Source organism: Pelecanus crispus, chromosome 5, assembly GCF_030463565.1.
Source record: "Pelecanus crispus isolate bPelCri1 chromosome 5, bPelCri1.pri, whole genome shotgun sequence".
In the NCBI taxonomy this organism is placed as follows: Eukaryota; Metazoa; Chordata; class Aves; order Pelecaniformes; family Pelecanidae; genus Pelecanus; species Pelecanus crispus.
The window spans coordinates 18,827,360-19,069,290 of record NC_134647.1 but is presented as its reverse complement, the minus strand read 5'-3'; the positions used below and the strand labels follow the sequence as shown (position 1 = coordinate 19,069,290).

Sequence of the window (241,931 nt, the reverse complement as noted above, 5' to 3'; positions counted from 1 at the left end):
GGTGAGTGGGCAGGTGTGTCTTGGGGAGCAATGGCTCTTTGGCCACAGGGATGTGGGGGCACCCCAAGTTCTGCACCAGCCTTGCAGGTGCACAGCTTCTAGACATCGGGCTGGCCAAGGAGCTGAGGTGCTGAGAGTCACTTTTGTCACAGCTCCTGCACCCTTGGGCTCAAGCACCTCCTCTGGGCTCACCAAAAGCTGCAAGGGGTCAGGCTCCTGCGAGCACAGGGCAAGGGCGGGGGGTGGCAGGGCACTCGGGGGGCAGTGACACAGACCCTAGGGGAGCACCGGGTGCTGGTACCACCTGCATGCCGCCACAGGGATGCTGCCATGCTCTCTGGTGGGTCACTACCTCGAGGCTGGGAGCTCCGGTGTAGCGTTGGGGCCGGCACAGCTCAGTGTCCTTCACCCTCGTGGTGCACAGGAAGAGGCAAAATTTTTTATGAGGCCAGCAATATAGCTGAGGAAAACAGTTGCTTGTGAGCACTGAGAAGCACCCATGTGCCCAAAAGCTTATCTCCCTTTCTGAGCCATCTCAGTTTGACTAGTAAAAGATACTGCCTTTCCCTACCGGGCTTGCCATGCATGTACCCACCCGGGCAGATCCTGCAGTGCTGTTTTGCTGGCAGTGGAAGCAGAGCAGAGATGCAGAGCAGAGCCACATCCATGGGGCTGGGGAGGACAGGTCGGGATCAATGAGGACGCCCAAGCTGGGAGGGGAGGGGCTGCGTTCCCTACCCTGCTCCCCACACCGGGTGCAGGAACCTCTGGGGAGGGAAGATGGGGAAATTGGAGGTGAGGATTCCCCGGGCGCAGGGAGGAGGTAGTGCCCAGGCTCAGTGGGGCTGGAGCAGGGCAAGAGGGCTGGGGTCTCTCCCGCTGATGCTCGGCCCGGAGCAGAGCGGAAGGCACTGCAAGGCCCTTCGGTGACTGCAGCCATGGGCCAGCAATACTGGCCCTGCCCAGCTGCATTCCCCTGGCCTGTGCTCCCCAGCACAGCTCTAAATCCATTGCTTTGCATAATTAGATTTTTCTCAATTACCAGATTATGGTAATTAACAGCTCATTTGTAGGAGGCAGTGCCTAATCCCGGCATTGCTCTTGGCTCGGCGCCAGCCTGGCTCGCGAGGCTGCCGGAGCTGGGACGGCAGGCAGCGGAGCAAACGCCGGCGCGGGGGAGTCCTGCTGGGGGGCCAGGCAGCCTCAGGGATGCTCCCAGGATCCCCCAAAAGCTCTCCACCACTGGTGACCTAGACCTCCCCCTGCACTGCCTGGTCAACACAGCCTGCCCGGAAGGGTTGGTCCCCAAAAACGGGTGGGATGAGAGCTCATGCAGGGACAGCATCTGCCGGTGAGGGGAGTCAGCAGGGTTTTAGAAGTGGCTCAGGCACCCACGCGGCTCCAGAGATGCAGAAAACATCCTGCGACGTCTCCTCCTGCAAGCACGCACCAAGGGAAACCACGGGAGAGGTTAGCGTCGTGGGCTGGGCTGGCACAGCTGCAGTCATTAAGGGGCTTGTTAATGAACTTTCCTAGTCAATAATGTTGCCAAGGAAGGACAGGAGAGCAGGGTAGTGGGCAGCAGCCACCAGTAAGGTACCAATCTTCATCACAGGAAGACAGGGCAGTCCAGGCAATTACTGCCCATCAACAGAGCTTCATTCCTAGTAAAATAATAGAACAAATATTAAGATAAAAATGCTTCTGAGGACCTTGAGGGCAGGGGAACGGGGAGCAATAAAGATGTGCTCAGAGCTCACACAGAATAAATCTGCCCGGTCCGACTTGATTGCCTTTTTTGGGTAAAATTGCTAAATGAATCGATGGAGAGGAGACAAGAGGTGTGATATATCAGGCTTTTATTAAAGCGTTTGATATAGCATCTCAGGGAATTAATTCCAGCTGGCGGGCACAGCCATCCCCCGCCTGGGCTGGGTGCATGTCAGGAGGCGAGGGGGACAGGGCAGCCCCGGGGCATGTGGTGGCAACTTGTGACACCAGCGTGGGCAGTGCCAGCGGGGGCAGCCCCTCTCCTCCCACTCCAGGTGAACGTGCCACAGCTCCCGCTCCATGCCCTGGCTCCTGGGGTGGCTGTGCCAGGAGCACTGGGGTCACATCTGGACCAGCTGTTGGATGCAGCCCCATGCCCAGTCCCCATGGGACAGTGCCCGCAGCCAGCCCGGTGCCCCCGCTGCACCCATTCAGGGCCACCACTTCCACGTGCCCAGGGCTGTCCTGCAGCTTCAGGGCTCTTCTGCTCCTGCCACGGGCTCTGCCTGCAGAGCTCTGGCTGGGAAGTGGCATCGAGCGTGGGCAGCAGTCATGCCCAGCCAGGCACGACGGGCTGTGATGTCTCAAGCCGTTCCCGTGCATCTCCTTTGCACGGCGTTTCTGATCTTCTGCCATGAGCATCTCCAGGCGGGGGATCTGGTCCTGCCTCTCTGCCCAGCATGGGTGGCAATTTCGGCTCCGTACAGGCAATAAATCAGCCTGCTTGCCTGGAGGTGGCTGCGCGGCCCCTGCTGCTTCAGCTCAAATTTCCCAGTCTCAAATTACCTTGGGCTGCCTGAGAGCCGGCTGGTTTTATGCTGCTTGTCCAAACTCCTCCAGCTCCGTTTCTATTGCTGGATTTTGCCAAAGGTCCTCGAGTGTCCCCATGCCCAGTAGCAGCATTTCCTAGCGCCCGGTCCCCGTGGGCAGCCCCGCTGGGGAGCAGAGCTGTGCCAGCCCCGGCTGCCCGATGCCGCGGGGAGCCGGAGGAGCCTCAGCAAGGCGGCCTCGCTCATCCGCAACGGCATTTGCTCCTTGGCCAGATCAGCGCAGGGTCAGAGGTCCCAGGCCAAGTTTCAACATGTTTTTCTCAGTGGGGGAGCAGCCCAGAGTGTGGGTTTTGCTGGAAACCACATGGTGCATTTCTCCTTGAAAAACAATTTCTCCCAATGGGGTTCTTTTGATGCTCACGCTGGGAGTACCACACACAGCAGTTCCACTCCCAGCTGGAGCCTCCTTTCTCCTCACCCAGCAGTCCCTCTTGCCGTCCCCTTCAGCCCCGACAGCCCCTTCCCCTGTCCTAGCGGTGCCAAGGAGCCGGGGCTGGAGGTGCCGGCGGTGATGGCAGGCTCTCTCATGGAAACAGCCCTGGCACAGGGCAGGGAGAGAGGGAGTTCTGTCGGCAGTGCCCACAAAGTGATGGGGTCCCCAGGAGCTGCAAGATGCCGGGAAAAGTTGGTGGAGAAGGGGCTTGTGAAGGCACAGCTCTCCCCGGTGCCTGGCCAGCCAAGCTGCTCCATAAGAAAGGCCCAAAGTATCTGTGAGACCATTCAGACATCCCAAGTGGGTGTGATGAGCAAAGCACCAGTGGTTTGGGAGCCAAGCAGAGAGAAAAGACCTGTGTTTTTGTGGCATCAGCAGATCCTCCCCACACCCGCCACTTCCAGGGTGACAGAGGAAGCTGTTAAATGAGGCGTATCTGCAGTGGTCCCAGCAGCAGCCTCTCCCCTTCCTGCTATCTCCTCTCTCCTGCAGCCTGGCTCCTTCCCGCACCAGCCTTTTTCCAGCTATTCGCGCCGGTGCTAATCCCCTAATCTGTGCAAAGCAACAATTTTCTCCATGGCACAGCGGCTGGTTTGAGATCTGCATCCCTCCTCCCCCGAAAGCCAGCTCCCTTATCAGCAGCAGGTATCAGGTGAGCCAGGCACCATCTACCTCTGATAAAACCATGTTTTATTTTGCCCTATTTCCATTTATCTCCAAGCCCATAATTAGCCCTCATCTTGCAACGTGTTGTGCTGTCTTGTGCGCTGCAGAGTGGAGGGGATGCATGCTTTGCCGGGCAGCCCTAGACCACAGCCTCTTGCCGGCAGGGTTCGAGGAGCCAGCGGGGCGATGCTCAGGGACGAATCCTGCCTGCCACGCTGGCTGCCGAGCTGTGTCCCCCTCTCTCCACACCCAGTCTGCATTCCCTTTAATCTCGCACAGCAGTGGAGATGGATTTTCTCCCTGTGAGCCAGATGTGTTGCACGGAGCATAAACACCCGCGACAGTTGTTGTGCTCCTCGGTGCGAAGGCATCAGATGTCTGCATTAAAACAAAGCTCTCCACTTAATTACTCAGGCTGATAATTCAGCGCGTGGAGGCGGCTCTGGCTGAGAGCAGAGGGCTGGATCACAGCTGGGACTGGAGAGCCTTGGAGTGCACATTAATCCCGGCTCTCGCGGCCCTGATTAACGGTGCTGGAAACCTGCCTGCCCTGCTCATTCCCAGGGGAAGGGTCCATCTCAGCACCCACTCGCTGCCCCACCAGAGCAGACCCAGGCTGGTGCCCGAGCAGCTCCGCTGACCCCTTGCTGGGCCAAGGTGTCCCCTGCCCAGCATCTTTAGGGTGGGATGGCCCAGGATGTGGGGACCGTTGCTTGGAGGATGCTGAGCTGCTCTGGGCACAGCCGCCCGCTGCATCTGGAGCCCAAGGGAGGTGCACACAGGACAAGGAGGGCAGAGCCCCAGGGTCACCCCATGCAGGGACCCGCTGCCAGCGCACGGCTGGTGGGAGCTGGAGCCAGCCCCGTGGCTGGGCTCAGAGCAGGACCAGGCAGACCACCAAAGGCTTTCTCCTTGGGATCCAAGCTGCCTGCTCCTGCTAACCTGCATTTCTCCTTCTGCGGACCAGCAAACACCTCCTGCAAATTCACCTCACTCCCCTCAGTCAGAACCAGGGCCCAGGGCCCTTTCTGGGGGAGCCCCTCACTCAGCCATCAGGGCAGACATGTGCCCTCAGCCCATGAGCGCCCGCCCTGCTCTGCCAGTCTCTCCGGGATGGGATGCTTACATGTGGGGCTGCTCCCTTGGACCCATCTCCCCTGCCCTCTCCCTTCAGCCTACTCACCCAGCCCAGCCCCTACCCCCTTCCCAAGCTCCTCGCCTCTCCATCCCTCCCCTGGATCTGAGGCATCCCTCTCCCAGCAGAGCCCCCATCCCCAGGCACCCTGTGGGCTGGCACTGCTGCAGATCTGCCTGTGGGGTCCTGTCTGTCCAGGGAGACTGATTTCCTTCAGCTCTGCTCCTGCCCTCTTATCTCTCCTCCCCGGGCTGCACACCTGGCTCTGCGGCCCGGGCGAGCAAGAGCGATAGACCCCATCCTGCCCGGGCTGAGCACCCAGCTGGTGCTGGACACACAGGGAAGCCGGGCCCAATGCAGGCAGGCAGCTGTGGGCAGCACCATCCCAGCGGGGCCCCAAGGGTTAAGTTGTCATGTATTCAGGGCCACACGCTGGCCAGGAATTACACTTTTATCGGCGCGGTGCTGCCGCCGCTTGAATTGGGACTGGGAACTCTATTTCCGAGCTCACCCAAATTATTCTTGAAGAGATAAAGCGTGGTACAGAGCAGCGCCGGTGCTTCATTAACATTCCCCAGCCCATTCAGCTTTAAACGAAGATTGCCTGCCTCGGAAAATGATAAAATTGAACATGTGAAGCAGGGCATTATGTTCCATCAACCGATATTATTTCCCACGCAGGGGCCGAGCAGAGACACAAACAGCTATTTATGCAGTGCCTGGCCAAGCCGGGGCAGCTCTGGAGTGGGGGGAGCAGGCAGGGGGGAGCACAGAGTGGGTGGTGAGTGCTCCCCACCCGTCCCCGGGCATGAGGGGCTGCCTGCCTGATGCCAGCATGGGTCTGCTCTCTTGGGGGCTCCCAGGCTTGTGCCCAGGGTGCGGGGGCAGGGGATGGGGGGGTCAGGAGCCACAAACCTGCTCCATGCATCGGCTGAGGGCAGGGGCTCAGGGGTGTTTGGGATCCCCTGGGCAGCACTGGCTGTGTCCTGCAAGGCTGGAGGCATCTCCATCTGCTGCCCTGCCCCGCTGGCAGCGTGTCCCCTGCTGGGGCTGGGTGAAGGGGGTGCTGGCTCCATGTGCACGATGGGGTCCCACCTCCGAGGTCTGGGTGCTGGGCCGGCAGGTGCCGGAGGCGAGCAGGCAGGGAGGGCTGAGCAGGCAGGGAGGGCTGAGCAGGCAGCGAGGGCCGAGCAGGCAGGCCCCCCAGGGCTGCGATTGGATTTTGCTTGGCCGTGCCGAGCCTATCGATCCAGCAGTAATTAAAGTCGCTCCAAAACCTGACTCATATTCAACCTTGGGAGGAAGGAGCTTCTCTGAGAAACACCCTCTGCTCCCCGCGCGCCGGCACAGCAGGGAGCTCAGCCCCGCCGGGGTGCTGCCAGCCCATCCCAGCACCCTGCTGGGCTCTGTCCCCAGTGGGGACCCTGCCTTGGGACTGCCTGGAGCCCAGGGCAGCAGCACCCCATCAGGCAGCGTCCCGGCTGGTGTCCCCAGCACTGCACAGCCCTGCAGTGACCCTGACGAGCCTCAGCCCTCAGGGTGGGATCCGTGCCACCCAGACCCTATGGCCCAGGATAAGCCCAGGCTGTTTTCTCACCAGGCACCTCAGCAGCTCCCTGGGATGTGGGGGTGCTCGCCCATGCCTCTCGCTTGTCACCACCTGGACCCCTTGTAGGACTGGTGCAGCTGAACCTGCAGCTGCCCCCGAGAGGCACTGGGGTGCTGGGGGGAACCTGCTGCCATGTGCCCATGGGGTGCAAAAAAAACCCCTTCTCTAGGTCAGAGGCAGGCGAGGGGCCTGCCAGGGTCTATGTGTGTGCATGCGTGTGTGTGTGCAGGGGCTTGCACGCCCAGCCCTGCCGCCAGCCGCGCTGCTATTCCCGGTATTCGCAGCAGGTCACGACAGGTACCGAGGAGGGGGAGCTGCCGTTCACCGGGGCCCCCCGCAAACCCTCCCGGAGCCCCCGGGGAGACGCAGGGCCACCAGGACCTGGGGGCTGCGGCAGGGAGAAGGGTGCCGGGGCTGCGCCGGGGAGCCCCTGGGCAGGGGACCCCGTGGGGCACAGCACCCCGGCAGCGCCGGGCAGCGCCGGGCTTTGAGGCGGGGAGGTGGCTCCATCTGCAGGACACGGCCCCGGCCGGGAGCCCCGGTGCTGGGGGTCCCCCCGCCCCAGACAGCAGCCAGCCGCTTTGCATGCGGGGCACAGCGGTGGAGGACGGCGGACAAGGACACCGGCTCCTCTGGCTCCTCCGGCTCCCACCCACGCCGCTCCCGGGAAGCGGAGGGGGGCTGGGGGAAGCGGTGCTGGGAGCCAGCCCCCTCCCGCACCCCTGCACCCCCCCAGCGCACCCCGCTCCCCGTGCTCCCGCCCGACGCCCCTGCATCCCCGAGGCACCCCGCAGCCTCTGCGCCTGCACCCCTCGAGTGCTCTCATCTGGCACCCCCGCTGCCAGGGCACCCTGCCCCCAAAGGCGACCCCCACCCAGCACCCTGGTCCTGCCCCGGGCTCTTGCCCTGCACCCCTGCAGCCGGCACTGCGGCCCCGCACACCGCGGCACCCCACGCCCGAGGCTCCCGGGAGGGCTCCCCCGCACCCGGAGCCTTCGGGGCGGCGGGCCGGGCCCCGGGGGCGGTGGGAGGCGGAGGCGGGGCCGGGCTGGGCTCCACCCCGGCCCCCGGCCCGCATAGGCCGGCCGGGAGGGCTTCTCGCCCCCGGAGCCTGCGCCGTCCCGGGGGCCCACGGCGGACCCCGGCGGCTGCGGGAGAGCGTGGGGCAGGAGCTGCGGGGGGGGTCCCCGGGAGGGGTGGGAAGGGGGGGGGCCGTGCTGCTTCCCTCCAGGGGGGCTGCGGGGGGTCCCGCCCCGTCCCAGGGCGGCGGGATGCTGCGGCAGCGCTGCGGGCGGCTCCTGGCCCGGCTGGAGCGGGCGCTGCAGCTGCTGGAGCTCGGCGGCAGCGTGGAGGAAGGTGGGTGCTCGCAGCCCCTCGGCGTGGGGCACCCCGAGACCCCCGGCTGGGGAACTGGGGGCCGGCCCCCGCCATCCCGCCTGGGCCACTGGCTTGTGTTGCCCCCAGACTACATCCAGATCGCCCAGTGCTTCGAGGCGACGCGCCAGAGATGCTGCCGGCTGGAGCAGGACGGGCGGCGGGCCCGCGAGCAGCTGGCCCGTGTGGAGGCCGAGCGGGCAGCGCTGGAGGTGAAGCTCAAGCACGCCCGAAACCAGGTGGAGGTGGAGATGAAGAAGCGGCACCGTGCAGAGGCTGAGCTGGAGAAGCAGGTCGGGGGGCTGGCTGCAGGCGTACCCCACGGGGCTGGCTGCGGGGACCCCGGCCCGCTCACCGCCGCTCCATTTCGCTTGCAGGAGCGCAAACTTCAGCTGGTCTTCGAGTCCCTGATGCGGGAGCCGTGGGGCAGCGGGGTGCTGAGCGGGGAGCAGTGCTCCGTCCTCAGCACCCTGGCCGGCCGGCGCCTCGGGATGGCCCTGGCACCGGGCAGGAGGTGAGCAGGTCCGGTGGTCCTCGCCCCAGCCCCTCGGGCAGCCCTGGGCTCAGCTGTGCCCCTCTCCCCCTCACTTCTGCTGGGCTCTGCAGAGGTGTCAGCTCTGAGCTCCCAGGAGCAGCTGTGTGAGTAGGTGCTGGCCTGGGGGGGGGTTTGCCCCAGCTGGGCTGACCCCCAGCTTGCTCCGCAGGTCGTCTGCGGTGGATGAGTCGTGCCAGTCCCTCCTGTCCCACTCAGACATCAGCTATGACCGCACTGAGGACGACGTGGTAAGGAGCAACCCGCTGCGAGTCCCAGGGTTTGGCTTCTCCCCAGCAGCGAGGGGGTGGTTTTGCCCCATTGCTGCAGTGGGGCAGACCCTTTGCATGGCCATGGTTGGGGTCGGGCTGCCGTCGGAGCTGGAGCACAAATGCTGGGGTGCCCTTGGCCCCGTGCAGCCCTGCCAGCCCCCCGCCTCCCCGCTGCCTTTCAGGATGTTGATATGACAGTGGTGCGGACCCTGAAGCGCAAAGCCCAGGAGAGGCAGGTACGAGGGAAATGCTGGGATGTGGCAGCCCTGGGGGCTGGTGCTGGGGTGGGGTCTGTGCCCCTGCGTGGCTGAGGATCCCCCGGGTGTGCTCTGCTCTCCTGCACTGTGTCCGTGGGACCCTCTGCCTGTGCAGGTCAGCAGCCCAGGCTGGGGTGCTGGTCCTGGCCCACACAGGGTTAGGGCACCCAGATACTTCTCCATCCCTGCATGGGCGGCTGCAGGGAGCCTGGCAGGGTGGGTTAACTTATTGATGCTGGGCTGGGAACGTCGTCTCTCAGCAAACCTCCCGCGATCAATAGAAACTCCATTACCCTCCACCGTGGCCCAGCCGGGCTCCTCAATTATTCATCCCCTCGTGCAGGCATCCCGCGCCCCGCTCCGCTCACACCTCTGCATTGCAGGCCTGGCCTGGCCTCCCCCAGCCCCAGGGCTGGCTCCGACCCAGGTGGGGGGCCTGGGTGCCCACAGTGCCTGGTGTGGAGCAGGCAATGCTGGGGGGCAGGGTGAGACTGGGACCTTTTGTGGGGCTGAGACCACTTGGCTTGGGTGCTCTGAGGTGGGGGGGCAGAGTCAGGGAGGGGGTCCCTGCCTACCCTTCACCTCATCTGCTCTGTCCCCAGCGTGTGTCCCTGGCCCCTCAGATCGGCCCCGTGGTGGTGGCAAAGCGGCACCGGTCTTCTGTGGCACCCCACAACACCACGGTGAGTAGGGACCCCAGCGTGGCCTGGGCCGGGTGTTGCCAGAAGGTAACACCGAAACTTTCAGTCCTGTGGGCCTGTGGGTGCTGTGGGGTCTGGGAGTGCTCAGCTGTCCCCTCTGGGTGCCTATGCCCTGCAGCCTGTATCCCCCTGGTCCTAGTGGGGACAGCATCCCTGGCTGTGCCGGAGCAGTGCCCTGCTGCCTGTATCCGCCCATACCCATGGTGACAGCATCCCAGGTTGTGCAGGACCGCAGGGATGGGGAACAGGTGGAACGGAGCTAATGGGGAGATGTTGGGGCACTGTGGTGCTGCAGGCAGGCACGTTCTCACTACTGCCCATCTCAGCAGGCAAGTGTCCCCCCTGTGCCCCCTCCTGACGAGGTCCCGGGCCCTGCCGGCAGCCTCCTGCCCGCTGCTTTGGTGCCACGCCGCCGCTCTCGCCAGGGACACCGTGTCTCCACGTGTGCAGGTCACGGGAGGGGCCGGGGAGGGGGCTCATGCGTGGTGTGGGACCAGCCTCAGGGTGCTGCCCTCATGGGGGATCTGCTGGGAGATGCTTGTCCCCGCCATGGGGGTACTGGGGTCCTCTGCACATGCCTAATGCCACTGTCCCAGGGCAGCTGGGATGCAGCAGGGGTTCCCTGGGAGGTGGGAAGCCTCCCCACATCCCAGCCAGGAGCTGGGGCGGTTTGCTTTTCGGGGCCCCCTCCACTGCCTCCTCTCTCTGCAGAGGTGACCACGGTGTGGGGCACCAGCGAGGATCCGGGCTGCCATGCCCCGGGGCAGGAGAGCCACACCGAGGGTGAGGGCAGCTCCGCAGGGCAGCCAGTGCCAGCCCCCTTCCCCTCACCTCCACGGGGCCTCCCGCTGCTCCAGCACCAGTTCACCTCCAAAACGGTGCGTGCCCCAGCCTCTCTCCCTCCTCTTGGCTGCTATGGAGAAGGGAGCAGGGCAGGGGGAGTGGGTCTGGTCAGGGGGGAATAGCTGTCCTCCGTCCCCCCCACCCCAGCTCTGCCTGCAGAGGGGATGGATGGAGGCGGTGGGGGCTGGTTTGGGCGGGATGAAGGAGCGGTACTGGGTACCTGCAAGAAGGGGGGGGCCTTGACTCTGTTCCCCCTCTCCAGGTGATCCGCCCCGAGCCGTGCGGTGTCTGTGGCTCCCGCATCCGCTTCGGGAAAGCTGCCGTCAAGTGCCGCCAGTGCCAGCTGCTGCTGCACCCCAAGTGCCGGGAGCAGTGCCCCGGTCCCTGTGCGCCCCGGCCTCACCACCGTGCCTGGCCCCGCGAGGTGAGGGGGGCACGGCGGTGCTTGGGGCCGCTCCGTCTCCTGGTGCGGCTGCCGGGCTATCGGCCCCAGGATGCCGGGGCCCTGGCTGCGGTGCTGGGTGCAGAGCGGGTCGGTGTTGTCCTCCCCAGGGTGTGCTGGCTGACTTCGCCCCCACCACGCCGCCCCTGGTGCCCGCGCTGGTGGTGCAGTGTGTGACCGAGGTGGAGACGCGAGGCTTGACGGAGGTAGGGGCCGGGGCGGCGGGGCGGCGATGCTGGGGTCCCCGTGGGGCTGAGCCCCTCTCCCTGCGCCCCAGACAGGGCTGTACCGGGTGCCGGGAGCGGAACAGCTGGTGCGGGAGTGGAAGAGGAGGCTGCTGCGGGCCGGGGGTACGCTGCCCGCCCTCAGCAGCGTGGCCGACATCCACGTGGTGTGTGGAGTGCTCAAGGACTTTCTGCGGGGGCTCAAGGAGCCGCTGGTCACCTTCAGCCTCCACCCTGCCTTCCTGCGGGCTGCCGGTGAGCGGGGGTCCCGAGACCGGGGCGGCGGGAAGGGGCTGCTCTACCCCTAACACCCCTGCTCGGTGCTGCCGCAGACATCCCGGACGGTGCCGCCTGTGCCACAGCCCTGCGCCACGTGGTGAGCAAGCTGCCCCCGGCCAACAGGGACACCCTGGCCTTCCTCATGCTGCACCTGCTCAGGTGAGGGGCTCATCCCGGCATGGTCTCCCATGGATCTGTCCCCATTTCCTGGCTCTCTGCCCCCTGCCCATGCTCCGTGCCCCAGAGTGGGGAAGCTGGGCTGAGGATGAGGGGCCCCTTGGCCGGGCAGCATGCTCACGCTGTCCATCCCCCCCTTGCAGGGTGTCACGCAGCCCCGACTGCAAGATGGATGTCCTCAACCTGTCCCGTGTGTTTGGTCCCACACTGGTGGGACACGGCTCAGCCAACCCCACACCACTCGCCATCATGGAGGACACGCCGCGGCAGTGCAAGGTGAGGGGGTCCCCAAGGTGCGGGGTGTACCCCGGGTGCTGCCAGCATCCCCATCTTCCATCCCTCCCTGCCTAGGTGGTGGCTCAGCTCCTCTCACTGCCGCCCGACTTCTGGAGAGGCTTCGTGGGGATGGAGCAGGAGAACCTGGTGCCCACATCAGCCCCGGGGGGCGAACGCGGTGAGGCCCAGGAGCCCCGGCCCCCTCCCTGCCCTTGCCCTGTGGCTGCTGAAGGGTCCTGGGTGCCTGCGGCTGGGCTGGAGTGTGGTAACTGTCCCCCGCCTCTGTCCCACAGAGCTGTTCTTCTGCCCCATCGCCTCCCCAGAGCCCAAGCCGGGCCAGCTGAGCCCAGCTGGCACCTGCTGCCTGCCCAGCACCCTGCGGAGCTGCGTGGGCACAGCTGCCCGGCCCCCGTGAGTGCTGCTGGGGGTGGAGGGGGGGGCCCCGGGGAGCTCGCTTTGCACCCCTGACTCCTCTCTCCCCACGCAGGCAGGGGCCAGCCCCAAGGAAGATGGGTCGGTTCTTCCCTTCTCCCGTGTAGCCTGCAGCAGTGGCTCCCTGGGGACATGGAGCTGGCACCGAAAGAGGAGCAAAGCCTGCGGGACCAGGCAGCTGCCTGTGGGCTGGTGGGTGCTAAGCCCTGCTCTGCTTCCCTGGGGATTGGGGAGGAGGGCTGGCTCTGCCCAGCTGCGGTGGTGGGGATGCCGCCCCAGCGCTGTACTTGGTGCCTGGTTTGTATTAAATGTTTGCAGCAAAACAAGCCTGGCTGTGGCTGCGGTCTGTCCCTCCCTGCTGGTGCCAGGTGCCAGGGTTTGGGGCTCACTGGCACGGCAGAGCCTGGCTGGGCAGCAGACAGGAGCTGTGCTGAAAGCAAGGGTGAGCAGTGCTCTCCAAAACCCCTGCTTTTGCTGGGCAGGGAGGGGAGGGCAGGCAGAGTCCTCTCCCGCCCCAGCTGAAGCCCTCCTCTCCCTGCCCTGGAGCCCAGGATGTGGGAGGCCCCTCTTTCAGCCCAGATGTTGGCCTCCAGTAATCAGAGCTGCTGCTGCTCTGGGCCGGACAACCTTAAAGCGTTTCCAGACTTCCTGGCACCTCAGTTGGAGGCCCCTTTAACTCCTTCCTCCCCTCCAGCCCTGGCTGCAAAGCCCAAGCAGGGCTGGGATGCACAGCTCACTCTCCCCCCAAGAGGGGGAAGCTGGCTGAGGCTGTAATGGAGCAAGGGCCCAGGAAGGGCTCGTTACCAGGATAATTCTGCACAAGGGACAGCCGCTACAAGGGGAGCTTAGGGAAAAGCAGCCTTACACAACAGGGCTGAGAGCTGCCCCAGGGCCACGTCCAGCAGCTGAGAAACCTTTGTCCGTACTAAAACCCAGGCCAGATGTGGGACACAGGAGCAAATTCATGTACAATCCTGAAAGCAAGTACTTCGGCTCAGTTTCCCCCAGCACAGGGGTGTTTACCAGCAAGCAAGGCAATTAGCACATCCAAGGCAGAGGCAAAACTGAAGGAGTTTAATGTGCTTAAAGCCAGGGAACGGCTAATCCCCGCCCAGGCCCACAGGAGAACTGGCACAGGAAGGCACAGGGCTGGGAGCAAGGATTTACTGCGAATCCATCGAACTGGGGTGGTACTGGATGGATGGAGAATCCCTAATGCAGTGCCTCACTGAAGGCGAGAGGCGTGATGGGGCCCTCAGCAGCGTGCAGACCTCTAGCAAAAGAGCTCCAAAACCGGAGGAGAAGACAGGGAAGTAAGTGCATAAAGGGCAGTGTTGGTTACAATAGACAGTGTGTCGGGATCAGCAGGGACCTGCCTTCAATAAAACCAGGCTGAGACACCACGAGGTGGTAGATCGCTGCCACCTGCACACATGTAAGTTGATTGCTCTGGTACCTGATGTGGCTGGTTGAGGGGGGACGTGCAGTGAGCCCCCCCATGCTACAGCCCCTCTGGTGCGGTGGAGGCTGCTGACCCACCCGGGTGGAGGGGGCCCACTGCCATCACTGTGAGCCCTGCCTAGGCAGCCTGTGCAGGTCTCAGCCTGATGGGAGCAGGCCCAGCAGCTCGCCTGGCTCACACCGGGCCCTCAAGGGCAGAGGTGGTGCTGGGGGAAAGGGGTTCTTTTGCAGCTCCCTCTGGGGCCAGCAGCCTGCCTGTCCAACCCAGCCCTTGTGTGCCAGTGCCCTTAGGACAGCCTGGTGCTGCTCTGTTTTCCCAGTGGTAGGCAGGAGCCCAGCTCAGGCTGTTGCATCATGTTGCTAAAATTGGGATCCTCGCAACTGGCTCCTGCAGGGTGGGTTGCCTACGCAGGACAGGCACATTCAAAGCTCCCCAGCCTCTGAGATGGGCCAAGACCTTCCAGGGAGTTGCAGACAGCAACTTTTGCAGCGCAGGGAGAGCCTGGTGAGGGGTGGCAAGATCGTGCTGGTAGTGCCCTTTGGTGAGGAAACACCTCAGGACCTGAGATGCCGCAGGCAGCAAGTGCTCCCTCAACAGCCTCAGCCCAGGGCTCTCTGCAGAGGCACGCGGCCTGGTGCCAGGGTCATGTGCTGTCCCCAAAGCCTTTACCCTGCCCCAGGGCTGGTCCCTGGGCTGCAGAAGAAGCAGCACGCGAGGCTGATGCTCACTAGCTTTAATGTCTGTCTGGGGTAGGAGTCAGGCACTTGCAGGGCTCCTGGCCTGCACCTACCCCTCCAGGGTGCTGGGAGGAGGTGAAGCTCCAACACAGGCTCTTGCTGTGGGGCACAGCAGGGAGTGGGGGGCTGGCACCACCCCCTCCCCAACCCAGCGAGCAGCTGACTCACAGGATAATCTGGTTCTTGTAGCTGCGGCTCAGCTCCTTGTGAGGAAGGACAATGGAGTTGAGAATAACGACCTCAGCCGGGATAGTGACGCTGCAGCCTGTGGGGAGAGCGTGAGTGGATTAGCAAGAGGTGAGAGACTCTGCCCCACTGCTCGGGGCCGGGGCAGCCGAGTGCGGGTAGGACGTACCCAGGATTGTGATGGATGGCGTGAGGCGCCCGTCCCGGAAGAGGGTCTCGCTGTCAATCTTGGCATAGGGATCATTGGGGTTGGGGTCACTGGGCGTTCCTTCAACCCGGGCCCAGCGCCCGATGGTGCTGTCCCAGCCCACGATGGTATTGAGGACACAGGTGTGGTCCTGGGATGAAGGAGAGGGGGGTGAAGAGTGCTGCTGCCTCCCTGCAAGTGGTGGGGGTTGACACCCACACCCTCAGGCAAACCCTACTTACATGGAGAGAGGCACCGTGCAGGACAATGGACTCTCGCACACGCACACCGGCTCCCACCGCCACCCCCTCCCCAATGGAGACGTTGGGGCCCAGCTGTAAGGACAGAGGGAGGCAATAAGGTCAAGGACAACAGCCCCCTCAGCACCCCTGAGCGTCGCCCTGCCGCAGGCTCCCCCATGCCTGCGCTCACCACCGCAGTGCTGTCGATGGAGGCCGTCGGGTGGATGTACACGTTCCCTGCAACACAAGGCAGCTGCGTCAGGAGCGGCAGCTCCCAGGAGCACCTGCCTCTGCGATCAGAGGAGGTCCTGCCCATGGGTCCCACCTCCTCCCAAGGCAGCCCTGTCCCTGCATGGAACAGCCCCCAAGGCAGTGGGAGGTGTCAGAGGGGTACCTCGGATGACAGGGCCTCCAGGCTTGTTCTGGGCCAGCCTCTCCGGGTGGCTTTTGCTGTACTGGTTCAGGTAAAGGCGGCTGGCATAGATAGCAGAGCTGGGGGAGGAAAAGCAAACAATTGTTATTATCTCGCTGGCACTACCAGGACAGAGGAGGGTCCGAATTCAGCACTCGCCACCCACCCCCAGGACCCTGCCTAGGCACCCTCCTCTCCCACCTCTGGTACAACTGCTCAATGCCCCTGCTGCACCCACTCTAGCCCCAGCCCTTACCCTGCCGATTTGATCTGGCTCCAGAAGCCATCGGTTTTGTAGACATAGAGTTTGCCACTCCCAGCCAGCGCCGTGAAAACGTCCTGCTCTAGCCGGATCACTTCTGCACGCTGCCAGCCGTTGGAGCTCTCCTCTCTGCAAGCGAGAGGCCTGTTAGACACCCACCCCAGTCACAGCCTCAGCCAGGGACCCCAGCAGCTACCTGCCCCAAATCTGGGGCTTCCAGTGATCCTGGGCTCCTTCCTAGTCATGCACTTCTCCCCAAAGGTGGGGACAGCCCTAGCTGTCAGGCTAGGCCTGCCCAGCCCTGCTGAGCCCCAGAGCAGCAGAGGGATGGGGCTCTGCCAGCTGAAACAAGCTCTTAGCCAGAAGTTGATGGTGCAAGAGCCCCACCCAGTCCAGGTGGGTGTATGAGTGATGGATCCTGTCCCTGCTCCAGAGCCCTGCACAGCTGGATTTTTGCTTGGGTGGTGGCAGAGATGCCAGGTGACAAGCTGCTGGTGCAGAGAGCTGGAGGTGGGAGCAGAGCATTCCCAGGTGAAAGGCTTGCTCAGCCCCTTGTCCGGAGCTCAATGAAGATGGGGTGGGAGGAGAGGAAAGGAGAGAGGGAGTCTCAAGCTGGTGAGGAGGGGAGCAGAGCAAAAAGCAGCCTTGCAGAGCGGCCTGGGGCAGGGAGGAAAGCATGCATTACCATTAGGAACAATCCAGCCCGGAGAGCAGCCAGTGCAGACAGAGAGGGAGACTTACCCAAGGTAAGGACAGCTGGTGCAGGACCAGGAAACAAGTGAGTGATGGCAGAGGAGGAGAGAAGACAGAGAAAGAATGGAGGATGAGCGTGCCACTGCAGCCCCAGGAAACAGTAGGGTGGGAGGGATGCAGGGCAGAGAGAGGGACTCACAGCACTAGCTCCTGCTGGTTCCTCTGGAAGACCTCGCCGATGTGCTGGAAGATGGCAGGTGTGAACAGGTAGATACCACAGTTAATGATCTCACTGACAAACGTGCTGGGCTTCTCCACGTAGTGCTGGACCTGGAGGCGAGGGAAGAGATGTGGGTTCCAGGGCGCAGCCCCTGCGGCCAGCATCACACCCTCTGTGGCACGCTGGGAACATGCGCCCATGCCAGCAGCACAGCACCCACTGCCCACACCGTGCCTGGCTCCCCAAGGCCCTCCAGTACCTCCTGTGTGTCCGCGTTTGCCACGATACAGCCATAATTCAGCGCCTGTGTCCTGTTGGCCTGCAGAGCAAGGATGTGTTAGCAATGGTGGAGCAGCAGGCATGCGGATGCAGAGCAGGTGAGACCCGGAACTCGCACCCAGGGACCCATCCACCGCAGGAGCCACTGGCTTCTAGACGAGCCCACAGCAGAGCACTACTGCTCCTCTGCTCCCCAGCACTGCCACTCACTGTGGTACCCAGAATGACAAAGCTGTGCGCATCCCCGTGCTGCTGCCGGAACTCCAGCATCTCCTGCAAGGGGAACTCTGAGCACACATCCGCGTTGAGGACAAAGAAGGCCTCAGCACCACCCGACAAGATCTGGTCTCGGAAGTGATAGATGCCACCACCCGTGCCCAGCGCCGCATACTCCTGGAGATACCTGCGAGCCAAGCAGGGAAAAAGCGAGGGCTTAGGGAAGCGGGGGTCTGGTGGCACTGCCTGGTAACAGGGCAGGGAAGGGCTGGCAGAGGCTGGAGAGACATGATCCTGCCATGCAGCGATGGGGCTCACGTGGATGTTGGCACAGGGGAAGGAGGCAGTGGCAGCTTGGAGCTGTGCTGGAGCATGAACATCTTTGGAGCATGAACCAGCCAGGACAGGGCCTGGGGTAAGGCAGATTTGGCAGAACTAATGCGGGAGGCCAGCTGTGCCTACCCAGACAGGGACACGGCCCACCTGCCCAACGCCCAGGCGCTGGCTGGGGGCTGCCAGCCCGGGGGACGCAGGTGAGGGGCCAAGCCAGGCTGTGCCACCACGGGTACCGCGGGGGTGGGAGGGCTCCTGCCCACCTGATGGGGATCTTGAACTCCTGCTGCGCTGACACCAGGAAGCGGCTGAGGGCCTCGTGGGGCTGGTAGAAGCCCATCAGCAGGATCTCCTTCAAGCCAGGCACCTGGGGAGGGAGGGAAGGAAGGGGCAGAGTGGGGAGGGCGGCCCTGGCCCCCCGTCCCCAGCCCCGTCCCCCCGTACCTTGGCGCAGGCCTCGATGTGGTGCTGCACCATGGGCACCCCGGCCACGGGGAAGAGCGGCTTGGGCACCTCGAAGGACAGCGGCCGGAACCGGGTCCCTGCGGAGCAGAGCCGGGTCGGCGGGGCCGGGCGCCGGCGGGACGCCCCGCGGGCCCGGCGCACTTACCCTTCTGCGGGCCCCCGATGAGGATCACCGCCTTCAGCGGCATCATGGCCCCGGCCCCGGCTCGCTCCGCTCCGCTCCGGCGGCCCCCTCCTCCCCCGGCCCGCCCGCCGCTTCCGCACACGTAGCTGCGACACGTCAGCGCGCAGCTCCCTCGCCCCTTCGCGGCGTCACCGCGCCGAGCGGTGCTCCCGGGCACGCCCGCCGACCCGCCAGGGGGCGCCGCAGCGGCGGGAGGCATCGAGCTGCGCCTGCGCGCGCCTGCCCGCCCGCCCGGTGCCGGGGGCAGGCCGCGCGCCCGCGCGCGCAGGGGAGGGAGGGGGGCGGTGCGTGGGGGCGCGCCCGCGCGTGCGCTCGCCCGCCGCGCCCTCCATCGCCCGGTGTTTGCGCTCCGTGATGAGGGCGGCCCGTGAGCCGCCCCCCCGCGACGCTTCGCAGCCTTCCTGGCTCCTTCCCCACGTTCCCGACGCCCTTCCCAGCCCGGCCCCGCCTGGAAGGCTGCGGGTCCCTGGATTTTTGGGACGGGACCCTCCCCAGGCGCCCAGCCCTCGGTGGCAGCCGGGGGCTGCTCTGCCCACCTCCCCCCCCCCCCATCCCCTCCCAGCGAGGCACGGAGACCGGACCGGCTGCTCTGGGTCTTTATTGCTGCTCTGGCACCTTGCTCCAAACCGCGGGGACGCTGGCAGCTCCGGAGCCCGGCAGAGAGGGGACAAGGACAGGGACAGGGGCGGGCAGAGGCCTTCTCCCCAAAGTCAATAAATAAAGCCCTATCGCTACAGCAGCATCTGGAAGGCGGGTGCCCAACCGCTGTCCCCGTTCCCCCCTGCCCACGGCACCCCGGCCACGCTGGAGCATCCTGCCGCCCGCTGGGGAGGGGGCACGGGGCCCGGCGACGCACCTGCGGGGCTGCGCGGTGGCACCGGGGGGGTCGGGTGGGAAGGGGTGCGGGGAGGGGGCCTGGGGACAGGCGGGCAGCGGGGCGCGGGGCGAAGGCCGGAGCCGGGCAGGCGGCGCGTGAGCAGCGTGGGCCTGAGCAGGCGCAGGAGGGGTGCGTGGCACGTGGGTGCCCCCCTGCAAAGTTAGGGGGGGTGCCGGCCAGCCCCCCGCCCCGGCGTGGGGAGCAGCTGACGGCCCCGGGGAAGGCACCGGCATCAGTCCTGGGGCCGCAAACCCGCTCGGCCAGGATCGGGGCTGGGAGGAGTGGAAGGCGGGGGGCTGGCGGCCCCCACTCCCAGCCGTGAGGACCAGGGCTGTGCCGGCTGGCGGGGGGCCGTGGGGGGCTGTGAGCGGGTCCCTCTCTGCAGGAACCACTGGAGCAGCCTCAGTCCTTGGGCGCTGGCGTGCAAACCGGGGGAGCGCAGGGACCCCTGCGCCGTGGCCGGGGGCAGCTGCAGGCTGCGGCGTAAGGCACACGGCTGACGGCACCTGCGTGGCCGGGGCTGGCCGGCGTGCTGGCGGCTCTCCCACTCCTGCCTGGGGCTTCTCTCGGCCCCCCATCCCATCCTTCCCCTGACCCTCTGCCACATTCTCTGTTCCTCTCAGCAAGGCTTCCCATCGCCCACCTGCTGCCGGACCCCACTACCGGGCCGGCTGGGGCAGCACCTCCCCTCTCCCTTAGCACCGCCAAAATGAGCTGCCGGCCACCAGCATCCCCAGCAGCGGCACATGAGGTCCGTGGGCTCATCCCGGCGCATCCCGGCTCCTCCTCGGCCGCCCCGTCCCGCGGCCCCTGGAATGTTCCTCTGGCTCCTCGGCCCCTCGTGGCCGAGGCGCTGGCTACTGCGGCCCCGGCGGCTGGCCGCCCTGGTAGGAGCGGAGTAAGACCTTGTGCTTGGTGACGGCCTCGCCGCGGCGCCGCTGGTGCTCCACCAGGAACTCCTTGAGGCGGTTGGTGGTGAAGGTCAGGGTCTGGCGGCGCAGCTTCATCAGGTAGGCGTCCTGGAGCCAGGCGTTGGCAAAGCAGTCCTTCACCGTGGGGCGGCTCCTGGGGCAGGGCCGGTGCCGAGTCAGGGGCCACGGGGTGCCCACCGCCACTGCACCCCCCCCAAATCCAGCCACCACCCCTGCCCTGCAACACCCAGGGGGTCCCAGCCCTCTCCCAGGATAGGGACGGACCCGAGAGTCCTGAGCTCAGGGGATTCCAGCCCTCTGCAGCAACAGGGATGGATCCCGAGGTCCTGGGCTCAGGGGATCCCAGCCCTCTGCAGCAACAGGGATGGACCCCAGGGTCCTGAGCTCAGGGGATCCCAGCCCTCTGCAGCAACAGGGATGGACCCCAGGGTCCCACTGATGATGTCTGGAGGGTCCCTGAGGGGCAGGGAGCTGCCCACCCAGCCCACTCATGGGCGCAGTCCGGGGCCACGTGTCCTCCCCTGCCTGGGCTGGGCACTCACCAGGGGTGGACGGCAAGGACCTTGCGGATGAAGAGGGCAGCACTCTGAGAGACGTTGGGGTACAGCTTGAAGGCATCAAAGCGCCCTGCCAGGATGCGGTTCTCCGTCTCGATGGGGTCCAGTTCAAAGAACGGTGACCGCCCGCTGAGCCTGTGAGGGTGAAGGGGGTGGCACGGGCTGAGGGGCAGCGGAGGGAGGGCACCCAGGACCTCCTACCCACCCATCCCAGGTTTGGAACAGCCACAGCTGCCCAAGGTCTCAGTCCCTGTGTCCAGCTGGCAAGGGTCTGCAGGGCTACAGCATCCCCCAGCCCACCAGCAGCCTGCTGTCCCCCTTGGCACTGAGCCCTGGGTGGGGCTGACTACACCTCAGGGTGCTCGTCCCCCCAGCCCCTTCTCTTACATGATGTAGGTGAGGACGCCAACGCCCCAGACATCTGCTGCGGAGCCCACCGGGTCGCCTTTCACCACCTCCGGCGCTGTGGGAAGGGGAGCAGGGCTGTCATACGCACTGGGGGGCCCAGCCCCAGCACCCGCAGCATCCCAAGTATTCCCAGCACTCATAGCGTCCACAGCACCCCCAGCATCCACAGCACCCCACCATTGCACCCTCCAGCACCCCTCCCTGACACCCCAATACCCTGACAGAGCCCAGCACCTCCAAGGATACCCCAGCTGCCCCACAGCACCCAAACTCTCCCACTGAGCCCAGCAACCCTACAGAAACCCTCAGTAGACATGCCCAGCACCCCAGAGACCCCCAGCTTCCCCAAGGACACCTCAACTCCTGCCCAGTCCCAAGCCCCCCCCCAGTGCACAGGGACACATGCACACCTCGGGCACAAGCGTGCCCGGTCCCCATCCCTGTCCCCATGCCCCCGCACCCCTGGTGCCCCACTCACACATGTACTCCAGGGTGCCAACGCGCCGCCCCAGCTGCCGCAGCACGAGGGGGTTGTAGGTCTGGGCGCTGCCAAAATCGATGATCTTGAGGGCGTTCATGCCTGAGACAACGACATTGTCTGGCTTGATGTCGAGGTGCACGATGCGGTGGCCATGCAGGTACTCGAGGCCCTGCAGGAGCTGCAGCAAGTAGTTCACCACGTCGTCCTCCGAGTAGCGAAACCTGGGGGCAAAGGGCATCAGTTGGTGGCCCCGTGCCGGTGGCTATCGCCAGCAGCCCCGCGCCCACCCATACCTGTCCACGATGCTGTAGAGGATCTCCTTGCCCGCACAGTTCTCGCAGATGAGCACCAGGTAGCGGGGCGTGATGTACGCCTCGTGCAGGGCCATGATGCGCTCATGGTGCAGCGCCTTGAGGATCTCGTACTCCTGCAGTACGCTCTGCTTCCTCTCTGCCTCGTAGGGCACGATCTTGGCCATGAAGTGCTTCCCCGTGGCATTCTCCTTGCATAGCCGGATCACCCCGAAACGGCCCCTGTGGCACAGCACCGCGCTCAGCATCCCCAGCGTGGGGTGCTGGGGGGGGGGGCACCCCCAGCAGAGCACCCCATCCCACCGCTCCTCACCTCGCCTTCTCATCCAAAAAGGTGTATGGCTTTTGGGGGACGCCCTGCCGCAGCACCGTGCCGTCCTTCGCCCCCGGGGTCTCACTCTCAGCCGGGGGCTCCTTGGAGGATGGGGCAGTGGTGGGAGCCTCCTGCAGGGAAGACGACGTGGGGGGCATGGAGACAAAGGAGGTGACCATGTAGGGGGGCATCTTCCGTGTGGGTGCAGCATTGGGGGTGGGAGAGAGCGTGGGGGCTGAGCTGGGGGTGGTCGACACTGGGGAAATGGGGGAGAACTTGGAAGGGGATGGAGCCTGAGGCGGGGGGGACGTGTCTGTGGGGGGCACAGGGGAGCCCTGGGTGGGGGTGTCTGTGTGGGGTGGGGCGACAGTCCGAGGGGGGGTGAACATCAGCTCTGGGGGCACGCAGATGGTGATGTTGGGTGGGAGCTCAGGGTCCAGCTGCAGCCCCTCCTCATGGGGCGCAGGGGGCTGGGGGACCCCGGAGGGGACGTCCGCCTGCGCCTCCCCATCTGCCTTCTGCACCGCTCCCTTGTGCTTGTGGGGTGGCGTGGTGGGGGTGGCCCCCACGGCTGGCGGCTCCAGCTCCCCCACGGGCGTCTGGGTCGACCGGCTGGAAGCCACCTTCTCAGGGACGGGGACAGGGACAGCGATGTCCTTGGCTGGGGCAGCTCGGGCATCTGCAGGGAGCAAAAGAAGGTATGAGCCGCGCATGGGTAAGCCAGGAGCAGGGTGCAAGTGGCACACTATTCCCCAAAGCCCTGGGGGGATGATCCCCTGGGACTCAAGGACCCCCAGAGCATCCCAGAGGCCTCAGCCCCACAGCTGCCCCACGCCCCGCGGGACAGGGCTCACTCACCTGCCGCCTCGAGGTGCACCTTCCCCGAGGGGGTGCTGTAGGGTCCCTGCCCAGCCTTGTTGACACAGGCCACCCGAAACTTGGCAGCGCTGCCGGGGGGCAGCTCCGTCACGTTGAAGTAGCAGTCGGCGATGCCGGTGCTGACGATCTTCCACTCGTGCTCCCCTGCCAGCATGGGGGCAAGGTGAGGTGAGGGCAGGCCAGGGGCAGGGGGCAGCCCCCTGTCCCCCACCCCTGAGCTGGGATTCCGCCGAGCCCCAGGGGACAGCAAGGACATTGGGCACTTTCGTCCTGGCTTGGTGTCCCCGCGTGAGCCCATCTTTCTGGCTGCAGCTCCTCAGGGGACGGGAGGCAGCCCCACGTACCGTCCAGCCTGCGCTCCAGCGTGTAGGTGCAGGGGGCTTTGCTCTCCGCAGGCTTCCACAACACCAGCACCGTGTTCTTGTACTTCTGGGGGATCTCCGGGGTGCCCGGCCGCCCAGGGAGCCCTGCGAGGGGACAGACAGGGTGGGCTGCGTGCCCGGCCAGGAGCAGGGCAGAGCTGCTGCGGGGCGAGGACAGTGCAACATGTGGGCTCAGAGATGCTGGAGGTGCCCAGGCAAAACCAGCCTGTCCCTCCTCAAAAGTTCCAGTCTCTTGCAAATGCAGAGAGTGGAGCTCAAGTGACCTGCTCCGACCGGTCCCCAGCCCTGGGCATGTGCCTGGCACGTGCTCTCTCCCCACAGGGCAGCACCTCTGTCCCCTGAGGTCCCCCCCTCGCATCCTTACGTGCCACAGCCAGCGTGCAGGAGCTGATGGCCGTGCCCAGGGCGTTGGCGGCTGCACACTCGTACAGCCCCGCGTCCTTCCTGGACACCTTGGCGATGGTGAGCATCTGCCGGCCATCCTTGCAGGAGACGACGTTCAGTGCATTGTCCGGCTGCAGGGACCTCTTGTCTGCGGGGGGGGAGCAGAAGAGAGGGATGCTACAGTGGCCCCCCCAGTACTCACCCACTGAGGCAGCGCAGGCAGCCCCCCACCTTTCATCCAGATGATCCTGGGGGTCGGGCTGCCGGCGGGCAGGCAGCAGAGGGTCAGCGCCTCGCCCTCCAGCAGCACCTGGTCCTTCAGCTTGATGTGGAAAACAGGGGGGAAATCTAGAAAGCAGAGAGGGGGTCAGGCTGGGGCAGCGATGGGCACCCGCCATCCCCTCCTGGGGCTGCACCTACCCGACTCGCTGGGCGCGTGCGGCCGGCCGGCGGCAGGTCCCTCCTCCCGCAGCAGGCTGGAGGGGATGCTGGGCTGCGAGGCCACCTTGTCCTTCTTGCCCCGCGAGAGCCCCCAGCGCTCCCAGCGGGACCGCTTCTGGCTCTCACCCCCACCTGCGGGCACCCGGGGCGGCTGAGAGCGGGGCCAAGCCAGGGCGGCCGTGCCCGCCGTGCCCAGGGCGACTGGGCCATGGGGTGCCAGTGGGACCCCCCCCCACCACTCACCTTTGGCAGAGGCAGAGGAGCGGGTGCTGTCCTCCGAGCGCAGGGACTCAGAGGAGGGTGCGGGCGCCGGGGGGGGCCCTGGCCGCAGGCTCTCCCCCTCGGAGCTGGCGCGGCGAAGCTCCCCGGACCCCTCGCCCTCCGGCCGCTCGTCCGACAGGCTGCGCAGCCGCGCAGAGACCCGCTCCACCGTGGCGCTGATCTTCCTCCGCACGGCCACCACCGGCGACTCGCTCTCCCCGCCGGCCCCCGGCTCTGACTTGAGGCTCTCCGAGTCCCTCCGCTCCTTGGAGCCACCCAGGGTCAGGCTCCAGGAGAAGCGGCGCCTGCCAGATGGGGTCTCGCTGCCCCCATCCTCCCCCCTGCTCTTCTTCCTCTCGGCAGGCGGGGTCCGCCTGAGGAGCACGGACATCCTCCGGAGGAAGCCCCTGTCCTTCTCCACCTCGTGCAGGTCCTGCACCGACTTGGACTTGGCTGCCAGCCCGGTGGGAAGGTCCCTGCGCAGCTCCAGGGGCACACCGACTGGCGTGGGACGGTAGATGCCCTCATCGGGGGCCGGGGGACCGGCCAGGTGCCGGTCCTCGGAGCGGGAGCGGGTGAGGAGCTTCAGCCCCCGGCTGAGAGATGACTCCCGGCCCCGCTTGAACTTGGCCTCAAAGACCTCCTCTGAGTCGATGTCCTGGATGAACAGGGAGCTGGAGGAGCCGCTGGGCTTCGCCTCCCTCCTTGATGCCGGTGCTGGTGCTGGTGCGGGGGGCTCGGTGGGGGTGGCTGGCGGGGGCTGGGGGGCTTCCTCGGTGGCTGGCTCCCCGCCTCGCATGGCTCCCATGGCTTGCATGACCTTGGCGTAGGAAGACGTTTTGGGAGCTTGGGTGCCGGGAGCCGGGGGCTGTAGTGGGGCAGGTGCTCCCATCCTGGCAGCACCCTCCCTGCTGGCTCCAGTGGCCTTGGTGGGCATCTTTTCCTCCTGCCCCCCGGCCGTGGGCTTCCTCCCCATGGTGGCGGCGGCCGTGCTGGCCCCGGGCTGGCTGCGCTCCTCGGGGACGTGCCTCCTCCCCAGGGCAGCCTTGGCGGTGGGGGCTCGGGGGCCAGTGGTCTCCACCACGGGGGGTGTCGGCGGGCTGGGGGCATCCGGCGGCATGGGGGGCCGGGCGTCAGAGAGGGCCGAGAGCGATGGGGACTCCTTGAGCCGCTGGGCCTCCAGACGGGCCACCGGGATCTCCAGGGGCGCGCCAGAGCGGCGGTGCCGGACGACGGGCTCGGCATCCCCATGGCTGAAGGAGCTGCTCTTCTGCAGCTGGCGCTCGGCGGGGAGGAGGCGTGGCGAGGTGGCTTCGCTGGAGGCCGCCCGCACCAGCCGCGGCACCGCCGGCGGCTCCAACCGGGTCGACCGCGGGACCTTCTTGTCGGGGCCGACCCCTAGGGTCTCCAGGAGGGGACCCCTCAGGCCGCTGACTTTGCCGTCCCCGGGGCCGCCCCGCAGCAGCCGCTGACGCATCAGCTCCAGGCGCTGGGCATGATCGTCCTCCCCCCAGACCCCCTTCCGCCGAGGCAGCTCCATGGAGGCCGCCTTGGCCAGGGCCCGGCGGGCGTCCCGGCCCGCCTCGGCACCCTCGTCGGTCCCCGGGGGCTGGTGGAGCAGCAGGGCGCTGTCGGCTGAGCTGCCCCTCTTCAGCTCTCCCCGCCGGGCACTCCCCGGGGACTCCAGGCTGGAGCCCTTCCTCATGGCTTTGCGGGGGTACTCTGGACGCTTCTGGGCTTCGGGGGCTTCTTCATCGGAGGAGCCGGGTGCCTCCATCTCCACGCACGGCCGCCACGGCCCCGTGCCCCTCGGCCGCTTCCCCAGGGCCACCGCGGGCTTCCCCGCGCCCTGGCTCTGCCACTCCATGGCGGAGACGTCCCCCGGCGCAACCCCCTCCGGCTGTGGCCCCTCAGATGGCCCAATGGCCTCGTCGTCCGTGGGGATCTCATTGAGCGACATGCGGGAGCCGGAGAACTCCACCTGGTGTGGCATGGGGATGAAGGGCAGCTCATCCAGGTCGTCCGAGTCTGAGGAGGATGACAGCGCCGGCGACTCCTTGAGGTGCCGGGGCACAGCGATGGAGAGGTGGTTGGACGTGTCCTCCAGCAGCTCCGGGATCGGCCGCAGCACCATGTTGCACTTGTAGCTGATCTGTGAGCGCTGCAGCCGGCGGAGAGGGCTGGATCAGGCCCAGGCAGGCTGCATGGCATCATCCTGCCCAGGGCACGTCACCCCATCCTGCCCAGGGCATGTCACCCCGTCCTGCCCAGTGCACAGATCTGCCTGCCCCCCTCCTGCCCCAGCTCCTGCCTTCACCTGCCATTTCCGACGGGAGAGGAAGAGCTTTAGGTGGTCGGTGCTGATGACCTTCCCCTTGGCCAGCGTCTGCGGGGTGAGGGGACAGTGGTGTCCCACGGAGCCTACAGCAGGCTCAGGGGAACCCCGCTGCAGCTGGGCGCTGGGTCCCTGTCCAGGCTCACCTTGAACCAGGGATGCTCCAGGGTCTGCTCCGCATTGGGTCTCCTGTGAACCAACACCGCTGGGTGAGAACCACCCAGGCTGGGGGGCTTTGGCCAGCCCGGGGAAGGGCAGGAGGGTCTGGCTGCCCATGCTGCACCCCCCTAGGGCCGTGCAGCCAGCCTGCCCTCAGGCACCCCGATGCACAGGGGTCCCCAGCCTCCCTCGAGCACATGGCTTGTGCCAGAGGGGTGGGGGCCAGGGACCCCACAGCACTCACAGCCTGTCATTGACCAGCACTTTGATGACGAAGCCCTTGGCTTCCCGGGTGAGCCCCTGGAACATCCTCTCCTCAAAGGCCACGTTGTAGTTGCGGATGTTCATCAGCGTCGTCTTGTCATTCTCCCCCACAAAGGGGGAGATCCCCGTCAGGCTGCCGAGGAGGGGACAATGTCATCAGGCCGGGGGGACATGGGGAACAGCATGGCAAGTATGGGGGACCGAGGATGGGACCCCAGCCCCCAGCCCCGGTGCCATGGGGAGGGCAGAGGCAGGAGCAGCCAGGGGGGAGGCTGAGTCTGCAAGGAGCGATGTGCATGACCGCAGCCCCAGCACTGCAACTGGCAAGGGGGCAGGGAGGGGGTCCCTCCCGTGGGGGCCCACTGGGGCACTTACCAGAGGTAGGCGATGACCCCCACGGGCCTGAGGAGAGGAGAGCGCAGTTACTGCACAGCACAAGCCCTTCGGGACATAGCAGGGAGCCCACCATACACCCCAGGGCTGCCCTTACCAGATGTCGGTGACGCTGGAGACGGGGCTCTGGTTGACGATCTCGGGGCCCACAAACTCAGGGGTGCCATACTTGCAGTACTGCGGCTCCTCAGGCGTTAGCTCCTGCGCGTTGCCGAAGTCGCAGATCCGGACCTGCTCGCTGCTTGAATCCGCCATCAGGAGGTTTTCTGGCTACAGGACAGCACGGGGCGGAGGGGAGCTTGGCAGGAGGCAGGGGCTCCCCCCAGGGAAGGGATGTCCCCCGTCAGCAGGACCGAGCCCCCCGCAGCACAGCAGGAGCCCGTCGAGCTGGCAAGGGGCGGGAGGGAGTGGGAGAGCCCTGCACTCACTTTGATGTCCAGGTGCAGGATGCTGTGCTGGTGCAGGTAGCAGATCCCCTCCAGGACCTGCCGCATGTAGGACCGGACCTGCGAGAGAGCAGAGGGAGGGTGGGTGCCCTGAGCATGGGTCAGCCCCACGCTGGCCCTTGCGGAGGAGGGTGCCAGCTGTAGCCCCCTTTGCAGCCTGATACAATGAGCGTTGCACGTCCCTGGGCTAGGACAGACCCCGGCACCCCCAGGCTCCCTCCCTCCCCGCTCCCTTTGCCCGCCCAGGGTTCACCCACCTCGGACTCACACACCGAGGGCTTCCTCGCCATCCTGTCCAGCAGCTCTTCCTTGGCGCAGCTGGGCCCCAGTCAAGGAGCACAGAAACTCCATGCCCTGCTGTGCCCTGCACCCTCCTGGGCACCCAGCTCCTCCACACCCACTCTGCCCACCCGTCCCCCCCAAAAGCCTCCCTCATCCCCCACACCACATGCTCCTAAAGCAGCGCCCAGAGGATACAGCTCCATGACCATGATGACGGCGTTCTTCTTCTCGAAGGCGTCGTGGAAGAAGACAATGCGCTCGTGGTCCAGCTGCGAGAGGATGTGCAGCTCCCGGCGCGCCGACTGCTTGGCCTTGGTCCTCCCGGGGACGAACTTGGCGGCAAAGTCCAGCCGACTGCTCTTCTCTGTCACCCTCCGCAGGTAGGAGAAAGCCCCCCTGCAATGTGGCGATGGGAGCAAGGGGGGATAAGAAGGTCGGGGAGCAGGAGATCTCCCCTTCCCTGAGCAGCTGGTGCAGGTGCCCGCTCCACAGGGAGCTGCCTGCAGCTCCGGCAGCCCTCCAGGACCATCCATGGAGGGACCTCAGGCCTCGCTTTGCTCTGGCCATCCCGGCTCCTGAGCCAGCACCAGGGCATCCAACGATGGCTGAGAGCAGCCCCAGCACATCAAGATCTGGCATACTGTGGAGCTCAGTCCTGAGGGACAGACCTCCCAGGGTGCAGCCTGGATCCTGCAACCCCTGTCCCCGCGGTGCCCAGGGTGCCCTGCTGCCCACCGTCCCAGTGGCCCTGTACCTCCCGATCTCCTCGTGCACATCGTAGTAGTCGGTCAGGCGCCGTGCCTTGTGCAGTGCCTCCTCCTCCATGGTGGCATCGGCAGCGGGCTGGGCTGGGGGAAGGAAAGGCGCTGGCGGGGGACAAGCCGGGCACCCAGGCTCTGCCCTCCAGGGCTGGGGGGCCGGCCGGCCATACCTGCCCGCACCACCAGCTCTGCCTTGCAGGAGACCTCTCCGGCCAGGTTCTTGGCTGTGCAGGTGTAGACGCCGCTGTCAGGCTCGGCGGCGCCCAGCACCACCAGCGAGCACTCGTTGTCCTCGTACACGAAGCTCAAGTGGCTGCTCTCCTCCAGCAGCTCCCCATCCTGGGGATGGCAGGGGTGTCAGGCAGGTCCCGTCCCGTCCCTGACCAGCTCCCACCACCCTTTCCCCATGGATGGGGCATGGGGTGCATCCTGCATCACCAGGGGTGAATACAACCCCAAAGCCCCAACACAGCAACCCTGGTAGAGCAGTGGAGGGTGTGGGTCTGGGGGGCCTGTAGGTCAGGAAAGGGGTGGCGGGGGTCCCAGCCCACCTTGTACCACATGATGTCTGGCAGTGGTTTCCCCTCCACCACCACGGCGAAGCGCGGCGTCTCCCCTTCCTGGGCATCGATGTCCTCCATGATGGACTCAAAGCGTGGTGCCTCTGCCAAGAGACGGGGCATGGAGCACCATGGGGCAGTGCCACACCCCTGCCACTGGAACAGGGTGTATGGCTGTGGGGCACCGCAAGGAAGTACCAGCCCATGGTGTAGGGGCATGGAGCGCCATGGGGCAGTGCCACTCCAATGCACACGGGAGTGGGACACTACAGGGCAGGCCACCAATGGCATGTGCCTACAGCACCGTGGGGCAGTCACCCATTGGTGTGGGGCACCATGGGGCAGTGCCACTCATGGCACATGAGCATGGGGCACTGTGGGGTTGCATCTCCCTGTTACATATGGGGTACTGTAGGGCAGTGCCCCCCATGACACCTCTGTGGGGCATTGTGGAGGTGTCCCCCATGGCTCTGGGCCATAGGGCACTGTGGGGCAGTGCCACCCCATGCACGTGGTCATGGGGCACAAGGGACACTTCTACCCAAGTCAGATATGGGTATAGGACGCTGGGTACCAACACATGCTTCATGGGTTTTCAGCCCCATGGGGCATTGCCACCCTATAGAGCAGCATCCCCATGGCATACGAGTATGGAGCACTGAGGAGCAGTGCCACCCTGCAGGGCGATGCTCCCCCCCCATGGCAGACGGGCTTGGAGCACCGTCGCGCGATGCCACCCCCCGGCAGAGGGGCAGGGCTCCCCGGCGCGGGGGCACCTACCTGCGAGGCGGAGGCGGAGGGTGCAGCAGGCAGTGCCGTGGCGGTTGCTCACCTCGCAGGCCAGCGGGCCCGCAGCCCCCCGGCCCGCACACAGCAGCCGCAGGCAGTGCTGGTCGTCGTCTGGCATCGTCACCTCGCACGTGCCCTCCTGCTCCCCCAGCACCTGCCCACCCCTGCGGGCACACCAGCTGCCATGTCACAGCCCCATAGGCAGCCCCAGACCCACTGCCCCATCGATAGCTCCCACCCCACCGCCCCATGGCCACCTCCTGACCCACAGACAGCCCTGTCTCCCACTCTGCAGCCCCCACAAACAGCTCACACCCCATTGCTAGCTCTGCATCCTGAACAGTTCTCAACCCTTAGCACCCCACAGACAGCACCCCCCCATAAAAATCCCCGCCCTGTGCAGCTCTGCACAGCCTGGACATCCCCCTTGGGTGCACGCCCAGCCCAGCCCCAGGGAAGGACCCCCAACCCACCGTGGGCTGCACAGGGAGCTGGTGTGGGAGCCCCTCTTTGCGCACCTTGCGGGGTGATGCTGGGCATGGGGCAGGCAACAGGCACAGCACCATGTCCTACCTCTTCCAGGTGACGGTGGCCTCCACATGGTTGATGGTGATGGTGATGGAGGCTGGCTGACCCTCCACCACATACACCACATCTGGCTTGTCCAGGATGACTGGAGCCTCTTCCAGGTAGGGACCTGCCACACACATCATCAACACCACCTCCGGACCACACGTCGCCCAGCCCTGGCTAGCTTACCACCCCATCGGGGACCCCTCCTCTCCACCCCAGCCACCCATCCCCTCCCCACTGCCCCTCTCACCCCGGTCCAGGAGCTGCACGGGCCCCACAGGCGGGGAGGGCTTGCTGTTGGTCTTGGGGGTGGCGGTGATGACACGGAAGAGGTACTGGGCACCCTTGGTCAGCCCGTGCACCGTGTAGGTGGTGTCCCGCACGCCGGCCACCAGCACCAGCCACTGCGTCGTGCCCAGCACTTGCATTTGCACCACGTAGGTCACCGAGTTGGGGTCTGCAGGGGGAGAGGGTCGGTGCAGAGCCCCCGGCATTGAGCTGGCCTGCGCACCCCATCATGGTGTTGCTGACCCCCTGCCCACATCCCGCCCAGCCCCTGCCACTTCCCGGCCCCCTCACCTATGGCAGTGTCCAGCCACTTGGGTTTGTTCCAGGTCAGCATGATGGCTCTGCCAGTCACCGAGGCCACGGTGGGGGGCCCATCTGGGGGGGTCGGCACCACATCTGCGTGGGGAGGCGGGCAGGGGTGTGAGCATGGCCGCTGCCATGGCTCCTCGGGGCATCTGCCTTATGCCCCGGGAGACATGGGCTGGAGGGGACGGACAGGGCCAGTGACCCTCGCTGGTCCCCTGGCAGGGGCTCAGCCTGGCAGCCCCTGTGGGGCTGGTGCTGCCAGCAAGTCCCATGTGGGACCTGGGGGTCCAGGGATGGGTCCTGACCCCACAAAGTGAGGACTGCACAGCTGACCCCACTTTTAGGTTGGATTAGAGACCTCCTGAGGTCTCCCCCAACCTGAACTGCCCTGTGATCCTATCACCCTAGGGCCTCGCTACAGGGCCACCAGCCCCCAGCCCCGGAGCACAGCCCGGCAGTGTGGCAGCGAGTGGCCGCACATCCCCGGTGGTGCCCGCTGCTGCTTACCGGTGACGTAGAGGTGTGCGTAGCACGTGGCCTTCCCCACTTTGTTGGCGATGACGCTTTTATAGACACCAGCATGTGCGTGGCTGACAGCTGTGAACACCAGGCGATGGACATCCTTATCTGGGGGGGAACAGGGGTACACGGGTAAGACCCCGCCAGCCAAGCGGCGTAGAACTCCCCTCCCTGCCTCACGGGGCGTGAAGGTCTGGGGGGTGATGCCTCCTCCTGGGGTGTCCCCCCTTCCTCCGCCCTGGGCAGAGGGACCCCAAGGGGGCGGGGAGGGTGGCAGGGGGGGTAGTGGGGAGCCCTACACTGCATCATCTTGCGGTCGTCGGTGCTGTCAATGCGGGAGCCATTGTGGAACCAGGTGATGGAGGGGTAGGGCAGCCCGGCCACCTGGCACTCCAGCACAGCCTCCTTCGACTCCACCACGTCCAGGTTGTGCAGCGGCTTCAGGAAATCGGGCATGGTGAAGCACTCTGCCTCCGTTTCCGCCTGCTCCGGCTCCTCTGGGATGGATGGCATCTTCTCCAGCTTGGAGCTGCAAGAGCCCGCACATGCTCATGGTGGGAGCATGGTGCCCCCAACCCAGCCCCAACGCCAGGCTTTGCACAAGCCTGTTGTCCCCCAAATCCCAGGGGGAAGCAAGCAGGGGGGATGCAGACCCCAGATACCCCTGACTCTTACATCTGGGAGGCAGCAGACGGACGCGGCTCCTCCACATAGAGCTCGGCAGAGCACTCCACATGGCCATGGGCATTCCTGGCGGTCACCACGTACTGCCCCTCGTCCTCACTGCCCACGTGCACGATGACCAGCGAATGCAGCCCCCCGTCACGCTGAATCCGCACATTCTCCCCCTCCTGCACTGGCTGGCCTGCACAGAGACACACACCAGCATCAGCATCAGCAGGGGATGGGGAGAGGTCTCCCTGCAGGGCCCTGGGCAAGCTCCCCGGGCTTGGGGGTTACCAAAATGGGTCCAGGTGACTGCTGGGGGGGGAGTCCCACTGATCATGCAGTCGAAACGTGCTGTCCGCCCTTCCACCACGTCCACGTCCTCCAGCTTGCGGGTGAAGAGTGGCTGCACGGAGGGCTTCACTGTCAGCCGGGCGCTGCATGTTAGCTCGTCTGCAAGGAGAGTGGGTAGGGGTGAGCCCCATGCGGCACGCGTGCGTGCAGGGCAGGAGGCAGCCGGCAACCCCCCCGGCTGCAGCCCCAGCAGCCAGCGTGGCTGTAGCTGAGCACACTCCACATCTGGTGGGGGCTGAGCCCGGGTGTGCTGGATGCCAGGCTCTGTCCCTGCACAGGGAAGGGGGGGTACAAGGGTGCACGAGGTCCCCGTGCCCAGGGCTGGGGCTCTACTGGCAGTGTGGTGCCTCTTTCCTCCCCTCACAGCAGTACAGATGCCAGCAGCAAGGTGGGGTGGGAGGATGCCCTGTCCTCCCCACAGGGCAGGGGGGCACAGCTGGCCTAGACCCTTGGGGACAGGGCAGTGACGCTGAAGCAGGCAGTGCCAGCACACGCAGCCCCCAGGGGCAGCATGGGGTGCAGGCTGGATGCTCCAGATGAGGGGTTTGCAGCAGGGACCGCTTTGCAATGATGGTGTCGTTGCCTACGCCAGGCAGGGATTGACACCATGCTCAGGCACAGCTTCACCTCCCTGCACCCAAAACTGCTGCTGCCCTCAAATCCCTGCAGGCATACAGCCTCCTCCATGGAGGGATGCACAGGCACCAGCCGCAGGGTGCTGGGAATGCTGCTGCCCCCTACACCCACGTCAGCCTGGGTTACTGCCGAGGGGCTGCCCAGGCATGCTGGGGAATGGGAAAGGGACCCTCGTCCCTGCCCCACTGCGAGGGACAGAGGCTGTGTGCAGCGTGCGCAGGCACAGCAGGTGTCAGGGCCAAGGGACAGAGGCTGGCCCTGACGCTCTTCCTCAGCTGTCACCAGTGAAGGCTTGGTGGGAGAGGGTGGATGGCCCTGACCCCCTGCCCTTTGCCCCTGCCACCTCCCAGGCCAGCAGAGACAGGTCGGTACCAGAGCCTGGTGCCTGGAGGCTTTGGAGCCAGGGGGCAGGGACAGCTGGGCTCCAGGGCTGCATCCACGGTGCAAATGCATCTCCCCACGTTTCTGGGAGCTGCATGCATGCTGGCGGAGGAGCTAAGTGGGGAGGGACAGGGCTGCAGGGCTCAGGGTGCTGGAGCCTGAGGACTGATGCACACCAGGTTTCCCAGCTGGGGAAAGCTCCCCAGCTCTTGGGGCAGCAACTGCTCCCTGTCCACCTGGCTCTCACGTCCAGCACTCGGCTACATCCCAGGGAAACCAGAGTCCCAAACCCAGGGGCAGTGGGGGCTGTCCACCCCCAGCACCCCCCTAGGCCCAAGCCCTAAGCAAGACCCCCCCGGGGAGCTGCGTGACCGCGCTTACCTTTGGCGGTGCTGAGCTTGCAGGTGTAGATCCCGCTGTCGTCTTCATGCACGGAGGTGAGCAGCAGCTTGCACTTGCGCCCGTCAAAATGCATCTTGCATTTGAGCAGGGCAGGCTGGAGCAGCCGGCCCCGGGACAGCCAGTCCACGTCCATGTCTGGAGGGCCAGCCACCAGGCACTCAAAAAGTGCCAGCTCCCCCGCCCCGACCACCACGTCCTGCAGGGGAACCACGATGGCCAGGGACTGGCACTCGGGGCGAGCTGCCCGGGAAGGGGGGAGAGAGAGAAAGAAAGAGAGACGCGTCTCAGCAACTGAAAAGCAACCATGAGAGGTGGCGGGGATGGGGGGGGTAGGGGAACATGCGGGGCGCGGGGGGGGCATGCAGGGAGGGGGCTGGGTGCGGCGGGCAGGGAGTGCAGCGGGAAAGGGCGGGAGGGGGGGCGAGATGTGGAAAGCAGAGCTGAGCTGGGGAGGGGGCTGGGGGTGAGGGAAGGTGTCCATGCCAGGAACACACCACACAGCGCTTTACCAAACAGATTTTATTAGAGCTACAAAAAAAAGGGTCACGGCCTCGCAGCCCACCCTCCCACCAAGCCCCCTCCCCGGGGAGAAGAGACCCGGAGCCAGGGGGTGCTCCGGGCGGACCCCGAGCCCTGGGGCTGCGAGGGACATCTTGCAGTGGCCCGGCCAGCGCCTGGGTGGCCGCCGCGAAGCCAAAGGGGCCGATGCTCTCCCTCCCCTCTGCAGCCGGGGCAGGGTGCTCCCCCACGGGGGTCCCCGGGGTCTCCTGTGCCCCACGCTCTGAGGCGACCATTGCAGAGCTGCCACCGCGCCGCAGCCCCTTCCCTACAGCCCCGGCCGGCACGGCAGCGACCGTGGGCTCAGCTCCCTGCTCCCTTTCCCTGGGCAGCAAGGAGAGGAGCGGCAGGACACGCAGACGGGGACAAACGGGTGGAGCAAGAGACAAGACAGCATCATACGGCCGCCCTGGCCCGGCTGAGGGGGTGCCTGGCGCTCCCCGCCGCTCCCCCCGCCCCGCCTCGGTTAGGCCTCCCCGGCCATCCGGCGAGCCCCTGCCCGCAGTCGAGGGCCCGCGCATCCCCGCGGTGCGTCCAGGACGAGGCGGCGGATGGAGCAGAAGGTAATAACACAAGGTGAGGTCCACTGCCTAAGAGGTGTCCAACTAAGAGCCCCGCGGCCGCGGGAGATGCACCCCCTTATCGTACTCCCCCTGCGTACAGACAAAAACCGCAGTCAGCAAGCGGAAGGGTTAGTGCAGCAGCGACAGGGCCGGCACGCACACACGCGCACGCCAGCGTCGGCACGAGGGGTGCGAGCGTGCACCAAGGCGCGGAGCCACCCACCGAGCCCCCAAGAGGGGCCGGGGCTTGGGCTGTCGCCCCCGCAGCCCAGCTCCTGCCAGCCATGGGGCACGGGACTGGCTCCCGCTCCCACCCCCGTGCCGCCACGCTTTGCCGGAGGCTGGGAGCGGGGTCCTGGCAGGGTACAAGCAGTGCAGCCAAGGCTGGGGCGGGATGGGCGCAGCCCGGGGGGCTCAGGCAGCCGTCAGCGGGGAGGGCTGGGGAGGGTAGGGCACACACAGCAAAGGGCAAGAGGAGGGAGGCAGCATCACTCGTCCCCGCAGGCTCCTTCCCTGGCCTCAGGGGACGCCAGGCAGAGCCTGGCTATCAGTCCCAAGCACCCCCACCATTTGCACACGTATGTTGGGGTCCTAGGAGGCCCACAGCAGGGCTGGGGAGGGACAGCAAAGGAAGGGGGCTGGACAGCCCAGTCCCATGCATAAGGGCTATGGCTGGAAATGGGCGGGGGGACCTCTCCAAGCTGCCCTGTGCCTGGCACACAGCTTGCAGACTGCCTGGGGCAGGAAGGGAGGGAGCTGTGGGCACAGCAGGGCAGGGGGACGTGTCCCCTGCAGGGCCACCAAGGGGAAAAGCCCTCTGTGCGCAGCCGGGTGCAGCACCCGGCCCCACCAGTGGGTACGTGGGGGGACGGCGGGGCGTGGGGTGAAGCTGGGCTGCGGGGAGCAGCGGGCTCTGGGTCAGGCCGGCGGGGGCTCTGGCACAGCTGGGCAGTGGGACCTAGGGCTGTGGGGCCGCACATCTGGATGGGGCAGCAGGGCAGCCTGCCTTCTGCTGCCGGGCCAGCCTCTGCAGGCAGCCCCAGGCACGCAGCTCCACTTCCCTGCTCCTGGCCTGCGCCCACCTGCGCTGTGGCAGGGAAGGGCAGGCTGGCTCGTCCCCTTCTCCTGCAGCACTGCCAAGGGCAGGGTCTGCAGTGGCCCCTTCCCCACACAGCTCATGCAGGGCACTGGAGCCAGCTGGCCCCTCAGGGCCAGGGGGGACGCGTTCGGGGAGCTTTACCTCTGACCTCCAGCTTGGCCTCGCACTGCTTGGTGCCGTATTCGTTGACGGCCTTGCAGGTGTAGAAGCCAGTGTCGGTGCGCTCCGCCGCCAGGATGTGCAGCGTGAAGAGCCCCCGCGCCCCCTCCACCTCCTCCGCGTGGTGCCGGCGGCCATACTTCACCGGCTGCCGGTTCCTCAGCCTGCTCAGGACATGGGCAGAGCAGCATGGTCACGCCTGGCCCTGCATGCCCAGCCTGGCTGTCCCCAAATGACCCCTCTCCTCCACCCCCAACCCTGCTCAGGACCAGAGCTCTGAGCTGGCCATCCCCAAATGGGGAGGCCACTGTGCCTGTCTCCTCCTTCCCTACCCAGCTGCGACCCAGCGAGCGGCGGGACTCACCAGTAAATGATGGGCTTGGGCTCCCCACGGACACGGACACTCATGCTCACATCCTGCCCCTCCAGCACTGACTGGTCTGACAGGGACACCTGGGGAAGCAGGGGTCAGACAGCAGCGAGTGCCTGCCTGCACCCAGGGCCATGCATCCCCCCCCTGCACCCAGGGCTATGTGTCCCCCCATCCCCACAGCAGCCCTGGAGTACCAGGGGAGCTGGTGGGGTGGAGGCTGCCCAGGTGCTGGGAGCACCCCAGATCAGGGGGCAGGAAGGCCTGACCCAGCACCTCCTGGCACCGGGGACCACAGGGCTGTGGTCACAGGGCACCGCTCCCCCTCTGCCAGTCCCAGGGGGGCTATCGGCTCACCTCAAAGCTGGGTGCAGCCTTGAAGGTGCTCTCCGGGGAGCTGTGGGCAGCCCCATGCTCGGCTCTAGGCTGCAGCTTCATGGCCGGTCGGTGCTGGGGGGTGCCGGCCTCGGGGAACTCTTCCAGGGGGCTCAGGTACTCCTCGTCCGAGGTGATGGGGCTGGCCTGCCCCAGGGGGGGTGCCAGGCTCCCATGCCGCTCCACGGCGGGGGCTAGCACAGGAGAGGCCGGGTAAGGAGCTGGCAGCAGCCAGAGCCGGGCGGACAGGTCAGGGCACCCCTCCCCACCACACTGCACCCCAGGGGTGCCTGGGGATACCCATCCCACGGCACACATCCGAGCTCGGCAGCAGCCAGCACCGAAGGGGTGCGGGGCCGCGCAGGGGGAGGGGGTGAGAAGCGCTCCACGGGACGATAAGGGGACGCGATATCCCGCAAGGCGACAGCAGGGCTCAAGTGGCTCTTACGCAGCAGCCCGCGCTCCCATCCTTAAGCCGCCCGGATTCCCGGGATGGCTGCCCCTGCCCCGGGCCGGCGAGGGCTGAAGGTGACATTGGCAGCTGCGCTCCCCAGCAGCCCGCCCGGCCGCCTGCCCGCTCCCCGGGGGCCCGGACCCCCCTGCGTGGGGGAGCCCACCCGGGGCCGGGATGGTGGACCCGCGGGGGGCGGGATACGTGTCGGGGGGGGGGGGTGGGGGGAGGCGGTGGGTGGTGCGAGGAGGGGAGCAGGGATCGGCGCGGGGTGCTGGCAGAGCCCGGCCGGGGGTGCTGGCCCCCCTCCAGCCCGGCTGCCGGAGCGCCCTCACCCCCCCTCCCCTCCCCGGGGGGAGGCGGGCGGGCTGCCCGGTGCAGGGCGAGAGCTGTGCCCCCCCGCGCCCCCGCGATGCCCGCGGGCAGACCCAGGGCGGAGAGCTGCGGGGGGCGACCCCCAGCTCCCCCCCCCCCCCCGCATCCCCCCGCCGCCCCCCGCACTCACCGCGGGGCGCGGCCCCGGCAGCCCCCGCCCCGGGCCGCACCGCCGAGCCGCCGCTGCCGCTGCCGGGGCCGGGGCCGGTGCCGGGCTGAGCTCCAGCCCGCGGCTGAGCCCTCCCCGCCCCAGCGCCGGCCGGCCCCCGGGGCTGGGCCAGCAGCGCGGGGGAGGGCCCGCCGCGGGGCCGGGGGCTGCCGGGCCCCTTCCCGGCCCCCCGCCGCCGTGCCCCCGGCTGGCCCTGCCCGGCCGCTGCCGCCCCTGGGTGTACGGCCCCGCTGCACCGCCGAGCGGGTGGGTTTTTGGGTGCTTCCAGCCCGCAGGGCAGCGCTGAGCCTCTGCACGCTCCCCAGGGACACCCTGGGGATGGGGAGCGCCGTGGGGCTGCGGCGGGCTGGGTATCCCCACGACCAGCGGCGGGGAGGGCAGGCTGCGTACCCCCCCCCCCCCGCAGCTTCGTGGGCAGGCTGGGTACACCGCAACTAATAGCTTGCGGGGCACTGGTATCCCCATGGCTAGCAGGTTGGAGGGCGGGGGTATCCCCACAATTTGCAGGTTGGAGGGCAGGCAGGGGTATCCCCATGGTTTGCAGGTTGGAGGCAGGGGTATCCCCATGGTTTGCGGGTTGGAGGGCAGGCTGGGGGACCCCATGGCTAGCGGGGCACAGGGCAGGTGTGGCGGAGGCCGGACACCGGGCTGCTTGCTGGGCGCCGGGGGATGCTCACAGCCTGAACCCGCTCCCCCCCACGGCAGGATCCCTCCGTACTTGCCGGGAGCACGTCAGCTGCTTTGGTTCAGACAGAGCCTTGTAGGGTAAGGAAGCCGGTTTCTTCCCAGTGACAGCAGCGGCCGAGCTGGCAGCCAGCCTGCCTCCGCGCCGGCCCTCCCACCACCAGCCGCACTCGGGCTGCCCGGCCGCCGGCACTCACCGGGCCGCACGCTGAGGATGGCACTGCAGCAGGTTGCCCCCACCTCGTTGGCCGCCGTGACGGTGTAGAGGCCAGCGTCGGCTACCCGGGCGCTCCTGACCAGCAGGGTATGACGCTCGCCCTCCGCCTTGATGGGCCGCGTCGTGCTGCTCCGCAGCGGGACCCCGTCCTTCCTCCAGGACACTGCCGGCAGAGGCGAGGGTCACTCGTGGGCAGGAGAGCCCAAGCTCCCCCGGGGGTCTGTGCAGGGTCCCGGTGAGGCCAGGCGCTCCCTTGCTTGGCCTGGGCACCCCTTTGCCATGGGGAGCAGCCCCGGGTTCCCACGGCCCGTGATGGAGAGAGCGGGGCTGGCTCCTGTCTGATTCCTGGCATCCTCCTGCCCTCCAGTGGAGCCTGGAGGAGGGAAACAAAGCCGCTTCCTTCTGCCCAGCTCTGTCAGCTGGTACCGGCTCTGGCTGCCCGGCTGCCCCTGCCCACGTCCTGGCTACGGCACACCCGGAGCCCATCAGCCCTGAGTCGGGCACCGGGGCTCTGCCCTGAGCTGTCCCAAGAGCTGCCCAGAGCATCACACGTCCCTGCCCGCACGGTGCTCAGCAGCCCTTCTCCCGCTCTCCCAACAGCCCAGCGGGAGGGAACGGCAGACACCCTGCCTGCACCCTGCCCTCCGCACCCTAGCCTGGCAGGCAGCGCCCAAGGACCTCACTCCTGCCTGGGGGGAGGCAGGGCGAAAGGGGTGCTCCCGGGGTGGGCACATCGCCTCCCTGAGACACCCAGCTCGGAGCTGTGTCCCCCACTCTGCACAGCTCAGGCGGCCCCAAGGGAAGGGTCAGTGGGTGGGACGTGGGCAAGCAGAGAGCCCCTCTGCCACGCTCGCACCCCCGACCCTCCCAGCCCCGCAGTTGCTCACCTTCTGGCTGGGGGTTGGCCGTGACAATGCACTTGAGTAGCACCTCTGCCCCCACGGCCACCGCCATGTCCTGGATGGGGATCTCAAAGATGGGGGCTTCCAGGGGGTCTTCACCCGCTGAGACATAGGAGTCATCGGAGGACTCTGGACAGGGAGAGACAGGCCCCGTGGCTGTCAGCGGGGTGCAGCGAGCGGGTCCTGCACCACGCTGGGCTGCATGCAGGCAGAGCAGGGGCCTTGCAACCCTCTGCCCATCCCTGCCACCACGTGCCCCACAGCCTCGCTGGGGCATTATCAGGTCCCCAGGACATGCAGTGGAGGACAGGGCCACATCAGGGGCCACCATGGCACAGTACCTGCAGGGGGGACGAGGCAGGGGACCATGGGGCAGGGAGTGTACAGCCTGCTGTACATCCCCGTACAGTATAAGGGATGAGGCGACAGTGGGGTGTGGAAGGAAGAGGGTTGTGCAGCCCACCGCAGCCCCTGCTCCGAGCTCCCCCCAGCCCCCCACGGGGTGCTGGCTGCTCTGGCCTGCCACATCAGCATCAGCCTCCCAGCTCCCTCCCCTCCCACGGCCCCAGCACATGGGCAAAAGTCCTGGGGCTGCGCCAGGAGCCTCGGGCACATGGGCCTGGCACTGCTCCAGCCAGAGCAGAGCCTGGAAGGAGCTCCCAGCCCGGCTGCAGTCTGGTCTCACCCCTGTGCACTAGGCTGGGCAGGGCACCTCTCCCCCGGCCAAGCCACCACAGCATCCCCTGGGGATGCTTGGGCTGCACGCCCTGCCTGGAGCGCTGAGCACGGTCCAGCCGGGACAAGCTGCAACGGGTGCTCTGTTGCCTGGCAGGGGCCGGGCCAGCCCGGGCTGGGTGCCAGAGGTCAGCACCCCGCGTCCTTCCTGTGCCAGGCAGGAGGGACAGAGACGTCAACAAACTTCATGCCCTCAAGGCCCAGCAAACTGGTACCCAGGCTGGTCTGTCTTACAGCACTGGTTGGTGCCAACATCCCCAACCTCCAGAGCCGTGTCCCCCCGCCCCACCCCTGTGCTCTCTGGCACAGCCCGGGCTCCCCACGCCTCCCAGGGGCAACCTGGGAGTCCCCATCCCGCTCTGGGGCTGGCCGGGCCAGCTCCGTGCCCACAGGAGGGCACAAAGCCCTGCCCCTACCTAGCTCCGGAGAGGTGGGCCTGGCTCGGCGCCCCTTCCCCTTGCTCCGTGTGCTCCTGCCTTCTTGAGCCGTCCGGCCACTCTCTTTCTTCTCTGACACTTTCGTCTGCCTTCTCTCCACCTCCCTGCCCATGCCGTGCTGCCCTGCCCAGCTCCTCTCCAGGCGAGCCTCCTGCTCCATCCCCGGCTTTGCCCAGGGCAGGAACCGCACCTCCGTGGGCGCCTCTGGCCGCCGGTACAGCCCGTGGGGCACAGCCAGCCGGGCGGCCAGGGCTTCGCTCACCGCCCCGGGGGCACGGGCTCCTCCGGCGGGTCCCCCGTCCGGGCACGGGCTGCATTCGGCGGGACCCGCCTGCGAAAGGGCCGCCCGTCCCTGCGGGGTGGCTTGCGCTAACGGCCACTGCTCCTTCTTCTTCACTTCCCCGGTGCCTTCTTGCTGCGGACCCTTCCTGGCGCCCGCACCCTCCGCCTCGGTGGGCTGACCGGCCACCGCGCCGCCCCGTGCCAGGGCTTTCCTCCCGCGCTGCCCCCCCGGCTCCGGCTCCCCGTCGGGTCCCACCAGCGCCACGCTGGAAAGCGCCAGGTGCTGGATGACGTGTGTGCTCTCCGCCGGCGGGAAGGTCTTCGGCAGCAGCGCCTTGCGCCCGCCGGCGCCCTGTGAGGAGGGGGTGCGGGGGGCACGGGGGGCGGCGGGCTCGCTGGCCGCCGGGGGCGAGGGTGCCGGGGGCAGCCCGGCTTTGCACAGCTCCTGGGAGCGCCGCAGCTGCTGCTTGGAGACCGTCCGCTTGATGCGGGTCAGCTCCTCCGCAAACTTGTGCTCGATGGCATAGACACGGCCGGCGAACTTGCCCCGCTCGTCGAAGGATGCGGCTTTCTGCCGGAAGGCCAAACGCCGGCACGCCGCCGTGCTGCCCGTCTCCCAGCGGCCACCGTCCCGCACGTCCTCCCGTGAGCCGCCCAGCATGCCGGCACGGCGCGAGCCGGAGCCGGGCTGGTCGAAGGAGCGCGTCTTGCGCAAGGGCAGGCAGGGGTGTGTGGGGAAGGGGCTGTCCGCCTGCTCCAGGCTTCTCCGCCGCTCCTCGAAGTACTGAAGCCTCTCAAAGATCTTAGAGCCAGCGCGCACCAGCTTGGGGGATGCCCGGACGGAGATGCGGCCGGAGGCGTCGCTCATCGGTGTCTGGGGACGGGACTCTTGCGTGCTGCCCTGTGAGTACCCCGACGACTTGGGCTTCTTGATCTTCTCCTCATACTCCTCGGGGACTGTGTCCTGGTACTCGGCCGGCACCGAGGACTTCTTGCGGGGGGTCACGGGCGTGAAGGAGGGGACGCCAGGGCCACGGGCAGCAAGCTGGGATGCGGCACCAGCTGGCTGCGGCAGACACGGGCCAGCACGGGGAGATGGCGAGCGGAGGATGGGTGGCTTGGCGGTCAGCGGCAGGGCAGCGGGGGACCTGGGGGGCTCAGCGCCAGGCTTTGGAGAGACGGGGCCGCTGTGGGGGTCATCTCTCCGGTAGCCCCCCTGGGGGATGCTGCTGCAAGGGGAGAGACAGAGGAGCGCGGTTCAGAGCCCACCCTCACCGCCCGGCTGCATCCCTGCTCCCAGCCCGCACCACGGTGCCCAGTGGGGCACAGCAAAGGGGGCGGGCGGCCAGGGCAGCCCCGGGACCGGGGAGCCTCAAAGGGCCCCGGAAGGTGAATCTGGCCACCCAGAGGCCACCGGGAGCTGGCTGGGTTGGATGAGAGTCCTGGGCTGCTGTGACACAGCGGCGTCCCCTTGCCCAGGGGTACCCATGTGGGACAGCGGGGTGATGCTGGGATACCCAGCGAACCCCCTCCCCCGGGCCACCATGAAGACAGGACCAGGGGCCGGGGAGTGCCCCAGTTTGCCAGGGTGTCCTGGTGTGCCGGGGCAGCATGGCATAGGCCAGCTCTTCCACAAGGCGGAGGGGGTCCCCAAGGCTACAAGCCTCCCACCGTGCACATGCTGCTGCAGGCGCAGCCCCCCGCCCCGCTGCCCCCGGGGGGGCTCGGCATTCATGGTGCAGAAATCATAAGGTGGAGATGAGGTTCTGGTGGAACAAGCAGCCTCGAACAAAAAAAGAGGCGGGATGGAGGTCGAAGGAGCAGGCCTGCGGGGATGGGGACCGAAGGCGGCAGGGAGGAATGGGGGCTCTGAGCATGTCAGCAGGTCCTGGGGAGGCAGCCCATCCCTGGCCCCTGCTGCCACCCCTGCGGTGGGGACTGCGGGCGGCAGAGCCTTGCCAGCGGGTGTCCCAGGCTGCCACGCACCCCCAGGTCCCCACACCCTGGGCTGCGCAGAGCCCCCGTGGCTGGGCGGGATGGGGGGACACCCACGGCACAGCCTGCGGGTGGGACGCTGCGGCTCGTGCAGTGGCGCAGGGGTTGCCCACAGCCACAGCCCAGTCACAGAAGGAAGGGACCCCACTCCATGTGCCCCCGCCTCACCCAAGGGCCCGTTCCCCCCCGGCCCAGGTTGCTCCCATTTCCTCACTGGGAACAGGCTGCCTGCTGCTCAGAGCCCCCGTTCCTCATCCGGGCATGGTGAAGGCAAAGAAAGCCCAGGCGGAGAGGAGGAGATGGCTGCGGGGGTTGGAAGGAGATGGCCCCAGCGAGATGTCCCCTCCACGCGCTTCCCCCGGCTACTTACACGTGGAGCGAGAGCGCCCGTCCTCGGTACAGGCTGAAGGCGCTGCCATAGGGGTCGCTGGCCACCGAAAGGCTATCCTCCGACCCCCAGCTCGTGCCCACCAGATTAGCCCGTGATGCCCGCACCAGCGGCTCCACGCCCAGGTGCCGGACCTCGGCGCCGCGCGGGGCCGGCGCGTTTGCTTGCCTTGGGGTTCCCTGCGGCTGCTGCCAGGCAGCGGGGCGGAGGTAGGGTCCCCGTGCAGGGAGGCTGGCATCCGTCTCCTTCTCCACCACGGTCTGCTGGCTGCCCGACCAGCTGGAACGCTCCTCTGCCTGCGACAGGGCCAGCACCGAGGTTGGTGTCGTGTTCATGGAGGCGTCCACGAGGGTGTCGGAGCCACCTGGAAGGAGAGGGGTGAGCCGACACCGGGTGCCCACAGGGATGAGCCCAGCACCCTGCTCAGAGAGGGCTGAGCCCCATGGGGTGTCCCAGGGTGTCCCAAGCAGGCTGCCCCAAGCCCTCTCCCCTTTGCATGGGTGGACCACAGCTTCCCCCCCCTCGCACCACGGAGACCCCCAAAGCTGGGCCAGCAGAGCCCTTGCAGGGGGGGCTGTGCCCGGCAGCCAGTGCCGTGGCTGGGTGCCAGCTGGGTGCCCCCTGCTCACCCGTGGGGGTGCTGAAGGCCGTCTCATCCTGGAGCTCACTGCGCTGCGTCACCTGGGGGTCACTGGGCTCATCCTCGCCCGTCTCCGAGTCTGGGGAGGGGAGGGGGAGAGCAGGGGGTGAGGGGACACGGGGACAGCAGGCCAGGCTGGCGCTGCCCCTTGCAGACCCACCGGCTCCAGGGGCAGGAGAGCAGTGCCCGGGCGGCTCTGGGAGGAGGCAGCGCCGGGGCTGGGGGAATGACTGTGACCTGCAGGGACAAGCTGCCAGCAGGGAAAGGCAGGACCAGGGGTGGGAAAGTCCATCAGGGCAAGGGCAGGCAAGGGAGGGCAGGCAAAGCGGGCAGGAGCAGCGTCAGATGATGGGAGGAAGGGAGACTGTGCCGGCGGTGGGAAGGCGTCTGGCAGCGGCGGCGTGGGGACAGGGAGGCAGGGCAGGGGGACAGTGGCAGCGATGGGGCAGGGTGGCAGGCTGGGGCACAGGGCTGGCATTGGGCAAGGGTCTTCCTACCGTAGCTTTGTTTCCTGCAGGAGCGGAAAACTTCGCTTCCATAGGGGCAGCAAGAGAGAGAGAGACATCAACACCTGGTTATCGGCCCGGCCTGCGGAGACGCGGGGGGCAGCGGGGAGGCACCTTGTCCCCAGCATCTCCCCACGCTGCTCTGGGGCAGGGATATGCCAGGGCAGCGCCTGGGTGGACCATGCTGGCTCAGAGAGCCTGGCACCCTGTGCCAGGCTTTGGGTCTGGGGATGGGGCCAGGACTGGGTGTTTGCCCACCTCAGAATCCCATGAGGAGCACCCCATACCCTGCCTGGCCCCATGGCAGGGGCCAGGTGCTCATGGGGCATGGAAACAGGTCTGGCTCCCCCAGACTTCCTCACCACGTCTCCACTCTGCACCCATGTTCACTGCACACCACTCTGGTGCTGCACACAGACCCTCCTCGCACACAGACCATCCCGCCTGCACAGTGCACGGCACCATTCCCTCCCCATGCCACAGCCGCATCCTGCCCGGCAGGACCTCCTGTCCCCAGAGATGCTGGAGCTGCCCCGTGGGCTGCCCTCACTGCCGCTGCACCGGCATATCCCTGTGCTCTACAGGGCACCGTAGTTTGCGGCCGGACCCCCCAGCCTGTGCCCCGGCTGGGCGCTCCTGGGGGTGCTGGGGCACGCGGACATGTGTGTCCATGTGCAAGCACCCTCCCTCTAGCACATACACGTGCATCCCCTACCACACTGCTGGCAAGTGCTGCGCAATACGGCCATGCCCCAGAGCACGGCCCTGGTTGATAAAGCAGGGATGCTCGGGGTAGAGCATCAGTGAGAGCCTCTGTATGGGCAGGATGCAGCCAGGCCGGATCAGTGCCACCCTAGCATCCTGTCCCAGGAAAGCCGATGCTGTGCAACCAGGGAGGGCCAGCCTTTCCTCCCCACTGCTGCCCAATCCCTCGCAAGCTGCCGCAACAGACCCCTGTGGCAAGGGACGAGTCCCCTGCCCCACCACCGCTCCCCTCCGCTGCACTGCCACGGCATGGTGGGGGGCCACGTTGCTCCCCCACACTCCAAACTGCCCCTCGGCAGCCCGGCACACCGCCAGCTGCCCCATGCACTGCCACTGCACCAGGCTCCCCAGCCCAGCCACAACAGCCTGGCAGCCCCCCAGAAACGGGAGCTGCGGGGCCAGGAGCAACCCCCGGCTGACCGGGACCCTGTTTTGGGGCTGGCGAGCTGCAGCCCATCCCTGCCCAGCCTCTGTTCGCTGCCCCCCTGCTGCATGGTGGTGGGGCTGGACCCCATCCCGGTGCACTCAGGGCAGTGGGGGGAGCCGGGTCCTGGTAACTCAACGCACCATGCGTGAAGCGCCCGAAGCGCCGCGAGTGGCCGGTTTTCTGCAAAGGAAAAGAGAAGAGAGCGTTACCCACGGCAGGGTGCCACGCGCCAGCTCACGCACGCACGTACATTGCTGGCACGGCACACCCGCACGCACACAACCCCATGATGGCACATGCGGCACTGCTCACACCCACAATTGCTCACACGCACGCTGGCATGGCACCCTTGGTGCCTCTCACACCCTCCTGCTGGCAGGTCACAGCTGGCACCGCTCACACGCACACTCACACACACCCCCCGGCTGCACACCCACGGGGTACCCACAGGCACGCACCCCCAGGCACACACCCCCGCGCTCGCAGCCGTGGACGGGTGTAGGTGGACACGTGTAGCGCATGCCCAGCCGTGCACACACACGATCACACGTACCTGCGTGTGCACGCACGCACACACACACATCCCTTGGTGACAGCACTGTGCACCCCAGCCCTGCGCTGCTGCCTGTGCCGGGGGGGTGACACTGTGCACCCCAGCCCTATGCTGTGGCCTGTGCCCGGGGAGTGACAGCCCTGGGCAGCACAGCTGCCCGGCACCGCTGCCTGCAGCCAGCACTGCCTGCAGCAAGGTCTTTGCCCGGGCAGGTGCCCAAATGCTCCGCAGACCCTTCGAAGCCACCGCCCGTGCCAGCATGGGGACCGGGCCAACAAAGCATCTTCCAGGCGCTGGCCCAGACACCGCCATGGGCACCGGCCCAGCGCAGGGACAGCATCCCCCATCCCCAGCGGAGGCCGTGCCAGCTGCAAGAGAGGCTGCCTGGCACAAGTGGCATGGGACCGGCCCATCTGCGCGGGGCCAGAGGCGTGGGAGCCATGCTTGCCCGCGCCGTCTGGGCAGGCAGGAGGGACCCGAGCATGGGGCAGAGGTGCCGGGAGCTCGCTGCCAGCTCAGCTGCCCTCTGCGTGGCAGCCCAGGGCCAGGCACCCGCTTGCCAAGGGAGGGACTGGCCGCGGGCGAGCTGGCTGCCAGGCCCGGCACGCACCAACACTGTCTCCCAGGGAAGCAGAGGGATGGGGTGATCTCCAAGACAGGCAGGAGCGGGGATGCGGCGTGCAGACAGGCAGGGTTGGGCTGCCAGGACTGAGCATCCTTCCCAGCCAGTCTGGGTGACGGGGTCTCCCCAGGACACTGACACCCCGTGCCCTGTCTCCCCAGCGTGCAGCCCAGGGCTGGACACCCAACTTTCCTGAAGCCCTCCCTTTGCTCTGCCAGCCCCTCCTGCCTCCCCGCAGCTCCCAGGCAGGGTCACGGACAGCCGGCCCCCAGGGACAGCCGGCCCCCAGGGACAGCCAGCCAAGCACGGCCAGCAGTTAGTTGCCCTTGGAAGGGCAGCAGGCTTATTTTGCACGCCCCAAAGCTGCTGCCATTGCAGCGGCAGCCCCTGCTCGTGGGCAGCGCTTGGAGTCTCCCACCAGCCCCCCGCCTGCATGCGGTGCTGGCCAGAGGGCAGCGGCTGCACGAGACACATTTGTATTCAGGCTGAGCCAGGCTTCACCTCCCCTCCTCGGCTGACTGTGCTGGTTCTGGCTGGCAGCCCGTCTTCCAGGCCAGGGAAAGATAGATGAGTGATTAACTGCACCATCGGCGGATAATTCCCCCATTAAAAAATGAAAATGCAATTGAGTGCCATTATCGGGTGCTCTTGTGGCTTCCCCGGGGACTGGCGCCATCAGCTCCCCATCAAATATGGTGACGGCACCCAGTGGGCCTGGGCTGGGCTCCATCACCCAGAGCTGTGGGGTGGCTGAGCCCCCTCCCCTCTTGCCCTGCAACAGGTCCCTGCGGGATCAGGGCAACCAGCAGCCCAGACCTGCCTCGGGTGCAGCACCCACCCGCAGCTCGGCAGGGAGTGAGTGCTGGGTGATGCAGGGTCACCCCTGAGCAAGGAGGTGGAAAGGGGGCAGGAGCAGCTCCGGGCTCGCTATGGGGCCAGGGCCTGGGCGAAGGGGCCAGCCGGAGAGTGGGGGGTGTGCTCCCTGCCTGGGATTTCATTTGCACCCTGGGAAAAGGGGTGGGGGAGCCCCAGGAGCACGCTCTGTGCCCACCCAGCCAGGGGTGGGGAGAAGGGCTGGCTGGGATCAGTGCCTGGCTTCAGCCCTACCCCACAGGGCAGCCGGGCGAGACCTGGCGCTGCATCCTTCCCCTGTGCCAGGCACAGACCCGCCTCTGCACAGGCTGGGGTCCTGCCCTGGCCCTGGCACGGGGCATCCCTAGTATGGCCATGGGGCCAAGGGGAGTCAGGGGGGAGAAGGGGCTCCTGGGGCCATGGAGCACAGCCCATGCAGCCTGGCACTGCCTGGCATGTGGAGCCCAGCACCGCATGGCACCAGTGCCACTGGTGCAAGACAGGCAGACAGGGAGCAGGAACGGGGTGGGGTGGGGAGGCAGCGGGTGGCTTGCCTGGTGCAGAGGGACAGCCACTGTGGGTGTCCTGATACCCCCCATGCTCGGCCAGCAGAGCAGGATGCTGCCCCACCACATGGGCAAGCCCTTGGGCTTGCCGTCCCCAAGGGCAGATGGGGCAGCCAGGCAGTGCCATCCACCCTGCCCCTGAGGGACCCCCCACCCGGCTCTCAGCATCCCTGGGGACACATGTCCCCCAGCACATCCCGCACCCCTGGGAGGGGGCTGTGGGTGGCAGCCCCTCCCCAGCCCCTGCTGGGCCACCAGGCAGGGTGACAGCGGGGATGCTAGGCGCCCGCGCTGGGTGGAGCAGCGGGGTGGGCTTGTGGGCCCCGGGGGAGCCAGGGATGGGGGGCTTCCTGGAAGATTGCCCCCCATCCTCCACCCCCCACCGAGGCCAAGTGACGTCCTTGTTCCTTGCTCGGCGGCGGAGCGTGCGGCGGGGCCCGCGGAGGAGCCTTGCCTGTGCCAGCCATGCTCCTGACGCGGAGGGGATGACGCATGCAAAGCCTTGTCTCCAGCTCCGTGACCACCGGCAGCGGGGCCGGGGGCAGCCATGAAGCAGCCTCCATTTGCCGCCCAGGCTCCGGAGGGCAGAGAGGGGAGAGGGTGGCCTGGGGGAAAGCCCCCGGCGGGGGTCCCAGCCCTGCTGCTGGCACAGGCGGTGCTGAGCACCTGCCCTCTGCCCCTCCTGCCCGGGCTGGCGAGGACAGGCGGGCAGCTGGCGGCTCCGCAAGCGGGGCTGGAGCCGGCGATGGGCGAAGCCCTGAGGAGCCCCGGGTGGCAGCGGCAGGGCCGGAGGGACACCCCCATCCCCATCCATCCCCATCCATCCCCATCCCGACGCGCTCCTGCTCCCCGGCACTGCCCCCTCCTCCCGTCCCCCGCCGGCGCGGCAGCCCGGAGCCCTTACCTGGAAACGCTTCTTCACCCAGATCTTCTTCATGCTTCTGCAGAGCCCCGCTGGCCCGGTCACACCGGCTCAGGCCCGGCAGGTCGCCAGCCCGCTCCCGGCGGGGTCCCCGCTGTCAGCACGCCGGGGGGGCGAGCGGCGCTCCGAGCATCCTCCACCGCCGGCAGCCGGGGACGGCGGAGGGAGAGGAAGGGGCTCGCCAGGTTGGGCTCTCGGGAGGGCTGGAGCTGTGAGCATGAAGCATCACTAGAGTGCTCCTCCCTCCATCCTTCCCCCGCCTGCCTCCGCCTCCGCCTCCCCGCCAGCCCTGGCACACAGTGACAGCGGCGGGGGACGAGCAGGGCACAGGTGGCGGGGGGCGAGGGCAGCCGCGGGGCGGGGGGTGGCCGCGGCTGGGGCGGGCACACGTCCTCCCCCGCGCTGGCTTTGGCGCCACGGCGCCCAGGGGTCCATGCGCTGCCCCCAAAGAGCCCCCAAACGGGGCAGCTCCACTGCCTCAGCTGCCACAACCCTGCACACACCAGCACAGCCGCAGTGTGCCACGGCACTGCCCAGCCACGATCCCGGCTCACCAGCGCTCTGCCAGCCTCCGCTCAGTCCCCCACATCCTCCAGCCATCTGCGATGCAGGAAGGTCCCCTTACCAAGGCATGGGTGTGGGTCCCAGCACTGCTGACCTGCCTGCACACGAACGAGAGCTAATACAGGCACAGTCCTTCACAGCAACCCCCCTGGCCCACCACTGGCCACTCCACGGCATGAGCCCCCCTTGCAAACCACACAGCCCCCAGCCCCAGGCACCCAGTGCCCTAAGGCAGACTTTGCACCCTGCTCCGCCAGTGCCTCAGGACCCACACGGGATGGCAGGGCTGCACTGCTCAGCCCTGGGCTAGCATCACTGCTTTGTGGCTGGTGGGGACACAAGCTTGACCCAGGGAGGTAGGCCTCCCCTATTGTCCCTGTCCATGTTGCATGATACACACGAGACCTCCCCTCGTGCTGGGGTGAGGACCCATGGCATTGCTCAGGGCAGAACTGGGTGCTCGGGACCGAGCTGCGATGGGGCTCCTGTGGTGTGGGTAGGAGTTGTGGGTGGGTGTCCCTGCTGAGGCTGGTCAGGGCCATTAAGACCTATTAGTGCTCCTGGCGTGCTGGCACAACCCCGACATGCCTTCCCCAGCCAAGCATCCCCAGCCCTGTCAGCCTGTCCCTGTTCTCTGGGTGACGCTGCAAATAAGCCGGAGGGGCAGTCCCAGCCCCACAGCTTCAGCGGGACCTTTCCTGCCTGCCGTGCCCCCCACAGCTCTTGGTGCCCTGCATCACCAGCTCACCAAGCCATGGGGCCCCACAGCACCCACCAGCCCCCTTCCCAGGTTCCTGGAGAGGCTGCCAAGGTCCCAGCCCCACCGGCTGTCCGCACTGCCCCCTCCTACTGCAGAGCATCCATGGGGACGCTGCTGGAGGCCTCCCCACCCGGCACTTGTCCCCGTGCTGCTCACCTGTCCCCCGCGGAGCCGGCTGCCCCACGTGGGGCTACACGCAGGCATCACGCTCCCCACGACGCTTGGCAGCTCCGGCAGCTTTTCTCCGCTTCCCCTCCCAGCCCATGACTCCCAACGTGAGGCTTTTCATGGCTCCATAATAACTTGCAAATTACCCAGTACAAAAGGAGCTGTTTATACAACATTTCTGACAGTCCCACAATTTGAGTGATGCTGTGGGGTTTCCGTGGAGACCCTGCACGTCAGGCAAGTCCCATGAATGCCAGAGCTGGCACTAAGGGAATCTCCTGTCAGAGGCAGAGGGCTCTGCTGGGCCGCCCAGCCCTGGGTGGGAATGGAGATGGGTACCCCTGAGCCAGGGAAGGGCAAAGGGGTGGGCTGTGGGGCTCATGTCTGCCAGGGTCCCCGCACCCAGGGTCTCCCTGCCAGGTGCTCTCACCCAGGCTGTGCGTGCCTGTGGTGCTGCCACAGACCTGCACAGCCTGTGCCTTTTTTTCACACTCAAGTCAGATAAAAGCCTGCTCAGGCGTGCCGGAAAGGAGCACCGAGGCTTGGGCTTAGCACACGGTGGTGCCAGGGCAAGGGTGCTGCCACCACAGCACCTGCAGGGACAGCCGCAGGGCTGGCCCCAGGGAGGGACCACATGTGCCCAGCCAAAACACAGTCATTCAGGTATCCTCCGACTGCCACGTCTGCTGCCCCATCGGCCATGGCTCCTGGCTGGCCGGGCACACAGCTCCTCCCTGCAAGTGTGGCTCTGCAGCTTAGCCATCCCTCAGCAAAAGCCCCAGGAGTGGCTCTGGGCTGCCCCAGAGGTGCTGCACCCCTGGGAGCAGCTGGGTCACCTCTGAGGGGCTGCGCCTGCTGTGGGGCCCCAAAGTGCTTTCCAGAGGCAGCAGCACCTGCAAATCCCCCCCGACAAGCACAAAGCCAGAGTCCCTGCAGAAAGTGTCTGGTGGGAGGTGAGGGCAGCCTGCATCCAGCGTGGCCCCTCTGCCCTACCCTAGCACGGGGGCAGCCCTGACGCTGCCCTTCTCCTCTGCAGGACAGGGACATGGGGCAGGGGCCAGGGGCCAGCATGGCCATGGCACAGACAAGGGGCAGAGCGGGAGCAGGTGGGCCCATTGCCACCCTGCTCTAGCTTTGCCTGCTGGACACACACCGGCCCCAAGCAAAGCAGAGAGCAAACACTTGCTCGAAATGCAGCATGAATTCCGCTGCTCAGAGAGCCACAGCTCCCCATGCCTTGCTGGGCCTCCCCGGCAGCTCTGCATGGATCCTGCCCCTGCACCGCAGCACCAGCCGGGCACCGGCCGCCTGGCCCCGGCCATCAGCCCCCTTGTCTTGGTGCTTGAATAATTGATGGCGGCAGGTACGTGCAGCCGTCTCAGGTAGGAGGAGGTCTGGGCATGAATCTTTCATGTGTTTGCACCTCCTGGAGCTGCTGGGGACGGTCTGCGGGAGGTGGGGATGTGCTGGGAGCCCGGGGAGGTGGGGACCATCCCCAGCGGGAAATAAATGCAGCAGGATGGCCCTCATCATGGGGCAGGGCAGCACAGCAGCAGCTTTCTGGCTCTGGGGAAGAGCAGTGCTCTGCTGTGACCCCTCTCCCAAGGGCTAGGGACACCCCAGGTGCCCTCCCCAGCATTGCCTCCCCTTGCTGCTGCTAGAAGGATGCCCGAGCACATGGTGCCCGCTGCAGGCAGAGGACGCAGGGACACAGGACAGCAATGTGACCTTGGTTCCAGGTGCCTGGGCACGGAGCGGGATGGCAGGAGGCATTTCGTCCCTCCCCTGCCAGCCCTGCTCCCGGCATCCCCCCTGCCTGGGATTGAGGGGCTGCATGCAGGGGGCATGGGGGGAAGCAGGCAAGAGTGTAGGCATCAGGGTAGAAGCAGCTAGCCCCTTCCCAGTGCCACCGTGCCAGGTCACAAGCCAGCAGCCTGGTGTTGGGAGGCAGGAGGGGCACAAGGAGTGCTGGGCGGCCCCGGCAGGACGAAGAGACCATCGCCCCATCACGCAGCCCCAAGCGGCGGTGCTATATTTACCCGCCCGCCAGCCCGGGTCTCAGCCTCTCGCCTGTAACACAAGCCCTACAGCCCGCCAGAATCCGAGGGGACGGCACATTCCTCAGCAAAAATAACCCCCCGGCAGCGGGCGAGAGGGCAGGGGTGGAGGTGACTGACTGGACAGCTGCACCCGCTGCCGCGCTCGCCAGGCAGCAGCCCTCCCGGTCCACAGCTCCCTGGGACAGGGACCCGGAATGCATGGCCACTGCACCAGCCCCCTGCCCAGGTGGCTGGGGGCAGAGCTGGGAGCCCAGGTCTCCGGCAGCTGCCCATGGGCTGGCCCCAGTGCCACCCCCGGGGCTAGGGAACAGACACAGCCCTGTCCCCCCTGCACTGCTCAGCCCCAGGGACCTGTCCCGGTGCCAGCTCAGACCAGGACCCGGGGTGGCAGTGGCCAAGCATCTCTGCAGGGGCAGCCCCTGCGCTGGCACAGCCGGGCATGGTGCCCACCCCACGGTGGGGCATGGCAGCCTGGGCTGGAGCCTTGCTGCATCCCAGGCTCCTCCGAGATGCTGCTGTGCCCTGGGGCTGGGGAGACAGCCAGGGGAAACTGAGGTAGCCTTAGATTGTTGCATGGGAGGGATGAGATGGCAAAGGGAGCCTTTAGGTCCCATTTGGTCCGTGAGCAGGGCTGGCAGGGACACCGGAGGGAAGGGGCCGTTGGCATTAAACGTGGGCATGGCGCTGCAAAGTAAGGGACTAAAATTAAAATTAGGCACTGAGATAAATGGCCAGAGGTGCTGAGCCAGCAGGGACACTGTCAGCACAGCCATCCCCACCAGGGTGCCATCACCACGCACCACCAGCCACAAAAGCATGCCCACGCTGCCCCACTGTAGCTCTGGGCTGGACGGGAAGGGGCGTGCAGGGCTGCTGCGCACAGGCAACTCCTGCCCCCTTCGCTGCCCCCAAATCCAGGCGGGTGCAGGCTGTTCCCTGGGCAGAGGAAAGGTTCCAAGACGGTTTGATTGCTGAGTGCAGGTGGAGGCGAGTGAAGCAAGACCCTGCGCTGGGAGCCCAAGACGGACACATCCAACCTTGAAACAAGAGGCAGCCCCGACGGGGAGGATCAGGCAGCGCTGGCACAGTGAGAGAGGGCTGGACTCTAAAAGATTAGCTCAGGTTCTTAAGAGGTGATTTAATCCGGTTTACGGGGAAAAAATTCAGGAGATACAGCTCAGAGGTGATACAGGCTTTAGCGAGCCTGGGGGCGATGGAGACACAGTGGGGACCAGGACTGGCTGGAAGGGTCTGGAGGGTCCCTGGATGGACCTGGGAAGCCCCTGGACCAGCCTGGTACTGGTGCGAGAAGGGCCAACGCACCTCACCCACGCCCATGGAGCCAAGGCACGAGGAAAGGGGCAGAGCGGTGGGACACGATGGGATGCCCTGGGGATGGTGCGGGGACGGTATGCCCCCGGGAGCCCCTGCGCCTGGCTAGCCCCACGCGTGCGCTCCCCGCTCCCCACACCAGGCACTGACGCACTCGGGGGACCTGGGAGAAGAGCAGGAGAAAATCATTAGTGGGGTGGAGCGACAGATTCAGGACAAGGGATTAGAGAAGCTAAATCAGGCTCAAGCGAGCAAGGGGGAATGCTGAGCTGGTGCAGGAGGAGCTGCTGGGGCCGAGCGTGGAGCTGGGCAGCATGGAGCCCCCCCACCCCACCACCAGTGACCTGGGCCACCTTGGGGAGAGCCGATGCTGGCCCCACAGAGAGCTGCAGCCTGGCCCACGTGCTGGGGAGAGACGGTGGAGGACCGGGCTCTGTCCCCACCAGAGACCATGATCTGGCAGAGACAAACAGAGCAAGGGCACCCCAATACCTCCAGACACAAGGGGCTGGGATCCCAAGCCCAGAGAAAGACCTCATCCTGCTCAGGGACCTTGCACATATCCCCCTTGCCCCATAACTGGCTGATGACCCAGCTCACAGGGGCCCCCAGGGAACAAGGACGGGGCGTCCCTGCCTGGCACAGGGATGGCGCAGCGACCAGCGGGACTTCCAAGGTCCCCGGAGAGCTGGGTCTCGACAGGGAGCGTGGGGAGCCCCTGAGCAGCCGGGGCATCCATGCTGGAGGCTGGCAAGCCATGGCACACAACCTGGCAGGGTGTCAGGGCAAGCGGGTGCAGAGTGGCGGCACGGCTCCTCCATTTCACACGATGACCCATCTCACCACTCGGCTGCCGGCATGGAGAAAATGGCCTCGGGGGAACAATAAGCTGAGTGCCAGCGCCCTGCGATGGGGCCAGGTGATAGGACTGGACCCCCCACCACATCCCATCACCTCCACATCAGCACCACTCTCCAGCACCCAGCAGGACACGGTGCTCCCCGGGCACTGCCACAGCACACTGCAGAGGCCGTTCTGCCCCGGGGCAGGGGCAAAGCCACACCAGGGTCTGCCGCACTCCTCGGCCAGCCCGGTGCCCTGGAGCCTGTGTGGCTCCAGAGGCATCTCTGCCCTGGGGCCAGCTTTTTGGGTGGCTGCTTGCTTGATGGCGTGCACCCACGGCCAAGCGCCCGCCAGGAGGAGTGCCCGGGGCAGGGTGACATTCACCCTGCCTGTTAGGCAATCCTGGCCGCTCCGTCCCTCCCTCAGCTGCTCCAGAAAGGCGGTGGCGAGGGCTGGCAGCTCGGAATTGGGAGCAGGGACGAGTGCGTCAGCATAATGGGAACGAGCACCTGGGGAAATCAGGCGGTGCCACGCTGCTGGGCAGAGGCAGGGGGGCCTGGGCTGGCAGTGCCATGGCGAGGTGCAGCTGCACACTGGAGTGTGAGAGCAGGGTGGCACCCCTCTTTGGCCCCCCGGGACAGGCTACTCCCACCCCACAGGGCAGTGCACGTCTCCCACTCTCCAGGCACACACAGCGCCATGCGTCCGACTGCACAGTGCCATGGTCGCCAAAGGTGCGATGTACAGCGACACCGCGCAGGCCCACTGCAGGGCAGGACCCCTCCTGCACGCTTCTCTGCTCCCCCTGACCCCCACCAGGCCCACGAGCAGCACATGCACCATCCTCCAAACACCGCTCCCCCAGCCTCCCAGCTCACAGAGAGCATCTCCTACTCTTCCTCCATCGCTCCCCTTCAGCACTGCGAAGGCTCCTTCTGCCCCCCCACTGCCACCCAGTCTCCCCCTCAAGGTGCAGCATCTCCAGCATGCCTCCTGTGCTGCAAAGCCCTGGGTGCAGCTCCTTCCCTGGAGCTTCAGGGCTCAGCACCCCCACCCTCACTCCCTGCCCTCGCTGTCCCCACGCAGAGGGCACAGCTCACATGTCAGAGCGGTGCCACCAGCCAGCACCACATGCTCCCCAACACCCAGGTCTGCAATGCCCCAGGGAGGTGGCATCCGTTCAGGGGCAGAGGGGGCTGAGCCCCAAACCTGCCTGGCCCCTGTGCAGAATGAGGCCCACAGATGCAAGGGTCCGCAGCAGCCCCCGTGCATCAGAGGAGCACGCCCGGCTGCTGCACCCAGGGGGGATGAGCAGAGGGGCTGCCGTAGGGCTCCAGGGGTCCAGCAAAAGCTGACTCCACCCCTGCTAATTAACCATCAGGCCGCGCCCACTGCATGGCACAGGCTCCGCCCACTTGGAAGCTCCGCCCCCTGCAGCGTTAGGCTCCTCCCACCAGCCCCACGCCTGCGGGGTCCCGGTTCTCCCGGTGCAGCCCCAGCGCCTGGTACAGCTCTGATGGCGATGCCACAGGCAGCTCTGCCCACGGGTGCACGGGGGTGGCTTGTGCAGGGGCACCGGGGGGTACCGGTGACCGTGTCGGTGGCTTCGGAGGGTGGCATCGCCGGTGCCGCGCACCCGAGCCGCATCTCTTTCTCTCTCTCTCTCCTCCTGCCCCGAGCAGGCTTGGCATCACATGCTCCCGACACCTCCGTGCCCAGCCCTGGCACCCTGCCTGGCCTGGCAGCGGGTACTGCAGCCACATGCTCGGTCCAGGCCAGAGAGCCGCCCCGGCACTGCCGGCACCGGGCACCCCAGCCTGCAGCAGGGCGGGCACAGCGAAGCCCAGCCCTGGCTGGCTCCGGGCATGCACTGCGGCAGGAGCCTGCAAAGCACCGCTGCCACCCTCCGCAAACCCGTGCCCGCGGCTGTGCTTACCTTCCATGTCAATGATGGCCAGCACGGCGCTGGTCATGGCCTCTCCCTGCTCGTTCTCGGCAATGCAGGTGTACACGCCGGCATCTTCCTTCTTGCTGTCCCGGATCCAGAGGGTGCCATACTCCTCCCCATGCGGGGCCAGCAGCTCCTCGTTTCGGTACCAGCGGAGGCTGGGCCGGGGGTTGCCCACCGCCACCACCCGCAGCCGGATGTCGCAGCCGGTGCCGATTGCTGCGTTCTTCAGCTTCCGCGCAAAAAATGGTGCCACTGGGCGAACCGGGCCCTCCTCGGGCGCCCCTGGCTCCGCTGTGACCTTGGCGCGCTTCGGGGGGATGCCGGGGCTCGGCGGGGCTGCCCGGGGATCCCCACCGGACCTACTTGTGCCGCCGCGTCCCTGCGCTCGGTGCATGGTCTACAGCTCCCCTGCCCACACCCGCGACCCCCGCCGCCCCAAGCCAGCAGTGCCGTGCCCCTCTTCTCCCCCTGCCTGCAGCCTGGGGGTGCTGGGTGCCTGCCAGGGGTGCCGGGGCAGAGGCGGCCCCCCAGTCCAGGTGCCGTCCGGTTCAGTGCCTCCCCCCCACCGGCTGCAGCCCCGAAGGTCGCAGCGCCGTGGGCAAGCGAGGGGCTATTTTTAGGTGGGGGCTCGGGTTGCTGCTCGCTGAGCCGCCACTCACCGAGCGCCCGGTGCAGTGCGGCACCCACACCCCATGCTCCGCTGCAACCCCGAGCCTGCCCAGCGCCTTGGCACCTGCTCCTCCGCCAGCCTGGGTGCAAGTCCCACGGGTGCCGGCCGCTCGCTGAGCCGTCCCGGCGCTGGGGCCGTGGCGTCCCCCCCTCGCCCGTCCCGTCCCGTCCCGCGCGGCCCCCGGCGAGCTGTGCTCCCTCTGCCCCCTCTCCTGAAGTGGCAGCTGCCTCTGATATGTCACATTCCTTGGCCGGGCTCCCCCTCTCAGCGCCCGCCGCCCCGGCCCTGCAGCCCAGCTCCGCTTGCAAAGATAGAAAGGGGCCAGCACCTTTCCATATTAGCAGTGAGGCTCGGGAGGGGACCCAGCCTTCCTCCCCCCCTTCCCCTTCTCCGGTGGTGTCACCGGATCGGGACAGACAGACCCTGGTGGCATGTGGAGGGAAAGGACACCGTCATGCTTCCTGCAATGCGAGACCCCGGGCAGGAGCCAGCCCCGCCAGGGCCCCTTTGCCCCATCCCCAGCAGGCAGCGGAGGGGGGGATACCTGCATCCCTGCTCACCCCAAATCCACCCTGCCGGGAGGCTGCAAACACAGCAAAACCCCATTTCTCTCACTGAGCCCCTGCCTCGCTTCCCTGGGCAGTGTGGGTCCCAGCCAGCCCTCCACTCAAGCCCTGCTTGGAGCAGGAGCACCCCGCTGTTCGGGTTTGGGGTGCCCCATGAGAGCTCCCACATGCTGCGCTCCAGGCAGCGAGTGACCAGGGACTGCCTGTGCCACATGCTGGCTCGCCACCCCCGGGCAAGGCAGGGCTTCCCCAGCTCCCGGCACGATGGCACACGTCTCGGCACCTGGCCCCGGCCACCCTCTCCGGGGGCCATAAATCTGGGTGAGCAGGACACAAGCAACACCGCACGCTGCTTCCCAGCTGCAGCCCAACCCCGCCGGCTTTGGTTTGGCCCAAGGGCACCAGTATCAGTGGAGCATCACCAGCAAGGAGATCCCAGCGTTCCCCTGGCTTGGGAGGCTGGAGCATGCCGGAGCGGGATGCCCTGCTAGACCCACAGCCCGGCTGCAGGGCAGCTGAGCGAGCCCCAGGGTCTCGGGGGCTGGAGGAGAAGCCCACGAGAGGCTTGGGGGGCTCTTCCCTGCCTGCGCTGCCCTGCGGGCAAAGGGCTGCTCTGTCCCCTGCCTGTCCCCATCTGGCCCCAGGGGCAGAGCCCTGGCCCAGCCAGCCTGGCCCGGGCAGGGAGGGAGGTGTCGTCCCTCCCCAGGGCAGTCCTGGGGACTGTCCTCGATGTCACAGGGCCACCTGCTGGAGACAGCCCTTGGGATCCAACACCCCCCGGCCCTGGCCGGCCCCACAGCCAAACCTGGAGTTCACCATGCTGGCCTCTTCATCACGGACCCCCCAGCCCCGTCCCCACTGCTGGCAGCAGCACCTGCCTTGTCCCTAAAATGCCACCCCCTGCCAAGCCCACTACCCTCCCAAGGGCTCTGCTGCCTTGGCAGGGGGGTGCGGACCCTCCAACACCTCCTGGGGCAGAGCAACCATGTATCTCTCTCCCCTATGGGATGCTCAACCCCGGCTTCCCCAGCTGCATCCCCCGTCGCTGGGGCAAAGGAGCCGAAGCCAAGACCCCCACTTCCCAACCACGGGGAGGGGGGCACGTGTGTTGGGGGGCAGAGGGTGTAGGGGGCAGGTTGAAGTCTGCGGTTGAGCCTGGGGTGGGGGCAGGTGTGGGGAGGTGGGGCTGATGCCCGTGGGGTGCCAGGGAGGAGGTAGATTTGGGATGAGGAGGGCCCTGCATGTCGGTGGCAATGGGGGTTCTTAGAGAGGTCCCGGGCAGGCATGGGTCTGGGGCAGGGCTGACCCGAGTGAGGGCAGAAAGGGGGCTGAGAGCCACCAGGCCATGGTGTGAGGTCCTGGGTCTATGGGGAGGGACAGGGGATGGTCACACAGAGCCCCTCCAAACCTGCTCAGGGCTTGGCTGCCACTGCCCCCCGTCCCAGCAGGGCTCCCCCACCCAGTGCAACTGGGAAACCCACAGGCAGTAAAATGCTCCAGGCACCTTCAGTGTGAGGGACACACACGTCTTGGGGGGACCAGCAGCCTAGGGAAGAGATGACTTGGGGGGTGCTGGCCTCCCATCCACCCCATCCCAGCCCCGGGGGCCCATGTGATGCACCCCCAGGTGCCATCTCCCTGCCACCCCGTCCCATCCCCGCCCCAGAGATGCGCCGGGAGGAAGGGGTGATGCTCCGCTGTTTATTTCAGCCGCCTGAAGAGTCACTTAGACGCAGTGGGGTGGGGGTGCAGTGGGGCGAGGGGTGGGGGTGCCTGCCCTGGCCCCCGGGCCTCTCTCCGGCTCCTCTTCTTCTCTCCCCCCTCTCTCCCACTCACTCACTCCTCCTCTCTCCTGTGTCCACCTACGGGTACCCTCTCGGCTCACGAGCCTGGCCCCGCGCAGCCTCCTGCTGCTGGGGGTCCCCGCGATGGGGGGGGCGGGCGCTGCCCTCCTCTGCCCCATGGGGCTGCCTCTTGGGCCGGGGGGAGCGCAGGGCCCCAGCCCCCCCGGGCCAGGGGGGATGCAGGTTGGGAGCACCCTGGCTCCAAGCCGGGCGGAGAACGGGGGGCTCAGCCCAGACCCCGCTTCTTCCCATCCCCGGCATCGCCGCCATGCAGCCAGAGAAGTGCCAGCTGTGGGGAGGCCAGCGGTGCCGGCACAGGGGGACGGGTCCCCGCTCCTGCAGGATGAACCCCAAGCCCATGCCCGGTGTGGGGATGGGTCTGCGGGGGGATCCAGAACCCGCTGCTGGGACCGTCCAGCTCTCCGGGGAGCTGGCCCAGGCCACCACCTGCTCCCCCCAGCCCCTCCTGCCTGTCCCCTCCCTCCCTCCTGCTGCCCCCCTGGCCCGGGCCTGATCCTGACGCTGGCGTTGCCGCTGCGAAGCTGCGAAAGCAGAGCGAGCCTTTCAAAGCCTAAGGAGAGAGCCCGGGGGATGCGGGGGGCCCAGAGGCATCTGCGCGGGGGGCACCCCTCGGGCAGTGCCGGGGGAGCGCCGGGGGGCAAGGTGGGGGGCAGGAGGGGGGCTTGGCGGCGGGACGGAGGCAGGGACAGAAGGTGCTGGTGGGCTGCAGGAGCAGCCTCCTTACAGCACTTCATGCTGCTGCTGGGTCGCCTCGCTCACCACCTGCGGGGAGAGAGGCACCGTGAGACGCCATGTCGTGCCAGCACCGGAGCCCCGAGTGCGGGGACAGGTGCCGTGCTCAGCCCCCCCGCCCCACCTCCCCCCCACCCCCCGGTGCCACCCTGTGCTCACCTCCCCATCGCGGGTTTCGATGGTTTTGATCATGACGGTCTTTTTGGTGTGCACCTCGGAGCCACGCTGCTCTGGGCTGGTCTCTGTGGGCAGGACACAGGGGATGGGACCGCGGGGACATGTGGCGTGGGGGCACAGCAGTGGGGCCGGGGGGCTTCAGGAGCCCTGTCTTAACCCCCCCTTGGCTTATGACAACACCCAACAGAGTGTCCTCACACCAGGGGCTCAGTGTGGCACCCGTGGGTCCCCAACCTGCCAGCTTGGCTGCAGCCCCCCAGGAGGGAGATTCGCCCCCACACTGGGGACCCCTGGGGACTCATCCCAGGTCCCCCTCCTCACGGGGTGATGCTCACCTCGGAAATTGAGTGCGGAGGCGAAGGTCTGGTGCATGGGGATGCTGATCCTGCAGGGACACGGAGGGGAGAGCTCAGCACCAGCCAGCCCCAGCCCTTGGGCAGCTGCTCATGGGGTGGGAGCCCCAAAAAACAGCTGGTCCTGCTGGTCCCCCCACCTTGTCCCGCCCCTTTGCCACTCACCGGTTCTCCTCGCCCTCCAGCAGCTTGCGGTACGTGGCGATCTCCACATCCAGGGCCATCTTGACATTGAGCAGGTCCTGGTACTCACGCAGGTGCCGGGCCATCTCGTCCTTCAGGTGCCGGATCTCCTCCTCCAGCCGAGCGATGGTGTCCTGGTACCCGCCAGCCTCCCCCGCGAAGCGCTCCTCCATCTCCCGCATCTGGCGCACCAGCGAGTCGTTCTGGGGGAGATAGGGGGGTTCAGTGACGGGGGAGACCCGGAGGGGCCAGGGGGCACCTGGGATGGGAGCTGGGGGTGCTGGGGGGGTGGTCCTAGGGGAGAGCCAGGGACCTGGGGAGAGCCGTGGTCAGCCCTGGGCTGGGTCCAGCTGACGTGGGACCATGAGGGGTGGCCGTCACCCTCCATCTGCCCAGCGCTGGGCAGCAGGGACTGGTGGGGGCAAGCTGGGCAGGTGCTGCGCAACCCCAGCACCCTCTGCCCACCTGCTCAGGCCCCCCAGCAAAGCCATCCTACCCCAGCGGGAGGGCACAGAGAGGTGCAGGGGCACCGGACGGCTGCCTGGGGGTGGCACTGCCAAACTGGTGGCTGCTGGCTGGCTCCCGTGACCATGACCCTGCCGGAGCGGGACAGTTGTGCTGTGTTTGTTTACAACCACCTTCCCAGCCTGCAACCAGACACCCCGAGCCCCGTGCCCGCCTGCCTGGAGCCTCACGGGCTGGGGCACCTTTTGCAATCTGTGCCTTGACCCCTGGGCTCTGCCAGAACACCTCGCAGAGGCCCCGACTGCGCTGGGGGAGGCACAGCCCAAATCTGGGGGACGAGTCCCCCCCATGGCAGCAACTCAGAGAGCTGGGAAGAGCTCCCCACCCCAGAGGCGTCCCTGAGCAGCCCTGGAGCAGCGGGTCCTTGCAGGGAAGCTGGGGGTCTCCCCGATGCTGCCCGTGGCTCACCGTGCCCTTGAGGGCATCGATCTCGCAGGTGTAGGACTGGATCTGGTGCCGGTACTCCAGCATCTCCTGTTTCGCCTGCCGCAGCGCGTCGTTGTTCTTGTTGGCCGCCTGCGTCAGGTCAGACACCTGGGGAGAGGCCAGGGTCAGCGGGGACGGCCACGGGGATGGCCGGGACCCGCCGCGCTGGGGCCAGCCCAGAGCCCGCCGCCTCCCGCACCTTCGACTTGTACCACTCCTCGGCCTCGGCGATGTTCTTGGCAGCGATGTTCTCATACTGGGCGCGGATGTCCCGCAGTGCAGCCGTCAGGTCAGGCTTGGAGACGTCCATTTCCACCTGGATGTGCTGCTCCTGCAGCTGAGCCTGCAGCTCCCGGATTTCCTGGAGGGACAAGATGACACCTCAGGGCACCCACTCTGTGCCGGGTCCCTATGGGTGCCCGCAGGAAATGGGGCTGTCCCCGACCTACCTCTTCGTGCACCTTCTTGAGGAAGGCGATCTCCTCCTGCAGGGACTCGATGCGTCTTTCCAGGTCGATGCGTGCCAGCGTGGCCGCGTCCACATCCTGGGGGGGACACAGAGTGAGGGGTAGCAGGGGGGTGAACACCCCTGGGGGCATGGGGGGAGCGCAGGGACCACACATCAGGGCTGGAGGGTGCAAAGCTGTGCCCGGGGCCATGCCCCAGTGCTGGGGCTGGGCTGCCGGGGGGAGACGGGTGTGGGAGGGGAGGCAGGGGTCCCACGTCACACGGGGAGGCAGGTACTCACGGCTCTGAAAGCAGCCAGGTTGTTCTCAGCCTCCTCCTTCAGCTGGATCTCCTCTTGCAGCCTGGGGACAGAGAGGGGAGGTCAGGGGCACCCGGAGGGAGCCCCGTCCCCCAGTGGCGATGTCCCCCCTCGCCATCCCTGAGCCCAGCGTGGCCTGGTGGAAAGACGGCGGATTGTCCTGCATTCCCGGCGGGTGGCGGGAGGGCTGGCGGGGGGCCAGGGGCTCTTCCTCCCATTCCCTATTATAGTCAACACCAGAGAGAGCACAAAGGCATGAGGTCAGCTCGGTGCCACGCGCGCTGCCCCGGCCCTTATAGGGGATGGTGTCCGGCAGCCGGGGGGACGGGGTGCAGGATCCAGCACGGGGGCCCCAAGGGATGGCCACCAGCTGAGCTGTCCTGGGGACAGCAGGAGGACAGGCGGGTCTCAGCCATGCTGTGGGATGGGGGTATGGAGGGGGGACCGCTGGGGTGTGAGCCCAAGGTCAGGGCTGGGGAGCTGGGCTGTGCCAGCGGAGGGGGCAGTGCCACAGGCTGCTGGTCAGGGGGAAGGCGTCGGGGAGGAGATGGAGGTGACTGGGCTGTGCTGGCACACGGGGTGACAGGAACCTGACACCCGTTTGTTCTGCGCCCTGCTCCTCCCCTGACACTCAGGGGTCCTCCATGCTGCCGCTCCCAGCCTCCGAGAATCAGGAGCTCTGCCCCATGGGCACCCCAGTGCTGGCCATCTGGGGCAGAGGCTGGGACTGCGAGGGGAAGGCAGCAGGCTGTGTCACCCCCAGGAGACAGGGACTGGGCATCGCTGTGACACAGAGGCCAGGAGGGAAGGCACAGACCAACATCAGAACAAGCAGCTCCCACCGAGCATCCGCCCCTGCTGCCAGGTGCCCCCACGCTGGTCAGTCCCTGGGGGGTCACTCAGCCCAGCTGCCCCTGTGGCTATTCCCCCCCGGCCCCAGCCCCTCTCTGCCACCAGCCAGGCACACGGCATCCCTGGGGGGTCCCTACTGCTCCCAATGCACTGTGGACACCCACGTCAGGGCTGGAGCATCCCTGGCCTGCGGAAGTGCGTCCACTTCCTCCCCTCCCTCCTTCGCCTCCGGAGCTGGCAGAACACACACTCCACACCCCCCCACTCCGGTCATCCTCCCTCCTGCTTCCGCCTTGCTCTGTCCATCTGTCCACCCCACAGGGCTCAGTGCACCCCTGGGCTGGCCAGCCCTCCCCTGTGTGAGTGGGCATGGGGACCCTGCAGGAGGGCACTCCAATCCCCCAGCTCTGGGGGTCCCGCAGCATCACAGCCCAGCCTTGGCCCCACTGCAAGGGAGGGCTCAGGGGACACCCCTGCTGCCAGAGCCGTCCTGGCCGCTGGGTGCTGCCTGGGTGCCTGGTGAGGGCAGGCAGCAGCCATCCAGAGTGCCCTGCTGAGATGCCCAGGCTGTCGGCACCTCCCTCGCCCTGCCCCAAGCCGCTGGGCAAGCTCCCCTCTGCCTGCCCCACACCGTGAGCGCCCAGCACCAGTGCAGTGGGTCATGGGTGCCCTTCTCCATCCCAAAACTCATAGCCACCATGCCAGGACCTGGCACCCTGCAAAGTGCCCTGCAGGTGGGTGCAGCCAGCAAGAGGCATGGCTGGAGTGCTCTCCTGTCCCAGGGGATGGGGTGAGGGGGACGGAGGAGCAGGGCCACGATGGGCTCGGAGCATGGGGCACAAGGACAGCAGTGAGCACCCGTGGGGCTACCAGGCTGAGCTCTGCCACCGCCTACCCCTAGGGATGGAGATACAGGGATGGATACCCACCGGGGCATGCCAGGGCCCCTCCTCACCTCTGCTTGAGCTTCTGCAGGTCATCAAGCAGGTTGTCGCGCTCGACTTCGACACGAGCCCGCTGGCTGGTGAGCAGGTCCACCTGGCGCCGGAGCTCCCGCAGCTCCTCCTCGTACATCTCGGCCACGCGGGTGGGCTCCTTGCCCCGCAGGCGGTTCACCTCAGCCACCATGAGGGCATTCTGCTGCTCCAAGAAGCGCACCTTCTCAATATAGTTGGCAAAGCGGTCATTGAGCTCCTGCAGCTCCACCTTCTCATTAGTGCGGGTCTGGAGGAACTCCTGGTTCATGGCATCGGCCAGGCTGAAGTCCAGCAGCTCGCCGGCACCTTGGTAGGCGCTTTGGTAGGAGCGCAGGGGTGTCACGCGGGTGGTGCGGAAGCTGGACAGGCTGGGGACGGCCGAGGTGCGGGACACCTGGTAGACACGGGAGGTGACAGAGCTGCCGCTGCTGCCCTTGCCCCCGAAGGAGGCGCGGGAGAAGACCGGGGAGGCACCGCCGAAAGTGCGGCGGTAGGAAGAGACCCGCTGGCTGGAGGAGTAGGACTGGCTCATGGCGGCGGCTTGGGGCGGCGAGGCCGGAGCAAGGGAGCAGGCAGCGGGGCTGGCGAGCGGCCGGCAGCTCGGCGAGGCGTCGGGAGGGGACCCGCGCTGCTGCTATTTGTATCCTGCTGACATCACTCGCCCCTCCTGCTGCCGGGCAGCTGGGGGATGCTGCTGCGGGGGGGACGGATGCCAGCCCCCGCCCACCACCCCTCACCTGCCCACACCACCGGGCCACAGACCCCCGGACGGACGACAACGTTGCCCGTGGAACCCTGGGCACCCCCCAGACCCCGCTGGTGTATCAGCCTCCCCCCTGGCCCCCACCGCACTGCCCTGTCCCTGGGGGTGCGAAGGAAGGAAGAGGGGTAGGCTGGTGGTGAGCCCCCCAGCACTGCCCAGACCCCCATCGGGGTGCAGTGTCACCCCCAGGGGGCCTGGACAGACAGACAGCCTGGGGTGATGCTGGGGGGGAAACAAGGGGACTCAGCCCTTCACACCCTCATTTGCCAGACCTCACGCCTGGTGACCACAGTCCCCAAATTGGCCTTGAGCACCCCAAATGCCCCCGATGGTGCCTTGACACAGCCCACAGCAAGAGCACCAGGCTCAGCTCCCCATGTGGGGCCAGACTCCAGCCCACCCACCCAGAGAGGGGGCAAGGGAGGGCCCGGGGGAGGAGGTGATGTGGGGTGACTCCTGCTCTGAGTGTGCTTGCGCTGACCCACCACCCAAACCCCTGCTTTTTGATACAGGGGGCTGAGCACCGGCCCAGGGCTGGGCGCTTTCAGGGTGCTGCTGAGTGACCCCGAGCAGGTGCTGGGTCCGGAGCGGTCCCGGTGATGTCACCCCCTGGGTCCTCGCTCCAGCACATTCCCGAAGCAGCAGGCACCCAACCAAAATAGCCTCCCGAGCTCATACACGTGGGACATACATGTTATTTATAGCTGGGGGAGGCACCCTGTTAACCCTTCTTGCGCCAGGCGTGCAGAGAGCATGGCTGGATGGGGACCCTGCCCAGAGCAGCCCCAGCCCCTCCCTGGTCCCCATCACCCCAAGAGCAGGACAAGGTCCCCAGGTCATCCCAGGGTGCTGCAGGCTCTGCCCTGTTTCCTCAGCCTCCCTCTTGGCCAGGCAGTACTTTGGGGAGCGCAAAGCCCAGCCCAGCTCCCCAAACCTTCCCAGAATGGGGAATACCCCAGTTCACCCCAGGACCCCCACCACAGCTTCCCACCTGCTGGACAGGCAGTGGGCCGGGGCAGGGACTCCAGGGGCCACAAACAAACCTATGCCAGCTAAAGAGGACATTCTGATGCAGAGGGGCTGTTCTGGGGGACCCCCTCAGAGGGGGTTCCCCTTGCCTGGGCAGCACACCCTCCTTCCTAGGCCCCCCGGCACACCTGGGACCCCCAGCCCTGCCCAAGCCCGGCTGTTTTGGCTGACATCAGCTGGCACAGCCCCAGCGCCTCTGTCCCCGGAGGCCCTGGCAGAGGGGACCGCCGTGCCACCGGGCAGCGGGTGACGCAGCACCAGGAGCAGCGCTCAGCCCTGCCTGGCCCCGCACCTCCCGGCCCCCCGCCCCGGCTACAATGCAGATGCTGAGCGGTGCCAGGGCTCGCCATGGCAGCACCGGCACAGCAAAGGCTTGTGTTTGGTCACGGCAGCATCGTCAACTGCCCCGGCTCCGGGAGGCACTCCTGCCTGCTCCCTGCCAGCCCCCTGCTGCCTGAGGGGCCAGCAAAGGTCTGGGCCCCATGGCCATGCAGGTGGGCAGAGGCTCGATGCCGCACATCCAGGCTGTCCCCCCCCAAGCCCCCCATCTCTGGAGCCCCTCCCGGCCGCCTGGACACAACGTAATGCGTAATGCGGCGGCTTCCCGGAGGGTGCACGCTGCCTGGCGGAGCCTGCCTTTAAAAGGGAAGGTATTTCCAGATGGGGTTGTTTCATCCCAGCGCAGGGGGGAGGATGGAAGGAAGGGGGGCTTGTGGGTTGGGGGGGGGAGAAGATGGAAAAACAGACAGCATCCTTCCTCCTCCTGGCCTGGCTCTGAGAGTGCCCTGCGCATCCCTGAGCCCCGCACGTGTGCCCTGCCTGCCCCGTGAGTGCCGGCAGGGTGGCATGCCAGCCTTTGGTTGGGGTGCAGAAGGGCAGGTGGGTCCCCACACCGGCACGGGGGACCCCCGGGGTCTGGGCCAGCACAGTGTCAGCCGCACTGCTCAGCCGTCCCTTCCCGTGTCCCCATCCTGCTGTCCCGCTGGCCGGGGTGTGGGGAGGATGGGCCCCCCAGGAGTGGCATGTCCTGCGGCGCTCAGCACCCTGCCCTGGGGCTGCAGGTAGGGGTGTAGTGATGCAACCCCCCGCCAAGGCCCAGCGAGCCCTCGTCCCCATCCCACAGAGCAGGGAGGTGCAGGGTTGGGGTGCCCAGGGGAGGGGAAATGCACTCTTGGGCACCGCTGCTAGGAGGGGAAGCGGATCAGAGGGGTTAACCAGGAGCAGCATCCAGGACAAACTGTTTGAAGTGGCCTTTCCTCAGCTGCTATGACAGCCTTCCGGGATGGCTCTGAGCAGGCAGGGGCCCATGTTTGGCAGAGGGTGGATGGATGCCTCGGACTTTCCACAGCCTCTTAGGAAAGTCCCGTCTGCATGCAGGACCTGGCTGCACGGGAAGCAGGGAGCGAGGAGCAGGACCCAGGGACCCTACCAGAGTCCCATCCCAGGGACATGGCCCCAAGCAGTCCGTGCCAGCTGAAGCACCAGGGGCTGCAAAAAGGCTGCAGAGAGCAGCGGTGCAGGGATGCCTCCTATCCTGCCCAGCCCTGTTCAGCCTCCCCGTGGCTCCATCCCAGGCCGAGCTGACCCAGACTGGCAGAGCCTGGGAAGCGGCCCCCAAGCCCCGGCGCTGGCCCGGCCCCAGTTCCCTCCAGGCCCTGGGACAAGGCTGCTGCCGGGAAGACGTCGGGAGCTGGAACGTCAAACAACTCCCTCTGGTCATGACATCCCTGTGAGGGAAGCCAGCTGTTTCCCACAGCTGCCCCTCCTCCCCGGCCCTCCCTCCCCACTGCTCCCCCAGGATTTAAGCCGCCGGGTGAGCCGGGCACAGCCTCCCTGGGCTGCAGGCATCTCGGGTCTTGGAGCCGGGCAGGACACGGGGACGGGGTGCCAACCCCTCCTCGGCCCCATACCCTGCCGCTGGGGCCCCTGTGCCCCCCTCACGCCTGGCCCTGGCTCAGGGGTGAGCAGACGGATGGGAATGAAGCAGCAAGGGCGTCCATCCCCCTCCCTCCTGGCCCCCGGCCGTCTCCCTCCATCTCGCTCCTTTTACAGCCATGAGCCTTCCAGGCGCCTTTACCCTAAGAGGGAAGGACCATGCGGCCCATTCCCCGGCGCTGACGGACCCGGGGCACGTGCTATTGTCTAAATAGGAGATGGCTCTCCTGCCCTGCCTGGACCACAGCCAACCCTACAGGCTGCAGCCCCCCACCCACTGCTCACCCCAGCTGCCCCCATGCCTTCGCCCGCCCCAGGGCTCAGGGCCGGCAGTTTGTGCGCACAGCCTGTCTGGCTGCCCCTGGTCCCCACCCCTGTGTCCCCAGGTGATGGGGATGCTGGGGATGATGGCCTGTCTCCGAGTGACACAGGGACGCTGGGGGTGCCTGGCTGCCCCACAGCATGTGTGGATGCTGGGGGTGTCCAGCTATCCCCTGTAACCTGTATGTATGCTGGGACACATTTGCTTGTCCCCTTGGGTCTGTGTAGGTCCTCAGGGTGAATTGTTCCCTCTGTGGTCCATGAGGATGCTGGGGTGACCTGTTCCCCCCAGGGCCATGTAGATGCTGGAGGAGACCAGCTACCTCCGTGTCCATGAGGATGCTTGAAGCGTATACCTGCCCCGATCACTCATGTCCAGCTAGCCCTGTGATCCGTGGGGGTGCTGGGGGTGTTCACCCATCCCCATAGCCCATGGCCAGGCTGAGGACGTCAACCTGCCCTGTGGTCTGTGGGGACATTCACCTGACCCGGTGGCCATGGGGATGCTGAGGGTTCCCAGCCGCCCTTGCGGTCCATGTGGATGTTGGGATGACTGGCTGCCCTCATGGTCCGTGAGGATGCTGGTGTGTCTGTCTGGCCTCCTGCAGGCCTTGGTAGCATCACCCATGCCAGTGAGATGAGGTAGTGGTTACCCGCTGCATCACTGGCGGCTCATGTGAGGCATGGTGGCCATTGGCTCAGCCTCCAGCAATGCCCGGGCAGTGATTTCACTTTCCCATGCTCAGACACGTGGGCTGGGATGGGGGGGGACTGCCTCCATGGGTGCCATCTCTGCACTCATCCTGGCAGAGCGGGCAGGGAGGGGGTCCAGGTGCCTGGCAGGCAGCCGGAGAAGGGGGAGGCACTTCCTGGAGCTCCGGCTGTGTTTACAGGCTTTGTCCTGGGCCATCTCTCCATTAACCCTTTCCAGAAGGACTTCCAGCCCATCCCCAGAGCCACCCGCTGCCCCAGGGAATGCTTCCCAGAGCAAAGCCTGCACAGCACCCCAGCCTGGGCTGCCAGGGGATGTGGGAAGGGGCACGGTGCCCTGTCCCCACCAGTCCTGCCCCTGCCAGGCACCCCTGGGCACACGCATGAGCCCAGCAGCGGGCTGCAAGCACCCTGAGGAAGAGCTGGTGCTGGTTTTGGGGGGCTGCCTGGGGCTCCCTGCTGCACTGGGGGGTCCGTGGGGCAGAGAGGGATGGGGACAGGAGCAGTGCCTTCCCAGGAACACGGTGATGGGGTGGGGGGTGGCCGCGGCAGGTGCTGTGCAGCCCCCGGCATCCAGCCAGGGGTGAGTCAAAGCCCACCCGGAAATAGCCAGCGAGAGCTTTTTCTGGAAGCTCCGCTGCTCCAGGAATAGCTGCGGCACGCCAAGGCGCTGCCCTTTGCTCACGCCTGCGGGGTTGGGCAAGGGCCACACCCGGCCCTGCCACTCACCCCCTGCTTTGGCCACCCCAGATCTGGGCACCCCCGCTCCTGCACCCGCTGGGACCCATCTGCCCTGGGCACCCATGTCCACTGGGTACCCACCCGCTTCAGGCAGCCACCAGCTGGGGGTCCATGGGCTCCAGGCACCCATGCTGCAAATGTCCCCAGATGTCCCCCAGGCATGGCCTGGCGACCACCGGGCAGCACCCAGCCCTGAGCTGGGTGCCTGCAGCAGCAGGTGGTGATGCTGGCAGGAGGAATGGGGTACGGCTGCCTGGCACCCATGTCCCTTCGGCAGGAGGGTGCTGGGCAGGGGTCGTGCACGGCTCAGCTCCGGGCCGGGGTGCTGTGTGCCTGCTCCCAGCCTGGTCCCGTCTCGGTGGGGCACTGGCCCTGTGTTTTGCTGTGGTTGACATGGAGACCCTTCAGCTGTCTGCTTGCGGGGTGCCAGGCGGTGGGGGTGCTTGTTCCCTTTTTTGGGGGGGAGAAGCAGGTGCTGGGGGCTGGGAGTGTAAATCCAGAGCTGTCGTGAGCTCCCGGCATGGCAGGTCCCAGGGTCAGGGGCAACAGGACCGCCAGTTTCCAGTCCCCAGGACACGGACAGCGTCTGCGACTAACAGAGTGCCCACGCTGGTGACTCAGGAGCTGGGAATCCGGCTGGCATGGAGCACCTGAGCTCCATGCAGCGCTCACAGACTGCCACGTTCCTCCTAAGGCCGCACACCCATTGCCGGGCAATCACGGGGTCCTGCTGGGAATTGATGCATGAGCACTGATAGAAACCCAAAACCCCACTGCCACACCCAGCCCATGCAGGGGACCCAGCCAAGGGCAGGAGCCACCCTGGTCTGAGCGAGGCCCAGGGGTCCTACCCCTTAGACGTGCCCAGCACCCGCCTGTGCATCGCTGTCACTCAGGGACATTGGTCCCCGACGTGGCACCAAGGGCTCGTGCCTTGTTTTCTGTGAAGGCTGGGCAGTGCCAAGGTGGGGGAGCAGCTATGACAGGGGGGCTGCAGCTTGGCTCACACCAGTGACTCAGCCCAAAGACACGCAGCCTTTGGGAAGCATACGTGTTCCCCTCTGCATTTGCACCCCTGGGGAGCGTGGGGACAGCTGCAGGCGGGCCAAGCCCTATTTCGGGGCAGCCCCGACTCACCCAGTGCCCAAAGCTGGGGCACCCCGGGGAAGCACTGGGTGACCATCCCCGGGGAGCCCATCCCCGCCCCTTGGCTCCCACCCCAGCCCCTCCCGCCTGAGCCCAGCTTCCACCCACCCCGCCCCCAGCTCTGCCCTGGCTTTGGCAAGCGCCGGGTTTGCCTGGCCCCGGGCCGGGGTGCAGGGTGCGGGGTGCAGGGTGCGGGGTGCAGGGTGCGGGGTCGCCTGGGCGCGTTCCTCCGCGCCAGCAGGGGGCGCGCGGGGCGGGGCGGGGCGGCGGCGGCCATGCAGGTACCGGGCGGGCGGACGGGCGCGGGGCAGGGGTCGGGCCTTGCCCGGGGCTTGGGGGGGTCCCCGGGCCCACGGGGGGTCCCGGCCCGGGGTGGGGGGTGGTCCCGGCGCTGTCCGGTGACGGCGGTGCCCGCAGGCGGCGGCGCAGGGCTCGAAGCAGGCCGCGCAGGCGGCGGCGCAGGAGCTGGTGAAGTTCGTGAACCGGAGCCCCTCGCCCTACCACGGTGAGGAGCCGCCGGGCCCGCCCGGCCCCCGCTTCCCCTTTCCTTCGGCTCCCTCCCCGCCGTGCGGCCCCCCCTGACGGCTCTTCCCCCCCCCCGCAGTGGTGGCCGAGTGCCGCAGCCGGCTGCTGCAGGCCGGCTTCCAGGAGCTGAAGGAGACGGAGCACTGGGAGGTGCGGCCCGCGCAGAAGGTGGGCCCGGCCGGGGGCAGGGCGGCGGGGAGGCCGGGGGGGGCGGCCGGCCCTCACCCCTGCCCCTCTGCCCCCAGTACTTTGTCACCAGGAACTACTCCACCCTCATCGCCTTCGCCGTTGGCGGCCAGTTCCAGCCCGGGAATGGGTTCAGCCTGCTCGGGGCCCACACTGACAGCCCCTGCCTGAGGGTAAGGCCGGCCAGCCGGGTGCCTTCCCCCGGGGCTAGGGCCTTCTCTGGTGCCCTCCAGTTTCACTCCACAAGCAAAAACTACCCTGACTACCCCCATGCCCCACAACACCGTTGCTGGGCCCCTGCACCTCCCAAATCTGCCACCCAGAGCAGCCCATGCTGGCCTCCTGCGTTGCTCCACCTGCTGTTACTGTCTCTGTGTCCCTGTTGCACAAAGCACCTCACAGCACCCTACGCTGACAGGGTCAGCGATGAGATTCTGGGCACACTCTGCCTGGTCCCCACCAGTTACCCAGTCCCTGGGGCTCTGTGGTGCCGACAGTGACACCTCTGCTCTCACCCAGGTGAAGCGGCGTTCTAAGCGGGGGCAGGTGGGCATGGTGCAGGTCGGCGTGGAGACCTACGGAGGGGGCATCTGGAACACCTGGTTTGACCGTGACCTCACTGTGGCTGGGAGGGTGATCATAAAGGTGAGCCTGATTTGGCACAGGTGGGCTAGCTGTGTGCTCCTCTCTCTGGGTCCATGACTCCCACCCAGAGTGGGACCTACTGCAACCTCTCAGCCCTGCAGGCCTGGCCCCAGCAGTCCTCCTTGTATTTCAGGACCCAGCCACGGGGCGCCTGGAGCAGCGCCTGGTACGTGTGGAGCGGCCCGTCCTCCGCATTCCTCACCTGGCCATCCACCTGCAGCGCAGCATCAATGAGAACTTTGGGCCCAACACCGAGCACCACCTGTAAGGCCTGGCTCAGCCCTGACCCCTGGCCAGCCCTCGGGAGGGCTGGGACCCAGCTGGAGCAGTGCCCAGCCTCAGCTCTCTCCCTTTGGCAGCCGCTCATCGCAGTGGGGAGGTCTGCAATGGCTTTTCTTAGCCCCATAGAGTCCTCCCAGGAGATGCTTCCAAGCTTGGGACTTGGGAAAGGACACTGGGGTGTCCTGAGGTGGCACGATAGATCTGTGCTTGAAATGTTGTGTGTCCTTGCTCCGTTCAGCATAGCAATTGCTCCCTGGAGGAGCAAGGCAGGCACCCCAGGCAGGGTTGGTTGTGTGACCCAAGCAGGAAAGGTGAGCAAAGCCCTGGGAGCTAAAGGCACTGTCTTCCCACAGGGTTCCCATTCTGGCCACTGCTGTGCAGGAGGAGCTGGAAAAGGAGGTGCTCATGGAGGCTACACCTTGCGATGCTGCAGCCCAGGTGAGACGAGTGCCAAGGACTAGCAGGGGCACTTGCTAGGACCTCATACTTGTCACCTTTGATTTCCAGTCCTCAGGGACCTGCCAGCAGGTTCCCCTTCTCCCCATGGACTGCTGGTAACCTTCCGCTCTGCCCCAGCACTGTGTACACAACACATCTGCTCAGCCATCTCTCTGTTCCCACCTGGGTCTACAGCCATTGTATAGAAGGGGGTGTAGCCCCTGTAAAGCTGTCACAGTCTCCCCGGGGAGGCAGGGCAGGGAGGGAGGATTGTGCAGGGGGCAGAGAGCCCCTCGCTGCACCCTGCAAATGACCCTGCTGTCCTGTGTGAGGTGGGGGCTTGAACATGGGACGTGTTAGTAGGAGAGAGAACCGTGCCAACATGAGCGGGGTGTGGGATGGCTCTGCCAGGGGGGACAGGGAATTTCCCCTGCCATCCGCTGCCTTCCCTGCCTGCAGCTGTGCTTTCTTCCCAGGCAGAGCGGCACAGCCCTGTCCTGCTTTCCCTGCTCTGCCCCCAGCTGGGGGTGAAACCAGAGCAGATTGTGGAGCTGGAGCTATGCCTGGCAGATACGCAGCCAGCGGTGAGTAAGGGCAGGAGCCTCCCTCTGCCTGCACACAGCCTGCGGGCTGGCACTGCATGGGTTTTACCCGGCACGCTTCCTCTGTCTGAGGCGTGCCAGGGCTGGGAGCCAAGCAGAATGAGAGGAGGTAGTCCCTGAGGGGCAGAGATGAGGGGACTGGAATGGGGACCCAGAGGCAGGTACTTTCTGAGCCTGTGCCCTGCTCCTCCTGGCTCTCTGTCTGCAGACACTGGGTGGTGCCTTCGACGAGTTCATCTTCTCCCCACGCCTGGACAACCTGCACAGCTGCTACTGCGCCCTGCAGGTGAGCAGGAGGGGGAAAAGAGCCTGGAGGCCGCAGAGTGGCCCCTGCACACCCCGGCTCAGCTTAGCAGGGCCGTGGGCTTGCCCGAGGCTCTGCATGGAGGCGTGTCGTATGGGGTGGGTCTGGCTTGTTGGAGATCTGGGGTTGAATGGGGGCTGCCTCTTTGCTGGGTGTGTGGGGTTCCCAGCAGCTCCCAGGGGTGACTCCTGCTCTCACTGGGCAATGTGTGCACCCACAGCTCCCTTTCCTGGTGCTTTGGGCTTTCCTGGGGAAGTTCCTGCCGGCTCAGTGCTGAGCTTCACAGGATGGTGTGGCACTCAAGCTGGTGTCCTTTCTCCTCTAACCCTGCAGGCCTTGATTGACTCGTGTGCGGCGCCCTCCTCACTCTCCCAGGAGCCCAATGTGCGTCTCATCGCACTCTACGACAACGAGGAGGTGAGCGAGGGGCACAGACGTGGGGTGGCAGGCACAGGGAGGGGCTCCATGTTCTTCACTCTACCCCAGCCATGCCTAGCAGGAGAGAGATCCCAGGCCCCAGCCGGTCAGGGTGGGATTTGCTTACCCCGCCGTGGAGCACGGCCCAGGCAGGGGGTGGGAAGCACTGGTGTGGTTGGAAGGTGCTCTGCTGGCTTTGGGGAGCCCCCTGTAACTCAGCCGGCCCCTGGGGTGCCGGGGGGCTGTGCCACGTGGGTCATGCTGATGGTGATCCTTGGCAGGTAGGGTCAGAGAGTGCACAGGGTGCAGAGTCCTTGCTGACGGAGCTGGTGCTGCGCCGGATCTCGGCATCGCCGCAAAACCTGACAGCCTTCGAGGAGGCCGTGGCCAAGTCCTACATGATCAGTGCTGATATGGCCCACGCTGTGCACCCCAACTACGTGTGAGTAGTCTGAGCAGTGCTGCAGGCGAGGGCAGCCTGCCCTGCCAGCTGGGGGGACGTATCCCCGTCATTCCTCAGGGAGTACAGGCAGGACAGTCCTTGTTGTGACAGGGAGGGAGGGCTGTAGCATGAAACTCCTGCTTCGCTTTTGCAGGGACAAGCATGAGGAGAATCATCGTCCAGCCTTCCACAAGGTGAGGGCAGCCTTCTGCTTTGGGCTGGGACTGGCGCTGTCCATCTGTCCTGCAGTGCTGTGAAATGCCCAGCCACTCCCTGGAGCATGGTCCTGGGGTGCAACTCAATGGCACTCAAATGGGAAACGTCTGTCCCACAGCACAATTTGGCCGTGCCACACGTCTGGTGTTAATCATTTGGGACCACAGCCTTGGCCCTGGAGCCCTTCCCTGCTCTGAGCTGGGGCTGTCCCCATGGCAGGGCTGTCCCCCTCCCCATGGATTACCCAGGGAGGAGAGAATGGACTGGTGGTTTGGGGTGGGATGGCATTGCCTGGGCACGGGTGTTTCCAGAGCCACCGACTGTCCCCAGTGCCAATCGTGGGCCTGCGGTGCCTTCCACTGTGCAGGGCCCCGTCATCAAAGTGAACAGCAACCAGCGCTACGCCTCCACGGCTGTCACCGAAGCAGTCATCCGGGACATCGCCGCCCGCGTGGGTGTCCCTCTGCAGGTGAGCAGGGCTGGGCGAGCCCTCCGTGAATGTTACCAGCTTGGGCCACGGCCCTGCCTCGGGGTTCAGGAGAGGGGGCCTGTGCCAGACCCCTGCCCCTCAGTTACCACGTCCATCCCCGCCAGGGTCTGCAGTGCCTGCTGCTCTGGGGCTCCAGCTCCGGGGCTGCCTTGGGAGCAAGCTCGGAAACAGGAGGGGAGGGCCTGGCCTGAACATATCCCATCTCTGGGGGATTTTGCACTCTGGCTCGGGGATGGTGGTGCTTCCCTGTCCGAGGTTGCCTCCCTCGTGGAGGCCCATGTGGGAGGCCATGGGGCAGTGTGGGGAGCTGCTGAGGCTGTGTCCCCGTGCAGGAGTTCATGGTGCGCAACGACACGCCCTGCGGCACCACCATCGGCCCCATTCTGGCCTCCCGCCTGGGGCTGCGCGTGCTGGACATCGGCTGCCCGCAGCTGGCCATGCACTCCATCCGGGAGATGTGCTGCACCTCAGGGGTGCTCCAGAGCATCACCCTCTTCAAGGTGAGCCCCATGTCCCCCGTCCTGTGTTGAAGCCCCCTCCCTGCTGCCCCACATCTCTCACATCCCCATGTCCCCATCCAGCCCCCGCCTTGGGGCTGAGCGCTCCTGTCCCGCCGGGCTCCCCTCCCCTCTGGAGCAGCACAGGTATGGCTGCTTCCGGAGGTGCCCCCTCACATCCCAGCCTTCCCTGGTGACTGCCATCCCCCAAATGGTTTCTATGGCAACCAGCACTAGCCTTGAGTCCGTTACTATGGTGACATGGTCCTGCTCTCTGCGAGTAGCTGCCTGCTATGACGCCACGCGTGTAACCAGAGAGGGAGCCGCTGCCTGCCCCCACTGCCTGTGCCCCCACCCCACGCCACCCCCCCTGGCCCACCCTGATGGCCTGTCTCCTTCCAGGGCTTCTTCGAGCTCCTGCCGGCGGTCAGCAGCAGCCTGGTTGTTGACTGAGCACGGCGGGGAGGCAGTGGCTGTGGGTTCGGCCCTGGGGCCATTAAAGCATCTCTGTCTCACCAGCGAGTGGTCCATGAGCGCGGTTGGAGGGGGGTGACAGACCTGGGTCCCCTTGAGGACTCCCATGGCTCCCACCTGTGCTCTCCCCTGGGGCCAGCAGCGGAACCTGTTCACCTGCCCACAGTAGCCCCCCTAGTGCTGCGCTGGGTGGGGGGGTGCCGGGTGTCCCAGGTAATGGGCAGAAGGTGGCTCTGACCCCCCCAGGGGGAGCTGGGGGGGGGGGGGAGCGGCCGCTGCCTCCTGCAGCGCTGGGGCTGCCACCGGCCCCAGGGAAGCGAGGTGGGGGCTGTGCCTCCCTGCCAGGGCCAGGGGTGCGCTGTGGGGTCCTGCCCGGCGCTGCCAGCCCCCCCTGGCTGCAGCCGCTCCCTGCTGCTGGGGCCTTCCCCGGGCTGGGGGGGTCCTCTGCCCGCCCCGTCCCTGCCCTTCCCTTCCCTGGGCGCTGCCGCTGGGCGGGGGTGCGAGGGTGTGGCCCGGCGCTCGCCGCTCATTGGGCTCTTCTCAGGGGCGTGGCCCGCGCGGGAGCCAATGGGGCCGCGGGGCCGGGAAGGGGCAGGCGGTGGTGGGCGGAGGCGCTGCCGGCGCGGTGGCACACCCCCGGGGGGCGTGGCTCGCCTCCAGGGAGGCTGCGATTGGCGCGGCTCTCGGCCGTCTCCCCTCGGGGCGCGACGTGATTGGCCTCACTCCATAACAGGGGGGCGTGAGCACGGCGTGGAGGGCGGGAGGTGGAGAACCCCGCGTCTCTGATTGGCCGCGGCGCGGGGGGGCGTGGCGAGGCAGCAGCGGGGCGTGCGCCACCGGCGGGCAGGCGGCGGTGGGCGGGGCGCGCGGCGCGGCGGGGCGCGGGTTGGCGGCGGCGGCGGGGGCGCGGCCGCGGGTGCGCCATGGTGCGGCCCTGAGCGGAGCATGGGGCGGCGGCTCCTCCGGGCGCTCCTCTGCCTCCTCCTCCTGGCCGGCCGCGGGCTGCTGCGGGACGGCGGCGCCTCCGCTACCGCCACCGCCGCGCACGGTGAGACCGGGGACCTGGGCAGGGCGGCGCCCCGGGCAGCGCGGGGGCTCGGGGGGGCCGCTTCCCCAGGAGCGGCAGGGCAGTGGGCTGCGCGGCCGGTGCTGTCGCCGCTGCCGCGGATGCTGTCACGGTGTGCAGCGGCAGGCCTGGCCCCCGGCGGAGAGCGGGAGAGGGTAGCCCGGTACTGGCACGGCGGGTGCGTCACCGGCACCGGGGGCGCCTCTCTCCTGGGGCTGCAGGGCCGGCGGTGGGGCTGGCCCCGCGGCACCCCGCCGGCTGGAGGGTTGCTGCCGGGGCCGGCTGGACGGGAGCGGGCGGCGCTCCCTCGGGGACCCTGCCCGGGGCAAAGCTGGAGCCTGGGGCTGCCGCAGGGACCGGGAGCCCGGGGCAGCGGCCCTGAGCGGCGGCTCCCTCCGGGACCCCGGCGCCCTTTCAGCCGCCCTCCGCCGGCAAGCGTGGCCCGGTCCGGGACGCGAGGGCGGCCCGGTGCACCTGCTCTCCTCCAGCCCGGCCCGTGCGGCCCCTGCCCGCGGCTCTCCGGGACCGGGTGCCGCTGCCGGTAGCAGGGCTGCAGCCCCCCCGCACGGCACGGCTCCGGCGGCCGCTGACTCACTACCGGCCGCCCGGGGCTGCTGCGTCCCTCGTCCTCCGGCGGGCCCGGGAGCGCCGGGACGGGTCCGGCCGCACCGCGGGGCCCCCGCCGTCTACGGGAGCAGGCGGGGACGGTGCCGGAGCGGCTGCGGCCGAGCCCCGTCCTGCCCGGGGGAGCCTCCTGGGGCCGGTGCCGCCGCCCCTCCCGGCGGAGCGGGGCGTCCCGGCGGGAGGCGGCCGCGCCGCTTCAGCACCGTGGACAGCGCCCGCCCGGCCCCGCCGCCCCGGCCCGGCCCCCCCCCGCTCCCGCCCCCCCCGGGGGTCGCCCCTCGGCAGCGGGGTCCTGTGCCCCGCGCCTGCGTGGGCCCCCGCCGCGGGGGGAGCGGGCCCGTGGGTGCCCGGGCTTCGGGGCCCCCCATCCCCACTTGCCCCCTTCCCCCGCGGCGGGCTCGGCGGGCCCCTCCCTCCCCTCCCCCCGGTTGTTTTCTCGTTCCTTCCTCGCCATCCGGGGCTGAGTCATCGCCTGCTGCCGTCTCGCTGCTGACGGTCTCGGACCGAGACGGGGGGGGGGGGGGGGGGGGGGAGAGGAGGGGGGAAGCCGCCCCCTGCCCAAGCGCTGCCCCTCGAAGTGGGTGGAGAGACACACACACACCCCCGCACACTGCAGGTGTGCTTTGGGGTCCCCCTCGCAGGGAGAGGGGGTCCCTGGTGTCACGGGGCGTGGGGCTGTGTCCCTGCCTCGTAGTGCCACATGTGGGAGGGCAACAGACGTGGTCTTGCAGGTCTCTGCCCCCTCAGCCTTCCCTTTCTAACTGCCGGCACCCCAAAAAACTCCGGGCCTCCCCCCTGCTCCCCAGAGCCAGGGGCGGGCTCTGTACACAGCCCCTATCTTGGCTTTGAGGGGGGGGGAAGGCTGGCACCGAGGGCCTGCCATGGGCTACCAGGCTGTGCCCCCCATCGCCACATTGCACCCCCCGTGGCACTTTCCTGGAGAGTGGGGGTCCCCAAGCAGCTGGTGATGAGCAAACCCCGTCAGAGCCCCCCTTGGAGGCTGTGCTGACTGGCCTGTCTGTCTGTCTGTCCATCCCAGGCTGCCTGTTTGACCGGAGGCTGTGCTCCCCCCAGGAGGTGTGCGTGCAGGGTAAGTGGCTAGAGGGGGTGCGGGGATCCCTTCTTCCTTCCCAAGGCGGGGTGGAGGGTGCGGGGCTGCCTTGCAGGAGAACTTGGGGTGCAGTGTGTGTGGGGGGGGGGCGCAGCAGGAGAAAGTTGGGGGCTGTGGCCGGAGACCCTCAGCCCAGGGTGTTCATCCATCCAGCCCCACCACCTCCCCTCTCTTGCAGATGGGCTGTTTGGGCAGTGCCAGGTGGGCTCCGTGCAGGACAGACCCTACTTCCAGGTCACCTCTCCCGTGCTCCAGCGCCTGCAGGATGTCTTGCGGCACCTCATGGCACAAGGTGAAGCGGGGGAGTGGGGGGTGTCCCTGTGCCCCGCGGGGAGGGGGTGCCAGGCAGCATTGCCTGCTGGCACTAGGGCTGCCTGGGCTCCTGCCAGCCCCAGGGGCCAGGGTGGGCTGAGGAGGGCTCCCGCTGATTTTAGGAGTGGGGCCAAACCCAGGGCACGGTGAGGACAGCGGGGCGGCCTCCCGTGCGCTCTCCCCGCGGTCCCCGGGTCTTCTCCGTGTCTCACAGCCTCCTCCCGTGGCAGGGCTCTCGTGGCAGGACGGCATCACCCAGTATGTGATCTCGCAGGAGATGGAGCGCATCCCCCGCCTCCGCCCGCCGCCCTCGCTGGAGCCGGCGGCCAGGGACAGGTAGGGCAGCGCCAGCTGCCAGCCTGCGAGCAGAGCCTGGCAGGGCAGCAGCGAGGGCTTTGCCCCCCAAATTGGGGGGGCCTCCCCCGTACGCAGGTGAGTCACCCGAGCACTGTTTGCCTCCGAGGTTCCTGCCCCTCCGCAGTTCCCCCCGGCGAGCCCCGCTGCCTGTGGACACCGGCCTGCCAGCGGCTCACCATCTGGGGCAGCCCCCACCGCTGCTGCCCTCCCCCCTGGTGCAGCGGTACCTGGAGCACCTCCTGCTGCCCCCCCCGCCCCAGCTGGGCTATGAGGAAGCTCTGCTCAACCCCTACTCCTACCACAAGGTAAGCGATGGGGGGTGAGCCCCCCTCTCCCAGGCGGAAAGGTAGAGATGGGCAGGGGGCTGCTGCATTCCCAGCACCCTCCTTCTGCTGGTGCTGGGGTGCCCCAGCCTTGGGGGGTGCCCTGCCATGGGCCCTGTGGGTTTTGACCATGGTGGCTCTGTGTTTTGGTTGCAGTTCGGCTACCAGGACGGTGCTCACCAGCTCCCCGGCAGCTCAGCCAGGCAGAGCCCTGAGACCTCCTCGCTGCTGGGCCGGGTCCCTGCCCAGGCCCTTTTTGGGGCTGGCCCTGTGCCCTCCTATGGTGGGCAGCCAGGGACGGACGGGGGGCACCTCTTCCAAGACTTGGGCATGCTCTCCCTGCCCAGAGAGAAAGCCGGCCGCCCAGACCCTGCTGGCACCAGGCTCCAGCACAGCTTGCGGCTCTCGGGTGACTACAGGGACATGGAGGAGAGGGAGCAGCCGGTGCCCCTGGCTGCCCAGCCACCCCCTGCACAGACGGGTACCGTGTCCCCCAGCCAGGCACCAGCCCTCATCCCCATCCTGTCCCCACAGCCACGTTCCTCGTGGCTCAGACTCTCCCTCCTCTTTGGCTTCACGTCTGTGGCCAGTGTATCCCCCAAACCCACCTGCCCCAGCTGCTGCGTCCCCGGCCTGTGGTCCCCGTGCAGATGGGGGGCATCCGACCTGATGCTGTGTCCTCTTGCAGATGCTGCCCTGAAGAGACTGGCCTCCCTCCTGGCCAGCTACGGCCTGGGGCTGCCGGAGCTGAGCCCCCAGCAGCTGAGCAGCCTCTCCACTCTCCTCCAGCTGCTCCAGAGCGCTGGTGAGTGGGGCACAGGGACGGAGCAGACAGGGACTGGCAGCAGTGGGTGCCAGCACGCCCTGATTCAGGTTAAGGGGTGTTGCCTCTCAGGGTGGGTGCCACAGGACCTCTGTCTCTCCTTCCCAGGTGTTGCTGGCCCTGAAGTGCCTACAGCGAAACGGGTGGGTTTGCAGCAGGGTGGTGCTGGAGGAGGTGCCACGACGCAGGTGGGATGTGGGGGGGTGGGGCAGCCCCCCAGGGCTCTCCTCAGGGGTCCCAACTCCTCCCTTTCCCTCCCTCCAGGTGACGGAGGGGGACATGCAGCACGGAGAGGAGCCAGTGCCCCATTCCTCAACGGTGCCGCCCCCCAAAATCCCAGCCAGCAGCTCCCCAGGGGACAAGCCAAGGGGCAGGGTAGCATCCTCACCAGCCCCCCGGGCAGAGCCGCAGTGGGGACATGGGGGGGACACGCTCAGCCCTGGGAAGCCGATCGCAGTGGAGAAGAAGAGCTACACAGAAGCGAAGGATGGTGGGGCGCAGCGGGGCATGCGGCTACCAGACGAATATGGCTACATCGTCACGGACCAGAAGTGAGAGCCAGGGATCGGGCGAGGGGGTGCGTGTGTGTGGAGGGGCTGTATCCCCCCAGGCACCTGTCACAGCTCTGTGTGCTCAGCTGGGCGAGTTTGGGTCTCCAGTGGGGTCAGCCTGCCCACCTCCTGCCCCTGCCCACTCTGACAGCCCTCACTCCACACATGGGACTCCCCATGCCTGCCTTCCCTGGCTGCAGGGAGCATGGGCTCTCCCCTCGCCCCCGCCGCCCGCTCCTCACCCTGCCACTGTCCCCGCAGGCCCCTGGGGCTGGCTGCTGGCGTGCGGCTGCTGGAGCTCCTCGCCAAGCACCTCCACCTCTCCACGGCCAGCTTCATCAACATCAGGTGAGGGGAGCGGGGCCGTGGGGTGCTGCTGCTGCAGCCCTGGCCATGCACAGCTGCCCCGAGCTGGGGGCCAGGAGGAACTGGGCTGTGGTGGGGATGGGGAGGGGGTCTGTGCTCCCCAGCCTCATGCTGTGTTCCCCCCTCCCTGGCAGCGTTGTGGGCCCTGCGCTCACCTTCCGCATCCGGCAGAACCCCCAGAACCTCTCGCTGGCAGATGTGGCCAGCCAGGCTGGTGAGTTGAGCAGAGGTCACCCTGGTCCTGCCCCCCTTTCCTCCCCTAGTTGTGGGGTGCCCCTTCCCAGGGGCCACAAAGAGGGAGCTCCCACCATACATCCCAGTTGTTGGCTGAACTGGGGAGCTGGCACAGGGTGGGCAGCTGTTGGGGATATCCCTTGGCTCTGTCTTGGGCAGGGGGGTGTCTCTTGGGTGGAGGGGGAGCACCCCTCTAACCATCTCTTCTCCATCCACAGAGCAAGTGAAGGCAGAGCTGGAGGCAGAGCTGGGCCTGAAGATCGTGCAAACAGGAGTGGGAGAGGTAGGAGCAAGGCATGCCCGTCCCTCGGGGTGGGGCGGCTGGGGACAGGGCAGTGGGGGTGCTGCTGCCGGGTACGAGATGGGAAGTGCGCTGTGCCCCAGCCCTGGAGCGCAGGGGTCTCCGTGAGCAAGCCATCCCCATGGGTCTGTGGGGCAGCTGGGGAGCAGGGGGCTCTGGGCAGTGTTTGGGCTGCTGTGTTGGAGACAGGCTCGGGTTATGTGGGATGGGCCGGAGCAGGATTGCTCCAGTGATCCCCTTCCACCTGGCAGCAAGATGCTGCCCAGCCGCCTGCACTCCCAGGGCACTCGGCTCTTCCTAAAACAAAAGCTCTGCAGGGTTTGAAGGCAATTTGAGAGGGTGTCCTGGAGGCTTTCCCTCCTCCATGCAAGACTGGGGGGCTGCAGGCTGCACCCCACAGGACTCATCCTCACCCTTGCCTCCCTTCAGCCTATGCACCCCATCCTGGCTGTGACTTGGGTACCCCAGTGCCGGGCTGCCCACAGAGCACCCCAGAAACCATAGCTAGGCAGGCAAAATGCCATCATGCCCCCGGGGAATGGCAAAGCAGCTGAAGGCAGGGATGGAGCAGGAGCCATCTGCTTGGAGAGGGGCTCCCCCTCCCTGCATTCCTCTGGGGATCCCCAGGAACAGTCTCCTGGGGAGGGGGAGTGGGGGCTGGAGATGGGGGGCTGAGCCTGGCTCCTGTGTCTGCAGCCTGGGGAAGGGAAGTGGTGCAGCACATCCCCAAACCAGCGTCCCTGTTTCCCACCCTCCTGCCCTGTGGCCATAGCTGTGGGCAGGGAATAAGGAAGGGGGGACCTTGGAGGAGGAGGAGGCCATGGGGAAGGGGTGGCCTGGCCACCGAGGCAGCCTGTCTCCATCAGCAACATGTGGAGCGTTGCTATGGCAATGCCTTTTGATGTGGCAAGTGGCAGGAGCTGGGAGAGATGGCAGAGATGATGGAGCTGGAGCTCGGAGGAGGCTGAAGGAGCTTTGCAAACCCTCTTCTTCACAGACTGCCCCGGGCCAGCCCAGCTTGTGCTTTTCCTTCATCCCCCCTCCAGCCCTGAACTCAGTGGGGCTGGTGCAAGATTTGGAGAAGGAGGGAGGCAGGGGGACAGCAGGGCCAGGGCAGGCCTTGGGAGGGACGGAGGGAGGTCCCTTCTGTCCCCCCAGCCCTGCTGACACCTCCAGACCTTCTGACACCACCGTGGGCTGCAGGGCTGCTCCTGCTTGGGTGCCCCGGGGAGCTGGGAGGTGCTGGCCCTGCTGGGTGCCCCGGCTGCAGGGCTGGCTGGGCCCTGGCAGCAGCCGGGCCGGGCCCCAGGCGCTGGGGCTGGTGAGGCTGGGGGGCAGGAGGCGGCGGGGACCCCTGGGACAGGGGCATCCCCAGGCGATGATGATGACGTAGGTGATGGTGATGCAGTGATCCCTCGGTAACCTCATCAGGCTCGTGGCCAATGGGAGGCTGTGGCAGTGAGGTAATGCTGGGCTCCGGCGCCTCATTGGGCACAGGGTATTTGGTGGTGGTGCTGCCCCAGCATCCCGGTGCTGCCCCAGCATCCCCGGCTGGCGGGGCGGGGGGCAGCATCCTGATCACCAGCGGCTCTGGGACAAGGGTCCCGGGGGGGTCTCAGCCTCGGGGCGGGGTGTCATACAGCAAGGGCTTGGCACCATCCCATCCCAGCATGGGACTGGTGTGGATTGGGCTGTCCCCCCCAGCCACAAGGAAGGAGCCCTGGAGGCCCTGCCTGCAGGGTGGCAGGGGCTTCTCTGCATCCCAGCTGGGGAGAGTGATGGGGAGGACCAGTCCCCAGCCACCGCAGCTGGGATGGCACCAGCCTCTGGCAGTGCCGGCCCATCCCTCCGTGTTCTGCTGTGGAGCAGTGGCTGCAGGGGAGAGCCAGCCCCATTTGGGGAAGTAGTCCCCTGGGAGCAGCAATTGCTGCCCTGTGCCCAGCGCCGCAGTGGCCCATCCTTTGCCATTAAACCCCTTTGGCTGAATCCGTCCCTCGTGGACCTCCAGCTGGGCAGGACCTCATTGAACCCAAGTTCCATGGAGCTACTGCCTGCCCTGGAGAGGGGCAGCCCAGGCTGGGGCTCCCCAGGGGAGCAGCTCTGGGTGCTGGGAGCAGGGGAGCAGCAGGTTGCTGCTGCCTGGGCTTGGCTAGGCTCTGCCCACTCCTGCAGCCCTAGGGACACCAGTGTGAGCAATGCCCCATGGAACACGCAGGTGGGTGACACCCAGCACCCCAGTGACACCAGCTTTGCCCCAGCTGAGGCTGCTGGGAGAATCAGCGCAGCACCGAGTGCCCTTGCGCTGTTTTAGCCCCCAACAACCCCAAATGTGGTGCACAATGGGGTCCCTGCGCCACCAGCCCCATGCAGATACCCCCCCACTAACCCTTGCTCGGCTCTGCCCCCAGCGAAATGAGGCTGCTGCCTACTCGCGCCCATCCCATTTCGGGGACGGCTTCCACTCGGTGCTGCTGACCTTCATCGCGCTGGCATGTGTGGCAGGCATCGCCATCGCGGCCGCCGCAGCCTTCTGCCTCCGGCGCCATGCCAAGCAGCGGGAGAAGGAGCGCCTGGCCGCCCTGGGGCCTGAGGGTGCTGCCGACACCACCTTAGAGTACCAGGTAGGACCCTGCAGGATGCAAGACCCTGCAGGATGTGGGACTGCCGCGTCAGCATCGCTTGGGGTGCACGGGGCTGCTGTACGGCGGCACTGTGGCCAAGGGACAGGGCTCTTGCTGGGGTCCCCTAGGAGCTGTGCCGCCAGCACATGGCGGCCAAGTCTCTCTTTGGCCGCACTGAGGCACCAGCGGAGACCTCGCGGGTCAGCAGTGTCTCGTCCCAGTTCAGCGACGCCCCGCAGCCCAGCCCCAGCTCCCACAGCAGCACACCCTCCTGGTGCGAGGAGCCCGTCCAGTCCAACATGGACATCTCCACCGGACACATGATCCTGGTGAGCTGGCCTGGCGGGGTGGCAGCCCCCCTCCCTGGCCCCCTGTGTACCCCCCGGCTGCCAGGCTGGCCCCTGCCCCTCTGTTCCAGGCCTATATGGAGGACCACCTCCGCAACCGGGACCGGCTGGCCAAGGAGTGGCAGGCGCTCTGTGCCTACCAGGCTGAGCCCAGCGTCTGCTCCATTGCCCAGAGCGAAGCCAACCTGAAGAAGAACCGCAACCCTGACTATGTGCCCTGTGAGCATCCCAGCTGCCCTGCCCCGGGGACCGGCTCCTAGGGCCATGGCAGGAGGGTGGTGCGGGGCACGGGGATGATTTGGGCCATGGCAGGCTGCGGTGTGGGTGTGCCCCCAGCTTCCCTGGGCACTCGCTGCATCCCCTGGCCTCTGTTTCCCCAGATGATCACGTGCGGATCAAGCTGAAAGCCGAGAGCAACCCGTCCCGCAGCGACTTCATCAACGCCAGCCCAATTGTGAGTGATCACTGGGGGCTCTGGCCCTGCCACCCCGCTCCGTGACGTGCTCAGCCCAGGCGAGGCTCCCACTCTGGGATGGAGCTGGTCTGAGCTCACATCCCTGTGGGCTACGGATGTGAGCCAATGTGCCTGCTCCATTGCTCAGACATAGTTAAAATCCATTTCCCTTCTGGCTGTGGCACCCAAAGCTCCCTCCCCAGCCCTCCCATCACCCCTGGAGTATCCCCCTCACTCCTCCTGGTGTCACCAACCCCTGGCCAAAGAACGTGCAGTCTGACACGCCCTTTCCCGCTCCAGATCGAGCACGACCCGCGGATGCCAGCGTACATTGCCACGCAGGGACCGCTGTCCCACACTATCGCTGACTTCTGGCAGGTGAGTGTCACCCAGCTGTGCCAGCCCATCAGGGTCCCTCTGGGTGCTGCCCACCAGAAGGGTCCCAGGGGCTCGCCTGCCCTCCTGCCTGGGCTGTCACTCAGCGGCGACACCCCCCACGCCTTGCCTGCAGATGGTGTGGGAGCATGGCTGCACTGTCATCGTCATGCTGAGCCCGCTGGCCGAGGACAGCGTCAAGCAGTGTGACCGCTACTGGCCAGATGAAGGCTCTTCTCTCTACCACATCTATGAGGCAAGTGTGGCCAGTAGCCTGGGGCAAAGGAGCATCCTCCAGCCCCGGTCCCGCTGAGCGCAGCTCCCCTGCCCGGTGCTGATGCCCACCGGCTGCCTCTCTCGGGCAGGTGAACCTGGTGTCGGAGCACATCTGGTGTGAGGATTTCCTGGTGCGCAGCTTCTACCTGAAGAACGTGCAGTCACAGGAGACCCGCACCCTGACGCAGTTCCACTTCCTCAGCTGGCCGGCCGAGGGTATCCCTGCCACCACCCGGCCCCTCCTTGACTTCCGCAGGTGAGCGCCCACCCAGCGCCATGCCAGCCCCCGGGGAGCCAGCGGTGGTCCTGACCGCAGGGGACTGATGGGCGAGGACATCGCTGCCGGTGTGATGAGGGTCAGGGCCGTGGCATGGACTGGCTGGGGGGGGACAGGGGGCTGCTCTGCATGGGGAGGAGCGGAAGAACCAGGTTCTGGCCAGCTTGGGATGATGCTCAGCAGAGCTTTGTGGGCAAGAAACCTCCAGCTGAGGTTGCCAGGGCTCCCCACCCTTCATGAGGAGGGTGGGAAAGAGCTCTTCCCTGGAGCTGGCATGGGGGACAGCACCGCCTGGCACCCTCCCCAGCCATGGGTGCAAGAAGAAGCCCCTGGAGCCAGCCTTGAACAGCTGTGACCCATATCTCCCCATGCCCTAGAGCCAGCAGTGGGCCCCTAGCTAGCCCGGGGAGAGGGCTGCAGGGCTAGGACTGCTCCCAGGAGGTTTGCAGGCAGCGCCTGTTGGGGTCTCGGGGTCCCTGGGTGGTGGTGGGCTCCTGCCAGGGGCTGGCCGGTCACTGTCCCCAGGCCATGGGGGGTCAGGGACCCTGCTTAGGGCAGCGGGGTGTCCCCGAGCACGTTGCCCTCCTCTCCACCCTGCTCACGCTCTCTCTGTCTCTCTGTCTGTCTCTGTCTCTTTCTCGCAGCTGCCGGCGTCATTTTTGTGATTTGCAGCTAGTAATCTGGCTCCAGTTGCATAGTCACAAAAGTGATCGTTGGCAGCCGTGCCTGCTGCATGGAGCATGTCGGGAGCCCTGCCGGCGCCTGGCCCTCAGCTTCGCGCCCCACTGGACCAGAGCTGCTCCCTTGGGGGTCCTGCCACTGCTCCCCTCCCCGGGCTGGGCACCTGAGGAGCTGGGCTCCTCTCCCTGCCCCAGCCAGTTTCCACCCATGGTCCCTACCCCACGCCCAGCACCGCTGGGGAGGCAGGAGGAGCCATGTGCTGGACCTACAGGGCCACATCATGGGGTGCCTGCTGCCCTGCTCGGGCTTGGCACAGTAAGGGGCACCTAGCGCAGCCTTGTCCCCGGCATGGCAGGGCACTGACCTGCTCCCTCTTGTCCTTGCAGGAAGGTGAACAAGTGCTACCGGGGTCGCTCCTGCCCTATTATCGTGCACTGCAGGTACTGCTGGGGATGGAGGGGGGCTGTGGGCTTTGGGGTGGCTGCCAGGCTGGGACCTGCTGGCCAGGACCAGTCCCTGGAGCCTGTCCCCAGAGTCCATCCTGCTGCTCCAAGCGTCTGTGTCTTGCAGTGATGGTGCAGGCAGGACTGGGACATACATTCTTGTCGACATGGTCCTGAACCGAATGGCCAAAGGTAGGTGCAGGGCAGCACTGACTGCTTCTGCCACGGCTGGGGGGTGCGGGCCATGTGCTTGCCCTGTGGACCTCTCTCCTAGCGCCCTTCTCCCCCTCTGCCGCAGGGGTGAAGGAGATAGACATAGCTGCTACGCTGGAGCACATCCGAGACCAGCGGCCCGGCATGGTGCAGACCAAGGTACCCCCCCAAACTGGGGCTTCCCTCCCTCTCTGAGTATGCACAGCCCCTGGGGCCGGGCTGGTGGGGACCCTCATGCCCCCCTTCTCTGCTCCCCCAGGACCAGTTTGAGTTTGCACTGACGGCCGTGGCTGAGGAAGTGAACGCCATCCTGAAGGCGCTGCCGCAGTGATGGCGAGAAGCCCTCTCCTCTCGTCTCCCCCCATGCCCAACCCGGCTTCGTGTGCTCTCCTCGCCCTGCCCCTGGGGCTGCTCTCCCTGTAAAACGCTGTCTGTGCTGCTGGCTCTGTTTCTGCCTCCCCCAGTCCCCCCTGCCCCTCTCCCCAGGGGACACAGGGCTCAGCCCCTCTGTGTGCAGGGCATGGAACCCCATTGCACCTGCTGCCCGCCCAGGGGGTACTGAGCTCATGTCCCCTACCCCCCGTGGAGGAGGGGACCAGGTGATGCTGCTGGGAGTTGGCTGTGGCCTGCCCCCCCCCCAGCCACTCTCCTGCATCCCAATGTGGCAGTCCTGTGTCAGCTCCCTCCCGGTGCCCATATGGGGGGCAAAGGTGGGCAGGGGTCCCCTATGGCTGGGGGGAGTACTGGGTGCAGGGGAGGGGGGGCCTGGCCCAGCCCCAGGTCCCCTCTGTGTGCTTCCCCGCCTCGTCACTTGAGCAGAAGAGAAATTTCTAGAGAAATATAATTTTGTATCTTGATGTGAATAAAGTTCTCGTGTCACGTTCATGCAGCTGCAGCCAGGCCTGGCCTCTGACTGTCTGTGTATGGGGCGGGGGGCACAGGGAATCCCTCCCTGCAGAAGCACAGCCTGCACCCCACAACCACCAGACAAGTGCAGCTGGGATTGCCCCCCCCCCCCATCTGCAGGCAAGGATGGGGGAGGACCCTGCACCCCCCAGCCCAGAGACTCCCCAAAAGCAGCAGCTACTGCAAATGTGTTTATTGATGGCTGTCAGCAGCAGGGGGTCAGGGAGGGGGGGCTGCAGCAAGGAGGGGGGCAGAGCCCAGCCCCACTGGCTGAGCCCAGCCATGCTGCCCCTCGCTGCCTGCCGCCAGCACCCCCCAGCAGCCTAATCTACAGCAACTGCCCTCCCCTCCAGCCCCCCCATCACCACCCTCCCCACCACCTCGTGGTGCCCAGGGCATCTCCCCCCCCCCGCCCAGCCCCAGGTACTGCTCTGCCAAAAGCCCTGTCGTGCCCTCCCCGCCCCACACCATGTCCCACGGAGCCAGAGGGTGCTGGGGGAAGGGGGTGGCAGGGGGTGGCCGTGCAGGGACAAAGCGGAGTCCTGGCTGGGAGAGCCTCCGTGGGCGAGCGGGCGTGCGCGGTCCCTGGGCGCAGCAGCCTCAGAACACACCTGGGGAGACAAGCGGAGGGGGGACACAACAGCACCCGTGAAACCCTCCTTGGCCAAGGGCTGGGGCAGGGGGTGGGGAGGGAGAAGGTTCCCAGGAGGAGGAGAGCCAAGGCAGGACCATGGGCAATGCAAGGGTGGGAAGCCTGTGAGCATCACTGAGGATCACTGCTGCTGCAGGAAGCAGGGAGGGACAGTGCCCTGCAGGGTCTGCAAGGCGTAGGAAAGGGATCCAGGCAGGGTCTGCGATGGGGGGACAGAGGAGGGGGTACAGGCAAGAGCGGCAGCATCCAGAGGGGAGAGACAGACACAAGGCACCAAGCAGAGCCCACGCGTGCACCCCTCCTTGCAAGGAGGGAGAGCCCGAGCCAGTACTCCCCAGCCTGGGCAGGGGCAGGCAGCAGCCAGGGAGGCACCGGCTGGAGCCCCTGCCCGTCTGCAGGACAGGCAGGGAGAGAGGAGCAGGCAGAGCCACGGCATGCTTGCCCACGGGCACCCCACGCTTCCAGGAGCCGGGCAGGGAGCTGCCCCTCTTCCCGGGACTCCACCAAGGGCCCCTCTTCCAGCCACGACCCCCAGCTTTGGCAGCCCCCCCCAACCCGGGGTGCCACCAGCCGCCCACCCACCTGAGCAGCAGCAGGGAGACAGGGCAGGAGAGACCCCCTCCCTTGCTGGGGGAGGCAGGAGCCGAGCCCCAGGCAGCGAGCCCCCACCCCCCCCTTTCCTCTCCCTGCCCCACAGCGGGGGGCACAACCCCAGCCCCACGCTCAGAGCAGGGGGCAGTGCCACTGCTTCGTTTTGGGGGCAGGTTCGTGCCCTGCTGCAGCGGGGCTGCTGGCCCCCGACGGCTCCCGCTCTGGCCCCCCCCGGGGACCGCGGGCTCTGCGGGTGGAGGACGGGGTGCCGGGGCTGCCCCCCGGTGCCGGCAGGGCGCCGGGGCCGTGCCCACCTGCTCGGTGGTGCCCCGCCGCCTCCATCTCGGAGAGGCTGTAGGCCATGGCCAGCTGCAAGTCCTCGTCCTCGTCCTCGCTGTCCGTGTAGAGGCAGACAGGCGAGGAGCTCGGGGGCTGGTGCGGGGCGGGTGGTGGGGGCGAGGGGGGCCGCGGGCTGGGGAAGGCTTGCTGCTCCCGCCGGCTCAGCTCCAGCCCCAGTGCCATGTCATCGGGGACGCCTGTGGGGACAGGGGCAGGGGACAGGGGTCATGTCTGCTCCAGCTCCCCAGAGCTGGCACGGGGCCCCAGCAACTCCAGCCCACCCCACCAATCCTCCACAGCAGAGCCCCAAACCAGGGCCAACCAGGGCTCAGCCCAAAGCCAAGCCTGGATGCGGCACCCTGCGGCCATCCCAAAGGAGGAGAGGGGTCCCCAAAGGAGGAGAGGCATCCCCAAAGGGAAAGGGGGCTGGGAGGTGGCACTACCAGACCCCAACAAATCGGTCTGTGGTGCTGCTTCTCACCATCAATGTGGATCGACTTCAGCTCCCCGTCCTCCTCCACTTCCACCCGCTCCCGCCCGTTCTCGATAATCCTGCAGACAGACAGACAGATGGACAGATGGACGGTCAAGGGCCAGGCAGCCAGAGCACTGCAACAGCAAGCTGCAGGGTCCTTGGGCGAGGGGGGCCCGCAGTGCCCTCACCGCTTGGTGGTGATGCGCCTGCCATTAACGAAGGTGGTGGAAGTGGAGACAGAGCGGAAGCCCAGCCCCGCGTCGGCACCGGAGCTGAAGGATGAGGCGAAGAAATCTGGAGAAACGAGTGACAAGGTCGGTGCCAGGGTGGGGGGCAGGAGGAAGGCAGGGGACAGACCCTGCGCAGGGGGACACAGTGTCCCGGGACTCCCCTGCCAGGTAGGGGCTGGCAGCATCTCCTACCTGAGGATCCTGGGAAGGGGGAAAAGAAGTGGCCACCTCCGTGGTGCCGTGGACCAGGTCCTCGCAGCTCGGAGAAGGGCAGCATCTCGTCTGGAAGGCAGGGAGCCCCCCCCATCAGCATCACCCCCGTGACTTGGCAAGCCAGAAGCAGGGCGCTGCCATCCATGGGGACACCCACCCTGGGGGCTGGCTGCACACCCCGTCCCTGAGCCCAGCAGCTGCCCCGGGGCCAGAGAAGTGCCCCAGAGCCAGCCCCCTGCCCCCCCTGCACCACACGCACCAAAGAAGTCGGCGAAGGGGTCTCGCCCGCCAAAGAACTCCCGGAAGACGTCATGAGCGCTGCGGAACGTGAAGGTGAATTCGGGGGCCCCGGCATCGGCCCTGGAGCCCCCCGGTCCTGCTGAAGGGAAGAGGCTCAGAGTTAAGTGGAGCCCTGGGTGGGAACACCCCGAAGGGCGGGGAGCCCCAGGGGGCACAGACCCACACTGGGTCTTCAGATGGGGCCGTATCCAGAGCTGCACTAACCCCCCACGGCCCCACTCACCTGCACCCATGAGTCCGTCCTTGCCATAACGGTCGTAGACATCGCGCTTCTGCTCTGGAAGAAGAGAGGGGGCTGCGGGGAGGCCGGCTGCCAGGCACGGGGCCGGGAGCAGTGGCACAGGCAGGAGCACCAGCGCTTCCCCCAGCCAAGAGAGGTGCAGAACGGCAAGAGGAAGGGGGTGGCGTGAGCCCCCACTGCACCAGCACTGCTCCCAAACCCAAGCTGGGGCATCGGGCGAGGATGCGCAAGCCTCAGCCCTGCTGGGGAGACCTCATCCCAGAGGCGACCACCCCAGCACCTCTCCCAAGAGCCCTTTCAGGGGATGTGTGGGGAGGAAACCAAACCCCACAAGCTGAGCGGTAAAGCTGGAGGGACCTACTACCTCCTGGGGATGTCTAGGAATGCCACCTGGGTGAGCCCAGAGGCAGGACACCCCAGGGTGAGCAGCCCCAAGGGCCTGGGGAGACACATGAGACAGCACCATGGCCTCTTACTGTCCGACAGCACTTCGTACGCCTCAGCGATCTCCTTGAACCTCTGCTCAGCGTACTCCTTGTTGTCTGGGTTTTTATCCGGGTGCCACTTCAGCGCAGCCTTCCTGTACCTGCACAGAGGGACAGCGATGGGCACACAGCAGCCCTTGGGTGGCCGGGGCTCCTGGGCCAGCAACCCCCTCTTGAGTACATGCCTCCGATCCTGCAGGCAGGGGCACCCCAAGCCCGCTTCACCCAGCGCCCTACAGCCTCAGGCATCAAACGGGAGCTTCCTGGAGTGGTTCACCTCCTGAGCAAATATCTGCAGCATGACCCCAGCCTGCGCCCACCTCGGCAGCAGCTCTGGACAATGCTCACAAGTTTGCTCCGGAGCCTTCCCAGGCCCTGCCGTGGGCGTGCGTGGACTAGGGGTTGCTGGGGGGCTCCTGTGGCCAGGTGAGCACAAGCAGCCCTTTTCTCCTGCCCGCAACTAGCTGGGGTCAACCCAGGCTGCCCAGCTTATCTCACCCACCCTTAGGAACCTCTGCCTCCCCAGGCAAGCCACCAGTCCACACCTATTCCCCCTGGGTGATGCCTCTCCCCAGTGAGAGCAGCAAGACCTCGGCAGGGTGGCAGGCAGGAGCTGCAGGAGGCTGCGTCCGCCCCCGGGGCTCCCCTGCAGTGTCTGGGGTGCAGTATGACACCTGCCAACAGAGCCCGGTCCCTGTGCTGGGGGACACGCTGCTCCTCACCCCGCGAGCTCCAGCTCCCTGACCCTGACGCCGGCAGAACCCCTGCGCCCCAGCCCTCTGCCATCCCTGCACCCTCTGGCAGAGAGAGGGGACGCCTCCAAACACCAGCGGGACCCACCTCCCGCCTCCATCCCCAGTCCCGGGCTGAGAGTGGGGACAAAGGGACCAAACCCCACCAAGAGATGCCTTTGTGCGGCAGCGAAGCCCGGCCCTGCTCTGGCCTCCGCACAAAGGAAACAAAGGCTGGATTGTCACCTCTAGAGCTGGGCCCTGTCCCCACCGGCCCACAGGGAGCTCCAGCCATGCTGGCACTGGGGGCAGGGGGGTGGCTCGGGCTGCTCTGCCCGGCGGGCAGGGGCACGCCTGCCACGCACTTACGCCTTCTTGATGTCCTCGGCGGTGGCATTGCGGCTCACCCCTAGCGCTTCGTAGTAGTCCACCATGTCGTGCGGCTGTCCCGCAGGGTCACTGCAGGGGGGGAAAGGCAACGTCAGGGGGTCTGCAGGCACAGCCTGGCAGCGCCGGGTGCGAGAGAGCAAGGGCGGGCTGCCCTGCCCTCCCCAGCTAACCCGGCCACCCCACAGGTCCCCCCGAGAGCAACCCCACACAGGGGTCCCCAGCACCCCGCCTGAGCCTCGGCCACCTGGATGCACTCAGCCCCGGCCGGGGACCCCTTGCTGCTGCCACCGCCGTCCCACCTGCATCACCCCAACTTGCCCGAGCAAGGGGACAGGAATCCTCGCTGCCGGCCCCGCTGGTCTGCCCTGCTCCCCCCGAGCTGCCCCAGCTCCCGTCCCCCCCGCAGGGCTCTGTCCTGGGGCGGGGGGGGGGGGGGGGGAGGCCGCGGGAGCAGCCCGCTAAGGTGCTTAGCGGCTGGAGCCGATTAAGGGCTCAGCGGGGACCCTCCCCGTCCCCGGGCAGCCCGGAGCACTTCAACCGGCCGACCCGCTCCGGATCGGGGACGGGATCGGGGACGGGAGCGGGCTGCCGCCGCTCCAGCCTCCCCCCGCCCCGACCCCGGGGTGCCGGCACCTCCCCCCCCCCGGTACTCGCCCCCCACCCGCGCTGCCCGGGCGCATCAGCTGACGGGGCGGGCGGCACCGGGACCGGGACCGGCACCGGGACCGGGACCGGGACCGGGAGCGGCAGCGCACGGCGCTGGGAGCGCGGCGGGGCGGTGCCGCCGGGGACCGCCCCCCCCGGCCCGGCTGTAAACACGGCGCTCCCGGGGCTGCCCGGCCCGGCGCTGCTGCTGGAAGTTTCCGCCACCCCCCGCCCCACCCCCCTCCCCGGGCTCGCCGCCACCGGCGGGCAGCCCTGGGCTGCGGCCCGCGGATCTAGGCCACCGGGAGGGGCGGGGGCGGCAGCACGGCAAGGGACCGCACCGCCCCGGCCCCGCTCCCCCCGCCGCCCCCGCTGCCCCCGTCCGCCCCGCTCCCCCCGCACGCCCCCCCCCGGCCCCGCCGCCCACCTGAGTGCCGCAGCCGAGCCCTCCCCGCCCGCCCCGGGCCGCCCGCGGCCGGCGTCGCGCTTCCCCCCCCCGCCCGGGCCGGCGCCGGGCCTGGAGGCGGGCTCCGCTGGCCGACGAGCGGCGGCTGCAGCCAACCGAGGCGCCGCCGCCTCGTGACGTCACGCGCCGGCCTGTAAGGCGGGTGAGGTCATAGGGAGGCGTACGCGAGCCCGGAGCGGGGTTTCGTCGCTGCACGGCCCCCCTTCCCATTCCCCGTCTCCGTTCCCGTAGCCCGGGAGGGACCTGGCCGGCGGCTCCAGCCCCGCCGCCCCCCGCCCCGCCCCGCGCTGGCCGGGCAGCCCCCGGGCGGGCCTCCCGGGGAGCGGGGCCGGGTTGCGTGGGTCCCTCCGGGGCGCTACGAGCAACGCAGGCGGCGGGGGGAGCCCCCGGCGGGGTCTGCCTGCCCGGGACGCGGAGCTCGGCTGCGGCTCTCCCCGCTCCCCGGGGCTGCGCGGGGGTGGGGGGGGGGGCACTGGCCTCGCTCGCTGGCCCCGGTGGTGCAGCCGGTGCTGCGAGCGCACCGGGGCACGGCCGCCGCCCCGGGGCAGCCCCCGGGCTCCGCTTGCCCCTTGGCCGGCTGCCGAGTCAGCTGCCCGGCCGGTCCCTGCGGGAGGGGACAGCGGGAGGGGACAGCGGGGGTGACTCAGCGCTTTGGCCAGGCCCTCCCGCCGTGGGGGAGGACGGAGGGGTGCAGCCTGCCAGGCTGGCGGGCACAGGTCCCTGCCAGGAGCCCGGGCTGGCTGGCACCGCTGCGGCCCCCGGCAGAGCATCGCCAGCCCTGCGCCCACCCCGGGCCCTGCTCATGCCGAGGGCAGCCGGGAGCAGCGAGGGGCCCAGGCGTGCGGAGCACCGGGACGCAGCGGATGACCACACACCGGGAGCTTTGGTGTGGACTTTTCCTCTTCATGGCCCCTGTCTGGGCAGCCCCCACAGAGGGGCTGCTCTCAGCCATCTTCAGGGTCATGGGCAGACTCAAGGCCACTCATGCACCCATGAACCTGTCCTGGCCGTAGAAATCATTATTCCCTCTTGCGGTCTGGATAGGAAAAGGAGGGAGCCTGGTCTCTCTGCAGGGCCAGAGCCTTTTTGGCTGCCTGCCACCCCTGCACTGCAGCTGGGATATCTTCCTCACCTCCTGTAAATCCCTAGCTGGGAAGCCTGGCAAACTTTCCCAGTGCTGCTTTACTGGGCAGGCTGGGGAGACCCAGGCACTAAGACAGGCCATTCCCAGCACTCCTCAGGGACCAGTTTCAGGACAGCCACCCCACGAAGAGCCCTCCTCAGTGATGAGCATCGGGCCTGGGTGAGCACTGGGACAGGTGAAATGCCAAGGGCATCTCCTGTGCCAAGGAGCATCTCCTCTCCAAGGGATGGGAGACCCGTCCCCTGCCATCAGATAGCACTTGATTTCCTTGAGTGACTGCTTGGAGTATTCCCTGTTGTTGGGTTTTTTTTTTTTTTTTCCTGGATGCCATTGCAGTGCTGCCCTCCTACGCCTGCCTGCCCAGGAGCAGGGAGCAGGCTCCCAGGGCTGCCTGCCCCCAGCCAGGGTGCCCTCGCTGGCTGCTGGGGGGCTCTGATTTGGCCCCTCTGCCCAGCAATGGGTGCAGGGCTGGCCCGGGCCGGGCTGGCACAGGCACTAGATGGAGCCACAGGCTGCCTCTCAGGGACCCCATCTTGCTGGCTGGGAAGCTGGGGAGATGCCACCAGGACCTAGCCATGCCTTGGCACCTGGCTTTCCTTTCCCTGGCTTTTGCAGCTGATGTGGGGACAAGGAGGCCCCAGAGCTGCCAGGTCTCAGCCTGCTCTGTGCCCACCGGATGGGAAGGCCTCCGTGCTGGGGAAAGGAGAGGAACCCACATGCTAGCCGGGACCCTGGAGCCAGGGGAATGCATCTCTGCTGCCTTCATGGCACGTGTCCCTCACACATGAGACCAGGATATGAGAAGGACTTACACCTCCCTGATGTCCCTAGGGGAGGCCGTGCAGAGTCGGGCAGTAGGCCACCACGGCGCTGATGGGAGAGAGGATGCTGTGCCAACCTCGCCCCAGAGCTGCCATAATCACTCCCCTACTCAAACGAGCAAAGCCAGCCACCTCGCAGCAGCAGAGGAGAGGCAGCCCACCGCCCGCTGGTGCCTCACACGGCGCACACCTTCAGCCACAGCACCCTGCCCTCTTTTCCCTGCCCTTTCCTCCTAGGTCTGCCCAAAGTCCTGGTGCACCTACCTGCCAGCCTGGCTTACACCGGCTTCAAACCCAGCACAGGCATCTTGAGCGTGCCTGAGGAGAACCTTTATTTCTTTACAAATTCAGGGGACTGCTGTGTTGCAACTCTGTTTTTAGCTTTCCAGGGTGGCAGAAATGCTCATTAAATACTCTCGAGGTTTTCTGAGAAAAGAGCTTTTGGGTGAGCAAAGTAGGATACCAAAGGACCAATTTTTTTTTTTTATCCTGGTTACCCCATCTCTTAGGAAGCCAACTGAATTGCATCATAAACTCGTGCTATATTATTATGCAAACCACATATTAGGAGAGATTTTTTTTTCAGCACTGCGCAACATTTCAGCTTTTGATTTCCTCAGGAGAACACAAACTCTTTCACAGCCTCCTCAAAACTGGCAATTACGTACCGCAAAATTGTATTCTTGGTGATTTTTGAGTTGAGGAGTGATGTGCTTGGGGAGTTGTGTGCCCACTGCTCCCCTCGTTGCACCCGGCCGTCTCCCCTCCCCTTCTCCCCACTCCCAGAGGGAAGGTCCCCACTCCGGGGCAGCTGTGTGGAGAGGCAGCAGGGAGGGAGCGGGAGCCGGAGCCAGTGGGATGGGGTGAGAAGTGGTTGAGCAGAGCGAGGCAGGCTCCTGGGTGCCATTTCCATGCCACCTTCCTCTGCCTGCCTACTCCCAGGAAAGACTATGGCAGCGGCCGTGGCCACGCTCCTCATCTCTGGGCACGGCCAGCGGGTCAGTGCAGTCCCCAGAAAAGGTGTCAGTGGGAGCAGTGGGTTTGCTCGCCCCTGGAAAGGCTCTGCTGGGTTGGGGACCCCCAAGTGCAGAGGACTGGTGACAGCCAGGGACATCACTTGAGAGGGGCATCCATTTTAAAAATCCACATTCATTCTTTTACCCCCAGTCCTGCTGTCTCACCCGAACAGCCCTGCCCAGCTCCCCTGGCTTCCCTGTGCAGCCAATTTCTCCACACCCTTGTGTTTTTGACGCTCTTCGTGTTTGTTTCGATGGCCGTGCTCTCAGCCGCCTGCCCGTCTCTTTCCCAAGCCACTCTGTTCTCACCCCAGCTGGCTTTTCTAGAATTGCACCTACTAGGAGCTAGGGAGTATCCAGGGAGGCAAAGTCATCTGAGTGCTTTTAGCAGAAGTCGGTGTAGCGGGACAGAGAAGGGAGAAACAGCAGTCACCCTGACTTTCGTTCAGGCAGGGCAATGACTTTGGGCTGGATTCAGCGATCTGCTAGACGCAGGCTGTGCGTCCCCGGCACCGCCCCGCAGGAGTGCTCGCCTGTGCTGACGCCGGGGCTGCTGCCCCAGCCAAAACCCAGGCAAAACAGAGGTGCTTGCAGATTTTAAATCAACAGAGTCAGAGGCTGGCGGAGGTGGCAGAAGCCCATGACTAAATAGGTTATCCACGATGAGCACATGCACCCGCCCAGGCAGCAGCTGAGCTTCACAGCAGCAAGGGGCTTCACCCCCACCCCTGGCATGCGGTTGGGAACAGGGTGGGCTGCGGAGCCTGGATAATCCCGTGATGCACGGGAGCAGGGCACTGGACACTCACCCGTGGGTAAGGCGGGGGGCTGCGTGGTCTGGATCTGACCCCAGGGGAAGGGAGATCTGGGCAATGAAAAGACTGATACCACACGCACCCCCTCCAAATGCTGGCAAGCCCTTCAGCCGCGGAGGGAAGCAGAAGCTGGAGCTGACACGGGACAGGAAGGGATTTTATGTGAAGCGAAACCTGATTTCACTCACACACGCCAACATGCTCATGCCCACATGCTCCCAAGCACCAGGACTCTTGTGTCCAGCTGGCTTGGCCAGGATTTCCCGCAGTGCCTGGTGGGACTGGGGGCACCAGCTGCCTGGTCCTCACCATGCCCTCCAGCTACATGCCCAACCTTGGCCCACTGCCTTCCTGCTAGGCATGGCTCAAAGGTGAAAAAACGAGCCAAGCAGGGTGAAATAAAAAGGAGATAGGGTGAGTGCATTTGCATTAGAAGAAAACAAGAAAAAGCACAAAAGGCTGCCAGTAAGCAGCCTTCTGCTGTTTTCCATAGCCCTCGGTGCCTAAATACCAGTGCAACACTGTGGATGCAATGGAGAAGGCTGTAATTTGGATGCCATCTGTAACAAACCAGCATGTAAAGCATCACCTGCTAAAACTGGCATTTTTGATTCATCAGGCCCACACTGAGAGTACTAATGGACCTAACTGAGGCTCTTACTGAGCTGCTAATGGTAATTTTAACAGAGCTAGGAAAACTAGGGTAATTCCAAAGGACTGAAGGACAGAAATCACTCCAATCATTAAGAAAATAAACCGGTTGACCCAGAAAACTCTAGATTACTGATAATACCAGAAAAAAATAACAGAAGAATTAATTTTGATTCTGTCAGCAGGGAATTAAAGACTGAAAAATGCATTTAGTACGGATCAGCCTTGTCTCAGGGAAGGCAGGTATTGCTATGCAAACTTGTCACCTTTCAGCACGATTACATGTCTGGCTGATTCAGATCAACACCGCTGGCATGACATCCTTACTTATGAGCTGGCAGGAGATAATGATGACAGCATTCGCATAATCACGATGTTGCCACAAAGAGGGCTGGAATAATCTGTTTTCCATGTCCACAGAAGAAGGAGGCTCATAGCTGCTGCTGAAGGCCTTTCCAGATCTACTTTTTGTGTTGTCCCAGAATATTTATCTCAGCATGCCAGGCCAGCATGTTTATATTCCTGCATTGCTAAGGACACACCAGATGCATCCATAGCAAAGGTGTGCCTGTTAGCCAGGAGACACACTGCCAGGGGCCTTTGTAGTGGGGAACCCCAGGGATGGGTGCAAGGCCCACTGTAATAAGAAATGTTTACTAAGAAAAATCAGGGCTGACATGAAGCTTGGTGGGGTGGCAGCTAGTGAAGGGGACAATTAACTAGCAGGGATGGTTTAGAATTGCCCAATGAAAAGGCTACATTGCAGGTAAATTTGCTTTAACAAAGCAGGCATTTAAGCCAGGCATGGTGGAGAAGTGGAAAAAGTGGCACTCTGTGCCGTTGCTGGGAATCCCCAATTGCGCTGGATTTGGACTGCATGCAGATAGCTACAGGTGAGGTGACTGTGCAAAGTGCACAGCTGCACTCTTTTTTCCACAATCTTCTTGGGCTTTCCCTCTTCTCTCCTTGCTGTCTGCTATTCCTTTTCTCATTGTCCCCCAGGCTCCTAACCTTGTGCACTGCTCCTATCTCTTTTATTAACAAATGGTTTGCCTCTCTCATTATCCCATTTCCTTCAGTCCTTGTGTTGTTGGTGAAGTCATTGCTTTTGCTGCTTCTGCCCCTCAGGCCAGGGGACACCTTATTCTTGCCTTTAATATTAACATAAAGGAGAGACTCAGACTGTGCATCTGCAACACTTGGACTTGGCAGTGTTAACGGTTGGCCTCAATGATCTGAAAGGTCTTTTCCAACCTAAATGATTTTATGATTCTATGAAAATTGCTTTAATACAGTGAAATGCAAAGTAATTCATTTGGGAATTTGGAAGAAGGGACAGTCTTGTCACTTATTACTCTGCAAATCCACTTGTCACCCTCAAACTTTATCAGTGGTAATTGGGGATTCATTTCAAGACCAATGATTAAAGGGACGAAGCCAGCCGTGCCTGGCAGGGATCCCCACAGAAGCCTGGCAGCCCTTTGCTGACGATTCACCATCGCCAACCATCACTTAGGTACCCCAGGCTGCCTCGCCAGGCACCGCATCGACACTGCTGCTCGCTCCCGGGGCACTGCCGGGACACCCTCGGCACTACAAGCAGGTTACATCTCTGCCATCTCAAGGAATGACACCAGGCTTGTTTTGCAAGGTGGGTTTTCCATGGCATCAGGTGGAAAGCAGCGGTTATATTCCCACCTTCTAATTCCTCCGGCCGGGCTGTTCTTGGGGATGGCTCTTCCTAATGAGGAGGGCCACATTAGGCATGGGAGCTCAGCAAATCAGGACTCCCGAGTCCTTACAACAGGGAAATCCTCCAGAGTAACTGTTGTTTTACATGTACAGCCCCTCAGCATCCGCGTTAACTCTGCTACAGCACTCTCAGGGATGTGTTCGAGCCAGGCATCCTCAGGATGGCCATTGAACGCAAGCTCTCAGCCCAGTGACTTGAGGCCACCAGCTCCGGGAGCCTGGGGCGCTGGGAGGAGCAGGGAAGATGGCCCTGGTTTCACATATCACACTCTCTCCGCACACAAACAGCTCTGAGCAGGAGCGCCCCGGGAGCCATTACCCAGCTGGGTTATTAAATGCATCTTTTATCTCATTAAACATTTCCCTCTGACATCCACCAGTGCTTGGCCAGCCGCCAGCAACTCCTTTCCCCTTTTAACGATTCTATGGCAATCCCCCAGACTCGGGGCTAGTTTCTCCAGGCCCAGCTCTGCTCTCAGCATGCCCTTGGGCCAGCAAGTTGCTTGCATTATATACAGCCCACTTCCACATGCAAAAAAAAACCCCTTACACACATCTGTCCAGACATCAGAGGCTCAACTGCTCCACAAAGATTGGGGCAGAGAAAAGCTGTTGACGAGATGCTGCTGCACCAGGAATTGTTTGCTTTCCCCTGGGACGTTGGACTTGCCAGCCTGGTAGTGGTTTATCTACCTCAAAGGAGCGGGTGCATCTGCAGAGCTGCCCAGTGTGAATCTACCGTGTCCCCTGTGCTGCCCAGAGGCTGGGGGCTCAGCCACAGTCCCGCAGACAAGGCGTGCGCTCCTGGGAGCGGGGAAGCGATCGCTGCCTCTTGCCCCATCGCTGCCAGCTCACACAAGCACGCTCTGCGGCATTGCAACAGAGCTGACCACAGTTTTGTTGCAATTCCTGAGAACATGTAAGGTGGGAAGGCCTAAAAGGCCAGGGATGGACACTGACTCATCAGCGTGCCTACAGTCCTGCCTGGAGCTTGCAGAGCCCCTCCAGCTTGATGGGGTAACCCGTGCCTCTCCAGGAGCTCTACCATCACCCGGCCATGCAGAATTCATTGCATTTCTGTTTCCAGCTATTCCTACTCTTCTCATGCCACCACCAGCTCTGAGAGCTGCTGGAAGAGAGGAAAAGCAGTGCTGGCTCCTCCATACAGCCCCCCAGAGCTGCATGCTGGCATCCCCTGCGAGCGCAGGGACACCTCAGCAGGTTCAGCCCCTCCATCACCTGCCTGGAGGCAGCTTGTTCAAACCAGACATGCTCAGAGCCCTGACATGAAGTCACTGCAATTAGCCAGCTGCGGTTTTATTTTGCTCCCGTGGGTGTGTAGCTGCTTTTCCCAGGACGTGAAGAAAGGCGGGTGACACTGGCAGCCAGGGAGGCTGACTCTGAGCCAGCGAGGCTGCTCCCCCAGGGCTGCTCCACCTGAAAAAGAGCTAGTCCCAACTCATCCACCGGTCCCTTTTAGCCTTGCAGGTTGGGGCTCGGCATGCATGCGGGGCTTGCCACTGCCCAGTGATTCAGGGCTTAGGACTGTAGCGAGATCTGGAATTAGCTTTATTGTTCCTGTAACGCGGCACATGCTCCGGGCAATGCAGCAGGCGTTGCACAATTGACTTCATTTTATCTGAACCAGCAATTATGCTGCTGTTGCTCAGCTCCAGCAGAGAGGACTTCTGTCAGATCACTGCCATGCTCTGCATCCCATCAGTAAATGCCACACTTGGGTTATTAAAGACTTCCACTGATGAAGATCCCTTGACCCTGAGACAATCATGCTTCACTACCCTTACTGCTAGCCAGTCTTAAACTTGCATCTTCTTGCCCCAAGCATGCAGAAGAGTTAATCCCCTTCCTATATGCATCTGCCTTAAATATTATTTTAAGGCCTTTATTGAGTCTCTGCTTCTAGATAGTCCCCATTCTTTCAACCTTTCATTGCAGCCCATGGTGTCTAGCCTTCCAGTCACTCTTGTTTCTCATCTCTGGATCATCTCCATCTACTCCAGATGAAGGATGAGGTGCTCAGAGGGCCCTTTCTGACCTTAACAAGGCGTGCATATCTTAAGGAATGGTGAAGGGAGCATTTCCTGCCCATCTCCATGCTGTGCGAGACCATTTCAGGGTGGCAAAGTATATCCCAAATGCTCTCATGCTAGAACTGCAGCAGCAATCAGACGTGCATTGCTGGGCCGTCATCAGGAGCAAGCTGTGCTTTAGGGACCCTGCACAATGGCTCGCTGGGATACTGCTGGCGCAGTTAGCATCACACAGGACTTGCCTGAACTCACAACAGCTGCAAGGTGCAGTCAAGCCCCACGCTTTCAACAGACTCATTAGTTTGACCAGCCAGTGTTGTCTTCCCTGTGTTAATGCAGAGCTGCTTTTCTGCTTTGAGAAGGTTGTCGTCACGACTCACCCTGCAGCAGAGCATCGCTGGTTCTCTGGGCTTACCAGCCCGGCAGCTGGGTTTGCTGCCTGAGTCCTCGGCCAGGCGGGAGGCAGTGCTTGGCCATATGGGTCTCTGGGAGCCGTGCAAGCTGAAGGAGCTCCCTCCTGCCTGGTTGCTCCTGGGCTCAGGGTGCTGCTGTATGATCCAGTGCAGGCACTGCTGGAGGGCAAACTGCACAGGACGCTGATGGGCTGGAGGCATATCCCAGCTCCTCCGCCTCCCTCCTGAACCACACTGCTAAGAGGATTATGGGCAGAGCAACTGTGCAAGGATGGAGTGAGGGGTAAGCAGGGCAGGGACAGATGCAAGCACTTCAGGAAGCCCCTGGCTGTGGTTAGAGACGCAGACAAAAGCCCTGTTCCTGAAGCACCCCTCATCCCCTGATGCTTGCCTTGTGCCCCTCCAAACCAGGCTTAAAGTGGGGGGCACCGGGCTTCCTCCCTGAACCCACAGCACAGCTGTCGTCTCTTCTGCCTTCCCAAGAGAGCTGTGTCCTCAAAGTGCCCCGTGACACTGTTTGCTCTGCATGGAACAGCCTGGGTGGGGCTGAGGTCTGAAAAGTGGGAACAATAGTACAGGCTTTCCACACTGAAGGGGGGGCCACTGGGGTGTACCAGACTGGATGCTGAAGGGGTCACCTCCTCCCCAGTTTCAGTTCTGTGTGCTTTTAGGTGTGGCAGACTTTAACTTATTTCTGGAAGACAGCTGTCTGAGAGGCTTTGGGTGACTGCAAGCACCGCTGGCAGTGGTTCCAATACCAGCAGCAACACCTCTCCTCTGGCGAGAAGTGTATCAGACACTAAAAAAAGAAAACCCCAAACTTTCATAATAACTTGTAATGAAGAGCATTTTAGGGCAAGTGTCTGCCCTTGATGGAGGCATTGCACACCTGCAATACATTGTGCTGCCTCCCCCTCCTCATGTAAGGGTGTCCAAGAGCTGGCTGATCTCCTGAGCTCCGTGGGCAGTGGCAAGCAGGGGTCTCCCCTGCGGTGTGCAGGGCTCTGCCCCTGGGGTGTCTTCAATCTGTTTTTCCTATTCTTCCATCAAGAGGAGGTTGAATTCTGACTCACTAGCCTAACATTTGCCTTGCTTGCTTTTTGTACCTCGCTGGGTGCTGGTGCAGGGTCCAACTTTGTTCTGAGAGATGGTGAAAACATCTCCTGAGTGATTCTTGCAACCTAATGATTTCTAATGTGGTCTGAAAATATTTGCAGGGTCTTCTTAGACATGTGGGTAACATCTCTGAGAGAGGGGTCGCCTTGGGACGAATCTTCTTCCAGCCAGGGTAAGCTCAGCCTCTATCGTGTGCTTGCAGGCTGCTGCTTACCAGCATCTGGCAGGCTGCTGAGCAGTTAGGCACTGACAAGATGCAGCCCATTGGTGCTCCCTGGATTTAGCCAGCTGTTCTTAAGCATTTCAAAAAAGCTTAGACATCTGTTTGGGCTTTTCAGATCAGAGGTACATGGAGATGCGTAGCTCAGAATGACTCACGGCTCTCTTGTCAGTCATTGCTGCCCTGCTCATTCAACACAGCAGCATCTGAATTGTTATTTTTCACTGTGAGCATGCATTTGCAGCAATGACGAATCAGGGACATTTCACCCTCAGCTCTCTACCAGAATGGTATATAAACAGATCCAGGCATCTCTTGAAGAAGTATCACATCATTTTACACCCCGATGTGCCACCAGATTGTCGTACAAACCTTCTGAAGCTGGGTTAACCATGCAAGCCTTGCACAGCTGCCTGAAATGATGCTCGCTGCCTAGTTCTGACGCTTGTGCTTCCAACCACTGCTGCAAACCATTCATGCTATAAATGCCCCAGAATTAATTGGAACGATGCAGGTAAGGCGGGTGCTAGGAGACACCAAATCAGAAGTGACGCCTTGGCATCCAGCATGTATTTCAGTGAGCACCCTGGCAAAGATTGTAACAGGGAAAGATGATCCCATGGCTCCTTTTCACACCAATTAACTTCTGGGGCTCAAATGTTGGTGCCTCAGTGCTACCAATTACTCTCGCACTCTCGTGGACTGTCTGCATCAGCATGGTCTGTGTTATCTAGTGATCTCTGAGGTCACTCAAAGGAAATTCATACCACGGGGAGGAGTTCAGGCATTTCCAGAGTTATCTAGTCACCACAGCATCCTGTCCAGGTTCAACAGCACTCACAACCTGAGGCATCTCTGTGGAAAAAAACCTTTTCCCACCAGCTTGATTAAACCTACTCTGAGCATTTGGCTCAGCCATTTCTGCTGGTCTCAAGGTCTCAAGATGTGTTGCTTAGACACCAGCACAGGCTTCACAGCAGTACTGCTGCTTTCAGTCACTTTACACATCTTCATCAGTGAAGGTGACACTTCCCAGGTGACTCAGGCACAAAGAAAGGCTGTTGTGTGTGGATAATTTAGGTCCAGCTTTCAACTTTTGGAGAGAGCTGAGAGATGACAGTGCCTTTCAGTGAAAACTCATTAAGTTGGAGGGCTCGGGCAGAGGCAGGGCTGGTTCTGCACGGCGATGGATGCTGCGAGCATTTTGGAGGGGGGAGGAGAGGACGGACACATTATTCACTGTAGTGAAGCCAGACATCAGTGAAATCACCGCAGAGACTCCAATAAACCCCCTTTGAGGTGTTCCAAGCTCTCCCCATCCCCTCACCGGTCATTTCATAAAGCTTTGTGAAATCAGATCAAAAACGCAGAGGTAAAGCAGAGCCAGGCTGGAGAAGGAGGAGTCCATCAGCAGGCAGGGCTTTCAGACACAGCCCTGGGGCACAACTGTCCTTGAGGGGCTTGCTGCAAAGGACAGGACAGAGTTTTCCTGCTTTTTCCTCACTGATCTCCAAAAAGGCTGGGAAAGCTTGTGCTTGTCTCTGAAGTGTTTCCTCTGCCCGTGTTTTCTCCAGAAATTCTCCCGGGTGTTCCTCAGGGGCCTCGGAGGGCTGGCAGAGACCCAGCTCTGTGCTCACCCAAGGATCACATCAGCACCTTCACCTACCGGGAGGGAAGACCCGAGCCAGGGTCTCTGCTGACTTCCCTTCCTCAGCTCCCTAAGTCTGTCCCGAGCAACGCCTGGATGGTGCCTCGCACCAGCAGAACGCCGAGCAGGAAGGTGCCATCTCTGCCCCTCAGCAGAAGCCCCTCTGCCAAGACCAGCAAGCATAGCAAGACCAACCTTTACACCCCCTGCCCTTCCCTCGAGAGGACCCCCGGGTCTCCCGTGGCCCCTGCGAGGCAGGGAGCGGCGGGGGGGCCGGGGGATGCTGCTCCTCGGTGCCTCCACCAATGCACCCAGCCGGCCGCCGGGCAGCACAGCAGCATCTATGCAAACGTATGCAAATGTGCGCAATGCACGCAAATTTATGCAAACGCACGGAACCGTCTCGGGCGGGGCGGCTCGCCCCGGAGCGCCGGTGCCGCCCCCGGTATAAGGCAGCGGCGGCGGCGGGTCCGCCCCGGCGTTCGGAGCTGCGGCAGCCCGGGGAGAGGCAGGTCCTGCGGCGGCGACATCATGGTGAGTGCCGGCCCGGGCTGCCCCCTCCCTCCGGTCCCGCGGGGTGCTGCCAGGAGTGGGGGAAACCCCGGCGGGGCCCTCCCCGGAGCAGGCTGTGACCCCCATAGCTTCACGGGGGGGCTCCCCCGGGAGCCCAGAGGTGCGGGCGGCTGCCGACGGGAGCACCCGCTGCCCTTGCCCTGCCTCTGCCTGGCTTCAGCCTTTTCTGGGCTGCTCCCTCCCGGGCACTCAGCAGCTTCCTCTTGCACCCTCCTGACGTGTCCGAGGCAAGGAGGCCACCAGCCGAACCCTGCCGTGTGTGGAGACGGGCATTTGGGCTGACCCTCTCACCTCTCCTCCCTTTTAGTAGCCGCGGTCCCTGCCCACCTCCCGTGGTAACAGCTCCGGCTAGGGGGGGGCGCACCCACTCTGCCAGCCCCCCACACTGCAGACCCACCCGGGAGCAAGCTGTGGCTTCGCCCACTGCCCTGCACCTCGGGTGCCAGGGGCCAACCCACGGGTGGGCATCACATCTGGGCTGTCCTGCCGCCGTGGTCCGGCTGCAGGCTCTGGCTCCTGAGCTCTCCGGCTGCTCTGGAGAGCATCCCAGCCCCAGGGTGCCCCGGCACCCTTCCTGCTGCCCCACGGGCCGTGCTCCCTGCCCTTCCTGGGCTAGACCTTGCCGTGAAAAGGCAGAGTCTGCTGGTGGTGACCAGGGCTGCTGCATCTCCGGTGCTGCTGGGCTCTGCCCAGCCCACTGTCAGGGCTGCGTCCCACAAAGCCAGTCCTGGCTGCTGCATGTTGGCGGGATGAAGTGCGGTGACCAGCAGAACCCTCTGCCCCCCACTCTGATTCGCAAGGTCCTTGGCCAGGGAGGAGTCCTTTCTTGTCTATTCTTTCTTGTGGCCATCCAGAGGTGCTTGCAGCTGCGTCAGTGTTTGCTGTGCACTTCTGCTGAGGTTCCTGGAGCTTCCTCAGGACTTACTGCTGGCTCCTTGTGTTACAAAACCTTTTTGGACTTGCTGGGAGGGATAAGGAGGGGTGTCACTTTGCTGGTCCTTGCACCTCAGCTTTGGGAAAGGTGGGGAAATGGACTTCCAGCTCTCACCATGGGTATCAAGGACTTATTTTTCTGTCATCTCTCATTGTCACTGCTGCCTCTGAAATGCAGCACTGAAAGCACCCTAGATGCACAGAGCCAGGACTTGCTGTGACCCGTGCAACTTCCTCAGACAGCAATCGCTGCCGTGCACAAAATGGCTGGCTCCACTGGCTTCCTGCCAGCTGACTCACAGCGGGGCACCCATGGCTCTGGAAATCTGGTTTGGTTTCGATGTTCCTCTGCCTCGGTTGTGCCTGATGACGCATCCAAGTCCTTGGCAACAGCAGGGCTGAGGCAGTGAATATTTTGGTTCTTGTCAAAAGGGCTGCAGCCTTTGGGATGCCTTACCTGGAGGGAGCAAAGCTGCAGAGCCCACCTCAGCCCCACTTCACCTGAGGGACCTGAGGCTGCCCTTGAAGCCCTGAGCTAGGGGACCCTCCCACCTCAGCCCTTTGGTTCAGTTACAAAGTGCAGTTAACGCTTCCTCCTCCTCCAGAGCTAATTTAGGGAAGCCAAGCCTCAGAGCATGGCAACCGTTCACTGCTGCAAATCCTCCCCCTTACTGGGCACCCATCCTCACTGCTGTCACCTCCTCAGCTCCCAGCACCCGGGTGATGCTCTGTCATCTCAGCCTGCAGCCCTGTTGTTGGAGTAGCAACAGGGGCTGTGCCAGCTGCTGTGGGGCTCCAGCCCTTAAGCCAAGTGGGCGTTTGGGCAATGGAGAAGATGCTCACTGGGTGCTCCTCAGGGCTGTGGGTGGGAGCAGTCCAGGGAGCGTGTTGGCCTGGTGTCCCTGGCTCCAGCAGATGGGCCTCCATCGCCCTGGGCCCCTGAGATGGGCAGTGCACTGATGGGAGGCAGAGCACCAGATCTGGGAGAGGGCAGCAGACTGGGATGAACACAAGGCATCCAGGATGTAGGGCAGTGTGGCTTGCACAAGCTGCCAAGGGCCTGGGCTGTGCACCTCACCACCTGCAGCGATGATATTTGCGGTCCCGGCTGGGATCTGACCCTGCCTCCCCCTCCCCAGCGCGAGTGCATCTCCGTCCACGTCGGCCAGGCCGGCGTCCAGATGGGCAACACCTGCTGGGAGCTGTACTGCCTGGAGCACGGCATCCAGCCCGACGGGCAGATGCCCAGTGACAAAACCATTGGCGGAGGGGATGACTCCTTCACCACCTTCTTCTGTGAGACCGGGGCTGGGAAGCACGTCCCACGGGCCATCTTCGTGGACCTGGAGCCCACTGTGATCGGTGAGTGCACCTCAGTTGGGGAGTGATGGTGGTGAATATCTCTGGGAACATCCCACTGCAGGACAGTCCCTAGGGTGACTCCTGCCACCTTTCCCCAGGGCCAGTTAGAAAATCTCTGACATTGTTCTAACCTCTCCTAGACGAGGTTCGGGGAGGAGTCTACCGCCAGCTCTTCCACCCTGAACAGATGATCACCGGTAAGGAGGATGCTGCCAACAACTACGCCCGTGGGCACTACACCATCGGCAAAGAGATCATCGACCAAGTGCTGGACAGGATCCGGAAGCTGGTAGGTGATCACAGAGGGGGAACATGTCCCCCTGGGCTGGGCTCCAGCATCCTGCTGGGGGTGGGAGCATGGGGTGAGCCCCACTGTGCCCTGGGGGGGCTCTGTGGCTGCTCAAGCAAAAGTTTGAAACTTCCATCCAGCAAAGTCAGTGCTTGGAGGAATCTTACTTGGCTCTCTCCACAGGCTGACCAGTGCACGGGACTCCAGGGATTCCTTGTTTTTCGTAGTTTTGGAGGGGGAACTGGCTCTGGATTCACCTCCCTGTTGATGGAGCGTCTCTCTGTTGACTATGGCAAAAAGTCCAAGCTGGAGTTCTCCATCTACCCTGCACCACAGGTCTCCACTGCTGTGGTGGAGCCCTACAACTCCATCCTCACCACCCACAGCACATTGGAGCATTCGGACTGTGCTTTCATGGTGGACAATGAGGCCATCTACGACATCTGCCGCAGGAACCTGGACATCGAGCGCCCAACCTACACCAACTTGAATAGACTCATTAGCCAGGTTGTCTCATCCATCACAGCATCACTGCGGTTTGATGGGGCCCTGAATGTCGACCTGACCGAGTTCCAGACCAACCTAGTGCCCTACCCTCGCATCCACTTCCCCCTGGCCACCTACGCGCCTGTGGTTTCAGCTGAGAGAGCTTATCACGAGCAGCTATCGGTGGCCGAGATCACCAACTCCTGCTTTGAGCCAGCCAACCAGATGGTGAAGTGCGACCCTCGCCACGGCAAGTACATGGCCTGCTGCCTGCTGTACCGTGGAGACGTGGTGCCCAAGGACGTCAACGCCGCCATCGCCACCATCAAGACCAAGCGCAGCATCCAGTTTGTGGACTGGTGCCCCACGGGCTTCAAGGTGGGCATCAACTACCAGCCACCCACGGTGGTGCCGGGGGGGGACCTGGCCAAGGTGCAGCGTGCCGTCTGCATGCTGAGCAACACCACAGCCATCGCTGAGGCCTGGGCTCGCCTGGACCACAAGTTTGACCTGATGTACGCCAAGCGAGCCTTTGTGCACTGGTACGTGGGCGAGGGCATGGAGGAAGGGGAGTTCTCCGAGGCGCGGGAAGACATGGCTGCTCTGGAGAAGGATTACGAGGAGGTGGGCCTGGACTCCTACGAGGACGAAGAGGAGGGCGAGGAGTAGAGAAGCCCCTGCCAAAAAGGACCGTGCTCCTTCCCCATGTTCCCTGCAGAAACCCTTTGCAATAAACCATTTCAGAGCCTCCGTGTCTCCCACTAAGCCCCCAGCCATATCGGTTTCTTGCCAGGTCAGGTGTGTGGTGAGTGCTTCAGCTCTGCTGCTGGTGCTGCTATGCTTCCTCCCAGTGCTCTGCTCCAGCTCCAGCTTGCTCCCCACGCAGGTAAGAGCCCTGTACAAGGGGTCTATGGCCAGGACATACGGCGTGCTCTGGGGAAGTGCCTAAGTATGTCCATCAAAGGGATCTGGAGGAGTCCTGGTGACGTGATGGGAGAAGCACCTAGCTCAGGCATGGGGTTCTCTATCTGGGAGCACATCTGCCTACTCCCCACCTGGGTCTGTCGGTGCTCTGCCATCCCGCTAAGGGCACGTGGCCCCACTCTGCCAGCCCTAGCTCGTCGTCTGTGTTGGCCCTTTGCTGAGCCCTCTCCCTGCCCTGCCTGGCGGTCAGGAGTCCAAACATCAGCTCCTGGCTCCAGCTGCAAACAGGAGATTTCTGTTACCCATTATCCAGCGTGCTGGGTCCAGAGATTAATTTTCCCTGTTTACCACTAGTGCTCCAGCTATATTGACCCACAGGGTCTGTCCTCCTCTGCCCTCCTCTTCCCGGCATGCACCTATGTCAGCTGGAGGGGAAAGTGTGAGCCAGCATCAGGCTGCACCAATTCCTGGAGCACAGCCAGGCACTTGTCCCACTGCGCAGGGCTCCTGGCGCTGTTCCCCATGCCTGTGACCAGAGCCCCAGGCTCAGACTGAGCAGTGCCTGCCGCTGCACCAGGGCAGGAGTCGCTGCCCCTCACCCCGGGCACTGCTCTGATCCCACTACAGAGACACCTTCTCCCCATGTCTTCAGAGACCTGACTCTGCTGCCAAAAAACACATAGGAGTTGGAATCATGTCCTGTTCCTTTTTTCTTCAAGATTATCCTGCATCTCTGACCTGGATCCTGCTGCAGAAGGACACAGCAGTGTCTCCTGGCATGCTCCTGGGCAGCAGAGCCCCTGTCCCCATGGGCAGGGATAGCTGTGTGAGCCCATGCCCTACCAACAAGGACAGAACCCTCTCCCAGCTGCACACAGCGTGCAAGGCTGGGGCGCTGGGCTCTGCTTTTCCCCCAGCCAGGCGGGTGGTTCACGCATCCTCAGCAGCAGGACCAGCCCTGGCCCAGGTGAGGAAGGCTGTGCTAGCCAGGGTCCAGGGTTCAAACAGAGGGGCTTCTGTGAGCGTAGTCACAAGTCATTAACAGCAAACAGGCTGCAATGACTCTTTTTATTTTTGCAGCTGGGCCAGCTCCCCAGCCCAGATTTGTCGTGCTGATCTGCAGTCTTGTGGAGGTACGGCACTGCCGTACTTGCCAGACCCCCTGCCAGACTCCCGCCAGACCGGGAGGGAAGGGCAGCCCTTGGCCAGAGGTTCCCGAAGCACTGATGGCAAAGGGAGGTTTGGAGGCACCTTGGTCTCTAGAGCCTGACCTGTTTCTCTGACGTGTTTCTCTGGCGTATTTCTCCTCGTTTCGCCTGCTCTAGAGGCCCAGGTGGCCTCGGGGTGTCCCTGGCTCCCAGGCAGCCTGCAGTGTGGGGGAGCTGGTGGCAGAGCAGGGTAGGGGCTGCTGTACCTGCCCGGCCCCTCGTCCCGCTGGCCGAGCACAGCCTGGCACCCCTGAGGGCTGGACCTCCTGCCCGCAGCCTGGCTGGGTGCCCCCAGCTTCCCTCCCAGCAGAGGAGGGAGAGCAGCCCCGGCCCCCTGCACCTTGGGGGTCCCTCCCCAGCCGAGAGGGACCCGGGCAGGCTGTCGCTGCCCCCGAAGTGGGAACTCCCGCCCGGCATGCAAATGTACCCAAATGAAGGGGCGTGGCGGCGGCAAGCCCCTCCCACCTATAAGAGGGCGCTGCGGAGGGGATTGCAGCAGCCGCAGCTCCGCGCCGAGCCCCGCCGCACCGAGCCGCCGGGAGAGCCCGGACCCCCCGCCGCAGCATGGTGAGTGCGGGCCGGGCGGCGGGGCAGCGGCGCGGCGGCGGGGAGGGCGCCCGGCAGCCGCTCCGGGGCACCGGGCACGGCGGAGCCGCCGCGACGCGCCCCCTCCTTCCCCGCCGTGACCTTGGGCAGCCCCACCGGCCCCTGCCCCGGGGGCAGCCGTGCCCCCCCCCGCTTCTGCCCGGTGTGTGTCGTCCCCCCCCCTCCCCGCTGCCACCGGTCCCGGGGCGCCTGGGTCTCCCCGCCGCCGCAGCGGGGGGGGGCGCTGGGGATGGAGGGGGGTGACCCCTCCGGTGCGAACGGTGGCGGCGGACGGACGGGGACAGCTGCCGGGGGCGGAGGCGCCAGCCGGGCACCGGGGGCCGGAGCTGGGCGCTCGGTGGGGCTCCCCCCGCGGCAGCGGGCGCCCCGGCGGGGCTGGCGGCGGGGAGCGGGCGTGGGGGGTCCCGTCCCTGCCGCCCCGTCCCGTCCCGTCCCGTCGCGTCCCGCGGGGGTCTGGCAGCGGCGGAGCGGGCCGGGGCCGCTGTCCAAACCGGGCGGTCGCCGCTGTCCTCGCCTGGGGCCGGGGCTATATTTAGCGGCTCGGGAGGGGGACGGGGCCGTGCCAGGAGGTGCAGCGCAGCGCCCGCCGCAGCACTGACCGGGCTCTGCCGGGGACCCTGCCCCGGGCAGCCCTCCCTCTGGGCGGGCTGAGGTTGCTCCGGCCCTCCCGGAGGAGGCAGGAGGCCCTGTGCCCACCCCAGCGCTGGACTTGGGCACGGTCCCCATCGCTGCTCAGAGCCCTGCGCGGCTGGGGAACACGGGAGCGAAGAGCCCTGGGGACCCCCAGGCTGAGTTGTGGTGTCCTGCCCGGGGGAGTGGGGATGCCAGGAGCAGCAGAGCAGGGATGCTGGGGGTAGCAGAAGAGGGATGTCAGGGATAGGGGACCAAGGATGCCGAGGCTAGTGGAGGAGGGTTGCTGGGAGTAGCAGAGTGGGGATGCCAGGGATACGGGACCAAGGATGCTGGGGCTGGCAGAGGAGGGATGCCGGGGTTAGTGCAGCAGGGCCTGCACCTGCAGGATGGGAGCACAGGAGGTGTATCTCCAGCTCAAAGCCCGCTCCCTGGCACTTCTGCCCACATGGGTTTTGCAGCACGGCGCTGGGACTGCGTAGCCCAGGGAGTCTCTGTGCTGCCTTGGACACTGTTGGGCTTCACCGCCAGCCCTCCCCTGGCTGCCACCCACCACCCCTGCATCCCCAGGGCCCCTCGCCCCAGGAGGCTGGGTGCTTACCTGGCTCTGGAGCAGCAAGCGGGGGGGATCCCCTGTGCTGGCTGCACCTTATGGGTTAAGTATGTGCCTGAGTCAGCTCAGCAGCTTGCCAGGCTGCTGTGGCATGGGGAAGGGGCTGAGGCTGCCGGGGAGCCTGGCAGGGTGGCTGGGGCAGGGGACCTGGGCCAGGCTCCGCTCCCCCGTGCTGCTGGAGGACAGCCCTGGCCAGAGTCTGTGGGGCTGGTGGCCCTCAGCAAGGACTAGGCAGGAGGGATGCCAGAGCTGGCTCCCACCCCGGCATGGTGCCTGTGCGTGGTCGAGGGCAATGACAGCTGCGTGGGGCCCCTCAGGGGCACGCAGGATGTCACCCAAAGGAAAATGTGCTCCCTGGGGCCACTGGCCAGAGCAGGTCCTGTGCGGGTGGCTGTGTGGCACTGGTACCAGGTAGAGCCCTCCCTGGGGCGGGCAGGACAGAGCTGTGCCCCAGTCTGACCCTGCCTCCCCCTCCCCAGCGCGAGTGCATCTCCGTCCACGTCGGCCAGGCCGGCGTCCAGATGGGCAACACCTGCTGGGAGCTGTACTGCCTGGAGCACGGCATCCAGCCCGACGGGCAGATGCCCAGTGACAAAACCATTGGTGGAGGGGATGACTCCTTCACCACCTTCTTCTGTGAGACCGGGGCTGGGAAGCACGTCCCACGGGCCATCTTCGTGGACCTGGAGCCCACAGTGATCGGTGAGTGCTGGAATTTGCATGGCCTGGGGTGCACCCCTGGGTGGGTAACAAGTGGCTGGTGCTTGTGGTCTGCCGGCACTATCTTGCACCACGTTCAACCTGAGGGCCCTCCTTTCCCCAGGAGAAACCACAAACCTGAGCACCAGCTTTTGTTCCTGAAGTGTCCCAGAGGCAGTGGTGCTGGTAGTCTCTGCTACCACATGTGCACAGAGAGAAACCAGCCCAACCGGCATGGCAGCTCCGGCTGTGCCGCTGCACGCTGTGAACAGGCAGCTCCAATGGGTGGGAGAAGCTGAGCTCCTGCGCAGGGAGGTGGCAGCCACCTCCTTTCTGCCGGAGAAACCTGATGCGGGTGGTGGCCCTGCTGATGTGTGGGTCCTTGGCCGTGTCCCTGGCAGGCGGAGCCAGGAGGAGGGCGACGGATGGGTGCTCACACCCACTCAGCTGCTTGGTGGCTGGCTCAAACCAACAGCCTGCGCTGGGCTCAACCCTCCCCTGCTCTCTCCTAGATGAGGTTCGGGCTGGAATCTACCGCCAGCTCTTCCACCCTGAGCAGCTGATCACCGGTAAGGAGGATGCTGCCAACAACTACGCCCGTGGGCACTACACCATCGGCAAAGAGATCATCGACCAAGTGCTGGACAGGATCCGGAAGCTGGTAGGTGATCACAGAGGGGGGACATGTCCCCCTGGGCTGGGCTCCAGCATCCTGCTGGGGGTGGGAGCATGGGGTGAGCCCCACCGTGCCCTGGGAGGGCTCTGCAGCTGCTCATGGCAGGGATGGACCAGATCCTGAAGGACTTCTGAACAGTCAGATGTTCACAAGGAAATCCATCTCAGAGCAATCTTGTGCGTCTCTCTCCGCAGGCTGACCAGTGCACGGGACTCCAGGGATTCCTTGTGTTTCACAGCTTTGGAGGTGGTACTGGCTCTGGATTCACCTCCCTGTTGATGGAGCGTCTCTCTGTTGACTACGGCAAGAAGTCCAAGCTGGAGTTCTCCATCTACCCTGCACCACAGGTCTCCACTGCCGTGGTGGAGCCCTACAACTCCATCCTCACCACCCACACCACCCTGGAGCACTCGGACTGTGCTTTCATGGTGGACAATGAGGCCATCTACGACATCTGCCGCAGGAACCTGGACATCGAGCGCCCAACCTACACCAACCTCAACCGCCTCATCAGCCAGATAGTCTCATCCATCACGGCGTCGCTGCGGTTTGATGGGGCCCTGAACGTCGACCTGACCGAGTTCCAGACCAACCTAGTGCCCTACCCTCGCATCCACTTCCCCCTGGCCACCTACGCGCCTGTCATCTCCGCAGAGAAGGCCTATCACGAGCAGCTATCGGTGGCCGAGATCACCAACTCCTGCTTTGAGCCAGCCAACCAGATGGTGAAGTGCGACCCTCGCCACGGCAAGTACATGGCCTGCTGCCTGCTGTACCGTGGAGACGTGGTGCCCAAGGACGTCAACGCCGCCATCGCCACCATCAAGACCAAGCGCAGCATCCAGTTTGTGGACTGGTGCCCCACGGGCTTCAAGGTGGGCATCAACTACCAGCCACCCACGGTGGTGCCGGGGGGGGACCTGGCCAAGGTGCAGCGCGCCGTCTGCATGCTGAGCAACACCACAGCCATCGCTGAGGCCTGGGCTCGCCTGGACCACAAGTTTGACCTGATGTACGCCAAGCGAGCCTTTGTGCACTGGTACGTGGGCGAGGGCATGGAGGAAGGGGAGTTCTCCGAGGCGCGGGAAGACATGGCTGCTCTGGAGAAGGATTACGAGGAGGTGGGCCTGGACTCCTACGAGGACGAAGAGGAGGGCGAGGAGTAGAGAAGCCCCTGCCAAAAAGGACCATGCTCCTTCCCCATGTTCCCTGCAGAAACCCTTTGCAATAAACCATTTCAGAGCCTCCGTGTCTCCCACTAAGCCCCCAGCCGTATCGGTTTCTTGCCAGGTCAGGTGTGTGGTGAGTGCTTCAGCTCTGCTGCTGGTGCTGCTATGCTTCCTCCCAGCGCTCTGCTCCAGCTCCAGCTTGCTCCCCACGCAGGTAAGAGCCCCCAGGGCCACTCCCCAGGGCCGTGGCACACATCTCGCCCCACTCACTGCTCCAGCCAGGGGTGGGTACCGCTTCCTTGTGTGGTATATGGCCATATGTATATGGCCCCGTGTTATATCCTGGAGCCCAGGGGAGCAGATTTAGCCTGAGTAGGAAAAATCCGCAGCTGCTGGGACTTCTTCCCACGTGCAGCCAGAGAGTAGGTGGGCTCATCTGGAAGGAGACTGGTTGAAGCAGTGGGAGCAGCCTGGCACCCCTGTCCCTGTGGCCACAGTAAGGGACAAGGGGCATGCCCGGCTCTGCGGTGCAGCGGGTGCACCCTGCAAGGGCATCCAGCGTGGCATGAACCCCCGCGGCTGCTTTTCTGCTGTGTTGTGGTGAGAGGATTAAAGGAGGGGAACGCTCCCTGTGAAATCGCTTGTCTGCATCTTTTTTTTTTTTTTTTTTTTAACTTCCCTCCCCGCCAAGCCCTGCGGGCAGCTCAACTGCAGCGTGTCCCAGTGAGCCTCTCCAGCCAAGGGTGGTTGTGCTGTCCCCAGGCTCTGCTTGCCCCCACCGGATCAGGGCTGCTGCCCCTTCTCCCCAAGCTCCGGCAGCTCCCCAGCCTCAGCACCCACCTCCCACTCCTTGGGCAGCTGAGAAGCTCTGCCTGTACCCCTGCCACTGCCTGCCTGCCTGCACCATGCTGAGCCCCCTTCCTGCAGTGCCTGGCCCCGGAGGCTGTGAACAGTGGCACCTGGCTCCAGCTGCAGAGTCGTGTTACTCCCATTAGGAGTGCGTTGGGGCCAGGGATTAACTTTCCCTGCTTATTTCTCGTGCTCTGGCCATGCCGCCCTGCCAGGGCTGTCTTCTGCTGCCCTTCCCCTCTGGCAACGCTTGGCTGCTCAACCCAGACAGCGTGCCCTGCTCTTCTCGTGCCCTCAGCGGGACCCCATCCCCGCAGACAGGGACACCTCCACACGTCCACAAGAACATCTTTTACTCCAAACACAAGGCAACGTTGGCGCTGAGAGCAGCGGCAGAGCGGGTGCTGGGTCCCCCCTGCCTTGCTCCAGCACCGCACCGGGACCTGGACCACAGCCCTGCCCCAGGCAGGAGTGACCCTCCTGGGGCACAAAGCTGCAGGGCCACAGCTGCCGTCACTCGGGGGGGTCCCACAGCATCCTCCGCTGCAACCCCCAGGGGAGGCAGCGGCCGGCAAGGGCCCCGTGTTTAACAGCAGATCACACATCCACAGTTCTGGCGCACAGACCAAGTCCCAGGCAGCAGCATCCAGGGCACAGAACACTCCAAATCCAACACACCTCTGGCACAGAGCAGCAGCTCTCCCCCAAGTGCAGCAATCCCCTCTGCAACAGCTCCGCGGGGGAGCAGGGATGAAGGCAACTGCTTTTGCCCTGGCTCATCCTCGGGGCACATCGCCGCCATGGGGTGGGACGGGCTCAGATCTGCGTGGTGTCCTGGCCCGCCGGCGCTGGCTGCAGCCCCTCCAGCTGGTGGAGGACATCATTTATGCTGGGACGCTCCTGGGGGTTCAGCGTCATCATGGAGGAGAGCAGGTGCTGTAAGGCAGCCGAGTACCTGGAGGAAAGGCAGCAAGGGGGGGCTCTGCATGGTGCACAGCACAGGGAGCTGCCTGGGAGCAGGATCACCCTCCCCAGCACCTCACCTGGTCGTGGGGGGCACAGTGATGGGGTTCTGCACTGCCAGGGCCACGCTGTCACCCTTCTGGAAGATGGCGTCGTAGGGGCCCTCCCCAAACATCATACAGTACAGGACGCAGCCTAGGGACTGGAGCGCGGCGGGGTCAGGGCAGCCCCGTGGTGGGGGGCCGGGGGCCGGGGGGCCGGATCCTTACCCAGATATCTGTGCGCTCGTCTATGACGCACTGGCTCGGCACCGTGAAGAGCTCGGGAGCACGGTAGGAGATGGTGCAGCGCTGGGCAGCCCAGTCCTACAGAGAGGAAGGTGAGGGTGGGGATGAAAGGCTCAGGGCAGAGATGGGCTAGTGGGGTGATGTCCCAGGGCATCCACCTGCACGGCCATGGCCTCCCGAGAGCTGTTGACTTCAATGCGAGCTTGGTTCATGGAGCCCAGGTCCATCAGCACAGGCCGGTCATCCTCATCCAGCAGCACGTTGGTGGGCTTGAGGTCCCTGTGGGGATGGACATCACCGAGCGCCCGCTGGGCCCCCTGCCGGCCCCCCCTGACCGGGGCTGCCAGCCCCCCACCTGTGCGCGTAGCCCTTGCTGTGGATGGCTTGCAGCCCTCGGCAGATGCCATGGAGGATGAGGAGGATCCGCTGCTCTGGCATGAAGGTCCCTTTCTTTCGCAGTGCTTCCACCTCACTCCAGAGGGTCCCCCCCTGGCAAATGCAAGCAGCTGGTTGCCACTGCCACTTCCAGCCTGCAAGAGGGCAGGGGGGGCTGGGGGGAGTCCCCTCACCTTCACGTAGGGCAGGAGGAGCCAGGCTTCGTGCTTGGCGCCCTTCTCCACCATGCAGTGGGCCTCCAGACGCAGGATGTTGGGGTGGTCGAAGAGGCCGTGCATCTCCACCTCATGCAGGGCGGCCTGGCGGTCCTCCTTGTCATGGCACAGGATGCGCTTCAGGGCATAGAAACGCCCGTCCCGCAGCCCTTCCACCAGGTCCACATAGCTGAAGCCCCTGCAAGGAGCCGAGCGCAGCGTGGGCTGGGTGTCCCACCACTGCAGTGCCCGCGCTGGCACCCAGGAGAGGGGGGGCAGAGGGCAGCAGGTGCCTGCACCTCTCTCCATGGGAACTCCCCAGGCATGCACGTTCCCCCCACCTTGGGGGCACCTGCCAGGTACCCAAAGTGTCCCCCCTCTGCATGAACAACCCCACTGGCCCAATCAGCCCCATTCCCGTGGATCCAAGCACCCACTCCTGGGCATGACTGACCCCTGCCACCCAGCACAAGAATCCTCCCCCATGCACAAGCATGCCCTACACTCAAGCATCTCCCTCCCCCATGCCCAAGCATCTCCCCCATGCCCCAACACCCGCTGTGCTCAAGCATCTCCCCACCATGCCTGAGCATCCCACACACACCCAAGTGTAGCCCACCATGCCTGAGCATCCCCCCATGCCCGAGCATCCCCTATGCCTGAGCATCCCCCCCATGCCCAAGCATCCCCGTGTGTCTGAACATCCCCTATGCCTGAGCATCACCCCCATGCCAGAGCACGCCCCCATACACAAGCACCCCCCTTGCCCGAGCATCCCCCCCATACACAAGCACCCCCCATACACAAGCACCCCCAATGCCCGAGCATCCCATGCACAAGCACCCCCCCAATGCCCCAGCACCCCCCGTGCCCGAGCATCCCCCCCATACACAACCACCCCCCATACACAACCACCCCCAATGCCCAAGCATCCCCCCCATGCCCAAGCACCCCCCCACCGCCCGAGCACCCCCCCCGTGCCCGAGCATCCCATGCACAAGCACCCCCCCAATGCCCCAGCACCCCCCGTGCCCGAGCATCCCCCCCGTGCCCGTGGCCCCCCGCCCGAGCCCCCCCGTGCCCCGGACCCCGCGGACCCCTCTGCCAGGCGGTGGAGCAGGAGGTACCGCACGCCCCCCAGGCTGATGGTGCCGCGGGAGCAGACGCACAGCGCCTGCCCCATCGCCCGCCCGCGTCATCGCCCGCCGCCGCGCGTCACCCGTTGCGTCACCCGCAGCGTCACCCACCGGGCGGGGCGCTGCAGCTTTCCCGGTTCCCGGTGCCGCTGCGGCGGGGACCCTGCGCTCCCTCCTCCGGGGCGGGCGGGGCGGAGGCGCGAAGCCAAGCCCCGGGCTCGCCCCGCATTGTGACCGGGGTGGAACGCGGCGTCCCCGCCGCCGTGGCATCCCCCGGCTGCGGGCGGTGGCGGTGGCAGCCCCGGCGCTCCCCGGAGCTGGCCCCGGTGAGCCAAGGCCCTCGCCCGGGCGGGCGGGTCGGCGGTGCAGGGGTCAGAGGTGGCGAGGCCACCCCGGCGGGGCTCGTCCCCGAGGGCATCAGCCCCTCGCCCTGCTCTTCGCACCTCCCCGACACCCCTGTCGCCAGCTCTGTCACCAGCTCTGTCACCAGGCTCCTGGCCCTCGTCCAGGGACGTTTTCCTTTCCGTCAGACAGCAGCAGCATCCCCCCTACCAGAGCTATAACCGAGGTTTCCATCACCGCCTCTCGGATGAAAAGAGTGGGCTGAGCTCCCTCGAAGGTGTTCTGTCTGGGGGTGACGCTGTGATGATGCTCCTCGCCCCTGCATGTCTGTCACCCACCACCCCGGGGGGCACCGGGGACGTGTCCGCTGGCTCGGGCGGCGGCGTGCTGCCTGCATCCCGTGCTGGGTGGGCTGTGAGGGGATGACGTGCGGCTGGCCCAGGTACGGGGGGCCAGAGCCGCTTACCCCTATCCCACGCTTCCCTCCAGCTGTGCTGCTGTTCCAGCTGCCTGCGCTTAGGACCTGGAGGAAGCGCCTGGCGAAGGATCATGTGATGGCGGTGTCCACGTCCCCCTTCGTCCTCCATCCTGGGCCTGCCGAGCGCCCAGCGAATACAGGGCTGCTGGCTCTTGCCCTGCTGCTGGCGGCAGGGCTCCTGCACACACAGGTTAGCAAACACGGGTGGAAAGTTTGGGAGAAGCATGCGGGGCTGAGCTACAGAGGATCCGGTGGGATGGCTCCCGGATCTGCCTTGTTTTCCTCCCCCGTGTCCCTGCTCTTCCTGCTATGGCTCCCTTCTGCTGCGGCCCATGTCCCACCCCAATGTCCCGCTTGCTCTCCCAGCTCCCTGCCTGCCCTCCTAGCACCTGTCCCCAGCAGCACCCGTCCCCCAAAATGCCACCAGCTCAGCCGCAGGGTGTTTGATTAGCGAGAGGCGGTGCAAATGGCTGCCTTGCTTGCCCCTCCTGCTCTCCCGGGACAGCGTGGTGCCTGCCTTGTCCCTGCACGGAGGATGGGGAGGGTCCCCTCCGGGAACCAGCCCCCATCAGTCCCTGTCCCAGGGAGCGTGGGAGGGGGCAGCTGGGCTTGGGGAGGGTCTGCAGCCCCCCAGCACTGCCCCTCTCCCGCAGGCCTCCCCCCCGGCACGCTCCTTCCAGGTGGATTACGAGGAGAACTGCTTCCGCAAGGATGGTGCCCCTTTCCGCTACATCTCGGGCAGCATCCACTATGCCCGCGTCCCACGCCCCGCCTGGAGGGACCGGCTCCTCAAGATGTACATGAGCGGGCTCAGCGCCGTGCAGGTGTAAGCGACGGGGGCAGCCCTGATGGTGCACAGCCCCCAGCCACTGCGACCCCCTCGGGGTCTCTGGGGTCCCCGGAGTAGGGACAGAGGCAGGGGTGTCATCTGATCACAGGGAGCAGGGACCAGCCCTTGCACTGGGCTGACTGTGACCCCCAGGACACCCCTGCCAGACGCAAGCATGAGCCTGGGCTAATCCCAGTCTAGCCCCAGTTGCCATCCTCAGCCCAGGCTGGAGGCCAGTTCCCAGGAGCAGAGGGACCAGCCTGTGGGATGGTTTCCTGTTGCGCTGGAGTGCCCTTAGCTCCCGCATGCTGATCTCCCCTCTCGCCCCAGCTACGTCCCCTGGAACTACCATGAGCCGCTGCCGGGGGTTTATGACTTTGATGGGGACCGGGACGTGGAAGCCTTCCTGGACCTGACAGCCGAGCTGGGGCTTCTGGTGATCCTGCGGCCAGGGCCATACATCTGTGCAGAGTGGGAGATGGTAAGCCCCAGCCCCCAGAGCTGGGACGGAGCAGTCATGGGTGGCTTGGGAAGGGCACAGCGGGGTTGGCCCTTCTGGCTGACACGCCAACCCCGGTGCCGTGCCAGCCATGCCCAGGCTTCTGCTCTGCAGGGCACGTGCCACTCCGGAGTCAGGCGTTGCCCTGGCCTGGTTTCAGCTGTGTGCCAGCCTGGGCTACTGAGTGGTTTCTCTGCCTCCCTCTCGGCTGTGGGTGTTTCTCCAGGGTGGCCTGCCTGCCTGGCTGCTGTGGAAACCAGACATCGTCCTGCGCTCATCCGACCCCGGTGAGCCTCGGCACAGGGCTCTGGCCACCGTGTCCTTACAGCCTGGTGCTAGTCCCAGCACGCTGGTCTCTCTCCACGCACCTGCCAGCCTTGCTACGTGGTCTCTCCCATCCTCTTCTCCATCTTTTGGGAGTGCCGTAGTTCATCCTCCACCTCTGCTTCCCCATCGTGCTTGGCTCTGCCCCATCTGCTCCATCCTCCTCCTGGCTGGGCTGGCTGCGGGTGTGCTGGGGCGGACGCTGCAGCCAGGCTGAGCTGCTCTCTCTCCCCAGCCTACCTGGCAGCTGTGGACTCCTGGCTCCATGTCCTGCTACCCAAGATCAAGCCACGCCTGTACCAGCACGGAGGGAACATCATCAGCGTGCAGGTAGGGTGCTGTGGGACCTGGCCCCCTGCCCTGCCCTGGGTCATATTTGGATGTGCCCCAAAAAGCTACCGGTACTCCCTACACTATGCCTTCATCCAGCACAGCTCTTAGATAGATCCTTCATGACCTCTGGACCTGGGTTTAAACCCAAAGGCTGGGACTCTGGGGTACCTGCCACCACCCTGGTTGTGGTTTGAGGGACACTGGCAGAGCTGGGGGTCATAGTAGGGCTGGAAGGTCAGCCTTGGGACACACCTGGGGGCTGTCACGACATCTGATGTCAGGACAGAAGGGGGGAGCTGGGTGCTTGTCCCAGCGCACGGCGGGACCTGGCTGCAGCCCTGCCACGTGCACGCTGGGTGCGGGCCCCTGCCCTGCTCGCAGGTGGAGAACGAATACGGGAGCTACTACGCCTGCGACTACGAGTACCTGCGGCACCTGCTGGGCTCCTTCCGGGCGCTGCTGGGGGGCGAGGTGCTGCTCTTCACCACCGACGGCACACGGGCAGAGGAGCTGCGCTGCGGCACACTGCAGGGGCTCTACGCCACTGTGGACTTTGGGCCAGGTACCCCTATGGGGGACGAGCAGGAGGAGAGGGGATGGGGGTCCCAGCTCCGTCCTCCTCCAACCTCCCACCACCTCCGCAGGCTCCAACGTAACGGAGGCGTTTGGTGCCCAGCGCCAGGTCGAGCCGAAGGGGCCCCTGGTGAGCTTGGCGTGGGTGCCATGGGGGGGATGACCCACAATGGCTTTGGGGAGGCAGAGGGGCTGGCGGGAGGGGGGCGAGGCAAAGAGGGGTGCCAGGGCCAGGCTGCAGGTGGGCAGCAGGGATGTGGCTGACAGGGGGGTGCCAGAAGCCCCAGGTCTGGGCAGGTGACAGTCCCTTTCTCCCCCAGGTGAACTCTGAGTACTACACGGGCTGGCTGGACTACTGGGGGGAGGCGCACGCCAGCACCAGCGCAGCATGGGTGGCCCGGGGGCTGGAGGACATGCTGCAGCTGGGAGCCAGCGTCAACATGCAAGTAGTCAGCTGGCGGGGGGCACAGCCTGGGGGGGGGGCGATGCCCTCCCATCTGCCTGGTGAGCCCCTGCCGAGTCTGTGGGGGGGCCTGACAGGGCTCTCTGGGGTGTCTCGTAGGTACATGTTCCATGGGGGGACGAACTTCGCGTACTGGAGCGGTGAGTAGGGCCCTGCCCTGGGGAGGGGGAGCACTCTGTGGGGCTGGGGGGGCTTTCCTTGGCCATCCCCGAGGAGCCTGCTTCAGGCTCCTGTTCTGTCCCATGGGGCAGGCTGACACATACCCAAGGGTCCCTGAACCCAAGCTTGTCCCCTGCCTGGGGACTCCTTTTGTGCCCAGGCAGGGGCTCCCATTTCTGGGTCATGCCCCCACATTGCATTGCAGCCAGCCTGGGACTGGGTTCCATGCCCTGAGCTCTGCCAGAGCCCCTTCCTCCAGCTCCCATCGCTTCCCTGGCCAGGTGCTGACTTCAAGGACCAGTACAAACCAGTGACCACCAGCTATGACTATGATGCCCCCCTCTCGGAGGCAGGAGACCCCACCGAGAAGCTGTTTGCCATCCGCACGGTCATCAGCAAGGTGCTGAGCCTGGCAGGAGGAGAGGGACAGCATGGGCACCGCTGCCTGTGCCAGGGAAGAGGGCGACACAGAGGGACCTGGCAGGGCAGGGGGCATCTCCCTGCTTGGCCTGGGGGGCAGCTGACAGTTTGCTGTTCAGTTCCAGCCCCTGCCAGTTGGTCCGATGCCACCCGCCACCCCCAAGTACGCCTACGGCTGGGTGGCCTTGGGGAAGGTGAGTGCCTGCCCCGAGGGCTGTGCTGCCCCTGCCTGGCACTGCCTGGCTGCCCCACGCCTGCCCCTGTCTTTGCAGTATGCCGACCTCCTGGATGTCTTGGATGTGCTGTGCCCTTCCGGGCCCACCCAGAGCCAGTTCCCCCTCACCTTTGAGGCCATAAAGCAGGTGAGGGGCTGGGTGCAGTGGGCGACACTGGGGGGAGATGCTCCTAGGCTTGTCTGCCCTGCCCTGGCTCTGGGGTGGAGGAGCAGAGCTTGTCTCCAGCCCCGTTTCCCTTTCTGTGCTGCTCCGCTGTGTCCTGCAGGCCCATGGCTTTGTGGTGTACCGCACACAGCTGCCCCGGGACGTCCTGGACCCAGCCACGCTGGGGGCTCCTCCCCACAGTGTCTGCGACCGCGGCTACGTGATGCTGCAGCAGGTGAGGCTGCGGGAGCACGCCTGTCCCTGGCCCAGCGCTCAGGAGGGCTCTGGGACCAGCTGGCAGCGGGGCTGTGCCATGCCAGGCTCTTGGGGACAGCCAGGGTGCTAAGAGCCACACTGAGCCCTTGTGGGGTACCCCTCTGGCCCATATTTGCCCCCTTTGGGGGCAGAGAACAGCCCTGGGCCAGCTGTGGGGGGGCAGGCAGCAGGATGCTACGCTGGCAGCATTCGGGGCGGTGGGATCCAGGCACGGGGCAGCAGTGCTGACCCTGTGGCTGCAGGAGTACCAGGGGACGCTGGAGCGGGATGGGCAGACAACGCTGCACGTGGCAGGCAGGGCAGGGGACACCTTGGACGTGCTCCTGGAGAACATGGGCAGGATCAGCTTTGGGGCCAACATCAGTGACTTCAAGGTGAGGAGAGAGGGCCCTGGGGCTCCAGAAGGGATGGCCTGGCCAAACACCCCCTCTCCTGCCACCCGTCACAGACCCCAGCCGTGGTGGGGCCACCCCCAGACCTGCTCCCTGGTTAATTGCATGCCATCCCCTGGCAAACCTGCCAGGACCAGGACAAGGCTGTGAGATCGGCACCCCTCTCCCCCACTTATGCTGTCACGGCAGCACAGCCCCTCGGAGTGGATCCCATCCCACCTTCACTGCTGCGAGGGGGACGTGCTCTGGGGAAGCCAAGCATCCTCCTGCCTGTGGCAGACCCTGCTGCCTCATTTTCCCTCCTGCTCCTCTCAGGGCTTGCTGGGGAACCTCTCCTTGGACTCCAGCCCTCTCAGCAACTGGCTGATCTACCCCCTGGCCATAGACGCTGCCATCCAGCAGGGCTGGCCCCACGCTGCCCCACCAAAATCAAGCAGCAGGGGCAGAGCAGGGCCAGCCTTCTACACTGGGACCTTTGAGACCCCTGGCATCGCCTGGGACACCTTTGTGAAGTTCCCAGGTTGGAGCAAGGTAAGGCTCCAACCAAGGCAATGTGCATAGCCGGGAGAGGGGGTGAGGGTGGAGAGGGGCACAGCTCAGTCCTGTCTCCATCTTCCAGGGCCAGCTGTGGATAAACGGCTTCAACCTGGGCCGGTACTGGCCCCACCGCGGGCCCCAGCAGACCCTCTTTGTGCCTGGCTCGGTGCTGCATGCTGGCCGCCCAAACAACATCACAGTGCTGGAGCTGGAGGGGGCACCCCCCACCCCCTTCCTGCTCTTCCTCGACCGACCCCTTTTCAACAGGACCCTCAGCCGCAGCACTGCGGCCACAAAATAAATGCAGGCCTGCCGGGCACTGGCATCGCCTCTCGCTGGGGCTGCGCAGATGGCAGGGGGCTGGTGAAGCACAGGGGCCAGCAGAGGGGCTGCAGGGCCCTAGGAAAGGGGCACATGTCCTGGCATGGACATCCAGAGCTCCTGCCCTTCTCTGGAGCCAGGCAGGGTCTGTGCTAAGGAGAAAGGGGCTCAGAATTGAGCTTGTTTTGCACGTTAATCCCAAATAGTTCCAGTGCTCATGCTGATGCCCCCTGTACCTAGGGGCTCAAGGCACCTCTTTATTGACAATGCAGACAGAGGAGGTAGTTGCTAACATGATGTCGCTGAGACACTGATGGCACCCAGGAGAGGAGAGGGCAAAGCACAGCCCAGAGAGTGCCCGCAGGCATGGCTGCAGGTAGCTCAGGGCTGCGGGGTCCAGATCTGTCCCACCACCACAGGCAGCAGCCTACAACACAGCCATGGGTAAAGGCCAGCTGGAGCTGGGCCATGGAGCAGTCCTGGCCCCTCACACTAGTACTTAGGGACCTCCCAGTTGTAATGTCCCCAGAGTCACCACCCAGACTGACATTCTTGCCCCGAGCCTTGCCAGAGTTGCCCCCGAGAGTGACATGGCCAGCTCAGACCAGCGCTGCTCCACAGGCTCTCCCTCGCTGCACAGCCAGTGCTCAGCCATGTCTCCACCACACTGGTCCTTGGCAGGTGGCAGCAGTCCGCAGCCTTACGTGTGGCTGGCCTGGGCCCGGGCCCGGCGGTGGGTTTGCAGGCAGGCCGTGGAGCAGAAGGAGAAGTCGAGGTAATGGAAAGGGATCCGGCCCAGCAGGGACTCTCCACAATGCCAGCAGCGGCTGCAGGAAAGAGCAGAGGTGGCCCTGAGCGAAGCGGACACTTGCAAGAGGATTAGAGGAGCAGAGAGGATTCACTGCCTGGGCTGTGACACGAGACAGCAGCAGCATGAGGGAGCTGGGGCTCCTCTGGTCCTGCACGGCTCACCCAGCAGCCTGGCCAGGACGCACTCCAGGAGGCAATGCTGCGCGGGGCAAGGCACTTCGAGGCAGGCTGAACACGGGGGAATTTGGCCCCACAGTGGGGTTGTAAAGCCCCTGCCCAGATCAGCACGGGCAGGGCTGGCTGCCCACAAGCCTGTGGGATGGCATAGGGAAGGGACGCGGGATGCAGGGTCACAGGAGCGGCTGGGGGAATCGCTTGCCATAGATCTGTCTGCAAGTGGACCAAGTTGTCCTTTCCAAAATATTTCAGGGGGGCAGGGGAAGAGAGAAAGCTTTTAGACAGGCACTGCTGGGAATTGAGTGGACAGGAATAGCTTTAGACTGGAAATGAGAACTGGAGCAAGAAGGGCAAGGAACAGCTGTGCTCACATGGGAGAGTTTGTCTGCGGAGCCGTGCTGCCGCGGCTGTTACCTGATGTTGGCAAGAGTTGTGCCAGCGTCCTGCAGCTGCGCAGCCAGCCTCCTCTCGGCAGCCAGGGCCCTCTGGGGAGCAGAGAGATGGCTCAGCCCCCCAGCCCCTGGGAGCTGCTGTGCCCAGAGCCCACCGTATCGGCACTGCCCCAGCCAGGCTGGATCCCCTTCCCCATGTGCACGCAGCCTCACCTTCTCCCTGTCGGACAGGGCTGCGAACCGCTGCTTCTCTCCCTGCTCCTGCTCCCAGCGCTGCCGCTCCTCCCGCTGCGCCTGCTCCCGCTGCTTCCGCTGGGCTTTCTGCGCCCGCTTCTTCTCCAGCTTCTTGGCCTCCATCTCCTGCGTCAGGGGCCCTGGCACCTGGGGGCAGAGGGCAGCCAGCATCTCCCACTGAGCCAGGGGCAACGGTACGAGTGGGCGAGGGGCGCTTTGCTCTGGGGTCCCCCAGCTCCCAGAAAGCGAGGGCAGAGGGCCAGCACCCACCTTGGCACGGCTGTAGTCATACTTGTCCGGATGGTCCACCATGAACTTGCGGAAGGCGTTCCGGGTCAGTTTGTCAGCAGAGACGCAGTAGGGGGTCCTCTCCTGCCCATCTCTGCAAGACAAGGAAGACCAGCTCACCCTGCCATGTTACTGCCTCTGTCCCACTGGGCTGCAACCCAGTGACTCCCCAGAGATGTGCAATGGGTACTGCAGGCCAGGGTATCGCAGCCAAGGAGGGCAAAGTTGCTTATCCCTACACCAGAATCCCCCAAATCCTCCCCTTCTTGCATCTCAAATGCCCTGCAAAGGGTGGTATCATTCCTACCCTCTGAACTGCCTACCAATAAACCTGGGAGCACTTTGGGGCAGTGCCTGCCTGCCGCTGTACCAGACCAGGCAGGCAGAGAGAACAGTGGTTCAGCTCTTAGGCTTCCCGTAACAAACCCAGATGTCCCAGCTGGTAGGGACCAACCCTGGCTGTCCCAGGACAAAGCTGGCACCGGTCTCCCGTGGCCGAGACAGGAGTGAGTTGCTGGACTCCCACAGCGGGGCTGTGCTTGTCAACTGCTGGGTGCCCTGCAGCCGTACCTGAGGGCAGGATCCGCCCCCGCCTCCAGCAGCAGGCACACAGCCTCAGCCTTCCCCGCACGTGCTGCCACATGAAGCAGGGTGCAGCCGCGCTCATCCACAGGCTGGTTGAGCAGGGAGAGGGGCATATCCAGGGGCTGCGCGCCCTCCCTGTCCTCGTGGTCCCCAGGCAGGCCCCCGCTCTCTGGCACACCCAGGAGGTGCCGCAGCGTGCCCACATCCCCTGTTTTGCAGGCAGTGAACAGGGCATCACGGAGCTGGGTCTGAGGGTCTCCTATGAGGGAAGAACAGGAGGGGAGTCTGATGGCTCCCTGGGCAGAGTGGTGCTCTGGTCTGACCAGGAAACCCACACAGTGCAGTTAAAACACCATCCTGCTAACTGGATTTGGGCACTGCAGGATCTCCAGCACCTTCAGAGTTCATGACAATGTACCCCCGCATTGCTGGGCACTGTTGGCAGCAGCCGAGCCCTCTCTCCTGAGATGAGACCCACTCCAATACCCCCAACACACCTGGCTTAGCCAGGTGCTGCCTGCCCCCTAGTTCAGAGCTACCGTTCCGCACACGGCTCTTTCAAAGGCATGTGGCTGCACTACAGCCATCCCACACTCAGCTGCTCTGGGCACCTGCATGACAACATGGTCTTCACCCTACTGCAAAGCCCCCAGCAAATGGGGCAGGCATCCACCCGGCCCAGCTCCCGACACCACTTACCTCCATCGCCCCAGGGAAGGGGCTCAGCCCCAGCCTCCCCCTGCAGCTCTGTTGCCAGCTCCAGGCTGGGCTGCCCACACTGGGTACCACGGCATCCTGAATCTTCGGCACGGGGCCCTGTGCAGGGAGCACATGGTAAGGAAGAGGGCCAGGGCCAGCCGGCACCCCAGGCATGGCAGTCCCTTCCCAATGCCTTCCTACACTGCCCCTGGCCAGTTCTTCCCCCTCACCTTTCTCCACCTTCTTGTCCCTCTTCTTCCTCCTTTTGCGGTTTCGCTTGGGCATCACTTCAAACTCCCGGAGGTCCAAGGTCCCCAGTGTCACTTCCACAGTCTCCAGGTCCCCTGCAGGACTTTCCTCCTCCTCTTCCTCTTCCTCCTCTGGGGCTGAGGGGGGTGATAAGACAGGGGCTGAAGCCCCACACACGGCACGAATCACTCAGGGCTCTCAGCCAAGCACACCCTGCCCTTCTCCTGCCCAGCACCAGGCCACACTCTGCAGATCCCCACTGTGATGCCAGGCCCTGTCACAGGGCTGCAAACCCAGCCCCTGTGCCATAACACCAGACCCCACTGCTTGCTCCGTGGCTGAACTCACCACTTGTGTCCTCCTGCAGGGGATCCACCTCTGCTTTCCGCCGCCTCTTCTGCCAGGCCTTCCGGGGGGACCCAGTGATGTCCTCCAGTGGTGTGTCCTTCCCTGGGCAGCAAGGGTGTTCCTGTCATTGCCTGGGGACAGGGAGCACCCCACATCTCCACGGATTGAGGAGCTACCGCCTCAACCCCATAGGGCAGCATCTCCTAACACACATGGGATCACACAAGGGACCCCGTCACCCCACCTGCTCTGACCCACAGGCACTGGGGCACCAGGGCTGGGCTGACTCACCATACACCTGCAGGCTGGCCAGCGTGGCATGGACTCGCAGCACCTCTCGCAGGGTGGGCCTGCGGGTGCTGAGGGGGATGTGGCAGACACGAGGGTCACCTCGGATAAGGGGTGAGTTCCTGCCACCAAAGAGCAGTGCCCGGTTGTGGCGTGGGGCCCGGAGGAAAATGCGCTGAGCTTCATTCAGGTGCTGTGCCCAGGCTGCCAGCAGGTCCTGAATATCCTGGGGAGGAAGGAGAGGCACTATGGGGTTCTGAGCACACTGTGTGGGCACAGGTTGCTCCGGAGCAGGGACAGACCCAGGACAGAGCAGCTTCAATTGGGCCCTGACCCCCTTCTGGAGCTCACACCCCACCCACGCCCTCCAGCAGCAGTATGGCAGCACCCCATGGAGCCAGCCATGACCACGTCTCCCTGCCGAGAGCCCAGTGCTGTGGTCTAGCCCCACCTTGAGCAGCGCGGTCTCATTGTAACGCCGCAGGGAGGCTCCGGCTGACCTGGGTGCTGACCCTGGGGTCTGGGCATCCCGTAGGCCCTGGGCTGTGCCCCGACGGGCTCGCACTGTGTAGCGGTGAAAGGTCTTGTGCTCCTGCACCTGCGGTCTGTGGAGAGGGGCAGGCATGAGCAACAGGGCCCCACACACAAAGACAAGGAGAGCTGATCCTCCTGGGACCCTGGAGGGCTTATGGCTTGCCCCTGGGGCCCTAAAGATTAATACTTCTCTTGCAGCACAACTGGGCTTAGCCAACTCTCAAGTAAAGACTAGGAGCTGCGGGTGCCCAGGGTGTGGTAAGCACTGCGATGGAGTAGGGAGGGGATGGCCATCCAATGCCTAGCCCCACCTGACCCTGCCCAGAGGGGCAACCCCAGCTCTGTCCCCCTGTACTCACCCCCGGAACACAGCTCCTGCAAAGTGCCCGCCGCCCATCATCAGCACAATCCAGCACGTGCTCGCACCGAGGCTCTGCAGTGATGCTGTCAGCTCTGCTGGCTCCTTGCTGCCACCCTGAGACACAGAAACCCCGGCTAGCACCCATGGGATCACCTTGCCACCTCTTGCTGTCCCCCAGGACAGAGACCAGCCCCTCTGCTGGCACCAGAAGCAGGTTTCTGGGAGCACCCCAGAGCCAAAAACCAGGCCACCAGCAAGCCTGGGACTCTGACCTGGCACCAGAGACTGTCCTTCCCATCACGGGACGTGGGGGGCTGTCATATAGATGTCTACACCCCAGTGCCACCCGCCTTCTCTGAGGTCCTTCTCCCAACAAGATGGGCTGTGACTTGCCTTCCCGGTGTCCAGCACGCAGCGGTAGGCAGAGATGAGCTGGCCCTTTGCATTGCGGAGCAGCACCTTGTGGGAGCGGGGGGTCTGGGGGGTCCCAGGGCTGTCGCTGGCAGAGGGCAGCAATTCCGACTCACTGCTTGCATCAGAGCTCTCTGAATCAGACCCTGAGATGCTGGAAACATCACCTGTAAGGGAAAGAAAATGGGGCAGTGGAGCAGGGCAAAGACTAACCCATAGCCTCCCCAAAGCTTTGCAGGTGACTCCAAGGGCCAGCCCACGGTCCCAGAATTGTCCCTGTCTGATACCCTACATATTACATAGGGGCTGTGGAGACAGGCATGTGGGGCTCCAGACCCCCAGATATGCATAGGTAGGGCTCAGGCAGAACAGCCCCTTCTCCCCATAACAAGTCAGCAGGGCTCAGGAGCAGTGCTGGTCTCCCAGGAGACCCCACAGGGACAGAATAAAGGGACTGTGAGCTGGCAGGGGTAGCCAGGGGCTTTATCCCTGGACAGAGCAGCTCCGGTGAGGCCACTGATGGCCTCTGGGCTCTGCCGGGGGCAGCCCCATTCCTCACCTGCACAGGTCTTCTCCTCAAACACTTCTACTGGCAGCGTCCGGCGCCCCAGGAGTCGCTGCTTTAGGTTGAAGCGGTGCCAGTCGAGACGGTAGTGCTCAGTCTGTGGAGGAAAGAGGTATGAGCTGGCAGGGTCTTGGTGGTCTGCAGAAACGCCCACCACCAAAGGGCCTGAGGTGACAGACCCCAAGGGCTGAACTGGTGCTGGGACTCTGCATCACCCCACGTAACTGTTAACCTGAACAGGTGCAGGCCTGTGCTGCATGCACCATTTAGCTGCAGTAAATCGCATTTCAAGCAATAATATGCAGGGCCTGAGTGCCAGATCTCAACAGGACGTGGGTAGCAGAGCTCCGAGAAGCAGCCAGCCCTGGGCTGCACCGTGCTGGGGCTGAGCCTCCGCAGCAGGACCCCGCCAGCGGTGCCAGCCCCACTCCCACCTACACTGGCCGCTCGGCCCCGCTCACCTGCTCCTCCCGGCTGCTGAACACCTGCCCGCAAGTTGAGCAGCACATTCGCTCTGGCACCTCGGGGACCCCGTGAGCCTTCTCCTCGCTGCTGGCATCTGCAGGTTTCTCTGGAAGAAAAAGGCAAGGCTGTGCCCAGGTGGCTCCCCAGGCTGCACCGCAAGGAGCAGGGCCTCCTGGGTCTCTTCTCATCCACCTAAAGAGCCCTGTGGCTGCAGAAGCAGCTTTGGGGACCTTGGGGTGACCCTGAGGAAAGCCCATTCACCCACCCACCAGGCAGCTCCCATGGCCAAGCTCCAGGGCAGCCACTGAAGCCGCACTGGGGACAAGAGTTCTTTCTTCGTGGCTTGGGGCTGGCGGACGCGAGCGTGGCCAAATAACCCCCCCCGCCGCCCCCACGGAGCCCCACGCACCGTGCCTCGCTGCTGCCGGCTCGGTGGCCCACGCATCCGCAGGAACCCCGGTGACGAAGGTCAGCCCACACAGGAGGACGGGGTCCTGGGCGGCCTCGAAAACCGACCTGCTCTCCGGGGCCGGCATCGCTCCTGCTCCCAGCGGAAGGGACAGCGCCTGAGCGATGGGCTTGGCCCCGGGGGCGGCGGGAACCGCCCGCGGGTGAGCGGACGGGCCCCTGCCCCGCCTCGGGGTCCCTCTCCCCGCCTGCCCCGGTTCCCCCCGGGGTCCCCGCCCCACGGGCCCATCCCTCTCCCCCCGCCCGAGCCCTCCCTGCGGCCGGGACCCTCCCGCGGCCGCTGCCCCCGGTATCCCCCTCACGCCGTTACCCCCGGGATCCCCCCGCGAAGCTTCCACCCCCCGTGATTCCTCCCCCCGCCGGTAACGGGGGCGCGCGCCCCGTCACTCACGTGCGACCCGGAACCGCCCCTCAGCTGCCCCACGCCCCACCCTCCCCGCCTACGGGTCGCCGCTAGGCTCAGCCCGGCCTCCCGCCCTCCCGCCCTCCCATTGGCCACCCTCCGTCCCGCCCCGCGGCTGCCATTGGGCGTCGCGGCCGCCAGTCGTGGGGCGGGGGCCGAGCGGGCCGGGCCGGGCCGGGCCCGGTGGCGGCGGCGGCGGCGCGGAGCGGGGCCCCGCCATGGCCCGCTTCGAGACGCAGTACCAGCGCCTGGAGAGCTCCTCCACCGAGTCCCCTCCCGGCGGAGGTGACCTCCTCGTCCACGTCCCCGAGGGCGCCAAGTGTGAGCGGCGGCACCGGCACCGGGGGTTGGGGCCTGGCCGCCGGCGGCGGCGGCGGGGCGGCGGCCTGAGCTTGAGGGGAGCTGGGGAGCAGGGTGGGGAAGCGTGAGGCGGCGGAGGCCTTGGGGACGGGCGGTGTCCGGGCTGCGGGGGGCAGAGCCAGGCTGGTCGGGGTGGCTGGGGAGGGGGCAAGCAGCCAGGGACCGAGGGGAGCCGGGGATGGGGGCTGTGGGGCCGGTTTGGGGCCTGGGGAGGGGGCCGGGACGGGGGGGAGAGGTGGGCTTGTGCCCCACACGCCGGAAGGCAGGGTGTGCTGGAGGGCCCCTCACCCTGCGCTTCTCTTCCTCCAGCTCCGTGGCATCACATCGAGAACCTGGACCTCTTCTTCTCTCGCATATCCTTTCGCAGGACGGGGTTCAGGTGGGATGCACCCCACCACCTCCTGGGCTCTCACTGCTGGTGGAAACACTGAGTTTGGTGTAACTCAGAGCTGGGGCAGCGTCTGCCCCTTTCCAGAGGACACCACGCAGCTCCAGAGGGGCTGGGGGATGGCAGAACCCCCCTGTCTGTGGGGTGCTGTCACCCAATACTGAGGTGACAGACAGATTTTTTTAGGGATCCTTGGCAGAGTGATGACATTGCCAAGCTGTAGTTACAGTTAAAGCTTTATTTCCTTAACAGGGTTTTATGATTAGCATAGCACAGAATTTATAATCAGAATAGCACAGGATTTCTGTAAGCAGAATCAGTGTAGTACAATTTTGTAAGTAGCGTAGTACAAAATTTTATAGCACCACTTAGGCTATAGTTTCTAATCACCTGGACTCTCTGCACATTGGGTCAGATCTTAATATATGGTTTGCTGTATCAGTATAACAATCATAATCTAGACTCGAAAATCATATAAAAGCATACGAGTCACTCGCTCAATCCTCGGAGGAAGCAGATGATGATGGAGGCATCCCCAGCCACCCGGGAGTCCCGGGTCTCACTGTCCAGCAGCAGTTCCAGTCCAAGTTCCCACTTCGGACTCTTTGATTTTGCGGACAGTGCTCTGGGTGCTGTTACGCTGCCCTGTTCTGTGACAGGGGCGTCACTGCCACCAGGTTGGCTGGATGCCTGGGACCTTCAAGGCCGGTAAGGAAGGGAGTAATCGGCCTCGCACCCAGGAATCTTGAGGCTGGTAGGGAGGGGAAGAAGAAATCTGTTTGCTTTGTCTACTTGGTTCACAGGACCTTCAGGGCCTCATAATGAGGGAAGGGAACCTGATCTGTCACAGAGAATGGCTGCTTGCCTTAGAAAATGGCATTAGTTATGCTAACCCCATTAGCAGGGTTTGGGAGCAGGGGGTACTAGTCACATGTGCTGGGGGTATTAAATGCATTTTTGCCTGTCTCTGTGTTGTCCTGCCCTGCCCACCCTTGTACTGCCTGAGGGCGCACTGAGTTTCTGCTCTGTGCTGGGACAGATCCCCCTCTGGGTGTTGGGTGGAGGAAGAAAGGAGCTTGGATGGAGCCAAGTCCTCTTATCCCAGCTGTGCTTTACCTGGGCAGAGTGTGTTTCCCTGCAGTGGAGAACTAGCTTGCTGATGAGTAGGGATGTGAGGGGGTTTCCATTGGTGGTGGAGGGAGACTTGGCTGGGGGGCTGCAGATGTCAGTGGGACAGAAGCCTGTCCATCCTTTGTCAGAGGGAAAGAGCCTCCAGACTGTTCTCCTTGACCATAGCTTTCACGTCTATAACCTGCATCAGAAGAATGGCTTCACCTGCATGCTCATTGGAGAGATCTTTGAGCTCATGTAAGTACAGGTTACCCCTCTGTTGTGGCTGTGATAGTTCCTGGGGAACAGCCACAGGAATCTGCTGAGCTCCTGCAGCTGTGTGGGTGGGAGGGTTCCCTTTACAGTTGTCCTGTCTCCCCTTCGTTAGAGTTTTCCGTGCCCTAAACTTACACTCCATTTCAAGGAACTGGTGCCCTTGAGCTTTCCTGCTGCCATGGCTGTGGGAATGCACCTCCATGATGCATGTCCCTGCCTGCTTCATGTTTTGGGGGGCAGAAGGGCAATTCCCTCATGCCTGCTCCCTTTTTTCACAGGCAGTTCATCTTTGTGGTGGCATTCACCACCTTTCTTATCAGCTGTGTTGATTACGACATCCTTTTTGCCAACAAAGCAGTAAATCACAGCCAACATCCCAGTGAGCCCATTAAGGTGACTCTGCCAGATGCCTTCCTGCCTCCGAATGTCTGCAGTGCAAGGTAGGGGCAGAGGAGGGCATGTTAGCCACTGCTCTTGCTTTCTCAGGTACTCAGGGCACCTGCCTGGGCCAGTCTCCCACTACTTGCCTCTTCTTGCTTGCAGAATCCAGGCAAACAGCTTCCTCATCTGCATACTGGTGATAGCTGGGGTTTTCTGGATCCACCGACTCGTCAAATTTATCTACAACATTTGCTGCTACTGGGAGATTCACTCTTTCTATATCAATGCACTCAAAATCCCCATGGTAAGTAGCTGGGCCAAGGGCCACGTGCAGGGCCACTAAGGGATGTGGGAGGCATTTGCTGAGTGGTGAGAAGCAGCTCGCCTTCACTCCTCTCCAGAGCCAGCTTCTCCGGAGACCTGTGCCGAATGCTCTTCCCTCTGCTCCATAACCACATGGGTCTCCTTTCAGTGTCTTTTCCAGCAGCCAACTTACTGCGTGTTAACCCCTCTCCGCCCAGCCTGCCTCTCTGCCTGCTGGCACACGCCTCTGCCATCTGTCACCCAATATGTTTATTCTTCGGTGATGGCCTTTTCTGTGATGCCTTTCAACAGAGAAGGCATAAGTGAGGATATCTTCGTACCTCCCGGGGTTGTAGACAATATAATTTTCCTTGTTTACTGGGTGGGAAACTGAGGCATGGACCTGCCCAGTTGGTGAAGGCCACACTGGAGATTGGTGTGTCAAAGATGGGGTTTGAGGCTTGCACATATATCCATGGGATTTGAGGCTTGCACATATATCCTAGTCCAGAGTCCTTTCTGTGATGGACAACATCAAAAGGTGCGGGCGCATCCTTTGAGGAGAGACCGTGTCTTGAGAAAGGTGGGGTGAGCCTAGAAGCTTGGTTTGTCCCCAGCTTTTCTACAGACTCCCTCCAGGACACTGCTTAAGTCCCTTCCCCTGTTCATGTCTCCCTGCTGACTCCAAATGGCAGCTCTGGGAGGACCCATGGGAGCTTGGAGCTGTGTTTGTGCCTTCAAGGCAGCTGGCATGTGAGTGGCTGGGAAATAGTCATCTGCACTAATCTAGGGGTAAAGGGCACCGGGGCAAGGTGTGGGGTTTGCTCGCCGCAGGCTGAAGTGGTGCAGGGAGGTGCCTCATGTTCTGGTGTTGCATGTGCCTCGCCAGCGTCCCGAGGCGTGTGCTGGGACCTGCTGTTTGAGTGGGCTCAGCCCAGCCTCTGTCCCTGGACACATCCTGCCCCTAACCTTGCCGCTTGCCCCCTTGCAGTCCACCCTGCCATACTACACCTGGCAGGAGGTGCAGGCCCGCATTGTGCAGATCCAGAAGGAGCACCAGATCTGCATCCACAAGAAGGAGCTGACGGAGCTGGACATCTACCACCGCATCCTCCGCTTCAAGAACTACATGGTGGCCATGGTGAACAAGTCGCTGCTGCCCATCCGCTTCCGCCTGCCTCTGCTAGGTGACACTGTCTTCTACACACGTGGGCTCAAGTACAACTTTGAGCTCATCTTCTTCTGGGGGCCTGGCTCCCTCTTTGAGAACGAGTGGAGCCTGAAGTCCGAGTACAAGCGGGCCGGGAACCGCCTGGAGCTGGCTGAGAAGCTCAGCACTCGTATCCTCTGGATTGGCATTGCTAACTTCCTCCTCTGCCCCCTCATCCTCATCTGGCAGATCCTCTACGCCTTCTTCAGCTACACAGAAATCCTGAAGCGGGAGCCAGGCAGCCTGGGTGCCCGCTGCTGGTCTCTCTACGGCCGCTGTTACCTCCGTCACTTCAACGAGCTGGACCACGAACTGCACTCACGCCTCAGCAAGGGGTACAAACCAGCTTCCAAGTACATGAACTGCTTTATCTCCCCGCTCCTCACCATCGTGGCCAAGAACGTGGCCTTCTTTGCTGGCTCCATCCTGGCTGTACTCATTGCTCTCACCATCTACGATGAGGACGTGCTGGCAGTCGAGCATGTCCTGACCACAGTCACCCTGCTCGGGGTGGGCATCACGGTGTGCAGGTGAGGTGGGTCTGTGCTGCCCCCGTGCTCCTGGCAGCGCTGTGGGGAGCAGTGAGGCTGACAACCGTCCATGCAAACATGCTCTTTGTTTGCAAGTGGACGTGAATCTGCCTGAGTGAAGGGCACGGCTAGGGAGAGCCAGGAGCAGGCAGGAGAAGGGAGTAGTGGTGATCTTGAGTGCAGTGGTTCTGTGATATGAAGGGTGTTGCTGGAGCTATACAGCAACACCCCAGGGCGGGGCTGGCAGGAAGGTTTGGGTTGGGCACGAAGGCTAGAGGTGGAGCTGTGATACGGGCTGGTCACCCTGCCCTCCCAAGATGAAATCTCCCAGGAACCGAGGTGTGATGCTGTGATGTTTCCCTGTCCTACAGGTCTTTCATCCCCGACCAGCACCTGGTGTTTTGCCCAGAGCAGCTGCTGCGAGTCATCCTGGCGCACATCCACTACATGCCTGACCACTGGCAGGGCAATGCCCACCGCTATGAGACCAGGGACGAGTTTGCCCAGCTCTTCCAGTACAAAGCGGTGAGCTTGGCTTGCAAGGGGCTGGGATGGGGACTCGCCCCTATCCCTGGAGGAGGGAGAAGCTGCTGGAAAGCTGAGCAGCTCCTGGGCTGTCAGAGGAACAAGGCAGCTTTCTCAGAGACACTCTGCCCCAGAAGATGGGCTGGAGCTGGGAGCTGGCTTTGGGATTGTGGGTTTTTTGACATCCTCAAGCTTGTGCTGAGCCCATCATCTCTGTGCTCAGGTCTTCATCCTGGAGGAGCTCCTGAGTCCCATCATCACCCCCCTGATCCTCATCGTCTGCCTGCGGCCCAAGTCGTTGGACATCGTTGACTTCTTCCGCAACTTCACGGTGGAGGTGGTGGGTGTGGGCGACACCTGCTCCTTTGCCCAGATGGACGTGCGCCAGCATGGCCACCCAGCGGTACGTCCCGTGGGTGGTGGGAGAGTAGCCTGGGCTCCCCACCAGCATGTCTGGTCCTTTAGACCCATGAAAGGCCGTAACTTGCCACTCCTGGGAGCCCACAGCCCAGCCCAGCCACCCACCTCTCTGCTGGGTGTCTGGGGCTGCCAGCACAGGTCACCAGCCCCAGAAGGCTCTTGTGGCCCAGCTGTGATTATTAACTTGATATTTTGTGAACGAGGCTTTGTCATTTCTTTATTTGATGTCCTTGCCTGTCTTCACAATCAAGTCGTGTGTCTTCAGGAGAGAGGAATGGGGTTATTTGGACATTTAGAAAGCATGACCACTGAGAACTGACTTAAAGAAGCTGGGCTGCTTGTGCCCAGGGGAGAGGCAGCCTCAAGGAGATGGGAAGCATTTTTTATTATGTAAAATCTAGTGTGGAGGGAAAGGGGATCCATCTGTTTCCTGTGCCTGGGAATTTAGGTTACTTGTCAGGAAAGGCTCCCTAGTGACAGGGCCATGAACTAGGGAAGGGGTGGACTCACTGTGGCAGGAAGCTTTTAAGAACAGTCATTTGTTGGCTGTAGTTGCTCCTGCCAAGAGCTGGAGAGTGCAAGATGAGAGTTTCAGCTCTGGATTTTGTGACTAGTCCCCATCTCTCTGGTTCCCTTGCAGCGATGCATGTTCTGGGGTGGAGGTAGAAGATGATGTGCTCACCGCTTCTTCCCCAGGCTGCAAGGGCTGAGCCTAGCGTGGGGCTTTTGGTGTAGCGCCTGCTACATGTGGAGCCGTGGCCCAGCTTATGCTGGGTGTTGCGTGCTTTGCCCAGACTGATTGCAGGATTCCCAGGCCTGGCGGGGATGTAAAGCAGATCCTGTCCCTCATTACCTGTCTGTGCTCTGCAGTGGATGTCGGCAGGAAAGACGGAAGCCTCCATTTACCAGCAGGCCGAGGATGGCAAGACAGAGCTGTCCCTCATGCACTTTGCCATCACCAACCCCAAATGGCAGCCGCCTCGCGAGAGCACGGCCTTCATCGGCTTCCTGAAGGAGCGGGTGCACCGGGACAGCAGCGTGGCGCTGGCTCAGCAGGCTGTGCTCCCCGAAAACGCCCTCTTCAGCTCCATCCAGTCCCTGCAGTCAGAGTCAGAGGTGCCCAGGCTGGGGCAGATGCGGGGTGTTCTTGGGGTGCTTGCTGGGTGCTGGCAAACTGATACCCTCTGGGCAGTTTTGCCCTTGGCTGGGCTGTATCTGGGGATGCAAATGTGATAAATCAGCACTAGTTAGGACTGCTGCTGGATTTCTAGAGAAGGCAGCAGGCTGTCCTGGGGCACTGTGAGGTGGGGGAGGGGCTGAGAGAGCTGGGGTGCCTCAGTTCTGTGTCCCTGGCAGGGATCAGGCCTCCAAGTCTGCACAGGACAGAGATTCTCTCCCTTTCAACTCTGCAGCCTCACAGCCTGATTGCCAATGTGATAGCGGGCTCCTCAGCACTGGGCTTCCACATGGGCCGGGACGGACAGGCCTCCCGCCATCTCTCCGAAGTGGCCTCAGCCCTGCGTTCCTTCTCCCCGCTCCAGTCTGCCCAGCAGCCTCCCAGCGGCTTCCAGACAGCAGGAAGGGATGGAGAGGGAGCCCAGCCTCGCAGCGCCAGTGCCATGACAGCCTCTGGGTAAGCTGCAGGCTGGAGAGGCATGGCCAGACACCTTGCAAATTCCCTAAACCCTCGTCCGATTGCCATCCTGTTGTCCTAGGTACACGGTGGCATTTGTCTCTGCAGCCTGGGCCAGCAAGGGGCATGTTCATAAGCAGGTGCTTAGGCTGTCCCCAAAGGACAGTGTTAAGGTTCTGGTGTTCTCCTGTAGGTACCACAGTGGTGAGAAACCCCTGGTAGGGAAGAGGCAGTGCCATAGCAGGGCTGGTCATCTTGTGTATCTGGGGAGATGCTACAGAGGGCCTGTTCCTACCCAGCCCAGGAGCAGGTGTCTGCACGCCTGGCGTTAGAGCAGAGAGGGGCTGGGCGGCGTGGGGGGCACCTGGGCAGCAAATACCACTTGTGTGTCCCATGGCAGTGCTGATGCGAGGACCATGAGCTCGGGTAGCAGCGCCTGGGAAGGTCAGCTACAGAGCATGATCCTGTCGGAGTACGCCTCCACTGAGATGAGTCTCCACGCACTCTACATGCATGAGGTGAGCAGGCTGGAGCTGGGCCAGCCAGAGGGTCGCGGGGCAGGACAGGCAGGACTGGGGTGCCCTGTCTGGAATGACCGGAATGCCGGTGTGAGTGAGAGCTGAGACCAGTGTGTGTGCAGTGTTGGGGAGAGGGTTCTGTTCGGGCATCTGTGCTCTCCCACACAGCTGATTCACTCGTGTCTTGGCCTTCAGTTGCACAAGCAGCACGCCCAGCTGGAGCCCGAGCGGCACACTTGGCACCGGCGAGAGAGTGACGAGAGTGGGGAGAGCGCTCACGAGGAGCTGGACGCTCAGCGGGGTGCCCCCATCCCCATCCCTCGCTCTGCCAGCTACCCCTTCTCCTCACCGCGGCAGCCTGCCGAGGAGACGGCCACGCTGCAGACCGGCTTCCAGCGGCGATACGGTGGCATCACAGGTACGGGAGCCAGGGCAGAGATCTGAGCTCTGGGGCAGAGCCCCATAATCGATGCCCTGTATGGACTGGCACGAGCAGCCTGCCTGCCCCTGAAGACTGACAGGCCCCCAGGTAGCTAATCTTCCTCCTTGCCTCACCTGCAGACCCGGGCACAGTACACAAAGCCTCATCACACTTCTCCCGCCTCCCTCTGGGAGGCTGGGCTGAGGACGGGCAGTCAGCGAGACACCCAGAGCCCGTGCCAGAGGAGAGCTCAGAGGATGAGCTTCCACCACAGATCCACAAGGTAGGGATGAAGGCTGTGGCTGAGAGGGGCAAGGTGTACTCGGGATGCAAGGTTGGGGTGCTGGCAGCTGGTCCCGATAGGTGCCACATCTCCTCTCTGTCTTGCAGGTATAGCCTTGTAGACTGGGGATCTCATGGGGGTTGCAGACTGGGAGCCGCCTGGGCAGCAGGATGTGGCGTCAGCCTGATTCTTCTCCCGTCCCAAGTGGACAGGATAGTCCTGGGCTCCATTTTGTTGCCATCAATTGCCGAAGAGACAAAACTGCCAGGTCGGCGGCTTTGCGGTGGCACTTTGTGTCCAGCCGTGTGTCAAGTCAACGCCACTCTGACTCGTGGGGTGAATGCGTGTGTGAGTACATACCTGTGTCTGTGTTCACATCTGTGTCGTCCGTGTCAGAGGATCGCTGCAGAGCCTGCGAAAGCTGACATGACAGGACTAGCAGTGGGGAGCTGTGGACTGGCTTGGAGGTGGCAGCAGCAGCTGCTCTTCAAAGGGATGTGAGATGACACCAGCTCCAGATGTCTGCCCGGAGCTGGGACCTGCCGCCAACGTGAAGGCAGGAGCTGTTGGGGGGTCTAGCTCGGCCTGTAGCACCACGCCTGCCCTGTCTGCGGCCCTGGGGAGGTGCCCAGGACCATGTTCGCCCTGGAGAGGACAATGTTGTGCCCTTCAGCCCAGAGCAGGACAGCAGTGGGGCAGTCACCCACCCCTCTGCCCCAGCACCCTGCAGAGGGACAGGCCCCAGCTGCTGCTGGTGTGGGTAGGGGTGGGATCTAGAGCTGGTGGGAACAGCTCTGGCTGGGATCTGGGGATGCTGCAGCTCTTCCCTAACTCCCATGACAGCTGCCCCGTACCCTGCACACAAGGAAGGATCGGTGGGGTCCCTGATATCCCCCCCAGCTGGCAGCCTCTCTGCCATACCTCTGGGCTAGGGCAGCGTCCTCCCCCTGCGCAGCACCCGTGGGATGCAGGCTGCTAGCGGGCCCTCCTGCAGTGCCAAAGAGACCCCAGGGTGGGGCAGCCCGGCGTCTCCCGGGAGTGTTCACAGCCCCCTTGGAGCCCACCCTGAAGCTCTTGTGCTCTGTGTATTGGTTCCCTTCCCCCAAGCATGATAAAGGCCTTTTCCCCATGTCCAGGCTGTGGTGCATTGGGTCTGTCCTCCTGATGTGGCCGTTTCTGTGGTATCGGGCCTTTCCTCTTCCCCAAGCAATCTCACCCAGGCGCTCCCAGCTCCTCCTTCCCTCCTGAAACCATCCTTTTGCTTGCAACATGGCTTTGGCTGCCGTGGAGACCATATACCAAGCAGCTGGCTCGTGCCTGGGGGGGTAAGGAGGGGTGCCTTGAACCCAGAAGGGAGAGGTAAACCCCAGCCCTGGGGTGCTGGTGGTGGGGGATCAGCATCCTGGCTGTGGAGCGTGGCCTGAGGCAAGACCTTTCCACCATCCTGGTTTCCCTCTCCTTTCTTCTAGTGGCAGCTTGTGAGGATCTGCATCCCTGCTAACCCCTGCCAGGCTTTGCTTTCCCCTCCCTCCCTCCCCTTGCCTGTGGCAGGGGCTGCTTGCTTTTGCCATGCCCTCTGCAAGCACCGCAGGCCCTCCTCTGCCATCCCTGGAGTCCAGGGCTGCCTCTCTTCCCCTGCCAGGGTTATTGCCTCTGCCCTTTGAGCCTGGGCTGGGCGCACACCAGTGAGCCGGCTGCTCCCAGCACTGCAGGGCTGCGTGCGCCCAGGTAGCCAGGGCACGAGCGGGACAGGGGTGCTCACGCAGAGGCAGGCTCTTTGGGGGTGGCACGTTCCCTGCTGCGATGGGGTGGGACCGACCAACCGGAGCTGCAACTGCTCTGGGGTCTGTGAGAGACCAAAGGGAGCGTGCTAAGCAGAGCTCAGGATGGGGTCAGGACTGAGCCAAGCCGGAGCCCTGCAGGCCTGTGTGCTGCTGGGGTCCTCCCATGGAGGAGCGGCTGCAACGACTCCGCAGCAGCTCCGGCTTGGGGCTGTCAAGGCATGGCAAAGGGAAACTGAAAGCAAATTTCCCGGGAACCCAAGCTTTCCAGTGGCTTCCCCTCGCACCTGGGCTACCATCCTGCATGGAGGTGAGCCTTCCCCGGGGCTTCCCGGCAGATTTGTTGCTGATCCCTAGGCTGAGCGGCTGAAGGCTGACAGGGCTCTGGGGCGGGGAGGAAGCCTGGGCCTTTCCCTGGGCTGGCAGGAAGGATAGGCCAGGCAGGAGCAGGCCCGAGTCCTTGCCGCATGTCGTGCTTGTGTCGTCAGTGTCCCATGTGCATGGCGCGTCCCTCTTCCTCATCCTCTCCCGGGGCGTGCGGGCGTGGGGGTCCCCGGGGAGCGCGGTATCGCACCTCCCGTGCCCTCACTGTACAGCTGTATAGCCGTCTAATAAAGATGGGCTGTATCATCCCTGCTCGCGTCCGAGTCTCCCTTCACTCCGCAGCACCGTGCGGCCCCCCTGGACCCGGCTACGGCGTGGAGGACGGAGGAAGCCGGAGGAGCTGGCGCCTGTGATGGCGGCGGGAGGCTGCGAGGTGCCTGCCGGCCGCTCCGCCTGGGCTGGCAGCTCCCCGGAGCTCGATCCCGGGGGCCGCGGGGGGGGGAGGCAGGGGCTATATTTATCCCCGGGGCTGGCAGAGCCCCGTCCTGCCTGACCTCTGCGGCGGGCCGGGACCTCGCCGGGCCGGCGGGGGCTATCGCGGTGCCGCAGCGCCGGGCTGGCGGCGGCGATAAGCGGGAGCGGGACGCCTCGCCTCGGCTTCGGGGACCCCGCCTCGGCCCCCGGCCCGGGAGCGCGTCCCACGCCGCCGACACCTCCCCGGTCCCCTCCCTGCAGCGGGGCGGGGGGCGCGGGGCCGGGCACCGAGGCCCCGGGGGTCCGGGGGATGCGCCCCGGGGTGCGGGCTGGGGCGCGGGCCCGGTGCCGGGGAGGGCGCGCAGGAGCCCGGCGGTGCCGGCGCAGGGGCGGGGAGCGGGGCGGGGCGGAGCGGCGCCGGGGCCCGGCGGGCGGCGGCTGGCGGCGGCGCGGGGGCCCGGAGCGGGCCGGGGCCGGCGGGCCCGGGGCAGGTGAGCGGGCGCGGGGGCGCGGGCGGGGCGGCGGGGCGGCTGCGCGGGCAGCGGGGCGGCGGCAGCGCCGGGACCGGCTGTCCCGGGGCCAAGCGGCGCCGGCACCGCCCGGGCATTGCCCGGCACGGCCGCTGCCTCGCCCCGGCGTGGCCCCTGCTTTTGGCCTCGCCTTGCCGCAGCGTTGCCCTGCGCTTCCCCCGTGCATCCCCTGCGTTACCCCCCCCCCCCCCCCCCGCCGCACTGCCGCTGCGTTGCCCCCATTGCTCCCCCCGACTCAAGACCGGTCCCGGCACCCCACTGCCTTCCTGTCCCTGCGGTCTCACTGCCCCCCGTGTCCGGGGCCCCCCCAAGGGCCCAAGTGGCTCGGGGGGGCCCAGTGCAGTGTTGCCCCCCCCGCCCAGGGCATTGGCAAAGCCCTGCGAGCGGATCCTGGCGCGGTGCTCGTGTTCATCCCCATGCAGAGCTGGCCGTGCTTGCATGCACGTGTGTCCCCTCTGCCGTGTCCAGTGCTGCTTGCCCCTGTCCCCATGAGTGTCCCCCTCTGCTTGGCTGTGCCATCCCGCCTTGGGTCCCTCGTTGCAGCCGTACCTAACAGCCCATCCTGCGACCTTCCTCCAGCTCCTCTTCTCTCCACAGAGGGTGACCTGCCAGGATGGCGGTGCTGGGGGGCTACTGTGAGGGCAACAGCTCCATCGCCCAGGCCTGGGTCCAGCAGGGCTTCCAGCCCTGCTTCTTCTTCACGCTGGTGCCAGCTGTGCTGCTGAGCGTTTGCCTGCTGCTGGGCGCCCTGCAGTACGCCTGCTACGTCCGCTTTGGCCGCACCATGGAGCCCAAGTACATCCCCCGCTCCCACCTCTACCGTGGCCAGGTCCTGCTGTCCCTGCTCCTGGCCCTGCAGCCCTTCGGTGGGCTGCTGTGGCAAGTGGCGGGGCCAGGACGGCTGTACGGGTACATGTTGCTGCATGCCTGCCTCTGGGCCCTCAGCTGGGGCTGCGCCGTCGCCCTCCTGCAGCTGGAGCACACGCGGGTGCTGGTGCACGACCGGACACGGGGCCATGGCACCGTCCTCCTCCTCTTCTGGGCGCTGGCCTTCGCCGCCGAGAACCTGACCCTGGTGTGCTGGAGGAGCCCGCTGTGGTGGTGGGCACTGGAGGACACCAACCAGAAGGTGGGCTGGGGGCAGGGAAGGGGGACTTGGGCCCTTTGGGGGGGGCTGCAGCATTGCAGTGCTGGGGTGGAGTGTGCATGCCGTGCCTGGCCATGCCCAGGGTGCATGTGCTTCTGGGTTGCACCCATGCATCTGTCACATGTCTCAGCCCCGAGTCCAGCTATCGCACATCTTTCCATGCCCCCATCTGGCTCTGGTCCTGCTTCTGCCTGGCCCAGCCCCAGGCACAGGGGCAGGGGGTGTCTGCCTGCTCCCCTCAGCCCTTTACCTCCCTGCTCCCCCCAGGGTAGGGGCACCCCAGGCCAGAGGGCACAGGGCCAGACATGGCAGGGAGGAAGGAAGGGGTCTGGGTGCTGCCTGAGGTGCTGTGCTCAGCCAGGGTGTCCCGCTGAGCTGCATGGGGTGTCCCCTCTCCCCTGGCTGCACTGCACCCCATCCCCGAGCCCTGCTCCTTGCCTCTCTCGGCTCATATCCATCCCATGCCCGGCCGGGCTGTGCCAAGGGCTGGCTGTGGTGCTGACCCCCCCACTCTCCATCCAGGTGCAGTTCGGCTTCTGGCTGCTGTGTTACATCTGCACATTCATGCTCTTCGTCCTGGGTATGAAGGCCCCGGGGCTGCCCCACAAGCCCTACATGCTGCTGGTCAACGAGGAGGAGCGGGACGTAGAGAACAGCCAGGTGAGTCCTGGGGCTGGAGCAGTTTGGGGACATGGGCAGGGAGGAGGCGGGGACAAAATGAAAGTACAGCTGTCTTGATGAAGATGATCAGCATCTTCAGGAGACCGGGGAGGAGTGAGGTTTAGGGCTGCCCAAGCTCCCTGCCCGCCGTCAGCAGGATGCGGCCCTGCTGGGAGGGTGGAGTGGGGACCCTGGGAGGACGGGGCTGGTTTTCTTGGTGGGGTGTTCGCCGGGGCCATTGCCATCTGGGCTGGGGTGCCAAGACAGTGACCCCTCACTCTGCTCTCCCCCAGCCGCTCCTGCCCAATGCCAGCAGGACCACTTCCACATGGAAGGATTTCCGGAGGAAGCTGCGGCTGCTAGTGCCATACATGTGGCCGAGGGGCAACCACCTGCTGCAGGGGCTGGTGCTGTTCTGCATGGCGCTCATGGGGCTGGAGCGGGCCATCAACGTCTTCGTCCCCATCTACTACAAGAACATTGGTGAGGCACCTGGAGCTCGGCGTGTGAGGCTGCCCACGGCCTCACCAAGTGCTGGGGGGTGTCGCGAGTGACCTGGGGGGCTGCAGGAACCTGGCAGGAGCAGGGTCCAGGGGGTCAGAGACCAGCGGTGGGTGCTGGGGCTGGTTCCCATGGGGCACCCGGCGATGCTCCCTGCCCCTCTGCCCTGACCCTTGCCGCCCTCTCCCCAGTGAACGAGCTGACAGAGGGTGTTCCTTGGCACACCCTGGCCTGGACTGTCTGCATCTACGTGGGGCTGAAGTTCCTGCAGGGTGGAGGTGCTGGTAAGGACCACCGGGAAGGATGGGGCGCTGGGGAGAGACAGCGTGGGGCACGTCATGCCAGGGCTGGGGTGGCTGCCCCCATCACTGCTGCTCTCTCTTGGGAGCAGCAACCAGGGCTGGTCCCAGCTTGGGGACAGCGGGGGGAGCCCCATCCCAAATCCCTCTTTCTCAGCTGGGCTTTCTGAGCTAGCTGCACGCCCCGGTGGTGTTGGTCCCTGCTGACCGTCCCATGGTGCTCCACAGGCTCTACTGGCTTCGTGAGCAACCTGCGCACCTTCCTGTGGGTGTGGGTGCAGCAGTTCACCAACCGGCAGGTGCAGGTGCAGCTCTTCGCCCACCTGCACGGGCTGTCCCTGCGCTGGCACCTGGGGCGTCGCACCGGTGAGGTCCTGCGCAGCGTGGACCGGGGCACCAGCAGCATCAACAGCCTGCTCAGGTCAGAGCGTGCCCGCAGCGGGCGGGGGGTGGCCAGGCAGCCCCACCGGGCCAGGCTGATGCACCATCCCACTTCCCACCCCCTAGCTACATCGTCTTCAGCATCATCCCCACCATTGCGGACATTGTCATCGGCATCGTTTACTTCACCTCGGTCTTCAGCGCCTGGTTTGGCCTCATCATCTTCGTGTGTATGAGCCTCTACCTGAGTGAGTAGGGGATCGGGGTGCAGGGGTGCCATGCTGAGCTGTGGGGCAGCAGGCGCCTACCAATGCCGCCCACTCCTGGCCGCAGCTCTGACCATCTTCATCACTGAGTGGAGGACCAAGTACCGGCGGGACATGAACACACGGGACAACGAGGCCAAGTCCCGGGCCGTGGACTCACTGCTCAATTTTGAGACGGTACCACAGGCGGTGGGGGGGTCGCTGAGCACTGCCTGGCGCTGGGGGGCTGATCCGGGCGCTGACCCCAGCTCTGCATCCTGCAGGTGAAGTACTACAATGCAGAGAGCTACGAGGTGAACCGCTTTAATGATGCCATCGTCAAGTACCAGGTACAGGGTGCTCGGCACCAGCAGGGGAGTCGGGGGGGAAGGAGCCGAGCCTCACGGGCACCTGGGGGGAGGATGGAGCTCACCGTGGGTCTGGTTTGGAGGTGGCAGCATCCCAGAGGACCTTGCCTCTTCCAGCTCTCGGAGTGGAAAGTCAGTGCCTCGCTGGGTCTCCTCAACCAGACCCAGAACCTGGTCATCGGCCTGGGGCTGCTGGCGGGGGTCCCTACTCTGCGCCTACTTCGTCACCGAAAACAAGCTGCAGGTAAGGCTGGTGCCAGCCTGGGCAGCCCCTGCCCGGGGTGGGGCCCTGGGGCTGCTGGTGACGGGCACCTCTCCCCTGCCCCTTCCAGGTGGGGGACTTTGTCCTCTTCGGCACCTACATCATCCAGCTCTACACGCCGCTCAACTGGTTCGGGACTTACTACAGGTAATGCTGGGAGCTGTGGGGGTGCCTGGGGTCCCCCTCCCCATGGGCACCTGCTTCGGGATGCACGCACCCAAACCCTTCCCTCTGGTCTTTTCCCCCTTCCAGGATGATCCAGAACTCCTTCGTGGACATGGAGAACATGTTTGAGCTCTTCCACGAGGAGCAGGAGGTGGGTGCCACCTTCCCGGACCCCGCTCCCTGGCACGGCCCTGTGGTCCTGCCCTGGGGAGGGGCTGGCTCTGAGGCCGCGTCTCGCCCTCCGGCAGGTGAAGGATGCGGTGAACGCCGGCGACCTGCGCTTGGAGGCCGGGCGGATTGAGTTTGAGAACGTGCACTTCAGCTACGTGGATGGGTACGGGGCGGCGGGCATGGGGTGGCAGGGTGGGACAAGTCGAGCTATGGGGCCTGGCACAGGGATGTGGGGTAGGGGAGGTGGCCCTGAGTCCCTCTCTGTCTCCCTTTCCCAGGAAGGAAATCCTGCAGGACGTCTCCTTCTCTGTGATGCCTGGGCAGACCCTGGCCCTGGTGAGAGCGGGACCATGGGCGTGGGTTCACTGCTGGAGGGTGGGATGGGGGAAGAGGGGCTGGGAAATATGGAAATACTGAAATTACCTGGCTGTTCTCCACGTCCCGCTCCTCCTCGTTGACCAGCAGCATGTAGGGCTTGTGGGGCAGCCCCTGGCCTCCAGCAGCGGGGAGCCTCTGGTGTCTCCAGGTCCCTTTACCTTTGCGTATAGGTGGGACCTTCGGGCTCGGGGAAGAGCACCATCATCCGCCTGCTCTTCCGCTTCTACGACGTGCGGGGCGGCTGCATCCGCATCGACAGGCAGGACATCTCCCAGGTGAGGGTGGGAGGCCTCCGGGGACCGGCGGGGTTCCCCCCAGCTGCAGGGTGGAGATGCAGCTGAGCCTGTGGTCCAGGCAGGACCCTGGAGCAGACACCCTGCAAGGAGCAGGGTGTTGGGCTCAGCCGAGGGGTAGGATTGGGGTTTGGGGTCTTTGCGGGGGGGTATGTGTCTGGCTGAGGCCTCACGCCCGCCTCCGCAGGTGAAGCAGGCGTCGCTGCGCGCTCACATCGGGGTGGTGCCCCAGGACACGGTGCTCTTCAACGACACCATCGCCAACAACATCCGTTACGGACGGATCCTGGCCACTGACCAGGAGGTGCAGGAGGCAGCCCAGGCTGCTGACATCCACGACCGCATCCTTTCCTTCCCCGATGGTGAGACCCCCGCGGTCCCCTCCTTGCCCTCCCCTGCCATCCCGGGGTCCCCCATGACCTTGTAGCTGCCCTCATGGGTGTCCTTGGGACATCCCCCATGGGGACACCTGCGGGACCCTGTGCCTTGCTTTGCCTCTCCCTGCCATCTCTCCAGGGCTAAATCAGACCCTGGGCAGGGATGGGCTGAGGCTGCGCCAGGCAGCTGCGTGGTCCCGGCAGGACACCCCCCCCACGCAGCACAGCCTTGGTCCCCATCCCTGTTTTGGAGGGCACCAGCACAGCACGTTTCTGCCCTTGTGCCTGCAGGATACAACACCCAGGTGGGGGAGCGGGGGCTGAAGCTGAGTGGCGGGGAGAAGCAGCGCATCGCCATCGCACGCACCATCCTGAAGGGTCCCCGCATCATCCTGCTGGATGAGGTAACGGCAGCGGCCCCCAGCCTTGCCCTGCTCTGCAGCAGCCCCTGCCCCATCAGCTGCCTCCGCTGCTCGTGTCCCTTCCCCACGCCCTGCCTCTCCCCTAGGCCACGTCTGCGCTCGACACAGAGACCGAGAGGAACATCCAGGCCTCCCTGGCCAAGGTCTGCGCCCACCGCACCACCATCGTTGTTGCACATAGGTAGGGATGGGGAAAAGGGCTGATCCGGGAGGTGCTGAGCTCTCCGGGCTGGCCAGCCCCCCCCCCCCCGCACAGGGACTCGCAGACCTGTCCTCCTGCCTGGGAGGTGGCAGCCCCTGCGGCTCCTTGCACTGTGCAAACCACCCCCCCGGGCCCTCTCCCCTCTGAGCCAGGATAACACCCTGCCTTGCCCTGCAGGCTCTCCACCGTGGTGGGCGCAGACCAGATCCTGGTGCTCAAGGATGGGCGCATCGCGGAGCGAGGGAGGTGAGCGCAGGGGTAGGGGTTGGTGCTGTCTGCCCATGGGGACCCCCTCCCTGGCTCTGGGGCCAGCTTGGGACCCTGCACCCCCACGCTCTCCCCGCAGGCACGAGGAGCTGCTGCAGAAAGGCGGTGTGTATGCCGGCATGTGGCTGCAGCAGCAGGCCGGGGATGAGAACGAGAGCAAGGAGCGCCGCACCGAGAAGCCTCCAGGCAGCAAGAAGGGGCCGTGAACATGGCTGGGGGTTCTGCTGTGACACTGACCGGGGCCCAGGCCCCCGCGCTGCCAGGGAGCCCTTTGCCAGCTGCAGGCTGGGGCCCCGCATTCCCCGGGAGCTGCAGGGGCTGGGTTGGACACTCCACTACATTTGTACCCGTTTGTTTTGCTGTTGTGTAGTTTCTTAAACCAGGTCCTTCCCAGCTCCGTGTCTGTGTGCTCTGGGCAGGGTACGCGCCTGCAGGACCCCCCACCCCGGGGGGGCCGTGCTCCGGGCAGGGGCAGGCAGGGTTACTGCCGGTGCCCTTGGGTTGACCACAGCTCTGCCACGGGGTTGAGCTCCTTGGGCCCAGGTGGGCGAGGGGCAGAGCAGGCTGTCAGCGCCTGCCCCATCCCCGCACAAAGGGCTGAGCAGGGCAGGGGCTGCACCCCAACGGCGAAGGAAGGAAGCAGCAGCACAGCTGGTGCCCGCTTCACCCCCACGGGCCCCCCCCTTGCACCCCCATCCACAGAGATGCACCACTCTGGGCTGGACACCAAGCGACGGCTCCCCCAAAGTGCCTCGTGCTATGCTTTTATTTTCTCCCAAGCAGCACTTTGACAAGTCTCAGCATTCCCTCAGCCCCGACTGAACCCACCTCCCACCCCAGGGAGGCACTGCCAGCAGATAACTCCCCCCCCAGCTGTACGCTGCTTGGAGCGGGGCAGCTCAGCCCTGTGCAGAACCAGGCACAGCCCCGCAGGCAGGAGCGGGTCCAGCAGGGAAGCTCAAGAGAGCGGGTGGGAAAGCAGCACTGCTCCGCATGGCTGCAGACCCCCCCCTGCAAGAGGCCAGCAGGACAACTGCCCCCCACTCAGGTGTCCCCCCCCCCCCCACCTCCAAACACCAGCAAGGAAGGGCTGGCTCCAGGCTCAGGGCTGTGTTTGCAAGAAGGGGTTCTGTGCTGCTGCTCCCCAGGAGGGGATCCCCGCAGCAGAGCTGGAAGGAGGGAGGTGTTCCTGCCCCAGCAGCATTAAAACAGGGCCCTGGGATGGTTTAGGGCAGCAGAGGAGTAGGCAGCAGCAAGAAGACAGCTGCAGCCCTCCCGCACGAGCGATGCTGGCACAGTCAAGTCACTGCTGAGGTTACTTTTCAGTTAATGGCCCTTGTTAAATTAAACCAGAAAGGAAACACAGCTCCACTCAGCCTCTGAGGGGTCCTGGGCCCCAGCTGAGTCAGGTAAGGCCCAACGTGCTCTTGTGCATGCAAACAGCAGGGGAGGCACCGAGGGCACAGGGAGTGGGGAAGGGGCTTCAGCCGTGCCATGCCCATGCAAGAGACTATCCCAGCCACAGTTGCTCTTTGCTGAGGGGCTGGCACGGCCCTCCCCAGAGCACAAAATCCAGCCCCCCACTACTGCAGCAGGCAGCTGCATCCCGGCTGTATGTCTGAGCATGCAGAGATGTCCCCACACAGCACCTCCCCTCCGGGCTGGATCTGCCCCCACCCCACAGTCCCAGCAGTGCTGGGACACGGCCGCGGCAGCTGTGGCTAAGTGCACGCCATGGGCTGCTGCTTGCTTTGGTCAGTGTGTGTTCAGCCTCGTCCCACACTGTCTTCACCTCTCCAGGAGCATCAGCAATTTGCTGCACCTATTTTATACAGGTAGTAGGGCTGAGGTACCAGTGTGTGGTTGGTGGCTCGCTTACAGCCCCCAGGGAGATGAATTGTCCCTGGTGAGGGGCTCTTGTTGTCAGTGTCCAGGCCAGAACCCCATGGCATCCACATGGGAGGCCAGAGATGCTCCTCAGGTCACAAGCAGGATCCCACATCCACTGGCACACCCTGCCTCGCCTGCCTACGACATGCTGCAGTTTGATGGCTTTGAACCGTGTGCCTGGAATGGGAAGAAGTACACAGTGAGCAAGGAAAGACGGGCTTCTTCCTCTGTCTTACAAGGGGGCACATCCCAGTGCTCAAGTCCCCAGGGCTGTGTGCTCAGCAGTGACACTGCCACTGCCCCAGGCTGGGCTGCCCTCCTGGTGAGGAAAGAGCCTAGACAGAACCCAGAGGAAGCGGAACCCAAGGAAGACCCCTCCATGACACAGCCAGGCTGGTATCAACCCCACCATGGCGCAGAACCTACAGCCAGCCTCACTCACCTGCCGCTGTGACTGCTGGTACTCAGCTTCGCTCGCTGACAGCGCCTGGGCCAGTGCCAGATCCTCCTCCTCCTGCGTGCTGCTGGGGACAGTGGTGCATTGTGTGCCTCGGACTCCCCGGGCTCACTGGCCCAGCGCTCAGAGCCCTTTGGGGTGGCAGGATCTCCTATCACTGCAACCCTCCAGGACAGCTAAGGGCAGGGAGCAACTGAGGATCACCCTGAACAAGCCAGAGGCTGGGGAGGGACCAGAGGATCCAGCTGGGGCTGGCAGCCAGCACCCTGGGCCGAGGAGAACCATGGTAAGATGGTTCTTTTAGCAGCAGTTCCAGTCTGTAAGATGGTGCTTTTAGCAGCACCAGGCAATGTGCCTGAGGACGTGGGCTCCCGGGTGTCCTCTGTGAACACCCCTACTCCACCTCTGTCATGCTCTAGCCATGCACATTAGCTGACAAGTGGTCAGACAATGGTTTTCCCTACTGTGCTGTTAGTCACTGTCCCCTCCCAGCACCCCAGATGGCTTGCTTGCTGAACAGAGCTCCGTGATGGCTCTGGACTCTTCCTTTTTTTCCCCCCGCCGTCAGCCACACAGAGGCATCACCCGGAGCCGCATGCTGAGAGGAACATCATCCCAGAGCCACATGACTCTGCCCCAGGCGCCTCTCACATGTAGGCTTGGGGGGTGACACCACATGTCCCCAGACTGTACCTGGGTGGATGTGCTGAGCTGCGTGCTGACTCTGCCAGGGACATCTCCAGAGCTCGCTGCAGTGCCTCTTCCTCACTCTGAAACAAAACATCTCGTCACCACCTTGGCTGAGGCGGCAGGAGGCAGCCCTGAGGGACACACAGCAGGCACACTCTTGCCTGGCCAAGGGTGGGTGCACCTCCCCTCTCCAAGGCCAGACACAGCCAAGGTGAAGACCTTGGGCTCAGGACAGGCCTGCAGCGCTCTCTCCCCATGCCCAAGGGAGTGCAGCCCGGCCTGCCAGTGCAGGGAGCGTGCTAAGAATACCAGTGGGAAGCAGCTGCCAGCCTCCTCTGCCCTTGGCTTGCAGAACAGAAAGACAACACCCAGGGAAAACAGCCAGTGCACTTTGTCCCTTTGGGGAAAGCTGAGCACCAAGCGCAGCCAAGAGCTGCCAGAGCAAACTCTGATGCCCCACTGAGCGTCTGGGTTCCCTGTTTGCCAGGGAAGGCCCAGCTGGGGAGCACCATGGTCACCTACAGAGCATGGGTTACAAAGCAGTTGCTGCAGTAGCTCCCCAGGGCACAGGAACTACTCAAACCCACCCCAAATGCCTGGGCCAGGACACTCACCAGCCCGTTCTGCAGCATGACAGCTGGAGGGGAGGTGCTGGGATTCTGTGACGCAGCTGCTCTGCCTCCTCTGCAAACAGGAGAGAAGCTGGGTTATTGTCAAGGCAGGGAGCCCTGGTATGAGTACACAGCCCCACCGACACACAAGCAGCAAGAAGCTGTCACTCCCGCGTCCCACTGGGAGCCAAGCTGAGCCTGGTCGTGCCCACCTCAGAATTACAAGTCGGGCTGTCACTGTACCTGGCAGAGGCCGGAGAAGAGGGGCTGTCTGCTGGCCGGGCAGCTCCACTGCTCGATGCGGTGACTGTTTTGGAGGAGGATGCCTGGGCTCTCGCAACTGCAGCGTGCCTAGGACAGACAAGACGCAACTGCTTTACCATCGTGGGCCATCCCGGGGTACCGAGTACCCAGGGAGGTGAAGCTGGGTAAGACACCTCCCCAGCATCCAGCTCCCTCTCCTCCTCCCAACAGCACTCATGTTGTGGCTCAGCTACGCCCAAATTTCAAGCACTGTTTCTCTTCTCAAAACACTGTGCCAGGGTAGGTAGAGATCATCAGCTATAGAATAAGGGACTGGGCAGAGAAGCAAGAACAAAACTGCCCGTGGGCAGTACCGGTGGCTTTTGCTGCAGGAAGAAGAGACTATACAGCTGTGCTGACTCTACAAACCTTAACACTGCTGGAGGACACCCCAGCACGCAGGGCAGGGAGCGTGAGAATGCAGCAGTCCCAGACAATGGGCTGGGAGAAGCCGGGCTTCTTCCCTGTCACCCACCTGACAGGCACAGCCCCGTCCCTGCCAGCCCGTCTGTCCCCAGGCCCTCACCCTGCTTTGGAGAGGGGACGCCCTGCCCCGCTGCAGTCGTGGTCCAGGGGGTGCCGGTGCTTGAGGCAGTAGTTCTTGTGGCACTGGTCACAGATCACCTTCATCATCTCCTTCTGCTTGCAGCCAGGCTTCAAACATTTGTTCGTGAATATCTGAAAGACGACATGGTGGAGGTGAAAAGGAACTCACCTGGCAGAGCTGGGGCTGTCCCTTCCCTCCACGCCAGGCCCTGGGCACTGACCAGCTTTCTCTCCCAGTGCCACTTCTGTGGGGCTCTGGAGTTTGTCTCTGAATACTAGTTTTATTTAGATAGTTTATTAGTAATTCACTAGTGCTTTGGCCTCCATAGACAAGGGTCTCCACAGAATGCACAGCAGGAGAGACGACTGCCTCACCCAGCGACTCCTGCCTGCCCTGCCAGAGCAGTGGGGACAACCCAGAGCCCTCCAGCTGCTGCTGGGCTGGATTCCTGCAAGGCCAGCTCCCTGCACCAATTTCCTCTCCTGGCAAGAAGGGGCAGCTAATCGCTGATTGCATTTTCCTAATGGCAGCATGCCTTTTCCCGACCTCATCCTGCCTTTCCTTGTGTCCCACACGGCTGCCCAGCCCCACCCCACCGCTATCTCAGCCCCAGACTCGCACCACAAAGCCCTGCAGATGCGTACGCCTCCAGCTCACCAACCCTTCCTGCCCTCAGCCTGTGCAAACACAGAGGGCACCGGGCAGAATCGAGTTGTGCGTTGTTTTCATCCCACCCCCAGGTTTCAACAGGGACCCAGCAGAGCTCAGCAGCGAGATGGAGAGTGTTGGGCTCCTACCTTGCGCTTGCGCTGTGCGGGGTCGGACTTGCAGTCACGGTCAATGTGCTCACCCACCACGACATCGGGCATCTCCCCACGCCTCACGGGGACCGGGGTGTTGCAGAGGGGACACACGGGGACCTGCACATCCTGTAGAGACAAGAAAAGGGGAATGGCAGCATGTAGCTGGGCAACCTCAAGTGCTGTGCGGCCATCTCTCTCCCCTTCAGGATCTGCCTGCTGCGGCTTCCACAGCGTCACCTTTGGTTTGAGATCCTGCTCACCATCCTCCAAAGAGCTTGCTGTTTCTGACCCAGCAGCTGTGACAGGCACGGACACACACTCTGGGAAGGGAAGACAGCAGGGCTGGGAGATGCCCAAACCATTTCACCTAGTAGCAGAGGGTGGGCTGGAAGTTTGCGGCACTGACATACAGATCCCGGCTTTCAGGGACGCCTCCAGACTCAGTGCACATCCCGAGGGGGACTGCCCAAGTTACCAAAGAAGTCACAAATTATTCTGATCGCCGGCTGGGAATGCTTAGCAGCTCTGTGCACGAGGCTGGATTAGACCTCCTCTCCGCGCTTACCTTCTTGTAGGCAGAGGTGCAGTCGTGCTGGGCGTAAGCGATGTGGTCGGTGCAGAAGATCTGCTCGCAGGCGTCGCACTTCAGGGGAAGGAAGTCTGGGAGCGGGGAGATGCAGCGGGCAGAGAGCATTGGGATGTCAGGGCTGCCCGCCTGTGGCCCAGGGGCCTCCCCGACTTCCCGAAGGCAGAGCCCGACCCGCGGGGAAGCCAAGACCGCTCCTGCCTTCCCCCCCCTCCCAGCAGAGAAACAAAAGGGCTGCGGGTCCATAGCTACGTCTTCAGAAATACCCAGGGCTGCTCCTTGAAACATGCCCTCCCCGGGTTCCGGAGTAGCATCCTGAAATCCTTCCGAGCTCCCTGGGGGCTGCCGGCCCCAAGCCGGAGGCGAGCGATGCTGCCACGCCCCGCCGCGGGGTTCCCCCACCCGGGACGACCGCTGCCCTGTGCCCCGCGGGAGGGACGGGCCGCCGGGGGGGCCGCTGCCGGAGCGGCCCCCGGGGTGCGGGCCTGGGCCCGGCCCTGCTGCCCCCGGCCGACAGCCGCTGCCCGCACCGCCGCCTCCGCCGGCAGCAGCCGCGCACCCGGCGGCAGCCCCGGGCTACCGGCACCGGGGCGCCCGCGGGCGGAGGGAAGGACCGGAGGCCGCGGCCGCCCCGCGCCCCTCCGCCACGGGCAGGCCGGGCGGCAGGGCCCGCCCCTCGCCCCCCGCCCCACCGAGCGGCCGCCCGGCGCCCGCCCCGCCGCCTCCCCGCTCCGCGGAGGCCGTGCTGCCCGCTCCGCGCCGCCTAGGCCCGGGCCTGCGGCTACCGGGGCCCGGGCGGGAGCGGGGCCCGGCCGCCCAGCACCTTCCTCCTCCTCCTCCTCCTCCCCGCCCCTCCGGTGCCCCCGGCGGCCCTCACCCAGGCGCTGGCAGGCGGGCCAGGAGCAGTGGGCGCCCAGGTCCGGGAACTCCATGGCGGACGGGGACCGGCACCGGCAGCGGCTCGCGCCGCGCCCGCTTCCGGCACGGCGTCACGCGGGGCAGCCCCGCCCCCGGACCCGCCCCCCGCGGGCCCGGGTCCCGCCCCCGCCCCCCCCCCCCCCCCCCCCCCCCCGCCGCGGCGGGCCCCGCGCTCCCCCGCTCCGGCAGCAGCCGCCGGCAGCGCAGCTCCAGGGAGACCCGCCCCGGCGGGGAAGGCTCCGGGCAAGGGGGAGCCCAGGGCGGGCGGCGGAGCCATGCTGGCCCTGGCTGCCAGGCGGGGCCTCGGCAAGAGGCGACTGCCCAAATCGGGCAGCTGACACTCGGGGACTTTCCCTCCATCCTTCTCCCCTCCCCAGCCCCAAAAGAGACACAAAGCCCCCCTCCTCTGCTGCATGACAGGGCTCCTGGCTCCCTCCGAGCCACTTCGCCGTCGTCAGGCGCCATGCCAGGATGCCCGGCCCAGCACAGTGCTAGCGGGGTCAGTGGTGCGGACGGCGAGAGACGCCCGGGAGAAGCCACGGCAGGAAGAAACTGGAGTACTGAACAGGGCCAGGAGCGAATTTCATTGATCGCAAAAAACTCCACAGCCACCCAGTAGCAGAACTTGAATCAGACAGGGAAAAAAAAAAAAAAAACCCACGTATCACCCAAAACCCTGTTCCAGCAGTGACGTGAAAGGTGGTAGCGGTTCGCAGAAGGGGTCTCTTCACTGCACAGCGCCAGTCTGCTTTTGTCCCCGTACTCCTCCCCTCCCCTCCGAAGACCCCTTACCCTCCCCTAGCCCCCGCGAGCCAGGTTTGACTGTGCACCCCATCCCTCCCCCCAAACGAAACCAATGAAAGTTAAAATTATTTACACTTTTAGCCATTTAAAAACCCAATAAAATAAGATTGCATATGTCCTACTGGGGATGTGGGTATTAGCAGCAGCTACAGCTAGCTCAGTACTCTGCGTGCAAAACGAAAGACAAACAGAAGACAGACCAAAATACTGCACCATTACTAGGAAGCGTTTGCTGGGGTTGGTGTTTCGATTGTGGCATAAGGCTTCTAGGAGCCGGCTCCTCCCCAGCTGCAGGGCAGGGGCGTCTCCCGCTCAGCCAGTGAAGGCCGGGCTCTAGAAGGATGGAAGGGATTCGTTATTCCAGACACAGCACATTAACACTGACGCATTTCCATCCCAGTCAACACAAACATCTAAAAACCCACTGCACGTTCACGGTGTGAGTTCTTCCTTCTTTCCAGTGACAATGGAGGAAAAGGGGGTGCATGAAGAAGACCTAAGACATAGACGCTGCTGTCATCACTGCCTCCTCCTCATCTCCTTGCTTTGGCAGCTCAGCAAGTGTGGGAGACGGGGGAGCCGGAGCGGCAGGAGACTCCTGTGCCTCCTGCTCCTCTCCAAGCCCCAGCTCTACATCCATTTGCTCCAGCTCCCCCTGATCCAGTAGCTCAAAGTCATCTGCTTCCTCCTCATCCTCCGGTGAAGCTGCTGTCTCCGTCTCCACCACTTCGGTCTCTGACAGCTGTGCTTGGAAGCTCAGTTTCTCTTCGGGCTCGGTGGGCAGGAACTCGGAGAGGGAGGGCCCCTCGCTGGCCTCCGAGGACCGCAGCAGGGCAGAGAGGGTGTTCTGCACTGCCGTGGTAATGGCAGTGGTGACGATCTCCTCGCTCAGCGTGTCAATGCAGATGCCCAGGCCCGGGGCAGGGACAGTCTTTGGCTCTGCGCTGCCTCCGGCCGCTTGCCCGCTCCCATTGAAGTGCGTATTTACAAAATGGAGAGGAGACGCTAGGCGAAGGATGGAAAGGTCAGAGTCCGCGGCCGCCTCCTCTGCCGAGTCCAGCTCACGGGCAGCGTGGGCAAGCTCAGGACCCAGAGGCACACCAAATGCATCTTCATCACTCTGTGGTCCCAGGTCTCTGGAATGATATTCTTCCACGGAGGGAAACTCTGCCAGGTCCTTGGAAAATGACTCCTCTGGCTCGCTGTGCAGGCTTTGCTGATCCAGGTCTGAAAGGCACCAGCATTAAGGCGCAGGTCTCCCCACCTTAACCCAGGGCACTGACACCTCCCGCCCACCAGCCCACAGCTGACACACCAGGGCTCACTTTTAGGCATCCTCCCAGCTCTGGCAGCACAGCAGGAAGGGGTCTGCAGGTATTCCCTTCTCCCAGTGACAGGACTCACATGGAGTATCCCTTTTCTCATCCTGTTTCTATGTGCTCTGTGCTCAGAGAGGACTTCCTTCTCCAGTTCACGCTCTCTGCATCTGGAGCCCTCCACTAAAACCCACAGGGTCAGGGAAATTGTGCTTACAGCAAGTCACCTGCCTGTTCCTTGACGGACACTCAAGTGACCACATCCGAGTGGTTACCTTCACATTCCTCACCACTAACAAGTCCTTCTCTGAGCTTGTACGTCTGACAGGGTGGGGTGTCCAACCTGTTCCACCCAGCATCATATATAGGCGTGTGACCATACCATGCAATTATTTCTGTGGGATTTTGTGGATGGCCTTGCTCCCTTGCTGGAGTGACAAGAAAACATCGTCTTGTGGGGCAGTAATCGGAGGCAGATGTCCACTCAGGACCAGCTCACAATCAGCCACAAAGCCAGGGCATGCTGTGCTGCTATTACTGCTTCCTCCTTTTAATGCTCTTCCCCTTGCAAATAGCTAGGTTCTCTCCCTGTGTTTGGAGGGACAGCTTTTCTCAGACAAAACACTTGGGGTCAGGAAGGCAGCGAAGCGTCCCATCACATACCTTCAGAAACGTCTGTCAGCTGTGGGGTGGTAGCCCTTGAGACAGAAAAGCCCCCACTCTCCAGGATGGAAGCCTCCTCATCAGAGAGCTCAGAATCTGTGATTGACAGTGCCAAGGCAGTCTTTTTCACATCCACCTGCATGGGAGGAAGGCAGAGGGACAAATTCCTGGGTGTCTGACTACCAGTGCTGCCTACAGGCACCTCCACACAAACCAGAACTTCCAGGCAGGAGTCCTTTGCTGGAGAGACTCTGCACAGGGACACTGTGAAAGCAGGAGGGGGCTGGGCAAAGTGCTCATTGCACTGCCAGGGAAGAACACTCACTGGCCTTCCTGCAATAATTCACTGCCTGAAGCTTTGCCTGCCCTCAGCGAAGAACCCGAAAGAGCCAGCACAAGATGGGATCAGCCTGTAGGAGTCTCAGAAGGCTTTGATCCTTCTTTCTCTCCTGGGATCACCAAGGAGCAAAACACCCCTTCCCTTTTGCAGTCACGCAGGGCCCAGTGAAGCCTTCTACAAGTAGCAGTGGTTCAAGTATCAGCATTCCTTTGGAAGCTGAAGCTTCCCATCTCACAGCCCAGCTACATGCCCAGTGCTCCTGTAAAGGAAGACACTTGGTCCGTTTCTGTGGTGCACATACAGAAAGGTCCCACCCAGTCTGACTGAGAGCAGGGAACTGTGTAAGAGGCACCAGTGCTGCTCATCTCCCTTTTCCAGTGGTGGGGAGCCTCTGCACATTACACCAGGACAGTTGATTTCTTTAGGAGACACTCACATTCTCTGAGCACGAAGCGTAACCATCAAAGCAATTCCGCAGGTCAGCAGGAGGCTGGAGCATGGCTCGCCCTGTCCTGCTACTGCATCACCAGCCCTGTGGTGCTGAACTGTCAATACCCAGATTGGAGACAATGGCCTTCATCAAATTAATACCCTTCTCCCCTTGGGATTCCGCAAAGAAGTGACTTGTTGCTCTGCTGTTTGTTATCAATGCAGCTGTACTCAGACCACCCCTTGGCTCTCAAGCTGCTACAGACCAGAGAGGAGGGACTGGTTCCTGCACAGCTCTTTGTGCTCTTACCACTGGGGAGAAGCCCGACAGCTCTGCCTCACTCTCACTCTCCGTCTCTGCTGTTGGCTCATCACCTGCTGCAGGCTCACTCTTCCCTTGTCGCTCTATGAGAAAGAGAAGGCTTTATGTGAGACTGAAGGAATTTTATGCCTTGATACACTACTTCCCCACTACTTCTAGCCTGTGAAACTGCACAGGTTTCCCAGAAGCCCAAGGTTTCCAGAGACAATTGTAATCTGTTGCTCTCATTTGCTATTCCCAGGATCAACTGCCCACTTGCCCTCCCCATAACCTTGAAGTTTCAGTCTGTTTTTCCCTGCTCCACTGCAGCCTGTCACCACACAGTGTTGGCAGACGTGCTCTCCCGTTGTCCCTTTGCTTGGGCTCCACCCTGGGAGTATGGCACCAGAAAAAGTCAGAGCGAAGTTGGGTCCTTACTCTTCTTCTCATGCTTGTGGTGCAGCGTCTCTGCCTTCATACTGTAGTCCAGTTTCATCAGGACAGGCTCCAAACGCGTGTACATCCTCTGGATCAGCTCGTGGTAGACCACCAGAGGCCAAAGCAGAATGCTGAGCACTGCGAACACAGGATGCACGGAGTGTGAGAGGCAGACCAAGCACAACCCAGCCCTTTACAGGGCACCGGCAAGAAACTCTGTATCAAGGGAAGCGCAGCTGAATGGCATTTGCTTTCCCACCTGACCCTGCCTAAAGTCCTCATCCATGGCTAGTCTTACTCATTCCAAAGCTGCTTGATTAACCAGGTTTTCGTAACAGATCTTTGTTAGAATACAGATTTATGTTAAGATGAAGCGTAAGCCCTCCTGTTCAGCCACTGCATCCCAGCCCCAACATGCAACAGAGGCCCTGAAATGAGGTTATTAAACCTAAAAATCGCCAAAACTTTTATAAGGGTAGCAGCATAGAGCTCATATGTAGATGTGCTAGCATCACACCACCTGAACAGTCTTCAGACTTAGCAGGGACTCACCATGCAGTGAAAAAGGTCTGATTTGCTAAACATGCAGCTTCTTTAACGACTCTCTCGATATGGATTTGCCCACTCTAGGAAGTGAGAGACTGCAGGTTTCTGCTTCTCTGGGACCTCGCCAGCACAGCCCCAGCCGTGGGTAGAAGAGTAAAGCAATGTTTAGCGACGGCTCCCTCTCCTGACTTTGCAGTTGTACTGCATGGACGCACTTAAGGTGAGAGACTTACCGGAGCACAATGCCTGTATTGATTAATAATCTAGCACAGATCCCCTCAAGAAAACCACAAATATGCTTCTACCAGCATATCAATAGCACAGTTAGGTCATGTTTCAGCTTAAGTCAGAAAAGAGAGCTGCTTATACTCACAAATGATGTAGGAGATCATTATGCCTGGAACATAGTGTCCAACTACAGCCAGAATCAGGCAGCCTGAACAGACACTCATGCAGAACTGAAGGAAGAGAGAGGAACAAACAGAAGTGACAAGAGGCAGAGATACATCTATGCAACCAGTGCAGGAAACCCAGTTAGAGCAAAATGAGGGATGCTCCTAACAAAGTCAGTACACCAGCTTTGCACTGAGTACATTCAGATGCTGACAGTCACAATTCAGACAGCTTGGATGGGTTAAGCTGTAAGCATTAGAGGTTCAAGCACAGGGAGACCAAGGTAACCCAAGACCCCAATAAAATGGATCAAAACTTTATTGGATGGTTCTTTATGAAGTAAAATGATGTTCCCTGAGGCTAGGATGGGATATTGCAAATTGCCATTTTAGAGTGCATCTCCCCTGCAGAGCTCAGCACTTTAAGAGAAGTCTGCACTGTCCCGACAGAGACAGGAAGCTGTTACAGAGTCACCAGATGCTGTGCCACTGCTACGCAATAAACCAGCTGGCAGAAGCATCACCAGAACCCACGCTCCCACCAGAGCAGGACCTTTCGCCTCTGGAAAAAGTGGAAGTATAACGGTGCAGCCCTGAGGGCTTGTCCTGCATTCTCCTGGGGAAGGGGAGAAGTGAGAAGAGACACCCTGCAAGCCAGGTCATGGGTTCAAGTATTGACTAAATCCAGCAATGAAGAGTTTCATTCATAATCAAAAGGGTCTACAAAAGCTAGGGCCCTCTAGAGGGCTTTGCTCCCAAGGAATTCACACTTCATGGGCATCTTGGTCCTGGTCTCTTGCTCCCTGTAGTTTGGACAGTGTTTTAACAGAAGAGGAGTCATCAGCAGTGATAGAAACCCACTCCTTTTGGCACACTGGAGCCCAGCAAGCCTGATACAACCCTACTTGCTGGGCTGGCCTACTGTTTGTGATGCTGAGGCAACTCCTGTCTACAAACCCTTTCCAAACAACACACGTCACAGCCATCAGAACATGGTTTACAACAAGTTTCCATGCACTCAGAAACACTGCTGCATTTGGACTCGGCTAGCCACAATCTTGGCTAGCAAAATAGGTACGACTAGCTTAAAGGGTTGAATGGACCCTGTGAAAGGGGCAGAGACTGTAGGCTCCCCTTTTTTCTCCCCACTCTCAAACTAAGAGCTTCCTTTGCACACTAAGAAATAAAACTAAGTATAGCTAGCCATTCACAGAAGAGGTTAAGTTCAGCTCCAGTTTACAAATACTGGAAGCAAATTACACATTATTTAAGCTTCCCATGGCACAAAGTCTGAAAGGAATACGCAGCAAATGTTAAACAGGGATAGTAAATGTAGAAATATTCATTTGACATTATTCCACCTCCTAGGCCACTAGTAATGGAAAGAAAGCCCCTGCACAGAAGAGTAGGTATCTCCAGCTTACCTTGGCAGGATTTTGCCTCTTGTACTGTAGCAGTTCCTGCAGGTACAGCCTGAAGGTGACCCAGCTCTCTGCCAGACAGTGGCACAGTTCAGGGACACTGAGCAGGTGAGGTTGTGCCCCTGAAGTCACCCCCTCACTAGAGACAGACAAGAGCAAGAAGACAATCTTTGAACACGGTCTGTTCTGTGGCGGGGAGGGAACAGCTGCACTGGGAAGCGGAGATCCCTACCAAAGGCTTGATAATACTGAATGCATCTTCAAGTGAACTATGCAAGACACTCCATTTGGAGATACTTTTTTCTTTTCATCAGGAAGAGAGCCAAGAGACACCTGAGCCAAGCAGCAGCAGCAGATGCCATGCCACAGCCCCAAGATGCAAAGCTGTTTACTCAAAGCCATGCAGACAGAAAGTGCTGGAGGTGCAACTAGTCACATGGCCTCCTCTGGCACCAAGTCTGAGGTAGCCAGAATATGGTGCTCAGACCTGTAATGATGGCCAAGCACGGGATGCAAGCTACGCCACCACAGACAGCACGTGTGACCTGCAAAACTCAAGTCTTAGGGATTTCCTTCTCTCTGGAGGATTCTTAAAATAGTCCGGAATAGATCCAGGGAAGAAACTCGAGAGTTCCTAACATCAGAAGCACTTGAGCTTTATTGCTACTGAAAGAACATTAGCTTTCCCCAGAGTATCAAACTGTGGCTCCTGAGCTGATAAGCAGCTCCCAGTGCAGGAGAAACCGCTACCAACGTTTCACAGCAGGAGCCATGCAGTCTATCAACAACAGCAAAAAGGGCAGGTGAGATCACCACACTAAATTAAGGCTTGCCCACTCTCCCCTCTGACCAAGGAACACATCAGTGAGCTTACCTCTCCCCTCCCAGCTCCTCCGATGGCTGTGCTGTAGAGAGAACACACCAGATTAGTCAGTCAAGTGAAAAATACAACCTGACATTTTTACCACTTGAACAGAGCAGAGCTGGAGATGCATCATCCTTAGCTAAGGATGCACCGTGGGGACCTTCTTCATGCTCTAATGCAAGCAGGAATCACTGGCTTGGAGTTTGAGCTGTGCAGGCTTCAGTGAAGCATGCCTGGAGACTCGGAGCAGACAGAGCACTGGTCTCGGCATGCCCCAGCACACCTTGCAACCTGTGTTGACAAACACATAGCACAACACGTGTATCCAAGGTGCACTGTGCCGCTAGCACACGGGCTCTCCGCTGCAGAGACTGTACAGCTTGCCCCGAGCTGGGCAAAGCTTCAGCTCCCATCTCAGAGCTCAACATGGCACTAGTGGGTCTGAGCTGCATTTCACACTGACCAGCCCAGACCACAGTCCTTGGCAGGATGCTGCGTACAAATGCCAGAGATCTCTCTGCTCTCTCTATCCTTTCCCACGGAATTAAGTAACAAATAGCAGTCTTGTGTATAATTATCTAATTTTAGGGCTCTCTTATGTCCCAACTGCCCTTTGTGCCAGGCACAGATATAACTACACTCTTAAGATCTGGCAGTCTGGCTAAGAGCAAGGGAAAGCTTCTCCCATTCCTCTCTGCACCCAACCCAGTAATGATCAAACAGGGACTTACTCCATGCGGTACTGAAGGGAGGAGCAGTGTTTCAATGGCAGAGGTCACATATGATTATGCTCTGCCTTTAGATACATAGAGAAAAAAACCCCTAATATTTCTATGACGACTGGAACTCATGAGCCTGGCTGCCCATGGATTTGGGTTGTCCTGGCTAGCTGACTAGTGTCTGAGGATGTACAGGGTTCAACCAAAGCTCTTGCAGCAACATAGTTTTTATAAGTCTCCCCTGTTTAACACGCCCTGATCATGCTGTAAAGGCCCCTTGAGGTCTACCCTCCTCTACCTGTCAGCCTAATGTCCTAAAGCTGGTAGGGACAGATACATCTTTGATGCTGTCTGGCCAACAGCAAACTTGGTTCAGGCCATCCAAGAAGTTCTAAAAATCAGTGGGACCCTATCCCCCCACACTGTACGTCACCACGTAAACAGGACTAAAATAATGGAAGGGAGTTTATGTTCAAAGCCCAGGCTACTTGTTGGGAACGGGCTTAAAAATGCCACATGAGCAAAAAGGGGTTTCAATCTTCCCTGGAGCCATCAGCCAGATGCAAAGCCCAAGAGCAGCAACGACACCCCCAGGGAAACGCACAGAAGAGGTGAACATCCGTCGCTGCCAACACCCAGTGAGATTTCAGACTCCAGTTCAAGCCGCAGAAGAGAGCAACTGCTTGTAGCAGCCTTGCCACTGTTCTCCCAAGACACAGCACCTTGGGCCAAGTATGTCAGACTCCTCCTACCGCTGCAGGCACTCCACCAGCCAGCTTGCACAGTGCAGCGGAGCGGGAGGCCATCCGCTCAGGGGAGGAGGCCATTCTTTGAGAGCGTGACCCAGATTTCCAGTAATCAGGCCTGACAAGAGGAGTCAACTGCTCTCAGACCGGGCTGCCCATCCGCTCCTCTGCCCACGACCGTTCGGCACGGCGGCTGGGGCAGCTGGCGAGCACTGCTCACAAAGGCAGCTCCGGGCGCAAAGTGAGTATTATAGATGCAGCTCCACCCCCATGGGACGGTTGCTTCTCTCACGCAACTGCTGTTGCTGTATTTTGTTATTGTGCTCAGGAACCTAAAGCTGCTTAATCACAGCACACAGAAATCCAGCTGTATCTCAAAGCCTCATCTATTACCTGCACTAAATCACCAAATAAATCACATTTGGCACCAGCCTGTCTGTGACGGCTGGCTATACTGTTTGTACCAGCTACCAAACGAGGTGCTGGGATGCTTGCTGTACTCTGCTGGACAGACGTGCCAGCGACACAGTAAGCAGGACGGCACAGGAACCCCACTCCTCTCCGACTGGCTGCAGTAATCCAAGCCATCCAAAATATGCCAGCAGAGGGAGTGAAACAATTCTCCTCAGTCGCTTCTGAAGGTTTCAGAGACACTTTGGGGAGCTGCAGAACATTTCAGCAGGCTGCAGAGTGTTCACGTGATTTCAACGATCTGGCAAAACACAAGCTGCCTTTCAAATCAACAGTATCTGGCTTCCTGTAGTAGAGTAGTCTGCCTGCTGTTCATCCCAAAGCACTGGAGTCTTACATCAGTTGGAGGAACAGCCCAACCACAAAAAAACTACAGCATTTCTGACAGGACACACTCACTTAGGTAAAGCTTACCTCCAACCTGTGCTGCAATACTGTCTAGCGCTGGTACAACTAAGCCAGCAAGCAAGACACCCACAGCTGGCCTCAGATCATCAATAACTGGCTGAAATCTTGCTGTCAGCATTTCACACCGGATTGTGGATTAATACAAACCACTTGACGTACACCAGACTCTTCTGGGAGGCCAGTCAGCCGCACAAGAGTTTAGGTTACATGTTGGTACTGACAAATTATCGCTGATGGATTCCTTGGCTCTTACAGGTTTTCAACGCTTCCCCAAGAGGCGTTCTTCATCTGTGTGTAAACTTTAGCTAGAAAGCAGGGGCCCTTTTTAAGGAGTACCAGCATTCAGTTGCAATGCAGGCTTTGCTAAAGCTCTTCCACACTACACTCTCCTACACTGACCAAAACACAGTTGCCAAATAATGGTACAGAAAACATCCCTACTTGATACCCATTTCAGGAGAAAGTGGAGGTGCTTCCTTAAATGATATTTAATCAGAACCCCATGTAGGGGTGGTTACATATGGAAAAAATACCCTGCGTGGGAGCTGAAAATATGCAGTCCCTTCTGACAGGACCTAAAAAGGTTGTGCATCTTACTGCTGTTAGCATGTCTCTGATCACAGTGTGTGAGTAACTGCAAAACACATGCTGAGGTTTTAGCATTCCTTCAGAAGTGATGTTATAAGCAGTCACCCAAGACATACAGACTGCCACAAGCTGAGGTTTGTGTATATACGTGTCAACTCTTGAAGGTGTGGTACTGACCTACTTCCAAAATCTCCAGGAAAGGCTTACAGGAAGCAGTGAGGAGGAAAGCCACAAAGCTGCAGCTCTGCTTCAGTGGGAAGCGAGAGCCACACAAGAACCCCTAAGTATTCAGCAGTGCCAGTTCAACAGGAGGCCCCTCAGGAACGCAGAGCACCACTCCTTCCTTGCAGAGGCTGAGGAAACACAGTCCAGTGGACCACGTCAAAATCAGGGCTGTGACCTAACCAGGCACATCAGAAAGGTGTCCCTGTTCTTTGCTGTCAGCAGCAGAAAAGCAGCAAGGAGTGAAATATGGGGAAGAACACCACTGAGGAGTGGCTCAGTAGGATGTGCACTGACTTCTTGCAGAGCTGATGACACAGGATTAGCCTAACCCCTAGTGTGTTGTTTTGGGTTTGGGTGGGTGGTTTTGTTTTTTTTTTTTTTAATTCCTCACTGCTCTGCATCATATCAATTGATTTCAGTATGGATTTCCTATTTCTTCTGTGATAACTTCTCCTGGTACTTGCTGGAGTGATTCTACCCCCACCTGTGTCAATGACACCGTTCTGTACTGGACACCACGCTTTTGCATTTCTGGACATGTTTCAAGTGAGATGTTTTGGGTTGGCTTTAAACTATTCCCTTAAAAAAACAATGCGAATAAGCAGGAAATTAAATTGGCCAGTCCAGTTTGGCTGCCTAGTTACCTGAACCACACAAAGCAAACAGTTTCAAGACTACAGCTGAAACATATCTAATCTTATCAGGACTTCTGTGAAAGCACCCTTTAAGTCAGTACCCTTTTAGGTCAAATAAAGGGCACCTTACAAACACACATATAGAGGGGCTTTCATTCCGAAACCCTCCCTAGAGTAGGGGGGGCAGGGATGGAGGGCCCCGAGCTGCCTTTGAACAGCAGCAGTAGATGCAGTAGGCAGGTCTGGGTCCAGCCATTTAATAAACTCCAATGAAGGAGGCACTCAAAGTAGACAGCAGCCCATCCACGCCTATCATCATTATGAGGCTATTCCTCTTGTTGCTTGTGTCTAATGTTGGCAAAGGCCCTTCAATATATAGGAAAGATAAGCCAAGTGATCAGACTCACCGATTAGCTGGAGGATCAGATGCTGTTCAGTACAGGTACAATACACTAACTGTCCCTGCTGTCAGACCTCATCATCCACTCTGCTACCTGCCGCAAGGAGAAGTGGCTCTCATCTGCTCTGCCTCTTTCAGGGCATAAGCCCACGCTGCACTTAACTAAAACCAATACACTTCAACCCGCCATTTCCTTCCCCCAGCTCAGCTGGCTGTATATGCTTAGACCTGGAATGATCTTTTCACCACGATGTTTGCAGGAGAGAAAGGACACAGCAGAAGCACTGCATCATCCCCATCACCAGTTTCCCTGACAAGCTAGCTGGGCTCCCTTAGTCACTCTCAAAATGAGCTACTCCCAGAACTTCTCATCACCGGGAGCAGTTCTCCCCATGCCCAGAGTATAAGGATACATCCTAATACTCTGACACAAATAGGCAAGAGGCAGCACCAAAGCCTGCAGTTACAGCAGGAACAGGGCTTACATGACCTCAGAGAGAGCCAGGAAGGGACCGGCTGTGGCCATAGTCCAGCAGCTGGTAACACTAGAACTGTGTCACTAGCTACAGTGCTACTCATCACATACCTGAGAAATCAAACAGGAACCTGGGCTTCCACCGCTCCAGCAAAAGGATGCCAAGAAGGGACATGCTGAGGAGAAAAAGGGGTCTCAGGGAGGTGGAGGAAAACAACCTAGAAATCAAACGAGAAATTGTTAGGCAGGAAAAAGGCAGCAAGTTACTGCTCTTGATGAGCAAACAGATACAGCTCAGTGTAGGGCAGAGCAGAAACATCCGACTGCTACCGGCCACTGCAGCAAGCATTGTACTCTGCAGACATCCACCCCCGCCACAGCATGTTCTCAAACGGCGCCTTTGCCCACCACCAGACAGCTGACTACCTGCCATCTCCCAGCGCTCTCCTCCCCTGCTCTTGAGCTCCTCCTTCAGTTGTAAGACCAAGGCTAATGCTCCCTCGTACAAGTTCCTCCGAATCCTCAAGGTGGAGGGTCTAGATAATGTAAATACAGATTGCTGAAGCAGAAGACTGGTTGAGAATCAGCCTGTTTGCTGAAAACTTACATCCTGTTTGTCATCACAACATCCAGCACTACCCACAGATAGCACGAAAACACATTTTGCACCTGCTTCTAGATACCCATTCTTCTACTGCAAATCTCTCTCCATTTAATCAGAGCCTAGCACTTAAATGGTTTAGTTGCTCACTTGACTCTATTGTAAAACCTTTCATGTCTCTCAACAACATATTCGCTTGAGCCAAACACCAGCTCACACAATACTGCTCACACACTGGCGCGCAATCCCACCATCAAAGAGTTTATCTCCCCACTCCATATAGATTCAACAGCAAAGGTCCCAGGGTGGCGCCTGTGCCAGCAGTGGCTGTCTGCATTCCTCCAAACAAGAGCTTCACCACTTCTCTCCAGCTCAGAGGAGCTCTTTTTAAGTATCTCCAGAAACAACTGCCAGGAAAATGCATTCACCCTCTTTTCTTTAATGAAAACTCCTCTCCAGAAGGGAAGAGCAGCTCCGTTATTTTACCTTGCTCCTCTTCAGCAAGTATTTGCCAATAACTAATCTCAAATGCACCAAACTGATCAGAGTCAGAGAGCATCTCACCGTGCAGTGCAGGGAAGGGCTGTGCTTCCCACCAAGCCACAGTCAGGGGCAGAGGACTTGGAAGAGAGATCTGTCTCACTGAGCAGCACAGAACGAAAGCTGCACGCTTTCCAAGGGCTTACAGAACCTGTAACGACCTAAACAACGTTTTTATCTGTTCTCACAGGACAACAATTCTGTAGCTTAACACGTCAGCTCTGGAAGAATTTCCTCCTAGTCCGCCTCATTTATGGATTGCAGTTGAAGGATGCTGGCTGAATCCTCCATGGAACTGTAAATAATTCCTCCCCCTCCATGATATTTAAATCTCTCTCTGCCGTCCCATATTCTGGGCACTCTCTATTCCTTTTGACCTTTTTACGCACAGCCCCTTAGCCATCACTGTCTGCCACCCCTGCCATCTCACGGCATGCCTCTCCCCCCGCCACTAACTTCAGAGCTCTGCATTCAGCCCTTTCCAGCTGGTAGAGGAGTCCAAAACCATTTAAGTACCCAGCTACCATGTATACCTCTGCTAATCATATGAATGAGGGAGCAGAATGTAAGCAGCCTCCTCAGAGCGACTTCAAAGGCTGTTTGGTCACATACTTTCCCCTTCTCTGACTTTAGAGTCTGTGCCTTCCTACTTCATCTGCAACCAACGTTTAACTCTTTCCCCGGCCAGTTTTGACCTTTTCTGCTGGGAAAGCCGCTGGCTGAGAGCATTTTTGCCAGTAAAACTGACTCACTGTTTATACAAACAAACAGGATGTTTTTCATTCCCATCCACAGCTGGGCTCTGCCACTCACACTCCTGGCTCCTCATGCCGCTGCCCTGCCCGGGAGGCAGAGGAGAAGGGAAGCGAATGGAAGGCAAGGCAGGGCAGGGGGAATACGCTCGCGCCAAAACCGAGCGGCCTCGGCCTTCACGTGAAACATTGGCACCCTCCAGAAAAAGATTAACGAGCAGAAGGGCTTAAATAAAATGCCACACATCAGCCTGCTGCTGCAGGAGGCCATGGGGCTTACTGACCGTGATTACGGGGTGAAGCGAACCGATAAAAGCATGGATGCAGAAAGTAACCAGAAATGTGCCCAGGCGAGCCTCCGCTTGGGCCCAGCTGCGTTTTATCATCGCGGGGCAAATCCTGCCCAAGCTCTTGGCACTTTCTCCCCTCGGGGAGGAGCCTATTTATGCTTGCCGGAGGAAAACAGCGCGGTTACTCCTGGCCGAGCACATCCCGCGGCGTTATGGGGTGCAGCTGCCATCAGCTTTGCTGCGGAAATACAGACCGCAGGCAGCCCAGGGGGGATCGCCATCGACCCCGAGGGCTCGCAAGCGGCCGCACGCCGCTGCCACCGCCACGGGCCGGACGAGCAGCACCCCGACGGCCGCCCGGCCGCTGCCGGAGCCGCCCGCCCAGCCTGCGCGGCCTCTGCGGGGCAGGCCCCGCCGCCGGCCCGGCCCCCCCCGCCGCGGCCTGCCCCCGCCCCGGCTCACCAGAGGGCCCCGCCGAGCGCGGCGGCGGTGACCAGGCTGTGCAGCGGCCTCTCCCACACCAGCAGCCGCTGCGCCGCCGCCAGCGCCGCCTCCCAGCCCCGCAGCCGCTGCCGCAGCGCCGCCGCCAGCCGCGCCGCCGCCGCTGCCGCCGCCTCCTCCTCCTCCTCCTCGGCCGCTGCCGCCGCCACTGTCTCCTCGGCCCGGCCGCTCGCCATGGCTGCGGGAGGGGCCGCCACCACCGCCGGCGGGGGCGCGGCGAGCGCTGCACCGGCCCGGGCGGGCGGCTCCGCCTGACGGGGACCGGCGGCCGCAGGCGCCGCGCGCATGCGCGGTCGGCGCCGCGACGGGGCGGGAGGGGCCGCGCATGCGCCCAGGCGGGCGGGAGCGGCGGGGCCGTCTGCGTGAGCGCGCCGCGGGCCACGCCCCCTGCACCGGAAGAGGAAGGCGGGCGGCAGGGCTGGGCCTGGCTGTGGCTCCGCGGCCTCCGCTCCGGTCACCGGACCCGGCCTCGGCCTCGACGCGGCTCGGCACCCCGGGGGGGGACCGGCCCTAAGCCCTCGGAGCGGGCCCGTCGGCCACCGGAGGGGATCAGGCCTCGGAGCCGGCCCGGCGCCGCCGGAGGGGACCCAGCAGCCCCTGCCCCGGGGGCGGGCGGGATGGAGCTGGACGGGCTGCTGCTGGACGAGGAGGGCGCCTTCTCCCTCAGCGGTTTCCAGGAGTTCACGGTGAGCGTCCCCGGGGCATCCCTGGTGGTGCCTGCTGTCCCCGGCCCAACCTCAACCCCGCACCTCCGCAGGCCCCTGGGGCGTTCCCTCTTTAAACCCGGGTCCCGAAGAGCCCCCCCATGTGACCGCACACCGGGGCCCCTGGCTGAGCTCTTGGGGGCCCTGCCGGGCCCGTCGTACCCCTACGCTGGATTGAGAGCCCGGCATGGGGAGCGCTCGGGGCTGTTCTCACATCCCCCCTGTCTGCCTGCAGTTCCTGCCCAGGCACCAGCAGCTGAGCGAGAGGGTGCGGAAGCGGCTCTATTATGGCTGGGACAAAGACTGCAGCCTGGATAATCTCTCCAGCCCCGTGGCAGGTGGGTTGCCGAGTGTCCCCAGATGGGAATGCTGAGTCAAGGGGGTTGGAAGTAGCCCAGAGGCTGAGACCAACAAGTCACCCGCTCCCTCCCCAGCGCCAAATCCCACCCCTGCCCAGCCATCCTCACTGTGCACAGCACAGCGGGCAGGGTGCCAGAGTCTTATGGCTCCTGCTCTCTCTTTTATTGCCTTGTCTGGCCCACTGCTGCATTTTTGGCACCTCACTGGTGTGCAGATTCCTTTAGGTTGCGTGTGTATTCCTTGGCAGTGAAGGCTGTGTCCCCGTCCCTGACGAGAAGTGTCTTGGACAACTTCTTGTGTTCTGCAAGGTACTGGGGAGTTTATTTAACTTCTAGTTGTGAGCAGCAAGAGGACAAATTCCTGCTGCGTGTTTGTCTGGATCACATCCCTTTTTTCCTGTTGATTCAGCAGTCTTTTGGGGGAGTGGAAGGACGCATCTGGGTTGAGGCTGAGGAGCTGGTGCAGGTGACGGTGGAGAGGAGTGGTCAAGGGCAAGCAGTGGTTTGCTGGAGGGCCTTCACAGTGGAGTTGCATTAGTGGTTCCATTAGCTGCATGTTCACACAGTTTGCAGGGGGCATTGGGCGGGTGAGGAAGCGTGCTTGCATTCAGAACTCTTGTGATAGTTTTGGGGAAACGGTCTGAAGTTGCCAAGAGGCTGCGTGTGACTTACCTCAGCAAGGAGGGGGAGGATACTGGGCACGTGGTGACGGAGCAGGGCCAGGCAGGGTAGCCAGCTGCCTGGGTGCTTGCTGCTGGGAGTCACGAGTTCCACCACGGGCGGTGCGAGGGAGGCGCGTGGCTCATCTCTGGGGCTGGCATCACACCCGGGTGCGAGATGGGACTGTTCCACAGGACGCTGCCAGTGTTGAAAGTTCAAAGGGCACATTCATGGAAGAAGACTGTTGAGGGCTATTAACTATAAAGACTGTCTTGCACCCAGGAAACACCTTGGCTCCAGCAGCTGGGGGCAGGAACAATGCGCAGAGAACATCACTGCGAGCTTATCTGCTCTTACAGCCTTCCTTCACCAGCTGCTATCAGCGGCTGTCAAAAAATGGGAGCTAGGGCTGTGGCATCTGTCTTGGTACAGCTGTGCCATTGCTACTTGGCGAGTTTATGGCATTGCTCTTCAGATGAGATAGAGGCAATTGTGGGGAGAGTCCAGATAGCAGGAGGAGTTGGAAAAGGTCTTTGGCATTGGGGGGCAGTTGCAGGAGGCATTGTGGGGCTGGCTGAGGAGAAGGAGGTTGAAAAGTGTGTTTGTTCTTCCTGGAAAGGAAGAACCATGACCACCCTCAGCATGCTGTGGCTGTGACATGGGGACAGTGATCAGCTGTTCTCCATGTCCTCTAGGGCAGGACATGTTGTCATGGGTTGGATTTGTGGGCTGAAGGATTAAGTTTGGTGTCGGGACAAGGTCGGGGGCATCGCATGTGCTTCTGATCCCTCAGAGCCCTGCTGCTGTCTGCGTTTGCCGGTGTGTGTCCCCCTGCTCAGCACAAGGGTGGCCAAGCAGGGCAGAGAGAGCAGCAGCAGTGCAAGAAGTTGGGAGCTGCTGATGGGGTGGCTGGGGCTGTGTCTGCCTGGCTGCGGATACTAGCAGTGGTGTTGCTTGAATGACCTGAGGAGGTCCCTTAAAGCAGTGTGTTTCTGAGCTTGGTGGCTGCTTTCAGGCAAATAATTCCTGTGGGACTGCAGCCGTTCTCTTAGTTGCTAGAGAGACATGGAAAGGAGGGGTGTGGAGAGAAGAGGTTGTGCGGTGGTGTTTCCTCTGGGAGCTGGAAATGTGACGCTGCCGGGATGAGCTCTGCTCTTGACTCTGTCAGCCAAGGGCTCAGCAGCAAAAGGGAGCTGGAGTTGCCTGTCAAACGCTTCTTGCCAAGCACCAGATGGTAGTGCTGTTTGGGATGCTCCCAGCTGGTCCTATCGTGTTGAGAAGTGAGACAGGAGCTGCTGAAGCCATCTGCCAGCATCCGTCAGTCTCCGGCCTTTTCAGTGCTTGAATGCAGAGGCACGTCTGTGGGTGGGGGGGAAACGGGCTGAGATGAGGAGCTGCAGTTATACCATATTGCTGCTTCCATGCCCTGTTAGTGTCTTCGGGCTCCTGTTCACGTGAATATGTTGTCCATCATCACCTCAGGGGCACTAGGGCTGTGGTGGGGAGGAAGCTGGGTGAGTGCTGACCAGCTCTGGAGGAGGATGCTGGTTGGAGGGGAGCAAAGGACTGGGGAGACCTGATGTTGACATCAGGTCCTAGAAAGCCTCCAAAAGGGCTGCCTGAGGTTTTGAAGCATGAGGGGATGGTATGAGCCTCTCTGTGCAGCTGACTGCTGGTATGCAGTCATGCACATGCACTCCCTATGACGCAGGCATGCTAATCTGGATCTGGCACTGCTGCTGGGCCTTGGACACTCACATCCTCCTCCTGTTTTGGTCTGGCTGTCCTGCCCATTGGTTTGTTGCTCCCTCGTCCCTGACTTCTGATAAGGCCTGTCCTACCTTCATAGTTTAAATTAAAGCACCAAGGCTCAGTGGTCTTGTGGGGAAAAAGGGAAGGGTGGGGGGTGGACTGTGCCATATGGGGCTAATCCCTTTTGCTGCTTTTCTGTCCTAGATATTGCTGTGGAGTTGCTGCAGAAAGTGGCTCCCAGCCCTATCCGCAGACTCCAGAAGAAATATGTGTCTCATGTATCTCGGTAAGAAGCAAAACCTGTCCCTTCATGTCCTGTGTCAGAACTGGGAGCTCTGGTCTTGCCTGTGACTCACTGCTGTCCCCTGGGCCAACACTGGCTTTGTGTTTAGGCCTGATTAGTGTCAAAGAGGAGCTGGGGGTGGGTGGCAAGGCCAGCAGGCACAGTGATTTCCTGACACAGCCAGGCCCACCTCAGGTTGGTCCTGCTCCCTGGGGTGCAGGGATGCTCTTGTTACTGGGAGTCTGTGCTGCCTGGATCTGCAGCTCGCTGGGCAGCCAGATCTGAACCCTGGCTCTGCTCTCAGCAGCCAAGCCCCTGCAGCATGCCTGGCTGTAGGCAGGGCTGCCAGTTCAGAGTTGGCTGTGCCTGGGAACAGGAGCCAGGGCTTTCTGCTCTCCATCCTGCATCCCCTGCACTTTCCCTTGCTGCAGCTCAGGGCAGCTGGCACAGAGCTGGGACATATCTAGCTGTCTATTTACTAAACCTCCCCAGTACCTACATGGGGAGGGAGCAGCCAAGTTGTGCTGTGGTGACTGCTATGTTTGTAGCATGCAAATAACCTTCGGGTTGACTCTTGCCTTGTCTGACAGGGAAGCTTGCATCTCACCCTGCTCCATGATGCTGGCACTGGTTTACATTGAGAGACTCCGGCACCGGAACCCTGAATACCTCCAACAGATCTCATCTTCAGACCTCTTCCTGATCTCCATGGTGAGCAGTGTGGGCTGGGGGGGCGGTCACTGGGTTGGAGGGAGGCGTGGAGGAGTGCAGGGGGAACTGAGATCCTGTCCTTTGTGTTGCTTTTAGATGGTTGCTAGTAAGTACCTGTATGATGAGGGTGAGGAGGAGGAGGTGTTCAACGATGAGTGGGGAGCAGCAGGGAAGGTGGACGTCCAGACCATGAACACACTGGAGATGAACTTCCTGAGCGCCATTGTAAGTGGGGCTGTCACTGCAGCCAACTATTTCACAGACTGGGGGAAAGGAGGTGTTAAGGGGAGACTGGATTTCTGCTTTTCCCCAACGTACTCCTTTGAAGGAATGGAGAAGGATGTGTCTGGGTGCTGAGTGGCCTGCCCTGACTGCACTGACCTTTCACTGCTGTCCCTATAGGACTGGAGTCTCTACACAGACCCCCGGGAGCTGTTTGAAGTGCTGAGCTGGCTGGAAGGACGGTAGGTGTGTGGGGTGGGGGTGAGCCTTTCATCCACCTTGCAGCCCTGGCTCTGCCCCTGCTCAGAGCTAGCCCTGCTGCAGTGAAATAAGAGGTTGGGGTACCTGTGAGCCTTCGCTGGGCTCTGCAGCTCCCTTCCGTAGACTTGAGGAGGGTCTTCTCTAAGCCTCCTTGGGCTGAAGCTTCTTCAGTGGAGAAGGTCCGTGCCACATCCATTGTTCTTTTTTTTTTTTTTTTTTTTTTTCCCCCCCTACAGTGTGGCAGAAAAGCAGGGCATGTGGCGTGGGTGGTTCACCTACACGGATCTGTGTGTCCTCATGGAGCAGTCCATGTGGCAGCATGTGCTGGGCCAGTTCTACCAGCAAATGATGAAGGTAAGGTCATGGGGCAATAGCTACTTGCAAGAACGTGGGGCCCAGCAGGCCATGGGTTTGGAGCAGGACGTCCTTTTCCACTAGGAGCAGCAGCTTGGTTTATTCCCCATTGGAAAGGGAAGCTGTCAGAAGCCAGAAGATGCTGATTTGCAGCTGTGCTGCCTGAGGCACTGCAGCCTTGGTGCTGGGTTAGTCTGTGCCCTGTGCTGGGCCGCAGCCCCGCAAGTCTTGATGCAAGATCATGGTGGTGGCATGGAGGGAACCGGGTGCTGACTGGGGATTCAGACAGGGACTGTTAGGTTTTAGCTGGGGCATTTTGGTTTGTAGTATTTAGGCCCTGCTTTGAACGGGCTGTGTGCCCCTGCTGTTAGCAGCGCGGCTGCCTGCTCCCTGGCATCCACCCCCGGTGCTGGTCATGCCGTTTGCCATCATGGCTGCTGGGTCGATGTGTGGCCATGCTGGGTCACAGCTGGCTGTGGGGGACTGCTGGGGGGTCTGGGCTAACCATCAGCTTCTCTGCAGCTGGCCTGTCTCCTGGGCGTGGTGTACCTGACCGGCTTCGCTGCCGTCTTTGCCTCCATCACTGTGGTGCACCGGTCCGTGTGCATGAGGAGTGTCAGCCCTGCAGCCCCCCGGCCTGCGCTGTTCCCTGAGGAGGGCGGCTGCCAGCTGGATGCCCAGCCAGCCCCAGCCTCTGACCAGCCCCAGCCCAAGCTGCCCGACGTCTCTCCAGCCAGCAGCACCCGTTGCCTGGGGGAGAACGAGACGACCGAGGAGCCACGTCGCGGGGGTGTCACGGCGACTGCACTCTACCTGTGGGGCAGCGTGATAACGGCTCTGTCTTACCCTAAGGCACCTGATCTAGCCCAAGACAGGAGCCCCCCACAAGGCCCCTTCCGGAGAGTACCCACTGCCTGTGAGAGATCTAACCGTACTGCCCCCATCACAGCCCCCGGCCAGCCTGGCCCCTTCGGACTCGCCATGCTCCCGGTTCCTTCGGCGCTCCACTGCCATGCCTGCTCAGCTGGTGCGGGCCCCACATGGGATGCAGCCCCCAACCGCAAGGACTGGCTGGACCCCCTGGGGCTGAGGCAGTGCTCCTTGCACACTGCCATGGATCTCAGCAGAATCAAGAGCTTCATTTTTCCCAGCTAGGAGCACGGGGCGGCAGCCCCTTTCCCCTTCCCTCCTAGTGTGGCACAACTCACTTCCTTGCACTTCTGGGACCCTTGATCCCTGGGGCTGCGTGGGGCTGGAGGCCCCTGTGTTACTTCCAAACCAGCATTTGTGTCCCGCCACCCAGGGCAGGGGTGTCCTTCACTTTGGGGGCTGCTGGGACAGGTTGGGGCAGAGTTGGCTTGCTGTTGGGGTGCTGGGGTGGGAACCCATTAGCTGGGGGGTAGAAATGGGGTGCCCTTGGGCTGGGGTGCTAGGGCAAGGGGGGCTGTTGTACCTCTTCCTGCAGCGAGTGGGTGGCCCTTGGTGGTGCTGGGCAGAGGTGGTCTGTGGGATGTAGGAAGCTGGGGCTGTGCGTGCAGGGTAGAGGGGCTGGGGCAGTGACCCTGGGGGGGACAACAGGGTGCTCCGGGTGAAGGTGGGGTGCGTGGGTGATGGGAGAGGAGGCAGAAGGAGGGGAAGAGCGAGCAGCCCAAGCTGGCTGGCCATAGCAGCAATTCCCCTTGGGGGGTGCTAGGCCACTTCTCAGGAGGTGCAAGGGTCACATCGAGAGGGGACCCCAGTGTGGCTGTGCCCCAGGGAAAGGTGTGGTTAAGGCTGAGCTTCCTTATCCTGCTTGTGTTGGGTGCTTTGAAACTGGGGTGCTCTGTGACTCCATCCCAAACTCCAGCTGGCTGTGGCTGTGAGCAAATAGGGCCTGACTGCTCCTCGGGGCGGGGAGAAGGCACCTTGTCTTGCTGACCAGCCCAGCTCATCATGCCCCTTCTTTTTACTGTGGATTTTACACCTGTTTTTCACTCTTTTGTAGATGCAAATCTCTTGCAATAAAAGTAGTTCTTGCTGTGCACCTGCCTTGTCCTGCTGAGCTGCTGTGTGCTGGCAGCACGGGTAAGCCACTGCAGAGCCATATCGATGCAGCTGTGCTTGCTCTCCGAACCAGGGCGCAAAGTGGATCCTAGGTGCTGGCAAGTGAGCCCAGGAGCAGTGAGGCCTGTCCTGCAGGGCTCAGGAGGGACCAGGCTTTTTGGTGATAGGGGACAGGAGAGATGTGGGGTCTGGTGCCTGGGGAAGTCAGGGGCAGCAGGAGAGAGGAGGTTCCCCATCCTTGGGAATGTGGGGAATGCATGGTCTCCACTGCTCTTTGCTCTTCAAAGTCTGTCCAGTTAATGAGTGAGCCCCGAGCAGCAGGGGCTTGGCAGGGTCACCGTTGTGGTTGCTGGCACAGCCACCTCTGCCCTGCGACAAAAATGTGAGCATCCCCTGCCTGTGCGCCCTTGGGAGCCTTCCCGGCCAAGCAGGCAGCTCTTGTCCCTGGCATTCTTGTCCAGGAGCAGGATTCAGTGCCCTTCTCCTAGGAGCATGGGGGACATGATAGACCCCTATCAGAGCCCCTCCTGGCATGGGTACAGTGCCTGGAATGGCAGGGCCTGGTGTGGGGCTGTGCAGCTTTTAATGAGCTCCTTGGGGCCTGACAGTGAGGAAGGGCTGGACCAGGAGGGCAGGGGGATGCCGTGCTGCGGAGGAGCAAGCACGGGCAGGGCATGCTGGAGCTGGAGGATGCTGTTGGTGGGGATGCTCCAAGTACGTGAAGGAAGAGGTGTCTGCTGTGGCCCACCCGGTCCCTGCCCCGTGTACTGCAAGAGGCAGGGGTGGGACCTGGGCTGTGGGCAGTTGGCACTGTAACAGTGTCTGGTGTCCTGGCCATGGGTGGCTGTCACCTGGCCCTTGTGGTGACAGCTTGGGGTGATGCTTGCATTCCTGGCCGCAAGGGCAGGTTACTCACCAACTCAAGTTAATGGCTAACCCTGGGGCAGCTCCTGCAGAAGGTAGAAGTTCAGCTGTGTGTGGGCTGTGAGGAGCTCACAGGGGCTGGGGGGGGGGGGGGGGGGGGGGGGCGTTTAGGAGCCTGCCCACCCCCTCTGCATCGCAATCCGGGAGTGGCGTGGGGAGGCAGCAGCATGAATGGGGGCCACTGTGGTGCGCCTGGTGCCAGAAACCCTGTGCTCCCATCCTGCTCCCTGCAGAAGATGTGCTCCTGGATGCTGAGTTGTTGCTTAGCCCTTCAGGTAAGGGGGGACCACGGTGAGCAGCCAGAGAGGTGGGGTGATGGGGAGAGGGCTGGGACCCTTGTGGGGTAGGGGCCACATCCTGCCAGGCAATGGGTGCGTGGGGCTCTGGCCAGGGTGTGCTGGGAGGGGAGTGGGCAGTGGTGGGCACTGGCTGGGGGGTGTCAGTGAGCATGCAACCAGTCGGGGGGGCCGGGCACGAGGGGCTGCAGCTCTGGGTGCCACAGGGAGTCGCGACCACCCCCTCTCTTCCCTGCACAGCACCTGGCCGTGCAGGCCTCCTTGCTCTGCATCTTCCACCTCCTCCTGCTGCCCACCCTGCCTGAGGAGCCGCCCCACGCCCAGGCTACCAGCGAGCTGCTGGCACGCAGCCTCTTTGCCTGTGGCATCTCCACAGTGCTGCAGACCACCCTGGGGAGCCGGTGAGCAAAGGGGGCGAAGGGGCTGCAGCTGTTGCCAGGAGGAGGGGGACACCATGGCAGGACACGTCTCTGCCCCCTCCTAGGCTGTGGGAAGACAGGCTTTGCTGGAGGTGGAAGGGGGCACGAGGACAACCCCTTGCCCTGCATCTCCGCACGCTGCATCCTCCTCTCACATGGCCCTCTAGCAAAACTGCGGTGCTTTCCCTCTAGCTCCTCGCTGCCTTGCTCCGGCATCATATGCGGCTCCTCCAGACCATCCGGTGCCTGTGCTGCCCACACCCCACGGGAGGGCTGGGTGTGTGCTTTGGCAAAGCCCCTGACCTCTGTGCACAGCCCATGTGCTGCCACTTGGGATGAGCTAGGGCACATTTGGGATATGGGGTGACCTCCTGCCGCTTTGGGTTCTCATCTCCTTCCCTTCCCATCCCTTGCTCCTCTGGCAGCCAGGGCTTTGGGAGCAGCCCTGCCCTGTCTTTCCTCCCTAACACGCCCTTGCTGTCCCCTTCCCCAGGCTGCCGCTGGTTCAGATCCCATCCTTCGAGTACCTGGTCCCTGCCATGGTGCTGAGCTCCCACCTGTCCCTTGGTGCCAGCACAGACAGGAACGGTGAGCACAGCCCTGGAGCCCGCATCCCATGGGGCCTGGGCCATGCCGGTGCCAGGGGAATGGCAGTGATGAGATGCCTAGCACAGGGGGTAGGGATGAGGGGTAGCAAGGGATCCTGCCTCCTGGCCCCCCTGGTGATGGTGCACAGCACCCTACTCATCTGAGTGCACCCACAACACATCTGGTCATCTCCCCAGGGTCAGGGCTTATGGGGATGCGGATGCTGGCACGCTGGCCCTTCTCCAGCCAGCAGCCTCCATGCTGCGTGCTCTTGGACCCAGCTCCAGGAACCCAGCATACATACTCATAATGTCCCTCCGAAATTCCCTTTCAGGCACAGCCGTGGCCAGCGTGTGCCCTGCACCGCACTGCACCATCACAGGGAGCTGGGCTGCCTCGCTGCGAGAGGTGGGTGCTCCTGTGCTGGGCTGGGGGTCCCCGTCCTCCTGCTCCAGCAGCACCCCAGTTGTCACCTGCATCCCTGCTCCCCTGGTCGCATTTCTAGCCCTCCTGGGGATTGCCACGAATAAGGGGGGGACACAAGGGAACATGCAAAGGCAACAGAGGTCATGGTGCACGTGTTCTCCTGGGCTTGGGGTGAGCGGAGCACAGCTGGAGCACAGGGAATGGGTGATGCTACTGGGGAGGTGGGAGTGTGGCCAAGACGGGGTGTTGGGCTGCTTTCCATGTATCCTGCCCCACGGGTCCCATCCTTTCCTCCCACAGGTCTCTGGAGCCGTGCTGGTCTCTGGGCTGGTTCAGCTGGTGCTGGGAGTGTCCGGCATGTGTGGGTGGGCAGCCCAGCACTGCGGGCCCATGGTCCTGGCCCCCAGCCTCTCCATCATCGGGCTGTCTGCGTACAAGGAGGCCGCTTTCTTCTGCTCCACTAACTGGGGGGTAGCTCTGCTGTATGTGAGCCTGGGGGCCATGCCAGTGTGCAGCCCCTGGGGCTTTGCTTCCCCACGGGGACAGGAATGGGGCATCCTTGTGGTGCATCACATGCATTTGGGGCCCCATTGCTGCGATGCTGCATGGTGACCTATGTTCCTTCTCCTAGGCTTGTGCTCCTCACTGTCACCTTCTCCCAGCACCTGGGGTCCTGCCGCCTGCCCTTCTGCACCTGGCCCCAGGCTCAGAGGGGCTCCATGGAGCCACCTGTCCCCACCCTGCGCACATTCTCGGTACCATGGCTTGTCTGCCCCTGCCCCCTCTGCTGCACCCAGGCTTCTCTCCAAGCCTGGCTTCGGTGCGGGGTTAGTGGGCCTGGAGCAGAGCTGGGTGCTGGGAGCAGAGGCAGGGCGAAGTCCTAGTGCAGCTCCTGGGGTGTGGGTGCTGCTGGGGGAGCACAGGGGACCTGTGCTCAAGGGTGTTGGAGCAACAGAGCCTGGCATGCTCCCTGTGGAGCTAAGGGGAGATGTGGCATGGCTCCTTGGGAAGTGACAGGACAAGAGCCTGTTGTCTGGGGCACAGCAAGTGGGGTGCTGGCCAGGGGAGGAGAATTCCCTGCTGAGGTTCCCCTTGCTGCCTTACAGGTACTGCTCCCATTTGCTGGTGTCTGCATTGTTTGTGCCATCCTCAGCCATCTCCACGTCCCCTGGGAATCGCTGGACCTGGCCATGGCACAGCTGTCCTGGGCCAACAGCACCTTCCATGCACCTTGGCTCCGCATCCCCTATGCAGGTGGGGGGTGGCAGGGCTGGGTGCAGCCATCTGCCCTCAGCAAGGGCCTCTGTCACCCGTCCCCTCTCCCTCTGCTGCAGGCGAGTGGGGGTGGCCGCTGCTCACCCCTCGGGCACTGGCAGCGGGCATTGCCATGGCCATCGGTTGCAGCATGAACTCGGTGGGCTGCTACGTGCTGTGTGGGAGGCTGCTGCGAGCCCCCCGCCTGCCCCCCCATGCCTGCAACCGGGGGCTCTGCATGGAAGGGCTGGGCAGCCTCCTGGCAGGGCTGCTGGGCACCCCAGGGGGCACAGCTGCCAGCATCCCCAACGCCTGCGCTGCTGGCCTCACGCAGGTACGCCCAGGCTGGGGCGGGGGAAAGCCAGCAAGCGATGGGGAGGGGGAAGGAATGGAGCAGTAGGTGTGGGGCATCTGTGGCACATGGGCTGTCACTGAGCCAGTGCTGGGGGTGAAAGGCAGGTCTGTATGGCAGGATGGGGGTACACGGGGGGGGGGGGTGACACTCCTAATCCTCATATTCCTGTCCTTTCTGCCAGGCTGGCTCTCGCCCCTCAGTGCAAGTAAGCGCACTGGTGTGCGTGGTGCTGGGCATGTCCCCGAGGCTGGCAGGGCTCCTCACCCACATCCCACTGGCAGTTCACGGTGGGTGCCCTTCCCCTCCCCTGCACCGGGGTGCCTGCAGCGTGCCTGGCACTGCCTGACTTCTGGCCCTTGCAGGGGGGGTGCTCTGCGTCACCTACGCCGTGGCTGTGGGCACGGGGATCTCCTACTTCCAGTATGCAGATATTGACTCGGGGAGGAACATCTTCATCGTTGGCTTTGCCATGTTCATGGCACTACTGGTGCCACGGTGGCTCAGCGCTGCTCCAGCTCACCTGGCCACAGGTAGCAGGGATATTCCTTGGGCAAGGCAAAGCCTCGGGTCCTGTGGCATGGTGGCCACACATCTCTGATGTGAGCTGCCCCAGCCTCCCAGGACAGCAGCAGACAGCTCTCTCCAACCCCTGGATCTGCTGCAGCAGCTCCTGCCCCTTCCTTGCTGCTGAGCTGGGATGTTCCAGGTGATTCTGGTGCTGTCTCTGCAGGCTGGGTGCCCCTGGACCTCCTCTTCCTCTCCCTGCTCATGGTGCCCATCTTCTTAACTGGCTTCTTGTCATTTTTCCTGGAGAACACGGTCTCAGGTGAGGGGATGCTACAGCATGTCTGCATGAATCCCTGCTCCGAGGGCTGGATCTGGCCATGGGACTGTCCCTGAACCACTGGCTCTGCCTCCAGGCAGCTGGGGGTCCCGAGGCTGGTGTGGGCTGGGAGGGTGCAGCCAGAGAAAGGGGCTCCCATCTCACTGCCCACCACCCTGGTTGCAGGAACCCAGGAGGAGCGAGGGCTGCTCTCTGAGTTGGCGCCGCAGAAAGCCAGGGCAGGCGATCGCCGTCCCCATGGAGAGAGGGATGAAGCTGGCCAGGCCTATGGGCTCCCTGCCAGGCTGAGGAGGCTGCTGCCATCCTCCTGCAAAGCCTTCCCCTGCTGCTTCCTCTGTCCAGGGAGCAAGGAGGAGAAGGAAGAGGAGGAGGAGGGCAGCCATGCTGCCGAGGAGGGGACTGCTGCACCAGGAGAAGGGACACACCTGCTCCCCAAACCCGGCTCAGGGGAGCTGCAGCCAGCCAGGAGGCCAAGTGAGACAGAGATGCCCACATGGCACACTGTGGCCTGACCTGCAGAGCAGGGACACCTCATGGTGACTGGGGCTGTGCCCCCAAGGCAGCTTGCAGGCCACTTTGGTCCTCGTTTCTGAAGCCCATGTGGACTGGAGGGACTTGCGCTTCCACACTCCCAGCATGAACCTCATTTCCCTGCTTGGGAGAAAGCTATAAAAACCTTCAACCACCTTTGTCCTTTCCAGGGGTTTCCTTTCCAGCCAGGATTTGCCTGGGAGATGCCAGCCTACCCTCCCCTGGTGCCACTGTAGCTGGGGCTGTGGATACCCCTAAAGCCCACCATCACCCCGTGGAAGCGGCTGGGGAAGGGCTCAGTGCTTTGTCCAGCCCCAAAGGGCTGTCGCCCTGGGCTCTGCTCACCTGCTGGCACCTTGCTTGGGCAGGGCTGGTTCTCCCATGCTTCACTGCATGTCCAAGCTGTGCCCATGGTCCTTGATGCCCATGGCACCAGGTGTATACTAATGCCCTGACTCTGGCACACCAGGATGCCCCAGGCTGGGGTGCAGCTCAGCTCAGTTCCAAAAAAGCATGAATTCCCTTTCACCTGCAGTGGGTTGGTCCCAGAGGTGCTCACCACTTAACTGCCCCCCCTCCCCGCCCCGTATTGCTCCTGCTGCTAAACCAGCCAGCAGCGGTTCTCTGGGGAAGAAAACACCGCCTTTGACCCCTGTGATTAAGCTCAGTGCCTGGGTTGGTTTCCCACTGCTGGCTGGTTATGCTGACTGCAGCAGAGTCTGCACCAGCACTGCTCGCTGCTCCAGTGTTTACAGCAGATCAGAGTCCACAGGCTCACTGTGCTCCTAATGGTGCCTCCACCAGTCTGAACTGGCCTGTGAAAGCCCAGCCCTGGGCTAGGAAAGGCTGCGGCTTTGCAGCCCCTGGGTGATACAAGCTGGCCCTGGGTGCAAGCTTGAAGGAAGGATGGACTTGGGCTGTGAGGACGATGGAGCCAGTCCACGGGAGTGACGTGCTTGGGCTGGACTGCAGCTCCAGGTTGTGGCTGTCCCCTCCAGCTGGTCCTGGGGAGCCCTCTGATGCCCAGCAACACCCAAAGGTGGCTGCAGGGTGGGAGGGATGTGGTACCACTGTGCATGTGGGTCCCCAGGGGTGACTCCCCAGATTTCCCCAGCTGCCTGTGATCCCCGCAGCCGGGCCCTGTGCACCCAGAGGGCACGGGGTGCAACACACAGCCTGGCCTCACCCAGCCAGCACTCTGCCCTGCACCCCAATCTGGCCCTGCACTCCAGCTGTGCCCAAAGCCCAAATTGATCCTGCACCCCACCCTGTCCTGTGCCCCAAACTCTCCTTGCGCCCTAACCTGGCCATGCAATCCAATCCGTCCTGCACCTCAAAGCCCCTGCCTGCTCCCACCTACTCTGGCGTGCCCTTGGGGTGCAAATCCTCTGGGATGACCACCCTCCCCTGGCTGTGCCCTGAGGGTGGCTGCAACCTGCACAGTAGGGATGGGGTGAGTGGGGATGTGTGAATAGGGTGCAGATGGGCGACTCAGGGGCAGTGCATGGGTGCAGGGGGGGCAGTTTGTGGGTGCACGGTGGATGGCCTCAATGCACGGGGTACAGGTGGGGCATCACCATCAGCGCATGGGTGCTGGGGATGGGGTGGGGGGTGTCAGTGCCCGGGGCAAGGATGGGGCTGTGCTCAGTGTAGAGGAGGCTGGAGGTTGCATGGTGTCCACGGTCCTTGCCAGTCTGGCACAGCCCTGCTCTGCAGCGTCTTGTGAGCCCAGTCCCCAAGCACGGGGGACGCAGGCCCCTTCAGCCCCAGCTGTGCGGGGCTTGCTGGCGTGCAGCAGCCGAGTCGCAGCACAAGCCTGGGAAAGCAGTGGTGCAGGTGCATGCCCTGTGCCGTGCCTGCATGGGCACCCTGCGGCTGCTGGGGCTGGGGAATAAACCCGGGGCCAAGGGACAGTAGCCCCTGGCTACTGCTGCTTCTCCGGGCCGCACTGTGCCCGCAGCCCGAGGGCTGTCCCCAGCTGGGCACTGCTACCAGGGCGTTTCGTAACAGGAGAAAGCACAAAACAAAGTCTTAAGGCATTTCGGCCCCCGTCGCTTTGCATAGCGCCTTGGCTGTGGCACCTCCTGTGACAAGCGGGGGTGCTTGCGAGGGATGTGCCAGCTCGGGCCCCCAATCCTCGTCAGCAGGCGAGGCCGCCGGGGCAGCCGCCCCCCGGGCGCTGCGCAACCCACGGCCGCGGCCGCCCCCCCGTGCCGCGGGCCCACGGCGCGCGGCGCTCCGCATCCCGGCGTGCCCCGGCCCCTCGCCGGACACGGAAGAGCGCGGCATTCTGGGAGCTGTAGTCTGGCCCTCGCCTCCGGCCTTGCGTTGCTCGCATCGGCAAAGCCCCTCGCCCCGAGAGCCCTTGGCCCGCCTGCTCCTCTCGCCCTCGGGTAACTCTGCAGAGCCCCAGTCCTGGGGCGCCGGGTCCCCGAGAGTTTTGGCAGGCACGGAGGCTGTCACAGGGAGGAGTGGGAAGCGGCGGCGCTGGCGGGTGGCGTGGGCTGCTGCCTGCGCTCTGCCTGCATCAGTGCGGGCAGGGGCTGGCCCGCGGGGACGGGATGTCTGAGCAGGAGGAGGGGCTGCAGCGTCCCGCTGCCCGTCCCGGTGCAAGCGGAGCAGCTTAAAGGTTCATTTGGATGTAGAGGTCTCGCCGTGTGAACGGCAGCAAGCACCGGATAACGCTGGGGAGGCAGCAGTTACATTGCCCTGTGTCTGCCGGTGCATTTGGGGTGCTTATTGTGAGCTGGGGTGGGAACTGCCCTGCACAGAGCTCCCCAAAATGCTCGCCCCAGCAGAGCTGCGTGCATGCGCAGGGAGGTGTGTGACCAGAGCTGGCTGAGCATCCTCACCTCTGGGCTGCGAGGTGGGGCTGGCATCATGGAGAGGTCAGAAGGGACCAAGGGTCCCTGTGAGGCCACCCCAGGGACCGGGGTCTTCGTGGGTGGGGGGTGAGGCAGACACCTGATTGCTCTCTTGCAGATGGAGGGCTCCGAGGAGCTGGAGAGCAGCCTCCTGACACAGCCCTGGGCTTCTGTTTGCTTTGGCGAGTCTGCTTTTCTTGCCAAAGCGTGCTTCAGGGATACTGGCTACATCCTGCTGATCTCCGACCTCAGCAGCGTCTGGTACGAGAGTGCAGACGCTGAGGCTGTGGGACAAAGGTCCAAGGTGAGTGTCTGGAAAGTCCATGGACCTCCTTTTCTCCTCACAGCAGCTGACGTCCCAGCATAAACTGCTTGGTGACACAATGGCTGTTGGATCTGACAAGGCTCAGGTGCAAACGCCCAGCCTTGGAAGTCCCTGGACAGCTCTGCCCAAGCACTGTCACCCTGCTTGGCCGAGCCCCATCCTCCTGGGAGAGTGGGCCAGGCTATTTGGCATGCCCAGGGCAGCCAGGTGTTCACTGGGGCTGCATGCTGAGGACGGCACGCTTGTTTCACCTGTCGGCTGGATGGGCAGCTGCTTTCCCCAGCACCAGTGTATTAAGGAGGGGCTTGAAACAAGGCTGCCTTCCCACCAGTGACGGAGAGACTCCTGTTCACGTTCATAGCCAGGCACAGGCTCCCATGGCGTGTCCTGTCAGCACAGCCCCCAAAACACATGGGCCCATGCCTCATGCCCTCACCTTAGCCCGTGTGCCCAGGCCCCCACGTGCCACCCCTGTCCGCCACGTCCCTCTGTCACAGAGTGGCTGTGCTGAGTGGCTGGTGGCGGGAGGGGTGGGCATGCGGTGGCAGCCATCCCCCAGCTCTGGCAGGTTAGCTGAACTGTGACAACCCTTGGCCAGCCTGTGACACTCACGGTGACATGCGGGGCAGATGCACTAGTGGAGACCATTGCACCCTGCCCACCACCCAGACCCTCCTGGGCTGGTGGGGCAGGGGAGTCTTCCCAGCTCAGCTGGCCTGAGAGAACCAGTGGGGAATGTCCTGTCACGGGGCTGGAAGCCAAGGCCCGGGGATGGCTTTTTGCAGCGCTGAGACACAAAAGTAGTTTGGCTCCTTCTGCGCTGGAATTTCTGCTACTTTTTTTCCAGTGCTAAACTCCCTGGGGTGTTGCTGTACCCCTAACATTGGCTTTCCCCAGGAGCTGAACAAGCGGCTGACGGTCCACGTGTCCTCCTTCCTGCACCGCTTGCGCAAACTCATGTGCCCCTTGCTGGCAGGGCAGCCGGATGCCGTCACCTCCTTCACCTGCCACCGTGATGCCAACGGCCTCAGCCTGCACGCGAAGAGTGAGGTCTCGGGACTGCCCTTCTACTGGGACTTCCACTGCTGCCCCGCTCCTGTGGAGATGGTGAGAGAAGCTGCGGAGAGCTGGGGGGGGACACGGCCAAAATTAAGGATTGTCTCCTAATGCTTGGAGGCTTTTGGGTGGTCTTGGGCCATGCTGGTGGCTGTAGGGTGCCTGGCTCTGCCTGCTGCCCCTGCCGAGGTTCACTGTCCCCGGTTCTTCCCATTGAGGCTTTGGCACCTTGGTTGGTGCCTCGCAGCGAGGCAACCCTGCCTCGCACGTGCTGCTATCAGGGCAGCAGGGACGCATCCAGTTTGGGATGATGCCCTGCCAGTGCCCCGCATAGCACAGCGACGCTGTTGCCCTTTGGCACACGCCATGAAGTGGGGCACAGAGCAGCGGGTACCCCCAAAGGACCCGCGGGCGGTCTGTTGCCACGGTGGGGAATTAAAGCAGGGTCTCCCTGGCTTTTAAGGGGTTGCTCTTAGCACGGGACCACCTAATATTTTGGGTTTTGGGAAGCAGCTCCTGCAGCCCAGTGTGCAAGCTGAGCACCCAGGGGCAGCACCTCCGCCGGGCCCTCGGCCAGCGGGATGGGCGCTGTGGGACCGGGGCTGCCGGGGCTGCCGGGGGTGCCCGGCCGCCCCCCGCCGCTGCCCCCCGGGGCCCTGCGGCCCTGCGCGCACAAGAGGGCGCCCGGCACCCGCTAACGGGCGCGGCGGGAGCCTCCGGCGGCAGCCCGGGCCCCCGGGCCGGCCCTGCGGCTCCTCGGCCACGGGAGGCATCGCCCTCAGTCCCCAACACCCCCCTCCCACCGGGTCCCCCGGGTCCTGCTGCGGGGCACGTCCCTTCTCCCCCCCGCGACTGGCTGTGCTTGGCCATTGTGGGGAGGAGAGCTGGGCTCCCCAGCCGCTCTTGGGGTGTCTGTCCTTGCTTTCAAGGTTGATCTGGGGAGCAAATAAACTCGGGGTCCAAGCTTGGCTCACCCCAGGGACTTGCTGTCCCTCCCTGGGCAAGAAGCGCAGAGGCTGAGCTGTGAATTTGCAAAGCCCAAACTCTCAGCTGGTAGCTGCTCCTCTCCCTTTGCTTGGAGTCGTGCTGGATGTCTGCAAGGCACCCAGGAGGTGGGAAGCAATTGGGGTGCTGAGCGTGGCTGGTGTGGATGGGGACCAATCCTGCCCTGCTGAGCTCTACTCAGCAGCTGGCCAGGGGCTCGAGACAGGCACGGAGCCCACCCGACAAACCGCTGCTTGCTCTGTCCCAGCTCTGCAGTGGATGGTGCCCTCTGCGCGGGCTGGTGGCCGTCACCTCTGTGTCTTGTGCCTGGGGGTGAGCAGAGTGTGGAGCCCACCGCAGGCTCGCCGCAGGAGCAGGACTGCTGGGTTTGCTGCCCTCTCACCCGTGGGCTCAACTGGGCCACAAAGACAAGGGGCGTGCTGGGGTGGGGGGATCCCAAACACCCTCCCAGGGGCTGCGGGAGGTGATGGGCAGGAGGCTGCTTCATGCAGCTGGTGGGCAGCCCAGCCTGGCTCCGGGGCAGGGGACATGCCCAGAGCTCTGCATGGGGTTTGTGTGGCCGTAAGCTAAGGGTGGGCACAGTGGGCTGCAATGGGGAGCTGCAGCCTGCTGAGTCCTGCACATTGGGATCCCTGTTGCTTTTGATCTCGCCTCCCTGGGAATGCCTCTCCTGTTCCCTGAGCTGCAGTTTGACACCTTGGGTCCTTCTGGTTTTTGGCCCAGCTGTGCCTGTTTCCTGCGTAGGAACATACCTTGGGGTGCACAGAGCTGTGGGGAGGGTCTGGGTGGCCCATGGGGGGCTCTTTGCCTCCTGCTGCACCCCAAATGATGGGTGGAGCATTGCCCACCCCTTCACCCTGTCCCCATCGAGCTCTTCTACCCAAGCTCTCCCCTGCTGCAGCCCCCAGCTGTGAAAGGATGGGGCTGAGATGGAGGGACGTGTCCCACAGCATCCTGCCTCCCTTCTCCCAGGTCATGTCTTTTTACCGCTTCCCACTGGATTTGGGTGACACGTGGGGTATCTTGGGGAGCCCTGCATGACCTGGAGGGCAGCTCTTGCTAGGACTTTGCTGGCTGCCCTGCTTTGACCGTTCTATGGAAAGCTGCGGGCATCCCTGGACCTTCCTAGGGAACTAGGGTGTTCCTCCTCCATCCTAGGTGTCCCGTCACCTCGTGCGGCCCCTGATTCGGATGAGCCTGGTGCTGCAGTACCAGGTGCAAGAGCTGACCTCCCTGCTGCTCCAGAAAGATGCTGAGATTGAAGACTACAGGGAGAGCGGGGCTGCTCTCAGCAGAGGTGAGGAGGGATGCCTGGGGCCGAGAGAGGAGCAAGCAGGGAACGAGTTTCCTCCTTAGCACGGGGCTGGCGTGCTCCGCTCCCTCTGGCTATTACCCAGCCAGGCTTGTGTTTCATGTTCAGCCGCACCGGCAGCGAGACAGTAGCCAGAAGGCTGGGGAGCAGCCCCTGGGGAGAGCTGGGGGAGGAACGGCCCTTGACCGGTAGCTGGAGGAGTTGGGGAGTCGCCAAGGGGCTCTCCACTTCGCCGAGAGCACCTGGCCGCTCCCCAGGAGCCGGCGGGGATGCCAGCAAGGGCCGGCCCTGGAGCAGTGTCAGGCTCCCTTCCCAAGCGCGGTAGCTTGCCGAGCACTTGGAGAGCAACCAGGGGCTCCCGGCTCTCCCTGCCGCGGGAAGTGCGGCCGTGCACGTGGGCCCCCCCTCCAGCGCCCAGCCCGCCTCGCCATTGGGGGGGATGGGTGGGAGGAAGCCCCCTTGGGTAGGACGTGGGTCAGGACCTGCCTGGGGGAGCCACCCGGGGGGGTTGTCCTCTGCCCATGGAGGTTGGCTGGGCACTGTTTTTTGGGTTGTCCCTTGCTAGCACCATGCTCTGTCCTGCTGCCAGAGGTAATACCTGCCCTTCTGCAGGAACCTTGCCCCCTGGGATGTGGGGTCCGATGGGGGCCAGCCCTGACTTGCGTATCATGGCCAGGAAGGTGATGTGGTCCAGACCCTGTACCATGGCAGGTACCCCACAGGAGCCTGGATCTGCCCCGCAGTTGCACTAGAGCTGCACCAGCCAGCCATGCTCTCCTTTCTCCTGGTGCATGCTGGCTGTGCAGGGCTCGGAGCAGCCAGGACAGCCCGGTTTGGGTCCAGGGACTGATGCTGGTGGGCAGGTGGCCTCTCTTGTCCCTTGCCTGGGCAGGGCAGGAAGCTGGGAGGAAGCTTTGCACCAGCGCTGCTGAACAAAGCTGGCCAGGTGCTTCTCCAGACAACATCTTAGCAGTGATGGGGAGAAATTAGTGCTCTGAAGGAGGTGCAGAGAAGAATGAGGGATAACAGGGGTTTGTCCCTGTCCTGCAAGAGGAGGACACAGGCTGGCTCACCACTCCAGAAAAGCAGCTGGAGACAAGCAGTCCCCTGTCCCGCGGAGCATGGCTGTGCGGTGCTCAGACCCAGGCAGCTCTTTCAAGCTGGCAGTGGTGCTGAGCATGTCCTGCCACTGTCCCTGCTCCTCTGTGTGGGAGGGTGCTGGGGCAAGTGTGGGTGAGCTCTGGGCTCTGCTACCTGGCTCTGGGATGAGCGTGCTGGAGATGTTCCCCTGCAGCCCCCTCGCCCCATGGGCAGGGGAAGGGGAAGCTGGGGTGGGAGGTCTGGCCAGATTTGCCCATGCTGATCCACACTCTCCCTTGCAGACCGCCTGCGGACAGAGCCCTTCCAGGAGGAGGCATTTCAGCAGAACTTCATGGCTGAGGTAAGGAGTGGTGCAAGCCCTCTCTCCTTCGGCAAAGGGGTGGTGGGGAGCCGGCACCAGCAGCCCCAGTGCGAGGTGTGCTGGGCCGGATGGGGGCACTGGTGGGGATGGATGGACTTGCCTGGAGAGGAGTAATGCCCACTGGCTCTCCCATGGCCTTCCTTGTGTCCTTGCACCTCATCTGCAGGGCAAGCAGAAATGGAGGCACACCTGGCATGGCCGGATAGGGACATGGCACTGTGTTTTGTCACCCTCTCGCCCCTGCCTGGCTGCTGGGAGTTGCTGGGGGTGTGAACCGGGTTGGCTGCTCCACAGGAGCGTGCCATCGCTGGGGCATCCTCACCTGCCTCCCGCACTTGCTGTGGTCCTGAAACACCAATGCTGATGGCAGGTGAATGAGGAGACGCCATCTGCTCCTTTTGGTTCATCTGCTGCTTTTAGGGGTGGCTTTGCAGTGGTGCACTGTGGGGACAAGTGCCTTTCAGCCTGTTATCTATGCTGTGCCCACCACTCTCCCCTTGGCACGCTTGGCTCTACAATCAGACATTTGCTTTGGAGAAACTGGGGCTGGAAAGAGAGAGTCTTTCCTCTGATCCTTTTTCATTACTGGAAATAATCACAGAAGCACTAAAATGATTCAAACCAGTGTGGCAAGATCAGAAACAATTGATGCCCATTGATGCAAAAAGACTCAGGATGCTTCTGAGTGTTCCTGTGCTCGCTGTGAAGGCCCAGGAGTGGGGAGCAGTGGCATCTGCTGGGGACCAGGGTGTCCGTGGTGTCACATGGGCTTTGAGAGGACATCACTTTGTGAGACACACACTGATGCTCTTGCACAGCCAGCAATAAATCATCTGCAGAGTTTCGAAAAATTAGAGATGATCCCTCTTTTATATGAGAGGCATCTCATCCAGCGCAGGCGACTTTTGTTTCCCTCCGGTTATGATGGATAGAGATGAATTCACTGCTAGACTGCAACTTGGAGGTTGCCTAGGGACCGATGATCATGACCAGATTACATTCACCGTGGGCAAAGAAAGGACATTCCTAAACAGTAATTTATATCCTTCATGCTTTGAAAGGGCTAATTTCCCAAAGCAGGGGGAAAATTATGAGTGAAATCAGCTCGGAGGAAACATTTAGATAGAAAAATGTGAATGAAAATGGTAAGCTCTTTCAGAAGAATTTCAGAAGCCACAAGAAGCCACAATTCCACAATCAAGAAAGAGGGCAGTGCTGGCTGAGAGCCCGTTCTGGTTCAGCGGCGAAGTGAAGGCAGCAATTAGAAATAAAAGAGCAGTTTATAACAAATGGGAGAGCGGGAGTAGATAGCAATCAATATAAATTAGAAATTATGAAGTGTAGAAAATGGATAACAGAAGCTAAAGACATCAGGGAAAAATCATGGCGAAGGACAGAAGGAAAGGCTTTTATTTAGTGTAGTGGGAGAAAACCCCAAGCTCCCAGCAACGGGGTAAGCTTATTAGTAGATGGAGGTGGTAAAATGATTGATACTGGAGCAGACATGGCAGAAGCAGTCGGTAAATGTTTCGGTGCTGTCGCTGGAAGGATGCAGGCAGATGTGCCAGGATCGGGGGATGATGAAGTATGTCTTTGTCCAAGGGTCGGCTGAACAACATCTGCTAAAGATGAACATCAGGCTTGAAACTCAGAGTCCTCCAAGAGCTGGTAGGGTGTGGGGCATGGGGGAAGGTGCTCGGTGGTCCCGGGCAGCTGCTTGGGCAGAGGGGCGGGCAGGAGGGGAGCAATGCAGCCCTGCACAAAGCTGTGCAAAAGTGGCTGGTGGGGAGCCCCTCCGGCAGAGACATAAAAGATGGGAGGGCAGCTGGTGCTGTGTGTCCCGGGAACAGCCCGGGAGCAGCATCTTGGGGCCGAAGCACCAGATGGGGAATGGGAGGGTTTGGGAGATGTTCCCCCTCTGCGTCCGCTGGCAGCCAGGTCTGAGCACCGGCCATGGGGGAGAGGCTGGTGAAGGGATGCAGTTGTGTGTTCAGTCTGCCTGTGGAGATCTGTCCTCTCTGCATTCATCCCCTTGCTTTATAAACCTGCTGATGATGCTTTTGGCCCATGTACCATCCCACGGCAATGAGCCATGAGATGCGAGCAGCTGCTGGTTTTGGTTTGAATGTGGTATCCCATCGTTCCTCCTGATGCCTCCTAGGTCTCGTGTTAGTGAGGAACGCCAAACATGGCTTTGCAGATCTCCACCACCAAATCTGACTGTTCACCCCAGTTTCCCCTCTCTTCCTGCAGCAGAAGGGTGGGCTGGATGATCTTCTTGTCTCTGGGTGGGTATTTCAGAGCCCCTGGGCAATTTTGTACTCCATTTGCCTCTCCAAAAAGGAGCAGCAAGAGGGGCTGGGGTCCCCTGGGACATGCTGCGGGGAGCCGGGAACGCTATGACCGACTCCTGTGTCTGGTTTTTCAAAAAGACGCCGGACAATCAGCACGGAGTCGCAGGAATGAATTGAGGGCTGCGGAATGAGCCGGGCATTGAGAGACTTGGAAGGGAAGAGCTCTGTCTAGCTTATCAGGGAGAAAATTGAGAGGCGCCTTGATTACAGTGCGTGAGGGTCTTTACAAGGAGAAAATGCTGGTTAGTGAAGGGCTCTCTTTAATCTCGTGGAGAGCAGCAGAGCATGAGCCAGGCACCAGGAGCTGGAGCCAGGCAATTTGGAGCTAGGATGGAGGCACTTGGGTTTGCTCCCGTGGGCGATTAGTGATTGGGGCATACTCCCAAGGGCAGTGGTTGATCCTCCATCTCTTGATGTCTCCAAAAGTGGGCTGGGAGCCCGCCTGGAAGAAAACCAAGTTGCTGAGCTCGGTCTCGGGATGTGCGTGGTTGAACGTCAGTGGGCAGGAGGTCAGGAGGAGAGGTCTGATGGTCCTTCCAGCCTCTCCCTCTGAGAAACAGGGCTTCACGTTGTGGATGTTTGGTTACGGTAAGCTCCTCCTGGCTGGAAGGGGGCTGTGATGGTGTGGGGCAGGGCTGGCGGGATGTGGGAAAGCACTCCACGGCTTTGCTGTCTTCCCAAACCTTTGCTGCATCCCCCGTGGAGAGGAAAGGACCTGCCAGTCCCCCAGGGCAGAGCCGCACAGGGACACTGCTGCCTCTCGGCTTAAACGTGCCCTTTCCCTGGGCTTGTGTGCACTCGGCTGTCCAGGGCATTTTAACTAATCATGGGGAGTTTTCCAGCAAAGCCCTGGGAATATTTATACGTTTAGGAAACGACGCTTTCACACACGCAGTTTTTGGCAAGGGTTCACTGCTGAGCAGCTGCCTGGGCTTGGGCAGAGCTGGAGGGAGAGTGGCGGCCGCGCACGAGCCGAGGCAAAGCCGGCAGCTTTTATTGGCAAGCCCAGGGGTTCACGCCGTGAGGGGAGAGAGCAGGTGGCTGGAGAGGGCTCAGCGCCCCGGGGCTGCCCTGCTCCCTTCCCAGCAGCCTAAGACCCAGCAGCTCAGGGGTATTTTGTGCCCAGGTGTTCCTCTGGGTTGCAGAGATGACCCCACAGGGCAGTGTGGGGTGCCCACCATGGTTTTGAGAGCTTGCCCTGGCATGGCTATGCTTGACGTTTTGTTATGCAGCTTCTGCTAGAGCCCGTGGGCCGGCTCTGTGAGGGGGGCAGGGTCAGGGGGTCCATGCGGTGCCATGCCCTCTGCCCCGGGGAGGGCAGGGACAGGTATGCTGGGGACAAACTCACTGATACCATCAGTGCAAATAGACCCCCCGCGCCCCAGGATGCTTCGCCCTGCGTATTTTTATCTGCTGCGGCCGGCGCGCACGGGGGCGGCTGCTCCGTGCCTCTGCAAGTCAAGCGCGGGACCTCGGCAAACAGGACGCAGCGGGTTCACGGCTCGACCCCGGGGCCCGGCGAGGAGGAGGAGGATGTGCCATCAAAACAAGCAATACCGGAGAGGAAGATAAACAAACAGGCGGCTTCCAGCACGGTCCTGGCTGAGGGCAAGCGGGAGCCCCGAGCCGGGGCTGGCGGCGGTGCCGGCAGCGGTGCTGGCTGACGTCAGGGCTGCCGGGGGTCAGCGTCCCTCTTATTGTTCCCCACCAGGGCTGGGATGGGGGCCAGGCGCCCGTCCCCCTCCCGCGAGGGGACACGGGCCAGCGGGGCAGGTGGAGGGTGGCCAGGGCGCCCACCAGAGCCACTGGCCATCGCCACCGCGGCGTTCAGCCAGGCACCTGCCTGCACGCTGCCTGCCTCCAGCACCCTGCCTCTCCTTTTTAACAGGCGCTAAAAATAAGCCCCGGGGAGCAGAGCTGCCATGGTCTGGCCGAGGGCGAAGGCGGCGGTGGGCCGCATGTTTTGCAGGGCGGGGACAGCATCCCTCAAACCCGCGCCAGGCCGGTGTGGTGGGGAGGAAGCGGCCCTTTGGCTCCTTCCAACGAGGGATGTTTTTAATTAGTGCAAGGTAGCTGTGGCTTTGCAGCTGCAACTGGGCCAGAGCGGGGCTGGCGGCGTGGGCGCGACATGGGCTGCTCGCACGCAGGGTGCACGGCCTGGGGGAGAAGATGCTGCGGGCACTGGGCTGGGCTGGGCTCCCTTGGCGCGGGGCTGGGGAAAGAGCCAGCGGCTGCAGCGCTGTTGCTAGCAGAGCTGAGCGGTGCAAAAATTGCAAGGGCCCGGGCAGGCTGGCTTGGGGCAAAGGTGGCAGCGTGGGGCTGGCTTTGGGGGATGCTTGGATGAGCGGAGCAAGCTCTTGTGTGCAGCCAAGCATCTGCGCTGTGCTCATCCAGTGAGACCCATGGGTACCTGTGTCCTGTTCTGGATTGGGGCTGCTGGTGGGGTCCTTGCTTCATCCCTGAGCAAGCCTTGGTCACCCCATCTCATTGCTGCCCTGGGGTCCGGGTCCCGTGCTGGAAACGCGGTGAGCTGTGGCTGTGCTGGGGGGAGCGGGGCACATGCTGCCCTACACACACGTGTATGCAAGGAGCTGCACGCTGCTGCAATCAGGAGCAGCAGAGGGTCGCTCGTGCTCAGCGTAAGCGTGTGTGTAAGAGCATGAGCGTGTGCACAAGAGCAGGAGTGTGCATGCCGGCACCAACCGGTGCAAGGGTCGGTGCCACGTCTGATGGCTGAAGGGGCTGGGGGCCAGGGGCCAGCATGTCATGCCCACAGTGGGGCATTTGGGGAGGAGCACAGGCACTCATCACTGCGTGGGGGCGAACCGCTGCATGGGCACCAGCCCCCCCGCGGTGTTTGCCATGCAGGCGCATGGTGGGCAGCACTGCGGTGTTATTTATTTATTTGCTGAGGCCCGATCAGGTGAGGGGGGCCTGGCCAGGGCGCGCTTTCTGGGCAGCTGCCGGCAGCCACAGGCCGCTTGCACAAGCAGTGAGTCAGTGGAACTGCACGCTGCTAAAACCAGACTTGGCACAGGCGTCTCAGGGCAGCAGCCTGCCCGAAATAGTGCCCAGACTGTGGGCAAAGAGCGAGCCCCCAGCAGCCGGGCGGGGGCCAGGATGGCCGTGATTGCTCCAGCCCTTGCATCTGCCGGGGATGGGGATGCGCCGCGGCAGCAGCAGCTGCTGTCCTGGGAGCCCTGCGAGGATGCTCCTGCTGGGGATGGGGGGGTGAGTTCACAGCCTGACCCCCTGTGACTGCAGCTGTGCCTGGCCGCAGCTCTGGCACTGCCACTGTGGGAAGCAGGTGGCACCTGGGCCAGGTACGGGCAGCTGCCTGCATGTTCGCAGCCCCACTTCAGCCCAGCATCACCTGGTGTTGGTGGCTTGTTTGGGGATGGAGGGATGGACAAGCACCATTACAGCCACCCTCTCTGGGGCACCGCACAGCCCGTGGCTCTGCAGTGGCATGTGGTCTGGCACGTGCAGGGAACCCTCCTTTGCAGTCAGAGTCTTCCTCACCCTCTCCATGCCATGCCATGCCATACTGCGCCATGCCGTGCCATGTTGCGCCATGCCGTGCCACACCATGCCGTGCCGGGTGCTGCTGCAAGCAGGCAGAGGGGCGTCACAGGCCGTCCGGCAGAAGGGGCCAGGCCCCGCTCCTGCAGGAGAGGCCCCAGCCCATGCATGGGCACCGGCCGCGCGGTGCTGCCGAGAAGCAGCTCAGCTCAGGGGATGATTGATCTCGTGTCAGCAAGCGGTGGTTTGAGCCAGTGCCAGGCCTCAGCTCAAACGGGAGCATTGAAGGGGGAGAGCCCCTTCCCCCTCCGGAAAGCGGAGCAGCAATCCCCCCGCCACCACCCCCGGCCCCGCTCCCACATCTTGGGCATTATTGGCCCCGCGGCCGCAGGCAGCTGCCTGGCCCTGGTGGGGAGCGCGGGGGGCAGCGGGGAGCGCGCAGGCGTCTGGGGTCCCAACCTCGCCAGGCTGAGCTCGCTGGGGCTGTGTTTGGGTTAGAGGAGGGCGAAGGGGGGATGCGGGGATGGCTTGCGGGGGGAAGGCGCAGGGCAGGGTCTGCCCCTCGCTGCTGCGCCCTGCAGCTGCCTGTCCCAGCCCTTCAGCTCAGGATGTGGCAGTGGGTCCTACAAGCAAAGGACCTTTTGGGGAGGAGAACAAGGTGGACTTTGACGGGGCTCTAAAGGCACTGCTCTGTGTCAGCAAGGGACGTGGCGGCTTCTCCGTCCCCAGCTGATGGGTTCTGGACCGGGGCGTTGCCATCCTTGCCGGCTCTGCCGACCACGGGCAGGGCAGAGAAGCGGTGCTGCCTGCACCCCTGGTGCTGCCTTCCCCAGCTCCCTGCACCCCCGCTGTGCCCGAAACAGGCTGCCAGCTTTATTCACCATGTCCCTGCATGTCCTTCCCCAGCTCCCCCCATACCCCCGGCTGTGCCCCTTCTCCTGTGGCATCCACAGGCAGCTTTTTTCAGTGTTTCTGAGAGCTGCTCCCTCCCTATCCCTCAGGCCAATGCCCCCGTAGCCTCTGCCAGTCGTGCCAGCCCATGTAGAGGTGGTGCTGAACAGCTGGGCACATCTGGGCAGGCAGCAGCACCCAGGGAAGGGTTGCTCTGCACCCCAGGGGGCACAGCCATCGGATTCCTGAGGCTGCCTGCTCCCACTCCACTTGGACCTTTGTGTCCTATCTATCTTAGTAAGGAAACAGGGCCATTCATGTATTTCTCTCTCTATTTATACCTCTCCCTTTCCGTATTTAGTGTGTGCGCAGGCAGAGGGGGCAGCGAACGCCGGGGCCACTGATGTTCTTGGCTCCAGCGCTGGCTGGAATTTCGTCCTGGAATGTATCCTGAACCGCTCTGAAAACACGAATAAATCTCTGTGTGTTGTGTGCGTGTGTGTACACAAATATATAGACAACGTATAGACACGGAGCCGTATGGGGCATTTGTGAGCTTTGCTATTTAAAGGAAGGAGTAGTTAGAGGGCTCGCAGCGAGGCGAACACCTCCAGATCAAAGGGATGCAGGGCGCTCTGCTAGCGGCCAGGCACCTTGGGAGATAGGTGACCCTTGCTTTGTCCTCTCCAGGGAGCTGAAGCCACCCCATTGGTGACATACCCAAGGTAGCATGCCCAGCCAGCCCTGAGCAGCGCTCTGATCCCCCGGGGGCTGCATTTCATGGAGGTCTCTGCTCCCTGGTCTCCAGTTTCCCAGTGAGAGCCCCAGCGAGCCAGCTCCTGTGCTGCTGACACAGGCTGCAGAGCCTGGTGTGCAGCTGGGTGCGGCAGGACAAGGATGTCAGCCCCTCTGGGGCACGGAGTGGTCCAGGGCTTCTGAAGGGTCAGGGGTTGCCTGCCAACATCAACTTGTGCTCACGGCTGTCAAGGAAAGATGGTGATGATGTGGAAAAGGAGAAAATAGATGTTGGGTACCAGGTTCCAAGTAGGTGCTGGGCTGGGCATCTCCTTGGGATGCTGGAGCATCTGGTGCTCATGGCTGTCTGGGAAAGATGATGAAAAGGGGAAAATAGAAATCGGGTACCAGCTCCCAAACAGGATGCTTGGCCATGCCAGGAGGGCAACTCCTTCGGAGGCGCTGGCAGCTGCCTTGCTGGGGATGCTGGATGAGGCCCCGGCAGGAGCACCAGTGGGTCTCCCAGCACCTCTTGGCTGGGGAACCGGCACCCTGTTTAGCCCAGCTCAGGGTGATGCCAGCTTCCTGTCTTCTGGGTGCTGAAAAACCTCATATTTTGGGCTGAAAATGCCCATGTTTGGTCTCTGGCCAAAGGCAATGTGTTTGTGGGTGGGGGAAATTGGAGCAAATTCCTGCTGCAAGTCTTGCACGTGTGCGCGGGCGTGTGGATAGGGGAAATACAGTTTTCCTTTTGAAAAAAAGCCCCGCTTATTTTTATACAGAACTCCAGAAGGGCTGAAGGTGGAAACTTGGCCTGTCAGCAGCTGTCACAGGGGAGCGGGTCCCTGCCTGAGTTTGGGGGGAAACCACAGCTGGGTGTTAATGGGACTGTTAATGAATTAATGTTGGCTGCTGGGGGCCGGGGGGGAGCCTGGCTCAGTGGGGCATGCGTGCATAGAGCCCAGCCCGGCACATGGGCTCCGGCTCCCGGCACGGCTGCAGAAAGCCCCAGCTCTGGGAGCCGTGTGCCTGGGGAGGTGTGAGTCTCCCCTTCCAGTCGTGTCTTGCTCTCTGGGTTGTGGAAATGCTTGGAAATGTGGCCCTGTTGTGGGGGAGAGGGTCCCAAACCAGAGAGCATGTGTGCAGCCACTGTGAGTGTGTTATCTTTTGACTGTGGGCATCTGCTGCCTGAGCTGGTGGTATTGCTTAATGCTGGGTCTCCTTGGCTGCCGAAACCAAATCTTTAAAGCAATTTAAAGAAAACAACAGGGAAGTGAAATCCCCCCCAGGTTTATTTATGGGTTGGAGAGCTTGTGCTGCTCAGTCAGTGCAACATCTGCAGCAGTGCTGGTCTCTGCATGGCACTGCCCATCTGCAGCCCTTCTTGGGGTTATTTCACTTGCTGTCTCCCCCAAAATGTGGAGGACCACCCATGTGAATGTGGTGAGCACGGCCATGCCCCATGCTGCGGGCTCAGCAGTATGTTTGCACAGCTTTCACACCTGGCTTGCTGAGGACAGCTCTGGAAGAGGAGGAGGTCGTACTAACATGCTCACCTGATGCCAGCATGGTAGGGGTGCGGTGGGGCTGAGGAATAGCACCGTAACCTGGTTGGACTAGAAATGAGAGGGAAAACACAGAGAGCATCTGGGAAAGACAGAGCAAATTCTTCTCCATGGACGACTTCTGCTGCGTTTGGCTTCAGGCTCTGCGGTGAGATCTCAGCCATGGGTAAGCCTGTGGCATCTCCTGGGGTTTCACCTCTGGTACCAGACAGCTGTTGAACCACGAGGAAAGAATGACCATCCTGAGGGAGGGATGACCGTGCCAAGGAAGGGATAACAGTGTCAAAGAAGGGATGACCATGCTGAGGAAGGAAAGACCACACCAAGGAAGGGATGGCTGTGCTGGGGAATGGGAGACTGTGCTGAAGTAGGGATGACCATGCCCAGCATGGGACTGTGGATGGACAAGTTCCCCAACAGAAGATGCTGTTATGGATGGAGACAGAGCCTCCTCCTCTGCTGTGAGGAAGACTGGAAGAGCCTGAGGTCTTGGGAGCTCTGCTTGCTCCCCAGGGATGCTGTGCTAGCACCTGGGCTGCAGATGCTTTGCCAGCTCCAGTGTTGGGTGTCTGTAGGTCGGTGCAGACAGCCCTCACCTCAGTAAGGAAACCTCTGTGGGCTGTCGGACCCAGTATCTTTCCTGGGACACTGTGCTGTCCCTTTGGGGTCAAGCTCCAAGTGTGCAGCCAATGTTTGCCGCCCAGTGCTGAACCCGGCTGGTGGGGTTGAGGACCTGGAGAGGGCAATGCCTGGGCTCCTCTCACAGCCCTGCTCCTTGCACAGATGGGCTCTACACAACCAGCCCCCCCCCCGCTGGAGAAGGTCCTTCAGAGGATCCCAAATCCCAGCTTGGAGGGTCTCTGAGGCTCCTCTGTGCCCAGCCACCAGCTCTTGGGGACCGGCTCCGGCTCCGCTGGGCCCAGAGCCCTTCCCAACCCCATCCCAGACAGACGGATATCCCAAAACCCACTGGTCCCAGGGGCCCCTGCTCTGGGTCCCTCTGGCTGAATGAGGTGGTGTGCGTGTGCCCAGACTGTCCCCTCCTGTGACTGTACAGTACACACGGCTAAATATATGTCTGTGCAGATACAGGAACTCAGAAGGGCTGAGTGATGCTCCCTTTCTATACCTCTTTTCATGGGGAGAGCTAATGAGATTCATGTCATTAAAGGGCTGATGTTTTGTGGGATGGGAGCCATTTAAACGGGATGTGTCCTGGCTTAGTCATGGCAAATATTTACCAAAAAAAAAAAAAAAAGAGAAAGAAAAAAAAAGGGACATACCGTATAAAATTAGAGTTCTGAAAATAGTATTTAGAGCAAGTGAGAGAGAGGAACCTAAAACAGAAAATACAGCCCAGTCTGTTCAGGAGTCAGGGGAAAAAGAGAGAGCGAGGGGGGGAAAAAAAGGCCAGAGATAAAACGAGAGAAACCTCGGCAGTAAAAACAGCATCTTGGTAAATAGACTATTAAAAAATTCTGACCTGCTTTATGGCTTTCTTGGCTGCCGTTCAGCTGTGCTGCCCCGGCCGGCATGGAGGGAAGGTAGCAGGAGCCGGCGTCTGTGTGGATGCTCAGAGCCCCGGGACGCGGCTCCCCCCCCCCGAGCAGCCACGCAGGGCGTTAAATTTAGCCACATAATGATGGCCCTGAGGAGGCAGCCTTTTGTAGCCACACTGTAATTACTGCCTGGCTTATAAATTTTATTTTTCTTATTATGTTTCCTCCTCCTCCTCCGCTGGGGAAGGGGTGGGGGGGTCTCCCACACCCCCATCAAACCCGCAGCTCTCCGGGGAGCGGGGGGTACCACTACAGGGATGGAGCAGGTCCATGGGATAGAGGGGAAGGTGGGAATGGCTGCCTGAGCCCTGCACCGCCTTGTACTGCTCCCCTGCCCTGATACAGGGCTCAGCCCTGCATTTGGGGATGGGGGAGGTGTTGAGCTAACCCTACCGTGGTAGGGTCCCTGCAGCCCAAAGCGTGGGTGTCTTGGCCCCCCCGAGCCTTAGCATCACACTCTCAGGGTGCTTGGGAGATGGGCTTGTGCAGGCAGGACCAGGGAGTCTCTGACGGGCCTGCGAGCCTGCGGCACAGCCAGGCTGGGGAGGCAGCCGGGACCCCCACCAGATGCAAGGAGCAGCCGTCCGGCCCCATTTGGCGGGTCACCGGCTCCAGCCCTGCTCCTCGCGGAGATGGGAAAGGCGAAAAGGGCGAGGGCTGGCCCCGGCCCCCTCCTCCTGCTGGGAGCGGGGCAGAGGGGATGGCTCCTCTCCGAGCCGGTGCAAGTGGGGGACAGCTTCAGGCTGGGCAAGAATGTGCCAGAAAAGGTCTCGTTCCCCTCTTGTTTTCCCAAAACAAAGGAAGCAGCCTTGCATTGCTGGAAGTCGCGTGCTCGGGCTGTGCTTGCTTGTTATCATCCGATAACCCGGCGACCTGGGATCTGCCCTGCTCCTCACCCGTCGAGCCCTCAGTACGGGATGCGAACAGCTTCCGCGTGAGCTGCCCTTTGGAGAGATCTGTTTTCCGCTCCCTGGGCTGGGGGGGGGACAGCAGCGGGGGCCACTGCGGTGGCCCCGGCCGGCCCCGGGCTCACTGTGTGCATGTGCCTGGCGGGGGACCTGCCCGTGCAGGTGATGGTGGATGGTGAGGGCAGAAGGAATGCAGATGTGGCAGGTGCCTTGGCATGGCCTGGGTGCTGCCATCCCATGCAGGGCGTGGAAGGAGATTTGGGGCTCTGCTGTATCTCACTTTGCCCCATGCGACTTCCGAGAGCACCGTGGCCAGGCTCTGCTGTGGAGCAGGGTGGCAGTGTGCGGGGCTGGGGGCAGGGGTCCCTTAGGGCACATGAGGATGCCTTCAGGGAAGGGACCCTCGCAAACTATCGAGGAAGGCTGCGCAGCACTGGGACTGCATGCTTTCCCTTCCAGCTCTGCTCCTTCTCCCGAACTTGTGCCCTGGGGAGGTTGCAGTGGTGCAGACGTGCCGTAGGGACTTTGGTGGGGCTGGTGGTCAGGGTGATGTTCATCCATCACTGTGAGGAGGTGTTTGGGGGAGAATCTCTTTGGCAGAGCTGTGCATGGGGGACTTGCGGGACCACAGCTGTCCCACCCAGCTGTGCCCAGGGGAGCTGGCTCATCCCAAAGCAGCCCCTTTCTCCTGCCCCACGCTATAAGGGCTCTGTTCAGCGCTAGGATGACCCGAGGCAACCTCCATCCCTTGCTCAAGTGCCCGTTTCAGGGCAGGTGGGACAATACTAAATCAACTCCTTTAAAGCCTCCCGATCCACAGCCCCATGGACGTGCTGGTCTCCATCCCTCCCTCATCTCCTGTGGGCACGCTGGGGGCTGGCGCGCTGGCCGGCCGCCCGGGCACGGGGCTGCCTCGGCTGCTGGCCAGGAGGCTCCTGGCCTGGCTGGGTCCGTGCCCCGACCCTCCGCCCCACCGCGGGGTCCGTGGCTTGTGCCGGGCGCCAGGGATTCAGCACTGAGGTGGTCACGGGAGCCCTTGGGGACAGGGGCCACCGCCTCGCCAGTGGTGGCTCAGGAGCCCAGGTGTAGAGAGCGCCGGGGACCGGGAGACAAAGTGCCCTTTCAGCCCAAGCCCTGGAAAGATGCGTGTGTGTGTGTGCAGAGGTTAATGCCCTCGGCCCCGGGGAGAGGAGAGGAGAGGAGAGGAGAGGAGAGGAGAGGAGAGGAGAGGAGAGGAGAGGAGAGGAGAGGAGAGGAGAGGAGAGGAGAGGAGAGGAGAGGAGAGGAGAGGAGAGGAGAGGAGAGGAGAGAGGAGAGGAGAGGAGAGGAGAGAGGAGAAAGAACGGGCTGGCTCCATCCCCACCAGGAGCCGGGAGCCAGCCCTGCACGTGTGCCTCTGCGTGTGCCTGCGTGTGCCTCTGTGTGCAGGAGGCTTATGCATTTCCGTCTCGGTGTATTTAGGTACGTCATGTGTGTGTCTTACTCATCACTGTGTTTTTCTTTCCTTGTTCTTGGGTCTTTCCCCCACCCCCGCCATGGATCTATAATTCTTATGGCATTTTATTCTTTCCTTTTTTTTTTTTTTTGTTTAAATCTCCAGTTTTGGAAGTTGCTGGCTCCTTAGGAAAATAAACTGTATTTTTAGTGCTTGTCTGCAAGGCTGCTGATCCTGTCTGCCCCTGCTCATCGCTTACTCACTATTTGTTTAAGCTTTTTTTTTCCCCTTCGCCCTGTGCTGGGGCACGGGGGCAGCCAGCGTCGCGCTGGAGCTGAGTGGCACGGCGGGAGCGTGCCGAAGTTGTCAATGAGCAAAAGGCAGCTCCAATCTGGCCTTTATTGAGGTCTGGGCTTGTGTAGTGCTGGAGCAGCCTGCCCTGTAATCAGCCAGCCACTAGAGCTGGCCAGCCTTGTAATAAAGCAGCTCTATATTTATTTGTTCTGTTTATACCCTGCTCTGTAATAAGTTGGAAGCCCTCCCCACTCCCCCCGTTTTCTTTGGGAAGCTCCTCCGGGTCTCCAAAGGGATCTGCCATCCTGCGCACGGCGGATGCTTGGGGCCCTGCCTCCTGCGAGCAGCTCTGGCCACATCTGGGCCATGCACCTCTTGCTCTGTGTGCCCCACACACTCCGCGCCCGCCGTCCCCATCCTCTCCCCAGCATCCCAGCCCTGTTCCCCCACCCAGAGAGCCCCCACGGCTCTCCTGGTACCCTGCATCCCCCCCATGGCCCCTTCTCCCCATCCCCGCCGCCCCCAGTGCTGCCTCTGCCAGCCCCCCTCCTCCCCCTCTCTATTTCAACCTTGGGTCTTTTTAAAATACATTCATTAAAGGGAGCTCAGTTGCCCTTTCCCTGGCGAGGCTGGAACACTGACAGCCTGTTCGCCCGCATGTCTGCAATTAAACTCAATCTCTGGGTGAATACAACAATGTGACTGCACAGAATAATTCCTGGAGATCCTGACGCCGAGGAGGAGTGTGGCCTGTGAGCGGCCCATTCACGCCTGGCTTTCTATAAATACTTTACTATGTGGTACTAAGAAAACTTCAAGCCCTTTCCCCGCCCCCCCTTTTTTTTTTTTTTTATTAGTGCTACATAATATAGTAATTGTGTGACTAGAAGGTTCCCCCTGTGCCTGCCCGGGTTCACGGGCCTGGGTGTGACCTCGCGCTGCACCGGCCGAGCGTGGGAGCCTGCCGCCGTGCCCAGGGACCGCCGCGCTGGCCCTGGGGCTACCAGCCTCGCCAAGGGGACACAGGTAGCCCCGGGGCACCCTCCAGCCCGGAGCTGGGGGGATGCGGTGGGATGTTCTGCCAAGCCAAAAGGCTTACACCCCTAAAATCCTTCCCGGTCATGTCCCTGCTGGCAGCAGTGCTGTCCTGGGAGGTGTGGCTGCTGAGGGGAGATGCAGATGGATATTGGGGCAGGAGGGAGGAAGGATGGATCTGGGGGAGCATCCCTAGATCCCCATGGCCCTCAGTGTGGCTGCTCCTCAGATCCCAGCCTGGGAGCTCTCTGGCCTGGGGTCCTTGGGAAGCCCCAGAGCAGCTGTTCCCCAGGTCCCATCCTGCCCCAAGGACAGGGAGGACATGTTTGTCCCAAGTTCAGTCACATCCCACCTGCTGTCCCCGTGCCTCCCCGAGGCCCCGCCTGCCCTCCCCTCCCCTGGAGCCTGCCAGTGGCATGGCTGGAAGGATGCTCAGGCACCCCCAGCTCCCTGCGGAATCCTCCCTCTGGCTCTGTAACCTTCATCGATGGTGCTTTTTAAAGCATTACTGGCCCATGCGGACCCTGCCGGCTTGGGCTGCCCCTTGCTGCGGGGTGTGCCAGCCCCACGCACTCCCCTGCTCCCCAGGCAGCACCCCTCGGCTGGCTCCGTGGGTGCTGTGGCCGCACACGCCTGGCACGGCACAGGTGCCACGCTCGCAGAGCAGTCGGCTCCCTGCCCGCCTAGCTCTTCCTCCCTGCGTTTTGGGACCTCGGGGTTACAGAGAGAGCAGGGCTGCTGTCCCACTCCCCTGGGCTGCCAGAGCGCTGGGGCACAGAGCCTGGGGGCATGGGCTGAGTCTGGGCATGCCACCCCGGCCCTGCCAGCTGGGGCACACCTGGCACGGTCCTGGCAGTGGGCAGTCAGGGTTGACGTGAGGATATCGCTGCATTTGCATGGCCAAGAGTAATATTAGATCTTTGCGCCGTGTTAGTGTTCCTGAAAGCCACAACAGGCGTTAATATTCATGAGTCTACTTGGCCTCATCCATATTCATGTCGCATCCCTCGACTGCGCGGCCCCCGTGTGTTGATTTTCACCTGCTTGGCGGCATGGTGCTTGGGAAGGTGGCATCATGCAGAGCTGGAGGTGCCAACCTGCCACCGGATGGGGCTGAGCATGGGGTGCTGGGACTGATGGTCCTGGGTGCTGGCACAGGCTCGGCTGTGGGGTGCTTCTGCCATGGGGATTTGGGGACTGGCTCTCCCTGGGTGCTGCCCCGTTTTGTGGCCACCCAGTTGAGCTTGGAGCCGGGCAGATCCGTGGGTAGCACCCAGGAGCAGGGACCCTTCAGTGTCCCTGCTGTCTCCTGCAGCCTGGCATGGTCTCCAGTCCCTGCAGCCCTGTCCCTGCCTGGCACCCCTGCCTTGGTGGGGCAGCCCCTAAACCTGTCCTGCAAAAGCACCCCAGTGCTTTGGCAGGGTCTGAGCCTGGTGATGCAGAGCAGAGTGCCAGGAGGGTCTCAGGTACCTCCATCCCATCCCCTCCATCCTTTGCCCCCTCTATGTCCCTCTCTGACTGTTTCTGCTGCCAGTGTCCCCCTGCATGGCCACCTAACTGCCCCGCTTCCCAGATTTATTTTGTAGGACAACCCTAACTCCCCCCCCCAGCCCCAGCACTAAAGGAGACAGCCTGGAGGCATTTGCATCCTCATTACCACCACACTGCCAGAAAATGGGTGCCCTGGGTGTCAGAGCCACAGGGAGGTGGCCGAGGCTCTCTGAGCTGTCCCTGCAGGCCCCTGGGACAGCTCAGCACTGTCACCCTGCCACGCGCAATGCTGTGGGCTCCCTTACACCCCAGAAGCACCAAAACTTGCTCTGTACCCATCCTGTGCCAGGCTGTGACCTCTCCTGGGTTGTCACACCCGCAGGTAGAAGGGGACAGGGGTGAGGAGAGCAGGCAGCATGCACCCACCTGGCTGGGTACAGTGGCTGGCTTTGTGTGGGCTGGTTTGGGGACATGCCCTGCACTGGCGTGTGACATGCCCTGCACTGGCGTGTGACATGCCATGCACTGGTGTGTGACATGCCCTGCACTGGTGTGTGACATGCCCTGCGCTGGCGTGTGGCATGCCATGCACTGGTGTGTGACATGCCCTGCACTGGCGTGTGACATGCCCTGCGCTGGCGTGTGGCATGCCATGCACTGGTGTGTGACATGCCCTGCACTGGTGTGTGACATGCCATGCACAGGCGTGTGACATGCCCTGCACTGGCGTGTGACATGCCATGCACTGGCGTGTGACAGGGACGCAGCAGATGGCGCCCTGTCTCCGGTCAGTGGCTGCCCGATGGCCCGCTGCTGCCGGCTGCGTGGGGCTGCGGCTCCGGCCCTGCAGCTCTGCAGCCATGGCACTGCCTCTCTGCATCCCGGGCACTGCACCCCTGCAGCCCTGGCATGGTGTTTCTGCCTCCCAGCTTCATATCTCTGCAACCCCAGCACCGCATCTCTGCATCACTGCATCACTGCAACCCTGGCATTGCATCTCTGCAACCCCAGTACTGCATCTCTGCAGTCCTGGCATTGCATGTCTGCATTGCCCTGGCTGCAGCTTCTGTGACAGGGATGCTTCTGGGCAGCAGGGCTGGTACCAGCATTGTGATTTCGGCCTGGTTAGTGGTGCAGCCCGGAGCCATGCAGGGGCTGTCACTCAGCGGAGGTGCGAGGTGGAGCAGACAAGGAGCTTTCTGCCATTGCCACAGCATCAGCCCTGTGTGGGTTAGGAGCAGGGACGTGCCTGGGGCTGGATCCTGCCCTGGGTTTCCCGGCTGCACAAGTCCCTCCATGCTCACTGCTCTCAGGGTAAATGCATCAGGGCAGATGAGTGGCGACAGGCCCCAAATTTGGGGGTTCTGGGCCTGTTTTCTGCTTTAGGAAGGCTACAAAGAGAGGAAAGTTTTCGGTCCCAGCTCCCCAGCCCCTGCTGGGGCAAGGCAAGAAGGATGGGAGCCAACTGGGTGCTGCCCAGCATGGTGTGGGGAACAAACAGCGTCAGTAGTGACAACAAATGGCTGCAACTCACCTCCTCTCTCATCGTTTATTGCTTTCTCCTTGGCAAGGGCCCTCTGTTTGCTTATTCGTTTATGATTTTGCTGCAAAACCTGTTGATATTAGAGATTTTCCTAAAACCTCAGCTCTCAAAGTGATGGGACTGTAGGACAAGGTGTGTCTGCTGTATAGGATCATAGGGGCTTGGCTGGCTCATGGCAGGTATATATGACAGGATGGTGATGGCAGCAAGGCTCTGCTTGCTGCTCAGTGTGTCCCTTTGCCCATGTCCTCGCATCGCTGCCCCTGCAGAGGAGGGCATGAAGCCCAGCAGGCAAGTAGAGACCTCCCAAGAGCTCCTTGTGCTGTGGGCCCGTCTCAGGAGCGCTGCGTGTTTGGGGTTGCACATGTGCTTTGCATTTGGTATGTGCCCTTGGAGCAAAAGTAGAATTTGCTTGCTCTAGTCGGTGCCGTGCCATCTTCTTGTGCTCACCCTCGGGAATGGGGCATCCCTGAAGGGATATACGGGTTGCTGCATCTCCGCTGTGCTCGGCCAGTGCCGGCTCTTTTTCCAACTGGGATCAGTGGTTATTTTCCCACTGCCCCTGCACCTCTTCCCTGTCCTCTCATCCCTCACTTTAGGCTCCCAACGCCTCTCAGCCGATACCGCAGTGGGCTGCTGTCATCCACAGCACAGACCTTTGTGAATCTCCCCTCTCCAGCCTCCTGCTCATCACTTTGGCAGCTCATCTTCAAGCTGCCTCCAGTTCAGGGATACCACTGGGGTCTCCTCGCAGCCAGGGCCCCCTGCCTCTGCCTGCAGCGAGGGTTCAGGCTGCTGAGGAGCCCTGGTGAGGCTTCCCCAGTCCTGCACAGGGGTCTGTCCGCACAGAGAGGTCCCTCCATCATGGAGACTTTCCATGGGCGCTGGTCTCTGCAGAGCTGCGCAGTGTGGAGCCGGGGTGCCCTTCCCCTGGCTCCTGGCCGTGCCGGCCTGTCTGCACGGCTCCCGGTGCTCCTGCCTCCCCTGCCTTTCACTTGTGTGTTTTTATGGCTCAGAGGGAGCCGTGCTGCCCCAATTCCCTGCATGCTCCTAATTTCATAGTTCTCTCCATATATCCATATATATCCATATAGCATTTGATACAGGTTTTATGGGCATTTCCATACGTTTTACAGACACAGCCATTACAGAGCCAGGTTTCACCCGAGAAACCTCAGGGGAGCGGAGCACTGAATCGCCTTAGTCTTGGCCCCAGAACAAGGCTCTCTTCTCTCCCTTGCCGGGGCTGCCGCTATCAGCACTGCAGAGGGCTGGGGGACGGCGGGGGGCTGGCGGAGCCTGCCCCAAGAGCTGGGATGCTGCCCACAGCCTCATCCATCCTGCTCTTTGTGGCCTCATCTTGCAAACCCCAGGGCTGGCACTGCTGCCCCTTGCTCCATCCCCAGCTGGCTGCCACTGGTGGGGAGCTGCTTTGGGCTGGGCTGCTCGGTGCAGCTCAGAACCACAATCTGTATGGCCAGGTTGCCAGGATCCGGCCCATATGTCCACCTGTTGGGCTGTGCATCCGGCTGGCTGTGGGGACTGGAAGCCCTTGGTGGTGGTGCAAAGGGTGAAGCCATCCTGACTGGCAGGGCAGCGACACTGCTGCACAAGGCTCTGGAGCATCTTGGCTGCCGTGGCACACGCAGAGCATCTGAGATCCGGCAAGGTGGCCTCTGGCTGGCAGAGGAATAGAAAATGGAGCCAGGTGCATTCAGCTCTCTGCACATTTTGGCATGCTGCAGAGGCCGCCAGCACTGCAGTAACGCCCAGCGGTGCTCAGTGGCTGCTTTTGTTCCCGGCACAGGAGGAGAAGCCTCAGACCTTGTTTAAAAAGAAGCCAGGTAACACATGCCTTCATCACCACCGCGGTCAGACCCTGGAGCAGCCTGAAGTGCAAATCTAGGGCATCCCCATGACAGTGTGCTCAGGTGCTGGGCTGCTGAGCACCATCTGCAGGGAAGGGTGGACTGGGGCAAGTGGGTGCAGGGATGAGCCCTCCTTCCCTTGGCAACCCCCTGCCCAGTGCCGCATGGCAGGGGCAAACATAGCAGCACCTGGCCCTGCTTTGGCTTCCCGGTTTTCCCAGTCTCACTCTGGACCAATGCACCGAGGAATTTTCCACCCTGTGTGTGAATTCCCATTTGCAGGGAAAATGTCCGCTCCCACCCAGCGCTGCCTCCGGCAGATGCCACAGGGACCGCTCCTCACTGCTCAGCCATCCCCATCACGGCCGTGGCATCATCCGATCCAGCCCTGCATGCGAGCAGCGCCCTGGCTTGGCTATTAATAGCAGCTCCCCTCTCCCCTTTTGAAGGCTGATGGGAGCCCAGGGTACGTCCCACTCTGTTTTCTTGAACAGGTCCCGAAAGCAGGAACCATTTGTGGCTTCCCCGGCCGGCGCGTCTCTCGTTGGCCTCCAGCGTGTGCTATTTTCTGTGCTGTTTACTGTTCTTCTGCGGGCTGTCAGGTTTCCGCACTGGGGGAAGGCTTGTAAATGGGGTGGGGGGGCAGCAAGTCTGCACGGAGGGGCTACGGGAAGCGGGGGGATGGAGGAGCACAGACATGGCCTTTATCGCAGCCTAGGGGATGTGTGGCTCATAAATCCGACCCAGGCAGATAGGGGATAAATCATCCCAGCTCGGGCACTGGTGGTTACCCATGGTTAGAAATTAACTTTGTGTTGGATGGGTCCCAGGCTGTGGGATGGGAAGGGGAGGCTGCTCTGGGCAGCGTGCCTCCCGCCCGGCCGGTCCCAGAGCCAGGCTGCAGGCAGGCGAGTGGGTACCCGGTGCCCTGGCCTGGGCAGGCAGGGCTGCCAGGCACAATTAAAGCCAGAGCTGATGAAGCAAATGGCCTGGGGTGGATGCTGTGGCTGAACCTGCGCTGCAGGCAATGGTGCCCTGGTACTCATGCCAACCTGGCTGGGCTCTGGCACTTCGATGACTGGCTGCAGCAACTGCATGAGCCAGGGCATGCTGGGCTGCAGGCATGCTGGGCACTGGGATACACTGGTCTGCGTGGGAGGGGATGGGGACCCGGGGTGCCAGGGAAGGTGGCAAGGTGTGCATGCAGGGCAGGAGGATGGATGCGCTCACAGCGGGACTGTCCTGTCCCCCCACAGCTGCAACCCAGGGCTTGGCAGAGCCGGGAGCCCCATCCTGGTGTCACGGGGACACTGAGGCTGGGGCAGTCTCTGGCCCCAGCTCTGTGCCTCTGAGGGTGGGAGGAGGCAGTGAAGCCTATAGACGCCTGTTTCACTTCTCCTCTCCAGCTGCAGCATCCTCCTAGCCTCAATTCCCCTTTCTCCCATCCCTGGCGCTCCCTGCACAGCTCCATGAGCTTCCAAAACCCTGCCCTGTGTAGGGCCAGGACTTGCCGGGGGTCTTTTAGGTGTGCGACTGCAGCAACCTCTTCTCCATCTGCTCAGGCCAAGTGCCCACAGCTGGGACTGTGCCATCCTTGGGGTCCCAGAGCACCCACTGAGGAGGGGAAGGGGCAGGGCTGGTGGGGACACCCCTCCTGCAGTGGTCTCCAGGCAGCTGGCTCAGCTCAGCTCAGCTCGCTCCTGGCCCGCTCTCTAATAGCTCCCCAGCTTTCCTTTCTAACGAGGCTCTAATTGGAAGCCGGTTGTGCTTCCCTTCCCCTCTTCTCAGAGCTCTCCAGTCCCAGTGCTGCAGGGCGATTAAGCTGAGGTTTTGGGTTTTTTTAATATGGCAGAATTATTTTGGAAGGGCCAGGATCGTTACATGACGGGCTTCTTGAAAAACCCCAGGCTTCGCCTTTCAGACGAGGCCTTTTCAAGTGGTTTTGCACAGTACACGTCTCTGGGCAGCGACCGTCTCGAACAGTTACTGTTAATTATAGATGCCTCTTTCCCGCTCGCCCATTACTCAAAGGATTTTTGTGTGTTTTAACAGTGTTTTACATCAGCCTGAATAAGACTCTATTCAGTGTTTCCGAGAGCTGGAACTTGGGCATCCCCTGCTGTATATGTCGTGCTCTCCTCCCTGCATCCCTGGGGCCAGGGACCGGGCAGCCAGCACGGGCACAAGCCTTCCTCCCGCCGCCCAGCCGGTGCATGCGCTGCTCTTGGCGCAGGAGTTGTGCCTGCTGCATGCACACCCTCTTTGCACCCCTCTCCTGGCTATGCATAGCCTTGGGTTTGCACACTCAGCTCCTTGGGGCCATCTCCTAAATCCACCCTCCATCATCCCTCTTGTATGCTGAGCACCACCGCCCACTGGTGCAAGTTCGGCTGAACCCTGTGCCTGCTGCCCTATCACCCTCTTTGGCCAAGGACTGAGGGGCAGTGACAGCCCCGGGCACTCTGGCATCATCCTGGTCTCCTCACGATGTGCAGGGTCCTCTTCTCTCTTGCTGAGCCCCAGGCTGGTGCATTCCCCTTGCATTAACACGGGGATGTCTCCCCTGCACCCTGCACCACGCACCGCGTAGCTAGGGTTGTTCCCCATGTCCTTTGTGCTGCATTTATCAGCACTGATTTCATGCCTCCCTCTTTGCTTGGCTATTCAACAGCAACTTGTCGCACTCAGCAGTTTTTCCCACTGCCCTGAAGAGTTTGATATCATTGAGAAACGCTCTTGCCTCCTGTGCCGCCCCATTTGTACCTGCCTGCAAAAGCCACCCTTTATTCCAGCTTGCCTCCTGTGCTTTACCCTAGGCGTAGGCTGTGAGAAGAGCGTGCCTCTTTTCCCACAACAGCTGAGTTGGTTGGTTTAGCCATCCTTGAGGAAACACCTTGCCCTAAGTATTTTCCCAGTGCCACTGCATCCCCCCGTATTCTCAGCTAGGCATGCTGGCCCCTTCTGAGAGCTCTGGTGGGTTCATGAGGGGTGACTTCCCACCACAGAGCTGCGCTGCACCTTCTCTTTGCATCATTTCTGTTAATGGGTGCTTTTTGCCCCCTCAGCTTCAGGCTGCTGGTGTTTCTGCAGCTCCTGAAGCCTTCCCAGATGTAGGACCGAGCCTGGAGCTCTGGGTCCCCCTCAAGAGGTGGGAACCCCCCAGGATGTGCCGGTGACTCTGCAGAGAGGGCACAGGCTCATGGGCAAAGCAGTCTGCCCGAATGTTGGGCAGCTGGGGTTTGGCAGCGGGTGCCCCTGTCAGACAGTGAGGCTTTGGTCAATGCAGAGGTTTGGAAGGGTTGGAAGGTGAGGGGCAGCTTCAGGACTGTTCTGCTGGACCAGTTTCACAAGCCCGGAGGGGATAGGAGCTTCCCCTGAGTGCTCCAGAGCTGTCTGTCAGCTGCTGGCTGCTCCCCTGAGAAACCATGAGTTCGGAGAAAAGTGGATCCAGCTCATCCTCATGCCCACCATCCATCCTCCTTCAGGCTGGAGTGGGGACTTTGGGGAAGGAGGGGGCAGCTGGGGGGCACAGTGGCGTTATCTGGGGAGAGCCCTGTTTGGGGAGGTGGGGGGATGCACCTTGTTTGGGCACCTCCACAGCCCTCGTCTCCTCCAACTCAGCATATAGGGCACTGTGGTCAGGCCCATTTATAAAGCTGGTAAATATATCGGCAGAGTTTGTGTCCCCTCCAAAGGTCAATATTTGTGCAGAGTTTAATTTTAACTTAACAAGCAGTTGTTTGCAGAGGCTGCTCTGTTTGTGTGTGTGTGTGTGTGCGCACGTGTGTGCGCGCTTCCCCATCAATCGATGCTCGGGGGGAGGCATGCGAGCGGCTCACGTGCGTGCACCGACTCACTGGGGCGCAGAGTGGGTCGGCATGGCTCCTGGCTCCTAGAGATGCTCCGGATGCAGGGGCAGCACTGTGTAGTCCAGAGGGCAAGGACCAGGGTCTGTGGCTGAGTCTATAAATGCAACCCACAGACCTCTCCGGGAGGTGACAATAGGCAAAATGTGCCCCATGAGGCTCCAAACAGCAGCCGATGGGGACGGTGGCTTTCCCAGCCTGTTCCGACCAGTGCCCTAGCCTTGCTGCAGGCAGCTCTGTGGCCGCGCAGCCCCCAGCCTTGTCCCTCCTGAACCCATGTGGCTTTTGTGGCTCTCACCCGTGTTCTGGCAACATGCGTCTCTGAGCTGAGCGCATCGTTCAGGCTGGTTCCAGCGTGCAGTGCTGGCTTTGCACAGGTCTTGGAGGGCTCAGCACTGGCCCCCATGCACAGCCAGTCTGAAAACAACCATGGTGTTTCTTCCAGGGCTCTTCCAGTATGGGAACCCATGGGGTTTTATCCACCCCCATCTGCCCTCCCACCCTGCTATGCAAAGCAAACCTGCATCCCACACATGCCTGCAGCACCTCACCAAGGCTGGTGGCTCCTCCTTGAGAGGTCTAGAGCCGAAGTGCTCCTGCGCTGGCAGGGGAGGGGAACAGAGCTGTCCCGGTCTGCGCCCAGGCACCCAAGGCTTCTGTTTCTGCTGCTCCCAAAGCTCTTCTGGCTGAAACCCTGTGCTGTGCTTCACCCCGGGGCTGGCCAGATGTTCACAGCTGGGCTTGGGGACAGGCTGCGCATCTCACTTACCCCATAGCATCCCACCCCTTGGGACAGAGGCTGGGTCCTCTCAGGTACCCATGGTGCATCCCAGCACCAGGTCAGGTCCAATACCTGAGGGCACAGAGTGTGTTGTCTGTGGGAAAATGGGAGAATTAACAGCGGGCACAGCTGTGGCCACCAGAGTTTTCCCAGTCTCCCACCCCAGGGACAGCAGCTTAGGGGCAGGAAGCGGGGGACACAGCCGGGGAGAGGCGGAAGGGCTGGGACGGAGCCCACCATCCCCGCAGAGCAGCCGCTGGGGCTCCGTGTTTTGCAGCCCGCCTTGTGGGCGCTGAGGTTTGGTTTCCTTCTCTCCGCTCTTTTCCTCTTCCTCGCCAGGCCCCGGGGCTGCCGACTGACCTCAAAGGGAAAAGCGGGCTGCGAGGGACAGCGGCGGGGACGGGCAGGGGTAAACACGGGGCTGGGGCCGGCCAGGCGGTGGGTGATGGAGGTGAAGTCATGCCGTGACGTCAGCCCTGCGGCTTTGGGGACAGCCGTGGTTAGGCTGCTCAAGGAGGGGCGGCTGTTTTCCTGCAGCTCCGCCGCTCACTCCTGGTGCCCGTCTAACTTATAAACTTTAATGGCCAGTTTAAAAGGTTCCTGCCATGGGCACCTTGTTGCCAGTTTTAGGTTTTTAATTTGGAAACTTTCCCCTCTGTGGTCGGGGGAGGAAGGACTTGGGTCCGCTTGGGGCCAGTCATCAGGACACGCGGGTGCCAAAGAGACGGTCCAGAAGGGCTCTGTTCCCGTCACTGGTGTCGGGGCAGGGTTGGCCACACCAGCGCCAAGGAGGGCGGTGGGGCGTGCGCCGGGCATGGGGCAGACGGGCTGGAGGAGCCCCCCATCCCCTCCTGCTGCCCACATATTGGTGGAACAAATTTAGCTCCTCTTTGGCTGCTGGCTGGGGGAGCGCCAGCAGCAGCCACCTGCTCCCAATCGGCGTGGTCCTACCCCCCTGCCCTGGGCGTCACCGTGGCTCTGGGCTGTGTGGGCAGCATCCTCACCCTGCAGCCCTCGGGAGATGCCAGGAGCCCCCACACCTCTGCTCGGGGTGGGTGACGAGGCGGGGGCTACAGCCACGTTTGCTCCCTGAGGCACCTGGGTCCTCGTCCCGGCTGTCACGGTGTGACCTGGTGATCTGGTGTTTGCCTGGCTCATCCCCCAGCTGCCACCACCACTGCAGTGGCTGTCCAGCCCCACAGGGCTGCAGGTGGTGGGTCTCTGTGCTGCAGAGACCATCGGAGGGGTCTGCCTTGTCCCCCGCCCTTTGGTCACTGACGGCTGTGACCCCCCAGCCACATCACAGGGGATGCCGGCATCCCTCCCTGCAGCTTGCTCTTGCCATGCCGCAGCCGGCAGAGCCGGCGTTGGGTGCAGAGCCGTGCCTGTGCGTGCTGCTTGGCAGGAGGCAAGGGTGCGGGGCCAGCGCTTTGGGAGATGCTGAGGGCATGGCAGTGCTGCTCTTCCTCGCTGCCCACCTTCCCCGAAGTCCTCCAGCAGCCACTGCAAGGCGTGGGTTGGCAGAATCACATTTCACCAGTGCAAGCTCAGCTCTCCTCTGTCTGCGGTGACTCAAGAGGCCTCCGCAAATGCCCAGGAGGTGCTGGGCGCTGGAACACAGGGCTGAAGCCTGATGCCCTCCCGTGCAACAAGGAAACCAGCCTACAAGCTTGAGGGGAGCATCCCCACAGCCTTTCCACCCAGCCCTCCCTTTGCAGCTGGAGAGAGCAGGGTCATCTCCCCCCGGCCCAGCCACAGCCACCTGGGGTTACTGACAGTAGGGCTCCAAGGAGCGACCATGGTTTGGCTGGGTCTTCCCTCATCTCCAGACTGGTGTGGTGGGGCTTGTCTGTACATTTCTGCTGTATATGCTTGTTGTCTGAGGCTGCTGCATGCAGGCTGGTGCCTCCAGTGCAGGCTGATGTGGCCGTGCTGTGAGCCCCTGTGGCTGGCTGGGTCCTAGACCCAGCTGGGACAGCCGACCCTAGAGTATCTTAGCTATCAGGTGGGTCCAGGACCTTTCGCAGACCTTGCTGGGGGTCCAGGGAGCTGCACAGCAGAGAAGAGAGCTGGCTTGGCAGAAGTCTGCACCCAAGGGGCTGAACTCCCCTGGGGTGGGCACCCAGAGCACTATAAATAGCACGTGGAGCCAGAGGAGCAGAGGAGTGGCCCTGGTTTACCAGCACTTTCATACCATGGCTTTCAAGTGGTTCCCCTGCCTCTTCCCCATGAGCCAGTGGCACATCTGCGCTCAGCCCAGGAGCGGGGCCGGCCGGCGGGCTGCCTCCGGTGCCGTGCCACGTGCTCTGTGGCCGCTGGAGCTGGTGCCGCTTGCCAGCCCCGGAGCAGCCCTGCCTTTGCCAGCCCTGTAATTGATTCCTGCTCTCCTGCGCGGGCGGAGGCTGCAGATGTGCAGCCTGGTAGGAGGCAGTGGGCTGTGGGTACCAGCTCCAGGAGCCAGCCCAGGCAGGGCGAGGAGCAGCCCAGTCCTTGCCTTGGCTCTGGCATCTGCTTTGAGAGCTGCCTTTTGAGTTTCCAGGTGTTTGCAGAGGTTCTTTTCCAGCCTCAGCTCCTGGAGGCAGGGGATTTGGGGGGATGCTGCTTGCCCTGTTTTGGGGCTCCTGGAGGAGATGGGATTGTTGGGGAGAAAAGAATCAGCTCCCCAAATGTCACTGTTGTGTCTGTCGGTGATGGGCTCGTGTTTTGAGACTGTGGCAGCTGACAGCAGTGCAGGGGGGCTGTAGAGGTCCCCTATTCCCCTGCAGCTGCAGAAAGACCTGGCTGAGGAGGGAGAAAGTCCTCCTGCACAGTGCCCCAGCAGCTCTGGAAATTGGCCCCCCAAGCCAGCCAGCAGCCCCACCAAAAGCTGGGGTCTGGCAAGGGGGAGCAGGGGCAGGACCCAGCACTGCCTGGCTTGCCAAGCCCTCTGATGTCTTTAAGGCTGGTAAAGAGCAGGGCCATGGGGATGGCAGGGGTTTAAGTTATGGAGGAGGATTTCTAGCCTGGCACAATATAGAAGACAATATATTGGAGCATTATTGGATAGTATTATGGATAAGGTTAAAGATAAACCAATTTTTAGACTGGAAGGTGATGGTGGTCCAGGAGAGAGTGACTGCAGACAGATGAGGTTTGACATGAGCACAGGGGACCTGCAAGCAGGTGCCCTGGGTATCTTTTTTTCCAGTTCTGCTGGTGACAGATAGTGCTGCATGGAAGAAAACGCCTGGAAAAATAGGGATTAAAAAGGTGAGGCTTTTAAAAAACCCTATATTTAGCCAAAGGGCATGGTTTTGCTGTCTGGAGATGGCAAGGGGTGGGTGAACCCTTTGGAGCAAGGCAAGCCCAAATGGAGAGAGCAGTGTGATGAGTGGGCAGGGGGCTGGAAAAAGCAGCAGTCGCTGGAGCCGGGGGAGGTCTCCACTCCTCATCACCCGTGGGGGAGCAGCGGGGCTTGGAGCATCACGGTCCCGACACAGGCTGGGATCCCTGCCCTTGAAAATGAGCAGCAACTCGGGCTGCAGTGGCTGAACCTGGCAGGGCAGAGAAGGATGAGACTGCAGCGTCAAGGGGAGGTCTGCTCACCCAGGCGGAGGGGTGCAGCGTGGGACAGGGTCAGGGCCACAGCTCCTGGCTCCCCCAGCCCTCTGTGCCCCCCCCAGACAGTACCACAGGGACCCCATCCCTCTCTCCAAGGGCTGAGAGGGTGAAGGTGCCCTGACAGAATGTTTTATTAGCAGCAGGTGCCTGAAACCCAACTCGCAGCTCAGCAATCCCTCCCCTCACCTGGAGATGAACCCAGGTTGGGCAACACGACTGTGCAGGGTCAGGCCCCGACAGCACTGGGATTACCCCTGCCGTAACCAGAGCAGCTCCCTGGCAGCCTGATGGGCTGGTCCTGCCCCGGGCGACAGGCGCGTAATGCGTGATTTCACAGCGCTGGCGTGCTCTGTTTGCTCGTGGCAATGATCTCTCCTGCCCCGGCCGGCTCCAACCCCTGGCCAGACTGTGACCTGCAGCTCTGTCAGCTGGGATTAGACACAAGATTTAGACTAAGACCTCTTTGCTCCTGGCTGGAGCAATGGCAAAGCCTGGCCCATCATCTCCAGAGGTGGAGTTCCTGCCCTGCCCTCCGTCCTGTGCATGGCAACTCCCAGACCTGCCTCCAGAGATGGGGCAGGAGCATCTCAGATCTGCAGGCAGCACCAGGGCTTTGCTAACGCCACGGCACTGCCATGGCTGGGAGCAAACCCCATAGAGAAAAGGAGGAAGGCAGAGACTCCCCCATCTCTCCAGCTTTGAGGTAGTCCCTGGGCCATCTGCAGCAAACCAAGGGGATGCTCCCAAGGGAGGGAGCTAAGGAACAGGAGTGGTCCATGCAGAAGGGCTCTCCCCTTTGCTGCCTGCAGCCTCCCTCCCAAAGTGCTCCTTGCCGTGCCCAGACAGCTCGTTCCAGCAAAGCCGTGGCTGGGAGGAAGAGCTGTGGGGCAGCACAGCGTGGGACAGATGCAGCCAGCATCCCCCTGCCCTCGGCTCCTCCAAGCAAGGGGCCGGGGGTGGTTTGGCAGCAGATGAGCAGCAGTGCCCTGCGGGAGGGCTGGGGCTGGCTGCCTCGTGCAGGGGGAGATAGAGCGGGATCCATGCAGCGGCCAGGGATGCCGTGGCACCCTGGAAAGCACCAACCCTGGACTTGCAGGAGCGCTGTATCTGCACCTCTGTATTACACAGTGCCGTGCCTGGGCTGAGGATACTCATCACCTCCTCACAGGGTGCACAGCCCCGGCCAGCCCTCTGTGTCCCCGCAAGCTTGTCCTCTCCCAGAGTGTCACTTCCTGCTCGTCTCCCTGGACCCAAGCTTTGTTGGCTGAGCTCATTTAGCTTTGACAAAGTTTATAGTGCGCTGGAATGCAGAATGGCTGCTGGCCTCCCTCCAGCCTAAACATCCCCACCCCGTGGTGCGACAGGAGCTGATAAGGGTGAGTGCCGCAGAGTGCAGGTATCTCGTGCCCAGCCCGCGACCTTACAGCCACACAGCCTTGAAGGTTGTCATTTATCTCACGCGTGTGTCTGCATGTGTGTGTGTGTGTATGCGAGCTGTATCCCATCCCCAAGAAATGTTCTCAGCGTCTCTGGTTTTCTCTCCGGGCCAAACCCACATGCACGTTGCCCAAGACCGACTCCGAACAGACTCCTTTGATGAGCAGGGCTTAAATATATATTTGGCATTCCAGCGGCAGCGTGCCGAGCGCGGCCGAGGGTGTGAAAGTGTTTGCTTGACAAACTCCGGGGGCTCTCGCCTCTCTGCTGGCCCTGGGGACTTGCAGGAGAGAAATGTCAAGGAATTTTTCACCTCTCTTGTTTTGTGTTTTTATTTTGTTTTCCTTCTGAGAGTGCATTTTTAGCTCTGGTGAAAGGTGCCTGATTGACAGTCCCAGAGACTGAGTCCCCTCTCTTCGCTGGGACAAGGACAGCCGGAGAAAACGTCCCACCCCGGTCCCGTCAGGGAGAGGGAACAGTCCTGCGAGCCTTGTGCTGACCCTGGGGGCTCCCGTCTCCTCTCCGCTGGCCCTGTCCTCTCCGTGAGCCCAGTGCTGTCATGAATGGATTTGGGTCATGGAGGAGATGGGCAGGATGGAGATGCCCCACATCCTAGATGTCCCAGGCTGTGGGCTGCTCGGAGCCAGCCCTTTTGCAAAGAGCCTCCGTCTGCTGCGGGCAGCGAGGTCTCAGTCACAGGGTCCTTTGTCACTGCTCAGCTGGCCCCAAAGAAGCCTCTGCCCCAGCACCGTGCTGTGAAGACACCCGTGCCCGTTGCTCCACAGAGGATTTCCCAGCCCGTGCCCCCATGTGTCATGGCACCGGCATGGGGTACGTGCTGGCCCCCAGGCACCCTTAGGGGTGCGGAGAAGTCTTGTCACCTTGCGCCTGTGTGGGGGGAGATGGAGCAAGTGGAGCAGGAGAGTGTCCATGGGCAAGTTACAGGTGGACAGGCTGGATGCTGCAGCCTCCTAAAAACGTGCGTGGGAGGCGCTGGGGGCGTGAAGTTCAAAACTGCCCTGATCTTTACTTGCCACTCGGCTTCTTCTGGGCTGCAGCTGGCGATGGGGCAGGGGAGGCAGCTCTGTCGCCAATTCCCATGCGATTCAGGATCCGTGGTGGGGCTGGGACGTGCAGGGCGGAGTGGGGTGCAGAGCTGGGGCTCTGGGCTTGGATGGGAGCCCAGGGGTGTCTCCTGCGTGGGGAGGAGGAGGAAGGCAGAGCCTCCCCATTGCTCCAGCCGCTGGGTTCTGTGCCTGTGAGAAATGGAGAGGGGAGGCCCTGGGCAGCAGATTCGGTTTCAGAGCCCATGTCTGTGGTGCCCGCCAGAGCAGGGCGAGATCCTGGCTGGCTCTTGGGGAGGGGGTCAGAGGGGGCTGCGTCTGTGTGTTCCCAGCTGTCCCCAGCGTAATCCCTCACGAAAGAGAATCCCCTGCCCTGCTGCATCCCCATTGTCTGGTGGCAGCACTGCCTGGCCCTAAATCACCTGCTGCTCCCAGCCTGATGGATCACCATGGAAATGGGGGTGCTGCCCCCAGGCCAGCAGAGAGAGAGGGTCTGGGGTCTGTGGGGCAGGGGTCTGGGCTCTGGAGGCTGCAGAGCAGGGATTAGGATGCTGGAAGACTACAGGGCAAGGCTTGGTGCTCTGGGGACTGCAGGGCAGGGATTGGTACCCAGGGGTACCAATTTGGGAGTACAAGTTGGGCTGCTGTGAACTGTAGATGCTGAGAAAGGGATACAGGGGCACTGCGGAGCAGGGTTGGGGACCCTGTGGGGGCTGTGGGGCTGGGGGCAGGCTTTGTCCCTGGGGCAAGGGCAGGCTTGGCTTGGGCTCCCCAAGGTTTCCTTCCCGGCCCACTGAAGAATCGCCGGCTTGTCTGGCGGAGCATGGACCTGTGGATTTCCTGGGCAGTGAGTCCCTTTCATGTGGCCGCTCGCAGACTCTCATGACATCACCGGGGGCTGCTCCTCCCAGAGACAAACCCAGTGCTTTTTAGGGGTTTGCCATCCCCCCCGCCCCAGCCTGTGTGTTTTGGCCAGAGGGGACCCGGGGAGCCGCGTCCAAGAGCAGCCGCTCTGGCAGGGAGATGGTGCACAGAGCCAGTGGGCAGGGGGAGGGCAGTGTGTGTCCCCCCCCATACTGAATAAACATGGGCTGGCCAGGGCTGGAGGGGGCTTTTCCAGGCTGGACCACACCCCGGGGGGCTATTTTTTGCCATGAATGAAGGGGCTGTGTGCTCGCAGGGCAGCCTGGCCTCCTGCCGCTGCTGCTGTGCACAGAGAGCTCGCCTGACACTCAATCCTGTTGCCTGGCCAGGGACCAACATCTGCACTGAGCAGCTGGGCACTGCCCACAAGACACCTGGGCACCCGGCACAGCTGGGCACTGCCTGGGGGACACCTGGGCACCCTGCACAGCTGGGCACTGCCTGGGGGACACCTGGGTACCCGGCACAGCTGGGCACAGCCTGCAGGACACCTGGGCACCTGGCACAGCTGGGCACTGCCCACAGACACCTGGGCACCTGGCACAGCTGGGCACAGCCTGCAGGACACCTGGGCACCTGGCACAGCTGGGCACAGCCTGCAGGACACCTGTGCACCCAGCACAGCTGGACACTGCCCACGGGACACCTGTGCACCCAGCACAGCTGGGCACTGCCTGGGGGACACCTGGGCACCCGGCACAGCTGGGCACTGCCTGCAGGACACCTGGGCACCTGGCACAGCTGGATACTGCCTGCAGGGACACCGGTGGGCTGCTGGGGCTGGAAAACATGGGCTGTCGCAGGGCAAGGGGAAGTGACGGTGACTCAGTGGCTGTGCTGGCAGCAGTGCCAGGGCTGCTGGGGCATGTCAGACCCAGCCCTGCCGGGGCCATGTGTCTGGGGAGCCGCCTGAGCCAGCCTGGGGGCGAGCCCTGCTGCCCCCCTGCCGCATGCAGCAATGCTTCCTGCTGCAGTTTCAGGTGATGATGGGGCAGCCCCTGGGGATGGGGGTTGTGCCTGCACTTGGGAGGAACTGCAAAGCCGCCAGGGTGGAGCAGCCACTGACTCCTGCTCAGCCCCATCCTGAACGCGCCCAGATTCCCCCCAAAGCTCCTAATCCCGCCTGGATCAGCCTCAGCTTCTGCTCTGGGCCCTGCTAGCTCAGCTAATCCCTTGTGTGCCAGGTTTAGGGACGTGCTGGATACAGCATTCCCATGGGTTGTGCCCTGCCAGCCCCAGATTTTGCTTCTCAAGGGGTGTCTGCAGGCTGCTCTGCCAGTCCCCAGCCCTGACCCATGCTCTTGCCGCCTCCACCAGCCCTGCTGCCCCATGGGTCCCAGGGGAGCTGCGAGTGTTTGTGCCTGTGAATGAGTGGCCTGTCCTCACCAGGTGGAGCCGGGGTGCTGGATCCCACCCCTCGCTGTTCCTTATCGCCTCACGGCATCCTTGTGATTCACCAGGTGTGGCTCCCTTTCCATCACCCCATTTTGCAGGAAGTTTCCCGGCCAGCCCCCCGTGAGCCCTGCGCAATAATAACAAGCTGGGATGAGCTGGCCAGCCTTCCTGAGCAACCCTAAAATAACAAACCAGCGCAATGTGTCCAGCTTTCCTGAACAGACAATAATAAACCTGCATGAGCTGGCATGCTTTGTAGAGGAACCCTACAATAATAAGCCTGGGTGATGTGTCCATATTCACCAAGCCACCCTACAATAACAAGGCAGTGTGAGCCACCCAGCTTCCTCACAGAGAAGAGGGGTCCCTGAGCTGTCCCCCTGAGACAGGAGGAACTCTGGCCACCAGGTCTCCATGTCTTCTGCTCCTGGGCTTGCCCAGGCCCTCCCCTGACTTCATTGGCCCCTGGAGAAGGCACTCCATGTCAGTGGTGGGCCAGGTTCGCAGAGGTGATGCCCATAGGTACTATCAGCCTGTGGCTCTGCCTTCCTGGAAGCCAGCAGCAAGTCCTCACAAGTCCTGGCTTGCCGGGACCTGCTGCTCTTCAGGGCATCCTCCTTGCCCAGCTCCCTTGACAAACTGGCACCCAATGCCAGCTGCCCCGGAGGCTCTCCTGCTGTGGCCCCACAGGCTGCTGGATGGAAGGACAAGCGCCCATGGTCAGGCTGGAGCTGGGGGTGCCACCAGAAGCCACCCACAGCCCCTGGGCAGCCATGCCCAGCTTCTTGCAGGGTCGCCCAGGTGGGGAAGCAAGGCTGGTGTCTGTAGCAAGGGTTGCTCTGCTGGACTGCACTCTTTTTCAGGGAGTTTGTGGGCATGTGGGCAGCGGGAAGGCTTGGATGCTCGTGGGTTTTCTGGGCAGTGTGGCGGGATGGCCTCTCTCCAGGTGTGATGGGGTAGGGGCTGTGCCCACTGGGGGCTGTAGCCCCTCGCCCCCTACCAGCCCTCTGCCAAGCCCCAGGCTGCTCTTGGTGGGCTGGTCCTCACATGGCTGGGGAGGAGATGCTGCAACCTCCTGCCCTACCCCTGCGCTGCTGCTGACTCTCCTTTTCCTGGGATTTATCCCTGGGAGTTGGAAGCAGCAACGTGTGGGCAGGGCAGGACCCCCCCTCAGCATCCACACATGGAGGGGGACCCGCATCCACCCCAGCGCAGAGGCAGCACAATGCGGAGCCCCCGCTGCCACCGCGCCCCTCCGCTCAGTGTCTGCGAGAAAAGCTGTAACCCAAGCCGCGAAAACAGCACAAGGAGAAAAGAAAAGGGTATTGAGCGGCGGGGCTGCTGCGGTCGCCGGCCAGCATAGACTGCTGGTTGTTAAGCGGGTGCCTCGCTTGCAAAGGCTGCCTTGATGAAGTGTGAGACAGCACTTACGGAGGGACGCGGGCAGGCATTCTCGCTCCATCTTCCGCTCACAGTGCCGCTCTTTATGCGCCTGACATTTGCTCGCTGGAAAGGCCCCGAAAGTTAGGGGGAAAGGAAAACATTGCCCACAGCAGGGCCGGAGCAGCGCTGAGAGGAGTGCCGGGCCGTGCCGGGCTGGGCTGGGTCGGACTGGGATGCTCGGCCATCCCGGCCTCACCGCCCGCTCTTCCCCGGGGTGACCCCTTCACCTCTCGGCAGCTCTCCGGCTGCCTTCCCCTGACGGCACCGCTGCTTCCTGCCAGGTGTGCTCAGCCTGGCTCCCTGCCTGGGAAGCCCTGGCCATCCTGCCCCTGCCTGCTCCACGGGCGGGCTGGCAGCACCGCCAGCTCTCCTAGCTGCTGCTGCTGCTGTGCATCCCCAGGGGCGTGCATGGTAGGGGGTGATGGGGACAGTGCAGGTCCCTTAGCTGCCCACTGCCAGGCTACGCAGTGCCCCAAGGACTGCTGCAAGCTGGGGTGAGCGTATTCAAGCAGTTCCAAGGGCTGGAGGAGCTGGGAAAGGTCATCGGCATTCAGTGTGGGGCAGCTCGGGGTGCTTTGGGGCAGTTCTGCCCTGAGGGAGAAGGTCACTGTCCCACCAGGGAGCTGGAGTGGGAGGCCAGGCTGGCGGGTCCTGCTCCATCCCGGGGGGACGATCTGCCCCTTTGCCTGCCCTGGACCCAGCCAGGAGGGAGCAATTCAACCCCCTTCACCTCTGTCCTCCCGCAGGCAGATCCTGGTGGGATCCCTTGGTCTGGCACTGTCGCCAGAGGCTGGATGAGCAGCTAGCAGAGATCGGTGCTCATCTACCTGAATCCCAGGATGGATCCCTCCCCAGCCTGACTGACGCTGGCACGACCATGGGCAGAGATGCCCAGCACGCATCCAGCGAGCCACGCCAGCCCCGTTCCCAGGAGCACGCACAAAGCTCACGACGGGAGAGTGCCAAGGGCAGCCTGGCCATGAGGCATGGGAACGCCCCGGCCATGGAGCCCTTCCCCTGCCCACCGCGGGCTGCCGCAGCATCGCCAGGCTTCGCCTGTGCCAGCGCGGCGGCGGCCATGCCCATTGCCAGAGAGCCTGTGCGCCGTTCCCGGGCTGCCGCTCCACCACGCCGCTTCCGCAGAGCCCGCTGGCGGGGGGAGCCTGGGGAAGCCATGCCCCCCCACGGCCCACACCCCTTGGCTCCCGGCCCCCGGCAGGAATTATTAAGTGTGCCCCTGTGGAGCATGTGCTGAGGCTGGCCACGGGAATGTGGGCAGATCTGACATACAAGCCACAGCAGCCAGGCTGTAATTTCCAAACAGGCCCCGTTCGCTCTGTTTTCCAGTTAAAAATATATTAAAAAATAGGAATGTGGGGTTTGTAGCGAAGAATGTTGGTAACCACTTCGAACGTCTGGTGTGATAATGAAAGGGTCAGTCCCCAGCTTTGAGCACGACCGATTTAGACTCTGGTGCTTGGCACCGGCGCGGGGGCCCAGCACAGTCCAGCCTGCCTGCAACCCCCACCCCGGGCCTGGGCCAGGGGAAGGTGATGCTTCTGCATCGGTGGCACGGTGCCGGGCTGGGTGACGTGCCCCTCCTGCTCATGCTGTCAAGAGGACATCCAAATTGCCATCTCTTCTGGCATCTAGAGAAGGGAGTCTGGGTCGGGGTGGGTGAAGGCAGGATGTCTGGGAGATGGATGCTGTACCTTGCCCACCACTGGCCCTGCTTCCCCCCCACGCTGGGGTACAGCCCCATAGCAGAGCCCTCCGGGATGGGGGGCACCGAGCGAGGCTGCAGTCCAGCTCCCCGTGAGCTGCCCCCATCACTGCAGAGCGGCTGGCGAGCACGACTTGCTCCTGGCGCGAGGTCAGGCGCCTGCCCCCCTTTGCTGGGCAGCCCCCCCCGGCTGGGCTAATCGCAGTTCATGGTGTGCTGCAGAGCCTCCCGTGCTGCTGCCGCAGCCTTGAGTCGCTCCTGATACCGGGGTATCCCACTTGGCCTTGTGGCCAGGTAGTCATAACATGCAGGGCGAGCCGTGCCAGCTCCCCGGGCATCACTCCCCGGTGCCTGGCGACCCGCGTGGGGCAACCCGGCCGGCACTCCCCCGGGTGCCAGCTCTCTGCTCATGCTGCTCCCCGGACCCCTGGCACCATGTTTGTCCCAGAGATGGGTAATCAGAGAAAAACAAGTCACTGGAGGCCAGGGCTGACGTCGCAGTGGGGACAAGAAGTTGGCTGCGGCGGGGTTCAGCTTGGGGATGTGCTGGGGCAGTGGGGCAAGGAGGGAGGGGAAAGTCACTGGTACCCAGGGCTTGTCCCCCACCCAGCCCCTTCTGGGGACACCTTCTTGTCCCTCTCAGCCTCCGGGGCCATCAGGTGGCCGGTGGCTGGCACAGCATGCTCCGCTCCCTGCTGAGTCACGGCTCTGCAGGGAAACGCTTCCAGCTCTGCTTGTAAATCCATTTCCCTCCGGGGCTGTGAAGCGCGGCCCTCCCATCCCGGCGCGGGCCAGCTCCGGCCGCCCGATGGCTCCAAGCCCGTGGGCTTGAGCCGCCGGGAAGGGCAGTGGCAGGAGGTGGCTGGTGACTCCCAGATTCCACCCCAGACTTGCCGGAGCTGGGCACTTCCCGGAGGCATGGGCAGCGGGTGCCCTGCACCTGCAGACCCCTGTGCCACCCCAGATGCCCATCCCTTCCCAGGGGCCTGGTGTTCCTGGGCACCCCTCTCCCAGCACCTCCCCAGGATGCCACCCCAGCCGGGTGCATGTGTGCAGGTCTCGGGGAGGCTGGATGGTTGCAAGCATGGTGGGCACTCCACAGCATTGCCCCGTCCCCAGGGACACCACAGGGATGCTGTGCTGGCTCCGGGCAGCTGGGGCTGAGCCCAAGAGAGCAGCTGCCCTGCCTGGATCCTCACTTGGATGCTGGGAAGAGGAGCAGCCTGGGCAGACCCGGGGCTCCAGGCATGTCCTGGGTGCCATCCTGCACTGCAGCCCGCATCCCAGCTGGGTTGGAGCAGAGCGCTGTGGGCAGCACCCTACGCCTGGGTGCACAGCCTGCCCCACTGCCTTGGGGACCCCTCAGTGGTGGGGAGAAGGGGTGGGCAGCAGGGTAGTGGCACCCCGGGCTGGGTGGCTTTGCAGGGGACCCTCCTGCCCTGCTGGGGCATTGACCCATGCAGTGCTATCTAGTACACTTTGCTCACTCCACCACCGTTCCTGGCTTTCCTGGGAGCTGCTGTTTGCTTTTCTCTGAATTATGACTCCAGCTTGTGCCTTTGATCTGGGCTGTGTCGGCCACCCGTTGCCAGTCCCTCTCCTGCCTTTGAAGTGCAGTTGCCTTCCCGGCGTCGGACGCTGCTTTTGCAACCTCAGGTGCAACCCTGGCCCTGTGGGGCTGAGACATCCAGGGCAAGAGCATCCCCAGGGTGTCCAAGGTGCTCAGCATCCTCCTTCCTGGGACTTTGTGATAGGCCAGCGTAGCTCAGGGCTTGGAGGCCAGGCAAGGAGGCATTAGGAGGTGTGTTAGCCCAGTGGCAAGCAATCCCATGGATGCTGGCAGGGTGCTGGGACCAGAGCATCACTCCCTCCTGTGGCAGTGGGCAGGGACACAGGAGGTCCTTCATAGAAGCTGGCCAAAAAGCAGACCCCAGTGGCATGCATGTCCTACAGCTAAGGAGCCTTTCATGCCCGCGGTTCCAGCAGGAGCGATGAGACCTGCGGGGAAAGCGTCTTTCTGGGCACCAGCCAACCCATCCTGGCATCAGCCCTGCCCTCCCTTTCCGTCTGACGGGGAGCCATGAGGGGGGCTCAGCCAGCCCTTTCTGCCACTGGGAAAGCAGGGCCAGGCTTTGGACTCTGGCCTTGAGTGGGTCTGAGCGTCCCCATCCCCTCCCCGCTCCCCTGGCCCAGAGAGGATCCAGCCTTATCTGTTACACTTTGTTCTTGTGCTGTCTGGGTGTGGAGTGGAGCAGAGATTAGTGCGCAGACCTTTGACACACACACATATACACTGCCACACAACCAGCCACACAGGCACCCAGAGCCACGCTCATCTATACACGGCTGCGCACACAGGCCCCCATGCACACATGCATACTCACGCTCACCTGCACATGTGCACCCATACCATGCCCCACGCACCCCCACACAGCCGTCCCCTCCAGGCTGCACTCACGTTTCCCCATCCCTGCACGTGTTCGTTTTCTGGCCACGTGCTCCGTTAGGTTCCCAGTGGAGCATGGCGCTTGCCCAGCCTGCCAGCCTCCCCATCGCGAGCGCCAAGGTCCCCCATGCGCATCGGCATGGCCCAGAGGGTGAGGGTGGCATCCCGCAGCTCTGGCAGGGGGTGCGGGCAGGAGGAGGGGGGCTTCCCTGCGTCAAGCCTGGATGGAGCCAAAATGTGTTTAGGGAGGCGGGAGCTGCTCTGGCAGACTGGGAGCAAACCTGGGCATCCGTTGTCTCACCACCACATTGCCCTCACTTGCCATGGGGCCACCAGGGATAGCTTGTGCTGCCCACATAGACATCGTTGGAGGCAGCTGTGGCAGGCAGAGGTTCCCCATCCCCACCTCATGCCAAGGTCCTGCCCGTGCCCAGGACTCGCTGTCGTTATCGGCCGCTGCGGTCCCTGCGCTGCTCCCGCCGGGGAAGCCGCAGCCCTTCCCGTGCGATCTTATCTCCGGCGTTTCATGAATGACTCGCAAACCTCTGCAGTCTGCCTCTGAATGGGAAGGCAGCCCATGGGCTGGAGCAGGTGTGCGGGTGTGTGCACACACACACGTGTGTGTGTGTGTGTGTGCATGGCTGGGGAGCAGCCACATCCTGCCCAGTGCCAAAGCTGGCTGGCCCTGCAAGCCATGATGCAGTCTCTGAGGTGAAGCAGATGGAGCCCGCTGGGCAGAGGGATGCACAGCCCCTTCTCTGCCCCGCTGCGGCACCATGGCAGGGTGTCCTGGCAGGAACCAGCTCCTGGCAGGTGATTTCCTGGCAGGCTGACAGTGCCTGTGCTCTCTCCCGCAGAGCCTGCCCCGGATCTGCGGTGTGGAAGAGGGGCAGGAGTTCACCTCCGCTCTGCAGCAGCTCTACGTGGTGGTGACGCAGCAGGAGGCCAAGCAAGCTCTGAAACGGCAGCGCTCAGGTGAGGAGCTCTGTGGCCGTGAAGTAGGGAGAGCCTGAAGCACCCAGCCTCCCTGCAGCTGAGACCCCATCCTGGGGGAAGGGGAGTGGGGCCCTGGGTGCAGCTCACCCCGTGCAACAGTCTTCCCCTTTGCTTTCCCACCATGGGCTGAGCACTCCCACCCAGGTGCCATTCCTAGTGTGGGTTTGGGCAATGCCCTGTGCTCCCTCATCTCAATCCCAAATTGCATCTCTTTCTGCTGGTACCAGAGGACGCAGAGGGCCCGGAGCCTGCTGCAGATACCACAGGGCACCCCTGTCCGCTGCCTCCAACCCAGGAGGGTGAAACAGTGTCTTCCAGCGAGGGAACCACGGTGAGTGCAGCTCTAGAAACAGCTTCTCTGTACCAGTGGCAGGATGGAGCCGGCACCTCCCTTCCCTCTTTGCATCCCAACCCTGTACCCCTCCAGAGTGGGCTGGGGGTCTCAGCTCAGTTCCTAGCCTATCGTACCCTGGCTGGGGAGCGCGTGGGTCCGTTGCACATGTGTGTGTGGTTTACACACCACCATGGCGGTGGGGGATGTCACTGCTTGCACACGTGCACCCACTCTGTGTGAACCCCCAAGGGGGACTGACGCTGCCTCCTCTTTGATTCCAGCCAGCCTCTTCCCCAGCTCAGAAGCCCCGTCTGCCTGCGGCCAAGGCCAAGCCGAAGAAGGCGAAGGGGCTCTTCAGCTGAAACATCAATGCCACCCACCCCGAGGGTCTCTGCTCCCCCAGCATCTGAGAGAGGCAATGCAGAACACCCATGCATCCTCTGCCTCCTCACCTGCATCCCCTGATAGACCCTGGCCTGGGGCATGGTCCCCTCCCGAGGTATCTCTAGCCAGGGTGACGGGGCATCTCCCCTCTTCAACGGTGTCTCAGGAACCTCTTTTCTGCCTCTTCCCTGGTGCAGAGCTTGCCCAGGCTGCCCTGTGATGGAGCCAGCGCTGGACCTGAGGGGAGCGGGAGCGATGCTGCTGGATGGGTGTGGGACAGCCAGGGCTCCAGCAGGGCCGTGGGGTTTGGCTGTTCTTCTGTGGGTTTGCAATAAAGGTCTGTGTCTGGGTGAGATCCCTCTCCTCCTGCTCTGTCCCCTCTGAGCCTGCAGTGACCAGGCAGGGGTGCAGCCCCTGGTGCTGCTGGGTCCCCCTCAGGCCAATCCCGCTGTCCCAGGGGCTTGCAGTGGCTCTGGACAGTGAGGACGTGACAGCAAGGAGGTGACAGCAGCTCATTGCCACGGGGCAGGATGGCAGGTCCCAGCCTGTGCTGTGCCTCACCCTGAGCAGCAGTGTGTGTGGGGCGGTGTGCATGAGGGGAGCCCCAGATACTGAGGGCTCAGCCTGGAGCCCACGTTCTCCTTGTCCCATGCCAGGGACACACCATGTGCTGGTGCCTGGAGCCAGGTGAAGCCCTTGCAGCGTGTTGGCAAAGGCAGCCTGGCTGTGCTGAGGGCCACCCTCCATATGCAGGCAGCTTCCCCAGGGTTAGTGGGCAGGTGATGTGGGGTTAATCCATGCTCTGGCCTCCAAAGGACAGGGGACAACCAAGCCACTAACACACTGAAAGCTCCCAGGCCTGGGAGCAGCCATGGAGCAAGTTACAGATGCTCCCTGGACACAAAGCACCACCTCTGCCCCTCCACACCCTGTCAGTCCATCTGTCTGTTCATCCATTCATCCATTTATCCATCATCCATCCATTAATCTGCACTCTCCTTCTCTAGCCCTTGTGTCCACATGCTTCCTTTGGGGCTGGGACCCCACTCTTGTGACCAAGCCAGGTCCTACATCAGCAGGCAGAGAGCCAGGCAGCACTGAGCAGGCAGGCGGCCGCCCGCAGTGCCGCTCTCCTGGGGCAGGGACTCATGCCCCCGGCTGCCCTGCTCCCTGGGGCTGGGCCAGCTGCAGTCACACCGCCTGCTCTCCTGGGCAGCAAGGGGGAAACAAAAACATCCGGAGCAGCCCCTGTGTCTGTGGAAGGGGAATGAAAGGGTCTTTGCTGGGCCGTGGCTGGCCAGTCCCAGGGCGACAGCAGCCGGTTGCTTTTTAAATTTCCTCTCAGAGGGAGCAGAGTGCAGGGCAGGGTGGCTGGTGGGAAGGGGAAGCCATGGGATGGGGAGCTTGTGCCGATAGCCATAGCTATGTATCCGGCCTTCTCCCATCTGCCAGCATCTTACCCTGGCAGCTTTGGGTCTGCCTGCTGGGTGCTTGACCCCAGGGAGGGTCTCGCTACCAGCTGGGTAGGACCAGGGCAGCAGTTCAGCAACTTTGTGTTTCACGTGTCTTCTGTCACCAGTTTGTCCCCTGGTGCAGCCTCTGCTCCATCCATATGGGCTCCATCTCCTGGCCTGGGAGCTGCTCTGTTCCAAGCCTGGTCCCTGCTGGGCCTGGGCTTCGTGCTGCTTCCCTGTGCATGCCGGGACCTGCAGGAAGAATGTTCATCACCCCAGCGAGGGCATGTGGGTCATCTGTCCCCCTTGGGGCTGAGGCGACATCACATGGCGGGGGAGCACATTCCCATCCCGCTGTACCAGTGGCTGGTGGGCTCTATAGGGGAGCGGGTGGTGCAAACCAGCACCTGCACCCCGCGTCATCCCAGCTGCTAGCTGCACCCAGGCTGTGTCTCTGCTTCTCCCTGGGGTGCTCAACTCGGGGGAGCCAGTCCCAGGGATGCTGCTGGGGCATTGCTCAAGAGCCCTGTCCTGCTGCAGAGTAAGTCCCCCTGGGGAGCCCTATGGCTCTGTGCCCAAGGGATGGGCGAACTGGCAGGCATAGGCTGGTGGTAAAAACCTGCTGCAGGGACAGATCCTGCTCCACTCACCCTGCTCCCAAGGCAAGGGAAGGTGGGGCTGCAGGAGCATGGATCAGGGGTAAATAAAAGCAGGAGAGTAAAGACATCAACGGGAAAAAGAGCTCTGCCGATGCCCCCCTGGCCACCGCAGGGACCCCAGCCCCCAAGACTCCAGCATGGGGCTGCCGGTGCCTCCCTGGCCCAGGTTGCCGCCAGCTCCAGGGAGTGTCACCACTCATTGTCCCATCCTGTCCCGCTGGGGTCTCCTTCCCTGTCCCCACCCCCTCCTCCCTGGAGCCGGCTGGATATGAGCTCCCGACACACATTAAAGGCCACAAGTTCGGCCTCGGCCTCCATAAATTTGATTCCATAAATATTAGTTTTCGCAGGGTTTAATGAAGCCGTTATGCCGGGCACGGCCCAGCACCCCGACCCGTGCCCTTAATAAGGGCTCTGTGGCCTCGATTAAAGGGACCTTTCAATCGCTGTCAAGTATTTTTAGAAAAGGAAAAGAAAAAAAAAGAGAGAGAGAGAGAGAGAGGAGAAGAAGACGACCAAGGCAGCGAATAGGGAGAGGAAAATCCCAAACCCGTCCAGTGCAAAAATAGAGAAATAGCACCACCTAGACTGCATCGCCCGGCTCCGCCGCCCGCTCGCCCGCTCGCCCTGCGCAGCGCCCGGCTCCGGGCAGCTCTGCGGGGCCTTGTGCCAGCCCCGTGCCCCCTGCCCCCGGCAGCCTTGGCAGCCCAGCGAGGTGTCTGCGGGATGCTGCCCTCCCGCTCGGGGCAGGGACAGGGGGATACGGCGGTGGGGAAAGCCGAGGCGCAGAGGAAGGAGGGACTTGGGCACGGTCGGGACGCAGGCAGGAGCAGTGCGCGGTGGCCGGGCATCCCAGCAGTGCCTGAGAGTGGCTGAGCGCTGCGGGAGATGCTGTGCGATACAGGGATGGATGCTGCATCTCTCCCACCTCCCTTGGAAGGTAATTCCTCCCTGCGACCTAGTGCTGCTGCAGCAAGCGTCCCTTCCCACCAGCTCCCCGAGCAGAAATCACTCCCCGAGCAGAAATCTCCCCTCACCCCCTGGTTAGACGGACCCTGTCACAGCCTCCAGCCCCCTCCCTGCACACCCAGCCCTGTAGTGCCTGGGGCTCCTGTCCCACTTGGCCCCATGTGCCAGCGGGCTTTGCCTGGCAGGGACATGGGGTGGCATTGAGAATGCTGATGCTGTGGGCAGTGGTGCTCCCACAGTCTGCCTCAGCCCCCCTGGAAGGAGTTGCTGAGAGCTGGGGCAGCGTTCCCAGCTGCAGAGCCACCCCTGCCACCAGCACAGGGCAGCAGGGCTGGGCAGGACTGGGGGTGCTTGGAGCTGGGGCAGTTCCTGGAGGGCTGCTCTTCATCAGCACAGAGCTGTTAATGAGTGGGAGTCATTCTGCGTGTCCCACGTCCCGTGCAGGAGCTGGCCAGCCCAGCAGGTCCCTGCTGCATGGGCAGGCGACAGACTCTGCACCCAGTGACAGGACACTGTCACTGCTCTCTGTGGCCAGAGCCGATGCGGGATGCCGGGGCCCCTGCATGGGTAGGAGCCGCTGTCACGGACAAACCCAGCTCCCTGTCTGCAGCCCTGGGCCTCTGGGGGCCATGACTGTTGTAGCAGTGAGTGCTGGGCAAGGCTGCTGTCAGCCCAGAGCTGCGGGAGTGGGACGGATGCGTGACATGCACACTGCATGCTGGCAGGCTGCAGAGGTTATTTGGAGGTCTGGGTTTGGTCACCGGCAGCCACAGAGCACTTCTGCCTGGGGATGTACTGCACCCCCTGGACCCAGCGCCACCCCAGACGATCCTGTTCCCTGCTCCCCTGTGGCAGTGATGAGCAAGGTGGGGACCTGGGCTCATTCCTTTGGTGGGAGCATGAACCAGCTTGGAGGACCCTGTGGACCTAGCCCAGGCTCCAATCTTCCTGTGTCCATGGTGTGCAGAGAACTGTGCCTGCTCTGCAGCCCTGGTAAGCCAGGGACAGGGATGGGGATTGGTGCTGTGACATGTCCCCTCTCCTCTCTCTGCTGCTGATGCCCTCAAGGATGCTCCACTGGAAGGATCAGCTGAAGAGATGTAGAAGTGGGGTGGCCTGGGACTGCTGGCCAGACCCTCTTGTTCCGTCATGTGCAGGAGTAGTGGGATAGCCTCACGATCCTGCACAGTGGCAGGAGTTCACAGAGGCTCTGGGCACTGGTTTCAGGTACAAAAAAGTACAAAAACCTGATGGAGTGTGGCTACTGAGTATGAAAACCTGATGGAGACACCTCTGGCCAGCTGCACTTTGCCTACAGCTCCTGCAGAGGAAGTGGTCCACCGGGGCCGCTGGGTAGCAGCATCCCAAGCCCGTGGGTGCTGCTGGCTCCCCAGCCTGCATCCCTCATGCCCAAGTTGCTTGGTCCCGCTGAGGCCAGCGTAGCCCTCAGCCCTGCAGCCAGAGCTGGACTCCTGGCCAGGCTGTTGCAGCCTGGCGTCTCTGTGTATCCCTAGGAGTGACCCATGCCCCGTGCCCACCGAAGAGCTGGCGAGGGGACATCCCTGAGAGAGCAGTGTGCGCAGGGGCATCCCAAGGCACTGCCTCACCTGGGAAGGTCCTAGGGAGCCAGAGGGGGTGCAAGCAGAGCCGTGCCGGACGCCTCCCCGGCACACAGCTGGGGGAGAACAGGGGGGGCCCTGCAAGCCCTCGCTCCTGAAATCAGGGTGTTGTATTTACTTTCCCCTTTTGGCAGCTAGAAGGGGAAGCCCATCCCAGCCCCTCATTGTTGTCTCAGCGAGTTAATCAGATGCCATAATCCTGTTGTGGAAATATCGGGCCTCCCTGGAAACAATGGGGAGCGAGAATATTGTGGTTAAATTTCAACCAGCTGCCTCCCTGCTCTGTTTGATCCCCGCCCGCAGGCCCGGGCCCCTGGCGAGCAGGCAGCGCGGCGGGGGCCGGAGCCCCGGGGGTGCCACCCCGCGCCCAACGCCGCCGCGGGGGACCCCCCGCGGGTCGCCCCGGGGCGGGGTGGGGGGGTTGCGGCGGGCCAGGCGCGCCCCGGGGCGGCGGCGGGGCGGCCCCGGGGGGCAGGTGGCGGCGGGGACCCCCGGCGGGGTGGGCTGCGGGCCGCGGGCTCGGCCGGGGGGAGGAGGCTGCGGGCGGCCCGGGGCAGGTTCCGCGGGGAGGAGGCGAGAGAGGGAGGGCGCTGGGAGGCTGGGACACGGGCAGGGTGCGGTCCTGGCGGTTCCCGGTCCCGGATCTCTTCAATTTCCCCTCTCACTTCTGCCCGGGGAGCGGAGGCAGCGGCGGCTCCGGCTCCGGCTCCAGCCCCGCCGCGCTGACCGCCGGGGCGCAAACCGCGGGGGGCTCCGGCAGCGCCGAGCCCCGCGCCCCGCGCCCCGCAAGCGGCCGCTCGCCTGCCAAAACAAACGGCCCTTCGCTATTTATTGCCGCCGCCGGGCCACGGCAGCTCAGAGCGGGCCGACACCGGCCCGCCGCACCGGGCAGCCGGAGCGCACCCGCGCCGGGCAGCCGCCGCGCCCCGCCGCCGCCACCGCCGCCGCCACCGCCGCCGCCGCCGCCACCGGCACCGGCACCTGCCCGCCGGCTGCGCGCCGCATGGGGAGCCCCGGGGCGGGCGGCGGGAGCGGCGGCCGAGCCTAGCGGGGCCCCCGGAGCCGCCGGTCCCCCGGGCCGCCCCGGGGCCGCCGGGCGCGCCATGAAGCCGGCGCGGCTGCTGCTGCTGCTGAGCGGGTGCGCGCTGCTGCTGGCGCCGGCCGTGCGCGGCTGCGGGCCGGGCAGGGTGGTGGGCAGCCGCCGCCGCCCGCCCCGCAAGCTCATCCCGCTCGCCTACAAGCAGTTCAGCCCCAACGTCCCCGAGAAGACGCTGGGGGCCAGCGGCCGCTACGAGGGCAAGATCGCGCGTAACTCGGAGCGCTTCAAGGAGCTCACGCCCAACTACAACCCCGACATCATCTTCAAGGACGAGGAGAACACCGGCGCCGACCGGCTCATGACCCAGGTACGGCCCCGCCGCCGCCCGCTTCTCCCCCCGCGCCGGGCACCTGCGGGCACCGGGGCTGCCCGGGAGCGCCCTGCGCCCCGCTCTCCTGGGGGACACGGCGCTGCGGCTTCCCCGTCCTGCCCCGGGCATCCCGGTGCCCGGCCAGGGCTGCCGGCTGTGCAGCGCGGGCATAGCATCATAGAATCATAGACTCGTTTAGGTTGGCAAAGACCTTTAAGATCATCAAGTCCGACCATTAACCTAGGCATCTCCCTTCGCCGGGC

The 241,931-nt window shown here is 63.2% G+C and overlaps 20 protein-coding genes across 31 annotated transcripts in view; 12 read left to right on the top strand and 8 right to left on the bottom strand.

The window, feature by feature from the left end:
- The first annotated feature begins 7,714 nt into the window (after positions 1-7,714).
- LOC142593556 (rac GTPase-activating protein 1-like) lies at positions 7,715-12,359 on the top strand. The gene is made up of 16 exons (XM_075711105.1): positions 7,715-7,799; positions 7,908-8,110; positions 8,195-8,331; positions 8,522-8,600; positions 8,804-8,857; positions 9,481-9,561; positions 9,909-10,029; positions 10,291-10,457; positions 10,685-10,846; positions 10,975-11,070; positions 11,142-11,343; positions 11,421-11,526; positions 11,688-11,820; positions 11,896-11,998; positions 12,114-12,231; positions 12,308-12,359. The coding sequence occupies exons 1-16, from the start codon at positions 7,715-7,717 to the stop codon at positions 12,357-12,359; spliced, it is 1,899 nt and encodes a 632-aa protein (XP_075567220.1).
- Positions 12,360-14,227: 1,868 nt separating this feature from the next.
- On the bottom strand, positions 14,228-18,134 carry GMPPA (GDP-mannose pyrophosphorylase A). The gene is made up of 13 exons (XM_075710527.1): positions 18,092-18,134; positions 17,926-18,023; positions 17,745-17,848; positions 17,143-17,335; positions 16,913-16,972; positions 16,633-16,763; positions 16,482-16,496; positions 15,735-15,869; positions 15,461-15,558; positions 15,257-15,303; positions 15,067-15,159; positions 14,807-14,975; positions 14,228-14,716 (listed from the first exon to the last, which is right to left on the bottom strand). The coding sequence occupies exons 1-13, from the start codon at positions 18,132-18,134 to the stop codon at positions 14,616-14,618; spliced, it is 1,287 nt and encodes a 428-aa protein (XP_075566642.1). The 3' UTR covers positions 14,228-14,615.
- A 1,730-nt stretch (positions 18,135-19,864) lies between these two features.
- Positions 19,865-58,155, bottom strand: SPEG (striated muscle enriched protein kinase). The gene is made up of 41 exons (XM_075710289.1): positions 57,747-58,155; positions 44,860-44,949; positions 44,213-44,594; positions 41,545-43,076; positions 40,379-40,522; positions 39,472-39,654; positions 37,578-37,789; positions 37,215-37,303; positions 36,833-37,014; positions 34,451-34,711; positions 32,993-33,151; positions 32,708-32,897; positions 32,332-32,561; positions 32,021-32,140; positions 31,499-31,603; positions 31,170-31,376; positions 30,920-31,043; positions 30,338-30,510; positions 29,549-29,661; positions 29,168-29,336; positions 28,991-29,084; positions 28,432-28,632; positions 28,212-28,272; positions 27,937-28,014; positions 27,606-27,778; positions 27,491-27,517; positions 27,096-27,248; positions 26,839-26,881; positions 26,675-26,743; positions 24,340-26,518; positions 24,076-24,228; positions 23,887-24,003; positions 23,636-23,803; positions 23,233-23,355; positions 22,868-23,032; positions 22,010-22,688; positions 21,679-21,918; positions 21,383-21,606; positions 20,884-20,959; positions 20,482-20,631; positions 19,865-20,072 (listed from the first exon to the last, which is right to left on the bottom strand). Exons 1-41 carry the CDS (start codon positions 58,153-58,155, stop codon positions 19,865-19,867), a joined length of 10,455 nt encoding a protein of 3,484 aa, XP_075566404.1.
- Positions 58,156-61,582: 3,427 nt separating this feature from the next.
- DES (desmin) lies at positions 61,583-66,385 on the bottom strand. Its single transcript, XM_075711590.1, has 7 exons — positions 65,832-66,385; positions 64,007-64,067; positions 63,708-63,803; positions 62,290-62,366; positions 62,107-62,156; positions 61,754-61,836; positions 61,583-61,624 (listed from the first exon to the last, which is right to left on the bottom strand). The coding sequence occupies exons 1-7, from the start codon at positions 66,383-66,385 to the stop codon at positions 61,583-61,585; spliced, it is 963 nt and encodes a 320-aa protein (XP_075567705.1).
- Positions 66,386-70,584: 4,199 nt separating this feature from the next.
- Positions 70,585-77,996, top strand: DNPEP (aspartyl aminopeptidase). Its single transcript, XM_075711542.1, has 15 exons — positions 70,585-70,716; positions 72,917-73,004; positions 73,104-73,192; positions 73,270-73,383; positions 73,730-73,855; positions 73,989-74,119; positions 74,491-74,575; positions 75,052-75,159; positions 75,386-75,463; positions 75,815-75,898; positions 76,180-76,340; positions 76,495-76,534; positions 76,924-77,025; positions 77,379-77,546; positions 77,946-77,996. Exons 1-15 carry the CDS (start codon positions 70,585-70,587, stop codon positions 77,994-77,996), a joined length of 1,557 nt encoding a protein of 518 aa, XP_075567657.1.
- Positions 77,997-78,962: 966 nt separating this feature from the next.
- On the top strand, positions 78,963-90,103 carry PTPRN (protein tyrosine phosphatase receptor type N). Its single transcript, XM_075710629.1, has 23 exons — positions 78,963-79,065; positions 80,747-80,797; positions 80,997-81,110; positions 81,361-81,466; positions 81,594-81,792; positions 81,967-82,291; positions 82,499-82,615; positions 82,742-82,821; positions 82,898-83,184; positions 83,446-83,532; positions 83,685-83,764; positions 84,003-84,067; positions 86,494-86,706; positions 86,835-87,035; positions 87,125-87,272; positions 87,434-87,507; positions 87,808-87,885; positions 88,019-88,138; positions 88,248-88,414; positions 89,503-89,556; positions 89,687-89,751; positions 89,858-89,931; positions 90,032-90,103. The coding sequence occupies exons 1-23, from the start codon at positions 78,963-78,965 to the stop codon at positions 90,101-90,103; spliced, it is 2,880 nt and encodes a 959-aa protein (XP_075566744.1).
- A 1,090-nt stretch (positions 90,104-91,193) lies between these two features.
- DNAJB2 (DnaJ heat shock protein family (Hsp40) member B2) lies at positions 91,194-96,422 on the bottom strand. Of its 3 annotated transcripts, none has more exons than XM_075710627.1 (9): positions 95,305-95,391; positions 94,196-94,305; positions 93,702-93,755; positions 93,438-93,557; positions 93,158-93,247; positions 92,924-93,029; positions 92,742-92,812; positions 92,236-92,457; positions 91,194-91,289 (listed from the first exon to the last, which is right to left on the bottom strand). In XM_075710627.1, exons 1-9 carry the CDS (start codon positions 95,367-95,369, stop codon positions 91,279-91,281), a joined length of 849 nt encoding a protein of 282 aa, XP_075566742.1. In that variant the 5' UTR covers positions 95,370-95,391; the 3' UTR covers positions 91,194-91,278. The 3 variants fall into 3 exon arrangements, with proteins under 3 accessions (XP_075566742.1, XP_075566743.1, XP_075566741.1); XM_075710628.1 differs by lacking the exon at positions 91,194-91,289 and adding an exon at positions 96,398-96,422 and having other exon boundaries at positions 92,054-92,457; positions 95,305-95,394; XM_075710626.1 differs by lacking the exon at positions 91,194-91,289 and having other exon boundaries at positions 92,054-92,457; positions 93,438-93,554.
- Positions 96,423-108,179: 11,757 nt separating this feature from the next.
- LOC104026184 (tubulin alpha-5 chain) lies at positions 108,180-112,395 on the top strand. The gene is given in 6 exon segments (XM_075710943.1): positions 108,180-108,242; positions 108,244-108,338; positions 108,389-108,617; positions 110,729-110,951; positions 111,092-111,240; positions 111,424-112,395. Coding segments are annotated over 6 exon segments (1,731 nt in total).
- A 3,794-nt stretch (positions 112,396-116,189) lies between these two features.
- Positions 116,190-118,248, top strand: LOC142593521 (tubulin alpha-5 chain). The gene is made up of 3 exons (XM_075710227.1): positions 116,190-116,409; positions 116,919-117,067; positions 117,277-118,248. The coding sequence occupies exons 1-3, from the start codon at positions 116,229-116,231 to the stop codon at positions 118,246-118,248; spliced, it is 1,302 nt and encodes a 433-aa protein (XP_075566342.1). The 5' UTR covers positions 116,190-116,228.
- Positions 118,249-119,883: 1,635 nt separating this feature from the next.
- Positions 119,884-122,123, bottom strand: STK16 (serine/threonine kinase 16). Of its 3 annotated transcripts, XM_075711074.1 has the most exons (7): positions 122,038-122,123; positions 120,920-121,139; positions 120,706-120,839; positions 120,509-120,629; positions 120,333-120,428; positions 120,144-120,265; positions 119,884-120,055 (listed from the first exon to the last, which is right to left on the bottom strand). In XM_075711074.1, exons 1-7 carry the CDS (start codon positions 122,121-122,123, stop codon positions 119,917-119,919), a joined length of 918 nt encoding a protein of 305 aa, XP_075567189.1. In that variant the 3' UTR covers positions 119,884-119,916. The 3 variants fall into 3 exon arrangements, with proteins under 3 accessions (XP_075567189.1, XP_075567191.1, XP_075567192.1); XM_075711076.1 differs by lacking the exon at positions 120,333-120,428; XM_075711077.1 differs by lacking the exons at positions 120,706-120,839; positions 120,920-121,139.
- An 849-nt stretch (positions 122,124-122,972) lies between these two features.
- On the top strand, positions 122,973-128,382 carry GLB1L (galactosidase beta 1 like). Its single transcript, XM_075710857.1, has 16 exons — positions 122,973-123,086; positions 123,550-123,722; positions 124,056-124,206; positions 124,451-124,511; positions 124,784-124,878; positions 125,263-125,443; positions 125,526-125,584; positions 125,775-125,896; positions 126,017-126,057; positions 126,358-126,476; positions 126,616-126,690; positions 126,769-126,858; positions 126,998-127,111; positions 127,395-127,526; positions 127,860-128,075; positions 128,164-128,382. The coding sequence occupies exons 1-16, from the start codon at positions 122,973-122,975 to the stop codon at positions 128,380-128,382; spliced, it is 1,962 nt and encodes a 653-aa protein (XP_075566972.1).
- A 720-nt stretch (positions 128,383-129,102) lies between these two features.
- ANKZF1 (ankyrin repeat and zinc finger peptidyl tRNA hydrolase 1) lies at positions 129,103-135,344 on the bottom strand. The gene is made up of 15 exons (XM_075711078.1): positions 135,218-135,344; positions 134,805-134,914; positions 134,338-134,440; positions 133,761-133,945; positions 133,366-133,481; positions 132,924-133,077; positions 132,476-132,698; positions 132,188-132,286; positions 131,818-131,997; positions 131,588-131,704; positions 130,874-131,147; positions 130,286-130,397; positions 129,995-130,162; positions 129,804-129,874; positions 129,103-129,229 (listed from the first exon to the last, which is right to left on the bottom strand). Exons 1-15 carry the CDS (start codon positions 135,342-135,344, stop codon positions 129,103-129,105), a joined length of 2,166 nt encoding a protein of 721 aa, XP_075567193.1.
- A 553-nt stretch (positions 135,345-135,897) lies between these two features.
- Positions 135,898-145,742, top strand: ATG9A (autophagy related 9A). 3 transcript variants are annotated; one of them, XM_075710942.1, is made up of 14 exons: positions 135,898-136,000; positions 136,349-136,392; positions 137,731-137,795; positions 138,092-138,253; positions 138,357-138,498; positions 139,489-140,237; positions 140,609-140,762; positions 140,986-141,165; positions 142,053-142,298; positions 142,595-142,815; positions 143,216-143,333; positions 143,529-143,751; positions 143,895-144,037; positions 144,145-145,741. In XM_075710942.1, the coding sequence occupies exons 1-14, from the start codon at positions 135,898-135,900 to the stop codon at positions 144,148-144,150; spliced, it is 2,556 nt and encodes an 851-aa protein (XP_075567057.1). In that variant the 3' UTR covers positions 144,151-145,741. The 3 variants fall into 3 exon arrangements, with proteins under 3 accessions (XP_075567057.1, XP_075567055.1, XP_075567056.1); XM_075710940.1 differs by lacking the exons at positions 135,898-136,000; positions 136,349-136,392 and having other exon boundaries at positions 136,419-137,795; XM_075710941.1 differs by lacking the exons at positions 135,898-136,000; positions 136,349-136,392; positions 138,092-138,253 and having other exon boundaries at positions 136,419-137,795; positions 144,145-145,742.
- Positions 145,743-147,084: 1,342 nt separating this feature from the next.
- ABCB6 (ATP binding cassette subfamily B member 6 (LAN blood group)) lies at positions 147,085-153,666 on the top strand. The gene is given in 21 exon segments (XM_075710349.1): positions 147,085-147,107; positions 147,744-148,275; positions 148,816-148,953; positions 149,247-149,436; positions 149,646-149,738; positions 149,982-150,174; positions 150,261-150,382; positions 150,468-150,577; positions 150,664-150,729; positions 150,865-150,945; positions 150,947-150,991; positions 151,080-151,156; positions 151,262-151,325; positions 151,423-151,508; positions 151,624-151,681; positions 151,894-151,998; positions 152,204-152,378; positions 152,685-152,797; positions 152,902-152,996; positions 153,195-153,263; positions 153,364-153,666. Coding segments are annotated over 20 exon segments (2,523 nt in total). The 5' UTR covers positions 147,085-147,107; positions 147,744-147,759; the 3' UTR covers positions 153,491-153,666.
- A 1,615-nt stretch (positions 153,667-155,281) lies between these two features.
- Positions 155,282-160,103, bottom strand: ZFAND2B (zinc finger AN1-type containing 2B). 2 transcript variants are annotated; one of them, XM_075711620.1, is made up of 9 exons: positions 160,049-160,103; positions 159,151-159,245; positions 158,580-158,711; positions 157,762-157,913; positions 157,176-157,283; positions 156,936-157,023; positions 156,325-156,401; positions 155,617-155,698; positions 155,282-155,351 (listed from the first exon to the last, which is right to left on the bottom strand). In XM_075711620.1, exons 1-9 carry the CDS (start codon positions 160,101-160,103, stop codon positions 155,313-155,315), a joined length of 828 nt encoding a protein of 275 aa, XP_075567735.1. In that variant the 3' UTR covers positions 155,282-155,312. The 2 variants fall into 2 exon arrangements, with proteins under 2 accessions (XP_075567735.1, XP_075567734.1); XM_075711619.1 differs by having other exon boundaries at positions 156,936-157,005.
- Positions 160,104-160,660: 557 nt separating this feature from the next.
- RETREG2 (reticulophagy regulator family member 2) lies at positions 160,661-175,131 on the bottom strand. 3 transcript variants are annotated; one of them, XR_012831080.1, is made up of 10 exons: positions 174,917-175,131; positions 172,383-172,489; positions 167,614-167,644; positions 166,743-166,878; positions 165,300-165,384; positions 164,381-164,518; positions 163,952-164,046; positions 162,873-163,008; positions 161,107-162,120; positions 160,661-160,713 (listed from the first exon to the last, which is right to left on the bottom strand). XR_012831080.1 is itself a non-coding variant. In XM_075711618.1 (9 exons), exons 1-9 carry the CDS (start codon positions 175,129-175,131, stop codon positions 161,390-161,392), a joined length of 1,674 nt encoding a protein of 557 aa, XP_075567733.1. In that variant the 3' UTR covers positions 161,101-161,389. The 3 variants fall into 3 exon arrangements, 1 of the variants encoding a protein (XP_075567733.1); XR_012831081.1 differs by lacking the exon at positions 160,661-160,713 and having other exon boundaries at positions 161,101-161,226; positions 161,319-162,120; XM_075711618.1 differs by lacking the exon at positions 160,661-160,713 and having other exon boundaries at positions 161,101-162,120.
- A 441-nt stretch (positions 175,132-175,572) lies between these two features.
- Positions 175,573-183,490, top strand: CNPPD1 (cyclin Pas1/PHO80 domain containing 1). Of its 3 annotated transcripts, XR_012831071.1 has the most exons (10): positions 175,573-175,641; positions 175,895-175,997; positions 178,635-178,716; positions 179,304-179,424; positions 179,521-179,649; positions 179,827-179,888; positions 180,144-180,261; positions 180,784-181,602; positions 182,246-182,325; positions 183,462-183,490. XR_012831071.1 is itself a non-coding variant. In XM_075710971.1 (8 exons), the coding sequence occupies exons 1-8, from the start codon at positions 175,573-175,575 to the stop codon at positions 181,414-181,416; spliced, it is 1,317 nt and encodes a 438-aa protein (XP_075567086.1). In that variant the 3' UTR covers positions 181,417-181,643. The 3 variants fall into 3 exon arrangements, 1 of the variants encoding a protein (XP_075567086.1); XR_012831070.1 differs by lacking the exon at positions 183,462-183,490 and having other exon boundaries at positions 182,246-182,794; XM_075710971.1 differs by lacking the exons at positions 182,246-182,325; positions 183,462-183,490 and having other exon boundaries at positions 180,784-181,643.
- SLC23A3 (solute carrier family 23 member 3) lies at positions 183,390-187,922 on the top strand. The gene is made up of 12 exons (XM_075710973.1): positions 183,390-183,503; positions 183,765-183,925; positions 184,437-184,531; positions 184,866-184,939; positions 185,258-185,439; positions 185,589-185,712; positions 186,064-186,211; positions 186,292-186,545; positions 186,748-186,853; positions 186,929-187,096; positions 187,297-187,392; positions 187,576-187,922. Exons 1-12 carry the CDS (start codon positions 183,396-183,398, stop codon positions 187,920-187,922), a joined length of 1,863 nt encoding a protein of 620 aa, XP_075567088.1. The 5' UTR covers positions 183,390-183,395.
- NHEJ1 (non-homologous end joining factor 1) lies at positions 187,378-235,536 on the top strand. Its single transcript, XM_075710974.1, has 8 exons — positions 187,378-187,392; positions 190,924-191,109; positions 192,028-192,237; positions 194,350-194,488; positions 195,886-195,944; positions 234,702-234,819; positions 235,068-235,171; positions 235,456-235,536. The coding sequence occupies exons 2-8, from the start codon at positions 190,924-190,926 to the stop codon at positions 235,534-235,536; spliced, it is 897 nt and encodes a 298-aa protein (XP_075567089.1). The 5' UTR covers positions 187,378-187,392.
- A 5,826-nt stretch (positions 235,537-241,362) lies between these two features.
- IHH (Indian hedgehog signaling molecule) overlaps positions 241,363-241,931 on the top strand; it is a 10,601-nt gene continuing 10,032 nt past the window's right edge. Inside the window, exon 1 of the mRNA XM_075711169.1 lies at positions 241,363-241,665. Coding sequence (XP_075567284.1) covers positions 241,363-241,665 — 303 coding nt within the window. The remainder of the gene's footprint in view (positions 241,666-241,931) is intronic.

Bases quoted from the DNA above. Each gene is read 5' to 3' on its own strand.
- RETREG2 (XM_075711618.1), bottom strand. From the start codon at position 175,131: ATGGCGAGCGGCCGGGCCGAGGAGACAGTGGCGGCGGCAGCGGCCGAG. The intron at 167,645-172,382 runs GTATGTGATGAG...TTCTCTCTACAG, and splicing joins GTTCCTGTTTGATTTCTCAG to CACAGCCATCGGAGGAGCTG. The intron at 164,047-164,380 runs GTAAGGACCCAA...TCTTTCTCATAG, and splicing joins CCACAAGCATGAGAAGAAGA to AGCGACAAGGGAAGAGTGAG.
- LOC142593556 (XM_075711105.1), top strand. From the start codon at position 7,715: ATGCTGCGGCAGCGCTGCGGGCGGCTCCTGGCCCGGCTGGAGCGGGCG. The intron at 7,800-7,907 runs GTGGGTGCTCGC...TGTTGCCCCCAG, and splicing joins CGGCGGCAGCGTGGAGGAAG to ACTACATCCAGATCGCCCAG. The intron at 11,821-11,895 runs GTGAGGGGGTCC...CTCCCTGCCTAG, and splicing joins ACACGCCGCGGCAGTGCAAG to GTGGTGGCTCAGCTCCTCTC.
- ANKZF1 (XM_075711078.1), bottom strand. From the start codon at position 135,344: ATGCCGGCCCCGGAGAGCAGGTCGGTTTTCGAGGCCGCCCAGGACCCC. The intron at 133,482-133,760 runs GCAAGTCACAGC...TCTGTGTCTCAG, and splicing joins GCGTGCTGGACACCGGGAAG to GGTGGCAGCAAGGAGCCAGC. The intron at 131,705-131,817 runs GTGAGGGGGAAG...CTCCCTGCACAG, and splicing joins GGACAAGAAGGTGGAGAAAG to GGCCCCGTGCCGAAGATTCA.
- GLB1L (XM_075710857.1), top strand. From the start codon at position 122,973: ATGGCGGTGTCCACGTCCCCCTTCGTCCTCCATCCTGGGCCTGCCGAG. The intron at 126,477-126,615 runs GTGCTGAGCCTG...TTTGCTGTTCAG, and splicing joins TCCGCACGGTCATCAGCAAG to TTCCAGCCCCTGCCAGTTGG. The intron at 128,076-128,163 runs GTAAGGCTCCAA...TCCATCTTCCAG, and splicing joins AGTTCCCAGGTTGGAGCAAG to GGCCAGCTGTGGATAAACGG.
- DES (XM_075711590.1), bottom strand. From the start codon at position 66,385: ATGAGCCAGTCCTACTCCTCCAGCCAGCGGGTCTCTTCCTACCGCCGC. The intron at 64,068-65,831 runs GTGAGGAGGGGC...CTCTGTCCCCAG, and splicing joins CTGCAGAAGCTCAAGCAGAG to GCTGCAAGAGGAGATCCAGC. The intron at 62,367-63,707 runs GTAGGTCGGGGA...CGTGAGTACCAG, and splicing joins TCAAGAAGGTGCACGAAGAG to GACCTGCTCAATGTCAAGAT.
- NHEJ1 (XM_075710974.1), top strand. From the start codon at position 190,924: ATGGAGGGCTCCGAGGAGCTGGAGAGCAGCCTCCTGACACAGCCCTGG. The intron at 192,238-194,349 runs GTGAGAGAAGCT...CCTCCATCCTAG, and splicing joins GCCCCGCTCCTGTGGAGATG to GTGTCCCGTCACCTCGTGCG. The intron at 194,489-195,885 runs GTGAGGAGGGAT...TCTCCCTTGCAG, and splicing joins CGGGGCTGCTCTCAGCAGAG to ACCGCCTGCGGACAGAGCCC.
- GMPPA (XM_075710527.1), bottom strand. From the start codon at position 18,134: ATGCCGCTGAAGGCGGTGATCCTCATCGGGGGCCCGCAGAAGG. The intron at 18,024-18,091 runs GTAAGTGCGCCG...TCTGCTCCGCAG, and splicing joins CATCGGGGGCCCGCAGAAGG to GGACCCGGTTCCGGCCGCTG. The intron at 17,849-17,925 runs GTACGGGGGGAC...CTCCCTCCCCAG, and splicing joins ACATCGAGGCCTGCGCCAAG to GTGCCTGGCTTGAAGGAGAT.
- ZFAND2B (XM_075711620.1), bottom strand. From the start codon at position 160,103: ATGGAGTTCCCGGACCTGGGCGCCCACTGCTCCTGGCCCGCCTGCCAG. The intron at 158,712-159,150 runs GTAAGCGCGGAG...TTGTCTCTACAG, and splicing joins GCACCTCTGCCTACAAGAAG to GATGTGCAGGTCCCCGTGTG. The intron at 157,284-157,761 runs GTGAGGGCCTGG...TGTCTGTCCTAG, and splicing joins CGTCCCCTCTCCAAAGCAGG to GCACGCTGCAGTTGCGAGAG.
- PTPRN (XM_075710629.1), top strand. From the start codon at position 78,963: ATGGGGCGGCGGCTCCTCCGGGCGCTCCTCTGCCTCCTCCTCCTGGCC. The intron at 80,798-80,996 runs GTAAGTGGCTAG...CCTCTCTTGCAG, and splicing joins CCAGGAGGTGTGCGTGCAGG to ATGGGCTGTTTGGGCAGTGC. The intron at 84,068-86,493 runs GTAGGAGCAAGG...CTCTGCCCCCAG, and splicing joins TGCAAACAGGAGTGGGAGAG to CGAAATGAGGCTGCTGCCTA.
- SLC23A3 (XM_075710973.1), top strand. From the start codon at position 183,396: ATGAATGGGGGCCACTGTGGTGCGCCTGGTGCCAGAAACCCTGTGCTC. The intron at 186,212-186,291 runs GTGGGGGGTGGC...CCTCTGCTGCAG, and splicing joins GCTCCGCATCCCCTATGCAG to GCGAGTGGGGGTGGCCGCTG. The intron at 186,854-186,928 runs GTGGGTGCCCTT...TGGCCCTTGCAG, and splicing joins CATCCCACTGGCAGTTCACG to GGGGGGTGCTCTGCGTCACC.
- ATG9A (XM_075710940.1), top strand. From the start codon at position 137,377: ATGCATTTTTGCCTGTCTCTGTGTTGTCCTGCCCTGCCCACCCTTGTA. The intron at 141,166-142,052 runs GTACGTCCCGTG...TGTGCTCTGCAG, and splicing joins GCCAGCATGGCCACCCAGCG to TGGATGTCGGCAGGAAAGAC. The intron at 143,334-143,528 runs GTGAGCAGGCTG...CTTGGCCTTCAG, and splicing joins ACGCACTCTACATGCATGAG to TTGCACAAGCAGCACGCCCA.
- DNAJB2 (XM_075710628.1), bottom strand. From the start codon at position 95,369: ATGGTGGACTACTACGAAGCGCTAGGGGTGAGCCGCAATGCCACCGCC. The intron at 93,558-93,701 runs GTGAGTGGGGCC...TCTTCCCTTCAG, and splicing joins GGACGGACTCATGGGTGCAG to CAGGACCGGGGGGCTCCAGG. The intron at 93,030-93,157 runs GTAGGAGATGCT...TCGTTTCTCCAG, and splicing joins CCCCTTCCCAGGATCCTCAG to ATTTCTTCGCCTCATCCTTC.
- DNPEP (XM_075711542.1), top strand. From the start codon at position 70,585: ATGGTGGCCATTGGCTCAGCCTCCAGCAATGCCCGGGCAGTGATTTCA. The intron at 73,384-73,729 runs GTAAGGCCGGCC...GCTCTCACCCAG, and splicing joins CTGACAGCCCCTGCCTGAGG to GTGAAGCGGCGTTCTAAGCG. The intron at 74,576-75,051 runs GTGAGACGAGTG...CTTTCTTCCCAG, and splicing joins CTTGCGATGCTGCAGCCCAG to GCAGAGCGGCACAGCCCTGT.
- LOC142593521 (XM_075710227.1), top strand. From the start codon at position 116,229: ATGGGCAACACCTGCTGGGAGCTGTACTGCCTGGAGCACGGCATCCAG. The intron at 116,410-116,918 runs GTGAGTGCTGGA...GCTCTCTCCTAG, and splicing joins CCTGGAGCCCACAGTGATCG to ATGAGGTTCGGGCTGGAATC. The intron at 117,068-117,276 runs GTAGGTGATCAC...CTCTCTCCGCAG, and splicing joins TGGACAGGATCCGGAAGCTG to GCTGACCAGTGCACGGGACT.
- CNPPD1 (XM_075710971.1), top strand. From the start codon at position 175,573: ATGGAGCTGGACGGGCTGCTGCTGGACGAGGAGGGCGCCTTCTCCCTC. The intron at 175,998-178,634 runs GTGGGTTGCCGA...TTTCTGTCCTAG, and splicing joins TCTCTCCAGCCCCGTGGCAG to ATATTGCTGTGGAGTTGCTG. The intron at 178,717-179,303 runs GTAAGAAGCAAA...CTTGTCTGACAG, and splicing joins TATGTGTCTCATGTATCTCG to GGAAGCTTGCATCTCACCCT.
- STK16 (XM_075711074.1), bottom strand. From the start codon at position 122,123: ATGGGGCAGGCGCTGTGCGTCTGCTCCCGCGGCACCATCAGCCTGGGG. The intron at 121,140-122,037 runs GTCCGCGGGGTC...GGCTCCTTGCAG, and splicing joins CTCCACCGCCTGGCAGAGGG to GGGCTTCAGCTATGTGGACC. The intron at 120,266-120,332 runs GTAAGGATCCGG...GCCGCGCTCCAG, and splicing joins ACGAGCGCACAGATATCTGG to TCCCTAGGCTGCGTCCTGTA.
- SPEG (XM_075710289.1), bottom strand. From the start codon at position 58,155: ATGCACCGAGCGCAGGGACGCGGCGGCACAAGTAGGTCCGGTGGGGAT. The intron at 23,033-23,232 runs GTACGTGGGGCT...CCATGCTGGCAG, and splicing joins GCTGGAGCGCAGGCTGGACG to GGGAGCACGAGTGGAAGATC. The intron at 20,960-21,382 runs GTGAGTGGGGCA...CCCTTCCCACAG, and splicing joins TGGCACCCTGGAGTACATGT to CGCCGGAGGTGGTGAAAGGC.